General features: G+C 38.5%; 1 protein-coding gene, 1 long non-coding RNA gene and 2 other non-coding genes across 5 annotated transcripts; 1 reads left to right on the forward strand and 3 right to left on the reverse strand.

Annotated features, from left to right (window-relative positions):
- Positions 1 to 62,577: 62,577 nt before the first annotated feature.
- Positions 62,578 to 71,901, reverse strand: LOC136400307 (uncharacterized). 2 transcript variants are annotated; one of them, XR_010750284.1, is made up of 3 exons: positions 71,781 to 71,901; positions 69,941 to 70,034; positions 62,578 to 63,683 (listed from the first exon to the last, which is right to left on the reverse strand). It is a non-coding gene; the product is annotated as an uncharacterized lncRNA (long non-coding RNA). The 2 variants fall into 2 exon arrangements; XR_010750283.1 differs by lacking the exon at positions 71,781 to 71,901 and adding an exon at positions 70,576 to 71,001.
- On the forward strand, positions 71,312 to 229,453 carry PKN2 (protein kinase N2). The gene is made up of 22 exons (XM_066376729.1): positions 71,312 to 71,580; positions 124,955 to 125,255; positions 157,821 to 157,975; positions 173,817 to 173,934; positions 174,248 to 174,393; positions 174,486 to 174,699; positions 182,216 to 182,401; positions 184,713 to 184,822; positions 204,853 to 204,996; positions 205,293 to 205,368; positions 205,923 to 206,097; positions 207,058 to 207,184; positions 207,657 to 207,787; positions 207,871 to 207,946; positions 208,025 to 208,116; positions 214,280 to 214,456; positions 216,359 to 216,421; positions 218,074 to 218,150; positions 222,578 to 222,720; positions 226,971 to 227,078; positions 227,285 to 227,365; positions 227,452 to 229,453. The coding sequence occupies exons 1-22, from the start codon at positions 71,533 to 71,535 to the stop codon at positions 227,653 to 227,655; spliced, it is 2,952 nt and encodes a 983-aa protein (XP_066232826.1). The 5' UTR covers positions 71,312 to 71,532; the 3' UTR covers positions 227,656 to 229,453.
- On the reverse strand, positions 183,957 to 184,146 carry LOC136401759 (U2 spliceosomal RNA). The gene has a single exon (XR_010750753.1). It is a non-coding gene; the product is annotated as a U2 spliceosomal RNA (small nuclear RNA).
- On the reverse strand, positions 202,381 to 202,456 carry TRNAV-GAC (transfer RNA valine (anticodon GAC)). The gene has a single exon. It is a non-coding gene; the product is annotated as a tRNA-Val (tRNA).
- Positions 229,454 to 260,781: the final 31,328 nt, after the last annotated feature.

The raw sequence follows: 260,781 nt of genomic DNA on the forward strand, positions 1-260,781 counted from the left end.
AACTAGTAGAATATTTGGAAGCAAGTAGGTCTTAGCATTCAAGATGAGACTCCACCTAAAGGCAGAAAAAAAGCATTTCAGTTTATCAATGACTGAATTGATGAAGTGTGCTATATTCATTCATACAGTAAAATGTTATTCACCCTTAAAAAGGGAGGAAATTCTGACACACATGTGAATGAACTTTGAAGACTTTATGCTAAGTAAAATAAGGCAGTCACAAAAGGAAAAATACCACATGATTCCACTTATATGAAGTACCTAGAGCAGTCAAATTTATAAAGACATAAAGTAGAATCGTGGTTGCCCAGGGCTGGAGAACAGAGGTAATGGGGCGTGATTGTTGAATGGGTCCAGAGTTACAGTGGGGAAGATGAAAAGGTCTGGAGATGGATGATGGTGATAATTGCACAAAAATATGAATGTACTTAATACCACAAAACTATACACTTAAGAAGGATTAAAATGATAAATTTCATGTTGAATATTTTACCACAATAAGAATTTTTTTCTGAAAAGGAAAAAATATGTCAGATTATGAGCTCTTACAGAGCAAATCACACATTACAGTGCAGTTAACCCTCAGTCTGACCAAAACTCAGAAGAAAAAGAAGAGCTCAGATTCAGAAAATAGTGGAAAATTCAAGATGCCTAATAACTCAGACATTCTGCTTAGCTTGAGAGTGTATGAATAGGTGATTTTTACTTTTTGTCTCAGAAAAATCTTCATCACTAGGATTGGCCTACACTAATTTTGAATTGCCTGATTACACACCACTGACAGCAAGTAGATTATAGAGATATTCTGGTCTAATTTACCAACTTCCAATGGACAAACTACACAATCCACAAACTGATAATTCAGAGGAGGAGAGAGCTGTGATCACAGCACCTGTTAGATTGTAGAGTTGAAGGTCATGTCAGCAGTGCTCACAGTTGTAACTCTAAGAATTGACATGTCTTCATGTAGTAGATATTCAATAAATATATTGATTGAATAAATAAGTGAAAATAATGAATGACTATAATGAGTAAATGAATAAATAAATGGCAAAGGATTTCAGTTTGAGCCTAAACTGGATCTCCATATATTCAGCCTAGTCAGGAAAACTAATGGAACATTATACCTTATCATGGTGACAATGAACTACTCATGGAGTAGCAAATCTTACATTTGGTTCCCATTCCTCACACGGGGCATGACTTGTCATGGTGACAATGAACCACCTGGAGACAGATGACATGCTCCAAGGGGCCAAAGAGAGGTAACATCACTAGTCAGCAGACTGAAAGACTGAAGCTCCATTCCTGGCCTTACTCAGATATTTATTACCCAGCACAAATAACTCAAGGAAGTAGTCAGCAGAAGTTTTCAAGGGTTGAAGTAAAGTGTAAGGAGCATGCTGACTCCTAATCTCTGTTTTGAGAGCCTAAACATTTGTGTTGCGGAATCTTACCCTGCTGTTTTGCTGTTTCCAGCACAAGGTCAGAGAGGCCCCTGGACTCTCATCCGCTCAGGGCTTTCACCCTAGGGTGCCTCACTGTCTCTAATTGTTATTCTAACTCTGCATATTTTCATAGCCTATTCCTACAATACCTGAATTCTGTTTATGTGTAGGACTGAGAAATAATTGTGGTATATAATTCTGCTAAGAGAAGTGTCAAGTATATAAGCTTTATTCAATAACAATGTTTCAATCATCAGAGAATGGAAGAATGAGTTTGAGTACATGAAAGTTTGTGTTTTCAGAATTGTCTTTTATCCCAACACCTGCAGTCTTGCAGTGAGTCCTAAGCAAGGAAGAAGCCATGAGGAAAAGCTGGATTCACTAAAATGTTTATAATGTGTTGAATGCCCTCATCAGTACTTCAATAAGACCAAAGATTGGGGGTGGGAAGAGATGTACAATGTAGCAGATGGCTGGTGGCTTTATTTGGCACCAATGACTTTAGCATTAATGGCAGACATAAGGCTGCATCAACAGCTTTGGAGAGAAAGCCTTGAGAGTAACCAGAACTCATACTTGACATAAACTTCAGTGTCCTCAAAATGGACACCAGTGGAATGATCATTTGTAAGATGCCTAAATATAGTTTCATGAATTTCTAAGTTTTCCATAGTTGCAGCCTAAAAGAATGTTCATGAATATGAAATGCATATCAAAGCTTCTCAGAATATTCAGGGAAAATTTTGTGAAATCTTGGAGGTGAATGAAGTTAAAAGCTCAATAATTATTTTTGTTACTGTCATTGTGGCCCTAGTTGATATTAACAGAGAATGACATATACTTGAACACTGTGGCAGAGAATGTTAATGGTCCCTTTTTTGTTGTTGTTGTTGTTGTTGATTGACTTTAGAGAGGAAAGAAGAAAGAGAGAGAGACATCAATTTGTTTTCATTGGTTGATTCTGGTATGTACCCTGACTGATGATCAAACCTGCAACCTTGGCGTACCTTGGAATGACTCTCTAACCAACTGAGCAACCCAGACAGGACTAAAGGTCCCATTTTTGATGGCATAAAGCCATCAAGAAAAAAAAATGATCCACTTTCTAATCTTCCTTATAGTTATAAATGACCACGAGACTCCGTTCTGGCCAAATAATGTGAGCAAAAGTAAAATATTATCCCACCCAAGGGGATATTTGACAAATCTGGATTCATTTTTAATTGTCCAACTTGAGGGGAGAAAGATGTTACTGGCATCCAGTGGGTAGAGGCCAGAGATGCTATTAAACTTCCTACATTGCACAGGCCATTCTTATACAACAAAGAATTATCTGGCCAAGAATGTTAATAATGAAAATGTTGACAAAATCTGACTTAAAGGAAAGAGATCTATCTCCCCCTTCATTGCCCCTTCTGCCGGTTGTAATAGAGACATAGGTGTGATGGAAGTGACACCCTGGAGATCACAGAGCAAGGTGGGAACCTAGTCCTGTATAATTGCACAGTGCAGAGCCACCATACCATCTCAGACTTTAAATGAGAGCTAAATAAACTTCTACCTTGTTAAATATACAGTTATTTTCAATCTTTATTACATGAACTTTAAACTATATTCAATCAATACAGAATCTAAACTTGACTGAGAATCCTTTTAGGTGAAATGCCAAAAAAGAGAGAAGAAAAATAAAAGGGTACAAAAATCTTTTCTTTGCAATTTTCCCATTCATCTACTAGCAGAATTTGGGGGGGGGGGTGAAGAGGGAGGGGGGAATCCTCCCATCCCAATTCTCTGCCAAGTCAGTTAGATGGGAATGATCCCACTCCCCACCTCTGTGGAGGACCCTGACTGACTTAAGCAAAACCTCACAACCCCTACTTCCTGGCCATGGTGACTGATACTAAAAAAGAAAAGTTTTCACTGTTCCACTGGATTTTGTAAATGATGGTATGAATCTTAAAAATTCTGTTGCCATTTTATCTCATTAAAGAAGGAACCCAAAGATGAAGCTGACATACAAAGAAAAAAAAAAGTGTTGTGAGATAAGAAACCCAGCATTTGAGCCCCTGGATCAAATTGCATCTACAACAAGACCTACCTCTGACTCTTTCAAATATAAGAGGCAATAATGCTTGGCTTACAAAGATTTCAGTTAGGTATTCTGTGACTTGCAACTGAAAAATTCCTAAGAAATACAAAAAGTTTTATGGTAGAAAAAAGTCTGATAAGAGAAGGTTTACTCTTAGGACCTTTTCATTCCACTGAAGGGTTTGACCATCATCTGCAAAGTTTTCTGTAGCAGGAGAACAATTACAACAGATGTTTGGCCATTGCCTGGGGTATGTGTACAAGGGGAAGTGGATATAGAAATTTGAATCATTATGTTTCTTGGTGTAATATATCTCTCTTAGACTTTAGAGTAGTAGTACTACTACCTTCAGACATGAAACACCTGCTTTTCTTCACCATACCTAACCCAGGTATTCAATAATCAGACTGGAGAAGGATTCTATTTTTCCTTTATGTTGTTATTCTTATGATTAGTTGTTAGTCTAGGCTGGAGATGCTTAGCAATCATTTCGACTATGGTTGATTGGTCAATTTCACTAGGAATCATATACTGCCAGCCTTAGGTAATTAGAAGTTTATATATATTTGGATTTCTTACAGTTCCACTTTATTTGTCTTTTTCTTAGTCCTCAGTTCAGGTTCTTATCTTTCTTAAATAGTGCCTAGGAATTTATTTTGCACTGAAATATCAAGTTCAAGAGAACTTTAGGAAACAATCACGCTTTCCAGACTCATCTACTCTAATAATAGAATGTCAGAAAAGATCTATGGCAGGTAATATTGGCAATGTTTCAAATTAGAGAGCTTGATCATTTAAGGCAAATAACAACTTATACCTGTGATAAGTTAGTTACTTTGTTGTCCTATATTGTTAAAGGCAGTATTTGTCCTCTGCAGAGGTTCTTAATCTTTTTGTATTATAGTGGTCATGTTGCTCCTGATTTTAATATGTGAAGACCCTTGTTTTGTCCAAACTAGCTTGTATTTCATTTAATAGCAGCTATTTAAGAGCTGAATAACCTAGGGAAAGATACCTAACTCCTGTGTGATGTACCATATTTCCCCGTGTATAAGGCGCACCCCTTTCCAAAAAATTTGGGGTCTAAAAACTGGGTATGTCTTATATAGTGGTTGTAGTTTTCTTTTAACTTGCATTTCCCAATTTTTTGTGCTTGTTGTCTTTGCACTCATTGTTTCACACTTGTTACCAGTATATTACTATAGGTTATGTTTTGCCATGTTCTGCTCAGAAATGGCTGAGAAAAGATTTTCGTACAGTGCTGAATTCAAGTTAAAAGTGACCCAGTTGGCAAAACTGAATGGAAATCGTGCTGCTGAACATAAGTTTGGTCCTCCTCCAACTGAGAAATCAATCCGAGACTGGCTACTGGAAGAAAAACCCTACTGAAAATGCCACGGCAGAAGAGGACCATGAGAGGCAAGTCAGCAAAACGGCCTGATTTAGAGAGGGAACTGAAGATATGGATTGAAGAGCAAAGGACAATTGGAATTCTTGTGTTGCCTGACCAGGTGGTGGCGCAGTGGATAGAGCATCGGACTGGGATGCAGAGGACCCAGGTTCGAGACCCCCAGGTCGCCAGCTTGAGTGCAGGCTCATCTGGTTTGAGCAAAAAGCTCACCAGTTTGGACCCAAGGTCGCTGGCTTGAGCAAGGGGTCATTCAGTCTGCCACGGTCAAGGCACATATGAGAAAGCAATCAATGAACAACTAAAGTGCCACAATGGAATTCTTGTGTCCACAAAGATGGTTCAGCATGAGGCAAGAAGGATTGCTAATGAAAAAGAAGTTCCTGATTTCAAAGGAAGACACAATTGGTGCTTCAGGTTCATGAAACAGAATGGACTAAGCATGTGTACATGCACCAGACTTGCCCGAAAGATGCCTGAAAGCTGTCAGCAAGGTCCTTGAATTTCATCGTTTTGTCATTCAATGTTGGAAGACACATCAGTTTGAGTTAGGACAGATTGCAAATATGGACAAAGTCCCCCTTCAATTTGATATCCCAAGTAACAGAACTGTTGATAAGAAGGGGCTGAAAATTGTAACTGTGAAGATAAATGGACATGAAAAGAGCCATTATACAGTTGTTCTAGCTTGTTGTGCTGACGGAACCAAGCTGCCTCCTATGCTGATTTTCAAATGCAGAACAGTGCCAAAAGAAGACATTCCTCGAGGAGTAATTGTCCATGTTCATGACAAGGGTTGGATGGATCAGGATGGGATGAAGATCTGGTTTGAGAAATTGTGGAAAAGAAGACCAGGGGGGCTCTTATGCTAACCTGCCCTATTGGTGCTTGATTGGTGCAGGGCACACATAACAAAAAAACACAAAGAAGATTGCTGCAGAGCAAAAAACAAAACTTGCTGTCAGCCTGACCTGTGGTGGCGCAGTGGATAACGCATCGACCTGGAAATGCTGATGTTGCCGGTTCGAAACCCTGGGCTTGCCTGGTCAAGGCACATATGGGAGTTGATGCTTCCAGCTCCTCCCCCCTTCTCTCTCTCTGTCCCTCTCTCTCTCCTCTTTAAAAATGAATAAAGAAAAAAAAACTTGCTGTCATACTTGGAAGCCTGACATCCCAGCTCCAACCACTTGATGTCAGCATTAACAAACCCTTCAAGCTGCCATGAGAGACAAATGAAACCAATGGATGAAGTCTTCTGGTGACAATTTGACACCAGCAGGAAGAGTGAAGAAACCAACTATAGGAGAAGTTTGTACCTGGGTGAAAAGATCCTGGGATAATTTCAAGATTGAGATCATTGTTAAGTCATTTAAGAAGTGTGGCATTTGCCTGACCTGTGGTCGCGCAGTGGATAAAGCGTCGACCTGGAAATGCTGAGGTCACCAGTTCGAAACCCTGGGCTTGCCTGGTCGAGGCACATATGGGAGTTGATGCTTCCAGCTCCTCCCCCCTTCTCTCTCTCTGTCTCTCCTCTCTCTCTCTCTCTGTCTCTCCCTCTCCTCTCTAAAAAAAAATAATAATAATAAAAAAGCCTGACCAGGTGGTGGCGCAGTGGAGAGAGCGTCGGACTGGGATTCGGAAGGACCCAGGTTCGAGACCCCGAGGTCGCCAGCTTGAGCGCGGGCTCATCTGGCTTGAGCAAAGAGCTCATCAGCTTGGACCCAAGGTCGCTGGCTCCAGCAGGGGGTTACTCAGTCTGCTGAAGGCCCGCGGTCAAGGCACATGTGAGAAAGCAATCAATGAACAACTAAGAAGTCGCAACGCGCAATGAGAAACTGATGATTGATGCTTCTCATCTCTCTCCGTTCCTGTCTGTCTGTCCCTGTCTATTTCTGCCTCTGTTAAAAAATAATAATAATAATAATAATAATAATAATAAAGAAGTGTGGCATTTCAAATGCCATAGATGGAACTGAGGATGAAGCAATATATGAAAACAGTGATTCGTCATCAGACACAGATGGGGACAAGGTAATGGATGGGAGTTTTGACAGTGATGAGAAATTGTATGAATTTTATGATGAATAAAACTAGAGTTTAATAACTTTATGTAATATGGGGTTTTTTTTTCATTTCAGGCCCCACAATGAAGGTGAATCTTATACATGGGAAATATGGTAGTTTCCTCTTTTTTAAAATGAAAAGAGATGGAAATATTGTTATTGAGTTATCTGCAAATTGTAATGTTTCAATTCAAACTGCCATGCAATGTTTCTTTTTTTTTTTTTTTTTTTTTGTATTTTTCTGAAGCTGGAAATGGGGAGAGACAGTCAGACAGACTCCCGCATGCGCCCGACCGGAATCCACCCGGCACGCCCACCAGGGGCGACGCTCTGCCCACCAGGGGACAATGCTCTGCCACTGACTAGAGCCACTCTAGCACCTGGGGCAGAGGCCAAGGAGCCATCCCCAGCGCCTGGGCCATCTTTGCTCCAATGGAGCCTTGGCTGTGGGAGGGGAAGAGAGAGACAGAGAGGAAGGAGGGGGTGGGGGTGGAGAAGCAAATGGGAGCTTCTCCTTTGTGTCCTGGCCGGGAACCGAACCCGGGTCCCCCGCACGCCAGGCCGATGCTCTACTGCTGAGCCAACTGGCCAGGGCCCATGCAATGTTTCAATTCAAACTGCTATGTCTAAAAACCAGAGCTTTGAAGTCTTGGCAATTCACTGTCCAAAGATTTGTTTGTATAAAAAGTTGAAGCAAGCTACCATGACTGGTAGGATTTAATCTAAGACTTGGGGCCAAAGAACAGCTGCAAACAGATAGCCACACCTCTCACACTTCAGATATTTTATGGAATTACCTACTATACATTGTTCATAAATAATTTGAGAGGAAATTTCTTACATGGCAGAACAGCTACCTTGAAATTTGTGTTGAACTAGCTACTCTTGCCTCAAGACTTTTGTACACAATGTTCTCTTTACTTGTAACATTCTATCACCTCTCTTTGCCCCGCTATTACCCATACTTCCCATGAGACCTAAAAGACCTCCCATGTTTTCCCAGGAAAGCTGAAGCATTAGCTCTCAGCTTAGACATCACTTTTTCACTGAAAACCTTTGCTACCCACCACTCTACCTAATCTGATCATCCCACGGTTCCCTTCTCAATTATAAACTTTATCAATCAAAATTTAAGTTGTCTATTTACTATTTATATAAGAGTATAAGTTCCAGGAGGGCATAGATCTTATCTGTTATATGCAAATATTAAGTTTTGTTGTATTTTTTTAGCAAGACTGAGAGAGAGAGAGATGAGAAGCATCAACTGGTAGTTGCATCATGTTAATTGTTTATTGATTGCTTCTCATACATGCCTTGATGGTGGGGGGAGGTGACAGGGGGCTCCAGCCAAGCTAGTGACCCCTTGCTCAAGCCAGCAATCTTGGGCTCAAGCAGCGACCATGGGATCATGTCAATGATCTCACGTTCAAGCTGGCGACCCTGTGCTCAAGCCGGATGAGTTCGCACTCAAGCCAGAGACCTAGGAGTTTCAAACCTGAGACCGCAGTGTCCCAGATCAATGCTCTATCCACTGAGCCACCACTAGTCAAGCTATTAAGTTCTTGATAAATAGTTGATGACAATGGAGGGGAAAATTAGTTCAATGAACAGTTGAATAGTAGGAAGGATAAATAGATTGTTACAGTAAATTTTCCTCATGATTGCTTTTTACAAATCTAAAAGATGACAGGCCTACCTATGCTTGCAAAACATTTTTAGTTTTCAAAGAATTTTCACATCTATTACTTTATGTTACTTTCTGAGCAAAAAAGAACACAAAGGAAGATCTCTCTTTTAAAATACAGGGTGGGAAAAAGTAGGTTTACAGTTACTCATATGGAAAATAATACAATAATTAATAAATAATAATACCAGAATAAATTCTGTTTTGCATACTCCAACTGTAAACCTACTTTTGTCCTATCGTGTATGAGTATAAAGATTGTTTAAAAAACAAGAAAGTGCACGGAGTTTAAAATGACTTAAGAAAATATAGCTGGATAGAAATCTAGATTTTTAAACTTTATGTTTGTTTTGATAATCCATACTCCTTTCAAAGCTTTGAAGCTCAAGGGCTCTAGTATTAAGGAAGATCAATCAAGTAGTGTGACTCCTTATACACAACAAGAACTTATTCTACTGCCATCTTAAAACTTTCAATTTGCATTAGTAAAAATGAAGGTATACTCGGTTGGCTCAGTGGTAGAGCGTCGGCCTGGCGTACAGGAGTCCCGGGTTCGATTCCTGGCCAGGGCACACAGGAGAAGCGCCCATCTGCTTCTCCACCCCTCCCCCTCTCCTTCCTCTCTGTCTCTCTCTTCCCCTCCCGCAGCCAAGGCTCCATTGGAGCAAAGATGGCCCAGGCACTGAGGATGGCTCTGTGGCCTCTGCCTCAGGCGCTAGAATGGCTCTGATTGCGGCAGAGTGACACCCCAGATGGGCAGAGCATCGCCCCCTGGTGGGCATGCCGGGTGGATCCCAGTCGGGTGCATGCAGGAGTCTGACTGCCTCCGGGTTTCCAAGTTCAGAAAAATACAAAAAAAAAAAAAAATGAAGGTATACTAAAGGATGTTATCAAGAAAATAAACCAGATTAATTGAATATGACCAACCTGTAAACACACATGATTGCTTAGGCTGCACATAATGTCCATGTGTTTTGCATAATGTTTTCTAAGGGACTGTGGAGTGCAGTTTTGATTAATTGTACTGATTCTCAGACTTAGAATCAAACTGAGAGCTATATAATTCTTAGGCCTTTTTCATGACCTTTATAAACCAGCCTTCTTTGGAGGTCTTGAAAATGACTTTCAAAATGTGAAATTAGTTTTCTTTCTAATCCCTTAGAGATTAATGCAATGAATTTCATCATGCAATGATGATTAAAAATGCTGAAATGAGTCATGATGTAATTAGGAATTTCTTTGTCCAAATCAAGCCCTATGAACTACATCTAATACTAATTCAGTTTATAAAAACCAATCCATTTTTTTCCTGGTGCTAGGGACTAATTTTGGCATGGAGACATAAAAAAAATCTTATAACTTTAGGTATATTTATTAGTCAGTCAACTTTATATATTTATTTATTTATTATTTCTTTTAGGTAAATGGTGGTAAAGGATCTTAGGCAATTTGGCAACTTATACAAAAACACAGGTGCAGAGGACAAGAAATATTAAGAGAACTATAGAGCCTGACCGGGCAGTGGCGCAGTCGATAGAGCGTCGGACTGGGATGCAGAGGACCCAGTTTGAGACCCCGAGGTCTCCAGATTGAGCGCGGGCTCATCTGGTTTGAGCAAAAAGCCCACCAGCTTGAACCCAAGATCACTGGCTCGAGCAAGGGGTTACTCAGTCTGCTGAAGGCCCGCGGTCAAGGCACATATGAGAAAGCAATCAATGAACAACTAAGGTGTTGCAATGCGCAATGAAAAACTAATGATTGATGCTTCTCATCTCTCTGCATTCCTGTCTGTCTGTCTCTATCTATCCCTCTATCTGACTCTTTCTCTGTCCCTGTAAAAAAATTTTAAAAAAAATGTTTATATAAAAAAAAAAGAGAAATATAGAAAAGCCTGTATGGCTGAAACACGTAAAATAATGAAGAAACACTTACTCTCTTAGCAACTGGTAGATTAATTTTTCTAGGGGTATAACACTAAATTTTTAAAGAAAGATTTTACTAAGCTACTTGGGATGAGAGGTGCGACTTTAAGGAACATAATCAAGCTGAATATAATAGCAATAAGCAAGCATGGAATCTAGAAACAGAAGGATACTTTGTTTTGCTGAGTTCTTAGATGGAGATGAGAAGGTACATTTATAAATAGAGGCTAGAGCAAAGCCAAATTGTTCAATATAATAAAGAGATGAGTGTAAAGAGCCTGGAAAGGGGGTGGCCAGATAGATATAGGAAGGCTGTCCTTGGGAAAAAAGTAGAACCAAAAAAAAAATTTTTTTTCTAGAAATGCCACAGCTGAGAAGAAACTACGGAAGAAAAAAGTCAAATGGTAAATTGAGCGTTGTTACTATACCACATTTGATAGACTATCCCCTTCATCTCCCCTGTGAGTTCCATTGCTCAATAAGACCTGTTAGAAGTAGGTTTGGGAAAGAGAATGTGAGAGTTCTAGGTCTATGTGGGTATAAAATAAAAACAAAGGCTGTTTCTGTAGAGGGGTCAGCTGGCATCGAGGCTTCCATACAACGTACGAGAAAAATGAGAAGGGGATGAGTCTGGAAAAATAAACAGAAAAATTTGATGAGAGGCCATGTGACCCATTTTAAAAAGTGTGTCCTTTATCTTAGGGCACATAGAGAATAGTTTAAAATATTGAAGAAGAAGAATGGGATCCTCTGATTTACAGTTTAGAAAGATTGCGCTAGCAACAATTCAAAGAACAAGATAGGGGAGTAAAGATAGAGGCAAAAGAAAAGCTAAAAAGCTGTGCAGCACACTAGGCAAGAAATGATAATGGCCTGCAGTGGATATAGTGGAAATGAAGATGGAGAGAACAGGATAGAATTGGGTCTTGATGATTGATTAGGTGTAAAAGGAAGGGTGACCAACCTTCCTGGTTTGCCCAGGACTGAAACATTTCCCAAGATGTGAGACTTTCAGTTTTAAAACTGGGACAGCTGCAGACAAACCATTCCAATATTCATAGGATTACAAGAGGTTCATGGATGTGGGAACTTTCACGTTAAACCAAGAAAGTCCCAGGAAAACTAGGATAAATTGTCACTAGAATTGGGGTTGATATTGTACCTGAGGGAGGATGACATCTGACATCTGACTTAAGAGTGGAGGCACCAGTCACTGAGACAGGGGAGCCAAGAATAAGAACAAATACAGGTGGGAAGAGAATGCTGAGTTTCAGTTTTGGATATGTAGAGTTTCAAGGGCCTATAGAACATCAAAGAGGAAATATCTAATATGACATATCCTTTTAAAATTCTGGTGCTCAAGAGAAAAAGTTAGGTTTAAAATATAATTTTGAAGTTACTGGCATATAGATGGCACCTGATGGTATGTGAATGAATAAGACTGCCCAGAGATGGGCTCATACAGAAAGAAGGAAGGAGAAGTGGAGGGAAGGGAATATAAGGGGAGGGAGGAGAAGGGAATGGAAGGGAAGGGAGGGGAAGAGAGGAGAGAGGACAGAAAGGGATGGAGATCAGAGGAGAGGGGGAGGGAAAGGGGAGGTGAGGGGAGAAGGAATGGAAGGGAGGGGAGTAGAGGGGAGGGGGGGAAATGGATGAAACTAAAGATAGAACCCTGGAAAACATCAATATTTACATGATATATAAAGGTGACTAAGATGGAGTAGTATAATATCAAGATAAAAACCAAGAGTGCATTGTCTAGAATGCAGGGCAATGCCATGTTGGAAGAAGGAGGTAAGGTCTGTGTCAAGTGATCAGGCAGATCAAGTAAGATCAAGGCTAAAAATTATCTTTAAGATTTAACAACAAGGTCATTATTAACCTTGATAAAAGCAATTTAGAGAAATAGTAGAGAAGAGCTAGACTGAGGTATAAATAGCAGATAAGAAAACAGATAAACATTTTTCAAAAATCTTTTTTAAAACATTTCAAAGGAAGAGAGATGCTAAGTAGAAAAAATGGAGGGAGAGTGGGGTTGAAAAATTTTGTGTGTGTGATTGATATCTTAGGTCCTCTAGGAAACAGAAGCTGAAATAGAAATGGAAAAACTATTCTTTGGGAGACGCAAGCCCCGGGAGTGAGGATAAGGCTAAGGGGAAACTAGAGAAGGAGGTGCAGAGCTGTGACAGCTGCACTGGGGCACTGACTGTCATTTCATAACGTGCAGAGAACGCACGGGTTTCTCAGCAGGTATACCCGCAGGCCTTTTTGAAGGGCAATGGAAGAAATCACACCTCAGAGTAGTCTGCAGAACAGAGAAAGGTTAGGAATTTATTTTATCCTTTCCTACTCTTGAATCTCACTGGTCAAGGATTGTCCATAGGGAACTGCATCAACACTTCCAGGCTGCATCATCTGGTCTCTTAGCCGTCATCATCAGGAGGTCAAATCCCATGACTGCAGAGTACATTTTAATTCAGTCTGAATGAAACATCAAGGTTGCCCCGGAACAAGGGGCTCAGTGTGGGCCCCGAGGGCCATGTAGGCTCAAGGCTCCACTCAAACTGCAGCCAGTTTGGAGAAGTGGACAAAGGCACTAGCAATGGCAGCAGGACAGCACAGTCCAGGGGCGAGCGGTGTCATTGTAGAGAAAGTAATCAGGAGACTCTAACTAGGTGCCCAAGGTCTGTGTGCACATTAGTAGAAAAGACTTAGCACATTTAAATGTCATTGGAATGGAATCTATGGAGAAGAGATTGAAGGTACAGGAGAGAAGGGATTGCATTGACAGAGAGGTTTGGGTGCTAATAAAAAAATAGATGGAGATACAGCTAATTTCATAGGCAACGTGAAAGGAGATTGTAAATTCCCCACATAGACTCTCTTAAAATCCCTCCATCCTGGAATATATTTATACAGTGTTTACCTCCCAGATACTATTTGAGCTGGGCACCAAGAGCAAATTTATACTGTAGTCCACAAACTTTGATCTAGCCTTTCTCTGCCTTTAGAAATCATATGTAACTCAAGGCCCTGTGCTCTTTAGGGGCAGAGACAGAGATATAAGGTGGAATAAGCTATTATAATCAAATATTAGCAGAAAAGTATTAGCCCAATTAATGTCATCAAGGAATAAGGAACAGTGCACTACTGTTCCCTGGGAAGGCTCCCGGAAAAATATTGGAGGTGCCAGAAGTGTGCCACGGTATAGGCTTCCAGAGTCTGTCAGACTTGGATGCTATTCTCACTTTTCACCTAGTGGCTATATTAGCCAAAATTATTTAAGTTTTTAAGTCTTAATTACCTCATCTGCAAAATGGAGATGAGAATAATTGTTTCTAATACTTAGTCTTGTGTATTCAGTGATATATGATAGGGAAATAGTTAACATAGCACTAGGCATTATTATTAACAGAACCTAAAGCTATGCTATGTACTGGGGATACAAGTCACAGATCCCTAAACAAGGTCATCTCTCCAAGGAAGTAAAAAAGGGTCACACATGGAAACAGCTCATCGCTGTGGAAGCCCCTGCTCTCTCTGCTTCTGTCCCATTCTTCCCATCACTGCCCTGCCTCTTAACATAGAAATTCTAGACACAATTTAACAATAAACTGTAAATGCATAGCTAAATTCTAAACAAGAAAGAAAAGTTATCTAGGTGTTAGAAATAAAGATAGAATTCAAAGTCTGATTGTTGAGCAGAAACTAAAGTTAAAATTTTAAAAGATAGTAAAAGGATAGAGGCTCGGGGACTGGGTCTTTAACACCTACCTGAGGGTCAGGGGAATCCCGGCCTCAGACACCCGACCACAGGGATCTGGTCTGACCCCAGGAGCACTATATGACGTGGGCCTAAAATAGGTTTTTCTCCGCTAGGGAAGCAGTTCACTGTCTGGGTCAGTAAATAGGAACTTCTGAAAAATATTAAACCCCAGGTCTAAGCTACACAGGGGCATGTGGTCTGAATTCAAACTACCTACATAGTAAAGCACCCTAAACTAAGAAACTGAAATTAAAAACCTGGTCCAGAGCAGATGGAACTCTTAAAAGCAAACGTGAAACTGTTTATAGGAAACTTTCCAGGACCCAGGACCCAGGACCCAGGACCCCCATGAAAAACAACCCACAGGAAGAAGAAAAAAAATAAAGGATAATTTTTATTATCAAGAACTTGAGAAAAAGAAAAATCTGAAAGCTCTTTATAAAGAAACCAAAATAAAGTGTTCAAAATGATTTAAAAAAAAAAAGGGTATAAGGCAAGAAAATTACTGTGCTTCTCTAAAACAATAGATGGACTTTTTAGACAATGAAATAAAAATTCTGGAAATGAAAAATGCAATTACTAAAATCTAATACATAATGGATGGGTTAAACTGTAAAGTACACACAGTTGCAGAGAGGACTGATGAACTAAAAGACAGAATGTAGAAAACCACTCTAAATGCAGCTTAGAGAAAAAGAAGAGATGGAACACATGAAAGCAGAAATTAGAGAAATCATGGATAGAATGAGAAATCCCAGCAGACAGTTAATAGAAATTTTAAAATGCCGAGAATCAGAAAGACATACTATTTGAAGACATAATAGCAAGAAAAGTTCTAGAATTGAAGAAAGACCTATGTATCAAATATACCTTATACACCATGTTTGTGTGTATCTCAGTCTTACCTGTCTCTTGTTTAAGCTTCTGCTGCAGTAACTGACTTTGTACAGGCAACAATCTTATTTGCTCACTTGCTACTCAGGAGATTCTGTGTTAATAGCAAGGCACAAACACTACAGGGCTCATATGTATATCCCATAAGTAAAAGGGAGTTAACACTGCATAGGGTGAATCTTTGACATCATTTTTCTCCCACCACCCACATACTTTCAGTGCCACGTGCCAAGGCACTTTTACAGTGACAGATCTCTGGCCCTGCATCCTCAGTCACATGTGCCACATGAGCTAATACAGTAGGCAGGAGAATAACACTGGAAGCCATTCCCACACAGGGATAGTTTACTATAAACAGAAGTGACGGCAAACTGCATGAATATATCCAAATAAATGACACCCCAATTTCATTTCTTCTAAGCCAAACCCCCAAAATGCTTTCAATATTACCCAACTGAAGGGTAAATATGAAGGAAGGGTATTAATGAGGGTTTTCCAGGAAAACAGGCCCAATAGGATGTATGTCTAAATCAGGGGTCCCCAAACTACGGCCCGCGGGCCGCATGCGGCCCCCTGAGGCCATTTATCCGGCCCCCGCCACACTTCTGGAAGGGGCACCTCTTTCATTGGTGGTCAGTGAGAGGAGCATAGTTCCCATTGAAATACTGGTCAGTTTGTTGATTTAAATTTACTTGTTCTTTATTTTAAATATTGTATTTGTTCCCGTTTTGTTTTTTTATTTTAAAATAAGATATGTGCAGTGTGCATAGGGATTTGTTCATAGTTTTTTTTATAGTCCGGCCCTCCAACGGTCTGAGGGACAGTGAACTGGCCCCCTGTGTAAAAAGTTTGGGGACCCCTGGTCTAAATTAAAAGAGATTTAAGCAGTAAAGCGTCGGCCCGGCGTGTGGAAGTCCTGGGTTCAATTCCCGGCCAGGGCACACAAGAGAAGCATCCATCTGCTTCTCTAACCTTCCCCCTCTCCTTCCTCTCTATCTCTCTCTTCCCCTCCTGCAGCCAAGGCTTCATTGGAGCAAAGTTGGCCGGGACGCTGAGGACAGCTCCATGCCTCCACCTCAGGTGCTAGAATGGCTTCGGTTGCAGCGGAGCAATGCCCCAGATGGACAGAGTATCGCCCCCTGGTGGGTGGATCCCAGTAGGATGTATGCAGGAGTCTGTCTGACTGCCTCCCCACTTCTAACTTCAGAAAAATAAAAATAGAAAAAGAGAGAGAGATTTGTTTTAAGAAATTGGCCCTCAGGATTATTTAGGTGATCTCAGGATCTGCAATTAGCCAATTGCAGATCTAAGAGACATGGTATAGTTTTAGTCCAAAACCCAGCAGTCTCAGTACTAGAGCCGCTGTTTCAATTCAAGTCTGAAGGCAGAGAAAGACCAATGTCCCATCTCAAGCACTTCAACAGGTGTAGTTCCCTCTTACGTGGGAGGGTTAGACTTCCATTCTATTCAAGCCTTCAACTAATTAGATTAGGGCCACCTACATTAGGGAGGACAATCTGCTCTACTCAGTCTACCAATTCAAATGTTAATCTCACCCAAAAAATAAAAGCTCTCACAGACACAATCAGAATAATGTTTGAATAAACCTCTGGGTACTCCATAGACCAATCAAATTATCACAAGAAATCAAAGTAGAATGATCCAGTCTTCTTAACAAATTACATCAAAAAGTATATGCTACTTTTTTCAAATTTTACAAAACCATATGAGCACATGAGTGCCTTAAAAGGACCATAAAAGTGAGGGACCCTGAAGCTAAGCTTTATTAGTTTCATAGCATTGTCAAGTGATCCAGATAATGAGTTTACACAAACATATATGCCCAATGTATAGCACTACTAACACCACTAGACAGCATTTTTTTTTCTAAAGTTTAGGTTTTGTCTAGTATACAGGTTAGTTCATACCAAGAATCATTGATGTCACCAGAGACTAGAGCTGTCACCCACCTAGATTATGTAAAGAGACATTTAATGATTCCAACTGTTCATTTTGTATAATCCAACACAATTGCTACAGACCCCTCTATTCCACTAGAAACAAATAGCACCTCTCGAGATTTTGTGACAATACTAGATTCCTGATTTTCTTCAGAAAAAGATACTCTCATTATCATTTGAGATTTTAATTGATTGAAGAATTCTATGCTATACCACAGGATGCATTATTTTTCCTCTAGTTTTTTAGTTAAACCTAATTTTATTCTTAGAGGTAAAATCATTTATAATTTTAAACTTTTCTCTTTTTCAAGAAATAAACATACTATTTCCACAAAATCAACTCTCAGGATACTGGAAGCTCTGATGACCAATACAAAGACTTCTGCAGCCTGGCCTGTGGTGGCACAATGGCTAGAGTGGCAACCTGGAATGCTGAGGTTGCTGGTTCAAAACCCTGGGCTTGCCTGATCAAGGTACATATGAGAAGTAACTACTATGAGTTGATGCTTCCTGCTCCTCCCTTCTGTCTTTCTCTCTCTCTTTTCTCTCTAAAAAATATCAATAAATAAAATAAGGCCCTGGCCGGTTGGCTCAGCGGTAGAGCGTCGGCCTGGCGTGCGGGGGACCCGGGATCGATTCCCGGCCAGGGTACATAGGAGAAGCGCCCATTTTCTTCTCCACCCCCCTCTCCTTCCTCTCTGTCTCTTTCTTCCCCTCCCGCAGCCAAGGATCCATTGGAGCAAAGATGGCCCGGGCGCTGGGGATGGCTCCTTGGCCTCTGCCCCAGGCACTAGAGTGGCTCTGGTCGCAGCAGAGCGACGCCCCAGAGGGGCAGAGCATCGCCCCCTGGTGGGCAGAGCGGCACCCCTGGTGGGCGTGCCGGGTGGATCCTGGTCGGGCGCATGCGGGAGTCTGTCTGACTGTCTCTCCCCCTTTCCAGCTTCAGAAAAATACCAAAAAATAAAAAAATAAAATAAATAAAAATAAAATAAAATAAAATAAAATAAAAAAGACATGCAAATCAGCACCAAGAACAGCACTGAGCTAGGAAAGCCTTATTTTCTGACAGCTTCCAGGGTCTTAACTTAGAAGTCATCTCAAGGAGAAAATAGGAGAAGGTATAAGTATGTTGTTTGTATATGCTAAGGAGGACAAGGGGAGAGATTTCTTTTCCTTTTCAATTCTATTAGATGGAAATGTTGGTGATCCCAGAAGCTCTACAAGAAAAGCCAAAAACTTTGAATGGCACCTTGGTTCTAATATTCCCAATGGAAAGCATGACCTTGAAAAAGGAGTTGCAAGACAAAAATCTCCTGAGCAAATTCCAAACCAAGACAAAAAAAATCTCTTTTAATCGTTTACAATCTGAGTAGCAAAAAATACCTTCTCTTTCTCAAAAATATCCTTATCCCAGAAGAAGGTACTAGCCGGGCACTGACATATTTTCACCCAATTATTTCTTTATGCTCCATAATATCAAGAAAATTGAAGGAAAAAATTAAATATGAGGGAGACATAAATATGTGGGTAGAAGTTTATTATATTAAAGGCAGTACATTAAACTCATATAGGGGCACCAAAAATGAATTTTTATTTTTTGGTGAAAGACTCAAAGTATATTATAGATTTCTAGGTGGTTTTTTTTCTTTTCCTTCTTCTAAATTCTCTGAAGTAGTTTGCCAGTTGTATCCCAACTCTAAAATATAAGCCTTTTGTCCAAATACACTGAACACTCCTGGTTAGTAGACATTTTCCACACCTCCACCTTCTCTGCCCATTAGCTAAGTTGTATGCTTATCCAGGACATCTTGTGGCATGTTTTTGTGATTCTAATTGTTTTTACTTACTGAGTTCAAAACTTTGTAAACTGATGAAGTATGTGTGAGAAAAGAGAGAATTGTTTTTTCATGAAATTTAAGCTGACTGTTTTGGTATATAGTTTAGATGAAGGCAGATTTAAAAATTGCAGTGGTCTTAGTAAATTCTGCATCATTTTACCTAATTTAATTTTCTAATTTTATTTTCTAGTTAAATACTTTACATTTAGTCAAACTATAAACCTTGGAACCCAAGCTCTAATTTTACTTGTTTGTTTGTTTGCTTGCTTATTTATTTATTTATTTATTTATTTATTTATTGGTGAGAGGAGGGGAGATAGAGGCAGACTCTCTCAAGCACCCTGACAGGGATTTACCCAGCAACCCCATCTGGGGCCAGTGCTCAAAGAAATAGAGCCACTGGCTGTGAGAAAGGAAGAGGGAGAGAAGGGCTGTGGGGAGAAGCAGATGGTCACTTCTCCTGTGTGCCCTGAATGGAAATGGAACCTGGGTTATCCATACGCCCGGCTATCCACTGACCACCAGCCAGGGCCCAATCTCCAATGTTAAGCTCATAATAGTCTCTTGAATTGGAAGAAAGGGAGGAAGGGTGAAAAAAAGGGAATTAAGAATGAAAAAGAAGGAGGGAAAGATGAAAGGAAGGAAAGATGGTAGGAAGGAAGGGAGGGAGAGAGAGGAGGATTAGCTGGGTGAGGGGCTCCAATGACTGGTTTGAGGGGGGACAATTTTACCCCTCACAGATGCCGCCAGGGCCTCTGTCCTCTCCCTCAGTGTCAGCTACCCCACTTACTACATATATCAAAATCTAAGAATTCACAGTCCTGTGCTAAAGTGCTATTAAATGTGGCAAGTATAGGGAATATATCAACACATAAAAGAGTATAAGTAAAATCAATCATGTGGAAGAAAACAGGATTTAAAAATACTATAAGTAAAATATAGGTAGCTAACCTTAAAAAGGGCACACATAAATTTTGAGTTATATAGAAAGCTAATGTTCACTTGACAGTTTTACTCTGTAAATTTGCTTATGTTCACAATAAAAAGAAATTTATAAACATTTATAAAATATTCTATAAGATGAGTTAGTTATAAAGTGAATTAGGGGAAACTAAAGTATTCCAGATTGGGTACTAGTTGAGCCCCACCCTGGGAGTTCTAGGACAATCAATAGACTATGTGACTTTAAAATAATACCCAAAATAAAAAATACTGAAGGTTTTTAGTCTCTTCACTTCTTTTTCATTCTTGACCCCTGCAGGGAATTCATTTTTTGATCATTTTTCCATTCTTTTGCATTACTTTTCTATCTGTAATTTCATTTTTTCATTGATTCGATAAAGTGTTTCTAAAAAGTGACAGATTATAAAATCTCTAAGCTAGGAAAGACCTTGGGTGATTCTTTCATTTCCCTACTTTTAGACAGCATCACAATGATGCTATCCCAGGCAGATGAAGAGCTATGTTATTTCTAAACCTTTAGAGGAGAAGAGTCTACAATTTCCCAACATTAACAACTCTCACTGTCAGGAAATTCTTTCATATATAATCTAAGTCTCTCATGCTGCTCTTGAAATCAGTTTCCACTCAGCAGAGCTGAGTCAATATAGAAAACAGCTGGTCTTCAGCCTCTATGTAGAAATTCTTCATTTGCTGTCACTGTAATGTAATGAGATTTGAATTTTCTGTGTAGCTTTGAGTTAGTCCTTATCTCAGATCCTTCTCTAAGCTGATTAACCTACCTACGCAGAGAGTTCATTCCTATCTTACCTGTCCTACCACGTCACTGGGTAATATCTCTTCTAGAATATTATCACAAGTTAGTGTTTGCATGACTATCTCCTCACACCTTCTTCTATCTTATTTTTGTAACTCTCTCTGTGATTGACTCATAATAGGTCCTCAGTAAATGACAATTGAATGAATCAATAAAATTGCAGCCAGATAAACCATTTTATTCTAACCATTCAGGTATGGTTATGGCTGTGTTCTGTTAGTTAACTTTACTTTGATAACAAGTAACAGAAAGCAACTCTAGTAGTTTGAGCAAAAACAGGGACTTCATTGAAAGAATACTGGAATATCTTGTCTGACCAGGCAGTGGCGCAGTGGATAGAGCATCGGACTGGGATGCGGAAGACCCAGGTTTGAGACCCTGAGGCCGCCAGATTGAGCACGGGCTCATCTGGTTTGAGTAAAACTCACCAGCCTAAGCCCAAGGTCGCTGGCTCGAGCAAGGGGTTACTCGGTCTGCTGAAGGCCCGCGGTCAAGGCACATATGAGAAAGCAATCAATGAACAACTAAGGTGTTGCAACGAAAAAACTGATGATTGATGCTTCTCATCTTTCTGCGTTCCTGTCTGTCTGTCCCTATCTATCCCTTTCTCTGACTCTCTCTCTCTGTCTCTGAAAAAAAAAAAAAAAAAGAAGAATACTGGAATATCTTACAGAATCTAAGGAAGAATTAAACCATGGCTCAGAAAGTGTAGGAACTAGAGCAATTTCATGTGTTTCTTTCTGGTCTTCTGGCAACATTTTCAGTTCAGGAGAGAAACAAACTGATTGGCACAACTTAGGTCGACCCTTTCCTAACAATGAGATAGTTGCCAGGGTAGGGGCAAGGAGGGACATACCTGTGCATATTGGAGGCTCCTCAGAGAAGAGCCCTGTATTGTGGCATCACCACAGTGATGCTGCCCACTGCAAACAGTCACTGATCCCTCAGGCCTGTTGTTACTATTGACTTTTTATGAGGACGTTACAGAGCTGAATAAATAAGGTGATTCAACCTTACTTTTTTTTTGCTAGACTATTTTTCTTTAGGTCTTCTGGTACCAAGAGCTAAGAAGGTAACAGCCTGTCTTACTGAGTTGAAATGTAAATTTCCTGTGAGCTGTGGATTAGTGCTTGAGCTAATGACAAATATCACCACAAGATTTACAGCACACAGAAAGAAATTTCTTTCTGAAATTCAGGACACTTTATATGTCATTGAATTAGTAGCAGACTGATACATAAGATACTGAATAGCAAGGAACAAATAAGTAGTGGCCAAGACCCCAAACATGCCCCCCAATGGTGCAGCATGCCTGTAGCATGTCTTGAACTTCCTGATTAAGGTCACCTGCTAAAATAACCCTGGAGGAGAAGGGAAGGAACAATGAGTCAGTACATAACGATAATATACTGCTCACAAAAATAAGGGGATACTTCAAAATGAATATGAAGCTATAAAATATATCTTAATTTTTATGAGCATTATACTTTGCAATCTTAGCAGTTTTCAATTTAAGTCATATTCATTCATATCTCTTATCCCATGTTGTAATTGAGTTAAATACCTATAATAGATGAAAAATAGCCAAATTGTTTCTAGCTCTTCCACATGAGGAGGAATCAATTTCCCCACCCCTTGAATAGGGGCTGACCTTAAGATTTGATTTGACTGTGGGGGGAGACTTGATGTGAGTGGTGAACACATCATGCAATATGCAGATGATGTACACCTGAAACCTGTATAATTTCACTAACTAATGCCACCCCAATAAAGTCAATAAATAAATAAAAATTTTAAAAAGAGTTGATTTGACTGAATTAAAGAGGAAGTGAAACTGTATGAATTATAAGCCTGGGCCTCAAGAGATCTTGTGAACATACCTAAGAGGATAATAAACCCTGTGGAAACTTCTGAATTTGGGGGTGTTTGCTGCGTAAAAATAGATAACCTATGTAGCACCAAAACACAGCTAATATTAGACTGAAATAAGAGAATAGGGATTCAACAAAGCATTTACATTAAATATATATTAAAATGTTATCTCTTGCCTTTTACTTAGTATGGCACAATCTATAACCTTCCTTTAAAATTTTTTTGTTATACATATATTTTTTTAACCCATTAAATTTATAAGCAAGTTAAGCTTGCTTTCCCAACATTCTGAAATAATGTTCATACTTAGAATTTGGTTAGTAGAGGATCGTTCTTCCCCAGGTTATTTAAGATATTCAGACAGTCTATAAAACCCTTAGAATGTAAGATCATTTTCAAAATTCTTGCTACTCTGTTTGCATCATTTACTTTGAGAATTTATGTTTTATACGTTTCCAGTTCTGTTCTCCTGAGTGAGTTATCTGAAAGTTAACTGGGTAGTTGAAATCTATGGACCATCTCCCTGGATTTGGAGATTTGGCTTTGTTCCACTTCATCTTCCTGCCTTCCTGATATGGAGATCTGTCACAGCCCCTGCTGTGAGATCTTCTTTATTCTGTTTTCTTTTATCTTTACCCAGAGACTTTCAAGAATTCTTTGTTCCTCCTATTTCCATAGTTACTTTGGTATTTGAATATCTTCTATGTCTCATCCTGCCAGTGAGAAAAGTTTATGGATGCTTAGTTTGAACATGCAGTGAGAGCTGGGATACTTAATAATTAGCACAGAAGCCAGCCTAGAAATTCCCATAGTGCACCATATCATATACCCTTCTGTACTCATTATTTTTACTATGTTTTTTATAATATTCTGTTTCTTAAAGACTAAATGAGTCACCGATTCTATCCTTAAAAAATCATATTCGTTTTGTATAGCTCCACTTTTTGTTCATTTTTAATCTAGCAACATTGTTGTCTTTATGTCAGTTTCAGTTTCTAATTTTCTTTTCTCCCATGATGATGATTTGGTTTTCTATACTTCGCTCCCTCTACTCCCCTTTTTCTAAATCTAGCCTCTCCTTTTACCTCAGAAAAGAGACAGTAATCACCCTGATAAACAGTAGACAAAAAACGATGTTCTATGTCCCTGGCCAGTTGGCTCAGCGGTACAGTGTCAGTGGGGCCTGTGGAAATCCTGGGTTTGATTCCCGGTCAGGGCACATAAGAGAAGCGACCACCTGCTTCCTCCATCCCTCTACCCCTCTATCACTCTCTTTCTCTTCTGCTTCTGCAGCCATGGCTCAAATGGTTCAAGCAATGTTGGCCTTGGGCACTGAGAATGGCCAAATGGCCTTGCCTCAGGCGTTAAAATAGCTCAGCTGCTGAGCAATGGAGCAGTGGCCTCAGATGGGCAGAGCATTGCCTGGTAGGCAGCTTGCCTGGTGGATCCTGATCAGGGTGCACGCAGGAGTCTGTCTCTGCCTGCCACCTCTCACTTAACAAAAAAATAAAATAAATAAAAAATAAAAATTTTATGGAACAAGAGCTAGAACATATTTTCAGAGATTATTGCAATTCCTACTATTTCTCCAGGTACCATTATGCAATAAAAACAGGTGCCTCTATGCACATTCAGCACTTGCCCTCCTGAAAGCAATAATGTTTTGGGGGAAGGGGTGCTCTAGAAGAAGATTGGGACACTATTGACTAAAAGTATCAAAAAGAAATTGTTCTTAGACTAAATTTACATTGGTGGAGGGGGAGAAAGAAAGACAAAGACTTAATCCCATCCTTCAAAAAGCATGTATTGAGCACCTTAATAATACTGTTTACATCTGCATGCCAGTTTTTTTTTGTTTTGTTTTTGTTTGTTTTGGGGTTTTTTTTTTTATTTTTCTGAAGCTGGAAACGGGGAGAGACAGACAGACTCCCGCATGCACCTGACTGGGATCCACCCGGCACGCCCACCAGGGGGCGATGCTCTGTTGTGACCAGAGCCACTCCAGCGCCTGGGGCAGAGGCCAAGGAGCCATCCCCAGCGCCCAAGCCATCTTTGCTCCAATGGAGCCTCGGCTGCGGGAGGGGAAGAGAGAGACAGAGAGGAAGGAGAGGGGGAGGGGTGGAGAAGCAGATGGGCGCCTCTCCTGTTTGCCCTGGCCGGGAATCAAACCCGGGACTTCCGCACGCCAGGCCGACACTCTACCACTGAGCCAACCAGCCAGGGCCCGCATGCCAGTTTTTAACATGCCTCAGGTAAATTATCTCATATGTGAAGTAGGTAGGCAGATAGTAAATAATTTATTGTACACAAAACACCCTATTACACTATATAAATGTAATAAAAAGTTATTTCCATTTTACATGTTGGTAAATAGGGATCTCAAAGTTGAGACACCTGCCTAATCTGATATGCCTGTTCTCACTGTGAACCTTTGTATCATCACCCTCTCTTCCTGTGAGTCTATTCTGTGCAAAGTAAAGGAATATACAGGAATCTCTGACTGGAAAAGGCTTACAAATAAGTTATGAAAAAATGTCATTCACATAAAAAACAAATAGTACTTATATTATTATTATTATTATTATTATTATTATTATTTATTGCTTACCTTGTGCCAGACATTGTTTTACATGCAATGATTCATTTAATCACTTAATCATTTTTACCTTAAAGATACAGTAGAAGTAATTAGGACACAGAGAGGTTTAGTAGCTTGACTGAAGTCAACAGAATAACAAGTGGTAGCACCAGGATTTGAAGTCAGTTGCCTGGCTCCAGAGTTTATGTGTTGGACTACAATATTCTACTATCCCTCTGTAAGACAGTATATGAAATGCAGTCCACATTTATGATATAGTGGTTGTGGTATGGTGTCAGAGAAATTTATACAGGCAGGGGGGAGAAGGAAAGGAAGACAAACATTTGTTTCACCAAAAAAACTAGTATAGAATAGAAATTTGAGGTAAGATTTATTTAACTTGAAGAAGCTAAGAAAATATTGTAAGTAGAAAAGAAAAAAGCGTGTGCTTGGCATTTTCAGGACCTGCCAATGGAGCCATTCTAAAACAGAGGATTTGGGTAAGGGCAAAATGGAATTTAAGACTGGAGTGGTAGGTACAAATAAATCATGGCTGGTCTGCAATAAAAAATTTTTAAAAAGCTGTTTGGACTTGGTAATACACAATGGGAAAGCATAAAGCCTTTTTGGTAAGAAGCTAAAGTCTTCAAAAATATGTTTTCCTGTGATAAACAGAATAGATCAGGAAGGGGAAGACACAAGATCTAAGGAGAAGAGTTAAGTAACTTTTGCAATAGTCTTGTGTTGAATGAGGTAACAAGGACTTGAACTACAGTAATGTGGAGGGAGAAGAAAAGAACAGACATATTAACAGAGGAGTCACAGCTCTTGGTGACTGACAGGGGGGAAACAAGCTGTGGGAGGGAAAACTAATTTCAAAGATGTCTTGATGCTTCCAAGTATGTGTGAATAAGAAAGAATAAGTCCATCTATAGAAACAGGGTGGTTCACAAAGGGGATGATTTTGAGACGCATTAGATTTGGACATACTAGATTTGAGGTGACAGAATGACATATAAGTGAAACATTCAGGAGTCAATTAACAAATACAGGGTGGGGCAAAGGTAGATTTACAGTTGTTTGTATAGAAAATGATACAATAATAAATAATAATACAAGGATAAACTGTATTTTGTGTCTTCACAACTGTAAACCTACATTTACCCCATCCTGTATTTATTGACCCTCTTCTATGTGGTAAGGAAATGTGCCAGAGCCTGGGATACCGATTTGACAAGACTGACAAGTTTTCTACCCTCATGGAGTCTATCCTGGACAGTTAGAAGGTTCAGTAGATGCAAAGTGAGGTCAGGAGCAGACGAAGATTTAGAAGCCAACTAATTTGGGGTGACTAGAACTAGGATGCTGGTTTATCCCCTCTTACTCTCTCTCCCTCAGTGGAGTTCTTTCTTTCTTTTTTTAACTTTCTAAGAGATTCAGTTATTTCTATTTAGTTTCTCACCCCATCAAATAAATTACTAATGAACAATTTTTTTTTTCTTCACTGAGAATTAAAATTTAAAAACATTCACATAGGAACCATATAGATGCAGGGAGGTATTCCAAATCAAGAACGTGGTTAAATTTGCTGCAGTTAGGAATTATCAGACTCCCAGTCACAGCCAGCATCCAAAAGAGGAGGAGGGGGGAGGAGGAGGAGGAGGAGGGGGAGGAGGAAGAGGAGAAAAAGAAAGAAACAGGTAAAATAAAAAATTTATATATTTTAATTCTACACAGCAATCTGTTTCCTGATAAATGAGTTATGGTTCCCAGTATGGGCCACACAGTCCCCATGCCAGTGACAGATATCTGCAGTTTATACCTGTGTATGTCATTGGACTTGGGGCTTAACTACAGAACAGAGAAAGCAGGACCTTGGCTGCTTTTAGTGTTAGGTCCAGGATTGCAAACTGGTGCGCAAGGCTAGATATGGTCCATAGGCCTGTTTTGCTGGGTCTGCACAGTGTTCCTTTAAACTTTGGGCCAACATTTAAAATTCAGGTTTTGAATGTAAAGGTTATACACAATCAAGAAAAATCAGGAAGAAAATCAAGAGAGTGTCAACACTGGGTTAGCTTTTCTGACAATGCCCTCACACAATAAATCTTGTTCCCTGTACAGCAGTTGGAGTATTTGAATTTGCAACCTCTCAAATGTGCCCTTCTCTGGAGAAGGTCAGCAAAAGCACTTGCCTGCAGGAGATAGTAGACAAAAGAAAAGTAGCCCCATCCTAAACTGACATAGTAGGAGAAATAAATGAAATTGTCAAATAACCAATAGGGGCTTTTTCAGGAGAAGGGGCTTTGGCTATTAACAGTAACACATTGAACAAGTAGTTTATATTTTCTGAAACTCAGCTCCCTAATTTTAAAAATTAAACTAATAGTACTTACCCCCAAAATTGCTGATGTCATTTAATGTTATCATGCTACAAAACACTCTTAATACAGTACCTAGCATTTAATAGATACTAAGTAAATGGCAATAATTATAATGGTGGGCATTCTTTTCTGAGGGAATCACAAACTTCAACCTTGTTTTTCTGTATCTATTATTCATGAGTGTTTATTGGGAACCTACTGTGGATCAAGCTCTGTGCAAGGAATCATAAATATATAAAGAATAAACACAGTTTGTGTCCTTGTATAATGTCCTGGTAGTAAAAGGGTTAGAGTAAAATGCATTAATAGCAGAAAATACTTTCTGTAGTAGACAATACTATCTAAGAAGATATATTAGAAATAAAAGACTAGGATGAGGCAAAGAAAATTCAAGACTGGAGTCAAGAGGAGAGTATATGGGAAAATGTCACAAAAGGTGAAAGAATAAGTCTTAGATTATGTTGAATTTGAAATTTCTAGGAAGATACATTTATCAATCTACAAAATAATGAGTATCCACAAATAATAACTCCGTTACCACTAACTCTTACAGATCTCTTACTAAACACCAGGCACTCTTCTAAGTGTTTATACATGTAAATTCATTTAATTTTCAGAATACTTTTTGAGATAGGTTCTATGATTTCCCTTTTACAAATGAATAAACAAGGGCCCACAGAGGTCAGTAATTTGTCTGGGTTACTCTACTATTTTTTAATGTTTATTTTACTGATTTTAGAGAGAAGAGGAGAGAGAGAGAGAGAGACAGGAACAATGGTCTGTTCCTGTATGTGCCCTGACCGGGAATCAAACTGACAACCTCTACACTTGAGGACGATGCTTTAACCCAATGGTCCCCAACCTTTTTTGGGCTACGGACCGGTTTAATGTCAGAAAATATTGTCACGGACCGACCTTTAGGGTGGGACGGATAAATGTATCACGTGACCGAGACAAGCGTCAAGAGTGAGCCTTAGATGGATGTAACAGAGGGAATCTGGTCATTTTTTAAAAATAAAACATTGTTCAGACTTAAATATAAATAAAACAGAAATAATGTAAGTTATTTATTCTTTTTCTGCGGACCTGTACCAAATGGCCCACGGTCCGGTACCGGTCCGCAGCCCAGGGTTAAGGACCACTGCTCTAACCAACTGAGCTATCTGCCAGCACTCGGTTACTCTACTATTAAATGGTGAAGCTAAGATTTAATCTAGCTACATAGTTTATACTCTTTTTTTTTTTTTTTTTTTTTTTGCATTTTTTCTGAAGCTGGAAACAGGGAGAGACAGTCAGACAGACTCCCGCATGCGCCCAACCGGGATCCGCCCGACCGGGATCCACCCGGCACGCCCACCAGGGGCGACGCTCTGCCCACCAGGGGGCGGTGTTCTGCCCATCCTGGGCGTCGCCATGTTGCGACCAGAGCCACTCTAGCACCTGAGGCAGAGGCCATAGAGCCATCCCCAGCGCCCGGGCCATCTTTGCTCCAATGGAGCCCTGGCTGCGGGAGGGGAAGAGAGAGAGAGGAAGGCGCGGCGGAGGGGTGGAGAAGCAAATGGGCGCTTCCCCTGTGTGCCCTGGCCGGGAATCGAACCCCGGTCCTCCGCACGCTAGGCCGACGCTCTACTGCTGAGCCAACCGGCCAGGGCTTAGTTTATACTCTTAAGGAATCTGTAATTAGATCCTGGAAGAAGGGAGTTATTTTCATGGCAGACACCCTTCTTAGGGTGAAAGAAAATGTAGTGTAACATGGTCAATCCAGTGTGCTTTTTCTCTGGAATATGTATGTAAATAGCTTCATGGTATCTGTCCTCTGAGGAAAAAATTAACAGATTTTGGTCACACCCAGGAGCAGGCACACCATCTCTGCTTTCCTGTTGAGTGCTGAATCTGGAAAGTGAAATGACTGACCATATAAATAATGTTAGAGAGCCCTGGCCGGTTGACTCAGTGGTAGAGCATTGCCCTGGCATGCAGGAGTCCCGGGTTTGATTCCTGGCCAGGGCACACAGGAGAAGCACCCATCTGCTTCTCCACCCCTCCCCCTCTCCTTCCTCTCTGTCTCTCTCTTCCCCTCCCTCAGCCAAGGCTCCACTGGAGCAAAGTTTGCCCGGGTGCTGAGAATGGCTCTGTGGCCTCTGCCTCAGGCACTACAATGGCTCTGATTGCAGCAGAGCGACACCCCGAGATGGGCATAGCGTCGCCCCCTGGTGGGCATGCCGGGTGGATCCCAGTCGGGCGCATGCGGGAGTCTGTCTGACTGCCTCCCCGTTTCCAGCTTCAGAAAAATACAAAAAAATAAAAATTAAAAAAAATAATGTTGGAGAATATACTTGGGTCCACTTAAGATATTGTAATAAAGAGTCTCTCCCAGAGTGGAAATGCTTCAGTGAGTCAAGGAAGCAAGGGATTCCCAACAGCTTGCCAAATGGAACCTGTCTACGTGGCACAATTCAACTACACACCAAATCAACATCAAGAAATCCATGAATGTGCAAAACAATGTCAGTAATAATACTAGGAAATTTTACTGAGTACTTATTTTGTATCAGATATAGTTCCAAGTGTATTCCGCATAATATCTAATTTAACCTCACAAGTCGACAAAAGGGGAAGTATTAGTTTTATTTTATTTTATAGATGAAGAAACTGAGCCACAAAGGTCACACAGCTAATAAGGCAACCCAAGTAACCTGACCTAGAGCCCTTGTTAACCACCACTGATTACATTCTGGAACACGTGTGTGTGTGTGTGTGTGTGTGTGTGTGTGTGTGTGTGTGTGTGTGACAGAGACAGAGAGAGGGACAGATAGGGACAAACAGGAAGGGCTTAAGCTGGTGAGCCTTGCTCAAACCAGATGAGCCAATGCTTAAGCCGGCGACCTTGGGGTTTTGAACTTGGGTCCTCTGCATCCCAGTCTGACACTCTCTCCACTGTGCCACCACCTGGTCAGACACAACATATGTAATCTTTATTCCTAAATATCCTTTTAAAAGATATGTGGGGCCTAAATTTTTTAATATTTTCAGGATTATATGTGGATTAAAAATATAGGTATAGTGATAAATATCAATATTAATGCTAGTTTCTAGACAGATTGAGGAAGAAATACTTATTTGAAATTTGAGTTGGTTAGCGAATGTTTATTTGCTAAATAAATCTATTTCAATTCATTAAGTAGTGACAATTCTTTTTATGTGGAGTAATTTTCTGTTAATTAAGATGGCACAAGAAGGTATTCTATTAAACAACTTTTTCTACTCACCACAACAAAATCAACATGAAAAACTGTCTTCACTAATGTCATATAACAGTTCACCACTAGATGGAGCAACTAAATTTTACATTTTTTCACTCATGGCAAACCTTTAAGATTGTTTTTTGAAAATAGTCCTGATTTTAGGTTACTTATTTCTTAACTGCTGTCTTTTTTTTATCAGATGCTTAGTATAACTTCTAGCAGAGAAAATTTAATAAAAACATCATTATTAGTGCATTTGACGCTAGTGTACTTGTGAGAAAAGATTTACCATAAACAAATAAGAGTTCATAATTTCAAGCAAAATAAATAGAAAATTCAATTTAAACAGATTTAATATGCTTAATAACTACAATCTGCAATCTGTTACCAAACAATGTGACCCATCAAGTCAAACCAAGCAAAAAATACCTCTGACCCAACAGAATAAGTGTCACATAGTTTGTGTATATATACCCTCATGCATAGATGATTACATGTTTAAATTAAACAATACAAGTCCTGGCTAGAAAAGCCAGAATTATGTTTCCTAGTGTGGCATAAAAAACACAATGTGTTAGTGTCAATGCTATCTGAGTAAATGTGAGGAGTTTTTCTAGGCCATGTGCGTCATTCTCTTCCCATTGAAAACTAAAGCAATTATCCATTCATTTAATAAATATGTATTAAGAGACTGTTTGCCTAACTGGTGGTGGCACAGTGGATACAGCATCGACCTGAGATGCTGCAGTCCCAGGTTTGAAACCTGAGGTCACTGGCTTGAGCATAGGCTCAGCTGGCTTGAGCACTGGCTCACCAGCTTGAGCACAGAGTTGCTGGCTTGAGGGTGGGATCATAGCCACAATTCCCTAGTTGCTGGCTTAAGCCCAACAGTCACTGGCTTGAAGTCCAAGGTTGCTGGCTTGAACCCAAGGTTGCTGACGTAGGCCCAAGGTACTGGCTTGAGCAAGAGGTCACTGATTCAGCTTGAGCCCCCTAGTCAAGGCACATATGAGAAGCCATCAGTGGACCACTAAAGTGCCACAACTATGAGTTGACGCTTCTCATCTTTCCCTTCCTATCTCTCTCTCTCTCTCTCTCTCTCTCTCTCTCTCACACACACACACACACACACACACACACACACACGCACACAAAGAGAGAGAGAGAGAGAGAGCTTGTTATGTGCTAGGCCCAGGAATCTCCACTCACTTTCACCCCAGAGACAGAAACCTTGTCTCAGAACAAGGCCAATGCCAAATGTGCACTGGGAGTTTCAGCATTACATGGATCTGTTTTGGAAAAACAAGAAGGATAGCTGAATGAATGAAACAAATGCTGAAGCTTGTGAAACCAGGGTGATGGAAGAAGAGGATTAAACTGAATGGGGACAGACATTTCCTCTATCCGCTGCTGACTAAGGGTGTCGGCAGTTCCTCGGATATAGATTTTAGAGATCAACATCAGAACCACACAGAACAGGAAAGTTTGTTCTGAGCATTATTGTGTTTAATAAAGCTACACTCAAGTTGTATGCTTATATCTTAGGTGGAGGCATTTTCACCTCATGTTTTTCTTGTCTTTAGAAATACTTGAGTTAGGGAATACTTTTGTATAACATTAAAATTCTCTGTCTAGACAATAATCAGAGTCAAGATCAGAAGAAGCAGATCAGGTAAGCAGCCCTTCATAACAGAATGATAACTCATTAAAGCTTTTTCCTACCTGAACAAGTCAGCTGTGCTAGTACTCAAATATTTTCCTCGTGGGCTAGTTGGTGAGGCATTCACTCAGGGACTATTTAATTTTAACTCATTCATAGTTCAAATAAGCCTGATCATCTGATTTTTAGATCCTTTACAGATTTGAAATGACAAATGAGAAAGATAATGACAATAATAAACATTTATTGAGCACCTTTTATTTTCCAGGCATTGTTTAAGTGGTCTTAGTTAACTTAAACAGGTGACAACCTCATCAGGTAGATACATTGTTATCTGCCACTTCATATTTGAGGAAATCAAAGAACAAAAAAGTTAAAGAACTTGCCCAGAATTCATTCCCTTATGTGACATACCTGAGATTTCCACCCAAACAGCCTAGCTCCAGACTCACATTCAAAACCACTAGCACCCTGGCAGATAGCTTGCTTGGTCAGAGCATCATCCTGAACTGCTAAGGTTGTCGGTTTGATCCCCAGTCAGGGTACATGCAAGAATGGATCTATGTTCCTGTTTCTCTCTCTCTCTCTCTCTCTTTCCCTTCCTCTTCTTAAAGTCAACTTTTAAAAAAAAGACTACTAACTCTGGTATGAATAAGGGCTGTTAACAGCATGCAGCAAGAAGGTCATCGCTAATCTGACAGCAAGGGAAGAGTGTGTGTGTGAAGGGCAGCTGAACAGATTTAAAATGTATAAAAATCTGGGCTCATTTAAAACACCAACAAACTGCTTTTTTAATTTTTTCAATAATTTTTTTTCAATTATAGTTGAAATACAATATTTATGTAAGTTTCAGCTATACAATATAGTGATTGGAAAGACACATATATCTCATGAAGTGATCTCCCTATAAGACTAGTACCCACCTTGTGCCATACATAATTATTACAATATTATTGACTATATTCCTTATGCTGTATTTTACATACCCATGACTATTTTTATAACTGCCAATTTGTACTTCTTCATCCCTTCATCTTAAACATCTCTTTAATTACATATTTTCTGGATTTTTCAGGACACTCCAGAATTTCAATATTTATTGTCATAACCCACATAGGGACACAAAATTTTCCCACTTTTTTCCCTAATTTTCAATTCCAAAAAGAGTTATTATACCCAAAACTTACTTAGAATTAAGTACAGTCTACCAATTCTTACAATGTAGCTCAGAGGGTTTTTTTTGTTGTTATTGTTATTTTTCAGAGAGAGAGAGGGATAGACAGGGACAGACAGACAGGAACGGAGAGAGATGAGAAGCATCAATCATTAGTTTTTCATTGTGCATTGCAACACCTTAGTTGTTCATTGATTGCTTTCTCATATTTGCCTTGACCGCGGGCCTTCAGCAGACCGAGTAACCCCTTGCTGGAGCCAGCAACCTTGGGTTTAAGCTGGTGGGCTTTTTGCTCAAACCAGATGAGTCCGCGCTTAATCTGGCGACCTCGGGGTCTCGAACCTGGGTCCTCTGCATCCCAGTCCAATGCTCTATCCACTGCACCGCCGCCTGGTCAGGCTGTAGCTCAGAGTTTATGAGACTCGGTATCTGAATGCTCCTGTGTTCTAGGAAGAGTTGTCGTGGATCCAAGTTCCCTGAGAGTCATTTATGCTCCAGGTACTAGGGATAATGACATAGAGGCCAGGGTTTCCAGGAATGGGAGACTGGAGTCTGAACAGATGGCCTCTGCTAAGGGGAAAACACAGAGGAGCTAACATAAATCTTATTAAGATGGCAGAGCATGTGACCCAGCCCACGAGGAGAGCTAGAATTACTGGATGTATGGATGCACATACTAAGAAACCAGTTCTTATCTGACCAGGCGGTGGCACAGTGGATGAAGTGTCAGCCCGGGATGCTGAGGACCATGGTTGGAAACCCACAAGTCCCTGAGTTGAGTATGGGCTCACCCAGCTTGAGCATGGGATCATAGACATGACCCTATGGTTAGTAGCTTGAGCCCAAAGGTCGCTGGATTGAGCCCAAAGGTCCCTGGCTTGAAGCCCAAGATCACTAACTTGAAGCCCAAGATTGCTGGCTTGAGCAAGAAGGGGTCACTGGCTCGGCTAGAGCTCTCTCCTCCCACCCTGGTCAAGGCACATATGAGAAAGCAATCAATAAACAACCAAGGTGTCACCACTATGAGTTGATGCTTCTGATCTCTCTCCCTTCCTGTCTGTTCTTCTCTCTCTCTCTCTCTCTCTCTCTCTCTCTCTCTCTCTCAATCTTTCCCTCTAAAAAAGAAAGAAAAGAAACCAGTTCTCAGAGCGGTGGAAGCTGTGATAGTACAGACCTCACCCACACCTGAGAGATGCAGACATAGGAGACTACTGGTGCAGTACCTCCTGGCTCCACTGGGATCAACGTTCTGAGCTAGATTTTCAAGGTAAGTTGCCCTCTCTTCCAGGAAAGGAAGAACTAGAAAGCCTTTTGAGAGTTCTGTCAACTTCCTACAGTAAGACAAAAACAGCTCAGTATACAAACAGTGCTGAGAGAGAGTGCAATGGGTATAAAGGTGGATTCAGGTTTTATAATGCCTGACGCTAATACAATTTGGGAATACGTTTTTCGTTTTAAGAAAAGAAATACAAGTTATGGATACAAAACAGGTTCAATAATGAATATTCATGTAGAATGAGAAAAGAAATTACAACTAATTACAAACTTTGAAGAGCTGACAAATACCACAAAGGTCCCTAAATCCAGAAAAATAACAGTATTTTTCTAATTTATTTGATGACATAGTCTACATATTTTTCAGCTGTATGTTCTCTGATAACATCTTTAAGTGATAATAATTTTTTTTTAATTTAGTGAGAAGAGGAGAGGCAGAGACAGACTCCTGCATGTACCCCAACCGGGAACCACCTGGCAAGCCCCCTGAGGGTGATGCTCTGCCCATCTGGGGCTCTTGCTCCATTGCAACTGGAGCCTTTTTTTTTTTTTTTTTTTTTTTTAGCACCTGAAGCAGAGGCCATGGAGCCGTCCTCAGCATCCAGGGCCATCTCTCTCCAATCAAGCCATAGCTGTCAGAGGAGAAGAAAGAAAGAGAGAGCGAGAGAGAGAGAAGCGAGAGGGTGAGGGGTAGAAAAGTAGATGGGCGCTTCTCCTGTGTGCCCTGACCAGGAATCGAACCTGGGGCATCCACACGCCGGGCTGATGTTCTACCACTGTGCCAACTGGCCAGGGCCTAATTTTATAATATTTTCTATAGAGGGAACTGCCCTCTAGAATCGTTGATCAAAATTTTTTCTATAATTGACAAATTAGAAAAGTTTTTTTCAGCTTCACACCTCACTACTCCCAAAGTTATTTTTATGATTACTGTCAAATTTGGAAAATACCAAGATTTTATCATTAAGATTTAAGGGCAATTCAAGCTTTGTCAGGGGCTACAGCACATTGCTCTTTGAATGTACGATACAACCATGTTGCTGGGGTCTTGGAAGCAGCCCAGACAGGTGGTGGGCCCTGAAGCTGAATCTTCAATCACTTCATGATGAATGCAATTATGGGTGAGTGGGCAATTTCCAATTCAGATTTGAGACCCAACAGAAAGTTCAGTAGAGGATATTACTGTGGTGGCAATGGCAGCCAGCTACCTAAAGTAGAACAGACCCACAAACGCCCATTTAAAGACTTTTGGAATCACTTCCAGTCTCAACAACTAAGCCTCAGCAACAACTTAGTGGCTTCGGCTGAGGATAAGTCTCTGCACCTGCAAACAAAGGAAGCATTGCATGAATTTGGACCACATCAGTCAGTTCCCAGAGTGGCCTGAGCTATAACAGTGTTGCCCAAAGGGAAAACATACACTTTCTATTTTCTTTTCCAAGGTCTGGCTCCTTTACAGGAGTTAATAAAAATTCAGAAGACAGGAAGAATGCACCAGAGTAGGTGGTTTTCAAAAATCACAACTTGATTTCATTTAAAGAAGATGCAGGAAAAAATAACATTGACATTGATGATGTTGGGGTACCCCACCTGATAAAATGGTGTATGGGGCTTTGGAATAAAGGACACTTAGAATCAGATCTCATTGTCTAGTTTCAAAATTTATTAATTCCTGCTAACCTTGTTTTACTATATCTCCAACCCACACTCCCCTTTACCTCCAAGTAATTTTAAAAACAAATTCCAGAAATCATAACTGTTCCTTTTTAAATACTCTAGGATGTATCTTTAAAAGAAAAAATTAGTCTTAATCAGCTTGTGCTGCAATAAGAAAATACCATAAACTGGGTAGTTTAAATACAACTGAAATTTATTTCTCACAGTTCTGAAGGCTGAAAAGTCTAAGATCAGAGTATCAGCACCGTCAGATTCAGCAAGGGCCCTATTCCAGGTTCTAGACTGCTGAAGTCTAGTTGTGTCCTCAGAGGGTGGAGGACAGAAAGAGACAAAGCAAGCTCTGCCCTAACTCTTCCACCCTCAGGACCTCGCCTGATCCTAATGATCTCCCAAACGCTCCATCTTTTAACACTATCACGTGGGGGTTTCAACATATAAATTCAGAGGTTCACAAACATTTAGTTCATAACAGGACTCTTTTAAAAAGTTAGTAACCATAATATCACTATCACACTTTTGAAATTAATATTCATTCAGTAACATCAAAAGTATACAGCCATACACTTACTCTATTGATGCAAAAACAAAAAACAAACAAACAAAAAAACCCCTGAAAACTAAAAAACAAAACAATGCAAAAGACTATGTTTAAGTCTCAGTTTTTTCTTGTATGTGAACAGGGCAAATTCAAGTTATCCTTCTGGACTTTGATTTACCCACCACATCCTCATTCTCTCATCCTTGTTACAAAGAGCAAGTTACTTAACTACTCTGAGCTTTAATATGTCATCTATAAAATGGGAATAATAAACATTTTAGCCTGACCAGGTGGTGGCACAGTGGAGAGAGCGTCGGACTGGGATGCAGAGGACCCGGGTTCGAGACCCCGAGGTTGCCAGCTTGAGTGCGGGCTCATCTTGTTTGAGGAAAAGCCCACCAGCTTGAACCCAAGGTCACTGGCTCCAGCAAGGGGTTACTCGGTCTGCTGAAGGCCCACGATCAAGGCACATATGAGAAAGCAATCAATGAACAACTAAGGTGTTGCAATGCGCAATGAAAAACTAATGATTGATGCTTCTCATCTCTCTGCATTCCTGTCTGTCTGTCCCTGTCTATCCCTCTCTCTGACTCACTCTCTGTCTCGTAAAAAATAAATAAATAAATAAATAAAAATTTTAAAAAATGTTTAGAAACTTCCTTAAAAAAAAATAATAATAAATAAACATTTTAAAGGTTGTTACAAATACTGAAGGAGACAATAAGTGAAGTACCTGACAGGCAAAAATCACTCAAAAAAAATTAGTTCTCTTTCTCTTCTGAATCTGAAATTCAAAACAATACTTTGACATTTAATAATATATAATCCACACTCTGATTTTCTCTCTCATGTACTCACAACCACCTGGAAACATAAGTAGCTCAGGTTGTACATAATCCAAGGTTTAGAAAAACTGATTCACTTGCCCAAAGTGCACAGCTGTTAAGTGGCAGAATCAGAATTTGTAAAGAAAAAAGCTCCTTATTCCTATGTTCTTTTGAACCTGTGACATCAACTGAAAGTTGTTTTAAACTAACTGTTCTGTTCACAGATTCAGGAAAATATATAATAGTCTTAAATTTTTTAATCTATAATGCTTTTAAATTTTAAGTTCTTTGAACTAATGGAGAAATCTAAGCTATTTTCAAAAACTCATTTCTCAGGTCAGGATACCAGAGATTTCAGTTTTATTATGTAAAAAAGGTCCATGTGAAGGTTTTGTAAAAAAAAAAAAAACCTAAGTACACTGAAGCTCAAATATCCACTTTGTTACATATTTAAAGTGTAATTTTTTAAGCCAAATGATGATTGGCCCTAAATAAAGCACATTTAAGATCTATCAGTGTCATCCTGGCTGGATAATTCAGTTGGTTGAAGTTTGAGGGTTCAATCCCCAGTTGGGGCACATGCAGGAATCAACCAATAAATGTATGAATGGGTGATATCAAATCAGTGGTTTTCTCTCTTTCTTTCCTTTCTTCTGTCTCTCTAAAATCATATAAAAATTTTTGAATTTATCAATGAGAGTTTACAATGATTTTTAATTTCTGAACAAAAATGCCTATGTTTTCTTGCAAAGTGAAACTAGAAACTATTGCCTGCAAGAAACACTACAACCTGACCAAATGCTCACTGTAGTCAGTGTTTCTATGGTAATGTGGGTTGTAGGTGCCATGATAACCTCCAAGCATCCTGGATTTTGTGTAGTTAAGAGAGCAAAGAGTCACAGAGTTGCAGTGACTTCCCAACAACGGTTCCTCCACCAGGAACACAAGCTCAGGCAGCATTCATTTACTCAACTCACTCAAGTATGCCTTCTGGATCAACACTAATTATTCCCCAGCTATAAGACCTATGGAAAAATTATTTTATACCTCAATATTTTTGTATTTCTTTATTTGAGTCTTACACATTTCTTAAGATTGTTCTAGATATTTTATTGTTTATTTCTATTGTGAGTGAAATCCCCCCTTTAGATTTTTTCACTGTTATTTTCTGACACATAAGTAAATTTTTGCAAGCCTAGTGTGGACCTGGGTAAAAGGATAGAAATGACCTTCCCAAACATTTCATAGTGAGTAGCCATTAACCATAAGGCAACATCAGAATTCAAAATGACATTAGACAAGTAGAGAAGTGTTAGAAAAAAAGAAAAGAATAGTGAGTCGGGGCAGGTACAACACAAAACAACAATGACAAACCAAACCTCAAAGTCAGAATGGTTCTCTGGCTATATAAAAGCATCTCAGCAAAATGTATACAAAGGGAGTAATTAGCTGACCATGACTGAGCCTAAAGCACTGCACTCTTCTGACCTTTAAATTGGTATCTGCTAAGTAAGGACCATCAGGGCAACTTCCTAGTGTGTTCAGGGTGAGTAGAACCTCTGTCATGACACATGCTAATTCCAACAGCCACTACTTGAAGAAAATGTGGAGATCTTAGAACCTAAGTTGACATGAGAACTAAAAAGATGTACCATATGACCCAGCAATTCCTCTACTGGGAAACTGCCCCCATAACTCAAAACCACTGGTACGTAAAGACACATGCACCCCCGTGTTCATCGTAGCATTATTCACAGTGGCCAAGACATGGAAACACCCAAAGTGTCCTTTGAGAGAGGATTGGATAAAGAAGATGTGGTACATATATACAGTACAATGGAATACTACTCAGCCATAAGAAATGATGACAGTGCCATTGACAACATGGGTGGACTCTGAGAACATTATACTGAGTGAAATAAGTAAGTCAGAAAAACCTAAGAACTATATGGGACGTCAGAGAAATGGCGCCGTAAGGAGTGATACCAATAAATCTCCCCAAAAATTCAAAAAAGATCTTCAACCAGAGACAGAAAAATCTATCCTTGGAGCCTCCAGAAGTTCCACACTAAACGCAAAGGTATGATCGAGTGAAAAATTGAGTAAATATATAATCAACCCCGAAGGAAATGAGGAAGAAACACTTGTACTAAAATTAATTCAAAATGGATCAAAGACCTAAATATAAGACCTGAAACAATAAAGTACATAGAAGAAGACATAGGTTCTAAACTCATGGACCTTGGTTTTAAAGAGCATTTTATGAATTTGACTCCAAAGGCAAGGGAAGTGAAGGCAAAGATAAATGAATGGGACTACATCAGACTAAGAAGTTTTTGCGCAGCAAGAGAAACTGACAACAAAATAAACAGACAGCCAACTAAATGGGAAATGATATTTTCAAACAACAGCTCAGATAAGGGCCTAATATCCAAAATATACAAAGAACTCATAAAACTTAACAACAAACAAACAATCCAATAAAAAAAATGGGAAGAGGACATGAACAGACACTTCTCTCAGGAAGAAATACAAATGGCCAACAGATATATGAAAAGATGCTCATCTTCGTTAGTTATTAGAGAAATGCAAATCAAAACTGCAATGAGATACCACCTCACACCTGTTAGATTAGCTATTATTAACAAGACAGGTAATAGCAAATGTTGGAGAGGCTGTGGAGAAAAAGGAACCCTCATTCACTGTTGGTGGGAATGTAAAGTAATAAATACAACCATTATGCAAGAAAGTATGGTGGTTCCTCAAAAAACTGCAAATAGAACTACCTTATGACCCAGCAATCCCTCTACTGGGTATATACCCCCAAAACTCAGAAACATTGATACGTAAAGACACATGCAGCCCCATGTTCATTGCAGCATTGTTCACAGTGGCCAAGACATGGAAACAACCAAAAAGCCCTTCAATAGAAGACTGGATAAAGAAGATGTGGCACATATACACTATGGAATACTACTCAGCCATAAGAAATGATGACATCGGATCATTTACAACAAAATGGTGGGATCTGGATAACATTATACGAAGTGAAATAAGTAAATCAGAAAAAAACAAGAACTGCATTATTCCATACGCAGGTGGGACATAAAAACGAGACTAAGAGACATTGATAAGAGTGTGGTGGTTAGGGGGGGAGAGGGAAAGGGGGAGGGGGAGGGGCACAAAGAAAACTAGATAGAAGGTGACAGAGGACAATCTAACTTTGGGTGATGGGTATGCAACAGAATTGATTGACAAGATAACCTGGACATGTTTTCTTTGAACATATGTACCCTGATTTATTGATGTCACCTAGTAAAATTAATAAAAAATAAATAAATAAAATAAATAGTGTGACTTATAGGTAAGCCCACATTGATTTCCAAAAATAAAAAATAAAAAACTATATGATTTCATACGTAGATGGGGTATAAAACTGAGATTCGTGGACATAGATAAAAGTGAAGTGGTTACCTGGGATAGAAGGGGGAGGGGAGTAAAGAGGCACAAATATACAGTGACAGAAAATGATTTGACTTTGGGTGATGGGTACACAACACAATCAACAGTTCAAATGCTATAGAAATGCTTACCTAAAACCCATGTACTCTTATTGATAAATGCCACTCAATTAAATTTAATTTTCTAAATAAATTTTAAAATAAAAGATTAGAAGGTGAAAAGATTACAAGATGGAATTACAAAAACGATAAAGCAAGGTTTTTTAATAAGAGGACATTGACCAATAGTAGCTACATACACTGATGACAGACAAATTAGACTTAACCTGCCACTTGCTCTCATGCCATAAATGGCAATGTTTTCCAATAGATTTATTAATCATTAAAATGGCTGTCAAATTTCTGTTCTAAAAGTACAATTTAGTAAATTTTTCTACTGTGCTGCTCAGTTCAGTAATTACTGACAACGTAAGTGACCTCCGTCTGTTTTTGAAGATGCTAGTGACTAAGTTATCCACAACTAAGAAAGTAAATAATTCACCATACTTGTGAATACAAACGAAAGGGCTATATGGTCCAGCTAGCAAGTGTCTGGGAAAGATTATAATGTTTATCTTACAGTGCTTAGTGGAAGGACACAGGGTGTTTATTATACCCAGCAACCATCCAGATATAGTCTTTGGTGCCTGCTGTGTTTCATGAAGAAAAGACAAGGAGAAGCAACTTGGAAGTAAGCTAGAATCTTGTTGGATCAAATACAAGCCTATCTCTTAACCAGCTCACAGGACAGGCAAAGAAGAGACTCCCAGCAACTGAGAAACAAGTCTCTAAAATTTTCATTCTAATGTGGGCAGAGAGGGACAAATTCACTCAAAGAGGTTTGGGACCAAGGTATGTGAGTTTAAGGTTAGTATAACCTTTTAGAAAAAACATTAAGAACTGGTTAGGAAAGACAAGAGCAGTGCTAAAGATTATAGTACAGCCTAAAGAATTAGTCCATGTTCTATTTTTTTAAAAAAGAATATAGTTTTTTTATGGTGTTTTCAGGATTATTTGAGATATAGCCTCTTGAACTGTCCTAGGTCAGTAACTGACATTTTTATTCTCCTGCTAAACCACCATGATGACCAATACCCAATTTTTGGTATTTACCAGTCTATTTTTCCATTTTTACAATCCTATATGTTCTTTCTTTTGTAATATGTTCTCTTTTCTAATTTAAGACTTCTTTTACAATTCATTACATTTATGTTAATGACTGCTTCCTATCATTTGAAAGGGAACTTAATCTCTTGCAAATGTGAAGCCATAGCTATAATGCTGACTTTTTTGTTGTTGTTGTTGTTGTTGTTGTTGTTTTTTCATTTTTCCAAAGCTGGAAACGGGGAGGCAGTCAGACAGACTCCCGCATATGCCCGACCGGGATCCACCCGGCAGGCCCACCAGGAGGCGATGCTCTGCCCCTCTGGGGGGTCGCTCTGTTGCATCCAGAGCCATTCTAGCACCTGAGGCAGAGGCCACAGAGCCGTCCTCAATGCCCGGGCCATCTTTGCTCCAATGGAGCCTTGGCTGAGGGAGGGGAAGAGAGAGACAGAGAGGAAGGAGAGGGAGAGGAGTGGAGAAGCAGATGGGCGCTTCTCCTGTGTGCCCTGGCCAGGAATCGAACCCGGGACTCCTGCATGCCAGGCCGATGCTCTACCACTGAGCCAACTGGCCAGGGCTATAATACTGACTTTTTAATATAAAACAGACTCTTTCTAAATTGGCTGTTTTATTCTTTTCCCACTTATATCATTTCTTGACCTATAAGATCTACATTAGCAATGCAGAGCAATGATACTAGGTAAGGCTGGATTAGAAATTAGAAATACCTGGGGAAGAATCAGTTTAATACTTATAAAAGTGAACTATTTCTAGAATACCTATAGTACAGGGGCTTAAGTTGGTGTGGGTTGGAATAGAGTATAGGTAGAATTGTATTCAAGTTCCCATCTTAAATACAGAGAAATAATATTTCTTTTTCCTTTGATTTTCCTTTTCAAACTTTTCAAGAGATGTGCTTAGAATATCAGGTTAATGTTGACTTGAGATACTTAAAGAAACACTTCCAGTTTTTGCTTCCTGCTGAGAATGGATCTATAATGGATAAATTAAAGAATAAGTGAACATGTTTTTCTGCATAGATAACAGTGGCCCAATTTTGCTTATGTTCACAGGGAGTTCTTGGCTTGGAGTGAGTTAGGCTTTAATAGTTTTCAAAACATTTTATGAAAGTCCTAAATTTTAGTTAATAAGCACTAACAAAATATTGTTTTAGGGCCATTTTAAAACAACGGACATAATGTGATATTTGATAGTTCAATAAAATCTAAAATTGTTGTATTTGAATCATGAGCTTGGCTTATAATTTTCAGACTTTGAAAAACAACAAATGGGATTATTTCAAAATACATATATAAAAATGTTCTTTGAGAATACATTTAATACATTTTGTAAGATAAAAAGCCAAATGTTTTGCACATAGTTGGCCCTGAAGTCAATCATATACCTGTTTCTTCACTGACCTAGTATGAGTCAGGAAATTCTATGTCACATGCTGCTGATACAAAGATAATTACCATGAATTTCTTGCCTTACCAAAGGTCACAGCCCAGTTGAATAATACACATGTAAACAAAATACCCATAGGACAATGAGAAGTGCTGTTATTAAAGCCTGCATAAAGTACTCTAAGAGCTAAGAGGACGCACTAGCTGCATCCACCCAGTGGTTTAACAGAAAATGATAAGTGAGCACAGAGTGTGAATGTCCAGTGGGGTTGACACCAAAAGCAAGAATAGCAAGAGATTATTACTCTGAAAAGTTAAAGCAGATCACAAAGGGCCTTGTATATCATGCAAATGGATTAGACTTTATCTGGGAGGTAATGGGAAGCCACCTTAGAAGAAGTGGCAAAATCTGATTTACATTTCAGAAATGTACTCCCAACATACACACAATGGTGTGAAAAATGGAATACAGAGCACAGTGAGGCTACTGGCAGAAGAGCCTTTTAAAAGGCTATTTCAAAAGCCCAGAAGAAATGACAAGTACCTCAGGAAGGATCCTGAGGCAATGGCAATGAAGATTATAGAAGTAAACTAATCTGAGAGATGTTTGGAAAGGAGGTGAGACATGACTAGGTGACTAATTAGATAAGTAAAACACAAATGTGAGGACAATTCCATGTTTTCTGGCTTAACTAATTAGGTGGCTTGTTGTGCCATTAACTGAAATAGATAATGTAGAAGAAAAGAAAATTTTGAAAAACCAATAAAAATGAGCTTGGTTGACTGACTGGTGGTGCTGTAGTAGATAGAGTGTCAACCTGGGACACTGTGGTCCCAGGTTCAAAACCCCGAGGTCTCCGGCTTGAGTGCAGGCTTACCAGCTTGAGTGCGAGTCACTGGCTTGAGTGTGGGTCATCGACATGATCCCATGGTCGCTTGTTTGAGCACAAGGTCGTTGGCTTGAGCAAGCGATCACTGACTCAGGTCGAACCCCCTGGTCAAGGCACGTATGAGAAGCAATGAATGAACAACTAAAGTGACACAATTACAAGTTAATACTTCTCATCTCTCTCCCTTCCTGTCTTGTCTCTGTCTCTCTCACGCTTAAAAAAAATGAGCTTGGTTGAAGATATGTGGGGTTTGAGGTAGGACTACTTGGTTGTTCATTAGAAATAGTGTGTTGATTGGGTCAAAGCTTTTACTAGGATGTATATTAGTATATGAGTAGGTGATAGCCTAATTAATGGGAGCTGATGAGTTGGCCCAACACACTGGCATGATAAATCACAGCCCCATTGGCAACTGCAGCATTATAGTGCTTTTATAATGATGTGTTCTCAGCACTCTCCCCTTTGAGTGACAGACTCCTTGAAAATTGCAATACTTTAGGCTCTACTGCTTAAACTTCAATGTAAGAATATCCAATAAGCTTGCTAGAGTGAACAGGCCTCATCCCAAGACTTTGATTCAATGGTGTGGTCTGGAGCTCAGGAATCTGTATGTTTAAAAAGCAACTCCTGGTGTTTTTTACACACACTAAAGTTTGAGTTCTTTTGGAAGATCTATTTAACAAAAATAAGAAAAACATAGTAGAATTTTGCCTAAATTTTGCCTTAAAAATTACCATGTGTTTAACTTGTACCAGGATATTTCTTTTGGTTTTAAAGTTCATGGTTTTAGCCCAACCTGTGGTGGTGCAGTGGATTAAGCATTGACCTGGAATGCTGAGATTGCTGGTTTGAAACCCTGGGCTTGCCTGGTCAAGGAATAGATGATGTTTCATACTCCTCCCACCCCCCATTATCTCTCTCTCTCTCTTTCTCCTATCTACAATGAATAAATTTTTTAAAATCTTAATAAATTTTATGGTTTTAGTCAAATTCTAGAGATTTTTATTTTTCCTGGAAAAGTTTATAACAAATAAATTTGCCTGCTTTGAGTCATAACAGCATATTTCCCTACACTTAACAAGGAAAAAAAATCTAAACTTAAAAACAAAACAAGCAGGCCTTGCCTGGTTTGGGTCAGTGGATAGAGTGTCGTCCCACTGCAAAGAGGTCATGTGTTCAATCCCCGGTTAGGGCATGTAGGAGAAGCAATCAATGAGTGCATAACTAAAATTGAATAACTAAGTAGAACTATGAGCTAATGCTTCTCTCTCTCTCTCTCTCTCTCTCTCTCTCAAACCAATGGAAAATTTTTAAAAAAAAGAAGCAATGAAAAATAATTGGTTTACTAATTTGAAAATGACTAGTTTAAAATGTTGGACTCATTATGCTTAAAGAAGAGGGTCCTGAACTGAAATTCAAAAACCAGCATTATTTGACATTAGTACTGACCTTGATTAACTCCTTTGAAGTTTCTGGGCCTTCATTCCCCCATTTATCACAAAATGAGTTAGGCTGGAAAAATCTCATAAAGTTCTGAATAAGCTTGATGTGTCGTCCTTTAACTTGTATATTTGGTTGAACCAAATGAAAATGATGATATTTAACCATCTAGACCAGGGGTCCCCAAACTTTTTACACAGGGGGCCAGTTCACTGTCCCTCAGACCGTTGGAGGGCCGGACTACAAAAAAAACTATGAACAAATCCCTATGCACACTGCACATATCTTATTTTAAAGTAAAAAACCAAAACGGGAAGAAATACAATATTTAAAATAACAGACAAGTAAATTTAAATCAACAAAATGACCAGTATTTCAATGGGAACTATGCTCCTCCACTGACCACCTATGAAAGAGGTGCCCCTTCCAGAAGTGCGGCAGGGGCCAGATAAATGGCCTCAGGGGGCCGCATATGGCCCGCGGGCCGTAGTTTGGGGACCCCTGATCTAGACCTACAAAAAATGGAAATTTCATATGGTTCAACATATCAAGGATGGAGCTGACCCATCAGGCATGACCAGTCCAGGGGCTCTATACAACCCCATCTCACGGTCGGCTTGCTTTATTTTCTCCAACAACTGCATGGTTTTTCTCTATGGCCACAAGTGCACCCACCTTCACATCCTTCAGCCTCTATAATTTCAAAAGGCAATAACCCTTTTTACTCCTAAATTGAAAAATCCTGGAGAAGGACTTAGATTGACATGGCTTGGATTATACCCTCACCTCAGCCAAATGCTGTGGTCGGAGTACTATTATTGGCCAGAAATAGATCACTTTCCTACCCTAGTGACCAAAAGGGTAGAATAGTGTGAATGGCAGCTTTTAGTCCCATAAAGAAGGTGAACAGATAAAAAAAAATAGATATCCTTTACCTGTCTCTATGTCTCTGAGTGTGTCTTAACTTAAAATATGCTTTATTCATTGAAAGGAAATATTGTGATTCAATTAAACCAGAAGGAAGATTTAGATTTAAGTCTTTGTGGCTTGGGAAGTTATTTTCCTCTTTTGAATCTATTTTCCCATCTCAAAAATGCATTATAAATACCTCAAAGGGTTATTATGAGATCATATAAATCATGTGCATGAAAATTCTTAAGCACTATAGAAGGGCTCTTTCATTCAATAAACATCTATTGAGCCCTGGCCGGTTGGCTCAGCGGTAGAGCGTTGGCCTAGCGTGCGGAGGACCCGGGTTCGATTCCTGGCCAGGGCACACAGGAGAAGCGCCCATTTGCTTCTCCACCCCTCCGCCGCGCTTTCCTCTCTGTCTCTCTCTTCCCCTCCCGCAGCCGAGGCTCCATTGGAGCAAAGATGGCCCGGGCGCTGGGGATGGCTCTGTGGCCTCTGCCCCAGGCGCTAGAGTGGCTCTGGTCGCAATATGGCGACGCCCATGATGGGCAGAGCATCGCCCCCTGGTGGGCAGAGCGTCGCCCCCTGGTGGGCGTGCCGGGTGGATCCCGGTCGGGCGCATGCGGGAGTCTGTCTGACTGTCTCTCCCTGTTTCCAGCTTCAGAAAAATGAAAAAAAAAAAAAAAAAAAAACATCTATTGAGTGCCTGCTGAGAGTTGTGACCTTTCTTAGGTGCCAGGAGTATAAAGGTAAATATCGATACAATATAATACTTTTGCCTTCTGTAACAACCATATAGGATCAGGATAACATTATTATGTAAATAAGATCAGCACATCTTAACTTTTTAATTGACAACTGAGTCAGAGATACAGTAGCTTAACAAATGCAGGGACAGTCTCCATATTTTAGAACAGAGATATTATTCAAGATTTGAGTGTAAAATAAATTTCTTTAAAGCAAACCTTTTACTTGTTTCACCTTTATTTTTTTTCACAGCACTATATTTGGTTTCGCTCACCTCTTCAAGAAGTAATTTCTTCCTCAAGATTAATAATATTGTCTGTCTCAAAACTAGCTTTTCTCAAAACTGATCCTGTGGCTGTTGCTCTACTGAATGTTTCGTTTCTACACACATTTAACCTGAATACAGCAATTCTAACCCCAGAGTCTCCCTCATACACGATTGTCAAACTATTTCCTAAACAATTTTAAACTTGATTCATGTTTCTCTTATTAAATTATATTATCCAATCCAACTTCATGCTTTGGGAAAGGACTGATAAAACTGAGACTTGTCTATTGTTGGTCAAATAAGTTTGTAAATATGATATATATGTTAGCTCGCTCATAGTTTGCACTGGGTGTGGGGGACAGGCTGTAAGCAGGCAGGGTCATTATAGCCTAAGGCTTAGTTTTAAGACTAAGCCTTTCCCACCCTTTTAATACTAAGATCTTTTCAAAACCTTGACTGTTGCAGGATGTGGGGTGGTGCATTCTTATGAGGAATCCCATTTATGCCTCAGAAAAGTGACTTTGTATCAGAGACTTCCTTGTTTGTATATTGGATTAAAGGTTTTGATTTCTACACTATAGAATGGGGCAGAGGAGCCCATGCAGAAAGATAGCAGAGAAAGGCCACATGGAGGAGAGAAAAAGCAACCAAGATGGCAGAGTGCTGAGAGAGAAGCCAGTTTATGCAGCTTGTGCAGAGAGGAGATGGGGAACAGAGGTGAATAAGGCCGGTGAGGTAGAAACCTTTGATTCTAGGTGTAAAGCCAGCAGCCAAGGCTACCATTAGAACAGCCCAGCTCATGCAGGTTCGCATCGGATTCGGACAGTCGGTAAAGAAACAACGGAGCCAAAAATTGATGGGCTGTCATCTTTAATTCTAGCTTGCACCCGGCGGGCAAGTAAAAATACACACTGGGCTCCAAAACCCAGTCACATTCAGTGCTCACAAAGCTACTGACTTATCCGAGTTTCCTAGAATCAAAGGTTTCTAGCTCACCAGCCTTATTCTCCTCAGTTCCCCATCTCCTTCCTTATCCCAGCTACAAACTCTACAAACTGGCATCTCACTCAGCACTCCGCCATCTTGGCTGCTTCTCCTGGCCACATGGCCTCTTTCTGCTCTCTGCTCTGCTCCCTCCTCTAATGATAATCTCAGGAACCAAGAGGGCAAGCTCCCGTTTCTGCCCTCATTTTATAGTGTAGAAATCCAAATCCTTAATCCAATATACAAAATAGGGAAGTCTCTAATACAAAGTCACTTCTCTGAGGCATGATTGGATTGTACCACCCCACATCAAAACGGGTGGAAAAGGCTTAATCCCAAAACCAAGCCCCAGGCTACAGGGATTCTGCCTGCCCAGAGACACACATTAATATCACCACATTAATATCACCTGGGCAACGGCCTCCACGTGGGCAGCGCTACTTTAACAAAGTGAGCATAATACATTTTCTCTGCCCAACACTAGGAAACTCTGATAAGTCAGTGGCTTTGGGAGCCCTGAATGGAAAGGGAAGTGTTTTCCCACTGTGTCTATTTCTTGCCTACTGGGTGCGAGCTAGGATTAAAGTTAATGGCCCACCAGTTCTTGGCTCCATCGTTTCATTACCATCTATCCGAATCAAATGCAAACCTGCATGGGCCAGACAGCTATGATGGTGGCCGTGGCTACCAGCTTCACATCTATAAAATCTTATAATTTCTTAGCCTTTCTGAATTTAAAATTGCCAGTTATCATTTGGGGCAGTCAAACTCATTTCTCATAGTGATTTACATTCTCATCATTCTAAAACACATTTTGAAATATGACTTTTAAAAAATGTTAACAAGATGAAACTACAAATTATAAGAAACTTTTCTGGAGCTTTCTGCTAAAAACATTTGCTATGCACACAAGTTTATATAACAATCACATATATATTGAGCATGAATTGGTCATATGTAGTAAGTTCCTTCCTCCACCAGAACTGTATAAAATTCCCAAACCAAAGGCTGGCTTAGTGGTCATATGCCACTATTTATTCCTGATACTTTATATCTATTGCTCAGTATTTTGTCATGGGTTCCTTACCCTCTCTCCTCAAAATTCTTTGCCTGGATTTCTTGTTCATTTCTTTCTTCAGCAAATATTTACTGAAGGACTATTAAATGCCAAATGGTGTTCTTGGCTAGGTGAGTACAAAATTAATAAGGCACAGACTTTGCCCTTAAGGCTTTCACAAAGCCATAGAGGAGATAGAGAACTAAAAAGACAATAGCGACACAGGAGACACAATGGACTATGGGAACTAAAGTTTGCATCAGTTTTCCTGCAGTTCCTTCAGGCAATTCCTCCCTCATTCCATTACTCTCAAAGAGCCAATAAGATTGTTTCAGGAATGAGCATATAATTCTCCCAGAACAACCAAAGACCTCCTCACAACTTTTCTGCTAGAGTTAAAAGGGGAGAAGTATCCTTATGTTGCTTTTAAATCACAAGCTCCAGGTGTGGGTCCTGAAGCATGCAAGTGATTTCACTATTGATGTTAGTGCCAAATGTGAAGCTTCTGGTGGCATTTTCCCACCATGTGGAGAGAGCCAATCCAGGAGAGACCAGAGCTAACAAGCCAGTCAAGAAGCAGTAGAAAGCAAGCATAAGGCCAGTAGCTGCAGCACCCACAGCCACCTGGCCCATACAGGTTCACATTTGATTTGGACAGATGGTAATGAAACAATGGAGCAAAGAACTGATAAGCCATCACCTTTAATCCTAGCTTGCACCTGGCGGGCGACAAATACACACAGTAGGAAAACACTTCCCTTTCCATTCAGGGCTCCCAAAGCCACTGACTCATCCAAGTATTCTTAGAATTAAAGGTTTCTACCTCACCAGCCTTATTCACCTTTGTTCCCCATCTCCTTCTCTCTGTACAAACTCTGCACAAACTGGCTTCTCCTTTAGCACTCTATCTTGGCTGCCTCTCCTCTGCAATGCTGATGGCAGGATCTGAGCAAGAGTGTCCTTCAACAATTCCAGTGCCATGCGGACTTTTCCTGGAGGTGGACTTGTCCTGGACTCCTGCTCCTAGTGACAGCTCCTAACAGAGTGAACTGGGGTTGGGTTGTGTTGGGCAGATAAAATGTATTATGCTCACTTTGTTAAAGATAACATGAGGAGGCCGTCGCCCAGGTGATATTAATGTGTGTTGGGGTGGGCTAAAAGCAGGCAGAATCCTTGTAGCCTGGGGCTTGGTTTTGGGATTAAGCCTTTCCTACCCTTTTTGATGTGGGGTGGTACAATCCAATCATGCCTCAGAAAGTGACTTTGTATTAGAGACTTCCCTATTTTGTATATTGGATTAGAGGTTGTGAAGCTACACTATAAAATAGGGGCACAGTAGGAGCTTGCGCTCTTGGTTCCTGAGATTATCATTAGAAGAGAGAGCAGAGGAGAGCAGAGAAAGGCCACGTGGAGGAGGCCAGGAGAAGCAGCCAAGATGGTGGAGTGCTGAGTGAGATGCCAATTTGTGTAGAGTTTGTATCTGGGATAAGGAAGGAGATGGGGAACAGAGGTGAATAAGTCTGGTGAGCTAGAAATCTTTGATTCTAGGAAACTCGGATAAGTCAGTAGCCTTGTGAGCACTGAATGTGACTGGGTTTTGGAGCCCAGTGTGTATTTTTACTTGCCCGCCGGGTGCAAGCTAGAATTAAAGACTATGGCCCATCAGTTTTTGGCTCCGCTGTTTCTTTACCGACTGTCCGAATCCAATGCGAACCTGCATGGGTTGGGCTGCTCTGATGGTGGCCCTAGCCGTGGCTTCTGGCTTTACAGGTTGCATTTTTCAGGGATTTGGCATGGTGTTGGGGCCAACTTGGACTTGGTAAACATGTTAAGGACACTACTCTTTTATGGATTCTTCCTGTATTGGCCAAGAGTTTACTTAAAGGCTTTAATCACTGTAAAAAAAAAAAAATAGGAGACTGGATAAAGAAGATGTGGCACATATACACCATGGTATACTATTCAGCCATAAGAAATGATGACATTGGATCACTTACAACAAAATGTTGGGATCTTGATAACATTATACGGAGTGAAATAAGTAAATCAGAAAAAAACAAGAACTGCAGGATTCCGTACATTGGTGGGACATAAAAATGAGACTAAGAGACATGGACATGGACAAGAGAGTGGTGGTTACGGGGGGTGGGGGGAGGGAAGGAGGGAGAAGGGGAGGAGCACAAAGAAAACTAGATAGAAGGTGACAGAGGACAATCTAACTTTGGGTGATGGGTATGCAACAGAATTGAATGACAAGATAACCTGGACATGTTTTCTTTGAATATATGTACCCTGATTTATTGATGTCACCCTATTAAAATTAACAAAAAATTTTTAAAAATCTAAAAAAAAAAAAAAGACTGTCCTTGGTCTGCCTCATTTTATAGTGTAGAAATTAAAGCCTTTAAGCCAATATACAAATAAGGAAGTCTCTGATACAAAACCACTTATTTGAGGCATAATGGGATTCCTCATAAGAGTGCACCACCCCACATCATGCAACAGTCAAGGGTGTGGGGAAAAGCTTAGTTTTGAGAAGATCTTAGTATTAAAAGGATGGGAAAGGCTTAGTCTTAAAACCAAGCCTTAGGCTATAAGGACATTGCCAGCCTCAGCCTGTCTCTCACTCCCAATGCAAACTATAGTGAGCAAACATATATATCATATTTACAAACTTATTTGACTAACAGCAAGACATGAAAGAAAGGCTTTCTGATCCCTGCGTCTGGTATGCCCAAAGCTTTTACTTCCCTGGACTTACCAGGTATGTGTAAAGGAAGGTAGGCGGTCCTGGGTTTATATGGGGATTCCACAATCATCAGGGATCCACACTCCTTCTGTCATTCTACTATGCAATCCTTACTTAACATAAAACTGCACTTGTTAGATGAGGAAAAGACTACCATTTTCAGCAGTCCCCGTCTTTCCTTAATATCTTCCAGACACTGCACTCTGTGCCAGTTGTCATTTATCGTTAAGCTCATAATATTTTCTCGTGTTCTGCCTACTTCACTCATGTACACAACCCATCAAATCCCTGTAGACTTGGAGAGCATGGTTCCTGATCAAAACAGCATTCCTACTGAGCTCAAGAAAGATGTCTAACCACTCATTTCTTGTAAAGCTTTTGAAAAAAAAAAGTAAATCCACCAATGGCAATGTTCTCAACTTTAGGATCACAGGACAGTGGTGTTTCTACCTATTGTGCAGGGTCTGAATTATATCCCAAGTAATTTCTTACTAGATATGTGTATTTTTAAAGTTCATTAACAGTGCTTTTGCTGTTTTAGAGATTTAAGGTCATTCCTATAATAACACCATTTTCTTTCTTACAATTTTGTATGCTTTATAAAATGGGGGAAAAGGTCAGAATTACTGGTTAATTCACATAATTTGAAACTTATTTAAATATGTTCATAAGGTGTGTCACATATTTGATCTTCATCCTTTATATGTAGCAGTGGCAGAAAGTTGAAAATATATACCCAGCCTGACCTGTGGTGGCACAGTGGATAAAGCGTCGACCTGGAAATGCTGAGGTCGCCAGTTCGAAACCCTGGGCTTGCCTGGTCAAGGCACATATGGGAGTTGATGCTTCCAGCTCCTCCCCCCTGTCTCTCTCTCCTTTCTCTCTCTCTCTCTCTCCTCTCTAAAATGAATAAATAAAAAATAAAAAAAATAAAAAATTAAAAAATTAAAAAAAAAAGATTTAAAAAAAAAAAAAAAGAAAATATATACCCAGAGCAGATAGACATTATGGAAAAGCTTTAAATGGGATAGGGAGTAGAGACCAATTGTCATCACTAAACATGCAAGTGACTTTACTATTCATATTAAATGCAAATGGGATTATGTCGTTTGTTGGCCAAGTGGAGCTTTTTGTGAACTTTAGTTCAGTATATGTCACTAGACTCTTTTTTTTTTTAAGATTTTATTTACTCAATTTTCAGAGAGGAGAGAGAGAGAGAGAGGGAGTGAGAGAGAGAGAGAGAGAGAGAGAAAGGGGAGGAGCAGGAAGCATCAACTCCCATATGTGCCTTGATCAGGCAAGCCCAGGGTATCGAACAGGCAACCTCAGCGTCCCAGGTCTACGCTTTATCCCACTGCACCACCACAGGTCAGGCTGTCACTAGACTCTTGGGAAAGAAAGTCCTACTTTATGAATCAGAAAAGAAAATTGAAGTTAGGTTTGGGAATGGGGGCTTGTGGGTAAAGAGAGAGAATAATCTACCTCTAAGACCATGGCTCACTTCTCTAGTAATTCAGAAGGAGCAAGATTAAGTTAGGTTAAGGGATCTAAGGTCAAGTTAGAATTTGAAACCAAGATGGTGTAGCCCAGGGGTCCCCAAACGTTTTATACAGGGGGCCAGTTCACTGTCCCTCAGACCGTTGGAGGGCTGCCATATACAGTGCTCCTCTCACTGACCACCAGTGAAAGAGGTACCCTTCCAGAAGTGCGGCTGGGGGCCAGATAAATGGCTTCAGGGGGCTGCATGCGGCCCCACAGGCCATAGTTTGGGGACTCCTGCAGTGTAGCCAGAAATGTGGGCTTTGTGACAAGATTTGTCGTAGAAAAACAGAGAGAATCTAGGCATTCATGTGCAGCTGCTAACTCCAAATAATAAAAAAGAAAGAAAGAAAGAAAAACAGCTAAGGAAAAAGTACTTGAGAGAACCCAGTAAAGAATTTGGTGCTAGTGTGGATAGCAATAAGCAGATCCTGGCAGCAGCAAACGGTGCAGCCAATTTTGTATCAATAGTTATAGCTGTGATTGGGGAGAATGCTTAGTATGAGATATTATGAGCCCATGAGATATTTGGAGACCTGGACTAGAGAAGTGGCCTTAGAGAAAAATAAGGGATGGATGTAAGAAACACTAATGAAGTTATAAACAGATAAGACTGCAACGACCATGAGCAAGGAGAGAGGCAGTAAAGAGGTAGGAGTTAAAATTATTTTTGGCCTAGATAAATAAAAGAAGAAAGATACTCTTCACAGAAATAAGGAAAACTGGCAGAGACATTATTTTAAGGGGAAAGGTGTTGTGTTCAGCTCTAGATAATTTGATTTTGAGGTGATTGGTAAATATTCAAGGGGAAATATTCAGAATACTCTGTAGATAATTAGGAGATGTAAGCTGAAATTAATGAGAGCTCAAAGCTAGAGTTTTAGACTGGAAGTTATCTCTCAGTGATGTTAGAAGAAGCTGGAAGAGTAGATGTGATCGCTAAGGGAGATACCCAAAGACTGACCCATAAGGATGTCTTTTTCCTTGTTTTTACATATTCATCTTAAGTATGTAGATTGGAGACATTCAGTTATTGCTGTGAACTAACAATCATTTATTACTTGTCTTCTGAGACACAACAAACCAGAGATACTTGGTTTGAATTTCAAAATTAGAGTACTTCAATTGAGAAATTTAAATATACAGAGTAAGAATAGTTGAATACCAAAAAATTGCTCCTAACTTACATGTAAACCAAATCTAATATCAGGGTCATTAAAATATTGCCAGCCAATACTGAATGAATTGGTGTTCTTTTTTTTTGTATTTGTTAAAGTCTTTTTATTTATTATTATTAATTTTTAAAATTAATTTTAATGGGGTGACATTGATAAATCAGGGTACATATGTTCAGAGAAAACATCTCCAGATTATTTTGACATTTGATTATGTTGCATACCCCTCACCCAAAGTCAAACTGTCTTCTGTCACCTTCTATCTGGTTTTCTTTGTGCCCCTCCCCTCCCCCCACCCTTTCCTTCTCCTTCCTCTCCCCCCCCCCCCCAGCCCCCTGTAATCATCACACTCTTGTCCATGTCTCTGAGTCTCATTTTTATGTCCCATCTATGTATGGGATCATATAATTCTTAGTTTTTTCTGATTTACTTATTTCACTCAGTATGAAGTTATCAAAGTCCATCCATGTTATTGTAAATGATCCAATGTCATCATTTCTTATGGCTGAGTAGTATTTCATAGTATATATGTACCAAAGCTTTTTAATCCACTCATCCACTGACGGACACATGGGCTGTTTCTAGATCTTCGCTATTGTGAACAATGCTGCCATAAACATGGGGGTGCATTTCTCCTTTTGGAACAGTGCTATGGTGTTCTTGGGGTATATTCCTAAAAGTGGGCTAGCTGGGTCAAAATACTGTTCGATTTTTAATTTTTTGAGGAATCTCCATACTGTTTTCCACAGTGGCTGCACCAGTCTGCATTCCCACTAGCAGTGCAGGAGGGTTCCCTTTTCTCCACATCCTCGCCAGCACTTATTCTGTGTTGTTTTGTTGATGAGCGCCATTCTAACTGGTGTGAGGTGATATCTCATTGTGGTTTTAATTTGCCTTTCTCTAATGATTAGTGATGTTGAGCATTTTTTCATATGCCTATTGGCCATCTGTATGTCCTCTTTGGAGAAGTGTCTATTCATTTCTTTTACCCATTTTTTGATTGGATTGTTTGTCTTCCCGGTGTTGAGTTGTACAAGTTCTTTATAAATTTTGGTTATTAACCCCTTATCAGACGTATTGTCGAATACGTTCTCCCATTGTGTAGTTTGTCTTTTTATTCTGTTCTTATTGTCTCTAGCTATGCAAAAACTTTTTTAGTTTGATATAGTCCCATTTGTTTATCCTGTCTTTTATTTCACTTGCCTGTGGAGATAAATCAGCAAATATATTGCTGCGAGAGATGTCGGAGAGCTTACTGCCTATGTTTTCTTCTAAGATGCTTATGGTTTCACAGCTTACATTTAAGTCTTTTATCCATTTTGAGTTTATTTTTGTGAATGGTGTAAGTTGGTGGTCTAGTTTCATTTTTTTGCAGGTAAATGTCCAATTTTTCCAACACCATTTATTAAAGAGGCTGTCTTTACTCCATTGTATGCTCTCACCTCCTTTGTCAAATATCAGTTGTCCATAAAGGTGTCGGTTTATTTCTGTTCTCTGTTCTATTCCATTGATTTATATGCCTATTCTTATGCCAGTACCAGGCTGTTTTGAGTACAATGGCCTTGTAGTATAACTTGATATCAGGAAGTGTGATACCTCCCGCTTTATTCTTCCTTTTCAAGATTGCTGAGGCTATTCATGTTCTTTTTTGGTTCCATATAAATTTTTGGAATATGTGTTCTATATCTTTGAAGTACGTCATTGGTATTTTAATTGGTTTTGCATTGAATTTATAAATTGCTTTGGGTAATAGAGACATTTTTTTTTTTTTTGTATTTTTCTGAAGCTGGAAACAGGGAGAGACAGTCAGACAGACTCCCGCATGCGCCCGACCGGGATCCACCCGGCACGCCCACCAGGGGCAACGCTCTGCCGCAACCAGAGCCACTCTAGCGCCTGGGGCAGAGGCCAAGGAGCCATCCCCAGCGCCTGGGCCATCTTTGCTCTAATGGAGCCTCGGCTGCGGGAGGGGAAGAGAGAGACAGAGAGGAAGGAGGGGGGTGGAGAAGCAAATGGGCACTTCTCCTATGTGCCCTGGCTGGGAATCGAACCCGGGTCCCCCGCATGCCAGGCCGACGCTCTACCGCTGAGCCAACCGGCCAGGGCTAATATAGACATTTTAATGATGTTTATTCTTCCTAACCAAGAGCACAGTATATGCTTCCATTTGTTTGTATCTTCCTTGATTTCTTTTATCAATGTTTTATAATTTTCCAAGTACAAGTTTTTAATCTCCTTGTTTAAATTTACTCCTAGGTACTTAATTTTTTTTGGTTGCAATAGTGAAGGGGATTGTTTCCTTAATTTCTCTGATAGTTCATAGATGGTGTATAAAAATGCCTCTGATTTCTGAGTGGTGTTCTTTTTTTTTAATTTATAAATTTTAAATCTTAGCTAGAAAATTAACACAGTGACATTGATCAATAAGAGCACAAAGGTTTCAGCTAAACATTTCTATAGTATTTGAACTGTTGATTATGTTGTATACTCATCACTCAAAGTCAAATCATTTTCTGTCACCTTACATTTGTCCAAATAGGAATCTCATATAACGTTTCCCTTTAAACCTATTTTTAGTATGTTTTTCAAAGAAGAATTTCAAGATTATTTCTGAATTTTCTTAATTTTATAGTTTTAAGTTAGACAAATGAAATATGCCTTTTCAAATATAGTGTTAAGAGCTCTCAGTACACTGTGTAATCCAAAATACCTGTGCTGTTAAATTATATAAAGAACATTATGTAAATGTTTAACTGAATAAGGAAGTAAGGTATCATAATTAATAATAATATGTAAATGTAATTAGAAATGAATGATTAGGAAAAATACCACAGTTATAAAAGGTATATTTCAGATGTAGTACACTGTGGTTATGAAAATAAGCCCTTTATATGTCCTTTGCATACCAGTACAACATGCATATGGTATTCCTGCTGATGAAAATGATCTAATAAAGAAAAGTAGTGATAAAAGGGTCATTATCATCTTCTAACTCCTCTTAGTAATTTTTTTAAAGTTTATTTTTTATTTATTCATTTTTTTAGAGAGGAGAGAGAGGGGGAGAGAGAGAGAGACAGAGAGGAGAGAGGAGGAGCTGGGAGCATCAACTCCCATATGTGCCTTGACCAGGCAAGCCCAGGGTTTCGAACTGGCGACCTCAGCATTTCCAGGTCGATGCTTTATCCACTGCGCCACCACAGGTCACCTCTTAGTAATTTTAATATATTCTATGTATAACACAATTTGAAGAGAGTAGGGATAAATATATATATATTTTTTTTTTCATTTCCAGGAGAAGCCTAGAATTTATATACTGGTTTCCCAAATCCTATTTTTTCAGTAACTGCCTCACTTTTGTTTGGTCTGTTCATGTTCTGCCTCAACCCATTAATAAATGAATTTTGGTGATCAGTGGTATGATTGAGTATTAACATTAAGACAGCATAGGTTCTGGAGCCAGACAACTTTGAATCCTGGTTCTGCTTATTATAGCTTTGAAGCCTTGGTCATTTTACTCAACCCTTCTGAGCTTCAGTTTCCATACCTATAAAACTAAGAACTAGTAGTACTTCTTTTTTTTTAACAGGGACAGAGAAAGAGTCAGAGAGAGGGATAGACAGGGACAGACAGACAGGAACAGAGAGAGATGAGAAGCATCAATCATCAGTTTTTCGTTGTGAGACCTTAATTGTTCATCGATTGCTTTCTCATATGTGCCTTGACCACGGGCCTTCAGCAGACCAAGTAACCCCTTGCTTGAGCTGGGGTCCAAGCTGGTGAGCTTTTGCTCAAGCCAGATGAGCCCGCACTCAAGCTGGCGACCTTGGGGTCTCGAACCTGGGTCCTCTGCATCCCAGTCCGATGCTCTATCCACTGTGCCACCACCTGGTCAGGCTAGTAGTACTTCTTTATAGGGTTGTTGGGAGAATAAAAAAGCATTTAGAATGGTACTTGGCATAAACATTTATTATCATAATTATTTTGACATAAGCAATGTATTTGATCCATGCAAATACACAAACACAAACGCATAACACATATGAGTTACATTTTATTGTATATAATGGTTGGGTCTAATAAGTATACTGACCCAGGCAAACAGGTAGGCAGAAGGAGTATCTTCACTCCAGTCTCAGAGAGCTAACTTAGAACTTAGAGCTGGTATAAGTCCTCTTTAGGAAGATAAAATTGAACATATTTTATTTAACTTCTAAGTCCTACTGTAGTTTCATCACCTTTGTTTCTTTGTTCTTTACTGTTTTACTCTTTGTGGCACAAACAGATGCCAATACTGTCAGACAGAAAAATACAAAAAAGTGCAACACAGGTAAAAACACTAACAATAAAATTGTAGGAGCAATTTGAACTAAAGCTAGAGCTCAAGTCTTAAAAACATTGCTTGTCTGAAATAAAAATGAAGAACTTTCCTTTCTGTACTTTGGCTGATCGTGTGGATCATATCCATAGGGTAATTCAAATTAAGAAGCAAATTGGACACTAAGAAAGTTAAATTTGGAGCCTGACTGGGCAGTGGCGCAGTGGATAGAGCGTTGGACTGGGATGCCGACGACCCAGGTTCAAGACCCCGTGGTCACCAGCTTGAGCACGGGCTCATCTGGTTTGAGCAAAAGCTCACCAGCTTGGACCCAAGGTCGCTGGCTTAAGCAAGGGGTTACTTGGTCTACTGAAGGCCCATGGTCAAGGCACATATGAGAAAGCAATCAATGAACAACTAAGGTGTTGCAGTGCGCAACAAAAAACTAATGATTGATGTTTCTCATCTCTCCGTTCTTGTCTGTCCCTGTTTATCCCTCTCTCTGACTCTCTCTCTGTCTCTGAAAAAAAAAAAAAAAGTTAAATTTGGATTACATATAAACAAATTGACAATTGCTAGACAGAAAGAGTTGAATAAGTCAATCAATTAATCTAGTTCTAATACATATAACTATCTGAAAATTATTTTCGATTTCTAAATGTAAAACTCAGATAGGTATTCTATTTTTATTATCATTATTTTAAATGAGAGGAGGGGAGATAGTGAGATAGACTCCCGCATGTGCCCCAACTGGGATTCACTCAGCAACCCTCTCTGGGGCCAATGCTGAAGTATGGAGCTATTTTTAGTGCCTGAGGATGAAGCACTTGACCCAACCAAGCTATCCTCAGTGCACGAGGCCGATGCTCAGCCCAATCAAGCCACTGCCTGAGGGAGGAGAAGAGGAAGAGAAAAGGGAAAAGGAGGGGAAGAGAAGCAGATGGTCACTTCTTTTGTGTGCTCTGACCAGGAATCAAATCCAGATGTCCATACTCTGGCTGACCCTCTTTCCACCAAGCCAACCAGCCAGGACTAGGTATTCTATTTTTAAAGTTGATGTGGAGAAATGATAAATTTGACTGAAAAATGTAGAGATCTGACAAAAAGAATTTTAAGACTAACTTATGGGGAAAATAAGAATTTTTCTTTTGAAAATCTTAAGGTTAGGATTGTTCTACTGGGTTGGGTTAGGTTCAAATCACCTTAAAATTACACAATTTAAATATATTTATATGAAATCCAAACCCTGAAATAAATTGATGCAATAGCTGTGTGATACTACCCTTATTCTACGTGTCTTACTTTACCAATCCATTTCAAGTAATTTCTAACTACCTGCGATAAAGAAGGAGGTAAGTAAGGGAGGGCAAAGAGCCTGTATCAGGGAAAAAATGGTGGTATATTAAAAAAACTATTTGCCACATACAGATATAACTACCATTTGTCCATAAGCTATTCTCTATCAGACACCATATTAATATCACAGCAAGTGTAGAGGGGATGAATATGTAGAAAATCTTGACTATCACACTTCAGATCTTTCCCAGGATGTCCTATTTTTCATCCATTAACAGCCTCAGGCAAAGGAGGTCTTGTATGAACTGCCTCCAAATAACAAATCAAATCTTTAACACTTTGAGTTAGCTTTGTTTTTCATAAAAGTCTTTATATAATAGTTTCTGGCTTCATTTTCCTTTCAAAGAAAAATAAATGAGTTGACTATATCGTTATAGCTAAGGAATTTAAATTCTTTCAGCATTTAAGTGATAGGTCAAGGCCCAAACAGAGATCAACTTTCACTTGGGACTTAGGACAAGTAAAACAGGTGCTAATGAAAAATGATTCATTCAGAGCTGCCATTACTAGAATTGTTAGTCTATATCACAAACCAGTGGGAGAGAAAAATGTATTAGAAGGTTAATAGCTTTAGAAAGACTGCTCAAAAGCGAAAATTTGAGGTAATATAAAATCTGTTAAATAATCAATAGGCTCTCAGAAATTATTTGCTTTATAATTCTGTTAACTATACTCACATAATGCCAAACCAAGTTGAAAATGAGAAAATCCATCTCACCTACTGGTTATATTAAACAAATATAACACTATTTTGACATTGTACAGTTACACCCAAATCACGTCCACATAGTTTTGACATATTATAATAACAGCCTAAAAGATTCAATTAAAATGTTTAAAAAATGAGCACTTATTTTCTCTTTTTGATAAACTTCTAGGTCTTTGTCATTCACATATTGATGAATATATTATAGTGAATTTCAAATTTTAATACAGTTTGATCAGTATGAAAGATTATAGTATAGTTGACTAATGTAACATTTTATTAACTGTCTCAGTAGAAAGAATTTTTTGAATTGTGTTTCAAGTCTGGAAGGAATGATTTCTCAGGTGAATAATTGTTTATTCCAAATATAGCATAAGATACCAGTGAAAAGAGAATGTTGATAATAATATTTACCAGTAATTATAAAGAATTTATACTAACACAAATATAACCTGGAACAAAATTAAAAGCATATCATATTCTTTGAGTAAAAAGCCTTAAAATATGGCTTATACCTACATTAGGTGGTTTAATATCATTATACCTACAATACTACATATTTTAATAAAAACCCAATTCATCAGTCATTTTTATTCTTTAAGACAGATAGTTCTTAGCTTTCCATACTTAGCATGTAAAACATAGATGCTTTTCTTTGTGGCAAATGAATTTATGAGAAAACTCTTGAATATCTTCTCTGCAGCCCCAATTTCAAGTCAATAGATTAAATGTCCACATTGTTTACAACAAGTCACAGCTGTCTAAATTTCATCAGAAATGTTTAGCAGATTGCTTTATAGCAGGATAACACAGTTTGAACCATACTTTCTTGAATACATCTTGCTGAGAGCTTATCTCATTCAAATGATGAAGGCAGCTGAAGCATGGTATTTGAATCACCCACATTTTGCTCTAATAAAGAACTTTAGGAAGCTCTATTTGTAATAGGCAACACAGTAAATAAAGCAATTGATAATGTGGATCTTGACACCATTCAAACTGCTTGCATATGCATGCTTGTGATGAGAAGATACTGTACTTTAAAAATAAAATTTCATTTGGTGAAAGGCTTACAGTTAAACTGTAAAAGCAATACACAGATCATGTGAATTACTTGCACATAAAAATAAATATGCAAATGACTATAATACTCTTTTCCAAAATAGTATCTTTAATAGGAAACCCTTCATAAGAATCTTTATAAAGTGATATAAAGTTATTTTTATAAATGCTTATAACTAGCAGTTATTTTTAATTAGAACATGCACATCTTTTTTAGCCATACCTTATTAAGCTATATGTATGAACAAAAAACAATTACATATGTACTTTTTTTATGAATAAAAAAATTATCTCGCCAGTTTGAAACCCTGGGCTTGCCCAGTCAAGGCATATATGGGAGTTGATGCTTCCTGCTCTACCCCTTCTGTCTCTCTCCTCTCTCTAAAATGAATAAATCTAAAAAAAAATACCAAACAAGGTCTCATCAAGTACTTTCTACTCATAATGCACTTGACATATATACTAGATTCTGTGAAGATTACAGAAATCTGGTCTCAGCACATGCGCGCGCGCACACACACGCGCACACACACACACACACACACACACACACACACGAGATTTGCTTAGCAAAAAGGGAGACTTAGGGGAACACAGGGAACCTAGGAAGAAGCAGAGTATAGAGCAGTTGCCCTACCTACAGACTAGAACCAGCAAATGGTAAGACATCATGAACCAATTCTGTCACCTCTTCTTGCTTCTCCTTGCACATCAGTAGACCCTCTCTATCTTTTAAACCTATTGGCTTCTATTTCCAGTGCCATGACCCTAAAGTACTTTCTCCTCCAATCTACTCTTTGACCATTTCTAATCTGTTGCTCTGCTAACCATGGCCAGGTTATTTGTTAAAAATGGAGAATTTATTCCATGGTTTTCCATTGATTCTAGGATAAACATCAAAATCTTAAACATGGTTTGGAACTAGATTACTATTTATCTACATTTGGTGCCCTACTTTTTGGTATCTCTCTCTGTTGGAAGATCCCACAGCCCTGCCCTTTGCCACTTTCAGGCATGGCAAAGGTCTGGCTGATAAAAGTAAAAGAGATGTGAGCACACGCTTTAAGAACCAGCAGGTGATTTACCACTTTTCCTTTCCTTCTGCCACAACAATGGCAACATTCCAGATAGACTGCTCGGTCAGCCCGAGTCCAGAGTGAAGATGATATGAAGCAGAGTCATGGTGGACATACTCCATGGGAGATAAATAAATATACTGTAGGCCACTGAGATTTATGGAAAAGTTTGTTACTCAGCATAAGCTAGCCTATCCTGATATACATGGCTTAAAAGCTCTTGCTTACTGCTCCATATCTTTGCTATAACTCCATGAGACTTTCAGTCCTTATACAAATGCTTCCTCGTATCTTAGATCATCTATGTTCTTTTCTCTTCTTGGAAAGTCCTTAACATTTGTTTTTGCCCAGTTAACATTTACTCACCAGTGAGATCTCAACTTAACTGTGAAGGGATTGATCTGTGTTCAAAGTACCCTGAATTCACCCTCTCTGTTATTACATCTTTTTAATTAAACTATAAATTCCATGAAGACAGAGATCAGGTCAGCACTATATTCCCAGTGACAAAAAGGAGAAACTTTTTTTCTTTTCAAAAAGTAGCTTTGTCCTGCATCTTTGTACATATGGCAGAAAATAGCCATTCTAGTCCTAGACCCTCTCCAGGGACACCAATTGATCAGCATTCCGATGTTCTACTTCCAGTTTCTTGGAAACAGAATCTGGTTGGCTAAACTTGGAGATATTCTATCATGGTCCACCCAGAGGTTATTGAAAGATCTAGGTCAAGCTGAATCAACACTGTTACAAAGACCTGTTCTCTTGCAATAGAGGAAATTGTCAGAGAAGGGGATGTGGGCTGAGCACATATCTAGAAAGAATCTGCTACAGTGACTACAACCGATTCTATTCTTCTGTGTACGGTGCTTGACTTTAACAATCTTTTTCTCAAATTATCCTCATAGAGCACACAAGGGACAATCACTACAAGGGATTTTTTTGTTGTTGTATTTTTCTGAAGTTGGAAACGGGGAGGCAGTCAGACAGACTCCCGCATGTGCCCAACCAGGATCCACCTGGCACGTCCACCAGGGGGCAATGCTCTGCCCATCTGGGGCGTCGCTCTGTTGCAACCAGAGCCATTCTAGCACCTGAGGGAGAGGCCACAAAGCCATCCTCAGCGCCCGGGCCAACTTTGCTCCAATGGAGCCTTGGCTGCGGGAGGGGAAGAGAGAGACAGAGAGGAAGGAGAGGGGGAGGGGTGGAGAAGCAGATGGGTGCTTCTCCTGTGTGCCCTGGCCGGGAATCAAACCCCGGACTCCTGCACACCAGGCCGACACTCTACCACTGAGCCAACTGGCCAGGGCCTGGATTTCTTAAGGAAGAAAAGGGTGGTGATCAAAATTCTGTCTCCGAGTTTTGCCTCTCCTTTGGTAGTGTGTGACTTTGATTACCTCTGCTACTTCACTGTGGTCCCTTTGGAGTAGCGGGTTACTTTTAACACTAATATCAACAAAACAATTAACAAAACAAACAAAAAAATCTCTTTCTTTGATTATCCAAAATGTTTTGGAATAAACTAAATTTAAAAAAATAAACTTTAGTAATACTAAGGAAGAAAAAGAAAAAATAAAAAAATGCAAGGCAATAAAAAGTATGATGCACAAAGTTTTTTGGCCCTTTTATTGGATATACAATTCTAGTCCAGTGGTTCTCAAACTTTTTGAAGTCGGTGCACATTTAAAATCCTACAAATAACTGTAGACGCACTGTATACAAATTTCTGAGAAATATGTTATAATAATTAAGTCAAATATTGAAGAAAAAAATATAAAGTCCAAGCGAGCTTTTACGGTAATTAAATGAAATAAATACAATAAAATTAAATTTATTCTGACATTAAAAAGCATTTTTATGTTACATTTTTTGAGTTATGCTTTTTAGAATTTGTAAAAAAGAGGGGTTAAAAAAATTTATAAAACGACAAAAAAGTTATCTTTTTATATACATTCTTAGTAAGATTTAGTAAATTCAGCAGGTCCCGGCACGAATGTGTTAAGTTTTTTCATTCTTGTGTTTATGAGAAACATGAGCCCGATGTGTCCTAGCAATTTCTTCAATGTTTGGGCATATATTTGAAAGGCAAACTCTCATTTCCTCGTCAATACATTGAAGAATTCCTCTCTTTTTACTCTTAATTGTGCTGAGGGTAGGAAATCCTAATTCACATAAATAGGACGTTGAACATTGTAGTAAAATGTTCAAAGCTTTTTTAGATATTGCCACAAATTCTTCTTTTATAGAAATCCAAAAGGCTTCAAGAGACAATTCCTTATGTTTAATCATCAATCCACGATCAGTGGATATAGCTGCCAGTTCTTCTTCTTCTGTTAACGTTAAACCGAAATCACTTGAAGCTTCCATGAATGGGTTTCTAATCCAACTGTATTATTAAGTGATGGAAAATGCTATAAATTAAATTCTGCCCATCAGCCTTCAAGTCCTATTTTATTTACAGTTAACTTTTGCTCACTTCCAGAATCAGATTCTTCAATATCACGCTTCTTTTTGAGAAATCTATCCATTTTACTTGAGTGTATTTATCTAAAAATAATATAATGATGTGTTAATAATAAATATAATAATGATGTGTTAACAAAAAGAGCGGTATTTCCATAATGAAATGATATAATAGAGTAACTATATTTATTTTTATATCTGAGCACATGCTGCGAACCAGTGCAACTAGTGATTCCAAGTTCGGAGTGGGAACAGCGCAGAATTAATAAAATACAGGGTTGGGAGGGCCCTGTAATTGCTGCTGGCAAGAACAAAGTGTGCGTAAAAACCGCATCTTGCCTTATTTATAGGGCAAAGTGAGGCTATTAGCAAATCAGTGGTCTCTGATCATGTTTCCAAGACAACCCAAGAATTTTACCAAGTGCAGAAAACCCCCACCATACATATCATCTTAACTTTACAACAAAGGATAGGAGAAACTTGCCTCCAGTCTTTCAGGGGAACATGAGGGGTAGTGTAAATAATACAGCACCACAGATTAACAGCCTTTTGCAACCTAATCAGGCAAGTGAGGTGGGGGGTTGGGCAGACTGTCAGCTTACAGCCAATTCCCCACACCTCTGTCCCCCAAAAGTCTAAACTCCAAAGACCCTGTTGGTTTTTTGGTTCCCAATAGGCACATATTTCTCTGGAACACCACAAGGCGCACCTGGAAATCTTCTAAGGCACACCACTGTGCCCTGGTGCACACTTTGAGAATAGCTGTTCTAGTCTCACTTCACTTGGGATTTAAGGGAAAAGAGAAATCTTATCTAAATATCTGAATGTCTGTTTCTCACCAACAACACAGAAACCAAAACAAAAAATAATGATAGCTGCCCTGGGTGAGTAGCTTGATGGATAAAATGGGATCTCAATATACCTAGGTTGTGGGTTCCATCCCCAGTCAGTGCACAGACAAGAATCAACCAGTGAATGCATAAATAAGTAGAACAACAAATCAATCTCTCTCTCTCTCTTTAAAAATCATTAAAAATAAATGTTTTTAAAAAATGAAATTCAACTCTACTAGGATTTTTCCTGTAACATTTCTTTCATTTTAAAAATAAAAACAGAAAATAACATTTTCTAATTTCTATTAATTGAAATGTTTCTATGTTTGGTCATTTTTAATTTTTAAAGACCTTTACCATATCTATAAAAAATGTTTAAAGGTGCCTGCATAACTAGTGATATAATCTAGACATATCTGAGGTCTTTAACTTCTTGTATAGACATGCGTTAAAAAAAATTCTTTCATCTTCTTTACTGGTAAAATAAATTAGAACATAACTTCAGGTGAACTATACTCAGGATTCCCTAGAATCATTTGCAAATAGAGACCAAATACAACTCACTTAAATCAATATGTTATGGGTTTCCATTACAGCATTTTCAAGTGTGCTTCATTCTGATAAGTATGTTCATGTACTATTACTTACACACAACACCCCTGCCCTTGAACAGATACTATGAGATAGGTAGCAGTTTTCAACTTCATTAAACTAATTTACTGTTTAAACCATTATATTTTTCCAGATTATCAAGCAGTTTCTTTATTTTGTCTTGGTCTCCCCTTCGTATTATACTACTTTCCCCAGCATAACTAATTTCTGAAATAATTCCTATAACTTTAAAATCTTTTGTTTGTTTACATTTACATGTGATATGTAAAATTATAACTATCATTAATACTTGTTTTAGTACTAGACCTATGTAAAGTTTAACCTCTTTTTCGATGATAACAATTTTGAGGGACTATATAATGCTGTGAGTTCAGTTTAAATGAGATTCTATTTTAAAGTGCTTATAGCAGCATGGTATGTTAAAACAAGCACAGGACCAGCAATTAGGAGTTTTAGGATCTAGGCTCCATTTCTGCCACTAAGTTGCCATGCTCCTAATTAGTTAAGTAATTTTGGCTTATTTTTTTTCTATTTATAATAATCAGGCTACACATTTTAAAGTTTCTTCTAGTTCTAATATTCCATGGTACTAAAAATGTGAAGGTTTTCTGTCTTACATCTACATTCATTTTCCTTAAATAATTATTTCTAAGTCCTTACACAGGTAATTTAAAATTTCATCTTTTGGGGGGCAGGGGACAGAGACAGAGAGAGAGTCAGAGGGATAGACAGGAACAGACAGACAGGAAGGAAGAGAGATGAGAAGCATCAATTCTTTACTGCAGCACCTTAATTGTTCATTGATTGCTTTCTCATATGGCCCTTGACCGGTGACCTACAGCAGAGCAAGGGACCCCTTGCTCAAGCCAGTGACCTTGGGCTTCAAGCCAGCAACCTCTGGACTCAAGCCAGTGACCATGGGGTCATATCTATGATCCCACATTAAAGCCAGCCACCCTGTGCTCAAGCCGGTGAGACAGTGCTCAAGCCAGATGAGCTTGTGTTTAAGCCGGCAACCTCGGGGTTTCAAACCTGGGTCCTTCACGTCCCACTCCAATGCTCTAACCACACGGCACCACTGCCTGGTCAGGCTAAAATTCTATCATTGTTAAGCACCTATTATGTGCATGTCGGTCATATCAAATCCATTCTGGAATAGGGCAAGGTAAAGATAAGCAATATTTCTGCATGCATTTAATGCCACTGCATTGCATACTTATAATTGGTAAGATGGTAATTTTTGTTATGTATATTTTATTACACAGAATATCATATATATATACACATATATATACATATATATGTGTATATATATATATGTGTGTATATATATATGTGTGTATATATATATATTTGAATTCAGTGCTTCCCTCAAATTTCATGCCTACCATTTAAAATTGCATTGTAGTGGTTTGTACACAAGCCTCTTTCTCTAAAGGATTCAGTCACACCAGGACTGATTAATCACTCCAGGGACAAAAACTCTTTCTTAATCCTAGTTGTTAACTCCAGGACCTAGAATACTCACTGTCTGGTTCTTAGCTACCAGGCAGGACATTTATAATCTGGTTTTTACAAGTCTTGTATATATTCATATATTTAAATTACCATTTTTCAACCAAGGCAATGTATTAAACATATAAACAGTTGTAAATTTTTTTGAGATGCATACCAGAAAAATTCTTTATCACATATCATGAGCTGGAGTTCACAAAATGTGGTCACAGAAGTCCAGACCTCATCAAACGTTTGCTAAATGCAGGAGACTTGAGAAGACAAAAAGATAAACGTTAAATCCCAGCATCAATCAGTTCAACAAATCTTAGATGGAGTGTAAGACAAGTACAAAATTGTATACATACTTCTTAAGAAGTATGCCAAATAAGCCATTATTCAAGTAGCTATCTAACTAAATATATCCCTATCACTCTCTCCAAGTGGCTTTTAACAAAGCCGTTGTATTGTATTTCAGCTTCAAATGATCTAAAGGGAGGCAGTTGTCCAGAATATTCATTCACTGTTCAGACAAAACAAAAGCTACCTGTTGGGAGACTTTCTTGGACATTCTTAAATACTATACAGTCATTTTTGAAACCTAAATTCACACTATTTAGCTGTATGTTGCTATTGGTTAGCTAGGATGTTTACTACACCAAGGGATGTTGGCTTTTTTCCCATCTGTGGGGTTGATCCCGCCCCACCTCCTTCAGTTTAAATTCAGTTAAAATTATTCAAGAAGCCAGCTAATTAAATTCTAAACTGTGGTATTCACAGACAAACCATAGCTCAGCGCTTGGGAAAAGGTACCTCTCAAAGACTGCACGTCAAAAGTTGCCAAGAATCGCGAGCCGCCTGCACTTCTTAAAAAGTCCAGACCACACCCCGACTGAGCCCCGAGCACCTTACTGGTCCGAAAGCGCGCTGGGGTGGGAGGGAGCAAAAGGCGAGATTAAAAAGCTCGGGTTGGTGGGGAGTAGGGAAGTAATCCATAACGTCTCAGTTTCGATTGTGGAGGTTAGAAATGGGACCGTTTTCTCTAAGGCTAAACTTCAGAAAGAGAAAACGGCCTGGGGAGAAAGCAAACAAAAACCGGCGAGCAGGCGCCCGAGTTGTAGCGTTCACAGTGAGGGCCGTTAAACGAGGGCGAGCGGGCTCGTTGGCGTCTCCCTCTTCCCGCCTCCCCAGACGCGAGCCCAGTCCTTTCCGCGCATGTCCCCCCTTCGGGGCCCACCGGCTGCCCCACCTCGGAGCCGGGTCGAAGGCCGCTCCGCCCCACTTGGGGTCCTCTCCGCCCCACCTTTCCAGCCCGGCGGGAGGCAGTGGGCCGGCCGTCACGTGTCCTGGCAGCCGCCAAGTGAGGCTGCTTTTGCGACGCAGTGACAGCTAAATGGTGCGACAGGAGGAGCCTGCAGCCGCGGCCGCTGCGCCCCGCACCGAAAGGCTTGAGGCGGCTCCTGGCGTCTCCCTAAGGGAGCGACTGGGCGGACAGAATCCGGCGCGGGAGGGCGGCGGCGGCGGCGGCGGCGGCGGGCGGGTGGCGAGGGGGAGCCTGCTCCGAGTGCCCTCGCTCCCCGCCGCTCTCCATGAGCCCGGCGAAGTAAGCCGCGCCTCCAGCAGGGGCTGCGCCTCCATGAATCTCTAGTCTTGTTTTTTTTTTTTTTCTCTTTCTCTCCCCGCTGCTCACCCCCCTCCCCGGGTCCCGTCCCGCCTTCTCCCTCCGCGAGCGGCGGTCGCGTCCAGGTGCGGAGTCCATAGCGGAGTGCAATGGCGTCCAACCCCGAACGGGGGGAGATTCTGCTCACGGAACTGCAGGTAAGGGCCGCGGCCCCGGGGGGCGAGGCGCCGGGAAGAGACAGGGAGAGTCTGCCCGGGGTCGGGGGCCGATGGAAGCGCTGCGGCCGCCGCGCCCCTGGCCCGCTAAGTGCGGAACCTTGGGGATGTCAGTGGAGAGCCGCTTCCTTCGGGAGCCGGACCCTCCCGCCAGAGCCCTGGCTGTCCAGTGCTGTAGATACCTGCCAGAGGGACCCCAGCTCTGCCCGCAGCCGGGGTCTGCTCTCTCCCGGTCGCCAGAGCGGCCAGCTCGCCACCCCTCCGCGGTGTCAGAGCGGCGGGCCGCCGCCCCCGCCGTCCACTCCCTTCCCTGGCGGCCCGGCCCTCCAGCTTGCGCCCGTACACCGCTGCTCCGACTCCTTTGAATGACTCCCAAGCTGTGTTCTCGTCCCTCCCCTTCCCCTCAGACTCGCACAAAGAGCGCCCCCATAACTTCCAGCCCCTGGACAAGTGGTTTCTTGGGTGTTTTTTGTTTTGTTTTGTTTTCTGGTTTTTGTGTTTGTTTTTTTCCCTTTAAATGCTGGCTTGACTTCACCGGCTCTCTTCAAGTGACTATTTCTTTCGAGAGCTACCCTTTTTTCTTTTTTACCAAGTAATAGATGTGGTCCCCCTTCTCAGCTACTTCTCCCTTCTCAGCTACTCCGTACTCGGATTAAGAAGCTTAGATGCTGATGCTTTTCAGACTTTCATTTTCCCTCCGGTTTGAACACCAGAGAAAAGGCTAGAGAAGTTGTTTACAAATGAGAAAGTAGAGGACTAAGGGAAAATGCTAGGCACCGCGTGCCTGCAGAACATGAGAACAAACTGGGCCCCTTAATTAGTTAAGCCTATCTCTAGTAGCAATATTATTGTTTCCCATTTCCAGCTGAATATTTGATGATGCAAGCATGATTTTTGTTTTTAAATCTCTGTGATGTACAAGGGTACTTATGCTAGCTACCATGTTGGGTTTATTTTTCATTATTTTGGAGTTTCCCAGAGATGTTTACATCTGGATTAAAATTTCCTGCCTATTTTTTTACTTAAACTTATTTTGGTTTGTTTTAATGTAGCGTCTTCTGTAAGAGAAGAACATATAACATGCTTACATTTTTTTCTGTACATTAGGCAGTTACTTTTTTTTAGACAGTTTAGACACTGAAGGGTTGATTCTTGATGTCACAGTTAAGTATTGGAACTGCTTCTAAGTTTTTTGCCTTTCAAATATGTTTTTCAATAGATCCTTGCATAAGCTTGGTATGTTGCCACAAGATGTAAGCGTGAGTGTATTGTTATAATACCTAATATTTCCTACACAAAAATAAGAGGTTTCAACAAGGGACACCAATGCACTGCTTCAAATTTGGGATCCTTTGGAAATGCAAAGCTGAATTTCATATCGTTGAACATGTTACTAAATAGTATTTTAATTACTCTTAGCCTTTTATAAGGAAGTCTTATAGCATACCACATTTGCTAAGTAAATGGAATTTATTGCTTTAATTTACATGAGCTTTTAAAATGAAGTTTGAGGCACAATTGAAAATGTATTCCTTTGCATAGCCTTGAATTATGAAAATCATACTTTGTTTCTCATTCAGAAAACATGAAAATGACAGGAACATTTTTCTTTGAATGGAGTGGATTCAGAATTATAAAGTATTTGGCATCCTTATTTGTATTTTATAGGACGTTAGCATAAACGACATTTACTTTGACACTGGACTTGAAAACTTTTTTCATGTGTATTAAAATATAACATTTGGGGACTTTTAATAAGACCAGTTTTGACAATAACAATGAAGCAAGTTAGAGGGAAGAAAAAGGAAATTAAATATGAATATTTAAAAAATTGGACCAACATAAGGAAACATAGTTAGACTTTTAAATAAACTAAAATGTAATCGGCAGAAAAAGAATAGTTTTTATTAAGTGTTATATATATCCGGGGCATTTTTCTTATTGTATTTGACTCCCAGTTTGAATAACAGTTATTGCATTTGAACTTCATCATGTTTATTAAAATAATTGAGAGTGTTATTTTATCAGCACTTAACATAAATGGTGATAAATTTTGTCGCACTAAGCATACCATCAATTCAAACATTTTATTATTTCATTGGGTCAAGAATCTAGTATATAATAACCAAATACTTATCAACAATGCTGGAAGAACCAGTTTTTTAAAAAAGCTTATGAGTTTGAATTTATTTAATTGTTTAGAATGAAGTCTTTAATGCGTCTCTGTCAAACTATTTTAAGTATTTAAATAGTAATTTATGTACCAAGTTTTCAGACTTGTGTATAGTAGTTCAAAACTGTTTACTTTGCTGTATCTTGTCTCTGAAATAGTTGTTTCACTCTGAAAGTTGCGTATTACCTACTTTTAATCAAATTGATATTTACTTAGAAAAATTATATATCCAACATACTAAAATTATTTTTTAAAATTATATTGTAAAATTTGAAATACTTTACAATTTGACCTGAAGTTGGTAATAATCTTTGGTTGTAGAAAGACAAAACAAAGAAAAGATAAAACTACCGTACTTTGTCTTGTTAATTTCCTGTAGTATTTCTATGGAGTAATGTTAAGGTACACACAAACTTTGATGGCTAACTTCAAAGTGTAAGGAGAAATATTTACTGTAGTGAAAATTAAAATAGGCTGTTTAAAAATATTAAATTAATTGACAATTTCTAATTTTTATCTCTTGTGTCCTCTTCTCTTTATTTTTTATTTGAAATGTAGTGAGAAGCTTAATGAGATACTTTTGTGATGCCAAACAAGTTACAGTTTATTTTTAAGAAAACTGGATTAGTGAAAACTATATAAAGAATCTTAAAATGAAAATCTAGGCTAATTTTATAGAATGCAGACCCAATGTTGAGTAATATACTAATAAATTATCTTGTTAATGGAGATTCATCTTCATCAAAATGCCTGTTAAAATGTTGAGAATCTGAAATTCCATTCTCAGCAGAATTTAGGTAGAGGTGACTTGCTCAATTGGAAGACTAAAGTAGTTAGTTAGCCTTATGTTATATGGATTCATTTCAAGAAACATTTATTGAGTACTTACCAACGCTATACTGGAGTATAGAAACATGACAAGATACCATTTTCACTTTCTGGAAGTGAGTACAGATAACATTAATTGATTACTTGCTGTATGTCAGACATTGTTCTTGGTACCCTATACACCAGGGGTCCCCAAACTTTTTACACAGGGGGCCAGTTCACTGTCCCTCAGACCATTGGAGGGCTCCCACATACAGTGCTCCTCTCACTGACCACCAGTGAGAGAGTTGCCCCTTCTGGAAGTGGGGCGGGAGCTGGATAAATGGCCTTAGGGGGCTTTGGGGATGCCTGCATACACCTTATTTTTTAGAACATTCCAATAAGCTGGATGGGTGTTATTTCCATTTTACAGATCAAGAAATTAAGTTCAGGGACGATTAGCAAATTGTTCATGGTCACACTGTAAGTCTGAGTTTGAATTCAGATCTATGTTTGCCACTACACAATTCTTTAAGCTGCCACAGTTCTGTGGACCCGTAAATGTTTTGCATTCCAATATGGTAGATTTGTAAACTTTTTAAAAATTGGCCTAACATGTACTTAACCAGAGTTCACTTTAATATAAACTTCATACTACTTGTTAAGTTCCTCTATAACAAGGAAAAAGGATTTCCACGTTCTATTTGGTAGTATATAATTTAGCAGCACCTTATTATTGTGGATAAGGTGTGATATTCTACAAGGAATAACAAACAGTACCAATAACTTTTTTCAAGTTCTCTCCATTTAAAAATTACTGTTTCTGATGAAAGTTAAATGTTTGCCCAAAACATTCCAAAAGATTTTATATTTCTCTAGACTCATAAGTAAACTTTGCTTTAAAAGATTAAGTTTATATATAACCAAGCTATGTGCTTGGCACTTAGTAGATACTGAATATATTGATGAGAAGGCTCCGTTTGTCCACTAGGCTGAGAAATGTCTTGACTGTTCTAAAAGTTGATTATAATCATTGACATAAGAAATTATTTTTTTTTAATTTACATTTCTAATCTCGTGTTTCAGAAATTCCCTTGACAAATTCAAAAGGGATTTCTGTACTAGTTATGTTATACCTACATGTAGCCCACCTTTATTTTATCTATTTGACGGGAAATGAGGAGGTGGCATCTAATTTTGCAGTGATACTGGAAAGGGGGAGATCTCTATGTTGGGAGAATTAAGGTTTTTACATAGGTTTGAAGAATGTAGTATGAGAAGGTACGCAGGATAGGTAAGATAGATTTTACAGTTTTGTTTTTTTAGTTATAAAAGTGATACATGTTCCTTGTAGGTAATTTGGAAAATGTAGAAAAGCACAAAAGAAAAGAAAATGTGCTCAGAGATAACTGACAAACTTTCCAATTTATAAACCCTGTGATATTTGAGCCTCCTTTCCTCCTATTTTTATTGGGATGTATTTATTTTAAAACATTGTATATTTTTCTTCCCTTTATCTCATTTTACTTAGTAGACTTTTTAAAGAGAAATTAAGTTCATAGAGTTTTAAGAGAGATAGCTATAGGTTGAAAAAGTTTTTGCTACTAGTTCTAGGTAAGTGGATTTAACTAGCATCATTGAATATTTAAGTAAGTGCGAGTACAGTATGAACTTAGTTATAGACAATGATACATAGCATTGACTGAACAATAAACCAATATAGTTTGCAGCTTAGACTCTATTATTGCTCTTACTTATGCATACTTGATTGAATAAGACATATCTTTAAATAAATTGCCAACTTTTTATTGACTACCAAGGTAAGGTAAACATATCTGCTGAAACTGGTGTTATAAAGTAATGGCTCTAAAATTGATCATGTTTTTCTGTCCTCTGTAATTAGTATAGTAGAGATCAGTTCTAGTCTTGTACAACTTGTACTATTTGTATCTGATCAGTGTTTAAATAGGGAGGTAGAGGCACCTTCTAGGCATTCTTTGTTTACCCCAGGACTTTGCATCTGATTCCTTGAGTTCTCTGTTTCTGCTTTTCAAATTTGACAAGTTAATTTTTATGCTTTTTACCAGTTTATTCCTATGTGTTATACCTTTAAACAAATTGGGAGAGTGAAGTAGTAGTTTATGGAGATGAAAACTGTTACTTTCAGAAGCATACATGCTACTTGAATAGAATAGTTAATTCTGCGTCATTTCCTAGGAAACTGTATTGTGTTGAACAGTTGTCAGATGTCTATTTCAGAAACCAGTTTTAGCTAGAGTATGACAAAATCGTGACATTTAATATGATTAACTTTAGATAAACAGCAGAATTCAAACTTGATCGCAAAGTTAAAAAGTTGTAAACTAGTGAAAAGCTTTAAAAAGATTTAAAATTTGAGAAAAACATTCTAATGAAAACGTAACCTCTAATATTTTAGAAAAGCAGAATAGAGGCCATTTATTTTGATACACATCTAGTTTCTCTTAATTTTATCTGATGAAATCTTCTAGCTTTGTTGCCAACATTCTGTTTTTCACAATCTCACAAAAATTAAATTTATGTAACATTGTGTACATAAATTTTGTCTGTTAGAAATAAAGAACAAGAAAAAGTCTAGAAGGAGTGTATTTGCTGATAATAAATACCTTGGATTAGAAGGTAAATGTTAGGTTAATGTCACATTATAAAGGTGAATTGATACATAAGAATTAAGTAACATGGCATTATTAAGATTTATCTATTTTAGAAACTTGGCAGTGATTACTTTTTCTGATCGGTTAAAATTTTACGTACTGCCCTGGCTCACAAATACCTTAATTTATTGGAAAGTTGTTATGGCAACATTTGGAATTTATTTTAGATTATCAAAGACATGTTTTCCACCCAATACAGGTGATAAATAACATATCTTTAAACATTAATCATTATTTTTCCTTTCCTATAGTTACTACCTTAGTGATTCTTTACAGAGGTGCTTGTTGCATGTTTCAGAATTTTCACTGAACAAATTTCATCAAAATTTTGAATATTTTTCTTTTATTAAACCTTAGGTACAGTGTATAATGTTAATCATTATCTGTATCATTGTAATAAGCACCCATGGATTATCACTCATACCCCTGAAAAGCTATGAGTTTAACCTACATATGATTTTTCTCCTTTTATCTCCCCACCTCTACCTTCTTATCAACCATGGTAATTATCATCTTGAATTCTGTTTATTGTCTCGCTTTCTTTGTATATTTTCATTAGATATATAGTTCTAAAAGATATATCTTTTATTTAAGTTGTTTTTATATAGTTGTATTGAATCTGTTCCTCCCTCCCATGGTTGATACATCCATATTATTGGATATTGCTGTAGTCATTCATTTTATATTTTTATTTTTTTAAGAGTTTATTCATTGGGGGGGGGGAGAGGGGAATATAGAGAGAGGGAGAGAGAGAGAAGGGGAGGAGGAGCAGGAAGCATCAACTCCCATATGTGTCTTGACCAGGCAAGCCCGGGTTTTGAACCGGCGACCTCAGCGTTCCAGGTCAATGCTTTATCCACTGCGCCACCACAGGTCAGGCTGTAGTCACTCATTTTAATTGTATATTTCATTAACTAAAGTATTCACCACCTCCTTATTGAATATTTATTCACTCTCCCTTGTTGGGCATTAATTATTTTCTGTTTTTTGTCATTGTGAGCAGAGCTGCAATGGACATTCTGTGTACTTTTTTATTATAATTATATATACCTGTTTCTATTAATTATATACCTAAAAGTTAAAATTGCTGCCTCACAGGGTAGGTGAATGCCCAGCTCTTGGAGATGATGCCTAGCTTCTGATGTGGTTGAGCCAAATTATACTTTTTACATACATATTTATATCTGCAATATGTGAGATAAAAAAGTTCCTTTGGTTATCCATCCTCTTCAACATTTAATACCATCTTTTAATTTTACAAATTAGAAGGGTGTAATGTGCTGTATCATTGTCTTGATTTTCATTTTCCTGATCACTGATGTGGAACATTTCTTTTTATGTTTATTGGCCTTTTTTTTTTTTTTTTTTTTTTGAGAGGAGGGGAGATAGGGAGGCAGACTCCCACATGCACCCTGACCAGATCCACCTGGCAACCCTGTGTGGGGTCCATGCTTGAGTACCAAGATATTTTTAGCTCCCAAGGCTGATGAGCTGGGACCAGCCAAGCTATATCATCAGAGAAGGAAGGAGGGATAGAAGGAAGGAGAGTGAGGGGGAGAGAAGCAGATGGTCACTTCCCCATTGTGCCCTGACTGGGAATTGAACCTGGGACGTCTGCACCTGGCCAACACGCTTATCTACTGAGCCACCGGCCAGGGCTGCCTTTTTGTTTTCAGTGGAGTTCCTCTTTGTGTCTCTTGCTGATTTTTGTGTTTTTCTCATTGATTTGTAAGAGTTCTTTATATTCATGTTAATCTTTTTTTTTTTTTTTTTTTTTGTATTTTTCCGAAGCTGGAAACGGGGAGAGACAGTCAGACAGACTCCCGCATGCGCCTGACCGGGATCCACCCGGCACGCCCACCAGGGGCGATGCTCTGCCCACCAGGGGGTGATGCTCTGCCCCTCCAGGGCATCGCTCTGCTGCGACCAGAGCCACTCTAGCGCCTGGGACAGAGGCCAAGGAGCCATCCCCAGCGCCCGGGCCATCTTTGCTCCAATGGAGCCTTGGCTGCGGGAGGGGAAGAGAGAGACAGAAGAAGGAGGGGGTGGGGGTGGAGAAGCAAATGGGCGCTTCTCCTATGTGCCCTGGCCGGGAATCGAACCCGGGTCCCTCGCACGCCAGGCCGACGCTCTACCGCTGAGCCAACCAGCCAGGGCTCATGTTAATCTTTTATGTATGTCCTTAATGTCTTTTCTCGGTTTGTAACATGTCTTTTCACTTTTTTTTTTTTTTTTTAAACAGAGAGTCAGAGAGAGGGATAGATAGGGACAGACAGGAACGGAGATGAGAAGCATCAATCATCAGTTTTTCGTTGCTACACCTTAGTTGTTCATTGATTGCTTTCGCATATGTGCCTTGACCGTGGGGCTACAGCAGAGCGAGTAACCCCTTGCTTGAGCCAGCAACCTTGAGTCCAAGCAGGTGAGCTTTGCTCAAACCAGATGAGCCCGTGCTCAAGCTGGAGAGCTCGGGGTCTCGAACCTGGGTCCTCCACATCCCAGTCTGACGCTCTATCCACTGTGCCACCGCCTGGTCAGGCTCTTTTCACTTTTTATTTTATTTTTTTAATTTTTTTAAGCTGGAAACGGGGAGAGACAGTCAGACAGACTCCCGCATGCGCCCGACCGGGATCCACCCGGCACGCCCACCAGGGGCGACGCTCTGCCCCTCCGTGGTGTTGCTCTGTTGCGACCAGAGCCACTCCAGCGCCTGGGGCAGAGGCCAAGGAGCCATCCCCAGCGTCTGGGCCATCTTTGCTCCAATGGAGCCTCGGCTGCGGGAGGAGAAGAGAGAGACAGAGAGGAAGGAGGGGGGGGTGGAGAAGCAAATGGGCGCTTCTCCTATGTGCCCTGGCCGGGAATCGAACCCGGGTCACCCGCACGCCAGGCCGACGGTCTACCACTGAGCCAATCGGCCAGGACCTCTTTTCACTTTTTATAGGTAATTTGTGTGAGGGACAGTTTTAAATGTTTTGCCTTTATGGCAGATATTCAGAATTATTCACATCATTCTGATCTGTAAGCCTGCACTTAATACCTGTTCTAGATTTTATTGAAAGGGTCAAGTTACTGAGTTTATGATTTGTAGATTCAGTTATCCAAATGAACAACCATAGGAAGTTGTATAAAATATTGCGTTGCTTAACACATCCTAGACACTCAAAGTTAGTTGACTCAAAGAGTGAATTTAGAAGCAAAGAAATAGTGAAAATTCTACAATTAAATAGTTCAACTGTTCACTTTTCCCCATTCTGTGTCTCATTAGTGAAAAATACTTATTACTAGTCATTTTTAATATATGATTCATTTGAAGGGCAATATATTCTAAGTATAGAATTATATATGAATTGGTTGTTTCTATGCATAGTTGTCAAAATGCTGAAGTTGGTTAGATTTAATATTAGATAAAAAAACCAAAATATTATTATTTTCTTGCAGAATTTGCTGGTATTGACAAACCTGGAATCCTATAGGCAATTTTTGTCATTACTGTGGCATCTTTTGATGAAAAAAAATTTTTAATTTTAGTCAAATTTGTTAATCTTTTCCTTTATGGTAGTTACTGTTTAAGAAATTGTGTCTTGCCTGACCAGGCGGTGGCTCAGTGGATAGAGCATCGGACCGGGATGCCGAGGACCCAGGTTCGAGACCCTGAGGTCGCCAGCTTGAACATAGGTTCATCTGGTTTGAGCAAAAGCTCACCAACTTGGACCCAAGGTCACTGGCTCGAGCAAGAGGTTGCTCGGTCTGCTGAAGGCCCACGGTCAAAGCACATATGAGAAAGCAATCCATGAACAACTAAGGTGTCGCAATGTGCAATGAAAAACTAATGACTGATGCTTCTCATCTCTCCGTTCCTGTCTGTCTGTCCCTGTCTATCCCTTTCTCTGAATCTCTCTGTCTCTGTTAAAAAAAAAAAAAAAAAAAAAGCCGAGATACTAAAAAAAAAAAAAGAAAAGAAAACAAAAATGTGTCTTACTCAGGGTCTAACAGTCACCAGATTTTCTACTGAGTTTTGAAGTTTTATTTTTTACATTTAAATTGATACATTTGGATCTGATTTTTTAATACGGAGTAAAACAAAGGTCTGAGTTTTTTAATTTTAAAAGTAATATTTTGTATGAATCTTACCATGTAAATTTAAAATAGAACACTTCTGTTTTTAGGACAGAAATATTTCTGAATAGTCTTATTTAATTTTTGCAAGTTAGAAGTTAAGATTACATCATACTAGTTTATGTAATAAACTATACCTGAAGTTATTTTTACATAAATCATCAGTAGCTCATTTTTCCCTTATAGTACCAGTTTATGTTTCTTCTACTTTTTGTTGCATCCCCAAAGCCTTGGGTCAGTAAAATCCTTGATTTAAACTCTTGTTAGCTCCCCTCACATTGCCCAGTTGTAGCTTAAACCCTTAATATTTTCTTAAGTCATCCAACAATTCCTCTTCCTTGGTTTTCAGCAAATCACCCACCTACTCACTGCCTCTCCTGAATAACCCATAGTATTCAATAATGAGAGTTTCCTCCACTTTTCTTCTCTTTAAGATTTGTTGGGACCTGGCCTGTGGTGGTGCAGCGGATGGGGTGTTGATCTAGAATGCTGAGGTTGCCGGTTTGAAGCCCTGGGCTTGCCTGGTCAAGGCACAAATAGGAGTTGATGCTTCCTGCTCCTCCCCTTCTCTCTCTCTCTCTCTCCTAAAAATGAATAAAATCTTTTTAAAAAATAATAAAAAAAGATTTCTTGGAATTTTAGTCATTCTTTTTTTTTTAATCCACTTTTTAGTAAAAATTGTTTGATCTTGCTGTGGCTGTACTCTCCTGGACTTCTGCTTTCTTTGAAATATCATTTCATACTTTTGCAGGAGGAAGCTTTCATTCTCCTTGACTCTTTACCTAAAGATTGGACATCTTTTTTTAAAAATTATTATTATACTTTTTCTTTAATATTGTTTTCCCCTCAAACTTCATTTTTTTAATTATCACACCCCTGTAAAGAAATTTCTTAGTTGTATTTATTTTTTACCATTTCTTTTTTTTTTTTTTTTTTTTTTTGTATTTTTCTGAAGCTGAAAACGGGGATAGACAGTCCGACTCCCACATGCGCCCGTCCGGGATCCACCCGGCACGGCCACCAGGGGGCGATGCTCTGCCCCTCCGGGGCGTCGTTCTGTCGCAACCAGAGCCACTCTAGCGCCTGGGGCAGAGGCCAAGGAGCCATCTTGGCCAGCGCCTGGGCCATCTTTGCTCCAATGGAGCCTCGGCTGCGGGAGGAGAAGAGAGAGACAGAGAGGAAGGAGAGGGGGAGGGGTGGAGAAGCAGATGGGCACTTCTCCTGTGTGCCCTGGCCGGGAATCGAACCCGGGACTTCTGCACGCCAGGCCGACGCTCTACCACTGAGCACCATTTATTTCTTAATTTCTTCAAATATGACTTCTGTCCTAGTATTCTGTTGAAATTCTCATAAAAGCATCGACTTCCTGCTCATTCTAGTCCTTATAGGCAATTTATATTGCTTCAGCTTCCTGAAAGTCTCTTGGTTAGATTAAGCTTCATGAACCCCACACAGTATTGCTTACTTTTCATTCATCCTATGTCTTTATTTGCTACTGTTGCTTGCTTTTTTAAAAAAAATTATTGATAACAGCAAGAGAGAGAGACAGGAGCATCAAGCTGTTTCTTCTGTATGTGTCCTAACCAGGGATCGAACCAGCAGTCTCTGTGCTTCAGGACGATGCTAACCAAGCGAGGTTTCCAGCTAGGGCGCTGTTGCTTTCTTTTAATAACACATTTCCTAATTTAAATGTTTTACCCTTTAGCTTTTTTTTTTCTTTTTTCTAATTCTTCCGGTTATCTACCAGAATTAATCGCCTTGTTTTGTCTCAGGTTGCAGGGAATGGAAGCCGATTTAAATTAGCTTAAAGAAAAAATGAATTTATTGGAAAGCTACAGGGACATCTCACTTAATCAAGAGTAGAATATGTAGGTCCCATGAGGACTATATGGGAAAGTAGAGGCTTCTCTGTAAGGCTGCATGTTCTCATATCTCTTTAAATATGCTTACTTCTTTATATTTCTTCTTTATGCTGGTTCTCTTTTCATTTTGTGGCACTCCTAACTTCTGAGTTTACATTAGTGTACAAGCCTAATGCCCAGAGTTAACTGAATGACTTATACTGTGCCACAATTGTAAATTCTTGAAGGAGAAAACCTAATTGACATCGTACAGAACATGTATGCCTGAACCAGTCATCTATGGTAATGGGGGAATGAGTTCTTAGTACCAGTATATACTAATTTGGCTTCAAGGCCTCTCCTGTGGGTTAGGGAGAAAGAAGTATAGGTTAAGGAAGCACTTCTCTGCTCAAACCCTTTTAGTAACTTCTTATAGATTATAGAACAAAATATATTAGACCTTCCATCATCTGGTCCTTATCAGTCTTTTCAGAATTTTCTCCTTATGCATCTTACACTCTGTGATGTTAAATTATTTGCAGTTGTTGGAACCACACTGCTTTTTTTTTTTTTTTTTTTTTTTTGGTATTTTTCCGAAGCTGGAAACGGGGAGGCAGTCAGACAGACTCCCGCATGCGCCCGACTGGGATCCACCTGGCATGCCCACCAGGGGGCGATGCCCTGCCCATCAGGGCGCTGCTCTGCCGCAATCAGAGCCATTCTAGCGCCTGAAGCAGAGGCCACAGAGCCATCCTCAGCGCCCGGGCAAACTTTGCTCCAGTGGAGCCTCGGCTGCGGGAGGGGAAGAGAGAGACAGAGAGGAAGGAGAGGGGGAGGGGTGGAGAAGCAGATGGGCGCTTCTCCTGTGTGCCCTTGCCAGGAATCGAACCCGGGACTCCTGCACACCAGGCCAACGCTCTACCACTGAGCCAACCGGCCAGGGCCCACACTGCTTCTTACTCTGTATCTTTTCATATGTTTTCTTTATTTTTTTTTTTACTGACTTTCAGAGAAAGGGGAAATGGTGGGTGGAGAAGCAGGAAGCATCAACTTGTAGTAGTTGGCGTCTAGAATGTGCCTTGACCAGGTAAGCACAAAGTTTCAAACCAGTGACCTCAGAGTTCCAGGTTGACACTTTATCTGCTGCACCACCACAGGCCAGGCTGCATATGTTGTTTCTAATTTTAATTAGATCATCTGCCTGAAAAACTTTTGACAAATTGGACACTCCTTAAAATTCTGCTAAAAAATCTATTCATTGACTATACGAACATATTTACATCACATAATCAAGAAAAATTTTACTTAAGATACATTTTTGATAAATAAATAAACTTAGTTTTAGGTTATATAGAATTTTAATCCAGTGGCAAATTAGGCTACTTCCCGTGTTACATCCTCTATTACTGAATGTTACCCACTATGGCAATTAACTGTGAATTTATATGTATCATTACAACTTTCAGGACAGGAAGTATTATCTTACTCATCTTTATGTGACTAGCACTTGGCATATGGCTTATGCTTGGTAAATGCACAAATAAATAAATGACCAATTTCTATGACTGATTTATTACATCTGACTTCTTGGTATTTCTAAAAGTTATCATTCTATCCCTGGTTGCCAGTGCTAGAAATTTGCTGGTCATTTTTGACTACTGTTTTAGGCCCTTCAATTGATTCTTCGAATTATGTAACTTGAATTTATGACTTTGCCACTCTCTAGGAGTTGTGAGCCTGCATTATCACTGGATGATTTCTTTCTTTTCTTCTTCTTTTTTTTTTTTTGCATTTTTCTGAAGTTAGAAGCAGGGAGGCAGTCAGACAGACTCCCGCATGCACCCTGCCAGGATCCACTCAGCATTCCCACCAGGGGGAGATGCTCTGCCCATCTGGGGTGTTGCTCCATTGCAACCGAAGCCATTCTAGAGCCTGAAGCAGAGGCCATGGAGCCTTGGCTGCGGGAGGGGAAGAGAGAGATAAAGGTGAGGAGGAAGGATGGAGATGCAGATGGGCGCTTCTCCTGTGTGCCCTGGCCGGAATCAAACCCTGGACTTCTACACACTGGGTGGATGCTCTACTGCTGAGCCAACATGCCAAGGCCCACTTGAATGATTTCTGTATTTTGATATCTTACCTCTATGTCTTCAGTCTCATTTTTATTTAGATTAAGTACAACTGCTAGAGTCAGAAGTTGTCTCCAACATTTAGTGATTCCTTATTGTCTGTGAGATATAACCAATGGAAACCTTAAATGTAAGTTCTAAAGCAAAAATCTTGCTTTACCCAATTCCTAGAAAGCACTTTTCTATTTCTATATCTCTTTATAAAGTGGACCTTTCCTTTTGTTTTCTTTGAGATTGGCAATATGGCAGATAATTCTTTATTTCAGTACAATGATAATTACAGAGAAGAAATTGGTGTTGGTTATAAAAGGACCTCACAAAAAATAAAGAGAACCATGTTGAAAAAATGAGTAGTATTACTGATAGTAATGTCTATGTTGTGCATTTTTTAGTTACAAAGCACTTTTACATATCTTATTTTACTTGGTTCTTAAAATGACCCTTTGAATTAGGGATGGGAAAGGATTATTATATCTAATTTGAATTTGTTCATATTTACTCAGCCAATGGCTACTTTAACCTGAACCATTATCTTCTCTCTTCAATTCCTCAATTTAGTATTCTCACAATTCTAGCTTTATTAACTTTTAGGGTTTTATTTTTCCTTTAGTTTATCTAAAAAATGGCTAACATTTTCAAAGCTATATGTTAAAATTAAAAGTGAATGTGAAAATATTTTTTTCCCCAAATGAACTGAGAATAACTATAAAAGGGAATATATAATTTGCCACCTAATTGTTAATATTCATGGTAGTACCAAAGTTCTTTGTAGTATTTTTGCCTCAAAAATATTGTAGAGCTGTGATGATTTCAGCAACCGTAGTGTATAACTTCTGGAGAGCTTATCATGGTTCAAAGGTTATTTAAAATTTAAAAATCATTAGTGAAGTTGAAAGATGTGTTCTATATTTATTATATTCAAGTTAAAAGAGGCCAGTCATGTTACCCACAATATAGACTTGCAAAGTTAGTGTTATATATGCATGAGATATTTTAGTTCTTTGAAACAATATTCATGTTGTATATATTTTTAAAGGAATATCTTCCTCCTTGTTATTAAAGTTTAGTCTACATTTATTTCTAAAATATGATTATTTGTAGGAGTAAAATATCTTATAGTGATATACAGCTTTAAATAAAGTTTTTTAAAAAACCTAAGAACAAAGTTCATTTTATAAGCCCTTTTCCACTTGAGTATCTAACAAATTTCCTAGAATATACTGCTCACAAAAGTTAGGGGATATTTCAAAATGAATATGAACGTGCAAATACTCCAGTTCTTTCAGCCTTTCGTATAGTGCATTTTCACCAAAAGTTGGTTTTCCATATCATTTGCATAATGGAACAACTTTCTTTGACTTGTCATTTGCTTTTCTGGTGTTCTTGTTTAATTTTAAAAAATGCTTTTTTTTAATCGCTTCATAGTCATTTTGAAATATTCCCCTAATTTTTGTGAGCAGTATACTTTGTTGTAATATTTGAAGACTTAGTGATCGTAGCATTGGGCCTAATAAACACATTTAGATAGACTTATGAGGCAGAGGATGACTTCTTTTGTTTTTGTTATCTATATTAATTTTATTCTCTTTTCTTGTGTATGAGTTATTAATGGTAGTATTCTTATCACTACCCTAGTTCTTTCTTTCTATGCTCTTTATAACCTGAAAGCTGTGTTTTTACTCCTCCCTTCCTCTAAACTAGAGTTAGTCTTATCTTCTAAGGAAGTTAGAAATAACTGTATACAATTATCAAATAACTGAAGACATTTCTGGGTTTTGTTTTTCTTGTTGCTCAATATGTGACTTGCTCAAGGACAACTCAATTGCCAGTGCCTAAAACCAAACCAAACAATAAAACACTACAATTTAGGTTTGACACTGCTTTTTCTAGCCTTGTGACTTTTTTTTAAAAGAGCTCCATTATATTCTGTCCAGCAAGATTCTGTTCAAGTAAAATGCTTAGTTTTTGGCGTTGATGTGGTAATATAGTACAATTTGATTCATTATAGGGTTACTGTAACTTTTTCTCAGCAAATCTCATGTTTCTAGCTCTGAGAAGCAGTTTATTTCCTTTATTGGTGACTTTAGATTTCTAATTGGCTATGCTATCAGAGAAGTACTTATTTGATTAAATTGTGATGCTTTCAAAAAATTCAATTGTAGTAAAATACAGTTACTTTTTAACCATTTTTAAGTATACAGGTCAGTGTCATTAAGTATATTCAACCCAGCCTAACCAGGCAGTGGCGCAGTGGATAGAGCTTCGGACTGGGACATGGAGGACCCAGGTTCGAGACCCCGAGGTCACCAGCTTGAGCATGGGCTCATCTGCTTTGAGCAAAGCTCACCAGCTTGGGCCCAAGGTTGCTGGCTTGAGGAAGGGGTTACTCAGTCTGCTGTAGCCCACCGGTCAAGGCACATATGATAAAGCAATCAATGAACAACTAAGGTGCCACAACAAAGAATTGATGCTTCTCATCTTTCTCTCTTCCTGTCCGTCTGTCCTTGTCTGTCTGTCTCTCTACTCTTCCATCTCTGTCACAGAAAAAAAAAAAGTTAACATCGTCATCCCACATAGTTACAAATTTCTTTTTCTTTGAGTACTTTTGGAATCTACTTCCTTAGCTACTTTCACGTATACCGTGCAGTATTGTTAACTGGAAATTCTGTCTTTAACATTTTTACTACCACTGCAATTAGATGAAACCACCCCCTCCTCCCAGTATCAAATGTCAGCTTTAGGGAACTGGAGGGGCAAGTTGAGAGAGAGAGAGAGAGAGTTAGAGAGCTATTTTCTTTATCATTTTAGATTGATTGTATGTTTTTATGAATACCAATTTGTGAGCTGTCTTTTAAATTTTCTCTTTAAAAGATAGCATAAGATATGTGCTTGTACTTGGAAGAGTTTTGAACCAGCTGGCTATGTTTAGAAATTATTTTAATTTGTTAAATAATTGCTTGAGCTTGAGAATTTATTTAAATCTAGCATTTTTAAGTAATTACAAAAACAATTCCTTGCACATATTTGAAAACTTTATGCTAAAAGAAAATAATTTCTTATTTCTGAGAATTATTTATATATTTCTCTTAAAAGCAAATAGGAAATTGATCTTATTTCAATTTTTAAATTATGAATTTTTCTGTATCTAAACTTTTGACTATTATATTGCATTAATTTAAAAATAAATTTTAGTTTGAACTAATAGTAAGGAATAAGAAATTAGCCTGTTTATTCTGATCTTGTGGAAAGAGAACGGAGTGATATTAACAATAAGCAGCTCTGGAAAAGGGATCTTTTTCGGCTTAAATATTGGAGCTGAGCTAAGAAAGGGTACCAGTTCATATTCCAGTTCTTTGTAAAACAGAAGCTTTTGTTTTTCTGATACTAACTTGGCTTACAACAGTTAACACCAGTTAATGAGCTGGTGTGATAATGAGAAGTGGCTGATAGCTGAGCCAATGTTTTAAATTTAGTGTGTGTGTGTGTGTGTGTGTGTGTGTGTGTGTGTAGAGAGAGAGAACAAAAAAACTTCAATAATTAAGATAGTAAGATAGATTTAAATGGAAAATTATTTTTCTCACTGTAGATTTTCTATTATTCAAATAGAAGAAACAAATAACAAACATTAAGTTCTTTAAAGTTACCAAACCAGAATTTCACAGTTCATTATCTGAATACTAACATTTTATTTTCATCAGATGATACTTGCAGCATTTTTTTTCTTGTATCTGGGCAAGGATACAATTTATTAATTCAGTCAATACAAATGCCTGTTGTATACCCACTATTGTAATCAAATATGAGATATGAGCAAATGAAATTTGGTAATTCTATGTAGTTAAAGTGGACACCCATGTCTCAATAGTTCCTAGAGAAATTAAAAAAAATTAATTTCAAATATTGCATTATTAAGACATTTATGAGAGAGAAACCCTAACAAGAGTTCAGTTTTTATGATACAGGCATTGCCAAATAAACACCAATGAAAGTTCTTATTCAGACCTTTTATTTGTATAAAAAGAACAGTTCATTTAAGGCAGCGGTTCTCAACCTGTGGGTCGCGACCCCGGCGGGGTCGAACGACCAAACCAGGGGTCGCCTAGGCCCACAGGTTGAGAACCACTGATTTAAGGGCTTGCATTGTTGAAAGGATTCTGTATCAGAATGAAGCCATACAGTTCAAAATACACTACTTACAACTTTAGAAAACTGATGAAAATTAATTCTTATATTAATAAAAATTTTTAAGTGTTCATAAAGTATAGAGGAAAGGTTACAACTAACATGTCTTCAAGGTTCGGCGAATAATATAAATTAATGAAGCAGGTGAATGTAATGGACAGACATACATTGTGGATTGGCATGGATGGGTAAGCAGATATACAAGCATCTGGTGGCATACACTTCTCAGCTGTGGTCATTTGTTTCCATGTGGGCCTTTATTGCCTTTTATTGGGAGATGTGTTCTAAATTTTAAAATATTTATTTATAATTTTAACAGACTATTAACAAAATAAGACATGTTTATAGGAACATCTTTGCCACTATAGTAGTTTCTCTTTGTTAAATAAAATAATGAAGTGCCTACCATATTCAGGTACTCTGCTAAGAACTATGTAAAACAAACAAAAAACATGGGAGTTGGCCACTACTCTTTGAAGCAACTTTATTCAGTTATACATTTTGGGATGATAGAAAGTTATTTATCCTTTAAGTGGTTATCCAATATGATAGCTACTAGCCATATGTGAATTGGGATTAGTGCAACTGATGAACTGATTTTATTTGAAATGTACACAGCCACATGTGGTTAGTAACTACTGAACTGACAGTGGTATTCTAGAAACTAAATTTAGTTGCTAAAACAATCATGAGAAGTTACCAGTCCAAGATTTCAGTTACATTTCAGAACTGTAATGGAAGAAATGGCATGAGGACACACTCAATTTCTAAGTGAATTGTACCGGCAGTTGCTATAGCACTTCAAAGCAGGTAGTGGTCACTTTAAGATGAGCTTTAGAGAGGAGGTGAAATTTAAACTGGCTCAAGGTATAGGTAGAATTTTATTAAGAAGAAAAGATGTTCTAAGAGACTGGCGTCATGGGACCTAACTGCATGCAGGCAGGAAAAATTAATGAAACCTTTCTATTTTTCATTCAGAAAGCTGCCCCAAACTATGTCCTTTTTGTTTTGACAGGTAAAACATTTAATAATTAAAGTTGATTTTGATACTTTGCTGGTTCAAAACTTTGGTCAACAGCTTGAGAAATAAAGCATTGAGCTGTTTTCTTTGTTTTGAGAGAGATAAGAAGCATCAACTCGTAGTTGTGGCACTTTAGTTATTCATTGATTGCTTCTCATACGTGCCTTGATGGGGGTGGGGTAGGGGGTTCCAGCGGAGCCATGACCCTTTGCTCAAGTCAGCGACCATGGAGCTTTGTCTATGATCTCACGCTCAAGTCAGGGACCCTGCACTAAAACTGGCAACCTCAGGTTTCAAACCTGGGACTTCAGCATCTTAGGTTAACAATCCTTTTACTGTGCCACCACTGGTCAGGCAGCATTGTGCTGTTTTTATTCTTTGAGGTAAACAGCCAAAAAACACAAAGAATGTAACTTTAAAAATAGCTTTAGCCTTAGCTGGGTAGGTCAATTGGTTAGTGTTGTCCCATTACTCCAAGGTTGCAGATTCAATCCCAGTTAACATACAAGAAACAACCAGTGAATGCATAAATAAGTGAAACAAGTCAGTGTTTTTCTTTTTTTTATAAATAAATTTTTATTAATTTTAATGGGGTGACATCAATAAATCAGGGTACATATATTCAAAGAAAACATGTCCAGGTTATCTTGTCATTCAGTTATGTTGCATACCCATCACCCAAAGTCAGATTGTCCTCCGTCACATTCTATCTAGTTTTCTTTGTGCCCCTCCTTCCCCCAGTGTTTTTCTTTCTCTCCCTTTCTCCCTCTCTCCTTTTTGCTCTAAAGTCAGTAAATAAAAAATAGCTTTATACCATAGTTACTCTTTTTACTTGGAATATGCATATTTTACCACTTTAAAGTATTTGTCAGTCATATGTATTCTTTCTGTTATGGTGAAAGATAATTTAACTCAAAATTTAAAATACACAATTTGACATACCTCTACATCTGTGGAACATCACTAAAATCAACATAGTGAACATATCTCTTACCCCCAAAGTTTATGTCCCTTTGTAATCTCAGTCTCTTGCCTTTATCCTTACTCTCAATTCCCAGGCAACCAGTTTCTGCTTTCTAGAACTATATTTGCTAGAGTTTCACATGGAAAGAATCTTACAGTACATCCTTTTACTTTTTCTTTTTTGCATAGCTTCTTTCACTCTAGCTAGTGGTTTTGAGATACCCATGCTGTTGGACATGTATCAGTACAATAGTTTCTTTCTATTCCTGAGTAGTATTCATCGTATAGATATACCACAATTTGTTTATCCATCTGCCCGTTCAGGATATTTGGGTTGTTGCCAGCTTTTCTAGTTATTACTAATTAAGCTGCCATGAATATTTTTGTTGCAAGTGTATTTTTTAATGGATTTTTCCTTTTCTTTATTTTTATATTTTTCTAACCAAAATACTGAGGGAAAGCAACTCTAATATTTCACATTTCTTTATCCCAGAGTACTCAGTGACAAAAGTAATCTATGTATAATTCATATTTGAATTACTAAGGTATTTGGGTCTATAATTGTTCTTACATTTTTTGATGCATTTTTACTTATTTTGTGTATTTAAAGAAAAGCCAGCCTATTGGACAGTATTATATAGTATGGGAACAAAACTGATTGCCATTTAGTTATAGTCAGTATCATGACTAACACTAATGCTGGTTGTCAACTAGGGGGGTACTCAAATTACTTATTATTAAGTGTTTCCTTGATACATAATGCCTTGGTGACATTCTGTAGATCTGCAGTGATAGCCTACCTGTTATCCTCTAACTGTAGTTTTTGTGGTTCAGCCTGTCTATCCTGTAGTTCTTGTGTTAACGTGAATAGAAATAAGGAAACTAGTTATGGGTATTAGCTGATTCTCTGTAGGTTTTTATCTAACCCCACCCATAATGGAATGTCATTTTATAAACTATGTTTCATTTGGTAGTAAAAAATTAGATAGCTGTAAGTCTTATGTGACTGTCTTCTTTGGGTTACTGTTTATACCAGAGGGAAAGTTGGTTTTTCATTTTGGAGTATGTGACCTGATATTTTGTGATATACAATAACAAGTCATGCCTGACCAGGTGGTGGCGCAGTGGATAGAGCGTCGGACTGGGATGCGGAAGGACCCAGGTTCGAGACCCCCGAGGTCGCCAGCTTGAGCGCGGGCTCATCTGGCTTGAGCAAAGAGCTCACCAGCTTAGACCCAAGGTCGCTGGCTCCAGCAGGGGGTTACTCGGTCTGCTGAAGGCCCGAGGTCAAGGCACATGTGAGAAAGCAATCAATGAACAACTAAGAAGTCGCAACGCGCAACGAGAAACTGATGATTGATGCTTCTCATCTCTCTCCGTTCCTGTCTGTCTGTCCCTGTCTATCTCTGCCTCTGTAAAAAAAAAAAAAAAAAAAAAAAAGTCATACTTCAAAATGAACAATTCTAAGTTGTAATTAAAATGTAGTTTTGTTTTATTAAATATTCAATTACATCATAATGCTTCATCAATGGGGAATGAAATATATTTTCCAAATAGATTAGTCTTAATCCTTTAAACATAAAACATTAATGTTTAACATTGTTTTAGGAAGTTACATTTACGCAGTGTGTGTCACATTTTGCTGCCTGATTTACATAATATACACAGAAATTTTGACTTTTTCTTAAGTATATGGTACTCATTCCTGTACCAAGTGGCCGTAGTGGTTAATATGTTTTTCTTTTTCTACTTTTTCTCTCAGGTATTACTTTTCATTCAGTACGTCAGCTTTGAGCAGCTATTTCTCTATTTATTCAATAAATACTTACTGAGCACCTTCTATATTCAGTGTTATTCTAGAGCCTAGTCATGAAATAATGACCAAAGTATATATTTAGTGGTGATTAAATTAGCTTCCTTCTCCAAGAAACTTAAAATATGGAGGAGGAGATAGACGTTATGTAACTGTATACTTCCAGGCACCCTAAGACCACATTTTGTGAACTGCTAAACTAGGATAATGAAGGGAAAAAAGTATACCATCCCAAGTTATCATTAAAGGAAAAGTTATTTACAGGTTTTAAAACAGACATAATGTGAACTTTGGTTAAAATTAGAACCAGTCGGCCCTGGCCGGTTGGCTCAGCGGTGGAGCGTCAGCCTGGTGTGCGAGGTACCCGGGTTCGGTTCCTGGCCAGGGCACATAGGAGAAGCACCCATTTGCTTCTCCACCCCCACCCAATTAAAAAAAAATTAAATAAATAAATAAAGAAAGAAAGAACAAAACCTTTAAAAAAAAAAAAAATTAGAACCAGTCATTATTTTAGAAAAACAATTGAAGGACACTTTACAAATTTGCTATGGATCTTAGAGCAAACCAGTAACAGAACCTTGACTAAAATTTAAGTTTTCTTATTCATAATCTCTTCCTTTCTCTTTTTCTTTTTTTCTTTCTCTTCTCGTCTTTCTTTTCTTCTTTGTTGCCTTTAATATTCCATCAGCTTAATTATTCTAGATATATTTTTAATTGTGACATGTGTTTCTGTGTTGGGAAGCATGTGAGCTTGAGATTTGTACATGCTGTCTATTAAAATAGAGATAATTTTGGCCCTGGCCGGTTGGCTCAGCGGTAGAGCGTCAGCCTGGCGTGCGGGGGACCCGGGTTCGATTCCCGGCCAGGGCACATAGGAGAAGCGCTCATTTGCTTCTCCACCCCCCCCCCTTCCTCTATGTCTCTCCCCCCCCCCCCCACAGCCGAGGCTCCATTGGAGCAAAGATGGCCCGGGCGCTGGGGATGGCTCCTTGGCCTCTGCCCCAGGCGCTAGAGTGGCTCTGGTCGCGGCAGAGCGACGCCCCCTTGTGGGCAGAGCATTACCCCTGGTGGGCGCGCCGGATGGATCCCGGTCGGGTGCATGCGGGAGTCTGTCTGACTGTCTCTCCCCGTTTCCAGCTTCAGAAAAATACAAAAAAAATTAAAAAAATAAAATAAAATAGAGATAATTTTAAATTATACTTTTGATTGACGTATCTTTTTTTATCAATAACAATTTTAGGAATACCAAATGTAAGATATGATTAAACTGGAAAATGGCTTCCATATTCATGAAGTGATTAAATTATAGGTATTTAAATTATTGCTTTGGATATAGAGTACTTTTAATAAGAATTCCTATAGAATGCTTCTTTTTTTTTTTTTTTTTTTCTTTTTCTTTAGCTGGAAACGGGGAGAGACAGTCAGACAGACTCCCGCATGCGCCCAACCGGGATCCACCCGGCACGCCCACCAGGGGCGACGCTCTGCCCACCAGGGGGCGATGCTCTGCCCCTCCGGGGCATCGCTTTGCCACGACCAGAGCCACTCTAGCGCCTGGGGCAGAGGCCAAGGAGCCATCCCCAGCGCCCGGGCCATCTTTGCTCCAATGGAGCCTTGGCTGCGGGAGGGGAAGAGAGAGACAGAGAGGAAGGAGGGGGTGGGGGTGGAGAAGCAAATGGGAGCTTCTCCTATGTGCCCTGGCCGGGAATCGAGCCCGGGTCCCCCGCACGCCAGGCCGACGCTCTACCGCTGAGCCAACCGGCCAGGGCCCTATAGAATGCTTCTAAGACACTTTGCAATTGTAGATAGAAATGGGATTATATAGGGTGTGGCAAAAGTAAGCTTACAGTTGTGAGTATACAAAACAGTTGATAAAGCTATTGTAATAATCATAACCTGCATGTTTTTTAAATACAAACTACTATAAAACCTACTTTTGCCATACTCTGTACTGGTAAGTAGATGAACTATTCACAACTTTCAAAACTATAGGAGTAAAATGAGGTTTAAGGAATAGTAATCAAACTTTGAGGAGGAAGAAACTGTATTTTATGTAATTTTTTGCAATATGGAGAAACTAATTTTAACCTACTTCTTTTTCCAATGTTTTACAATTCTGCTAAGGTGAGCACATTTTTGTGACACATTATTGGTTTAAAATTTGTTTTATATATAGGTGATACTTTATGAGCTTAAAAATCACATTTTTTATATTAATTTGATCTATAGTTTTCAAACAAGTTATATTAAGTGGATATGCTACTATATACGTACTTAAATCTGAGCCACCAACTTAAAGGAAGGAGCAGCTTGATCATCCTGTGTCATCAATGTCTGGAATAGGATTTTATTTTATTTTTTTAATTTTATGAGAGAGGAGAGCTTGAAACAGACTTCCACATGCACCCCACCCAGGATCCACCTGGCAAGCCCAGTAGAGGGCAATGTTCTGCCCATCTGGGGCTCCTTGCTCTGTTGCAACCGAGCCATTTTTTTTAGCTCCTGAGGCAGAGGCCAATTCACTCCATCAAGCCATGGCTGCAGAATGGGAGGAGAAAAGAGAGAGAGAGAGAGAGAAAGAGAGAGGCGAGAGGGGGAGGGGTGGAGTAGCAGATGGGCACTTCTCCTGTGTGCTCTAACTGGGTATCAAACCCTGGACATCCATAGGCCGAGCGAACACTCTACTACTGAGCTAACTGGTCAGGGCCTGGAATAGGATTTTACACATAGTAGATATTTATGGTAATAAATTGTTCCTGAATAAAACAGGTTTTAAAAAGCAAACTCATATGCTGCGTTATAGGATAGAAGCTATATCAGAGTCTCTATATGCCAAAAACTGAATTATCATTTATATCTGATCAGACTATTGTAGGCTATACCTATTCCTTCCCGTGTATGTTTTCCTGTGGAGTATTACTCTTGTAAGAGGAATGTGCTTGCAATTGTGATTATTATATACTACTATAAATATTTGTCAAGAGAACTAAGAACATCATATTCTGACTTAAGAATGTAATATATATGATTCCTTTAGAATGGTAATAACCAGGGTTTGTTATAAATTAAGAACATTATATTAATATACCATAAAATGTCAAGTATTTTAAATTAAGATTGTAAATCAGAATCCATTTTAAGACACCAAGTACAAATTACACTTGACTCTTATTTAATACATTTGTTCTATTTTAATACAGTTGTGCCAATTTAACTTTGATATGTTAATATTTGTGGACACCAGCTTTACAAATGAAAAAAATGAATGGTAACATTACTAAAATGTAACTAAATATAACTAAGAAACTTAAATTTTTAGAAATTATTAAAGAAGTTTGTATATTATGTGAGTATAAATTTAAATATATACTTAATATTCTTATATATTGAAATATAACCAGGAACGTGTATTCAATTTAAAAATTCTTAACATGTTTTCAAGAAAATGTACTCTCAGGCTAGAATAATTTTAAGAGGTTGAGAAGCTATTACCTTCACCTGTATGAAATTCCATACAGAGGCCTTTCATACATTAGATGTCTTTCTGGGAATTCTGCAGCCTTCTGCAACTACCTTCTCAATAATGAAAGCCAGTGTCTTTACTATTAGATAGTTCTCTCTTTAAAAGAAAAATATCATTCCTTTCTCATTTTATTATATAACATCATACGCATACCAGAAGGTACATTCGTTGTATTCACTACCCAGTTAAAGAAACATTACCAATATAATTGAAGACTCCTGGATACCTCTCTTTGGTATTTCTTCCCCTCCTTATCCTCCATCCCCAACTACTATATAAAATCTGGCATTTATCATTTCCACACGAGAAATTATTTCTTGATTAAATCTCTAGCTCTGGATAAAACCCTCATAATATTATAATTCTAAATGTTTTTTCTTGTGTCATCAGCAGACATGAAAACCAATATGAACGGCAGTGGGAACCTTGCATTTGTTTTCATAGGTGACATTTCTATCAAATTGCCAGTAGTATAACATTTTATCACTCACTAGTTTTTAACTTGTTTCAACCAAGTCACTTGGTTCTTTTATTGTTTCTATTTGTGAACAGTCATTACTTATCTTGTGTTTGATTTTACTTCCATGGGGTCTTTTTTTTTTTTTTTTTTTTTTTTTGTATTGCCTATATAGTTTCATTGTTGCCTTCCCCTCCTCTGAGTAACTGACAACTTGCTTTCTGTTTCTTCAACCTAACCAGTAAAATAAAACATTTAATGAGGATTCCTTCTCTTTGCCTTCCCTCTTCTCCCTCCTTCCCTCTTCTCCCTCCTTCCCTCTTCTCCCTCCTTCCCTCTTCTCCCTCCTTCCCTCTTCCCTCTCCTTCCCTCTTCTCCCTGCTTCCCTCTTTTCCCTCCTTTCCCTCTCCCTCTTTCCTTCCCTACCTTGATCCCTTCTTTCATGTGTCTGTTCATCTATTTATCTGTTTGTTTACAATATGGGTTTGGTTGCCTTTTATTGTACACTTTCATACAATAAATAAAGCATCTCTAAGCTTTTCCTTTGTATTCATTTCTCTTAACATCTCTTTACTTAAGTCCCCAAATTCTTATCATTAAAAAGCTTGAAATAGATGTTACCATGTTATCTATTTTGTTTATGCTTATTTAAGAAATAGTTAAAACTTCAGCACATTGGAGGTTTTGTGATAAATCATATCTGCTCTAAATTAAGCATGACACAAAAGAATTCATTTTAGCTTCATCTTTTCTTCATTTTGATATCTACTATTTTTTGCCCACTTCTTTGGCTGTATTCAGCAATAATAATATCTACTCTCCTGGTAGATAATTGGATAAATGTCAGATACTATGACAGAGATTTCTGTATTTTACTAATTTAATCATTGTGTAGTGTTTTGAGACAAGACCTTTATTCTTAATTGTTCTGTGTACTTGTAGTTTTCATTATGTCTTTTGGTTTCTGTTTCACAGAGACTAGCTCTGCTTGTCATTTCCCCACCTGCTATCCTCTATCTTTATTGTCATCTTCACAACCAGAATTTCCACATATTTCCAAAATGCCCCTAGGAGATTGATAAAGCCCCTATTGAGAAGTTCTGGCTAGAGGAAATGACTTTTAGTTCACATTTAGAGAGGAAAGAAAATTATAATGTATAAGTAACCCTTTTAAAATTATTTTACCCTTTGGTTTTACAAGTGTCAATTAAAAGCCATTAATAGGTGTAAGAAACTATTGTCATTATTTCTTATATTAGGACAAAGAACATGAAACAGAGCTTGTATGTTTTATTTGCTGGGGAGTTCAAGAATAGGGAAGATTCAGAATGAAGATCCTCCTACTTTACTCAAGAGTTATGAGTATATAGACTCTAGGCTCTGAGGAGGAAGATTTGCTTCTTTGATAATTTGGAACTCTGTTCAAAAGAGGTATTCTAGGAAGTTAATTAATCAAGGTCTTATTGTATGCTTTTTTATGAATATGGTGTATTTTCCTAAAAAAGTCTTTTTGCTTACTAAACTAGTAAGTAGCTGATAGCTAGAAGGTAAGTGGTTGATGAAAGTCTAGGCTTACTTGGGTTCTGAACTTGGGGTGCTTGGATGGGCTTACGAATATCTGTAACATTTTGAAACCACATGCCACTCTGTGTGTGTGTGTGTGTGTCTGTCTGTCTGTCTGTCTGTCTAGCGCATATGTAATTTTCTGTAAGTCCATCGCTTTCATTGTGATTCCAGAGTAGATCTGTAATCTCTGCCCGCATCCACAACCCAATTCTAGTTTAAGAACCACTGGTAAGGGGAAATTGATAAAATCTATCAGTGAGATTAAATGCTCCTAGAGTTATTGGTAGCTCTAGTACCTGTCATTTGATAATAAGCCTTCTGGTTTAGAATACTGACAAGGTAAAACTATTTATGTTTTAAGCATATAAAGTTTTAAGAATTTAGAATGTGAAGGTAAAGTAACAGGAAAATTAAGTAGCCATTAAAAGGACAATTATAAAATTTAGATTTTACTTACTGTATAATTTTCTATTGTGCTAGAATAGGCGTGTGACTTAATTGAAAAGAACAATGCTTAATGACTGAAGGCCCTTTCCATATTATAAACACGAGGACAGTTTTGATTTCTGAATCTGGATGTTTGTTTCCTAATACCTTCTTTTTCTTTTTGCCTGAAATTTTCTGTAACTAAAGCTTTTTTCTAGGGGAGGTGTAGGTAGAGTTTTGGATTTGAATATAGGGGATTGCTATTCTACTTGTGAAACTTGACGTACATTTTTTATCTTGAAATTCTCTTAATAATATTTGTTGATTGGCTCTGATGTGCCAGATACTGCTGGGGACACAGTAGTGAACCAGACAGATACTGCCTCTGCTATTACAGAGCTTGCCTTATTACCTAGCAAGGAAGACAGAGTCAGTATGATAAGGAATGTGATAGAGAAGGTGTACAGGCACTATGGCTCCCTCACAGGAGCACCTAAGCAATGATTGTAAATAATACTGTGTTTTTAACTTTGGTATCCATATGGTCATTGTGAGTACATAAAAGTACAATTGATTTTCTTTTTTTTTTTGGTAGGGATGCCGGGGATTGATTTTTGAGTATTCTGTATCCTGTGATATTGCTGAGCTCTTATTCTAGGTCCTAATAGGAGTTTCTGGCAAACCTCTTGAAATTTTCTGTGTAGATCAGGGGTCCCCAAACTACAGCCGGGCCGCACTTGGCCCCCTGAGGCCATTTATCCGGCCCTCACCGCACTTCCGGAAGGGGCACCTCTTTCATTGGTGGTCAGTGAGAGGAGCACATTGACCATCTCATTAGCCAAAAGTAGGCCCATAGTTCCCATTGAAATACTGGTCAATTGGTTGATTTAAATTTACTTGTTCTTTATTTTAAATACTGTATTTGTTCCCATTTTGTTTTTTACTTTAAAATAAGATATGTGCAGTGTGCATAGGGATTTGTTCATGGGTTTTTTTCTTGTCCGGCCCTCTAACGGTCTGAGGGACAGTGAACTGGCCCTGGCCCCCTGTGTAAAAAGTTTTGGGAACCCTGGTGTAAATGATCATGTTATCTTCTAATAGAAACAGTTTTATTTCTTTCCAATTTGTATGCTTTATTGTCTTATTAAAGTGGTTAAAATGCCTAATAGTGTGTTGAATAAAAGTGCTGAGAGCAGACATCCTTATCTTGATCCTGACCTTGGGGGAAAGCATTTAGTCTTTCACCATTACAAATGATTTAGCTGCAAAGTAGATTAGATGGTCTTTATCAAGTGAGGAAATTCTCCTCTCGTCCTAGTTTACTTAGAGTTTTTAATCATAAATGCCTGTTGAATTTTGTTAGTTGCTTTCTCTGTATCAGTTAGTATTATCATGTGATCTTTTCATCTTTATTCTGTTGACATGGCAAATTGTACTGATGGATTTTTAAACGTTGAACCAGTCGTCCATACCTGGAATACACCCTCTTGGATTGTAATGTATATTTTTCTTCATTGCTGAACTCTATTTACTTTTATTTTGTTGAAGATTTTACATCTAACTATGGGAGAAATTGGTCTTTGTGTTTATTTTCTGTATCTGAGTAATGTTGATCTCAAAAGAAGTTGGGAAGTAGTCCCTCTTATTTTCTGGAAAAGATTGTATAATAGTTATAGGACTGTTCAGATTATGTATTTCATATTGGGTGACTTTTGGTGATTGGTACTTTTTGAGGAGTTGGTTCAATTTAAGTTGTTGATTCATATGTCTACAGTAGATTTATTTTTAGTGTTCCCTTATTCCAGTGATTTTCAACCAATGTGCCATGGCACACTGGTGTGCTGCAAGAATTTTTAACACATACCATACCTGACTAGTCAGGGGCTCTGATCTCTTTTCTCTTAGATAGTCAAATCAAAAAGTGACAACAGCCAACACAACAATAGCTATCCACTATGAATGAATCAAAATTATACCTATTTTTTTGTCAGTTCAGCAAAAAATCTTGTATATTTTTTTGGTGTACTGCAGGTTTTTAGTAATTGGTTTTTAAGTGCCATGAGATGAAAAAGGTTGAAAATCACTGCCTTATTCTTTTAATGGCCAGAATATTTATAGTTACATCACCTGTTTGATTCCTGATATTGTACTTTGTGTCTTTTTTATCTTTGTCAGTCTTGCTAGGGGTTTATCAATTATATTGATCTTTTCATTCAACTTCTGTTTCATTTATTTTATTTTTTTCTCTTATTTTCTATTTCATTGATTTAATTTTTTATTGTTTCCACCTTTTGCCTGCTCTGGTTTGTTTTGCTCTTCTACAATATTTTTAGTTTTGAGGTGGTAATTTAGCTATATCCCACAATTTTTGCTACATTGTATTTTCATTTTTATTCAGTTCTCTGTATTTTTTAATTTTTTTTCAGCCCTGGCTTGTGGCTCAAGTGGGTAGAGCGTCAACCTGGCATGTAGACATCGTCCTGATTTCGATTTCTAGTTAGGGCACACAGGAGAAGTGGCCATCTGCTTCTCTCCCCCTTCTCTCTCCCTTCTCTCCCTCTTCCTGTCCCGCAGCTAGTGGCTTGATTGGATTGAGCATGGCCCCAGGTTCTGAGGATGGCTCCATTGAAACACATCAGCCTCAGGCGCTAAGGATAGCTCTGATAGGGTTGCCAGGTGGATCCTGGTTGGGGCGCATGCAGAGTCTGCCTCAGTCTCTCCCCTTCTCTCACCAAAAAGAAAAAATGAAAAGAAAATATTTTTCTTGGGTACTTCCTCTTTGACCCATAGGGAAGAAGTGTGTTTTTTAAATTTCTAAGTGTTTGGAAATTTTCTTCTTGTTATTGACTAGTTTGATCCCTTTATTTGCCAGTGAATATATGCTCTGTATGTTGAAATTTTTTTGTTTTTGTGACCCAGGCTGTGGTCTGTCATGGTGAATGTTTCATGAATGCTTAAATAGAATAAATATTCTGTTCTTGTTAGGTGAAATACTACATAAATGTTGATTCAAGTCTTATTTTAATGATGTTCTTCTGCCTTCTTGCTGGGTTTCTCTGTGGTACTTCTGTCTTGCTGAGAGAGGACTATGTAGTCCTCCAACTATAATTTTATATTTTTCCTCTAAGTTTTATCAGGCTTTTTGTTTGTTTGTTTGTTTGTTTGTTTTGAAGTTCTGTTGTTTCCACATTTAGGGTCGTTGCCATGTCTTCTTTGTGGATGGAACCTTTTACCATTCTGTACTGACTCTTTTGTCCTAATAATTCTCTTTGCTCTGCAATCTTCTTTTTCTGATAGTAATACAGTATAGCCACACTGCTGTTATTTTTGATTAATGTTTATATAGCATATCCTTTTTTTTTTCTATCTACCTATGCCTTGATATTCTAACTTAGGAACTTCTAGATAGCATATAGTTAGGTCATATTTTTTTATACCACTGTGCCAATCTGCTTTTAATTTTTATATTTAGACCATTAGCATTTAAAATTATTATTGATACATAGGAGTTTAAATCTGTTATATTATTGTTTCCTCTGTTTCTTCCTCCACTTTCCCTTTTCTTGCCTACTTGTGGGCTACTTGAACATTTTAGAATTCCATTTTATTTATAATGTTTATATGTCACCAGTTTTTGGTGTTTTTTTTTTTAAGATTTTATTTATTGATTTTAGAGAGAGAGAGAAAGGAGGGCAAGGAGCAGGAAACATCAATTCATAATAGTTCTCATACATGCCTTGACCAGGCAAGCTGGGGGTTTTGAATTGGTGACCCCAACATTCCAGGTCATTGCTTTATCTACTGTGCCTGTGCCACCACAGTTTCAAGCTGTCACCAGTTCTTTTATGTGGTGTCTTGGTTATTACAATATTCATTTTTGACTTACTAGAGACTACTGCTGCTGACATTTTACCACTTCAGATGATACATAGAAATCACTTCTATTCAAGCCCCTTTACTCTCTCAATTTAAAAATTATAATTTTCTTGTTTCTTATATGATGAGCACATCAAATGATCATATAAAACTCATAAGGAGAATGTTATTTATCTTCTCTGTTTCTGAAGTTACAGACCTCCTTTAGTTATCATTTTCTAGTTTTGAGAAGTTCTTTTAGCCATTCTTTAAAAATAGGACTGCTGATTTCTCTTAGTATCTGAGAATGTCTTTGTTTCTCTTTAATTCCTGTTGGATATTTTCACTAGGTATGCAATTTCAGATTGACAGATTGACAGTTCTTTGCTTTCAACATTTAAAATGTTATTCTGCTTTCTGGCATCCATGGTTTCTGTTGAGAAATTCGTTATTTCTCTCTAGTTGCTTTCAAAAATGTCTTTTGTAGTTTTTGTAACTTTGAATTGATGCATTTTGGTTTTCTTTGCATTTATACTTTTTGGGATTTGCTTAACTTCTTAAATCTGTAAGTTTATGCCTTTTGCCAAAATTTGGTAGTTAGCTGTTATTTTTCAAATATTTTTTAGACACACTCTTGCAGTTTTCCTTTTGGGACTTTAGTGACACAGATGTCAGATGTTTTGTTAATATTTTATAGCTGTCTGTGCTGTATTCATTTTTTTCAGTATATTTTCTTCCTCTTGTTCAGATTGGCTAAGTTTTATTCATCTGCCTTCATGTTTAATAATTCTTTTGTCTTTTATCTCCAATCTGCTATTGAACCCATCCAGTCAGCTTTTCATGTTAGTATATTTTTCAGTTCTCTAATTTTTGGGTTGTTTTTATATCTTTTATTATTTGCTGAGGTTCTCTGTTCATTTATTTTAAGAATGTATAATTGTTGAAACATTTAATTATGGTTGCTTTAAAATCATGGCCTTTTATAGTATTTTCAATATCTGAGACGTCAGTTTTGGTATATATTTACTATCTTTTTTCATTCAGACTGTCCTTTTCCTGGTTCTTGGGTGAGTAATTTATTTTTAATAATTTAAAAAATATATATATCCTGGCCTGACCAGGCAATGGCACAGTGGATAGAGCGTCAGACTGGGATGCGAAGGACCCAGGTTCGAGACCCCTAGGTCACCAGCTTGAGCGCGGGCTCATCTGGTTTGAGCAAAGCTCACCATATTGGATCCAGGGTCGCTGGCTCAAGCAAGGGGTTGCTTGGTCTGCCGAAGGCCCACGGTCAAGGCACATATGAGAAAGCAATCATTGAACAACTAAGGTGTCACAATGCGCAACGAAAAACTGATGATTGATGCTTCTCATTTCTCTCCATTCCCGTCTGTCTGTCCCTGTCTATCTCTCTCTCTGACTCACTCTCTGTCTCTGTAAAAAAAATATATATATATTCTGAACAATTTGGCAATCATGAGAACCTGTGTTTTATTTAAATCTTCATTTTAGAAAGTAATGACTCTGTTTAACTTTAGCACATAGATCCTGGCCTACTTTTTTTTTTTTTTTTTTTTTTTTCTGAAGCTGGAAACGGGGAGAGACAGTCAGACAGACTCCTGCATGCGCCCGACCGGGATCCACCCGGCACGCCCACCAGGGGCGACACTCTGCCCACCAGGGGGCAATGCTCTGCCACGACCAGAGCCACTCTAGCGCCTGGGGCAGAGGCCAAGGAGCCATCCCCAGCGCCCGGGCCATCTTTGCTCCAATGGAGCCTTGGCTGCAGGAGGGGAAGAGAGAGACAGAGAGGAAGGAGGGGGTGGGGGTGGAGAAGCAAATGGGCGCTTCTCCTATGTGCCCTGGCCGGGAATCGAACCCGGGTCCCCCGCACGCCAGGCCGACGCTCTACCGCTGAGCCAACCGGCCAGGGCCAGATCCAGGCCTACTTTTGTGGGCTGTGGTTTCAATAAAGATAACTTACTTTCAGAGCCTTTTCAGGGTAATTTTGGTTTGCTTTTTGTACTACCTGCAAGTCACTCTGAAATCCTGGGATTCATGATTTAGTTTATTTCTCAAACCCTTTTGTGTATTAATTTAGTCATCTTAATGTCTAGGTTGGTTCTGCCAAGTCCTGGTTCTGCCCAGAACTTTTTATGCAGGCTTAAAAATTTTTTTCTTCCAGTTCTCTCCAATACCCTCTTACTTCTGCTCTACTCTCTTATTGGGGTAGTGAGGTGCACTGTTTGTCCCTGCTGGATAGGAGTGAAATTCTTGACTTAATACCACTTGGTTTTCACTTACAACACACCATTGGGAAGGATGTTGCCACCTCAGACTACCTGCTACTGCTAGATAGAGGGCAAACCGCAGAATTCCATTTATTTTCTGATGATACTATGAGAGTGTCATCCTATGTCATTGCCTACTGTTAGATTTGGGGATGGGTCTCTGCTGACACTAGATTGTTCAGGACAAGGACCATCACCCTGACTAATCTACTCATGTCACATTGGAGTACAGATTCCCCAACTGGTCTCTGCTTATGCTGCCCTGGGAGGGAAGGAAAACCACATACCAAGCCCTCTGCAACCTCATTGTGGGGAGAAGGAGACCACACTTTGTACTTGGTCTCTGTTTATGTCTCTTTATTGGTGGAAAAGAGGACCCCCATTCTGTACTTTCATAGTGTCAGAGAGCAGGAGTTCAGCATGCTCACTTCATACCTATTGGCACCATACAGGCAGAGAAAGAGACAATACCCTGGACCACTTGATGCTGCCAGATGAGAAGTCAGACTCCCCATTCAGTATCCCAACATGAAAATATAGTGTACAAATATGGTGCTTCCTGGGATAGTGTGGCTGTTGTCAAAAGGATTCTTTTTGCACTTTGGCTTTGGAGCTTCTGGGTTGCAGGCATCTCTGGCTCCCAAAGAATTTGCCACCTGTCTTCAAGACCTGAAGTCCTAACTAGTCTGCCTTCTTTTTTTTTTTAATTTTATTGATTTAGAGAGAGGAGAGAGAAAAAGAGAGAAGGGAGGAAAGAGCAGGAAGCATCAACCCTGGCCAACTCAGGGTTTCTTTTTTTTTTTTTTTTTACAGAGACAAGAGAGTCAGAGAGAGGGATAGATAGGGACAGACATACAGGAACAGAGAGAGATGAGAAGCATCAATCATCAGTTTTTCATTGCGACACCTTAGTTGTTCATTGATTGCTTTCTCATATGTGTCTTGACCATGGGGCTACAGCAGACTGAGTAACCCCTTGCTTGAGCCAGCGACCTTGGGTCCAAGCTGGTGAGCTTTGCTCAAGCCAGATGAGCCCGCGCTCAAGCTGGCAACCTCAGGGTCTCGAACCTGGGTCCTCCACATCCCAGTCCGACACTATCCACTGCGCCACTGCCTGGTCAGGCTGGTCTGCCTTCTTTTTACTCTTCAGTCTTAGGATTGTCTTAATTTGTTTAATAATTTTTAAGTTTTAATTACAGTTGACATGGTATTATTATATTAGTTTCAGGCACACAACATAGTAATTAGACAAACCACTTAATAATTTGATCACTCTAAGAAGTCTACTACCCATCTGACACCATACATAGTTATTACATTATTGACTATATTCTCTATGCTGTAATTTATATCCATGTGACTGTTTTTTAACTGGTCAATTTGTCCATCTTAATCCTTGCCCCTTTCTTTACCTTTTCCCCCAACCCCCTACCATCTGGCAACCATCAAAATGTTTTCTGTATATATAAGTTTGTTTCTATTTTGCTTGTTTATTTTGTTTTCCAGATGCCACATATAAGTGAAATCAAAGTATTTGTCCTTCTCTTTCTGAGTTATTTCACTTAGCATAATACCCTAGGGCCCATACTACATCTGCTTTATCTATTTATTTACTAATGGACACTTAGGTTGCTTCCATATTTTAGCTATGGTAAGTAATGCTATGGTAAACATAGGGATGCTTACATCTTTTTCAATGTGTTTTGGGCATCTAAGGATAAATACCCAGAAGCGAAATTGCTAGGTCCTTTGTTTTTTGTTATAGCTTTTGTTTTAAAGTTTGTTTTGTTTGATAGAAGTATTGCTATGTCAGCTTTTGTTTGTTTGTTTGATTGCTTTGTTTCCATTTGCATGGAATATCTTTTTTCATTCTTTTACTTTCAGCCTGTGCGTGTCTTTTGATCTTGATAGGAAGGAGTCTCTTGTAGACAGCGTATGTATGGGTCTTATTTTCTTATCCACTTAGCCACCCTGTCTTTTGATTGGAGCATTTAATTCATTTACATTTAAAGTAATAGTTGGACATGTAGTTACTGCCATTTTATTATACATATTTTTCATCTTTTTTTTCCTTCTTAAAAAAGTTCCTTTAATATTTCTTGTAATACTGGTTTGGTGCTGATGGACTCTTTTACCTTTTTCTTTTCTGAGAGCCTTGCTGAATAGAGTAATCATAGTTGTGGATCTTTGCTTTTCTTCACTTTAAAGATTTCATGCCAATTTCTTCTGGCCTGCAAAGTTTCTCTTGCGAAGTCAGCTGACAGTTTTATGGGAGCTCCCTTGTACATAACTGACTTCTTTTCTCTTGCTGCTTTTAAGGTCCTTTCTTTGTCTTCAACCTTTGGCATTTTTTTTTCCTTTCTTTCAAATTTGTTGGGGTGACACTAGTTAACAAAATTATACAGGTTTCAGGTGTCCCAGTTCTACAACACATTATTTACATACTGTATTGTGTGTTCACTACCCAAGTCAAGTCTTCGTTACCATTTATCTCCCCTGTACCCTTGTCAACCTCTCCCCACCCCTCCCTCCCTTTAGTAATCAACATATAATCTTTGGCTTTTTAATTATGATGCGTCTTGGTGTGGGCCTCTTTGGGTGCATCTTGTTTGGGACTCTGTGTTTCCTGGACTTCTATGTCTATTCTCCTTCTGGTCCCCATCATGCAAATGTTGGTATGCTTGATGTTGCCCCACAGGCTGTTTTTTGTTTTGTTTTGTTTTGTTTTGTTTTTTAATTCTCTCTCTCCCCCTCTTTCTCTCTACTGTTCTATTGGATGTTTTCTGCTACCTTGTCTTCCTAATCACTGATTCGATCCTCTATTTCTGCAAATCTACTCTTGATTCCCTCTAATTTATTCATTTCAGTTATTGTTTTCTTCATTTCTGACTGGTTCTTTTTATCCATCTTCATTTTTTTTTCCATCTTCCTTTTTACATTGCTTCTTTCTTAAAGTTTTCCATTCTCCCCTAAATTCATTGTGTTTGTATAACCAGTGTTTTGAACTTTGCATTGCTTGTCTTCATTTTGTTTCTTTTTTTTCTAGAGTTTTGTTCTGCTCTTTCATTTGGGACATATTTCTTTATCTCTTTATTTGTGAGCCTCCCTGTGTTTATTTCTATGTATTGGTTAGAATTCTCATATTTCTCAGTTGGTAAAGTGGCCTCTAGTAGTAGGTGTTCTGTGGGATACAGTAGTATGGTTCCCCTGGTCACCTGACCCAGGTGCTCCAGGTGTGTCCCTTATGTGGGTTGTTTGTGCCCTCCTGTTGTAGTTGAGCCTGGATTGCTGTTGGCAAGTCATTGGGAAGAATTGACCGTCAGGCTGTTTGGCTGTGAAGAACGGCTGTGAGAAGCTGTTGTACAAGGGCTTTCCCTACAGAGAAGGATTTGCTTCAGTAGGGCTGTGGTGCCTGCTGAGTGTTCCCTTTGGGTGTATCATGTATAAAGTGTGGTCTGACGCTGGCCACCAGGTTATGTTGGTTCTGGGGCCTCTTAGGAAGGGTTCTGGGCAGGCTAAGGTCAGCTACTGCCTGTGCCTTGGCCTGGGGCCACCTGGTATGAGCTACAAAGTGATCTGCAAAATGTTGTCACTTGTGCAGGGCTTGATACCTAGAGGAAGCTAAATTGAGAACCAAAGCCAACTGCCATAGTGCCAGGCTTGGAACTGCTTAGCAAGAAATGGGGCACGCTGAGGCCAAATGCTGTTTGTTTGGGGTTTGTGAACCTTTGAGAGATTTCAATAAAAGAAGAGACAAGACATTTGTAGGAAAAAACTCTTTGGATGGGTCCAGCAAGTTGGGTGGGGCTGGTGTCTCAGAAAATCACCAGGTCAGGCCAACCATGTTAGGTTGATGGAGGCTCAGATACCGAAGGCTCCTGCCTGCAGGCTGGGTGGGGGGAGGGCTCAACAAAGGAGCAGTGGCTTCTGACTGGTAGAATGCTGCCCTTCTAACCCTTGTCTTGAAGACAATTCAGTATCTCCTTGTATATCCCTTTATAGCTGCTACCCTAGTACTGGAGTTGAGTCTGTCAGTAAGTACAGTGTGTCCGTAAAGTCATGGTGCACTTTTGACCGGTCACAGGAAAGCAACAAAAGACAATAAAAATGTGCAATCTGCACCAAATAAAAGGAAAACTCTCCCAGTTTCATACCTATTCAGTGCAGTTTGATGTGGACTCATGCACAGATTTTTTAGGGCTCCTTAGATAATTATCCCGTATAGCCTCTACAGACTCGTCTCTGACTGATGGCCTACCAGAACGGGGTTTCTCCACCAAACTGCCGGTTTCCTTCAACTGCTTATCCCACCGGGTAATGTTATTCCTATGTGGTGGTGCTTCGAATAAACGCGCCAATATTCACATTGCACTTTGGTCACGGATTCGAATTTAGTGAGCCACAGAACACACTGAACTTTTCTCTGTACCGTCCACATCTTGACTGGCATGGCCGTGGGCTGCTCCGCTGTATACACAGTGTTACGTCATCATCTGCACCTGCGCACATGCTGCCACATCATCCTACAGAAACTGGGAGGGTTTTCCTTTTATTTGGTGCAGATTTCACATTTCTATCTTCTTTTGTTGCTTTCCTGTGACCGGTCAAAAGTGCACCATGACTTTATGGACACACTGTATGTCTGTGTGTGGGTTTTTTAAGAAGAATACTTGAGACTCCAGCAGCCTTTAGTCTCACTCAGCTACAATCCCTGCTGATTTTTACAGCCAGAAGTTATGACAACTTTTCCTCCCAATACTGGAACCCTGGGCTGAGGGGCCTGCTGTGGGGCTGAGACCCCATTGCCTCTCAGGACAGGGGAACGGGGGGCAGGGAGACTCTGCTGCCAAGATACCCCTCCTGATTGTTTTGGGGATTTTTTATAGAGACAGAGTCAGAGAGGGGTAGATAGGGACAGACAGAAACAGAGAGAGATGAAAAGCCTCAATCATTAGTTTTTTGTTGCAACACCTTAGTTCTTTGATTGCTTTCTCATATGCGCCTTGACCGTGGGGCTACAGCAGACTGAGTAACCTCTTGCTCGAGCCAGTGACCTTGGGTCCAAGCTGGTAGCTTTGCTCAAGCCAGATGAGCCCGCGCTCAAGCTGGTGATCTTGGGATCTCAAACCTAGGTCCTCTGCATCCCTGTCCAATGCTCTATCCACTGCGCCACCGCCTGGTCAGGCCCTCCTGATTCTTAACTGCCATAGATGGGTGTGGTGCCAACCTGTTCTGAGTCTTCCCTTCTCAGACCAGTCTCTGTATATCCTTAGTTATAGGACTTCTGTTCAGCTGGTCTTCAGGATGTTCTCGGTGATGTTCTGTGATTTAGTTATAATTTTGATGTGGTCCTGGAAGGAGTGCGAGCACAGTGTTTACCTCTCTACCATCTTGACCAGAACTTCTGATTGTGAACTTCTGTGTCTAGAGCAATGATTTTCAAACAATGTGCTGCAAGAATTTTTAAAACGTGCAGTACCTATTTAGTCAGAGTCTCTAACCTCTCTTCTCTTAGATTTTTAAATGAAAACAGCCATTACAACAATAGCTGTCTGGTGTGACTGAATCAAAATTATACCTTTCTTTTTATCAGATTAGCAAAAAGTATATTTTTTGGTGTGCTGCAGAATTTTGTAATTAGTTTACGTGTGCTTGATGAGATAAATAGGTTGAAATTGCCCATCTTGAGTATTTAGTTGTGGTTATCAGGCATGAGTAGGAAGAAATGAGCCTAATTATTTCGTCTTGTCCAGAACCAGAAATTTGAGAGGTTTAATTTTTATTTTAGTTTAATGAGCAGGGGCAATTCTTTTTGCCTGCCTCCCTCTTTCCCTCCCTCCCTCCTTCCCTCCCTCCCTCCTTTGATTTTGAAGGAGGGGGTTGAGGAAGAAAAGGAGAGAGAGAGAGAGAGAGAGAGAGAGAGAGAGAGAGGATGCGCATCGATGCATTGTTTCAGTCAGTTCCATTTACTTTTGTACACACTGATTACTTCTATGTGCCTGACCAGAGTTCAAACCAGTGACTTTTGGCACACTGGATTTTGATGCTTTATCCCTGGAGCCACTCGTAAGATCCTCTGTCATCCTTACCTTTGGACAACTCTTAATCATATCTCAGGTCTCAGAATAAATACTACTTCCTCATTAAGTCTTGGAAAGGCTATTCTCAATATTTTAATCTAAATTATAGATGGGGTTTTAAATATTTTTATATTGTTTTACTGCAATTATCTCAATTTTTAATTATTGGTTACTTATTTAATGTGTCTTCCCAGTAGATATAAGCTCCTTGAGTTTATGGGGCTTGTCTTTTTTTTAATATCTGATTTTTAAGAACAGTTAGATTTATAGAAAAACTGAGAAAATAATAGAGTTCCCATATGCTACAGACTCATTTTTCCATAGTATTATGAGTATCATAACGTGAATAATGGTTCAATTGCTATAGTTAATGAACTTTATTAGGAACTAAAGTTCATACTTTACTCGGATTTCTTTAGTTCTTATTTTTCTATTCCAGGATCCCATCTAGGATGCTATGTTACATTTAGTTGCCATGTCTTGTTAGGCTCTTCTAGGCTCTCATAGTTTCTCAGACTTCAGACTTTTTTTTTTTTAATGATCTTAAGCATTTTGAAGGGTACTAGTTTGGTATTTTGTACATGTGCATTTATTGGAATTTGTCTGGTGTTTTTTCATGATTGGACCAGAGTTGTGGGTTTGGGGAAGGTAAACTACAGTGTTAAATATGGTTTTCATCATATTATATCAAGTGTGCATGATATCAATATGATTTATCACTATTGATATGAACTTGGATTACTTACTGAGATATGGTGTATGTCATTTTTCTCATTACTATAGTTACTCACCTTTTCCTCCTTTTCATACTGGACACTTTAGAAGGAAGTCATTGTGTGCAGCCTACACTTAAAGAATGGATGGTTACCTGGGCAGGATATCTACCATATTTTTCGCTCCATAAGACATACTTTTTTCCCCCAAAAGTGGAGGGGAAAATGCCCGTGCATCTTATGGAGCAAATGTTCATTTTTTTAGCTACTGTGGGGTGCTGCACCAGTAAACATATGTAGAATGAGCACAAATGGGAGTGTAATCATAACCGCCACTGTGGCGTGCGGAACCCCGCCATCTGCTGAGTGATCTCCTAGTTCCAGTTTCTATAGTTGCATGCAGTGCAAGAGGGAAGGCAAGCGACTTTGTGTGGACACATTCATCTGGCATCATCCAGGGCAGACATGAGAGGTGCACTGTAGCAGTGGAGGGCTGTGCTGCAACTGCTGGAGCTCTGTGTGAAGTGCTGAGGTCACTTGTTGCCCTATTAGTGCTTGGCCAGTTTAGAGCACATATTAGTGAAACCACAAAAAAAAAACCTCTAAAGAAGTGAAGACTCAGCTAGCTGTCATCCCTGGGGTCTTACCAGCTAGTTGCACCACTCGACATTTCTGTCAACAAACTGTTTAAGTCTTCATGCAAGGAGAGTGGAGCAAATGGATGGCTGCTGGTAATTATGATCTGACACCAACTGGATGAATGAAGAGACCCACTATCACTCAAGTCTGTGAATGGGTGAAAACATCATGGCAGTCAGTGAAGAATGAAACCGTGGTATGGTCATTCAAAAAAGGTGGCATTAGCACTGCTTTACATGGCACTGAAGATGGTATCATATATGAAAATAGCAAAAAAAGTGATACCAGTGATTGTGAGCAACTGAACTTCTTAAATTCTGACACTAGCGATGATGAGTTCCTGGGGTTCCCGGACAACTAGAAGAGTATTTGAACATTAAAGTCTCTTCTCATTTGTTAATAACAGTGCTAATGGTTGTTAATACTGCTGTTGAGTTTACATTGTTGAAATATTATTGTGGTATATTTTATTAAATATTTTAACACACCATTTGGTTCAGAATATTTTTTTTTTTAATTTTCCTCCTTAAAACCCTAGGTGCGTCTTACGGAGTGAAAAATATGGTATATAACTTATTTTGAATTATTCTATACAGGAGATTTATCTCCTCTGCCATTTACGTACTGTCATTTTATTCATATCAGTATGGACTAATACTTAGTTTATACTTTGTATTGTAATCCAAAATTACATTTTTTTGTTGTTGCTTGTTGCTAAAATTGTTCAGCTTTATCCAGTAGAGTCTCTTTCAGCTGGGTCTTGTGTCCCTTTGACATACCACAATCAGTGTGGCATTTTTTTTGTTTTGTTTTGAACATTTCTTGTACTATAAGATACTCAAGGCTTATTTTGTATATTTCTTGGCCCAGTCCAAGTTTTATGTTTGTTTGTTTGTTTTTTCATGGGTTGCTTGTTTTGGAAACCAGTATTAGAAACCAAGACCATGGCACTAGGTTTATTGTTGCTACTGAGATATCTTTTTCTTTTAGGCTCTCTCATCAGTCAGAGCAAGATGTGTGTATACTAACCTGTGTATTTACATATGCAAATATTTATTTAATCTGCATGTGAATACTTGTAGTAGCTTTATTTATAATTGAAGAAACAACCCAAATGTCCATCAATAGGTGAGTGGCTAAGTCATGTTTGGGCAGGATGTGGGACACTGTCGTTTAACTTCCTTAGGTGTCCATCCTTAGATCAGTCAGCTCTGACCAGGGATTTAGGATCAGATAAGAACATTGAAGACCTCACTAGAATAACATGGTGTGAGTAAGATAAGAAACATTTACCAGAAACTCAAGGAAGAAGAATATACAAAAGAAGACCAGAATTTACTAGTGACATCCTTTGGGACAAAGGTGGAAATCTGACCCATTATGTTTCATTTTATGGTATAAAACAAGGTTATTTAGAGCGGTGGAGTATACAGACACTTTAAAGGAACATTAATCTTGATATTGGAAGAAGTCATAATAGAGAGATTTGGAATTGCAGTTATCATTACTAAATTGGATAAAATTTCATGTTTCAGAGCAGGGAGCTAGATTTAACTTATTATTTGGAACTTGTGCTTTGTGATAAGAGAAATCTTAAGTCAGACTAACTTGAGCCAAAAAGGAATTGGTTGTCATTTTGACTAAAAAGTTTAGAGGTCTAGAGTATGTTTGCTTTAAACATGATTGGATTTATATGCTCAACCTTTGTCCTCAGTGATCTTTTTCTCTTTAAGTCTCATCTTCTTTCTGGATTAGCTTTGTTTTCTGGCTATCTAGGGTAAGAAAAGCACTTCTCTTCATTAGTAGTTCTAGATTTTTATTGTTTTTGCAACTGGTGTTCTCAGGAAGACTTCTCTATCGATCCCTGAAAAGGAGATCTGAATGGGCCTACTTCAGTCACATGACTACTCCTAAACCAGTCACTGCATCAAAGGAGTGGGATGCTTTTGCCCACATGCAGCTTGTGCTTAGTTTTGTGACAGGTATGGGGAGGAAAAAAGGCTGGCTCTTTTTTGTTTTTTTAAGCAAGCCTATTTTTAAAACTAATGACTTTATGTTTTGGCTTTTTTTTTTTTTTTTTTAAGGAAAATATTGTCTCTGCCTATAGCCTTCTCAAAGTGACTGTGGGGGAATGCAAAAAGTGGGCAAGAAATAGTCTTTTCAATATAATGATGTTAACATTCCTATCTCACATTTGGTTATTATATTTTTTTTCTGTTGGGAGTCAACACAAAGTAATTAGTCACTGTAATTGAAGAGAATGATCATATCTTGCCTAGGTTAACTAGTAGCCTCAGTATTTCATATCTATTTTAGTATAATAAACTGATCTCAAGCTTCTGTTAGCATAGTAGGTGTTTCTCCTGCTGGTCTTGCCTACACTCATTTAGGCAGCTGTATTCAGCTGGTGGCTAAGCTAGGCTGGATTGTCAACTGTGGCCTCACTCACATGTTGTCCAATGCCTCTGCTGGAATAGCTTTGGTTCTAATCTACATGGCCTCTCTTCACATGACCTCTCTCATCTTCTGGGGCCCCTCTCTCTAGCATAATAGTCTGGACTTTGGCCCTGGTCAGTTGGCTCAGTGGTAGAGCATCTGCCTGGCGTGTGAAAGTCCCAGGTTCAATTCCCAGTCAGGGCATATAGGAGAAGTGACCTTCTGCTTCTCTTCCCTTCCCCTTTCCCTCCCCTCTCCTTCTTCCTTTACCCTCTCCCTCTCCCTCCTCCTGCCCCTGCTCTCTTTCTTCCTCTCCCACAGCTATGGCTTGATTGGTTTCAAGCACCACCTCTGGTGCTAAAAATAGCTCAATTGCGAGTATGGCCCAAGATGGGCAGATCATTGGCTTCAGTTTGGGGTTACCAGGTAGATCCCAGTCAGGGTGCATGTGGGAGTCTGTCTATCTCCCCTTGTCTCACTTATAAAAGAATAGTCTGGACTTCTTTAAATAGAAGGTGGGTTTTCAATAGCAAAAACAGAAGCTGTGCATTCTCTTGAGGCCAGCCCTTGGATCTGTGCCCATCAGAATGTCACTTCCATCTACTTTCAGTCAGAGTAAATCAAAGGCTACCCTTGCATCAGTGTAGAAGAGGGCTACATGATGATGTGAATTTAGGAAGGTAGGATTCGTTGAGGCCCTTTTATAACAATCTACCATGCTTCATAATGGGTTTCCCTGCTTTTCTCTGCCCCTCCCCCCCTTAATCTTAATATAGGAGGTTGTACCGTATCACTGCTTTGCCTAAGGCCTACCCCATTCCATTCAGAGTAAAAGCCAAAGTCTTTCTATTGGCCTATAAAGCCCTATATCAGGGGTCCCCAATCTTTTTACACAGGGGGCCAGTTCACTGTCCCTCAGACTGTTGGAGGGCCGGACTATAAAAAAACTATGAACAAATCCCTATGCACACTACACATATCTTATTTTAAAGTAAAAAAACAAAATGGGAATGAATACAATATTTAAAATAGAGAACAAGTAAACTTAAATCAACAAACTGACCAGTATTTCAATGGGAACTATGCTCCTCTCACTGACCACCAATGAAAGAGGTGCCCCTTCCGGGTGTGCGGCGGGGGCTGGATAAATGGCCTCAGGGGGCCGCATGTGGCCCGCGGGCCGTAGTTTGGGGACCCCTGCCCTATATGATCCTTAGTTTAAAAGTAATTTATATTTCATCTAAAATAGGCAGTCCAAGACTTTATTAGTTTCAATAAAGCCACCAGGGTCTCAGGCTCTTTCTCTCTGCTCTGCCATTCTTAATGTGTTGATTTTTGTCCTGTTTGCCCCTCTTTTGTCCTAGGATGGTACCCAGCACTATGTGCGTTAGTGCTGACTGTGTGCCAGCAACTGCACTATTGCCATGAAAGCATACTACTTAGTCCTGGACATAGGCATTATGAGACTTAGAAATAATACAGTCAAGGTAGTTGTAATAATTCCATTTTGCAGAGGAAGATATTGAAACTTTAACATAGTTGCATTATCAGAATTTAAATGTTTTGACTTAAATTCACCCACACACACAAATATGAGCAAACAGTATGACTTTTATATTTGTGTAAAGCTTTGCTGCTTCATCAGATTGTTTGGTTTTCGTGTCTTTCTTCTTTTATAAATTGAATACCTGAAAGAAAGCAGGATTGTGCCATATCCATTGCCTAGCATTCAGTAAATGTTTTGATTAAATGAAGTTTTTAAAAACTCAGAGTTAGGAAAGCCAAACATCATTTTGCAGATAAGCAAACAGGTACAGAAAGAAGGGGTAACTAACATTCTTTGGTTACATGGCTAATGACAGAGAACTCATGTTAGAAGTAGTTTTGTTCTGGTTGAGAACATTCTCCCCTGAGACACAAAAGATTGGCTTAGGTCAAAATTAGAGAATAGGAGGAAATACGTCCTGCCAATATCCCTGCTTTAAGGCATATAATATCCTTTAATTAATGCAAATCTCAATTAGGTTAAGGTGTAGTTCAAGTATAGAGAAATGGATACTGCAAAGACCTCTTCTAAGAAGGCAATGGGAATGAAAGAACACCAAACTAGGAATCGGGAGACTAGCAGGCTCAACCCGGGCAAGTCACTGACATGACACCTCTTTGTGACCCTTAGGCAAGTTGCTTAGCTGCTTTGAATCTTCTTTCCTCTAAACTAAAATGATCTTTAAAATCCTTCTAGCTAACACAGTATATGAATCACTGTACCCAGTGGGGTTTTATGGGTTCTCTAACATTTCCTGGCATTTATCAGGTCAGACTATTTTATATTTCTTTCATATAGAGAAAGTAACAGCTTTTTCACTTCTTCTCCGGGAACATGGCCAGTGAGGAGTAAACATCCTTTCCTCTCCCTCCCTAAATGAAGTACTGGGTCATAAGTGACAGACTTTTTTTTCTTCATTTTGTTCTTTGAATTCAATTCTACTCTTATTTTAGTGTTTTTCTTCACTGTGAGTTTGTTGAAACGTAATAAATTGAAAATATCAATTTACGTTTTAGTCTGCAAATCAAAATTTCATTATTTTATAAAATAAAAATAATTGTACTTATCAAATACATATTAACACATCTGTGTATTTGAAATACTTGGCTGGCACATGATGTGATTTATTTAGAGTGGAATGTGTAGACTCATACCTTTTGTATTGACTCAAAATAATGTTAGAAAGCAAATATACTGGTTATAAGATAGCATTATAAGCTTTTATATTTGCCAGAATTGAAGTAAAGTGACAGTTACTGTAGGTTTATTTTAAATAATATATTTTAAATAATGTATATTCATTGCTTTAAAAAGGTTGAGAAAATACAGAATACTTGGAAGAACAAAATGAAAATAATTATTCTTTTACCCAGAGATAATTATTGTTAAAGTTTTAATCTCTTTCTTCTTCCCCCATTCTCAAACATTTCTAAATAAAATTGTATGAGTATAGATAGCATCAGTTTATTGGGCTGGACACTCTGCTGTGGAATAATGAAGGGCATTTATAAGAGAAACCTTTCCTCATTCTCTATTTGAAATTCTTTTGCTGTGACATCCTAAGAAAGAGAAAGACATCCTCTTTCTTATGAGTTGGTTTATAGCCCTGCTATTTGTAAGCCCAGCATAGTGCCTTGTAAATATTGTTTAGTAATTTAAAATTTATTTAATTGGCCAGTCTATATAGTAATAATTTCTAACTATTTTCTTAGGTTATTTTTCTAGAAGTAAAATTACTTAGGCAAAGGGAATCACTAGTTTTAAGTTTCTTTTAGCATATCTTTAAATTCTATAAAGGCTTATAAATTACAGCAGGTTTGTTGTCAGTTTAAGAGGTGAACAGTATAGTCTCTTCACAGCACAATTTTTTTAAATGTAAATTAACATACATGATTAGTGAACAGAGTAGTGAGGTAATTGCAGCCTGAATTGCAGCCTGGTTGGTTCATCTGTAATTTACCCCATAGTGTTAAAATTTTGAAACACTATTTTTTTTTTTTTTGGTAATTTTAGAGAAAATCTTAGCATTATATGAAGACCTAAAGAGAAAGCTGAAAACCCTATAAAAGTTTGATAGTTTGGGGTCTCTATTGTGAATGAAGTAAGTCCTCTGTTCACCTAGTTGTCATTCACTGGTAGCTAAAACACCTTTCTCCCTGTTTGCTTTTCTTGTTGTTGTTATATTTACTTATTTTATTTGCAACTTGATGTGACTTTCCAGTCTGAGGATTTGTATCTTCTTCAGTTCTGGAAAATTCTCATCTATTTATTTCTTCATATACTACTTCTCCCCATTTTCTCTATTCTCTTATTCTGGAGTTCTTACTAGTTGGATCTTAGGTCTTCTCATATTATCTTCCATGCCTTTTGATTTTTCATATCTATGTGAATTCAGAGCACTTTTCTCAGTTATCTGTCAATACACTAAGCCATTATTTTGGTCTATTTTGCTATTTAACCAATCCACTGGCTCTTAAATTTATTTTGGTTCCTTGGAAATCCACCAAATTTTTACTCTTTGTTTCTTGTTGAGGTTTCTCTTCCTTCTTGTATTAGCCACTTGAAATCTACTTAGCTAGAAATTATTTTGATTTTTTTATAAATCCTGAGGGTATTAATTCTACTAATGCTTCCCTTGTGTTCGTATTTGACCCATCTGATTAAATGGCTGCATTAAGGATAGGGATGATATAAAATTTAAAGTACATTAGAAGTAGGTAGTAAGGGTTAATTGTGAAAAACTTGAAATATTTTTTGAACAAGTACTTCATGGTAATGAATTTAGATTGATAGTGAAAGGAGTGTGACATATGAAACATGGTGAAGGAATGTAATCAGCACAGTGTTCAGTTAATTTGTCTAGAATGGAATGGTTAAGCTTGTGATTTTAGTGCATAAAGGTGTAAGAATTAGGAGTTTCTTTTACATATGGCTGATTGCTATAGGAGCGTGAATACTCTTAAAAAAGTTTAGTTTTATGCTTAGGATTAATTCTTTTTATTTTTTATGTCTATATTTTCTGAACATACTAATGAATTTTTAAAGGGAGTTTGTGATTAGAAGTTAGATCTAACTTTTAAATAGTTGAAAAGAGTATATCTACTTTTGTAGAAGAGATGAAATTTTAAGAGTAGCAAAGAGTTATGAATGGTGAATGAAAGTGTTAAGCTTGTAAACATAAATTAATACAATGTAGATGATGTAGACAGGTACAGTATACCGCCTGTAATAGAACATAGAACCTATTCAGACAAAGATTATCACTGAAGATTTTTACTGGTTAAATAGCTATTTACCGTATTTTTTGCTCCATAAGACATACTTCCCCCCCCAAAAGTGGAGGTGGAAATGCCCATGTGTATTATGGAGCGAATGTTCATTTTTTTCAGCTGCAGTGGGTTCTCAGACAACTAGAAGAGTATTTGAATATTAAAGTCTTCTCATTTATTAATAACAGTGCTAATGGTTGTTAATACTGCTGTTGAGTTTACATTGTTGAAATATTATTGTGGTATTTTTTATTAAATATTTTAACACACCATTTGGTTCAGAATATTTTTTTTCTTATTTTTCTCTTTAAAACCCTAGGTGTGTCTTATGGTCAGGTGCGTCTTATGGAGTGAAAAATATGGTATATTCCTGACATTAATTTATTCTCCTTATGTTGACAATATTATTTAATTGCCTTGTTCTGATTTGTAGCATTTCTGATACAATATTTTTTTCAGGATAGAGACATAATTTAATAGATGATATGTCTCATTATTTTGTTCCAGATGCAAGAAAACTACATTTTTCAATAGCTTTCACAGTATATTGAAACTACAGTTTTGGGGAAAGGAGTAATAGAAAGCACTGTAACTTTTCCTATATACTCTCAGAAGGATTATTTTTTTCATCTTAAATTACTGATTATATTGTATGTATCTCCGGTTCCTTTCCAAAAGGTGTTTGAGCCACATTGCAATAAAAGGTAGCAGTAAAAATATGGTTACTAAAATTTCAGGTCTATGTAAAAGAATGGGAAAAGTAAACATGCTAATAACTATTTGTGGTTTTATCTAATTCTGCTAATATAGTTGCTATGATTCAATATCAGCTTTGCCCTTGAGCTTCTTGGACTATGAATGCTCTTTATCAAAAATAGGAAAGCATGACTTCCTCAGCAGTGATGGATTTTTCTGAATTCTAAAAGAATTATAAATATGAATAGTATAATAGACAAATCATTAAGAAAAACAGAACTGCTCTTCCAAACATAAGCCCTGCCCTCAAATTGCTCATAGTCTTTGGAGTAGTCAGATAAGGAAATGGATATTTGTTTAAATAGGATCCATACTATCAGAGCATATAGGAGAGACATTTAATCTAAATTCTAAGAAAGGGTATAAACAGGAAATTCTTTCCATGGAGGAATTATGGTGAACTTGGACAAAGTAAAATATAACTGAGCAAAGAGAATTGGAAGAGATAGTAGAAGGAAGAAGAAAAGGTAGTGTATTTTAAAGGTGCAGCATGCATAGTAGCTGAACCAACGGAGATTGTCTTTGTCATTGGACTTCGGTAATTTGAGTGGAATTTAGGAAGCAAATTGGAAAGAAATGGGAGCTGAAGTAGGCAAGGGCCTTCAAAGAGTTTGCATCAAGAACAGAAGCCATTTTCATATCAGTGTTGTTTGTTTGTTTATTTGTTTACAGCCTTTAAATCTTAGTCTATGATTCTCAAACTAAGCAACAGAGCTCTCTGGGGTGCCTCTGCAAACTCAGGATGCTGCAATATATTTTAAATTATTTAGGGAAACACAGTGACACCATTTGTTGGATACTGTATGAACTAGCTGGAGTCAGTTAAGTTTTAATATTAGATTTTTCTACATTTCCTGTGTACAATGGAACAGGAAATGAAAATGGGGGGTAACCAGTCATTTTACAGTTTGAGGAATTGTGAAGGTGCCCAACAGGCAGACACATCCTATCAACAAGCAACTGTGGTTATTAAAGAATAAAATAAGTGTGATCTTTTCTTTTATTTTGTATCATTTCAAATAGCTACTAAGTTGTAAGTGTTTATGGAGTTCCTTGACCTTACTACTTAATGTATGGAATTGTTCGGTACTTCTTTTGGCCTATGGTGTATAAGGAAAAAATTACTGAAACACTAAGGTCACCAGGAACCAAAAAATTTAAGGAACCTCTGGCTTAATGCATAATTAGGGGATGTTTTATTGCTTCATATTCATTTTGAAGTATCCCCTAATTTTTGTGAGTAGTATATTAGAAAACAAACTTGTGAAAGCAATTCATGTGCTGTTTTCTAACTTTATAAGGATAGAAATAAATGTATTTAGAGGAATGCAGTTACCTTCAACTTCTTCATCTAAGCATTCGTTGTTTCAGTCTATTTTATCTGAAGCTTGACAACAGAAATGTGGGATTTTATTTTTGACAGTAGTCATATGTGTTACTGTTTTGATAACAAGCTAAAGGTGCAGTTATAAACTTTGGAAATTGAATAAATAAATATTAAGACTTACATTCCTAAATGTAAAAAACCTAGATAGTAAAAAACCGAGACATTTTAGTTCAGGTGGATCTTTCTATATCCATGTAGATAAGAAGCACATTTAAGGCCAATAGGTATAGATCACCTATCCCAGGAATTCTTAGTCTAATATCCTTGGAATCTGGAAATCATACAAACATGTCATTTTCTTTTTTTAGCGAGAGAAAGAGAGAGGGACAGATGAACAGGAAGGGGGAGAGATGAGAAGCATCAATTCTTCTTTGTGGCACCTTAATTGTTCATCAATTGCTTTCTCATATGTGCCTTGACTGGGGGCTCCAACTGAGCCAGTGACCTTGGGCTCAAACCAGCGAACATGGGTTCATGTCAATGATCCCATGCTCAAGCCAGTGACTCTGCGCTCAAGCCAGTGACCTCGGGGTTTTGAACCTGGGTCCTCTGTGTCCCAGGCCAACGCTGTATCCACTGTGCCACTGCCTGTTCGGGCCAAACATGTCATTTTCTTTGTTCTGCTATTTGTTTTTGTCTAAGTTTTAAAGGAGTTCTTGGCCCTAAAAAGGTTAGGAACAGAATTATAGATCAGCTACTTCATTTTTTGCATACTGGCACAGGCTTTTTAGAGGTTAAGGATTAGATGTAAAAGTATTTGCATCAAGAATTTAAATAGAGCTTTATTTATATAGATTTGATGAATACCCAAAGAAATTAAAGAAAAATTTTCAATTAATTAGGTCTGTAGTTCAAAAGGTACATAAAGGGTACACAGTAAAATGTCTCTTTTTATGCCCTTCACAAACTGAATTTCTCTTTCAAAAGGTAAACATTATCTCTAGTTTCTTGTGTTTCAGAAATTAAAAAATTTTATTTTTATTTTAAAAAAAATTCTGATTAATTTTAGAGAGGAGAAGGGGGGGAGAGAACATCAATATTGTACCCATGCCTGACCAGGCGGTGGCACAGTGCATAGAGCGTGGAACTGGGACATGGAAGACCCAGGTTTGAAACCCGAAGGTCACCGGCTTGAGCAAGGGGTCATCAGTCTGCTGTAGCCCCTCAGTCAAGGCACATATGAGAAAGCAATCAATGAACAGCTAAGGTGCCACAACGAAGAATTGATGCTTCTCATCTCTCTCTCTTCCTATCTGTCTGCCCCTTGTCTGTCCCACTGTCTGACTCTCTCTCTGGCTCTGTAAAAAAAAAAAAAAAAAAAAAAAAAAAAGTACCCTGACTAAGGATCAAACCATCAAACTCTGCACTTTGGGATAGTGCTCTAACCAACTGAGTTATCCAGCCAGGGTCAGAAATTAACAATTTTAAAACCAAGATTATTAGAATAATGGAATTTAAAATACAGAATGATGTACATATACCTAGAATATAACTTTAGTTAAGATAAATAACTGATACTCTATTAGTAGGACGTAATTAGATATAGTTTATATTTTCTAGTAATGATGTTTTTGTAGTGAGTCAATGAAATTACCAGTTGAGAAAGTTAGCCGTGAAATATATAAGTAGAGTTCTGAATGCAGTCTTAATGCATGAAATTCATTAACTAAAAGGTGGTCAAAAGGATATAACTTTATTTTTGCCAATATTAGTTTATTTTGATGAGGTTTCTTATATGTAGAAGATAAAATAGAATTTTATCTCACTGTGGAACTTAATTTTCACTTACAAAGTGGTAACAGTGGGCCAACAATTCTATGTGGAGCATCACATATAATATTTTGAATGATCACACAGCTCTGAATGGTGACTAACATTATTATTCAGATTTTATAGATGATTAAACTGAGTATTTGAAAGGTTAATAACTTCCCAAGATTCACAGTGTTGGCATTGGATCTAACTTGTAGTCAAGATATTGAAAATCTATTTTTATACCATCTTTGTGTGTAGTTATGTTGTATTTATTTTAATATAAATTTGTCAGGTAATGCTATTAGTTAGTGGACAGTAGCCCTGGCCAGTTTGCTCAGTGGTAGAGCGTCGGCCTGGCGTGCAGGAATCCCAGGTTCGATTCCCGGCCAGGGCACACAGGAGAAGCACCCATCTGCTTCTCCAACCCTCCCCCTTTCCTTCCCCTCTGTCTCTCTCTTCCCCTCCCGCAGCCAAGACTCCGTTGGAGCAAAGTTGGCCCGGGTGCTGAGGATAGCTCTGTGGCCTCTGCCTCAGGTGCTAGAATGGCTCTGGTTGCAACAGAGCGACGCCCCAGATGGGCAGAGCATCGCCCCCTGGTGGGCATGCTGGGTGGATCCCGGTTGGGCGCATGCGGGAGTCTGTCTGACTGCCTCCCTGTTTCCAACTTCAGAAAAATTAAAATAAATAAATAAATAAATAAATAAAATAAAAATTATAGTTAGTGGACAGTTTTTGAACTTAGGAATTTGTATTATATAAAGGTAAATAGTCTATTACTTATTAAAAAATTAAATTTAATTAAATGTAATGTACTTAATAAAGAATCGCTTTATTTATATATAGTTTTATTATGCTGCACATGTTTCTAGATAGCTTACTTTTCTAAACTCTCACAATATGTACGGTTATTTTTTTTCTATAGGGAGATACCCGAAGTCTTTCATTTTCTGAGAATGTGAGTACTGTTCAGAAATTAGACTTTTCAGATACAATGGTGCAACAGAAATTGGATGATATCAAGGATCGAATCAAGAGAGAAATAAGAAAAGAACTGAAAATCAAAGAAGGAGCTGAAAATCTAAGGAAAGTCACAACAGATAAAAAAAGTTTGGCTTATGTGGACAACATTTTGAAAAAATCAAACAAAAAATTAGAAGAACTGCATCACAAGCTACAGGAACTAAATGCACATATTGTTGTATCAGATCCAGAAGATGTTGCAGGTATATATATATATATTTCTTTTCATTTGTTATTTATATGGTATATTAATATGAAATATGTTATTTTAAAAAAAACTAAGTATTACGATGTGTCGTTCTTGGCTTTTTTGAAAGTATAGGGTTTGTATTTTCTCTTACAGTTAAGGACAGTTAAGGTCTTGTTTATATTCTATTCAGAAGTGCACTGCACTGATGGATATGAAAATTGTAACATATACTTAGAGATGAGTAACTTTGCTGTCTACTTTCTTACCCTCTGCCAGTAAGATATTACTTGGAGTTATTTTTCAATATTAATGTTTTGTATTGAGTCAGTCACATGTTCTTACCTGATTCATTCTTTTGATCAGCAGCATGAGTTTGCCGATGACTTTTTAAAGTTAAAAACGCAGTGTGTATCCAAGGGCTGTTTTTATTTTTTTATTTATTTATTTTTTTCTGAAGCTGGTAACGGGGAGACAGTCAGACAGACTCCCACATGCGCCCGACCGGGATCCACCCGCCACGCCCACCAGGGGGCGACACTCTGCCCATCCGGGGCGTCACTCTGTTGCGACCAGAGCCACTCTAGCACCTGAGGCAGAGGCTGTGGAGCCATCCTCAGCGCCCGGGCCAACTTTGCTCCAATGGAGCCTTGGCTGCAGGAGGGGAAGAGAGAGACAGAGAGGGAGGAGAGGGGAGGGGTGGAGAGCAGATGGGCGCCTCTCCTGTGTGCCCTGGTCGGGAATCGAACCCAGGACTTCTGCACGCCAGGCCGACGCTCTACCACTGAGCCAACCTGCCAGGGCCCAAGGGCTGTTTTTAAATTTGGCAAATGTAATTAATCAAACCTATGACTTTTGTTCTTTGTGCTTTAAGCAACTAAGTTAACAACTAAACCACCAGCATATTGTTTAAAAAAGAAGAAAATTTTAAAAGCCAAACACTACTTATTTTCCTAAAAATAAAAAATAAAAGGATACTATAACCCATAAATCCAGCTGAAGAACATAATTCTAAAACAGAATTAACAAAATCTCATGTTGGAAATTTTTTAGTGCTATAGAGAGTAAAAATAGAAAAACTACCGCACTTCATCTCAAGACTTTCTCTCTAAAGGTAGCAATACTAACTTTTTGTTGATTCTGCTTCCAGAAAAAAATTTGTATCAATATTCATTCATTAATATATACATTCTTTCTAAAACATTTTACCTAAAAAGTTATTTAATACATATATCTTTGACCTATTTTGTCTTTGCAAAAATGATATTTTGGGCAAGGTGTTTAATCTTTATAACTCAGTTTCTTTATCTGCAAAGAAAGGGAGTGGTATATGTAGAGTAGTAATTTATCAAACACTGAAGAAATTTTAGAAGAAACAGGTCAGGTAATGAGAAATGACAGATATAAGTAAAATTAAATTTAATTAGGAAAATTTATATATATTTGACTAAGAACTTCAAATTACCCGTCTCAAAAGTTGCAAAAAATAATTCTGATATTCAGTGTATTTGACAGAACTTGTTTTAATACATCAATTTGAACATTTGGGACTTACCTTTGGGATTTAATTTGGAGAACTGTTATGTAGAGATTACAAGCTTGTAAGAATAATTAAATCTTCCAAATGAAAGAGAAACAAGCCTTCTTTTTTTAAAATTTAAATAATCCCAAAAATGTGAATCACAAAGCTATCTAAAAAGAACTCTTCAAATCCTCAGCTAGTATTGTTTTACCCACATATTCAATAATTACATTATAAATGGAAATTTTTATTATGAAAACGCCTTTTTTAGCAGTGTTATATAAACTTAGAAATAGCCTGTTCTGTTGGAACTCTGCTGAGCTCTACATTTTTTGCCCGTTACTTTAGGAAAAGTCTAAAATAGGAAACAGCACTGGAGTTTTAAACTCTGTTTATTTAGAGAAAACATTTTCCTCTTCACAGAATACCCGTAACTACCTTGTAATTGGAATATAAAAGTTTTCACCACATTAAGAGTAGTCCCTTTAAAAATTTTAAATTTTACTGTAGTATACATTATATATGATAAAATGCACATATTTTTATTTATGATTTGATGAGTTTTAACAATGTATATACTCAGGTAACCTTCACTACAACCAGTGAACATTTCCATCATTTCAATGGTTCGCTTGTCTACATACCTCTCTCAGTCAATCTCCAATCCCCATCTCTGGTTTAGGCAACTGCTGCTTGACCTTCTATCATTTTAGATTAAATTTGTCTTTCCTAGAGTTTCATATAAAGAAATGACCTTTAAGTCTTACTGTCAAATTCCCTTTCTCCCTCAAAAGCCAATTTAGATATCACTGCAAAACCTTCTTTGACTTTCTCTGATTATCTTTTCTGTTCTACTTTGTTCGTTGTTGTATTATATTATATTATATTATATTATATTGTACATGTTTATATCACTTACTAAACTATATGCTCCTTGAGACCAGGTGTATGTTTTCAAGACTTAGAGAACTTGAAACATAGTAGATATTTAGTTGTGAATGTTCTGTTTCAAAAAGAAAAAGAAACAAAAGAAGCCAGCACACAAAAAAAATACTATATAATTTTAATTAATACCAAAACATAATTTATTATGATACTTGAAAATTTTAATGACTTGGGGAACAAAGCCTTAAATAAAAGGATAAAGAAATTTAGAAACTTTCTTTACTGATCATATTGACTTTTCAGATAATTTTAAGGCAAATATTATATGAAATATAACTTTCTACTATGACTTTTTAATACTTTGATTTGTTTTTCATAAACTTGACAAGTTGGTTAAAATTTGAATTTATTTAAAAAATAGTTCTTGGAAGTACAAGCATCCAGAGATGTATAAAAAAATTAGTAAAAATAAAAATTGTTCTCTTTGCAAATGGCATATTCATATACTTTGTTAAGAAGTTTTTTTTTTCTTTTTACTGTATTACTGACTTGACAGCATTAAAAGCAACACAGAGGATTAAAGGTAGTTCAACATTAATTTTAGGTAAGATTGGCATAAAATTAATACTTTTTACAATGCATACTAAGGTTAATAATTGATTTAAATTAGGTGTGACAAGAATATTTAAAAAACATAGTACTTTGTTTTCAGTTCTACAGACATTCCCCAGCTTACAATAGTTCAACTTCTGATTTTTCAACTTTGCCAAGGTGCAGAAGCAATACACACTCTGTAGACACTGTACTTTGTTTGAATTTTGCTCTTTTCCTGGGCTAGCACTATGTGGTATGATACTCTTATGATTTGCAGCCATGACAGTGAGCCACAGCTCCCAGTCAGCCACATGAGCACAAGGGTAAACAACCAATACTGTATAGGGAACTGTGTTGCCAGCATTTTGGGATATTGTGTTTTTGCATCCTATCATGTCTACAGGAACTCCCCTTTGAATCTCCCACTTCTGGTGAGGAGGAGGAGGAGAAAGCAATACTCTTGAGATGAAACTCAAGATAATTGCCTAATTGTAGGCTAATGTAAGTGTCCTGAGCACATTTAAAGTAGGCTAGGGTAAGCTATAATGTTCAGTAGGTTGTGTGTTTTTCTTTTTCTTTTTTTTAAGTTAGGTGTTGTAATTGCATTTTGATTTAGGATTTTATTTATGATAGGTTTATCAGAATGTAATCCTTTTGTAAAGACTGGAGCTTGTATACATGGGTTAATGGCAGAAGTGTTTGGTTAATTCCTATTGTCTTGGGAGGATTATATAAGCAGAATCAACAACTCATAGAAAGAGAGACAAATTTTAAGTCTGTATTGGATAAATAATTATTGTGTAAGTAGTCATAAAGACTGCTCTTAATTCATATCGCAGTAATTAACTATCTTTAGTTCCTTATTTATAAAATAAAGGTTTTTATCAGATGAACTTCAAGACTTTTGACTATAAAACTCTCTGAAATGTTAGTATAGTGTTAAGATCTGATCTTTTGGGACTGTTATTTGTAAAATATATGTATTTATTTTTAAGAGTAGTAAGAAATGAATTCTATGAAGTAGAGTGGTAGTCTAAACCTTAGTTGTCACTTGAGGCTCCAAAAGGAAATATTTGAGAAAGAACCAGTTTCCTGATTCTTGGATGCTTGTGTATCCCTAGAGAAGGGGATAGGAATATTTCTGTTATTTTATTTAGTATAAGCACCTCTATTTTCATCTTGTTTCCTTTTCTTATTGCCTGTTAACATTTCCATCTTCTCAGACCCCACAAAACTTAGATTGATTTCTTACCTATTGAGGTAGTAAATATTTTGACATCTAGAATATAAAGCCAGAGAAATACTAATTTAGTATAAAACTAAAATAATAGTATTGTGATTTTTGGAGTTAACTTGGTAACTTATCTTAAATTTTGAAGATATGTCTATATTGGAGTTTTCTTTTTTTTTTTTCCTTTTGTATTTTTCTGAAGCTGGAAACGGTGAGAGACAGTCAGACAGACTCCCGTATACGCCTGACTGGGATCCACCCGGCATGCCCACCAGGGGGCATGCTCTGCCGCGACCAGAGCCACTCTACCGCCTGGGGCAGAGGCCAAGGAGCCATCCCCAGCGCCCGGGCCATCTTTGCTCCAATGGAGCCTCGGCTGCAGGAGGGGAAGAGAGAGACAGAGAGGAAGGGGGGGGGCGTGGAGAAGCAAATGGGAGCTTCTCCTTTGTGCCCTGGCCGGGAACCGAACCCGGGTCCCCCGCACGCCAGGCCGACGCTCTACCGCTGAGCCAACTGGCCAGGGCCGGAGTTTTCTTTCTTAATGACCAAAGTGCAGTTTCTGAAGTCTTTCTTGAATGAACAGAAATGAGAATTTAATTTTATATTTTGCCTATTTAACCTAAATGTGGCATAGAAATTATAGTTGAATGTATTAGAATACACTGCTGCCTGACCAGGTGGTGGCGCAGTGGATAGAGCATTGGACTGGGATGTGGAGGACCCAGATTTGAGACCCTCAGGTTGCCAGCTTGAGCGCAGACTCATCTGGTTTGAACAAAGCTCACCAGCTTGGACCCAAGGTCGCTGGCTCGAGCAAGGGGTTACTCGGTCTGCTGCAGCCCCACGGTCAAGGAACGTAATGAGAAAGCAATCAATGAACAACTAAGGTGTCGCAACGAAAAACTAATGATTGATGCTTCTCATCTCTCTCCATTCCTGTCTGTCCCTATCTACCCCTCTCTCTGGCTCTCTCTGTCACTGTAAAAAAAAAAAATACACTGCTCACAAAAATTATGGGATCAGGGAACATGCAGATACCAGTACTTTCAGCCTTTTGTATAGTGCATTTTCACCAATGAAATAAAAGTTGGTTTTGCATCTCATTTGCATAAACAACTTTCTTTGACTTCTCGTTTGCTTTTCTGATATTCTTGTTTAATAAAAAAAATCAAATGCTTTTTTTTTTATTGCTTCATATTCATTTTGAAATATCCCTTAATTTTTGTGAGCAATATATAAGTGGAATCTGTAATTTGGTTTGTTATGTGATTCTACCTACTCCTTATTTCTGATTGAATTTCTCATTTTGAGGTTAAACATATTTCATATTAAGTTGTGAACTCTTAAGGAAGGGATTGCCGTTAATGAACTATGATCATTAATTAGCACATTACTTTTACCACCCCTGGATTTGTTTCCTTATCTTTAAAATCATGAGATTAAATGATCTGTAGATTCCTAACACTTGAATTCTTTCATGATGTATGGCTTTTTTTAAGTTAATGCACAGTAGTAATATTGATTATTTTTTGGAATACCGTTTCATGAACTCTAAAAATGTATAGGTTTCGGCCATATATGACAAACCCATGGCCAACATCATACTCAGTGGGCAAAAATTAAAAGCAATCCCCTTAAGATCAGGAACAAGGCAGGGGTGCCCCCTTTCAACACTCTTATTCAACATAGTCCTGGAAGTCCTAGCCACAGCAATCAGACAAGAGGAAGAAATAAAAGGCATCCAAATTGAAAGAGAAGAAGTAAAACTATCATTATTTGCTGATGACATGATACTGTACACAGAAAGCCCTAAAGTCTCAGTCAAAAAACTACTGGACCTGATAAGTGAATTCAGCAAGGTGGCAGGATATAATATTAATATTAAGAAATCAGTGGCATTTTTATACACCAACAATGAACTGTCTGAAAGAAAAATTAAGAAAATAATCCCCTTCACTATTGCAACAAAAAAAATAAAGTACCTAGGAGTAAATTTAGCCAAGGAGGTTAAAGACTTGTACTCAGAAAATTATAAAACATTGATAAAACAAATCGAGGAAGATACAAACAAGTGGAAGCATATACCGTGTTCATGATAGGAAGAATAAACATAATTAAAATGTCTATATTACCCAAAGCAATCTATAAATTCAGTGCAATTCCTATTAAAATACCAATGGCATACTTCAAAGATATAGAACAAATATTCCAAATATTCATATGGAACCAAAGAAGAACACAATAGCTTCAGCAATCTTAAAAATTAATAAAATGGGTAGTATCACACTTCCTGATAGCAAGTTATACTACAAGGTCATAGTAATCAAAACAGCTTGGTACTGGCATAAGAACAGGCATACAGATCAATGGAACAGAACAGAAAACCCAGAAATAAACCCACACTTTTATGGACAACTGATATTTGACAAATGAGGTAAGAGCATACATTGGAGTAAAGACAGCCTCTTCAACAAATGGTGTTGGGAAAATTGGACAGGTACTTGCAAAAAAGTGAAACTAGACCACCAACTTACACCATTCACAAAAATAAATTCAAAATGGATAAAAGATTTAAATGTAAGTCGTGAAACTATAATCATCTTGGAAGAAAATAAAGGCAGTAAGGTCTCTGACATCTCTCACAGCAATATATTGTATTTGCTGATTTATCTCCACAGGCAAGTGAAATAAAGGACAGGATGAACAAATGGGACTATATCAAGCTAAAAAGCTTTTGCACAGCTAAAGACAGTATAAACAAAATAAAAAGACAAATCACACAATGGGAGAATATATTCGACAATATGTCTGATAAGGGAGTAATAACCAAAATTTATGAAAACTTGTAAAAATCCAACTCCAGGAAAGTAAACAACCCAATCAAAAAATGGGCAAAAGAACTGAATAGATACTTCTCCAAAGAGGACATACAGATGGCCAATAGGCATATGAAAAAATGCTCATCACTAATCATTAGAGAAATGCAAATTAAAACCACAATGAGATACTACCTCACACCAGTCAGAATGGCACTCCTTAACAAAACAACACAGAATAAGTGCTGGCGAGCATGTGGAGAAAAGGGAACCCTCCTGCACTGCTGGCAGGAATGCAGACTGGTGCAGCCACTGTGGAAAACAGTATGGAGATTCCTCAAAAAATTAAAAATGGAACTGCCTTTTGACCCAGCCATCCCACTTTTAGGAATATATCCTAAGAATACCAAATCACTGATTCAGAAGAATTCACCCTCATGTTTATGGCAGCATTGTTTACAATAGCCAAGATCTGGAAACAGCCCAATTGTCTGTCAGTGGATGAGTGGATTAAAAAGTAGTGGTACATATACACAATGGAATTCTACGCAGCCATGAAAAATAAGGAAATCTTACCTTTTGTGACAACATAGATGGACCTGGAGACTATTATGCTAAGTGAAATAAGCCAGGCAGAGAAAGAAATATATCATATGACCTCACTCATGAGAAATTTGATGAACAATGAACTGAATAGAGGCAGAGGTGGATCAAAGGGACCACAGAGAAGGTGGTCAGAGGGAAAGGGGATTTGAGGATGGGATCAGAGAAGGGAAAGATATTGGTGAAATTATGTATACATAACACAGGGTTATAGAGACCAGGACAGCAAATCCTGAAGGAAAAGGGGGAGGGCGCTGGGGGTAGGGGTCAAAAGGGGTATCAAGGGGAACACGGGAGTGTGAGGAGGGAGATATATTCGATGAGACACTTGAATCTATGTAAGCACAATAAATTAAAATCAATAAAAAAATTTTTTTTTAATGTATAGGTTTCTCTAAACACCAGTGCAGTCAGGAAAAGAAACAATGCTTTCCCATTGTACTCACTGTCCCTGCACTTATCCCCTGGCTACCACTGGTCTGTTCTCTGTCATTAATAGTTTACTTTTTAGGAATATCATATAAATGGAATCATAAATTCTATGACGTCTGAACCTGACTCTCTTCACTTAGCATATCACTTTTTGATATTCATCCAAGTTTCTGCATTATTCAAAAATTCATCCCTTTTATTACAGAGTAGTAGTACATTGTATAGATGTACTGCAGTTTATTATTCACTGAGAACATTATGGTTGTTTTTCAGTTTGGGGCAATTTACAGCACAGCTGCTATAACTATACGTGAATAGGTTTTTGTGTGGGTATGTTTTTGGTTCACATTGGTAAATCCGGAAAAGTGTGATTGCTTACTATTATGTTAGAATATATTTAGCATTATACACAACTGCGAAAATGATTTCCAGAGTGGCTATAGCATTTTTTATTCTAACAATATGTGAGCATTTCTGTTTTTCACATTCTCTTCAACACATGGTATTATTATTACATAGTTTTAACCAGTCCAACCAGATGTATAGTGGTTAGTGATACACATCCAATTTTTTTTGTAAAATAGTTAAAAAGCTAAACCAGAGGTTGTACTAGCTATAAAATATTTCAGCAGGCCCTGGCCGGTTGGCTCAGTGGTAGAGCCTCGGCCTGGTGTGCAGAGGTCCCGGGTTCGATTCCCGGCCAGGGCACACAGGAGAAGCGCCCATCTGCTTCTCCACCCCTCCCCCTCTCCTTCCTCTCTGTCTCTCTCTTCCTCTCCCGCAGCCGAGGCTCCACTGGAGCAAAGATGGCCCGACGCTGGGGATGGCTCCTCCGCCTCTGCCCCAGGCGCTAGAGTGGCTCTGGTCGCAACAGAGCGACACCCCCCTCCCCCCCCAGGTGCAGAGCATCGCCCCCTGGTGGGCGTGCCTGGTGGATCCCGGTCGGGCACATGCGGGAGTCTGTCTCTCTCTCCCTGTTTCTGGCTTCAAAAAAATACAGGGGGGGGGGGAGTATTTCAGCAAAATTACTTCAGCTGCTGATGGTTTGACAGAGATCATCCTGAGTGCAAAATAACTGGTTATTCATCCATTAATAATAAGTGAGCATTCATTATAATCTGAGCAGATTCCAGCTGGCTTTATAAGGTAAGCATATCTGCTTAAACAGGAACGTTAGATTTTAAGGGAAATACAAACAGTTAATATAACTAACACATGGCAAGATTCTGGAGTTTATTTTTTTATTTTTATTTTTTTTTTATTTATTTATTATTATTTTTTTTTTTTTTTTCCTGAAGCTGGAAACAGGGAGAGACAGTCAGGCAGACTCCCGCATGCACCCGACCGGGATCCACCCGGCACGCCCACCAGGGGGCGACGCTCTGCCCACCAGGGGGCGATGCTCTGCCCCTCCAGGGCGTCGCTCTGCCGCGACCAGAGCCACTCTAGTGCCTGGGGCAGAGGCCAAGGAGCCATCCCCAGCGCCCGGGCCATCTTTGCTCCAATGGAGCCTTGGCTGCGGGAGGGGAAGAGAGAGACAGAGAGGAAGGGGGGGGGTGGAGAAGCAAATGGGCGCTTCTCCTGTGTGCCCTGACCGGGAATCGAACCCGGGTCCCCCGCACGCCAGGTGGACGCTCTACCTCTGAGCCAACCGGCCAGGGCCTATTTTTTATTTATTTTATTTTTGTATTTTTCTGAAGCCGGAAACGGGGAGAGACAGTCAGACAGACTCCCGCATGCACCCGACCGGGATCCACCCGGCACACCCACCAGGGGGCGACGCTCTGCCCACCAGGGGGCGGTGCTCTGCCCCTCCAGGGCGTCGCTCTGCCGCGACCAGAGCCACTCTAGCGCCTGGGGCAGAGGCCAAGGAGCCATCCCCAGCGCCCGGGCCATCTTTGCTCCAATGGAGCCTTGGCTGCGGGAGGGGAAGAGAGAGACAGAGAGGAAGGAGGGGTGGGGGTGGAGAAGCAAATGGGCGCTTCTCCTATGTGCCCTGGTCGGGAATCGAACCCGGGTCCCCCTCACGCCAGGCGGACGCTCTACCGCTGAGCCAACCGGCCAGGGCCTGGAGAAGTTTATTTTTAAAATATCAATTTTAAGTAGCAAGCAAAAACCAAAATGTTAACTGGTGAACAGTAACTAACAGACTTACCAATGAAAGTTTGTAAAGGAGATAGATAATCTAGTGCTTCAACATGCTACTACTTTTAGTAGTTTAGATTTGGCTAGGTTGACTTCAAATGTATTTTCTTTCCTCTTTGTTTCTTAATGCAGTAAGTAGCCTTGATCCAGAAGCAGACATAATGGCTGTTTAAGTACATTTTATGAATATTGAGTATTGGGAGTCATCTGGCTATAAAATAAAGACCAAAGGTTGTATGATCTAAGATCTTATCCCAGCTGGAGCATTACATAGTGGTATTGTTGGATACCACTTACAACCTCTTCAAGCCTTGTTTTTCTTATTTGAGATTTATGTCAGAGGTAGAACCTATAGGGTTTGGTGACTTGACATACAGACTTACTTTAGAGAGCAAGAGTAAAAAGAAAGTGAGGCATTGGTAGCACAAGTAAAGTTTTAGTTATGGATTACTAGAGTCAAGCCATTAACAGGACAGAAGATTTAGAAGTAGTGTTTCAGGGAAGAAGATTTCAGTTTTAAACAGAATGAGGGACAAAGCCTTATCTAAGGGACATGCAAGTAATACTCATAAGGTTATATATAAGGCTATAAATTATCAGATGAAGCCACAGAAACCTATCTTGGCTTGTGATACCACTTTGCAAGTACCAGAAAATATGCTGTGGTTAATTCCATTCTACTCAACTCCACTTGACTTGTATGCCATTGCTTATTCATATTCTAGTTCTTTTATTTTATCTTCAATTCCATAAATTATATCTAATTATTGTTTTATATAGTTATTGTTAGTTTATAATTACCCATGTTTATTATTTTCTTTGTACATATCTTCATACTTCTCAGACCTTCCTTCTAGAATCATTTTGAGTATCTTTCTTCCTGAAGGTACATACTATAGAAAGATATTTTCCCTGATAGACATTTCTAGGTTAACATTTATTTTCTCTCAGCACTTGGAAACTTATTTCACAGTCTTCTGCTGTTGATGAGGAGGAGGCAGCTGTCATGGTTGAAGCCATGTAGATGTCTTTTCTCCCTAGCTTCTTTTAAAATACTTTGTCATGTTCTGCTCTTTAAGAATAATTGTGTAACCTGACCAGGCAGTGGCACAGTGGATAGAGCGTTGGACTAGGATGCGGAGGACCCAGGTTCGAAACCCCGAGGTCGCCAGCTTGAGTGTGGGCTCATCTGATTTGAGCAAAGCTCACCAGCTGGGACCCAAGGTCACTGGCTTGAGCAAGGGGTTACTTGGTCTGCTGAAGGCCCATGATCAAGGCACATATGAGAAAGCAATCAATGAACAACTAAGGTGCCGCAACAAAGAATTGATGCTTCTCATCTCTCTCCCTTCCTGTCTGTCCCTCTTTCTGTCTCTGTCACTCCCCCCCCAAAAAAGAATAATTGTTTGTTTCCTTTCATTTGATCTGCTTGAGATTTGTTGTATTTTCTAAATTTGAGATTTATGTATTTCATTGATTATGGGAAATTCTTAGCCACCATGTTTTTGAGTATTGCACCTTCTGTTATTCCTTATATTCTTTCATTTTGTAATTCCAATTAGATGCATGATAATTTTTTCAACTGTCTTTGTTTCTCTAATCCTCTTTCTACCTGTGTCTATTTTGCTTTTGATTACGTATATTGTATTTCTAAAATATATTCTTTAATACTGCAAGTTCTATTTTGTTAATCTTGGTGATTTTTTATAGTCCCAATCATTTTTTTGTATGCCTTGTGTATAGTTTCACATATTAAATACACTTTTCACATTCTGTATAAGATATTGACAATAGGCCCTGGCCAGTTTGCTCAGTTGTAGAACATTGGCCCAGCATGTGGATGTCCTCGGTTCAATTTTCGGTCAGGGCACACAGGAAAAGCCATAATTTGCTTTTCCACTCCTCCCCAACCCCCCCCCCCCTCTCTCTCTTTCTCTCTTTCTATCTCTGCTTCTCCCCCTCTCCCTCTCCCTCTCTGCCTCTCCTTCAGCCATGGCTTTGTTGATTCGAGTCCATCAGCCCTGGGTGCTGAGGATGGCTCTGTGAAGCCTCTGCCTCAGGTGCTAAAAATAGCTCCGTTGCAAGCATGACCCATATGGGCAGAGCATCAGCTGCAGATGGGGGTTACTGGGTGGATCCCAGTGGGGGTGCATGTGGGAGTCTGTCTCTATTTCCCCTCCTCTCACTTGGAGAAAGAAGGAAAGAAAAGATAATGACAATAAGTAAAATATTGGCCACATTACTCCTATTATGGTGTAAGTCAGCTTACTCCTATTTCTTATTTATGGTGACTTTTTTTTTTTTTTTCTATCTGAGCTTTGTGATGTCTACTGTGCATATTTTCACTGGAACTTTCTCTGTGGGCATTCTTTTAGGTCTGGATTTAAAGTGCCTTCTTTCAAAGACGATGTGCATTTGTTTTTGTAAGATACCTGGAAGCATTACCAACCTGAGGCCAATTAAAATCAAATTTAAACTTAAGGGTTTGTGCGGAGAAGGTCATATAGATAGTATGCTTGCCTCTAAACTGTATGAGAACTGTAAGAAATCTAAAAGAATACCAATTCCTTCTCCTCCCAGGCATCTGAAGCCAAAGGCAAGTCAAGAAATAATTTACCCATTATCGATGGCTCTGTTTGAGTTTCCTCTCTTTGATCAGGTTTTTCTTGATCTGACTGCCTACTTTGTAGAGTTTCCAGGCTTTTCTTAGGCTCTTGTTAAAATCTAAGATTTACTCCACCGGGATGATGAGAACCTAGTGAGTCTCTTTTTTTCAGAAAGGCAAAAACATGCTCAGAAGTATAAACCTACAGATAACTAGTTCTGTCTGTCTGGGATTGGGTCACATGCGCCATGCGATGTCTTTTCCCTAGCTCCCAAATACAAGTAAGGCTGAGAAATACTGTTTTTTTTATTTTGTTTTGTTTTCCCCCTTAACCTATTTCTTATTTTAAGCAAAAGAGAAGGCTGTTATTGAGCATGGAGTTTTAGTCAGCTTATAGTGTCAGGTACTTAAAGATTGCAAATACTGTCCACATTCTTTTACAACTCTGTAATTTATTTGAGATGTCCTGTAGTACTTCGAATTTTATTGGTAATTGTTATCTTTTCTTCAGTTATTTTGGGCAAAATTTTAGTTTATGTTAACTTTTTACATAATTTTCTGATTTATTAACATAACATATCTGTAGTAATGTTCCCTTTTCACTATTAACATTGGTATGTTCTTTATTTTTCTTCCTTGACCACTTTTCTTTTCATATTATCTCAACAACAAAAAAAATTGTTTTGCTCTACTGATCCCTTTATTTATTTATTTATTTATGTATTTATTTGTTTTTATTGATTGATTTTAGAAAGAGAGAAAATGAAACATCGATTTGTTGTTCCACTTTATTCTTGCACTTTTTAGTTGACTCTTTTACATGCCCTGACTGGAGTTTGAACCCACAACCTTTCTATATCAGGACAATGCTTTAACCAACTGTGCTACCCAGCCAGGGCCTCTCCTGATCCCTTTTTTGATATGTTTCTCTTTTGTTCATCTCTGCCCTTATCTTCTATTACTTTTTTTTGTCTTTCATTCTCTTTGGAATTAGTTGGCTTTTTTTTTTTTTTTTTTTTTTTTTAATGAGACAGATGCTTAGAACTTTTAACTTACCCTCTTTTCTAATATATTCATTCAAGGTTTATAAACCTCCTCTAAGTTTTACTTTAGCTGCATCACAAAAGTTTCTTATGTAAAATTTTTTTAAATTATTTTTATTGAGCCTGACCAGGCAGTGGCGCAGTGGATAGAGCGTCGGACTGGGATGTAGAGGGCCCAGGTTCGAGACCCCCAAGGTCGTCAGCTTGAGTGCAGGCTCATCTGGTTTGAGCAAAGCTCACCAGCTTGGACCCAAGGTCACTGGCTCAAGTAGGGGTTACTCAGTCTGCTGTAGCCCCACGGTCAAGGCACATATGAGAAAGCAATCAATGAACAACTAAGGTGCCACAATGAAAAACTGATGATTGATGCTTCTCGTCTCTCTCCATTCCTGTCTGTCTGTCCCTATCTATCCCTCTCTCTGACTCTCTCTCTGTCTCTAAAAAAAAAATTATTGAAAATATATTTGGTATATAACATTGTGGAAGTTTAAGGTGTATAGATTTATATATTGCAATATGATTATCACTGTAGCATTAGCAAATGCCTCTATCATGTCACATAGAGAATAGTTAAGATCTAGTCTTAGAAATAGTCTATATAGAAATAGTTAAGATCTAGTCTCAGCAACTTTGAACTTTATAATACAGTATTGCTGCCTGTGATCACTATGCTTTGCATTTTCTCTTCAAGACTTTACTACAGTGATTCTCGAAGTGTGCACCAGAGCACTGGTGCACCCTAGAAGATTTCCAGGTGCACCCTATGGTATTCCAGAGAAATATGTGCCTGTTGGGGACCAAAAAAACCAACCGGGTTTTGGGAGTTTAGATTTTTGGGGACAGAGGCATGGGGAATTGACTATAAACTGACAGTCTGCCCAACCCCCCACCTCACCTGCCTGATTAGGTTGCAAAAGGCTGTTAAGCAGTAGTGCTGGATTGTTTACACTACCTCCTGTGTTCCCTGGAAAGACTGGAGGCAAGTTTCGTCTATCCTTTGTTTAGTGTCAAGTTAAGATGATATGTATGGTGGGGTTTTTTGCACTCAACACAGTTAAGAGTAAAAAGAGAGGAATTCTTCGATGTATTGAGGAGGAAATGAGAGTTTGCCTTTCAAATATATGCCCAATCATTGAAGAAATCGCTAGGACATGTCAGGCTCATGTTTCTCATAAACACAAGAATGAAAAAACTTAACACATTCATGCCGGGACCTGCTGAATTTACTAAATCTTACTAAGACTGTATCTATATATATAAAAAGATAACTTTTGTCGTTTTTTAATTTTTTAACCCCCTTTTTACAAATTCTAAAGAAGTATAACTCAAGAAATGTAACATAAAAATGTTTTTAATGTCAGAATAAATTTAATTTTGTCATATTTATTTCATTTAATTACTATTAAAGCCCACTTGGACTTTATATATTTTTTTAATATCTGACTTAATATAACATATTTCTCAGAAATTTGTATATACTGCGCCTACAATTATTTGTAGGATTTTAAATGTGCCCCAACTTCAAGAACTTTGAGAACCACTGATCTACTAGTTCCCAGTTTGTTCTTAAACAGCATATCCTCAATTCCCCCACCCTCCAGCCTCTGGTAACCACCTTTCTACTGTTTTTACAAGATCTTGGCTTTTTAGAATCCATAGATAAGTGGTATCATATGGTATTTATCTTTTCGTTCTGATTTATCTCACTTAGTATAATGTCCTCAAGCTCTAATCTTGTTGAAATGGCAGAATTTTTTTCTCATTGCTACATGATATTTCATATTGTGTGTGTATACATATACACACATACACATTGCATCTTTTTTTATTCATCCATTGAGGAACACTTAAGTAAGTAATGAACCCAACAGTAAACATGAGAGTGCATGTATCTCCTTGGATAATCCTGTGTTCATGTCCTTTAGATATATACTCAGGAATGGGACTGCTGGATCATACAGTAGTTGTACTTTTAATTTTTTTTTTTTTTTTTTATAAATAAATTTTTATTTTAATGGGGTGACATCAATAAATCAGGGTACATACATTCAAAGAAAACATTTCCAGGTTATCTTGTCATTTAGTTCTGTTGCATACCCATCACCCGAAGAGAGATCATCCTCTGCCACCCTCCATCCAGTTCTCTCTGTACCCCTCCCCCTCCCCCTCTCACTCCTTCCCTCCCCCCACCCCCATAGCCACCACACTCCTGTCCATGCCTCTTAGTCTCGCTTTTATGTCCCACCAATGTATGGAATCCTGCAATTCCTGTTTTTTTCTGATTCGCTTATTTCACCCCACACAATGCTACCAAGACTCCACTATTCCTCTATAAGAGATCTGATGTCACCATTTCTCCTAGCTGAATAATATACCATGGTGTATAAGTGCCCCATCTTCTTCATCCAGTCCTCAATTTTTTTTTACATTGATTAAAAGCCTTTAAGCAAACTCTTGGCCAATACAGCAAGAATCCCTAAAAGAGTAGTGTCCTTAACATGTTCCCCAAGTCCAAGTTGGCCCCATCACCATGCCAAATCCCTGAAAAATGCAACCCAACCACAGTTCAGTCTGTTAGGAGCTGTCACAGGGAGCAGGAGTCCAGGAAATTTCCCCACAGGAAAAGTCCGCATGGCACTGGAATTGTTGTCACCATTCTATACTTTGCAGCTCATGTCCAAGTCCCGATGACCGCTGCTTCTAGCTGGTAATGATTCAGGTAGACTGGAATGTACTTTTAATTTTTTGAAGAACCTCCATACTGTTTTCCATAGTAGCTATACCAGTTTACATTTCCACTATTGGTATATAGGGATCCCTTTTGAAACAGTTGCTATCTCTTGATGATAGACATTTAGTTCCTCTGTCCATTTTTACTTCTCTTTTATTTTTAATATTTTATACATTTAAGAGAGAGGACGGAGAGAAAGAGAGAGAGACAGATGGGAACATTCATCTGTTCCTATATGTGTCCTGACTGGGGATTGAACAAGCTAGATCTGCGCTTCCGGATGATGCTGTACTCAGCTGAGCAATCCGGCCAGGGTATCCTCTGCCCATTTTTAAATCAAATCATTTTTACAGTATTTTTCTTACTGAGCTGTGTGAATTCTTTATATATTTTTATAATAATTTTTTTGGTGTTTTATTTATTCCTTATTTTTGTTGAAGTAATTATTTTTATTTTTATTTTTATTGATTTTAATTTATTGTATTTACATAGATCTAGTGTTGCCCCGAATGCATCCTCCCTCTCCCGTATTCCTCACAACATCTCCCTTGCCCCCCTCCCCGTAGCACCCTCCCCCCTTCTGTTCTGCTTTATCCCATCCTATCATCCCCTTTCCTCTGTTATCTTTTTCTCTGGTCCCTTTGATCTCTCCTCTGTCCCAGTTCTGTTCCTCAGTTCACATTGTTCATTGGATTCCTCAAATGAGTGAGGTCATATGATATTTTCCTTTTTCTGCCTGACTTATTTCACTTAACATAATGGTTTCCATGTCCATCCATATATTGCTAAAGGTAAGATTTCTGCCTGACTAGGCGGTGGAGCAGTAGATAGAGTGTCGGTCAGGGATGCGGAGGACCCAGGTTTGAGACCCCGAGGTTGCCAGCTTGAACACGGGCTCATCTGATTTGAACAAAGCTCACAAGCTTGGACCCAAGGTCGCTGGCTTGAGCAAGGGGTTACTGGGTCTGCTGTAGCCCCACAGTCAAGGCACATATGAGAAAGCAATCAATGAACAGCAAAAGTGTCGCAACGAAAAACTAATGATTGATGCTTCTCATCTCCCTCCATTCCTGTCTGTCTGTCCCTATCTATCCCTCTGACTGACTCTCTGTCTCTGTAAAAAAAAAAAAAAAAGTAGGATTTCCTTCTTTATCTATGGCCCCATAGTATTCCATTGTATATATGTACCACTGCTTTTTAATCCACTCATCCACTGATGGACACTTGAGCTGTTTCTAGATCTTGGCTATTATAAACAGCATTATAAATGCTGCCATAAACATGGGGGTGCATTTCTCTTTTTGAAACAGTGCTATGGTGTTCTTAGGGTATATTCCTAAAAGTGGGATGGCTGGGTCAAAAGGCAGTTCCATTTTTAATTTTTTGAAGAATCTCCCTACTGTTGTCCACAGTGGCTGCACCAGTCTGCATTCCCACTAGCAGTGCAGGAGGGTTCCCTTTTCTCCACATCTTCACCAGCACTTATTCTGTGTTGTTTTGTTGGTGAGCACCATTCTGGCTGGTATGAGGTAATATCTCATTGTGGTTTTAATTTGCATTTCTCTAATGATTAGTGATATTGAGCATTTTTTCATATGCCTATTGGCCATCTGTATTTCCTCTTTGGAGAAGTGTCTATTCATTTCTTTTGCCCATTTTGATTGGATTGTTTATCTTCCTGGTGTTGAGTTTTACAAATTCTTTATAAATTTTGGTTATTACTCCCTTATCATACGTATTGTCGAATATGTTCTCCCATTGTGTAGTTTGTCTTTTTATTCTGTTCTTATTGTCTTTAGCTGTGCAAAAAGCTTTTTAGTTTGATATAGTCCCATTTGTTTATCCTGTCTTTTATTTCCCTTGCCCGTGGAGATAAATCAGCAAACATATTGCTGCAAGAGATGTCAGAGAGCTTACTGCCTATGTTTTCTTCTAAGATGTTTGTGGTTTCACGGCTTACATTTAAGTCTTTTATCCTTTGAGTTTATTTTTGTGAACGGTGTAAGTTGGTGGTTTAGTTTTATTTTTATGCAGGTAGCTGTTCAATTTTCCCCAACATCATTTGTTGAAGAGGCTGTCTTTACTCCATTGTATGCTCTTACCTTCTTTGTCAAATACCAGTTGTCCATAGAACTGTGGGTTTATTTCTGTGATCTCTGTTCTGTTCCATTGATCTATATCAGTGGTTCTCAACCTGTGGGTCGCGACCCCAGCGGGGTCGCCTAAAGCCATCGAAAAATACATAATGCATATCAGGTATTTACATTCCGAATCATAACTGTAGCAAAATTACAGTTATGAAGTAGCCACCAAAATTATTTTTTGGTTTGGGGTCACCGCAACATGAGGAACTGTATTGCGGGGTCATGGCATTAGAAAGGTTGAGAACCACTGAATATGCCTGTTCTTATGCCAGTACCAAGCTATTTTGAGTACAATGGCCTTGTAGTATAACTTGATATCAGGAAGTGCGATGCCTTCCACTTTATTCTTCCTTTTCAAGATTGCTGAGGCTATTTGTTTTCTTTTTTGGTTCCATATAAATTTTTGGAATATGTGTTCTATATATTTGAAGTATGTCACTGGCATTTTAATTGGTATTGCATTAAACTTATAGATTGCTTTGGATAATATAGACATTTTAATGATGTTTATTCTTCCTAACCATGAGCACGGTGTATGCTTCCACTTGTTTGTATCTTTCTTGATTTCTTTTATCAATGTTTTTTAATTTTTTTAATACAAATCTTTAAACTCCTAGGTTATATTTACTCCTAGGTACTTTATTTTTTTTTTGTTGCAATAGTGAAGGGGATTGTTTCCTGTTGGTATATAAAAATGCCTTTGATTTCTGAGTATTAATTTTATATCCTGCCAGCTTGCTGAATTCATTTATCAGGTCCAGTAGTTTTTTGACTGAGATTTTAGGGTTTTCTATATACAATATAATATCATCTGCAAAAAATGATAGTTTTACTTCTTCTCTTTCAATTTGGATGCCTTTTATTTCTTCTTCTTGTCTGATTGCTGTGGCTAGGACTTCCAGGACTATGTTGAATAAGAGTGTTGAAAGGGGGCACCCCTGCCTTGTTCCTGATCTTAAGGGGATTGCTTTTAATTTTTGCCCATTGAGTATGATGTTGGCTGTGGGTTTGTCATAGATGGCCTTTATCATGTTGAGGTATGTTCCCTGTATTCCACTTTGCTGAGAGTTTTGATCATGAATGGGTGCATCTATTGAAATTATCATGTGGTTTTTCTCCTTCCTTTTGTTTATGTGATGAATCACATTGATTGATTTGCAAATATCGCCCCCCCCCCCCAGTAAATCCCACTTGATCATGGTATCTGATTTTTTTTTATATTGCTGGAGCCGGTTGGCTAATATTTGTTGAAGATTTTAGCATATAGATTCATCAAGGATTTTGGCCTATAATTTTCTTTTTTTGTGTTGTCTTTGCCTCGTTTTGGAATCAGAATTATGCTCGCCTCATAAAAGGAGCTTGGAAGTCTTTCTTCCTCTTGAATTTTTTGAAATAGCTTGAGAAGGATAGGTGGTGTTCTTTGAATATCTGGTAGAATTCACATTTGAAGCCATCAGGCCCGGGGCTTTTGTTTGTTGGGAGTTTTTTGATAACTGTTTTGATCTCATTTGTTGTAATCGATCTATTTAGGTTTTCTGATTCTTCCAAATTGATTTTTGAAAGATTATATGTTTCAAGGAATTTTTCCTTTTCACCTAGGTTGTCTAATTTTTTGGCATACAGTTCTTCATAGTATTTTCTTCCAATCCTGTGTATTTCTGCTGTGTCAGTTTTACTTCTTCATTCTCATTTCTAATTTTATTTATTTGAGTCCTCTCTCTTTTTTTCTTCTTTTTAAAGGTTAAAGGATCTTGTTTCCGTTTTCAAAGAACCAGCTCCTTGTTTCATTGATCCTCTGTATTGTTTCTTTAGCCTCTATGTCATTTATTTACACTCTGATCTTTATTATTTCCTTCCTTCTACTTCTAGGCTTTAGCTCTTTTTCTTTTTCTAGTTCTTTTAGATGCAGGGTCAAGTTGTTTATTTGAGCTTTTTCTAGCTTCTTAAGATATGCCTGTAATGCTATGAGCTTCCCTCTCAGGAGTGCTTTTGCTGTGTCCCATAAATTTTGAGTTGTGGTATGCTCATTATCATTCATTTCTAGGAATTTTTTTATTTCTTCCTTGATCTCATTGTTAACCCATTCATTATTTAATAACATGCTATTTAGTTTCCAAGTGTTTGATATTTTTCAGTTTTTCTTCTGTGGTTCATTTCTAGTTTTTTGCCATTGTGATCAGAGAAAATGCTTGATACCATTTCAATCTTCTTAAATTTGTTGAGACCACTTTTGTGTCCTAACATGTGTTCTATCCTAGAGAATGTACCATGAGCACTTGAAAAGAATATATATTCTGCTTTAGGGTGAAATGTTCTGAAGATATCTATTAAATTCAGTTGACCTAGCATGTCCTTTAAGTCTGCTATTTCTTTGTTAATTTTCTTGAGGATCTATCTAGTGATGTTAGTGGGGTACTGAAACCCCTACTATTATAGTATTGCTGTTGATCTTGTCCTTTAAATCCATCAAAGTCTGCTTTGTATATTTAGGTGCTCCTATATTAGGTGCGTAGATATTTATAATCGTTATCTCTTCCTGTTGTATTGCTCCCTTTATCATTATGTAGTGACCTTTTTAATCTCTTACTATAGCCTTTGTTTTAAAGTCTACTTTTTCTGATATAAGTATTGCTACCTCAGCTTTTTTTCTCTTCCATTTGCATGAAATATTTTTTTTCCATCCTTTTACTTTCAGTCTATGTGCATCTTTTGTTGTAAGGTGTGTTTCTTGTACACAGCATATGTATGGGTCCTTCTCTTATCCATGCAGCTACCCTGTCTTTTAATTGGATAATTTAATCCATTTACATTTAAGGTTATTATTGATATGTAGTTGTTTATTGCCATTTTAATCTTTAAAGCTGTATTCCTCTTTTGCTATATTCTTTTTCGTCTTTGAACTGTTTACAACAGGCCCCTTAATATTTCTTGTAGCATTGGTTTGGTTGTAGTGAATTCCTTGAGGGTTTTTTTTGGTCTAGAAGCTTTTTATTTTTCCTTCAATTTTAAACGGTAACCTTGCTGGATAAAATATTCTTGGTTGTAGGCTCTTGTTCTGCATTACTTTGAATATTTCTTGCCATTCTCTTCTGGCCTCAAGTGTTTCAGTTGAGAAGTCTGATGTCATCCTTATGGGGGCTCCTTTGTAGGTGATAACTTTTTTTTTCTCTAGCAGCTTTTAATATTTTCTCTTTATCACTTAGCTTTGGTATTTTAATTATGATGTGTCTTGGTGTAGATTTCTTTCGGTTCCTCTTTAATGGAATTCTCTGTGCTTCTTGAACTTATGTGACTTTTTTTTACATCAATTTAGGGATGATTTGATTGAACAAAGTTCTATCCCTTGTTCTTTCTCTTCTTCTTTAGAAACCCCTATGATGCGGATGTTATTTCTCTTCATGTTGTCACAGAGCTTTCTTCGAGTTTCCTTAGACTTTTTGAGTCTATTCTCTTTTTGCTGTTCTGCTTACATGCCTTTGTTTATCTTGTCCTCTAACTCGCTGATTCGATCTTCAGCTTCATCCATCCTGCTTTTAATTCCTTCCATTGTGGTCTTCATTTCTGATACTGTATTTGTCATTTCTGACTGATTTTTTTATTATTTCAATGTCCTTTTTTATACTTGCTATCTATTTAGTTGTTCGTTATGACCATCTATTGTTGCTCTAAGATCTTTGAGCATCCTAACATTACTTTAAACTCTGCATTGAGTAATTTGGTTATATCTGACTCATTCAAGTTCTTTTCTGGGGATTTCTCTTGATTCAATTGGATTGCATTTCTCTGCCTTCCCATTTTGTTGTGTATAAGATGGGTGTGGTCACTGGAGTTCAATGGATGTAATTTCTGTGTTCCCTATGTGTGGTCTGTCTGCAGGCCCACCACCCCCTCTGCCGCTGCCTTGAGCATTCCGGTATGGGTGTTGCTGGCGCTGGCTGGCTGCATCTGTCACTGCGGTTTCCGCCTCTCCTACATGGGAGAGGCTTTGTTCAAGTACCCTGGTCTACAAGCCTCAGCCTTCACCCCACCCCTGCTGGTGGGGCTGCGCAGCACGCCCAGCCAGCAAACCTTGGCACCACTGGCAGAGGTGAGCACCATTGATCAGCCAGGGGTCTCTGCCTATTCCCAGTCTTTCGCCCCGCCCCCATGGGTGGAGCTGTTCTCGTGAGTCCCACTGTAAGCCTTGGCACCACGGGTAGGGGTGAGCACCTTTGCTCAGCCACGAGTCTCCTCCTGTTCCCCAGGCTTTCGCCCCATCCCGGCTGGTGGAGTTTGCTCACGGGTCAGGCCACAAGCCTTGGCTCTGTGGGTCTTTGCAGTTCCCAGGCTTTTGACTTTCCCCTACGGGTGAGATTGCAAGTGGGCCCACAGCCTGCCAGACCGCTTTCGTGCACTCCTTCCACCTTCGCTGGGCGAGAGTGAGCTCACGCTCGGCCTCAATCGTGGCCCACCAGTCTTCCGCCCCTGCTGATGGGACGGTGCTTCTGCATCTCATAGTCGCCTGTTCTTCGGGGAGCCCTCAGCAGTGGGTAGTGGCACTGCAACTCAGACCCCAGCACTCAATACTGTATTCATTAAGGTTCCCTCCTTATAAGCAACTCTGCTCGCAGAAGAGCTTATTTGGCTGGTGTCCTGCTTCCCTTTTGCTGGTATTGCTGGTTCCAGGGGAAATATTCACTTCAGATTTGGGAAGTGATTCAGCCCAGGGGTTAGGGTCGCTGTCCCTCAAAGTGTTTCTGCCTGTGCCTCCTAGATTACACTCTCCTCCTGCTACTCTGGTCCTCTCCTCTCTCCCCGTCCCCTGGAAACCTGGGTGAGTGGTTGTTAGAGATTTTCTCTGCGGTCCCTTTAAGAAGAATCCTGAGTCTGAGAGATCTGTGTCTTTCTCACAAACAGTATCCTGACTTGTTTCGCAGCTAAATACTGTCCATACACTTCTTCTAGGCTCTGGGGCTGCAGGCTGGGGCTTTGTTCCTGGGGCCCAGGACCCTCCCCTGTCCACTAAACTCACTTCCCGCCACGCGAGTCTTTCTGGGCTGCCATTCACTCCAGGAAGCTGGGCAGCCCTCTCCGCGTTTCCGCTTTTCCTACCAGTCTGTGTGGCTTCTTCAGTGTTCCTTGGTTAAAGAGTCCTCTTAGTTTAGTCCAAAGTTGGTTTTTCCAAATGATGGTTCTTAAAATTAAGTTGTAATCCACTTTGGTTCTGGGAGGTGGAAGTTGGTGCTTCTGCCTACTCCATCGTCATTTTGCCACCCCCCTATATTAATTTTTTATCAGATATTTATTTTGCAAGTATTTTCTTCCATTCTATACATTGCTTTTTAATTTTGTTGATCTCTTATTGCTGTGAAGAAATCTTTAAGTTTAGTGTAGATTCAGGTTAGTTTTGATTTTATTAAGGCTTTTGTTGACATTTCCACAAAATCATTGTTGAGACCAATGTTAAGAGCATCTGTCCTACATTTACTTCTAGAAATTATGGTATCAGGTTTTATTTTTATATCTTTGATTCTTCCAGAGTTGCTGAGGTCTGTCTATTACCAGATGCTAAAGTGGGCAAGATTTCTCCCTCCCCTGTCCCTTGGCCTATGGTGCTAGATATTTCAAATCCCACAAAAGCAGTTTTGTTCATGTGTGGATGTCCAATTTTTGCTTTAAAAGTGGTGCAAAAAGGAGGAACTTCTTATGCTGTCATGATGCTGAGATCACCTAAATTTTTAGTTACTCTGTTTGAAATATTTTCTAATTGTCTTATATGTATCATCCTATGAGTTACTTAAAAGCATATTTCTGAGTTATTAAGCATATGAGGATTTTATAGTTATCTTTTTCTTTTATTGTTTGATAAATTATATTGTGGTCCTTTAAATTTTGCTGAGATTTGTTTTATGGCTCTATATAATCAGGTTTTTAAAATATTTTGAGTGCTTAAAAATAATACATATTCTTCACTTGTTGGGTCTTTTTTTCTTTCTTTCTTCTTTCTTCCTTTCTTTTAGTGAGAGGAGGGAGGCAGAGAGACAGATTCTTACATGCACCCTGACCGGTATTCACGGGCAAAGTGACTAGGGGGCAATGCTCTGCCCATCTGGGGCCATTGTTCCATTGTTCAGCAAGGGGGCCATTTTATAACACCTGAGGCAGAGGCCACAGAGCAATCCTCAGCACCCAAGGCCAGTTTGTTTGAACCAGTCAAGCCATGGCTGTGAGAAAGGAAGAGAGTGTGGGGCAGGGAAAAGAAGGGGGGAGGAGGAAGAAGCATATGGTCACTTCTCCTGTTTGCAGTGACCAGGGATTGAACCTGGGACATCCACATACCAGGCCAACACTCTTTTTTCTTTTTTCTTTTATTTTTTTTTTTTAGATGAGAAGCATCAATCATTAGTTTTTCGTTGCGCATTTCAACACCCTAGTTGTTCATTGATTGCTTTCTCATACGTGCCGACCGCGGGCCTTCAGCAAACCGAGTAACCCCTTGCTCAAGCCAGTGACCTTGGGCTTAAGCTGGTGAGCTTTTGCTCAAACCAGATGAGCCCTTGCTGAAGCTGGAGGTCTTGGGGTCTCGAACCTGGGTCTTCCATATCCCAGTCCGACGCTCTATCCACTGCGCCACCGCCCGGTCAGGCCAGGCCGACACTCTTAACACTAAGCCAACTGGCCAAGGTCAATTGTTATTCTTTTTTATTTATAGGTTAAGCATTTAATTTTTACCTGCTTATTCTATTAATTATGAAAAGCATTGAGTTAATGTTTAGTGGAATTGGAATTTCCATATTTTTTTAATGCTGCCATGTTATGGGCCACAACATGCATACTTATCAAAGGCTATAATGTTAATCACTTTTTTTACCCATCTCCATACATTTCAGAGACCTTAGAATATCTCCATTTACCCACATCCTATTGGGTTTTTTTAATCTTTACATGACATTTATAGACCACTTTAAAAGACCACTCACATATAAACCGTTTTCTTTGTTCTTCATTTCTAATTTCTCTTTGGATGTAATAGATTGTATCACTTGCCTTCTTCCTAAAGTACATCCCTTAGTATTTCTTTTTAAGAGCTTATATTTGTAACATTTTTCTCATCATTTCTGTTAGTGTTATTTTGTCATTATTCTTGAAAGGTATTTTTGCTGAGTTAACAGTATAAGCTTGTGAGTTATATCCTTTAACAAGCTATCATTTCACTTTCTTTTAGCTTTCATGTTTTTGAAAAGTCTGCGGTCACTCGAACAGTAGAGCCTTTAAAGGCACCCTTTCTCTGGCTGCTCCTTAAGATTTTCTGTCTGATTATTTTGAAGTTTTATCATCATATATCCAAGTGTCAAAATTTCCCCCTAAATAGATGCTTCTTGCCTTACAATAGGGTTAGATCCCAATAAACCCATCATTAAGTTGGAAATATACTAAGTCTAAAATGCATTTAATACACCTAACCTACAAAGCATCATAACTTAGCCTCTAACATATTAGTCTGCAGTTGGGTAAAATCATCTAACACAATGGATACAGAGTAGAATATCAGTTGTTTACCCGATCAGATGACTGACTGGGAGCTGTGTCTTGCTGCTGTTGCCCAGAATTATGAGAGAGTATTATACCACATAGTACTAGCTCAGAAAAAATCAAAATTCAAAGTACAGTTTCTACTGTGTACATAATGCTTTTGCACCATCATAAAGCAAAAAAATCGTAAGTCAAACCATCAAGTTAGAGATTGTATATTTCTGCTTGGAGTTGATTGAATATCGTGAATCTATGGATTGGTATCTTTCATAAGTTCTGGAAAATTTGTAGTCATTATCATATTATATATACTGTCTTTGAATCATCATTTTTCTCCTTCTGAAGCACAGTAAGATATGTTTCTTTTTCTTTTTGCCCTCTCTTTCTCTTAATCTCTTATTTTCTGTTTCCCCCCCTTTTTTTCTGTTCTGTTCCCCCTTTTTAAACTGTCTTGTTTTTCAGTACTAATCTCTTTTTCTATTATATAATCTATTAAACTCATACATTAAAATAGTTAATAAGTGCCAGTATGCAAGATCCCTATAGTTTGAAAGGGAAAACAGACACGAAAACAGATCATTATAATACTATATTATGAGTAGTTTAATGAAGGGGAAAAAATATACACTGAAGACATATTAGAAAAGGCACCTGACCAGATTGACGAGGTAGTGAGAGGTTTCTTGAAGAAGGTAAGGCCCAAGATGAGTTAACAATAGTGTGGAGGAAGTCAGATTCATTGCATTTTTCAGAGGTAAAGAGGTACAGATTTCTTGTTAACTGAACATAAAGTTTGACAGGAAAATATAGTAATGGAAAGTTAACTTAGAGCTAGTCAGTATAAAGCCTTTAATGCCTAACTATGAAGGTGGGACTTTATTTGGGACCTCTTTGATCAGTATATAAGTATTATATCAAAGCCTTTTTATTGAATTGGTATAACACATTTTAGAATTGTATGATAATATTTACAAAGTTAAAAGTATGAACGATTATTGCAATATACCCCCCACCCCACCCCACCCTAAAGCTGATTTGGTAATTATAGAAATAGATGGAGCAAATTAAAATTTTTTATTAATCTTAATCATTGAGGTATCATTTAAAATGGCAAAATATGTATTGGAGAGTAGATTGAACATTTGCTCTTATAATTTAGAGGCAGTTTTTAGAGTGGGGAAAAATTTCATCTATATATATATATATTTTTTTTTTTTACAGAAAAAGAGAGAGAGAGTCAGAGAGAGAGAGAGAGAGAGACAGGGACAGACAGACAGGAACCGAGAGATGAGAAGCATCAATCATTAGTTTTTCGTGAGCCTTCAGCAGACTGAGTAACCCCTTGCTCAAGCCAACGACCTTGGGCTCAAGCCAACGACCTTGGGCTCAAGCTGGTGAGCTTTTGCTCAACCAGATGAGCCCTCCCCTCACTCAAGCTGGCGACCTCGGGGTCTCGAACCTGGGTCGTTTGCATCCCAGTCTGACGCCCTATCTACTGCACCACTGCCCGGTCAGGCAAAAATTTCATCTATAGAATTCCTTTTAATTGCCTATTTTATTTTAATGAAGAGGGTATTAATTATTTCTGGTTACCTTGTTTTGAAATGCTTTCCTATGAAGAGAAGTGCTTAACAAATATACTGACAACCATATGTTTTATATGCTGTAACTTACCATGCCTACATGAAAGAAACTAGACAGAAGAAAAGTAGCAGATTAAAGGGAAAATAGATGAAAATAGGAAAGTGGTTCTCTTAATTTCTAAATGAGTAAAAGATAGTGAGATTTATAAAACAAAAAAAATATATATAAGGTTAAATTTCTTCCTTGATTTACATACTTTTGTGACCTTTGCAAATTAACCTCTCAGAGCTTCTGGGGTTTTTTTTTTTTTTTTATTTGTAAAAATGAGGTTATATTACAAACCTTTGTGAGTTCCTTTAAAGATTAAATGAACAGAAGAAATACAGCTACTTAACGAGCCCTGACATGTAATTTTATTGAGCTCTAAACATTGGTTAAAGACTACACAGGCTTTATCTTCACAATAACCCCCAATTTGTGGCTGAGAAAACTTCCACACTGAAATGTTAATTAACTAAGTATGATCAAGGCACACCAATGAGTAGCAGCTACAGAATTCTAACCAGAACATTTTGACCTTAAGAGCTATTACCATTATATTTTTATGTTCTTGTAATGCTTAAGACATACTTTTCCATAAAAAAGTGTAGTTAGCTATTATTAATATTTTTACAATTTCACAGACCATTAGAATTAATTGATATTTAATGTCTTAGTACAACCTGCTTTAATGTGCAAGAATTTCTTATACAGCATCTTCAATAGATTGTAATCTAGCTTCTATGTAACTTCCAGAGACAAAGAATTTTATTAATATTAAAGCACATCGCCCTGGCTGGTTGGCTCAGTGGTAGAGCATCAGCCTGGCGTGCAGGAGTCCCAGGTTCGATTCCCGGCCAGGGCACACAGGAGAGGCACCCATCTGCTTCTCCACCCCTCCCCCTCTCCTTCCTCTCGGTCTCTTTCTTCCCCTCCTGAAGCCAAGGCTCCATTGGAGCAAAGTTGGCCTGGGCGCTGAGGATGGCTCTGTGGCCTCTGCCTCAGGCGCTAGAATGGCTCTGGTTGCAACAGAGTGACGCCCCAGATGGGCAGAGCATCGCCCCCTGGTAGGCGTGCCAGGTGGATCCCGGTCGGGTGCATGTGGAGTCTGTCTGACTGCCTCCTCATTTCCAACTTCAGAAAAATACAAAAAAAAAAAAAGCACATCATCTCATTGTTAGATACTCAAAATGTAAGAAATTTCTCTTCATTCTGTGATAAAATTTTTGTCCTGACTATCTTACCCATTGGTTCTAATTCTTTGCCCTATGGGGAAATAGTTAAGTGGACAGCTTCTTTTATAGACAAACATTTAATAAATGTTTAGCCAAGAATTTCTCTTTCTCATCCTCGGCTAAACACCATCTCAACTATCCAGCAACACATAGCCATATTCTTTTTACCTGAGGGGCTCCTACTCTAAATGCATTTCATTTCTTTTAAAAATGTGCTTATTATTGCCTGACCAGGTGGTGGTACAGTGGATAGAGCATCAGACTGGAATGCAGAGGACCCAGGTTGGAGACCCTGAGGTCACCAGCTTGAGCACAGGCTCATCTGGCTTGAGCAAAAAGCTCACCAGCTTGAACCCAAGGTCGCTGGCTTGAGCAAGGGGTTACTTGGTCTGCTGAAGGCCCACGGTCAAGGCACGTATGAGAAAGCAATCAGTGAACAACTGTCGCAACGAAAAACTGATGATTGATGCTTCTCATCTTACCGTTCCTGACTGTCCCTATCTCTCTCTCTCCCTGTTTAAAAAAAAAAATGTGCTTATAAATTATATACCAAATGTATGATTTTTATTTCTTAAAAGAAGCTTATGTCATTGATGTTAAAAAAAAAGAAAACCTGTTTATAGATCTGAATACACTGAACTGTTCAATCATTGCTATAATGTGCAGTTCATTTACGGACTCAACAGTGATATACTTATACTTCCTAAAATGACTACTACTGGTTAACGTTTATTGAATATTTACTGTACACCATGCCTTTTTCTAAGCACTTTACATATAACCTAATTAATCACAATAATCCTGTGAGATAGATGCTTTTTCCACTATTTAACAGGTGAGAAAAATGAGACACAGTGTTGTTTGTTAAGTAACTTTTCCCATATTACATGGTTTTTACTGAATGTCACCATGAAAATTAAGATTCGGAATTGGCACTCTTATCTATAATACTGTATAGATAGACATAGACAGACACATAGACATAGACACAGACACAGACACAGACATAGACATAGACATGTATGTCTTAGTTTGGGCTGCTTTAACAAAGTACTATAAACTAGGCGGGTTAGTTAGGAAAACAAATTTATTTCTCAAGTTCTAGAGACTGGGAACTTTAAGATCAAGGTGCCAGCATGGTCAGAGTTCTGGTGACGGCCCTCTTCCTGGTTTGCATAAGGCATCTTATCACTGTATCATGACATTACAGAGAGAGATCACCTTCAATACCTAATTACATCCCCAAAGACCTTCACCTCCAAATACCATCACATTACAGCTTCAGCATTTGAATTTGGGGGAAATACAAACATTCTGTCCATAGCAATATGTTGAGTAGTTCTTCTGTAAGCCCATCTGAAATCTTCTCTACCTTATATATCAGTTTTCCATAAAATATTTCACTCATAAAATCAACTTTGGAGCAGCTTATTTGTAATTTGGGGAATTCAGTTACAATAGAAACCTTTGCCTGTTTCATCATGTGTAAAATGTGGGTCGTGTCTGTATCAAAGGTTACTTTAACTATTAATATGCATACACACACATGGATATATTTGTGTGTGTATAATTATAGTCATATATCATATCTAAGTAGGGACACATATACACAGAGTATAGTGTAGTTGTTTACAAGGTTTTTAAATGGCAAAAGCAGTGTAGCACAAAAATTATTAGGTAAACTTTGAAATGGAACTGAGTTAGTAGATGTTTGACCTTGGGCAGGTTTCTTAACCTCTCTGTGCCCTAGGTTTCTTTTCTGTAATATGGGTGAAATGTTCCTTATAGGCCATGATGGCAAACCTTTTTATAAAAACCACCCACTTTTGCAGTGCCGGTCAACCTGGTCCCTCCTGCCCACTAGTGGGCGTTCCAGCTTTCATGGTAGGCTGTAGCAGAGCAACCAAACGGCGCTGCAATTGGCCCACCATGAAAGCTGGAACGCCCTCTAGTGGGCGGGAGGGACCAGGTTGACCGGAACTGCAAAAGTGGGTGGTTTTTATAAAAAGGTTCGCTAACACAGCTTATAGGGCTGTTTATGAGGATTATGGGTTAAAGCACTTTGATCAGGACTTAACACCTTGTAAAGTAACATATTAATGGTGAAACTATTATATTACATCAATATCAAGCATAGAACTTGTATTTTTGTAAGTAATGGACAAATTATGTTTCAATGTTTCTGAACTAGTGAATTTCTTAAAGGACTATAAAACCAAATATGAAACATATTAATTAAAATCAGTTACATCATCTTTTATTTGTAACCTGAAGCACGAAGGTTAACTAATTTGCAGTTGAGGCAATTTTTCAGTGATTACCAAATTACTTACATCCAAACCAGATCTGGTACTCTAGTCTACTAGCTTTTTTTTTTTTAAATAGCAATGGACCTAGTGGGGATAAAACACTAAATAATAAACTTCAATGTGAAGAATTTTAGTTACATGGTAGAATTATTAGAAGTGCTTCAACAATAATGGATTGTCCTGAATATTTAGAAGGTTCTATTTGAAGTTTTTGTTTTAAAATAGAAGAATTGCCTGAGCAGGCGGTGACTTGGTGAATAGAGTGTTGGCCTGGGACGCTGAGGACCCAGATTTGAAACTCTGAGGTCACTGACTTGAGCACTGGGTCTCCAGCTTGAGCACAAAAGGTCATTGGCTTGAAGCCCAAGGTCACTGGCTTGAGCCCAGAGTCACTGACTCCGCTGAAGCCCCCCACCCCCACCCCTGTTCAAGGCATATATGAGAAAGCAGTGAACACCTAAGGGGCTGCAACTATGAGTTGATGCTCTTCATTTCTTTTTCTTTCTGTCTGGCTCCCTCTCTCTCTCTTTCTCTCTCTTTCTCTCTTTCTCTCACGTGCGCGTGCACGCAAAAAAATAAAATACTATGTACATGGTCTTCCTACACTCCCCTACCATCAATGTGATATCAATCAATTAATATCCTTGAAACATTTTCTGCTCTCTTGAACATCGGTGAAATAGAAAACAAAATGTAAAGTTTTTTTATGGATTTACTAATTAATGCTGGCATTATATTTAAAGTAAGTACCCTTAGTTCTATTTACAAAGAATTACTTCTGTGGGATGTATAATGTTGAATATGCTTTGTTGTCTGATTAGATAATGAGTAGAGAATTTAGTTTAATTGTTTAATAGATTAATCAAATTGATTTAATTTAAAAATAATTGTGTTGGAAAAACTTTGGGCAGTGATCTAATTTGGCTTCAGTTTAAATGTAATTACTTCTACAGTGTCCCTGGCAGATAGTCCTGCAACTCAAATATTTTCTTGGCTTGAATTTTTATATTATCTGGAAGCATAAGAAAATTCCATTTAGGTGACCTCAAGCTCATCTCAAACCCTATATTTCTTTATTCTTTGAAAATATTAACTTCCAGTTCTAACCAGCAATTGGTCCTAGTAATTTTAACATACTGTTTAATTTACAGATTGCCCAAGGACTCCAGACACTCCCAGTAGTGACCCTCGTTGTTCTACTAGCAATAATAGATTGATGGCCTTACAAAAACAATTGGATATAGAGCTTAAAGTAAAACAAGGTGCAGAGAACATGATACAGATGTATTCAAATGGCTCTTCAAAGGTAAGTTCAATAAATGTAAGTGTATACAGTCAATTTACATTATTTGCCGATTCCATAAATATAAATCACTTACCCAAGAAATTTTATTTGTAACCCTGACAACAGTACTTGTCACACTTTCATAGTCATTTGTGGACATGTACAGAGGGGTAATAAACTTGAATTATCTGAGGCACATGTTTATAGCCTGGGTTGAAAAGGTGATGCTCCTCCCTCTTATGTAATCTCTTATACTGTAAACCAGCAATTCTTAACCACTTAGAATATAATACAGTGATTTTAAACTGGTGTGCTGCAAGAATTTTTGAAACATGCAATACCTATTTAGGGACACCAATCTCTTTTCTCTTAGATTGCCAAATAATAAAGTGACAACAGCCAATATAGCAATAGCTGTCTGGTGTATAGGAATCAAATATTTGCCTTTTTTTTTTGTCAGATCAGGAAAAAATCTATTATTTTGGTATGCTAGTGAATTTTGGTAATTATGTGTACTATGAGATGAAAAAGGTTGAAAATCACTGCTGTAAACAAGTATACTGTAAAACAAGTTGGAAACAAATGGTTTTTAAAATAGCTTATTTCTACTTAACACAATCAAGAAAGAAATTTTGGCTGTATGAGTCAAGAGTATACGGGAACTCCATATTTGCAGCTTTTTTAGAAATCTAAAATTGTTCTAAAACAGAAAGGGTTTTTTCTTTTTTTAAAGTTTGAAAATAATTTAGGCTCTAGTGAGGTTTCCATCACTGTATACAATTATAAGTTTTTAGAAAAGGACAAATGAAAAAATAAGACATTTTAGCATTAGTGATTGTTTGGACTAGACCTATGGGTTCTTGGTGAATCTGGTATGAGCATATAACTTCTAATGAAAATCAGTGCTGTGGGTAGCAATTGTTATTAATGCAAATGTGTCCCTGTTCTGAGGTATAGTGTGGAAGAGAAAATGTTGGGAACCACTGAAACAGATTACAATGAAGTTTCTTTCCAATCTCAGGTTCTTTAGTTGTATAACTTCCAAAGTCTTAGAAAGGTAGATTTTGTACTCTCAACTCATTTATTTCAAAGATTCTTGCCTCTGCAAATCAGTTTCTCCTATATTTTAATAGATCGCTCTTAAGTAATTTCAAAATGAAAGTTTAGGCTTTTGTTTTATTTTCTTTTGTTTTTTAGTTTAGGGAGAATTGGAAATCAGGTATAGGGGAATCTTTGGAGCCATGCATCATGCTTTCCCACTCAAATGAAATTGAGGGAAATGTGGAAAAGAAAGAAATGTGTATATGTTATAAATAAGGTTTTTAAACCTTAATTATGAAAATTAGATTATATGCCATATTTTAAAAGAATTTTTAAATCATTTTTAGAAAAATATATTTGTTTATACTTGGTACATATACGATATGATACTTGATAGCATATTACTTCACTGACCTTAAACATTTACATATGGTGGTAGAGTTAATTTTTTTGGGTTATTATTTTTAGTATTGATCTTGAGGTTGTGTTGGGTTTTTAATCTTTATCAAATGTTATTTTAGACTTCTTTTTAAGGCAAATGCTATATTCTTGGAACTGTGAATGCACCATATTATGTGGAGTATTTTAAAATTAAATTAACCCAGCTACCATTCTCTGGAGTAAGGTTTTGGTTTTTTTGTTTGTTTGTTTTTCTTTACAGGGACAGAGAGAGAGAGTCAGAGAGAGGGATAGATAGGGACAGACAGACAGGAACGAAGAGAGATGAGAAGCATCAATCATCAGTTTTTCGTTGCGACAGATTAGTTGTTCATTGATTGCTTTCTCATATGTGCCTTGACCGTTGGCCTTCAGCAGACCGAGTAACCCCTTACTTGAGCCAGCGACCTTGGGTCTAAGCTGGTGAGCATTTTTTATTTTGCTCAAGCCAGATGGGCCCGCGCTCAAATTGGCAACCTCGGGGTCTCGAACCTGGGTCCTCGGCATCCCAGTCCAACGCTCTATCCACTGCGCCACCGCCTGGTCAGGCTGGAGTAAGGTTTTTAAATTTAGGGTTGATGGATTATATTGAGAGGTTCATGAACCCTTAGAGGTTATAGGAGAAGTGATTGTGTATGTTGATAGATGGATGAATGAGAGAGCTGTAGATTTCACCATATACTCAAAGTGGTCTGTAACCACCACCACTACCATCACCAAATTGTGTAGGGTTATGGACATGTTAAAAGTAAAACAAACAGATAACTTATGATAGCCATAGGCCCAAAATGAACAGGGCTATGAGCAGCCTGCTAATACAAATAGACAATTTTTCAATAAGCTTTTATTTTTAATTAGAAGATTCAATTATTTGACAATGGCTCAAATGGAGATCCAGAGCATGTTAACAGCTGCTAGTAGGCCCGCTAGTTATTTCTGTCTAGATTGGCCTTAAATGTTTTTGTGTGGGTCTTAATTTATTCATTAATGGCTGACAGTTTTGATATCTATTGTGCTGGGCTCTGGAGTATGAATGTAATAAGGAAAATGCTTTGCACGTAGTAGGTTACTCTATGGATATCTTGGCTTTAAGAAACTCACTATCTAAAAAGGAGATATTACATGTAAATAATTACAATATATATTATTGGTATGTAGAAGTTACTTTAGAATCATAGTAGAGAAGAATCACTTAACTGCCAGAAGAAATCATGAGTATAAGATTTTAAGCAGGAGTTGCAGTTTAAGAAGGAATTACTTTCTAAAGATAGTGATCTGGGTAAACCCGGTATATCCAGGGTAAGGAACTGTGGAATACCATGACTTGTTGTAAGAAATGGAAGTGTTTTTATATGACTATAGCAGGACTCTCAAGTTATTTCTTTCTTTTTTTTTTTTTTTTTTTTTTTTTACAGAGGCAGAGATAGACAGGGACAGACAGACAGGAACGGAGAGAGATGAGAAGCATCAATCATCAGTTTCTCGTTGCGCGTTGCGACTTCTTAGTTGTTCATTGATTGCTTTCTCACATGTGCCTTGACCGTGGGCCTTCAGCAGACCGAGTAACCCCCTGCTGGAGCCAGCGACCTTGGGTCCAAGCTGGTGAGCTCTTTGCTCAAGCCAGATGAGCCCGTGCTCAAGCTGGCGACCTCGGGGTCTCGAACCTGGGTCCTTCCGCATCCCAGTTCGACGCTCCATCCACTGCGCCACCACCTGGTCAGGCTCAAGTTATTTCTTATCCAATATATCTCAGGGTAGGTAGAAAGGACTTGTAATAGTAACAGCCATCAACTTTAGCAGTCATTTTCAATGAAAGGCCACATGCCCTGATAGAGAACAAATCTGAATCTCCAGAAAGGTACATTTTATTTGAGAAGAGTCCTCTAGGTGATTTCAACAGGGCTTTTTATTTTGTTCTATTACTGGTAGAGTTTTCAGTGAGTGAGGTATAATAAGAAGTACAGCATAATTAATTAAAAGACAAACCATATTAGGAAGTACTTTGGACAAAACGAGGCAGTTGAGATTCTATCTTACAACATTTGTTGTGCTTCCAAAAGAATTTAAGCGGAGAAAATATATGAGATTTTAAAGTTTAGAAAGTTCACAACCATCTTGTTCAGATTTGAAAAATTTTTAGAGAAGGTCATGCCTAACGGCAGCAAGTTTAAGTAGGCTTTTGTAGTAGTCCTGGTTAAATGTGCTTCATTCTTCACAAAACAGCAGATAAAGCAAAGAGGACAGTGTCAAAGCTATCTAGATAGAATAAATATGTGATATCTGGATACGAGGAAGAAGACAAAGTCAGAAATGATCCTATGATTGGTTATGTGGACAAATTGATGAATGGTGGTGACCCTTCACAACAGTAGTTATTTCACAATGGGGGCAAATTTAGAGACATGGATGATTGATTAATTCAGTGTGGCAGTAAACAGACATCTTCAGAACTCTGGTTATTGAATTCTGTATGACAAAATTATTACCCCAGACATGTTATAGCCAGAGTTCCTCTTTTGAAAGGTAAGTCAGATATTTCTACACTCTGTTCAAAACTCTTCAATGGCTTTCTAGTATGCTATAACAGGCGTCCCCAAACTACGGGCCCACGGGCTGCATGCGGCCCCCTGAGGCCATTTATCTGCCAGCCCGTCCCCCCAGTCCCCGCACTTCCGGAAGGGGCACCTCTTTCACTGGTGGTCAGTGAGAGGAGCACTGTATGTGGCGGCCCTCCAAAGGTCTGAGGGACAGTGAACTGGCCCCCTGTGTAAAAAGTTTGGAGACCCCTGCTATAACAAAACCCAAAGTCCTTGCTGTGACTCTCTTAAGTTCATATATGATTTACCCCTCGTCACCTTCTGATCCTTCTTTAATACACCTTCATTCTCTTGCCTTACACTTTAGCTGTATTGGCTTCTTTGCTCTCCGTTGAAATACCAAGCATGTTCTTACTTCAGAGCCATTGTGTTTATTGTGTCTCTGTCTAGATTATCTTTTGCCAAAACTTTCATGGCTTTCTCTCTCACTTCCATTACATACAGTCTCTGCTCAGATACTACCTCTCTAGCAAGCACTATACAGCTATTCCTATGCAAAATCCCCTCTCTCCTTATCCTTTTTACTGCATTATCACTACCAGAAGTTATCACTTACCCCGTTGATTTCTTTATCATTAGTTATCAACAGAATATAAATTTCATGGCTCTAAGTAGCACCCTTGGTTTTCAGAATAATCTCTGAGAGCTTGATAAAACATATTGAAGAGATGTTTCCAAATCATATCATTTAATAATAAACCCAGTTATTTATTAAAATGTGGGGTACTTTCTAGCTTCTATCACTTTTTTTTAAGTGCTCCTAAGTCCTTTCATACTTTTTTCTCATTTGAAAATACCTGACCATCTATCCAGGCTTTCCTCTCCCCTGTCTTCCAGTCCTCACATATTCTAATCTTGTCTAGCTTAATAGCCCACAAAACCTTTCCAGATTCCTTCAGCTAAAATTGATCCTACCTTCCTTTGAATTTTTCTTTAGCTTTTAACATTGATACGTATAATAATTATCTGTATCTATTCTATCAAATTGTAAGTTTTATAGGGTAGCATTATAACTGATTCATCTGATTATTAAGAAATTATTAGGCTGATTATTTTCACTGGATGTGACAACATTTAACACATACAAAATCAGCCATAAATATGTAATGGAAAAATATAGTGTTGGTTTTTTTACTTTAATTATTTATTTATTTCTGAAAACTCAGTGTGATATAGTTTATGACTAGCAAAACAAAAATGTTTCATAAAATAAAAAATACTGTATTATTTGAAGATATAAAATTTGTGGGTTCTTTACTTATAGTTGCAAAATGTGCATTTGAAATATAACTATCAGGCATTATAAAGTGCTAATGAACATGTAACTACTTTTTTAAGTTGAATCATATGAAGTTGCTATTCAGAATCAGTGCGTTTTGGGCATTTTTATATGGTTCATCCTCATGTATGTAAAAAACTTCCCAAAGTCTTAGCATAAAAGCCTGTATGTGTCTAATACATAAACCAGTTCATTAATTTTGGACTTGCCTTATATCTTACCTCAAACATTGTAGGTGCTCAGTATAAAAATTAAGTAAATGCCTAAAAGCATAAAACTGACAATAAAAATTCATTGAATGCCTGAAAGTGTAAAACTGACATGTAGCAACTATAAATTGCTTGTGGCAAGTAATATCCAATGTCACTTTTAAATGCCTTCATCCTACTTTGACATCTGTGCATATCTTCAGAAATCTGTTTGGGAAAATTTACTTTCAAATGAAATACAAATGTTCTTCCTTGCATCTTGAACTGAAATACAGTAGTTATAAAAGAAATATTTTCCAAAAAAGTATGTGACAAAACTGTTATCTTTTTATAATGATGAAATAAGAGTAGCTTAGTTGAAAAGTATAGTATTATATAAATAGTTTACTTAATATTTTTATTTTTACATTAACACTTTATTAAAATAGGATAATTGTGATTACGCTAGGCAATATAATTTTAGTTTTATCTAATGCATATAAAAGCTCTATTTTAGAGTACCATTCTTATTTACATAATTTTTGTCAATAAACCTAAAGCTTGTATAAGATATATAACCAACCCAAATTTACAAAAATAAGATTTGGGCCTAAGTCTACCTAATTGCAAAACATATTTATTCGATTAAATTAGGAGCTTAGGAATAATAAGTTTTACTCTGATCTGGTCTCAAAGAAAAATTATTTCTAATCTTTATCTGATGTTTCTAATATTGGGTAAGAGGAGGAATTAAAGTAAGAGAAAGATATTTTTATTTTAAATTTAGAACGTGAATAGGTATATTCTTAAAAGCATATATAAGTCACAAACACTTAATTCAAGATAGTATATTTACTGGTAAAACATAATTAACAAATACTGTGTGTGTGTGTGTATGCACGCGCATGCATGTGCATACTTCATGGCATAAATTAATGTTTAAGGGACTTAGTAAACTATTTGAGCTTTTTTCCTTGGTGTGAAATCTAAATATTTACGTCCTTTTTTTTTTTTTTTTTTTTTTTTTTACTGAGACAGAGGAATAGACAGGGACAGACGACAGACAGACAGAAACGGAGAGATGAGAAGCATCAATCATCAGTTTTTCGTTGCGACACCTTAGTTGTTCATTGATTGCTTTCTCATATGTGCCTTGACCGTGGGCCTTCAGCAGACCAAGTAACCCCTTGCTCGAGCCAGTGACCTTGGGTCCCAGCTGGTGAGCTTTTTGCTCAAACCAGTTGAACCCATGCTCAAGCTGGTCACCTCAGGGTCTCAAACCTGGGTCCTCCGCATCCCAGTCCGACGCTCTAACCACTGTGCCACCACTTGGTCAGGCTGAAATCTAAATATTTAATAAAGGACAAAGTCTGACTAGAAGTTCTTAAATCACTGACGTTGGGAGCAGGAAACAGAAGAAAAATTTATAAATTTGCTAATTGCTTTTTTCCTGCACTATATATATATTAACCTAGTGTAGGGCCAGTAGCCACAGCCACCATCACAACCACCTGGACCATGCAGATTCACATTTGATTTGGACAGACGGTAATGAAACAATGTAGCCTAGAACTGGTGGGCCATTAGCTTTAATCCTAGCTCACACCCAGCGAGCAAGAAATACACACAGTGGGAAAACACTTCCCTTTCCATTCCCGGCTCCCAAAGCTACTGACTTATCAGAGTTTCCTAGAATCAAAGATTTCTACCTCACCAGCCTTATTCACCTCTGTTCCCCATCTCCTTCTCTCTGCACAAACTGCATAAACTGGCTTCTCCCTCAGCACTCTGCCATCTTGGCTGCCTCTCCTCTCCTCCATGTGGCCTTTTTCTGCCCTGCTCCAGATGGGCTCCTCTGCCCCATTTTATAGTGTAGAAATCAAAACCTTTAATCCAATATACAAACAAGTCTCTGATACAAAGTCACTTCTCCGAGACATAATGGGATTCCTCATGAGAGTGCATCACCCCACATCATGCAGCAGTCAAGGGTGTGGGGAAAGGTTAGATCTTACTATTAAAAGGGTGGGAAAGGCTTAGTCTTAAAACTAAGGCTTAGCCTGACTAGGCAGTGGCGCAGTGGATAGACTGTCGGACTGGGATGCCGAGGAACCAGGTTCAAGACCCTGAGGTCGCCAGCTTGAGCGCGGGCTCATCTGGTTTGAGCAAAGCTCACCAGCTTGGACCCAAGGTCGCTGGCTCGAGCAAGGGATTACTCAGTCTGCTGAAGTCCCACGGTCAAGGCACATATGAGAAAGCAATCAATGAACAACTAAGGTGTCGCAATGAAAAACCAATGATTGATGCTTCTCATCTCTCCGTTCCTGTCTGTCTGTCCCTGTCTATCCCTCTCTCTGACTCTCTCTGTCTCTTTTAAAAAATAAAAATAAAAAATAAAAAACTAAGCCTTAGGCCATAACGACTCCCTGCTTACAGCCTGTCCCCACACCCAATGCAAACTATAAGCGAGCAAACATATATATCACATTTACAAACTTATTTGACCAACACCTAGTTTGGTATTTAACAATATACGTACTTCAGTTTACTTTCTTTTTTTTTTTCTTTTTTTTGTGAGGGATGGTGGGGGCGGATAGATAAGGACAGACAGACTGAAAGGAAGAGAAATGAGAAACATCAATTCTTTGTTGTGGCACCTTAGTTGTTCATTGATTGCATTCTCATATGTACCTTAACCGGGCGGCTACAGCAGACCGAGTGACCCCTTGCTCAAACCAGCAACCTTGGGCTCAAGCTGGTGAGCCTTGCTCAAACCATATGAGCCTGAGCTCAACCTGGCGACCTCGGGGTTTCAAACCTGGGTCCTCCACGTCCTAGTCCCATGCTCTATCTACTGTGCCACCACCTGATCAGGCTCTTTTTTTTTTTTATAATAGCTATATTGCCTCTCCCACCACACAGGTTTCCATTCTACTCTTTATTCAGTATAATAATATACTGTATGTGCATTTGGTTACTGAAATGATTCTGTGTATCTTATGCTTGCCTCTTAGCTTTGAGTCTTGAGTCTCCTGGACAACATAGGTTAATTGTATGCTATCTTATTTCTAATTTAATATTGATTGCATTAGTAGTGATACAAGTTGAGGTGCTTAAATAATATGCAAAAGTTGGCCCTTTTTTTCATTTTTAAAATCTTTTCTAAGTTCTTTATTTATTTTTGAGAGAGAAACATCAGTTTGTTGTTGTACTCATTTATGCATTTGCTGTTGATTCTTGTATGTGCTCTGACTGAGGATCGAGCCCTCAACCTTGGCATGTGTAAAGCCAGTAACCACGGCCACCATCACAGCCACCTGGCCCATGCAGGTTCGCAGTAGATTCAGAGACGGTAATAAAACAACGGCGCCAAGAACTGGTGGGCCATTACCTTTAATCCTAGCTTGCACCCAGTGGGCAAATAAAAACACACATTGGGCTCCAAAACCCACTCATTCAGTGCTCACAAAGCTACTACTGACTTATCTGAGTTTCCTAGAATCAAAGGTTTCTAGCTCACCAGACTTACTCACCTCTGTTCCCCATCTCCTTCTCTGCACAAATTGGCTTCTCCTTCAGCACTCTGCAATCTTGGCTGCCTCTCCTGGCCTCCTCCACGAGGCCTTTCTCTGCTCTCTAATGCTAAACTCAGAAATTGAGAGAGCAAACTCCCAGTCTGTCCCACTTCATAGTGCAGAAATCAAAACCTTTAATCCAATATACAAACAAGGAAGTTTCTGATACAAAGTCACTTCTCTGAGGCATAATGGGATTCCTCATGAGAGTGCACCACCCCACATCAAAAAGTGTGGGAAAGGCTTAGTCCTAAAACCAAGCCCCAGGCTACACGGATACTGCCTGCCCACAGCCTGCCCCCAACACACATTAATATCACCTGGTCGATGGGCTTCCATGTCGGCAGCGCCATCTTTAACAAAGTGAGCATAATATATTTTATCTGCCCAACAGTCCACCCCTATGCTCACTTTACTACCCACAATCTATACCACCAGCATCCCTGTGCAAGGAAATTAGGCACATTACACAAATTACAACAACATGACAAATCATACAATTTCAACAATTACAAAGGTATACTTCACGAGTCTCTGAGCACTTTGCCGAAAGCGCAAAATGACCTCAGCCTTCTTTCTAGCCATGGGAAAAGCTTCTTGGAGCAGGGGAAGGACCATCAGCAAAGCCGCCCCCACCCCCATCAGGGTAATTCACATTGTCCAAAATCCATAAGTTCATCCAACAAAGGAGTCAGTGCCCACTCCGGTCATAGTCCAGGAAATCAGTCCACGCTTATGGGACATCAGCCACCGCCCTCATCCCTGCTGTACTGCCAGGTATTACACTGCACATGGCAGTGGCAGTCAGCATTTCCATCTCTGCTCCGGAGAGCATGATGGCGCCCACCCTATGTCCCAAAATCACAAACCTATCAGGAACATAGTAAATATTCCTTGCTGCTGGGCTCCCACCTTCTGGAGACTGCAGATCGCCACTCCAGCCCGATTCTCCTCATCCTCCAAAAAGGAACTGGAAACATCAGCTTCTGCTGCCGGCTTTGCAGCCATGGGCCTGGCCTCAGCCCAAGCCTCAGCCTCAGCCCTGGCCTCCCACCACTGCTGTCTCTCCATAACATCCAGGGCAGTCTCCAACTCATGAACCTGTGATTCCTTCTCCAGCAACTGCTCCATTTCCAAATGAATCTTGTGAACTTGGTCGACTTCCTCCAGTGCTTGCTTCAGCTCCAGAGTCAGCATCTCTTTCTCCCACGTTTGCTCCAACTCCTTCCACTGCTCGGTTTGTAGATCCCAGGCAGCCTCTTCCACAGAGCTCTTGGTATCCTCACACATGGCTATAAAAGACAGCCAGCCTACGGTACCCAAAAGAACAGCCATGGGAAACCATAACAGCAACCAGTCCTCTACCATGCCTATCAAAGGTGGCAGCTCCATACTGATCTCCGAATCCTGCCACAGATACGCCAAATGTAAAGCCAGTAGCCAGGGCTACCATCACAGCCACCCGGCCCGTGCAGGTTTGCATTGGATTCGGACAGATATTAATGAAACAACGAAGCCAAGAACTGGTGGGCCATCATCTTTATCCTAGCTTGCACCCAGTGGGCAACTAAAACCACACACTGGGCTCCAAAACCCACTCATTCAGTGTTCACAAAGCTACGGACTTATTCGAGTTCTCCTAGAATCAAAGGTTTCTAGCTCACCAGACTTATTCACCTCTGTTCCCCATCTCCTTCCTTCTCCCTGCACAAACTCTGCACAAAATGGCTTTTGCTTCAGTACTCCGCCATCTTGGCTGCCTCTCCTGGCCTCCTCCATGTGGCCTTTCTCTGCTCTCCTCTCTAATGCTAATCTCAGGAACAGAGAGAGCAAGCTCCTGTTCTGCCCCACTTTATAGTGCAGAATTCAAAACCTTTAATCCAATATACAAACAAGGAAGTCTCTGATACAAAGTCACTTATCTGAGGCATAATGGGATTCCTCATGAGAGTGCACCACCCCACATCAAAAAGGGTGGGAGGCCCTGGCCGGTTGGCTCAGTGGTAGAGCGTTGGCCTGGCATGCAGGAGTCCTGGGTTTGATTCCTGGTCAGGGCACATAGGAGAAGCGCCCATCTGCTTCTCCACTTCTCCCCCTCTCCTTTCTCTGTGTCTCTCTCTTCCCCTCCCGCAGCCTAGGCTCCATTGGAGCAAAGTTCGCCCGGGCGCTGGGGAGGGCTCCATGGCCTCTGCCTCAGGCGCTAGAATGGCTTTGGTTGCAACAGAGCTACAACCCCTGGTGGGCATGCCGGTGGATCCGGTCAGGCGTATGCGGGAGTCTGTCTGACTGCCTCCCCATTTCTAACTTCAGAAAAATACAAAAAAAAAGGGAGGGAAAGGCTTAGTCCTAAAACCAAGCCCCAGGCTACAAGTCTGACTGCCTGCCTGCCTACAGCCTGCCCCCAACATACATTAGTATCACCCGGGCAATGGGCTTCCATGTGGGCAGTGCCATCTTTAACGAAGTGAGCATAATATATTTTATCTGCCCAATAGGCAAGTTGTCCTTTCTTGTGAAATAAGTGCTTCTTAACTTATGCTCAGTTTTATTTACCATTTCTTTTTTGTGTGTGTTGAAACCTACTGGACTTTGACAACGAATGTAACTCTAAAGAGAAGATAGCATTAATTTCTATCACTTGTTTCATACGAAACTTCTGGGAAAATATGTCCTATATTAGTTTTCTATGGCTGCTATAATAAGTTACTACAAATTTAATGTTTAAAACAACATGACTTTATTATGTTACAACTTTGTTGTTTTTTTTAATTTTTTTTTATTCATTTTAGAGAGCAGGGGGAGAGAGAGAGAGAGAGAGAGAGAGAAGGGGGAGGAGCAGGAAGCATCAACTCCCATATGTGCCTTGACCAGGCAAGCCAGGGTTTTGAACCAGCAACCTCAGTGTTTCCAGGTTGACACTTTATCCACTGCACCACCACAGGTCAGGCTATATTACAACTTTGAAGTTGAGAAATGGATCACACTGTTAGGCAGATAAAATATATTATGCTCACTTTGTTAAAGATTGTGCAAGCCCATTGCCCAGGTGATTGCCTGGGATGGGCATGATTGTATAAATGTGTGTTAGGGGCGGGCTTTGGGCAGGCAGGATCCTTACAGCCTGGGGCTTGGTTTTAGAACTAAGCCTTTCCCACCCTTTTTGATGTGGGATGGTGCACTCTCATGAGGAATCCCATTGTGTCTCAGATAAGTGACTTTGTATCAGAGACTTCCTTATTTGCATATTGAATTAAAGGTTTTGGTTTCTACACTATAAAATGGGGGCAGACCGGGAGCTTGCTCTCTGGGTTCCTGAGATTAGCATTAAAGAGGAGAGCAGAGAAAGGCCACATCTCTGGAGGAGGCCAGGAGAAGCAGCCAAGATGGTGGAGGGCTGAGTGAGAACCCAGTTTGTGCAGTTTGTGCAGGGAGAAGGAAGGAGATGGGGAACAGAGGTAAATAAGTCTGGTAAGCTAGAAACCTTTGATTCTAGGAAACTCGGATAAAGTCAGTAGCTTTATGAGCACTGAATGAGTGGGTTTTGGAGGTCAGTGTGTGTTTTTACTTGCCCGTTGGGTGCAAGCTAGGATTAAAGATGATGGCCCACCAGAACTTGGCTCATTGTTCCATTACTGTCTGTCTGAATCCAGTGTGAACCTGCACAGGCCAGGCGGCTGTGATGGTGGCCGTGGCTACTGGCTTTACATTTGTCATAGTCGGCAGGATTAGATACAGATCAGCAAGGAGCCACTACCACCTTTGAGTGGTGGAGTAGAGGACTGGCTGCTGTTATGGTTCCCCATGGCTGTCCTTTTGGGGGCCATAGGCTGGCTGACTTTTACAGCCATGCATCAGGAAACTGAGAGCTCTGTGGAAGAGGCTGCCCGGGACCTGCAAACCGAGCAGTGGAAGGAGCTGGAGCAAACGTGGGAGAAAGAGATGCTGACCTGGAGCTGGAGGAAGCACTGGAGGAGGAGGCTGACTAGGTTTGCGAGATTTGCCTGGAAATGGAGCAGCCGATGGAGGAAGAATCACAGGTTCGTGAGTTGCAGATTGTCCTGGCTGTTGTGGAGAGCCAGCAGCGGCGGGAGGCTGGAACTGGAGCTGCAAGGCCTGCTGAGCAGAAGGCAGCAGCCCGGGGCTCGAGCCTGGCAGCAGGAGTTGATGTTTTCAATTGCTCTTTGGAGGATGAGGGGAATCGGGCTGGAGTTGCAATCTGCCGTCTTCAGAAGATGAGAGCCCAGCTGGAAGGAGTACCTGCTATGCTCCTGGTAGGTCTGCGATTTTGGGACATAGGGCTGAACGCCATCATGCTCTCTGGAGCAGAGATTGAAATGCTGACTGCCATTGCCACGTGCTCCTCTTTGGGACAGTGTAAGACCTGCCAGGACGGCAGGAATGAGGGGGGTGGCTGACACCCCTTGAGTATGGAGTGATTTTCTGGACTACGACCTGAGTGGGCACTGGCTCCTTTGTTGAATGAACTTATGGATTTTAGACAATGTGAAATACCCTGATGGGGGCTGGGGACGGCTTTGCTGGAGGCCCCTCCCTGTCTCAGGAAGCTTTTATCATGGCTAGAAAGAAGGCCGAGGACATTTTGCGCTTTTGGCAAAGTGCTCAGAGACTGGTGAGATGTACCTTTGTGATTGTTGAAACTGTATGATTTGTGCTGTTGTAATTTGTGTAATGTAAATTGTGTAAATTAGGCAATTTCCTTGCACAAGGAAGCCAGTGGTGTAGATTGTGGGTAGTAAAGTGAGCATAGGGGTGGACTGTTGGGCAGATAAAATAAATATATTATGCCCACTTTGTTAAAGATGGTGCTGCCCACGTGCAAGGCCGTCTCCCAGGTGATTGCCTGGGATGGTCGTGATTGTATTAATGTGTGTTGGGGTCAGGCTATGGGCAAGAAGGATTCTTGTAGCCTGGGGCTTGGTTTTAGGACTAAGCCTTTCCCACCCTTTTTGATGTGGGGTGGTGCACTCTCATGAGGAATTCCATTATGCCTCAGATAAGTGACTTTGTATCAGAGACTTCCTTATTTGCATATTGGATTAAAGGTTTTGATCTCTACACTATAAAGTGGGGCAGACCAGGAGCTTGCTCTCTGGGTTCCTGAGATTAGCATTAGAGAGGATAACAGAGAAAGGCCACATCTCTGGAGGAGGCCAGGAGAAGCAGCCAAAATGGTGGAGGGCTGAGTGAGAACCCAGTTTGTGCAGAGTTTGTGCAGGGAGAAGGAAGGAGATGGGGAACAGAGGTGAGTAAGTCTGGTGAGGTAGAAACCTTTGATTCTAGGAAACTTGGATGAGTCAGTAGCTTTGTGAGCACTGAATGAGTGGGTTTTGGAGCCCAATGTGTGTTTTTACTTGCCCGCTGGGTGCAAGCTAGGATTAAAGATGATTGCCCACCAGTTCTTGGCTCCATTGTTTCATTACTTTCTGTCCGAATCTAATGCAACCTGCATGAGCCAGGCAGCTGTGATGGTGGCAGTGCCTACTGGCTTTACAGCACTGAGCTAAAATCAAGGCATTGTTGATAGGGCTCTGTTCCCTTCTGGAGTATGCAGGAGAGAATTCATTTGCTTGTTCTTTCCACCTTCTAGAGGTTGCCCCATTTCTTAGTTCATGGCTTTAGGACAACAGCGGGTTCAGTTCACACTTACCTCATCTGCCTTCCTCTTCCACATTTAAGGACCCTTATGATTACATTGGGCTCACCTGGATAATTTAGAATAATCTCTGTATTTTGAGCTTGGATGATTAACAATCAGATTCTATCTGCTATTTTAATTCCCCTTTGCCTGTAAGGTAGTATATTCACAAGGTTCCAGAATATGGATATCTTTGGGTGGGTTCTTTTGAGTATCACACTTCCTAAAATGCTAAGTCTTTTGTGTCTCTCAATAATTTTCAGTGTTACCAGAACTAAACTAAGACACAATAGTAACTTTATTTTACCTGATTCAGGAGTGTTCTTGAAGTCTTCAGAGATGACAGGTTTATTCATTATAACTTCCACCCTAGCTTTATTGAGAAGGTCTCATTTTATGACATTTAAGCATTTCTAGGGATCTTTCTCATTATTACTGGGGTTGAAAAATGCTGTTCTGTATTCTTTTATCAGAATTTAATGGGACACAAATCATATGATCTATGATTAGCTATTTTTAAAATATGCTAACATATGTGAAGCTCCTTGAAATTTAATGTAAGGGGAGAGGAAGAGATGTTCTAAAATTTTCAGGATTCAGTCACTGAGACATCTGTCACATACTCCTGAGTATGAGAGTTACTGGCGACAGTATAGGAAAATTCTTTTATTTTGTGTAAACAAATAAAGACAGTTACAACTGTGAATTTGGATGTTTTTAAAACAGTAGGTAAGACTTCTTTCTGTCAAATTGTTTTAAATAATGGAATTGTTTTTCTCTTTTATCACCTTATATGCTTGATGGCTTTTAAAAATAAATATAGCTACAGGATGGGTATGGCAGGGCAAACGTCGGTTTACAGTTGTTTAAATGGAAAACAATACAGTAATTAATAAATAATTTTACAAGAATAAACTGTTTTTGCATAATCACAACTGTAAACCTGCTTTTACCTAGCCTGTATTATAGTGCTCACAGTGTTCTTTTAACTCTTGTTTTTCACTTGCTGATATGATTTGATCTTATTTATAAATTATAAAAATATTTGTTTCTTTATCTGCTTACATTTTCATACTTATTTTTAATAGGATCGAAAACTGCATGGCACAGCTCAGCAACTGCTCCAGGACAGCAAGACAAAAATAGAAGTGATACGAATGCAGATTCTTCAGGCAGTCCAGACAAATGAATTGGCTTTTGACAATGGTGATGAAATACAGACAGATTGTCACTCTTATTATTATAGGCAATATGCTGCTAAATACATTTTATGTAAGAAAGATATAGTGGTTTAAAATTGAGGAGACAGAATTATGTTTTTTTATCTTAAGTTTTCAGTCTTTGAGTTTTGATCTAAAAAACGTTCTATCTCAACAGTATGTCTATTAAGTATTCATGGTTTTAAAGACTAACTTTTCTTTTAATGTAAGTAAGAATTTATTTTTTTATGAGTTGTAATCGCTACATGTTAGAAAGTGAAATAAATGGTCAATTAAGTGTTTGTTTTTTTCTCTTTTAGCAAAACCTGTTATAAGTCCCCTTGAACTTCGGATGGAAGAATTAAGGCATCATTTTAGAATAGAGTTTGCAGTAGCAGAAGGTGCAAAGAATGTAATGAAATTACTTGGCTCAGGAAAAGTAACAGACAGAAAAGCACTTTCAGAAGTAATTTTTAAATAAAAAATTTAACTTAATAAATACATTACTCAAAGAATATATTGATTTAAGTGACAACAATTGTCTTTTCCCTGTTCAAGGCTCAAGCAAGATTTAATGAATCAAGTCAGAAGTTGGACCTTTTAAAGTATTCATTAGAGCAAAGATTAAATGAACTTCCCAAGAATCATCCCAAAAGCAGTATCATCATTGAGGAGCTTTCACTTGTTGCATCACCAACACTAAGTCCACGTCAAAGTATGATATCTACACAAAATCAATATAGTACACTATCCAAACCAGCAGCACTAACGGGTATGTAGCTCGTATCTTCTGATTATTTATGGTAATTTTTTGGCTATGTCTGGTCCTGGTTTAGTGAATGAATAAAATACTGTGTAAGATACACATAACATTAATTAACCATTTGGCAATATACAATTCAGAGGTGTTTTATATAGTTGTGTAGTGGGTATGGGGTTAGCCCAGAAAGAAACCCCATACCCATTAACAAGCCACTCCCCATTCTTACTCCTCAGCTTCTGGCTACCACTATTGGCTTTTGTCTCTAGAATTGTCTATTCTAGATATGTCCTTTAAACAAAATTATATCATTTGCAGCCTTCTACATTTAGCTTCGATTTAGTGTACTGTTTTGAAGGTATGTTCTTTGTAGATATATCAGTACTTTATTCCTATTGTGGCTAAGTTATATTCCATTGTATGGGAATATACCAGATTTTGTCAATTCATTCATCAGTTGAGGAATGTTTAGTTTATTTCCATCTTTTGACTGTTACAAATAGTGTTGCTGTGAACATTTGTATACAGGTTTTTGTTTGAACACTTATTTTCAGTTATTTTAAATATATTTTTAGGAGCACTAAGTCATATGATAGTTTTATAATTTTGAAGAATGGTCAGACTCTTCCATAGCAGCTGCATGATTTTATATTCTCGCACTTATGTGTGAAAATTCTGATTTCTCCACATCCTCACCAACACTTTTTTTTCCTTTTTGGTATTTTTCCAAAGTTAGAAGTGGGGAGGCAGTCAGACTCCTGCTGCACCCGACTGGGATCCACCCGGCATGCCCACCAGGGGGCGATGCTCTGCCCATCTGGGGTGCTGCTTTGCTGCGGCTGGAGTCATTCTAGCGCCTGAGGCGGAGGCCATGGAGCCGTCCTCAGTGCCCAGGCCAACTTTGCTCCAATGGAGCCTTGGCTGCAGGAGGGGAAGAGAGAGAGAGGAAGGAGAGGGGGAAGAGTGAAGAAGCAGATGGGCACTTCTGTGTGCCCTGACTGGGAATTGAACCTGGGACTTCCACACGCCATGTTGACGCTATACCGCAGAGCCAACTGGCCGGGGCCTCACCAATACTTTAATTGCTATTCTAATAGGTTCATTATTGAAAGTGGGGTAGTGAGGTCTTCAATTATTTTTGTAGCTTTACTTATTTCTCCTTTCAGTTGAATAAATGTTTGCTTCATACATTTTCGTGCTTTTGTTAAGTGCTCAGCGTCACTCATTTCAGCGGATCCCTTGCTGAAGTCTTCATATGAGCTCAATACTTGGTGCAACCTGCTGCTATCAGTTGAGACATGTTTTCAGTTCATGTCTTTCACCCACAAATTTAATGCCTTTTCCATCATATTAAGCACTCCTCATGTACTGTGGCTGTAAGTTTTGCATTTTGAAATGTAATGGCAAAACTAGCAAAAAGTTTTTCCTTCACAATTTCACATATAGATTAATTTTTACGGTAGATCTTGGCAACCTCAGTGTACAGTTTGTTTGTTTTTTTTCTTTCCATATTGAGCCAAAAATTTTTCACCTTTTCAGTTAAAGGACATACTTTATGGTTTCTCTTTGGCATGTCCAGATTGCCAACATCACTACTATGTGTTTTTTAAAGATTTTATTTACTGCTTTTACAAAGAAAGGTGAGAAAGGGTAGGATAATGAGAAATATCAACTCATAGCTGCTTCACTTAAGTTGTTCGTTGATTGCTTCTCATATGTGCCTTGATCGGGCTTTGAATCAGTGATCTCAGCTCTCCAGGGCAACACTTGATCCACTTTGCCACCACAGGCCAGGCATCATCACTACTCTTGTGCTTTGGGGCCATTTAATAAAATAAAGATTATTTGGACACAAGCACTGTGATACGATGACAGTCAATATGATAACCAAGACAGCTAAAAAGTGACTAAAGGTTGGGTAGCTTACCCATGGATATGCTGAACAAAGGGATGATTCATGTTTCCAGCAGAAACGAGCAAAATAGTGGAAGATTATATTATGTGACTCAGAACAGCACACAGCTTAAAACTTATGAGTTGTTTATTCCTAGAACTTTTTTACTTAATATATTTAGACCAAGGTTGACCATGGGTAACTGAAACTGGAAAGCAAAACTACAGATAAGGGAGCACTACTAATGTACTTGGTAAATATTATATAATATTAAGGTAGAAATTATACATATTATCCAAGTTTCACCATCTCATGGTTCACCACTGAACACAGTAATACTCAAAAACTTCTGGGCCCTGGCCAGTTGGCTCAGCGGTAGAGCGTCGGCCTGGCGTGCAGGGGACCCGGGCTCGATTCCCGGCCAGGGCACATAGGAGAAGGGCCCATTTGCTTCTCCACCCCCCCCTCCTTCCTCTCTGTCTCTCTCTTCCCCTCCCGCAGCCAAGGCTCCATTGGAGCAAAGATGGCCCGGGCACTGGGGATGGCTCCTTGGCCTCTGCCCCAGGCGCTAGAGTGGCTCTGGTCGCGGCAGAGCGACGCCCTGGAGGGGCAGAGCATCCCTCCTGGTGGGCGTGCCGGGTGGATCCCAGTCGGGCACATGCGGGAGTCTGTCTGACTGTCTCTCCCCGTTTCCAGCTTCAGAAAAATACAAAAAAAAAAAAAAATACAAAAACTTCTGAATGATTCATTGATTAAAATTTGGTTTTCAATTATTTGAAAATTAATATTTCTAGAAAAATAATAAAGCCATGTTTTAGAAAATCAGTAATAAACCCTTGTTTTAGAAAATATGGCTGGAGGTTATTTTCTTTTTCTATTCTGGTTGGCTCCTCTCCCCAGCTCTTTAACCTTTTTTCAGTTCTTTCTCTTTTCTTCATTTCCTTAGTGAACTGAAAGTTCAGTACTCAAAGTGATGCAGATCTCCAGGCTAAAAGAAGTATCTTAATTCTTAAGACATTTTGGTTTTTTTAAAAGTTCCTTTAAATTTTTATTGGACTTGAAACTGAATATTGTATTACAAGGAGTGTAAATATCATAGTATTGGTGTTAATATAGGACTAGATATGATGGATAAGTAGTAGGAGCATTTACTATCTTGAGTTTTTCATAGAATGCTATTATTTATGATTTCTGTCATTTGTACTCTGGTTTATTTTGTGGTTGTATGATTATAATACTGAAATTTACATATTTGTTGCTACTTTGCTATAAGGTGTGATTGAATCTTTTTGGTCCACATTTTGAGACATACAGATTTTTATAGAGGAAATCCTCAGAATTACAAAATGCTGTTCAGTTGTACCAAGATGAAATGCTGAATTAGTAAAATGTAATTTTTTTATATGAAGCAATTTTCTGGAAAGTTAAAAGAAATAGAAATGCATTTACTTGTTCTAATGGAATTTATAGGTACTGCTTATGAATATAAACATTTACTTCTTGAATTTTTTGTTTTAAAATTTTCATGTTGTGGGTTATAAAAGTAAAAAATTTGATTTTAAGCTATTTCTAATAGGGTTATATGCAATTGCTATTGTATTACCTCATAAAAAAAGAAACTTTCTGCATGCTTAATAAAGATCTTAAATCCCTCCAGATCTTTTTTCCCTAAATGAAAGCAGGTGTTGAGTATTGTTATCTCCTAATATTGAAATTACTAAACTATTTAATGAGCTACTAGGATTTGAAGTAGTAGCCAGATGTTTTCAGTTTCCCCAGGATTACTTTTACAGCTGAGCATTTACACTGAAAATGAGCTAAGTTTGCCAGTTTAACAACATAAAAGCAAATAAAACACAAAAATACAAGCTTTTTCTTTTGAAATAAAATTAAAATGGAATCCATTATACTTAATCTGCCATAACACTTTATATAGGTAAGATTTACACAGCTAACAAAGCATAATATTGAAGCTTCCCCTACACCATCTTTAGCAGCTTTACTGAGACATAATTTACAAACCAGAGAATTCACCTATTTAAGTATATAGTTCTCTAATTTTTAGTAAATATATATAGTTGTGCCACAATCTTTAATATCCAGTTATTAGAACTGTTTTATTGAGGTATAATTAACACACAATAAACTACACATATTTAAACTCTAATTCAAGAAGTTTTGTCATATTTAAAGTTATAAAATCAATACCACATCAAGATAATTACTGTACTCGTCATCCCCCAAAGTGTCCTCATGTGCTTCTGTCAATCCCTCTTTCCTGCTCGTCTCATGCTCTTCCCCACAGCTGTCTCCAGGCAATCACTGATCTGTTTCCTGTCACTAGATATTCGTTTTCATTTATTGTTTCTAGCGAATAATCTGTTGGCATCCTAATCTTTCTATATAACATCTTTTCCTCTCTGTGACTGCTTTTAATACTTTCTCTTTATAGCTTGTTTTAAGAAATTTGATTATTCTAAGCTTTAGTGTGATTTACTTTTTTTTTTCTTTTGTTTGGTGTTCATTGAACTTCTTGAATACTTCTTGCGTTTATAGTTTTCAAAAATTTGGAAAATTTTTAGGCTTTTTTTTTTTCAACTCTATTTTTCTGCCCCTTCTCTCTTGCTGTTCATCAGATACTTCAGTTATCCCTATATTAGGCACTTGAAGTTAAACTCACATTTCACAATATAGGAATATTTCTGTCTCCTAATATTTTATCATTTCTATTACTATAGTCTTTTCTTTTGTAATGTATATTCTGCTAATAATCCCATCCAGTGTTTTGTTTTTCCTTTAATGTTAAGACGTGTGGTTTTCATCTCTAGAAATTTGTTTTGGGTCTTTCTGATTTTTTTCTGTGTTTCTATTCAACTTTTTGAACAGATGGAATATATAATAGTTAAAATAATTGTGAATGTTTTCATTTGCTAATCCTAACATTAATATCATTTTTGAATTGGTTTTTTATTTGATTTTTTAAAATTATGGTTCCTGGTTTTCTCTTTATTTGCCTGGTTTGATAGGCAAAATTTTAAGAATGACCCCTGTAAACACATTCTCTGCTAGTGTAGGACATTTCTTCTTTTTACTTTATTTTTTAAAATTGATTTTAGAGAGAGAGAAAGACAGGAACAGGAACATCAGTCTGTTCTTGTATATGCCCTTACTGGGGATCAAACCGGCAACCTCTGCACTGCACTTCAGAACAGTGCTCTAACCAACTGAGCTATCTGGCCAGGGTGGGACATCGCTTCTGTGATAATATATGGCTAAGGAGATTTTGCTTATGTGATTAAGGTTACTACTAATCAGTTGACTTTGAGTTAATTTACAGAGTAATTATCTGAGTAGGCCTAATATAATCACATGAGCCACTTAAAAGCAGAGAATTTTCAGATACTCATGGCAGATGGGAAATTAGATCTGAATCATGAAAACAATTTTATGTGCCGTTACTGGCTTGAAGATGGAAGGGGCTACATGAAGAGGGATGGAGACGGCCACTAGGACAAGAAAACATTTTCTAGCTGTTAGCCAGCAAGAAAATAGCATCCCCTGTCCTATGGCTGCAAGAAACTGGATTCTGCCAACAACCTGAATGAGCGTGGAAGCAGACTTTTCTTTGGAGCTTCCAGATAAGATCCTTCCTGGCAGGCATGCTAGTGTCCGCCTTGTGAGATCCTCAGCAGAGACTGCACACCAGCCCACCCAGACGGACCTACAGAACTACAGAACTGTGAAATAATAAATGGGTAAACTTAACTAAGTCTTGTGGTACTGAAAATGCAGCAATGGAATACAAAAACAGCTGATTATCTCTGATTAGGTGCCAGACATTTTTATTTTTAGCTTGGGTGCTGGATATTCGTGAATTTCTGTAAATGTTCTTGAGCTTTGTTCTGGGTAACTGTTCAAGTGCTTGGAAAAAGTTTGATCTTTGGGAAATTGCCTTTAAACGTTTGTTATGTGGATCAGAGCATTATTTAGTCTCAGGGTAATTATTCCTTACTACTTGGAATACTTCATCAGAGGAAAGCCTCTGTAAATTCAGGGAGTTCTGTCTCTGGCCTGCTGTCTTATTTTTTTAACCCTGCCTGTAAACTCTAGCTGCCTTGGTCATTTCCATCTCATTTCTGTCTCCTTAACTCAAGTAGTCCACTTGGCTCCACCTGACATTCTCCCTCCTGCACTGTGTCCTAGATATTCTCAAGGCAACAAGTTGGATCAGTCTAGAGTTACCTCATTTGTTTCCCATCTCTTGGGGATCACTGCTCTTCATTGCCTGATGTCTAATGTCTTTAATACTGTTTTTTCAAATATTTTGTCTGATTTTTTTTAAGTTATTTAAGTGGAAGGCAAATCCAGTTTGTTTTACTTAGTTAAAAAGCTTTGGTTACTTTTAAATATTGTTAAAACTTTAAATAAAATTAAGTTTTTTGTTTTTTGTTTTTTTTGTATTTTTCTGAAGCTGGAAACGGGGCAGAGACAATCAGACAGACTCCCGCATGTGCCCGACTGGGATCCACCCGGCACGCCCATCAGGGGCCACGCTCTGCCCCTCCAGGGCATCGCTCTGCCACGACCAGAGCCACTCTAGCGCCTGGGGCAGAGGCCAAGGAGCCATCCCCAGCGCCCGGGCCATCTTTGCTCCAATGGAGCCTTGGCTGCGGGAGGGGAAGAGAGAGACAGAGAGGAAGGAGGGGGGGCGTGGAGAAGCAAATGGGTGCTTCTCCTATGTGCCCTGGCCGGGAATCGAACCCGGGTCCCCCGCACGCCAGGCCGACACTCTACCGCTGAGCCAACCGGCCAGGGCCAATAAAATTAAATTTTAACCATTTAAGTTTAATAGGACAGCTTTTACCAGGGAATACTCTTGCTAAAGTGTTAAGCTATGTGCAGTATCTCAATTTTTAATACTAAAGCACCATTTTTAAATCCTAGTACACTTAATCTAGCCCAAATGATGACAAAGTGATAGCTCCAGGTGCCCTAACTTATAATTCCTCATTTTCGTTTGAACACCGTTAGTATTTATTTGCCTAAGGAAATTGCAGTTATTTTATGCTTAAACAATTACAACCTATCATTATTTGACTGAACTATTAGAATGGAAAGATAATGTTATTTTATATCTTCAAATAGAACAGAAACCCATTTATTCATGCAAAAGAAAAAGTTCTTTATTATGTTAACTATATAACTATTAAACACAGCTGTTACATAGTCAGATTTCTAATTTCTGTATGTTTATTTTAATAGGTATATTATTTCCCTTTATGTTTCCCCTCCCACATGTTATATTCAGATAATTCTGTAAGTCTTCAGTATAATTCTAGAAATGAATATTCAGATATACAAGTGTATGTAACTTGTTTGTTTTATGTCCTACAGATAGTATTTGGGAGGGGCTGTTCTTTCTATAAAATTTCTTATGGTTGTCTTAAATTTTTCAATAGATTTCTCTAATTAAAATAGGAAAGATAATAGTTACTTCATAGATCCTCTGGGATAAGAGATATTTCTATTTTAGCCAACCTTTTCCCCCCTCTATTTCTAAGTAGGTAACAAAGACATAGTTTTATATCCTAGGAATTGATGATATTCTTACTTTATATTTTTTTATGCTAACAGGTACTTTGGAAGTTCGTCTTATGGGCTGTCAAGATATCCTAGAGACTGTCCCTGGACGGTCAAAAGCAACATCAGTTGCACTACCTGGTTGGAGTCCAAGTGAAACCAGATCATCTTTCATGAGCAGAACAAGCAAAAGTAAAAGTGGAAGTAGTCGAAATCTCCTAAAAACCGATGACTTGTCCAGTTGAGTAAACAGATTTTTTTTAAATCATATAACAAATTAAAGGGCATTTACACAAGAATGGGGAGAGTCAAAGTTGCACAAAAAAACCCTTTAAAATTATGATTTTTAAAACCTGTAAAGACAGGATAATGAGAACATCAACAATATTCACTTTATTAAGAATATATTAGAAAACTGAATGACATATAGTATTAATTCTTTTGGAAGATTGAAATATTGAGTATCACTCTTTATACCAAACTAAAAAGTGTACAGAGGCTATGGGACTTGTCGTATCTTGATTCTTTTAATGATATAGTAACACTCCTAAATTAAAACTGAACTTTTTGATAACTAACCACTGAGCCAGACATGTTTACTAGAATAGTCGCCCACTATCCCAGTAGCATACTGAAATGGAGGAGCAGGTGAAGGCGGTACAATATAAGAGGTTTATGAAGCACCTTGGAGAAATTCTAAAGTATAATTATAAACTAGGATGCAAATGTATTACTTGAGAAAAGGACACACGACGTTTCAACCTAGTACATAGTACAAAGGTACGTCTTTGCTTTGCTGTAGATCAGTGGTCCCCAACCCCCGGGCCGCGGACCAGTTACTGGTCTGTGGGCCATTTGGTACCAGTCCGCAGAGAAAGAATAAATAACTTACATTATTTACGTTTTATTTCTATTTAAGTCTGAACGATGTTTTATTTTTAAAAAATGACCAGATTCCCTCTGTTACATTCATCTAAAACTTACTCTTGACGCTTGTCTCATAAGTTCGACGATTATATTTGAAAATACCACAGTTTTTATGCCGGTCACGTAATTTTATGTTTTGCATTTATCCATCCCACCCTAAAGGCCGGTCCGTGAAAATATTTTCTGACATTAAACCGATCCGTGGCCCAAAAAATGTTGGGGACCACTGCTGTAGATAGAAAGATTTTAGGAAATGTATAAAAATAGATAAAGTCTAAGGCAGGGATAGTCAACCTTTTTATACCTACCGCCCACTTTTGTATCTCTGTTAGTAGTAAAATTTTCTAACCGCCCACCAGTTCCACAGTAATGGTGATTTATAAAGTAGGGAACTAACTTTACTTTATAAAATTTATAAAGCAGAGTTACAGCAAGTTAAAATATATAATAATAATTACTTACCAAGTACTTTGTCAGATTTTTGCTAAGTTTGGCAGAATAAATCTTTATAAAACAACTTACTATAGTTAAATCTATCTTTTTATTTATATAATACTTTTGGTTGCTCCGCTACCGCCCACCATGAAAGCTGGAACACCCACTAGTGGGTGAAGGGACCAGGTTGACTACCACTGGTCTAAGGTAACAACTTATATAAATAGCAAATACAACGGAAGAAAAACTGGATGATTGCTATAATTGAACAACATGAATTTGCACTATGCAGGTCTGCTTATTTGCAGACTTTAGCTATCTATTTATCTTATCTATCTATCATATATCTATATATCATCTATCTATCTATCTATCATCTGTCTATCATCTATCTGTCTATCATCTATCTATCTATTCATCTATCTATCATTATTTTTGGTGCACTGTTCCTGGAAGTGCTACAATACTGGGTTGATACGGGCATGGACAGGGCAGGCTCCTATTCCATCTCCCTACTCCCAAAATCTGTTTATGTGTTGTTCTCAGTTACAGGACAGATCTGATGTTAAACGGATAGGAACAGATATTTATGCTTGATCTTAACCAAAAGGCTGAGAAGTGACGCAGATTCTTTTCAATAAATATGTGCTGTACTAGAAGTGTACTTTCTCCTACAATTTTTTAGTATTTTCTTTTTTACTAGCTTACTTTATTAAAAGAATACAATACATAATACCTTTAATGTACAAAATACGTGTTACTTGACTGTTGATATTATCTGTAAGGCCTCGGTAAGTCAAACAATAAGCTATTAGTTAAAAGTTAGGTGTTCATCACCCCTAACCACATTGTTCAAGGGTCAACTCGAAAGACACACACACACACACACACACACACACACACACGTACATTGTGGCAAACACTATTGGTCACCTGTTAGCCCTTTCAATTACACTGTAATATTAAGAAAATAGATAGCAGTTGATATATTTTGTTTTGTCAACAGGATAATTTGGGAGTATATAGCGGTACTGTATATATATGTAAAACCAGTTATTAGAGTCAAAAGCTTCAGTATTGAATAAGAAAAACCTTACTTTCAAAAGATTGGAAAACTTTTGTTTCTATTAAAAAGTGGTAATTTTAAAGTTTTAAAATATTTACGCAAGTTTATAAATTATAATTACAGATGATGTCTGTGCAGTTTTGAAGCTAGATAATACTGTGGTTGGTCAAACGAGCTGGAAACCCATATCCAATCAGTCATGGGACCAGAAGTTTACACTGGAACTAGACAGGGTAAGATGAGAAACTTTGTACTTGAATTTTCATTATATTCATTTTGAATGTAAAACTATTTCATAAGACTTTGAGAAGTTTTATTTTTAACAGAATGGAAGAATGTAGTATTTCTGATATTTACCATTTGTTGAGTTATACCTAAATCTTATACCTTAAGATAGAAGTAAAGATCTGATTGCTGCTGTAGCTTTTGTTTATGCAGTGATTTGAAAATTTATATTAACCTGAAAGATCAACAACCAAAAGAGATATGATATTGAAATACATATTTTTTTAATAATGCGCACTCGAACCCCTAAGGTGGTTCTTCTGACTCACCATTTGTAGGTTATATTATCAAAGCTGGATTTGAAATGAACTGTTATGCTTAGTCATCCAGCCCTCCATGTGTCAGCATCTTTTGTGAATTACGTATATGGCTGGATTGCAATCTGTAGTTACAGAGGTTAACTTGGTTCACAGTAAATTTAAATCCATTATGATAAGTAACTTTTATTATTTCCATTCTAATATATCGGTATATGAGAAGAAAATATTGAAACTTAATTATAATTATATCTAAAATGTAAAAAATGATTAAGCTTTTTTATCATTTAATGCTCAAATTGATGGTCCATGTGTCATTTAAAAAATACATTTATGGCCTGACCAGGCAGTGGCGCAGTGGATAGAGCATCGGACTGGGATGTGGAGGACCCAGGTTTGAGACCCCGAGGCTCCCAGCTTGAGTGCGGACTCATCTGGTTTGAGCAATGCTCACCAGCTTGGACCCAAGGTCGCTGGCTCGAGGAAGGGGTTACTTGGTCTGCTTTAGCCCCACGGTCAAGGCACATATGAGAAAGCAATCAATGAACAACTAAAGTGTCGCAATGAAAAACTAATGATTGATGCTTCTCATCTCTCTCCGTTCCTGTCTGTCTGTCCCTGTCTATCCCTCTCTCTGACTCTCTTTCTGTCTCTGTTAAAAAAAAAAAACATTTATGTATTAGTGAAAGCAGATTTATAGTGTTTAATGATGATGTGAGGTGGTATGGTTAGTGCTCTAGCCTCTACTTTTAGAATATTTTTCCAATTTATAATTTTTATTATCCTTCCACCAGCATCCTGATTGGGCCCTCATCATTGCTTTTCTTGGTTCCAGTACTGCTGTATCTGCCACTTAAATGTTTATGTACTTGAGCAAAACACTTAAGTTTTTATGTATGCCAATTTCCTTATCTTTACTAGTATCTACCTCACCAAGGTGTGTGATCATTAAATCCATAAGGAAAATACATAAAACATTTATGAAACAAAGTGAATGACCATACAACTACAACTGAGGATATTGGCTCTTTTTATTAAAGTAATTTACTAATTTTCATGTGTCTGATAACCAAACTGATCTTTTGGAGAATACTACTTTCATCTTAGCATTCATTCTCTGGCTTAAGATCATTCATTTATGCTTGAAAAGTTATTATAAAATTATTCATTTAATCAACAAGTATTTGTTGATACCTACATATTCCAGACACTTCCAGGTGATAGATGAGCAGCCAACAAACATAAACAGGGTCTCTCAAGGTTCTCTCAGGAAACTTAAAAGTTAGTGGCTCTTCAGTCTATATCTGATTAGTTGCAAACTTTTTGCCATTACATCTGAAACTGCGTATAAGAATATACCATCTCGCCTGACCAGGCGGTGGCGCAGTGGGTAGAGCGTCAGACTGGGATGCAGAGGACCCAGGTTCGAGACCCCGAGGTCACCAGCTTGAGCGTGGTGTCATCTGGTTTGAGCAAAAGCTCACCAGCTTGGACCCAAGGTCGCTGGCTTGAGCAAGGGGTTACTCGGTCTGCTGAAGGCCCGCGGTCAAGGCACATATGAGAAAGCAATCAATGAACAACTAAGGTGCCGCAATGCACAACGAAAAACTAATGATTGATGCTTCTTATCTCTCCATTCCTGTCTGTCTCTCTCTTTGACTCTCTCTCTTTGTCTCTGTAAAAAAAAAAAGAAAAGAAAAAGGAAAAAAAAAAGAATATACCATCTCATCTTCCACACATACCTTTATTTTGATGATTTCAGTTAAAATGATATTGAGGACTTTGAATGTCAGGCTAAGGCATTTATACTAATTGGTATGGGAATGGGGGACATATAACAGAAAAATTGATCTTTGGATTTAAATGAAGAATGAATTTGAGGAAGGAGAGGCTAAAGGCATATAAATCATGAGGCTACTCTAGAGCCACAAGTGTAAAATGATGAGAGCTTGACGTAAAATGTGGCAATAGGAATAGAAAGGATACAGCAGTAAATGAAGGAAAAATTAGTGTAACTTAGTGACTACATGGATATGCGTATGGAATTTATGATTTTCAAAGAATAATGCCACAGAACTTAGATAAATTAAATATCGGAGGGGGATGGGTTCTGTATACCTAGTTCTATAAGTGTATGGGTATATGGGTTCTATATTCCTAAAGATGTGGAACTAGAGGTCAGGGCTGGGTAAGTAGGTTTAGAAGTATCTGATTATAGGTCACAGTGAATGTCAAGTGGATAAGATCACTCCATTTATTTCATAAATATTTACTAAATATGTACATATATATATACTAGGCATTTTACTATATTCTAATTTACAAAGATAATATATACTCATTGTTGTAATGGAACTCATAAGCTTAATAATTACTACTTTTCTGTTTCGTGTCATGCATCATTCTAGATGCTTGTGATTATTGATCGCAATAGTTTAATTCCCTATATTTATGAACCTTACATTCTAATGAATGAAGACGAATAGTAAACAAGGTTTTTTTAAAAAAAAAATCTACAAATGCAGTGAAGTCAATGAGGTGGTGTAATTAAATGGGGTGGGGAGCTACTCTAAATAGAGTAATTAGAGAAAGTCTCTTTGAGGAGGCTACATTTGACCTGAGACATGATGGGTGAAAAGTTGGCCAGACTTGCAAAGCTTCAGGGAAAATGTACCCAGCAGAGAACACAAAACATGCATACCCCACCCCACATCGTGAGGTAGTAGAGAACTTGATGTGTTATAAGAAATCAAAACCGTGAGACAGACCAATGTGAAGTAAAATAGCAAATGCAGATAGGTGTCAGATTGCTAGGGTCTTTATTTATAGGCTATATATTGGAAGACAATTGAGGAGCTTTTAATAGGGGAGTTAACATTATTGAATTCCCTCTGATAAATGATCTGATAAAAATAAGTACCATATACTTATAGAAGCTAATAAAAATAATTACTAATCCATAATGGAAAAGAATTTTTAAGTAAGAAAACAAAGGTCTAACAATCAAATCATATCCCAAGGTTGAGGAGAAAGGTTTGCCAAAGAGAAATAAAAAATCTTTGAGTTGGATCAGATCATACTTTAGATCAGATAAGCATTATAAAAGTTAATCCAATAAAGAATGCTAGAATGGGCCTGACCTGTGGTGGCGCAGTGGATAAAGCGTTGACCTGGAAATGCTGAGGTCACCGGTTCGAAACCCTGGGCTTGCCTGGTCAAGGCACATATGGGAGTTGATGCTTCCTGCTCCTCCCCCCCTTCTCTCTCTCCTCTCTCTCTCTCCACCCCCCTTTCTAAAATGAATAAATAAAAATAAATAAAAAAAAAAGAATGCTAGAATGGTGAGATGATTAAAATCCTGTTACATATGGAACAATGGAACGAAAATGGGATTTTGTGTCTGTTAAAGAAAAAATGTAAGAAAGATTTGATAACTATCTTTTTTTTGGGGGGGGGGAGTTTCTGTATTTTTCTGAAGCCGGAAACGGGGAGAGACAGTCAGATAGACTCTCACATGCGCCCAACCGGGATCCACCGGGCACGCCCACCAGGGGGCGATGCTCTGCCCCTCCCGGGCGTCGCTCTGTTGCGACCAGAGCCACTCTAGCGCCTGGGGCAGAGGCCGAGGAGCCATCCCCAGCACCCGGGCCATCTTTGCTCCAGTGGAGCCTCGGCTGCAGGAGGGGAAGAGAGAGACAGAGAGGAAGGAGAGGGGGAGGGGTGGAGAAGCAGATGGGCGCTTCTCCTGTGTGCCCTGGCCGGGAATCGAACCCGGGACTTCTGCACGCCAGGCCGACGCTCTACCTCTGAGCCAACCAGCCAGGGCCGATAACTATCTTTTAAGTTAAAAGGAAAATGCAGAAAGAATGAGACTAAGGATCACGAGAGATTTCAATTTATGTGCAACTCGAATCTATTGGTGGTGATTTTCTGGAGCTCACTGCGAGTTACTGGATACATTCTGGTTTTCAGAGAAAACTATACAGATCAAGTAGCAGTGTTTGCTAGATGCTTTGGAGAAAGGGCAAGTTGTAAACTGTAGTATGTGTTCCATCCTTAGATTGACTATACTTTGTGGCTGTGAAGGATAAAGCAAAAGTCAATGGATGGCAGATTTCGTTTTGGTACAAAGAATAATACTGTTAAAAAATGTAGTGAGCTGCTAGAGGAAATAGTAAATTCTCTCTTAATAAGGTTGAATGGGCAATTTATAAGTTAGAGTCTTTAAGGGAATTCTTGTACCAGAACGACTGCACTTCTAAGATACTTTTTCAATTTCATTTTCTCTTCAGGGCAGGAGGAGAAATAGTATTAGTACACATGCTATAATCTAGCTGTTTAAATAGGCCTATATAATTAAGTCAGGCTCACCAGAGAGAGAAGTACAATTGAGGTTGACAGTATTTATAGGTATAGTCTTCCTATCTTGTTATATTTGCATCTTCTTCTTAAACTGTGTGAATAATACATAAGTATTTATGATCATAAAATATTTTTGTTTTTGTTTTTAAAATAGTGGGTTTGCTGTAAGGTTGGTTTTGAAGCCGTAGAGACTGAGTTCATTGTCCATCTGCTACATAATTAGCTATTTGATAATATACAAGTTACATAACCTTACTACCAGGCATTCAGTCTCTAAAATGGGGATGTAATATAACTTCACAGGACAGTTAGGAAGAAAAACTGAGGTGTATATAAAATGCTTTACATTGCCTGGTATATTTTAGCCACTCAATGATTTTAGTTCTTTTAACCCTAGGGCTTGATGGACGTGTGGCTATAAATTTGAGTATAATAGAGGAACATGTTAGGTAATGGAGAATTAATTGGTTGAATGTCATTTTCTTTCATTTCAGAGTGTATTAAAGTAATTATAGGATTTTTGATGAGTGATATGATTGAAATGAAACTTAAGAAAGATAATTATTGTTAGAGGGAAAATGGCTGGTTAGAAGATTGCTCTTGTAGCCAGGTTATTGTGTTTGGAGTTACATATTTAAAATAGATCTTAAAAGTAGTTAAATGTCTTGTGATCAGTTTATAGATAAGGAAACAGAGAACCAAGGTAATTAGTTAAATTAATAAATTTCAGAGCTGGTATTAGACTTTCAATGGCCTCAATGGATGCTCTTCCCTCTGTGATAATTTGAATGAGATAGATAACAGTGGCACAGAAGACGAAACAGCAGATAATGAAAACCTACAAGAGGGAAATAGTTTAAAATTACACAAACACAATGTTAGAAAACTACACTGCTCACAAAATTAAGAGATGTTTAATTGCTTCATATTCATTTTGAGGTATCCCCTAATTTTTGTGAGCAGTACAGAAAGACTGATAACTGTTGATTTGTTGTTCTTTACTTGCAATTGTAATCTTGACCTAACAATTGTGTTTTTTTTGTTGTTGGGGTTTTTAATTTTTTTTATTGAATTTATTGGGATGACATTGGATAATAACATTATACAGGTTTCAGGTGTACATATCTATATATTGCCTAGTGTGTTTTCTGTCCCAAATCAAGTCTCTCTTCATCACCATCTATCTTCATCTATACACTTGTTTTTCTATTCTGTTCTTCTCATTTTGGAGTAACTCTCCCTTTGAAACTTTTAAGACACTGCATGGCTAAGTAAAGCTGTCCTTCATGCTAAGTAGACCTTTTACGTTTCTGATAGTTGTGTTTCTTTTCCCTAATTATGTTTAGGAGCTAAATTCTCTGCAGAATTGTCTCAGGAGACAGCATGGAGACATTTTTTTATTATTGGGGTCCTGGGTAAATTTGGAATTTGCCACTCAGGGAAAAAAAGGGTTTGAAAATCGCTGATCTAATCCAGCCCCTTCATTTTACAGATTAATAAGGAAAGTATGTCCTAAGGGTTAATTAGACTAATGTATAATCCAGGATTCTTTTTTTATTTTAAAGAGAGAGGAAAGGGCATGGAGCAAAAAGTATCACTCATCGTTGCTTCACTTTAGTTGTTTATTGGTTTATTGTCATATGTGCCTTGACTCAACAAGCCCAGGGTTTTGAACCTGTGTCCTCAGCATTCCAGGTTGATGATTATCTACTGCACCACCACAACCAGGCTAATCCAGGATTCTTAATAAAGCCTACTTTTAGTTCTGTGCTCTTTCTATTCTTATCAGGTTACCCTTTTTATGTTTTCTTATAAAGTTTGGTCTTTATTAATGTTTATTAGAAATACAATAGCTATATAATTACTCACTTTTTCTGAATTTCCCCAGCTCTCCTATTATATAAAGTTTAGTTCTTCTCATGAGAGTTTGAAATAAAAGACAAAAGGATGCACTAAGCCTTTATATAATCTGTCCTCTTTTATGTTTCCTTTTGATTAACCTTACTACTGTAAAAGAGAACAATCTTTATTAATATTAGAAACAGAGATGAACTCTGTCCTTAGAACTGAAACAGAAAATTTTAGCAGGAGTCAGTGCTGTTAAGAGCAGAGTAATGGGCCCTGGCCGGTTGGCTCAGTGGTAGAGCGTCAGCCTAGCGTGCAGAGGACCCGGGTTCGATTCCCGGCCAGGGCACACAGGAGAAGCGCCCATTTGCTTCTCCACCCCTCCGCCGCGCTTTCCTCTCTGTCTCCCTTTTCCCCTCCCGCAGCCAAGGCTCCATTGGAGCAAAGATGGCCCGGGCGCTGGGGATGGCTCTGTGGCCTCTGCCTCAGGCGCTAGAGTGGCTCTGGTCGCAACATGGTGACGCCCAGGATGGGCAGAGCATCGCCCCCTGGTGGGCAGAGCGTCGCCCCTGGTGGGCGTGCCGGGTGGATCCCGGTCGGGCGCATGCGGGAGTCTGTCTGACTGTCTCTCCCTGTTTCCAGCTTCAGGGGAAAAAAAAAAAAAAAAGAGAGCAGAGTAATAGAGAATCTTCACTGATAAATGGAATAGGAGAAAAAGAAGACATCAAGAGTGAAAGTCAGTAAAAAGGTAGTGGGATTACCAGTTTGGAAGTAACAGTGGAAAGATTGTGTTCATTGGCATGACAGTGGCAGTGAGAGGTGGAGTGTAGGTTACAGGACAAGATTATTAAAGAACTCAAGGGATTCTTAACTATTTATTCGTTTCAAGTTTTCAGAAATTAACTGTTTACATTAAATTAAAGAAGGTTAAAATTCAACTATTAAACCACCCACAGTCATATCCTCATCTATGTTACTGAAATATAAGCTGATATTTGAGAGTGTAGTTGGGTGTGCAGCAACATTGTGGGCCCCAGCCCATGTAAAACTTAGGCATAGGGGAGAACGCCTTGTATGCTAGCTCACTAAACAGCCTGCTTCTTGAGAGAAAAAGCAAGAAAGTCTTTCAGATAACTCACACTGGAGCATGAGTAAGAAGGTGGAGGTAGAGACCCAGATATTTAGAGGAAAAGTGAAAATGAGAAACTAAGCCAGTGAAAAAGATTCTTCCCTATAAAAGGATAAAAATGCAGCAACATGTTTTTAATGGGGAGTAAAGCATCTTAATATAAAACAAGTCAGAGAATAGTAATACAGAGACATTTTAATTTCCTTCATGTATGAGCTGTCCGACATTAAGCATATTGTTTCCTCTGAGATGCTGTATTTTAATTTATAATACAGCTTTATAAGTTCTCTGAGACCATGAACACTGTATATCAGATATATATACTATATATATTAGATAGATAGAAGTGTGTGTGTGGAGGTGGAGGTGGAGGTGGAGGTGGAGGTGTAGAGAGAGTCTACTTTTTTCTTTTTTATCTCCTCTTGACCACTAGGTATTCTCCAATACTCCTTAACGTTAGTTCTTCACTCTAATATTTACTATCATTATAGGGGATTTAAAACTGTATATCTAAATAATCTATTAAACCTGCTATTATTTCAGATTTCTTTGAACACTTCAAACCTAGTATACCTGTACTCTGTCATTTTAGCAATGACATATTGAGATCTTAATTCAGTATGCCAAACTTGCACCAAATCTTATTTCCTTAAATGAGATAACTACACAAAGCACCTAATTAATACCTTGTAGTACATAAGGTTATGTAGTAAATAATAACTCATGTTACTGTTATTCCTCTGGTTCTTTTACTTCATTACCCCTAAGCCAGATGTTTGATCAAACATTTCCTTTTTCTTCAATCTTCTGAAATGGACTGAAGAAGGGTTCATCAACCTCTTCCATTTTTTTTTTTTTCTCTATTTACTCTAAAACCAGTGTTACCTGAACCATTTTCTTACTGATGCTCCTACAACATTTTTCATCCTTGCTTTATACCACACCTGGTATGGAAACACCAGCAGCAAATCATTTCTACCATCTGTCTGATCTGCTTCAATCTGTTAAATGCTGCTGAAATGAATCACATCTATTACTATAAATTTCATTTTCTAGCTTCACCTAGGCTTGTAAAACTTATCCCACTTTTCAGATCTTTACCCCATTACTAGCAACTTTTTTTTTTACCTGTCTCTTTCTTTATCATCATAGTATTTTTATCCTTCATATTGCTTATGTTGTACATCACATTAATTGATTTGCAGATATTGTACTAGCCTTGCATCCCAGGAATAAATTCTGTTTGCTCATGGTGTATGATCTTTTTACTGTATTGGATGAATTTAGTTTGCTAATATTTTGTGTGGGGTTTTTGCATCTATGTTCATCAAGGATATTAGTATATAATTTCTTTAAAGTATCTATCGGATTTTGGAATCAGGATAATTCTGACCTCATAAATGAGCTAGAGAAAAAAATAAAAATAATAAAAATAAATGAGCTAGAGAGTCTTTCCTCCTCTTGTATTTTTTTGAATAGATCTAGAAGGATAGGTGTTAGTTTTTCTTTGAATATCTGGTAAAATTCACCTGTGAAGCCATCTAGTTCAGGGCCTTTGTTTGCGAGGAGTTTTTGAATACTGCTTCAGTTTCATTAGCTGTAATCAGTTCAGATTTTCTGTTTTCTCTTGATTCAGTTTTGGAAGATTGTTTCTTCCAATATTTATCCATTTTGCCCAGATGGCCCAACTTTTTGTCCTATAGTTGTTGGTAATTTTGTTATGTATTACTGCTCACAAAAATTAGGGGATATTTCAAAATGAATATGAAGCTATAAAATATCCCCTAATTTTTGTGAGCTGTATATAATTCTTTGTATTTTTTATAGCGTTGGTTGTTACTTCTCTCTCTCCCTCTCTCTCTCTCTCTCTCTCTCTTTCTCTAATTTTATTCGTGACTTCTCTTTCTTCATGAGTCTGGTTAATGGTTTGTTAATTTTGTTTATCTTTTCAAAGAAATAGATCTTGTTTTCATTGATCTTTTGTGTTTTATTTTAGGCGTATTATTTCTGCTCTGATCTTTATTATTTTTTACCAGTCTGTGTACCAGCAGTTGAAAAGCACTACCTTAAACCTTATTTTTTAAATTCATTTTTCTTCTTGCTGCTCTGATTGGATATTTTCTATTTTGTCTTTCAAATTGCTGATTTGATTCTCTGCTTCATCTAGCCTCCTATTGATTCCTTTTAGTGTAGTCTCCATTTCAGATACTGTATTCTTCATTTCTGACTGGTTCTTCTCTATAATTTTATGTCCTTTTTTACTGTTGACTGTCTCTTTAAGTTCTCACTGAGTTCATCCATTCACCTCCTAAGTCCCTTGAGCATCACATGCAATCAGTGTTTTGAACTCTGTATCTGGTAGCTGGCTTGCTTCCATTTCATTTAGTACTTTTCTGGGGATTTCTTGTCTTTCATTTGGGGCATGCTTTGTCTTACCATTTTGGCACTGAAAGTCCTGCTGTAATAGATTCTGAGCAAGGCACATTACATATGTCTGGTGTAATCCTCTCAATAATCTTATAAAGATGTGTACATTTATTATCACTGTTTTGGGATTATTGAGGTTAAGTAACTTTTTTCGGGCCACACAGCTAGGAAGTTTTGGAAATAAACATAAGTGTCTGATACCAAATGCAAGTCTATCTGAAGCCAAAGCCTATGTTCTTCATACTAGGAGGGTATGATGATGGGTAGAAACAAGTTATGAGTCTCTTTGTTTCCAATCCATGCTCTAGTGTAGATTTTCTGAAGTGCATATCATCATCACCATCTTGGCTGACATTTATTGAACATTGTATGCTGAGCCCTATGACAGTGATAGCATTATTATACATATTTTATAAAGGAGCAAACTGAGGCCCAGAAAGGATAAGGAACTCGCCCAGGGCTACGAAAGTAGGCAGTAGTATATAGATAAAATCTAATCCTGTTTGTTCTACAGAAATGTATTGTATGTGCAGCACCAGGCAATTGTGATTATAGAGCCCCTGTTTTAAACTACCATACTGCCTGATATGATCTGATTTCTATTTCTCTGTATTTTACATCAGTGGCAGCCTATAACTTACAAGTTGGAGACAAAAGGCTGAAGACAAGTCATACAAAGCCCTTCATAACTTGTTTCTACCCATCGTCATTTCCCAAGGTGTTTCTACATATATTCTAGGCTTTAACTATATGAAACTATTTCCTATCCCTACAATATACTATATGCTTGCTTAACTTTATACACTCTTTTCCCTCTAACTACTATGTTCTCTCCTCCTTTAATCTTGTGATTCATCCCTCAAAACTCAATTTAAGTAATTCTGATTTTTTTTTTATCTTTCTCTACCTTTTCCTTAAAAAAAAATGGTCAGCTTTCTCTTTTGTGTTATTGTGGCTATTGTCTCTATTGTTAGATTTGTTTACATTTCTGTCTCCCCAACAAAACAATAAAATATTTGAGAATAGGACCATAAGTTGTTTCTCCATCACAGTACTTAGTATACATATTCATTAAGTATTAATGGAGTGAATGCAAACACTGTATGCCAAAATAATTTAAAAACTAAAAGCAGTTTTTCTCAGCTTCCCTCCCACACACACTTCAATGTATCCACTGGACAATGACACTTCCAGTTAGTACAGTGATTTTCAGATAGATTCACAAATAGAAACACATTGGACTCTAGGGAGGGATAGACGTGTAATTTGAAAATGTCTGTTTTCTTGCCTACTCCCATCCTTCTCTAAACAATTGAATATGGTTTACTTCTCCCTGGCATAATTGTGTTTAGACAGTTAATGCTTTAAAGCACAGTATAGGCATTTTAGCTCTTTTCTACCTCTGACCTTTAAAGAAATCTGCAAGGCCTGCTTGCATTTAGCACTGAGAAATACAAAGTAGCCAGAAATGTTTTCTATAAGGAAACCTGTGGTATGACAAGATTAAAACACAACAGTTTTAGACAAAATAAGAACCATTAAATTGTGTTTTAGAAGCTTGGGGAAGAATTCTCGTCAATATGAGCTTGCATCAAAAATAATCTCAACAGATAATGGGATTATTAGTTATGGAATGTAAGTATTTAAATTAATAATAGAAGAGCTTGAAAACATGAGTGAAGAATGAATAATGAACCTAGATGACTACCCAGAGTTTTGTTTGTTTGTTTTTTTACTAAAAAATCAAATGCAGTTATGGACAGCTGAAATTTGCTTCAGAATAATTGAGGGTTAAATGGTAATGAAATATGATTTACCATTAGTTGATAAATTGTTAAAGCTGACTGGGAAGGAAAACCAAATACAACTTACAAAAAATAGGAAACAGAACATGTGAAATTGAAAACTATGTGAATGGGTTAAATAACAAGGTAGTTAGTGGTGTGGAAGACAGAGCTTAAAGAAGTTACCCGACTACAACATAGGTCGAGATGAAATTATGAAAAAGAGGCCGAGAGACATGAAGGATAGAATGAGAATGACTAATACACTAAGTGGATGGAATGGAGAAAATGGGGCGATGGTCATGTCCAAAGCAAGAATTGCCTAGACTTTTTCAGAATTGATGACCAACAGGAATCCTCAGATTTGAGAACACAACTCCCTAGAACAGCGGTTCTCAACCTGTGGGTCGTGACCCCGGCAGAGTCGCCTAAAGCCATCGGAAAATACATAATGCATATCAGGTATTAACATTTCGAATCATAACTGTAGCAAAATTACAGTTATGAAGTAGCCACCAAAATTATTTTTTGGTTTGGGGTCACCGCAACATGAGGGAACTGTATTGCGGGGTCACGGCATTAGAAAGGTTGAGAACCACTTCCCTAGAAGGACAAATAAAAAGTTATCTACATCTAAAAACTCAAAGGAAAAACATGGGCTGGATTTAGTTGAGAATGCCTTTGTGGAGGAGATGGGTGTTATATCAGCCTTGATGAAAATAGAATTTGGACTGATACAGGAGAGAATAGTATGACATTTTATGTGACAGTATAGGTTTAGTTTGGGGAATAAGATAGGAAATCAGAAATAGGAGCTATATATATATAAAGACACAGGCAGACATGTTTACACTAGGCTTGGAATAATCGGTAATCTGAAACTTTTTATAGGATATGAATTGATATAGGAAGCAGTTATACATAACTGTTATGTAGCTATATGACTACTTTGTATCATAATTGTCTACTTCTCTTTTTCCACATAAGGGAGCAGAGTCACCTACATCTGTAGGAGGTAGACTTTTCAAGCAAAGACCACAGCCTAAGGATGGGAGGAGAGGGAAGTCTGGGTGTTTGTTTTCTTTTCTCCTTCCCTATTTTTGCAACAACGTTCATCTGTGGCTGTAGCTCCTGTTGGACAGTCCCTTTTCCAAGATACAGTTCTCATTGGATTCTGGTAAATGTTGCCTTTTGACTGTTCAGGCTAAGGATGATAGATTTCTACTTTTACTAGCCCTCAGATGCTTCCCATCCTTTGTTGGTTCCTTAACCTTAATTACAGCTTCATAAATGGTTGGTTTTTAAAACTCAAACTCCTTGAGTATGCAGTCTGTTTGCTGTTAAGACCCTAATTCATATGTTTATTAAGCCTGTGTTATCCTCAGAATTCTATATAAGACTAGGTAATAGAAGAAATAGGAGACCAGCCCTGGCTGGATAGCTCCGTTGGTTGGGGCTTTGGCCCGAAGTGCAGAGGTTGCTGGTTCGGTCCCCAATCAGGGCACATGCAGGAGAGGATTGATGTTCCTTTCTCTGTCTTCCCCTTCCTCTCTAGCTAAAATCAATGAATAAAGATTAAACAATTAAAAAAAAAGAAATAGAAGACTAGTTAATGTGACATCTGCTATGGTCACCTTTATAAAATCTTTTTCTCGAATCTTGAATTTCCCATGTTTTGAGTAATTTTCTTTGTTTTAGTGGCTGCAGAAATTTTTCTTTCTGCCTTTTCTTTTTAGCAGTGGAGCCTAACTCATATTCATCTATAAGGTTCCCAAACATTGTCAATTCACAGAATCCTCAGTGTTCCTGTAAATTTTTTAGTGTGTCTCTGGGCCAGAAGAAGCACCCAGTAGTTAGTTCCATTTAACAGGGGTCCCCAAACTTTTTACAAGGAGCCAGTTCACTGTCCCTCAGACCATTGGAGGGCTGGACTATAAAAAAACTATGAACAAATCCCTATGCACACTGCACATATCTTATTTTTAAAGTAAAAAAACAAAACAGGAACTAATACAATATTTAAAATAAAGAACAAGTAAATTTAAATCAACAAACTGACCAGTATTTCAGTGGGAACTATGCTCCTCTCACCATCAATGAAAGAGGTGCCCCTTCCGGAAGTGCGGCGGGGGCCAAATTACCTCAGGGGGCTGTATGCGGCCCGTGGGCCAAAGTTTGGGGACCCCTGTATTAAGAAATGCTTACTGACTAAAGAGGTTTTACACAAAGGAAAACGTCAACAAAATGGAAAGGCGACCTCCAGAATGGGAGAGAATATTTGTAAATTATCTGATAAGGCGTTAATATCCAAAATATATAAAGAACTCACACAACTCAATAACAACAACAAAAAGAATCCAGTTGAAAACTGGTTAGTGAAACTGACTAAACAGTTCTTTAAAGAAGATACCTAATTGACCAACAGATACATGAAAATGTGTTCAACATCGCTAATCATCAGGGAAATGCAAATCATTACCACAATGAGATATCACCTCACAAGTGTTAAAATGGCTATCACCAAGGAGATGAGATAGGTGTGCGCTGTTGGTGGGAATGTGAATTGGTGCAGCCATTATGAAAAATACCATGGCGGTTTCTCAAAAGTTAAAAATGGAACTACCATATAACCCAGCAGTTTTACTCTTAGGTGTATATCCAGTGGAAATGTACTCGCATGTTCATCGCAGCATGATTGCCAAGATATGGAAAGAATCTAAATATTCAGTGGATGAATGGATAAAGAAAATGCAGTGTATATATAGATGTGTGTGTGGAGGTATACATTGCAAACACGAATATTATTCTACCATGGGAAAGGAAAATGCTGCTGCTGGTACAACATGGGTTGAGCTTGAGGACATCATGCTAAATAAGCCAGCCAGAGAAAGACAGATTCTGTGTGGTTTCACTTTATGCGTGGAATCTAAAAACAAAGCAAAAGAACAGAGAGGAGAAAGTATTTACCAGCGGTTGGGAGGTAGGGAGAGGTTGGTTAAAAGGTATAACTTTCAACTATAAGATGAATGTGGTCTGCGCATCTATTGTATAATATGGTGACTTTAGTTGGTAACACTGTATTGTATAAATGAAATTTGCTAAGAGACTAGAACTTAATGTTCTCACCAAGTATTTTGCTATATATAATACATATTTCACTGAACATATTTATAAACAAATATAATTTATAATATTTATAAAATGTTTGAGATGAAGGATATGCTAATTAAATGAGAGGAATCCTTTCAAAATGTGTGTGTATGTATATACTCTACATATATATATATATCAAATCAGTACAGTGTACATTTTAAATACTTTTTATTTCTTTTTTTTTTTTTTTTTTGTATTTTTCTGAAGTTGGAAATGGAAGGTAGTCAGACAGACTCCCGCATGCACCCGACCGGGATCCACCTGGCATGCCCACCAGGGGGCGATGCTCTGCCCATCTGGGGTGTTGCTCTGTTGTGACCAGAGCCATTCTAGTGCCTGAGGCAGAGGCCATGGAGCCATCCTCAGCATCCAGGCCATCTTTGCTCTAATGGAGCCTTGGCTGCGGGAGGGGAAGAAAGAGACAGAGAGGAAGGAGAGGGGGAGGGGTGGAGAAGCAGATGGGCGCTTCTCCTGTATGCCCTGGCCAGGAATCGAACCCGGGACTTCTGCACGCCAGGCCGATGCTCTACCACTGAGCCAACCGGCCAGGGCCTTATTTCATTTTTATGTAACCTGTTACTAATGGGATATGTCTGCCTATTGTATACAATATAATTTCTCAAAGCTTGGAATCAGATTAGACTCGGTACCCTTACAGCCTGTTCCAAATTAATTTTTCATGTGATAAAAATCAGTGGTTGGCCCTGGCCGGTTGGCTCAGCGGTAGAGCGTCGGCCTGGAGTGCAGGGGACCCGGCTTCGATTCCCGGCCAGGGCACATAGGAGAGGCGCCCATTTGCATCTCCACCCCCCCCCTCCTTCCTCTGTCTCTCTCTTCCCCTCCCGCAGCCAAGGCTCCATTGGAGCAAGGATGGCCCGGGCGCTGGGGATGGCTCCTTGGCCTCTGCCCCAGGCACTGGAGTGGCTCTGGTCGCAGCAGAGCGACACCCCGGAGGGGCAGAGCATCGCCCCCTGGTGGGCAGAGCATCGCCCCCTGGTGGGCGTGCCAGGTGGATCTCGGTCGGGCGCATGCGGGAGTCTGTCTGTCTCTCCCCATTTCCAGCTTCAGAAAAATACAAAAAAAATAATAATAATAAGTGGTTGAAAACCCAGTTTAGCAAAGATATGATGTCATCAAAAGGAATGTAGTACATTCTAGTGTTGACTGTTTCTTATGGTGTCCCCCAGATGTCACTGTGTTTCCTTTGAAAAGTTAAAATATCTCTGTTGCCCCAGAGTTCCTCAAGAAGAGTTTGGGAACCTCTGCCTTCTTTGTGCTTCAGTTCTTTTTATGCTAGTTGTGTACTGGGTTTTCTAAATTACAACATGTTTTCAGTTGTTGCTTTCTTTCCCCTCCTACATGTATGGCTGATTCAATGTCTCTTACCTTTTTAAGTTTACTTTCAGGCCTTGCAGAGCCTTTGGACAAAGCGTACAAATTTCTTAGATATTCTCTTTGATCCTATGTTCAAATTAATGATAAGACAAAGTGAAACACAAGTTAGGACAGTTTGCCAGTACTGCCGGTCAGCTCTTAGCTCATATCATACTACTCAATTATTTTGGTGATTTCACTCCACCTAGAACTTTGTTACTCTTAGTTTGACATTACCTACAATCATGCCCTTGCTTTATAAAACTGACCTGCTTCTTCTGGAAAATTGTTTGCAAGGAAAATCACCCTTGCAGTTTAAATTCAATGAATATAGTGAATCTGCCTATATAGAAGTTACATTGCTTTTCAGATGCTATAACCCTGCTTCACCGATCCAAATCACAGTGGGTATAAGGGTTTAAAGTAGAATTGGGGTTCCATGAAGCAGTGTTAGGATTTTTGACATCTTATTCTGTTCTAGATCACAACTACCACCCCCTTAGATTGTGGAGATAATGGTACTCACAGGGAACAATGCAAAGTAACAAAATTTGAAGAGCTTTGTACCTAAAACCTCAATCTAGAATCCTAGATTAAGGAAAGCTTAGCCTAAGTGTTTTTGAGATGTCCTTCCATCCCAAATCTCAAATCTTGGTAACATATTGCAGTTTGAAGCTTCGAACAAAGAGACAGAGAATAGAGAATTGAGTCAATATGTGAGTTTTACCAAAGTGGTTAGAATAAATACAGATGAGCTAATTGGGCCTCCTGTCATCTAGGAAAAGATATAATGTGATTGTTATATATATATATATATATATATATATATATATATATATATATAATTTTATTTTATTTTTTTTTTTTTTTGTATTTTTCTGAAGCTGGAAACGGGAAGAGACAGTCAGACAGACTCCCGCATGTGCCCGACCGGGATCCACCCGGCACGCCCACCAGGGGCGACGCTCTGCCCACCAGGGGGCGATGCTCTGCCCATCCAGGGCATCGCTCTGCCACGACCAGAGCCACTCTAGCGCCTGGGGCAGAGGCCAAGGAGCCATCCTCAGCGCCCGGGCCATCTTTGCTCCAATGGAACCTTGGCTGCGGGAGGGGAAGAGAGAGACAGAGAGGAAGGAGGGGGGGGGGTGGAGAAGCAAATGGGCGCTTCTCCTATATGCCCTGGCCGGGAATCGAACCCGGGTCCCCCGCATGTCAGGCCGACGCTCTACCGCTGAGCCAACCGGCCAGGGCCTATAATGTGATTGTTTTAACAGGGTGAAAATATAAGAACTTTTAACAAGTACTAATTCCATCCCCAGCATCATATACCCCTTGCATCTATCTGCCTGACCCATAACAAGTCTTCCTCCCTGATACAGTGGAAGACGGTAGGAGAAAGGAGATCTCTCCTCTAGTCTACGACAGTGTGGTCTGGATTACCAGTCCCTGGCTTAATTATTCATGTTGTTTATTTCCAAAAATAACTTCCCAACTACTTAAACTTTTATTTATTTATTTATTTATTTATTTAATTTTTTTACAAAGACAGAGAGAGAGTCAGAGAGAGGGACAGACAGACAGGAATGGAGAGATGAGAAGCATCAATCATTAGTTTTTCATTGCGCATTGCAACACCTTATTTGTTCATTGATTGCTTTCTCATGCATGCCTTGACCCCGGGCCTTCAGCAGACCGAGTAACCCCTCGCTCAAGCTGGCGACCTTGGGGTCTCGAACCTGGGTCTTCCGCATCCCAGTCCGACGCTCTATCCACTGCGCCACTCCGCCACTGCCCGGTCAGGCCCAAATACTTAAACTTTTAACTTTAATAGAATATTATAGCATTCACACCCACTGTTTTTATATGCCATTCACTGCTCTTACAATAATTAAAACCCTACTTCCCCTTTCATGACAAATATTCTCTCCCATAGTAGTATGTATCAGAAACAAGAAATGAGCTAGGAGGCCTTGGGTTTACATATTTACTGCCTGCCATAGTATCTTCTTCTAGTCCTTTTCCTCTTTGGCTGTGAGACCCTCTGAAACATTTTCTTGAAACAATTTTTTCATGTTCTCTTTTTTATAAGTGTTTTCTGTGTTCATTTGCATCAGCTAGTTGTATTTAAAGTCAAAAGATTTTTTTATGTATACTAAAAAATTACATAAGATGCCGAAGTTCATAAATTTGAAGTTGTTATAAGGAAGAAGTAATTTATTACTTTGTTGAGCCTAAAGGGAAAAACATTTATCTCTTTTTATGGATAGTCTAAAAAACCCTGAAAAACAAAGTAATAAGGAGTCTGGTGCTTTATAATTAAAATGTATGTTGATATAACATATGTAGAGGTTAGTTTATGGGTTGACCCCCCCCCAACTTATAAACTTTGTTCTTCGAATGCACTTAATAATTGATTGTTAAAACCTTAAATGCATTTTTCCATGTAAACTTTATTTATTTATTTATTTATTTATTTATTTATTTTCATTTTTCTGAAGCTGGAAACAGGGAGAGACAGTCAGACAGACTCCCGCATGCGCCCGACCGGGATCCACCCGGCACGCCCACCATGGGGCGACGCTCTGCCCACCAGGGGGCGATGCTCTGCCCATCCTGGGCGTCGCCATGTTGCGACCAGAGCCATTCTAGCGCCTGAGGCAGAGGCCACAGAGCCATCACCAGCGCCCGGGCCATCTTTGCTCCAATGGAGCCTTGGCTGCAGGAGGGGAAGAGAGAGACAGAGAGGAAAGCGCGGCGGAGGGGTGGAGAAGCAAATGGGCGCTTCTCCTGTGTGCCCTGGCCGGGAATCGAACCCAGGTCCTCCGCACGCTAGGCCGACGCTCTACCGCTGAGCCAACCTGCCAGGGCGTAAACTTTATTTTTAATGACTACAGAGTATTTCCTACTTGGATATGGTACAATGGACTTAACTTACCTCTGTTTTTTGGACCTTCCAGTTCTTGCTTATTTGCTTTTCTTTTTTTCTTTTTCTTTTTTTTGATGTAATAAATGAACATCTTTTTATATAAAGCTTAGTCTGAGTTTTCCTTCTTCTCCCTACCTACAACAAGCCCCTGTTATTACTAGTCCTGTTACTCCATGGCATTCTTCTGAAGATTAGGGGCCTAATATTCTTAACGTGCTTAGTGCAGTGTGTGACATGCTGAAAATACAAAATATGTAAATACTGTTTACAACCTCTCCCTGACTCAACATTGAGACAGGGACATAAGAAGGTTTGAAATGGTTCTTTGAAGCAAGCACTGAGGTCTCTTAGCAATAGCACAGCAAGTGATGCCAATTGGAGGAGGAAAATATGAAAGATTGAAGGTGTATGATGGGAAAGGGTTTCTGTTCCTACTTGTGTGTTCTTTATATAAAAGGAATGTCTTAGCTGAATACTGTCAGAGTGTAAATTTCTTCTTTTGAATTAAAATGTACATTTGTTAAAGTAATATTATAAGAGAAAAATTGAAAAGCAGTCTTTTATTTTATTTATTCATTTTAGAGAAAAGCAGTCTTTAAAATAGAGCAATTGTATATGTTTATTGTATTTGTATTTTATACTTTTTGTGATATTTTATTCAAATGTGTGTCCAATGATGTCTTCTCTGTTTTCTTTATTTTATTTTTTTTAATTATCCTAGTCACGTGAACTGGAAATTTCAGTTTATTGGCGTGATTGGCGATCTCTGTGTGCTGTAAAATTTCTGAGGTTAGAAGATTTTTTAGACAACCAACGGCATGGCATGTGTCTCTATTTGGAACCACAGGGTACTTTATTTGCAGAGGTAATAATGTATTTTATTAAATGTGCATAGGTACAATTGAAATTATATACATAAGCAGCATGATGCAGATGTGGAAAGAGTATTAGGCTGAACAATAGACAACTTGAAATTTGGCTCAACTCTGCCACTGAAAAACAGATAATTTATCCTTTCTAGGTTTGTTTTCTCAGGTGGGGTTGGACTGCATTATATCTAAGATTCTCTTAAGTTTTCAAAACTTAGAAATGTAGTTAATTTCATGAACCATAAATCTAGTGCTATTTTATTCATAACAACTTGAATTTGATTCACTGCAGGTTACCTTTTTTAATCCAGTTATTGAAAGAAGACCAAAACTCCAACGACAAAAAAAAATTTTTTCAAAACAACAAGGTAATTACTGAGAAATTAAATACTTTTGGAGTTTTCTTAAAGAAAATCTACATACTATTTTAAAGTGTTACCCATCTCTTTTTTTGTTGTTATTTGTTTATTCATTTATTTCTAAATTTTTATTAAGGAACATTTCAAACATATGTATACATAGAGAGACTAGTGCAATGTACCATCACTCAGCTTCAACAATAGTCACCTCATGGCTCATTTTGTTCATCTATACCTTATTCACTCACTACTTCCCCACATTATTTGAAGTAAAACCATCATATTGAGCTATTCTTAAGTATTACAGTTAGTAATGCTAACAGTTCTTTTTTAAAACTGGAACCACATATTACTAGATCTTTTAAAAAGTTTCTACCCATTTATTTTTAGACTATTTTTGCTATTCTGCACTGGCCTTTAAAACAAATGGTTAACTATTTTTTAAGTGACAATTTTGTTGTTCATAAATTATAAACCAATGAATATAAATTTTTTAATTCTAGTTTTTGGTAATATATAAAAAAATTACATGTTCTATTTTCTTTTATTCACAATATCCACAGGCAAAACATTTCTCAGAGCTCCTCAAATGAATATTAATATTGCCACTTGGGGAAGGCTAGTGAGAAGAGCCATTCCTACAGTAAATCACTCTGGCACCTTCAGTCCTCAAGCACCCGTGCCTGCTGCAATGCCAGTGGTTGATGTCCGCATCCCTGAACTAGCACCTCCAGCTAGGTATGTGTCTAAGATTCTTTTTTCTTTTAAAGAGAAAGAGAGAGGGGGACAGGAAGGAACAGACAGACAGGAAGGGAGACAGATGAGAAGCATGAGCTTGTCATTGCATCATTTTAGTAGTTCACTGATTACTTTCTCATACGTACCTTGACCAGGGTGCTAAGCTGAACCAGTGACCCCTTGTTCAAGCAAGCGACCTTGGGCTTCAAGTCAGCGACCTTTAGACTGAAGCCATGGGGTCATGATTATGATCCCACGCTCAAACCAGCAACCTCAGGGTTTCAAACCTGGTTCCTCAGCATCCCACCCAGGTCAATGTCCTGTCCACTGTGCCACTGCCTAGTCAAGCATGTGTCTAAGATTTTTAAGTATCATTTATAATGTTTTGTAACATTTGTATCTGTTGATTACAGTGGGCCTCTTGAAAGTCTCTTTTTTTTTTCCAGCTAGTACTTTAAAAATAGTGTTATGCTGGCCCTGGCCAGTTTGCTCAGTGGTAGAGCGTCGGCCTGGCGTGCAGGAGTCCCGGATTCGATTCTTGGCCAGGGCACACAGGAGAAGCACCCATCTACTTTTCCACTCCTCCCCCTCTCCTTCCTCTCTGTTTCTCTCTTCCCCCTCCCGCAGCCAAGGCTCCATTGGAGCAAAGTTGGCCCGGGCGCTGAGGATGGCTCTGTGGCCTCTGCCTCAGGCGCTACAATGACTCTGGTTGCAACAGAGCAACGCCCCAAATGGGCAAGAGCATCGCCCCCTGGTGGGCGTGCCCGGTGGATCCTGGTCGGGTGCATGTGGGAGTCTGTCTGACTGCCTCCCCGTTTCCAACTTCAGAAAAATACAAAAAAAAAAAATAGTGTTATGCTTACTTTAACAATTAAAATTGCTTGGTTTAATTTTAAAGCTACATATTTAAACTATAGTTTTTTAATAACTATTTTGGTGAATTACTTTATCTTCCATAAGTGATTCTGCAGTAACCAAATTGGACTTTGATCTTGAACCTGAACCTCCTCCGGCCCCACCATGTGATTCTTCCCTTGGAGAAATAAATGAATCTGCTGAATTAAGAGATTTGGATGCACCAGGACAGGCAAGACTGTGTATTAAACTGTGTATTTTCACCATGTAAATTACCATCTTAGATAATGTGGTGTACATTCCAATTATTTAAAACTTGTCTGGATTTTTGCCTTCTTATACGTGAAATGTAAAAACCTCTGGATGCTCATGGACCAGTAGAAATACAATGGCTGCTTATGCTAGAAGGAACATTAAGAGCATGGTTGGTCTTAGATGACATATTGCCTAAAAAAGTTTCATCTGCTTGGTTAACATGATTTTTGAATATGCACTGAAGATGACAATAATGTGTTAGTTTCTCACATATTTTACATAAGTGCAATATAGAATTAACCTTTGAGTGAATAATAAATCTCTATATTTTACTTTTCTCAATAATATTTATATTGACTTTTGACATTTTTGCCTTAACTTTATCTTTACCAAATAAGTTGTTTGCTTGAATGATTCTTATGATTTAATGAGTATTTAATATTTTACAGGACTCTGAAACTGTTTTTGATATTGAAAATGACAGAAATAGTATACTTCCAAAAGTTCAATCTGAATATGAACCTGATACTCCCCAATCAGGCCTAGAATATAGTGGTATTCGGGAACTTGAAGATAGAAGGTAAAGAATATATACACAGCTTTGCTGATACATGTTTGGTCCCATACTTGTGCCTTATTTTTAATTGACATTGCTATTTTCAGATCTCAACAGATGTTTCAGTTTAATCTACAAGATTTCAGATGTTGTGCTGTCTTGGGTAGAGGACATTTTGGAAAGGTAAGCTCTTAAATTTTTTTGGAATACCTACAGAAGTAATAACTCAAATTGGAAGTAATTATTTTAATCTCATTTCAGGTGCTTTTGGCTGAATATAAACACACAAATGAGATGTTTGCTATAAAAGCCTTAAAGAAAGGAGACATTGTAGCTCGAGACGAAGTAGACAGGTTAGTTTTTTTAAATAAAATTGTGTATTTTTCTGAAGTTGTGACTTAATGTCATGAAAATTGATGTATATGTTGAAACAGCAAAACTTTCTATTTTTGTTATGTGTGAAGAAGCTAAATAAGTTAATGTTTCTATACTTGACATAAGGTAGACATTAATTCAATAATTGTTTTCTAGCCAACTTCTCTTTTCCCTTCTTATGACAATTTACTGGTTAGGGATACCAAGGAAAGATGATGAAATGTTTAAACTATTCCTGTAAATTTTATTATGCTTGGAGATGTTAAAAGTTTATATGGAATAGGAACTGTTATTCCTCTGTGGTTGGGCAAGGCTGTTTCCCATTTCATTTTACAGAAGTCATAAAATGTCATTTACAGATAATCTGCAGTTAACTGAATGGTTAATATAAATATGTTCTACTTTTTAAAATGCACCTGTATCTGTCTTATCCCTCTGTTTTATTTTTTATATAATATTTTGACCATAGCATCTTACCTTTCTGGGTTTAATAACTGTAAATCGCTATGTATAGATGTATATATATAATTTTTAAAATGCAATAACTTTGGTGATAATATTATAATTAGGTTAGAGAATATACTTTTAAAAGACTATCTTAATAAAGGTGATTAAATATGGAAAAATTGTGTAACAAATAACATACTTGTTATAAAAGAGACTCATTTGATACTTAGAAGTAGTGTTTTTCTTGAACCACTAGAAAGCATCAATTGATATTAATGGGAGATAGCCTAATATAATGAAGAGTCTGTGACTGTGAGTGAGATTGTTTCTTATTTAATGATTTGACCCCAGGGCTATTCATTGAATTTGTGCCTCGATTATCCACATTTTTTTTTCCCCCCTGAAGCTGGAAACGAGGAGAGACAGTCAGACAGACTTCCGCATGCGCCCGACCGGGATCCACCCGGCACGCCCACCAGGGGGCGATGCTCTGCCCCTCCGGGGCGTCACTCTGTTGCGACCAGAGCCACTCCAGCGCCTTTGGCAGAGGCCAAGGAGCCATCCCCAGCGCCCGGGCCATCTTTGCTCCAGTGGAGCCTCGGCTGCGGGAGGGGAAGAGAGAGACAGAGAGGAAGGAAAGGGGGAGGGGTGGAGAAGCAGATGGGCGCTTCTCCTGTGTGCCCTGGACGGGAATCGAACCTGGGACTTCTGCACGCCAGGCCGACGCTCTACCACTGAGCCAACCGGCCAGGGCTATCCACATATTTTAAAAATGTATTTTTCTGTAATACTTGGCCTACTGTATTATATTAAGTGCCATATAGATACACCAAATTGTTTTGTTTTCTTTTTTCCTATCATATGGGAAGTTCTCAGAATTAGAATAGATTCTAAAAGATAAGGGTTTCCTTTATATACAAATAAACTTTCTTGATATCTAAAAGATTTTGCTGAGTATTTATAAACTATTCTGAGCACCATATTATATGCTTCAAACTATATTTTGTTACATAGTCAGTTAAAGCAAACCTTTAACTGTACTGTCAGTCTGTTTATATTTACAATAATAATGGAGGCAAATATTTTTCTTTTCTGAAAGAATGTTTGCTTTGTTTCAGAGCTGTAAATGGTAGATTCATTTGTTTCCTAAAATAATAGGAAACTGGTATTACCTCTGCTAATTCTGGTAGTTTGCATAGGTTTATACAGCTTGCTGCTACATTGTTAACTATGTACTTTGAGCCAGGTCTCTGTAGGGTAACACTTTCTAATTAAATTTAGACAAAGTAATATTAATATTGCTATTAAAGAAGAATGTCCAGCTCAGAGGATGGGTCTTGAGCCAGATCCCAGGCTATTAAGCAGAATTCTTTTATTTTTATTTTTTTACAGAGACAGGGAGAAAGTCAGAGAGAGGGATAGATAGGGACAGACAGACAGGAATGAAGAGATGAGAAGCATCAATCATTAGTTTTTCGTTGTGCATTGCGACACCTTAGTTGTTCATTGATTGTTTTCTCATATGTGCCTTGACCGTGGGACTTCAGCAGACCGAGTAACCCCTTGCTTGAGCCAGAGACCTTGGGTCCACGCTGGTGAGCTTTTGCTCAAACCAGATGAACCCGCTCTCAAGCTGGCAACCTCAGGGTCTCGAATCTGGGTCCTTGGCATCCCAGTCCAGTGCTCTATCCACTGCGCCACCACCTGCTCAGGCTAAGCAGAATTCTTTATATTCACTTTCTACATTATCTTTCTTTACCTGGATTTTATTATTTTACTTAGAAAACTGTCCTTTTTATAGAGAATTCCTAAGTAACTTCTTTTTAAATGAACACATTTTATGGAATAACCCCAAAATAATTTAGTTAATATAGAAAGTTTACATTCTCTACCTACTATTAGTACAACATTCACTCTTGAATCCCATCTTCCCCCACTCCAGAGTAAGAATACTAAATTTATGTTATTGTAATGCCTCCTCACTTCCTTTTCTGACTGGTTCCTCTTTCGAGACAACAGAATAGGGTTGCAGTTCTGCAACAGAAGCAGGCCTAACCAGATTATATACAGTTTTCTGGCATGTCTAATTACCGAACTCTCAAGTAAGTGCACAAAAAAATGTTAGGATGGAATTAGTCAATCAGGGTGATGAGACTTAAATATACTAGTTACGTAAATAAAAGAGGCTACATATATTTGAGTTTAAAATAAATTATATAGATAATATTTGCTCATAAAAAGGGAACATCATCGTGTACTGATGGATTTAGATAAGACCTTATAAAGGAGTTTGGATTTTTGCTTATTGAAACTATTTGGGTATAAAGGGTTCCTTTCTCCTTTATTGAATAGTCTAAGATGTCTATCCAGTTCTCATCAAATAATTCCTAAGAACAGCACTGAAACCATTTTAAGAGGCAATCTTATCAGTGATTCTTTATCTTTTATACCATTTAAATGTTTCATAGTCTAATAAGAGAACGTATTTGGCCTGACCAGGCGGTGGCGCAGTGGATGGAGCATCGGACTGGGATGCTGAGGACCCAGGTTCGAGACCCCGAGGTCGCCAGTTTGAGCGCAGGCTCATCTGGATTGAGCAAAAAAAGCCCACCAGGCCCTGGCCGGTTGGCTCAGCGGTAGAGCATCAGCCTGGCATACAGGAGTCCCGGGTTTGATTCCCGGCCAGGGCACACAGGAGAGGCTCCCATTTGCTTCTCCACCCCTCCCCCTCTCCTTCCTCTCTGTCTCTCTCTTCCCCTCCCGCAGCGAGGCTGCATTGGAGCAAAGATGGCCCGGGCGCTGGGGATGGCTCTGTGGCCTCTGCCTCAGGTGCTATAATGGCTCTGGACGCAACAGAGCGACGCCCCAGAGGGGCAAAGCATCGCCCCCTGGTGGGCATGCCGGATGGATCCGGGTCGGTCGGGCGCATGCGGGAGTCTGCCTGACTGCCTCCCCGTTTCCAGCTTTGGAAAAATGAAAAAAAACCCACCAGCTTGAACCCAAGGTCGCTGGCTCCAGCAAGGGGTTACTCGGTCTGCTGAAGGCCCGTGGTCAAGGCACATATGAGAAAGCAATCAATGAACAACTAAGGTGTCGCAATGAAAAACTGATAATTGATGCTTCTCATCTCTCCGTTCCTGTCTGTCTGTCCCTGTCTATCCCTCTCTCTGTCTCATTCCCTGTCTCTGTAAAAAATTTTAAAAAAATTTTAAAAAGAGAACATATTTGTCTTCTATTTGAGCCTAAAACATCAGTTTGTTTTATTCCAGCTGAATATTTTATCTCCATTACCCAAAGTTTAGATTGACTCAGGTTATCAGTTAGTTGTTTTAGACTCCGTCATGTAGATCTTGCAAATCTGATTATCTTCCAATAAATTGAAATGGTGATGGAAATCAAAACTGTTAACTTTCTTTTTAATTTTCTGTGAATTATTTCTAATAATTACTTAATTTGTAGTAACATTTAGAAAACTTGCCAAATATAGGTAGACATAAGTCTGAAGCTTTAAAAACAGTTACAGTTGAGCTTTCTGTTTCTGAATATGTATAAAATATTGAAGAGATTGTGTGAAATCAGTGGGTAAAAGTTCATCTAAATCTGACCATATTAAATGGAGTTTAAAAACTACACTTACTATCATAATAGCTACATTTACTATCAGTATGTAAACTGAACAGCTGTTTTAGTTCATAATCCAGGACACAACTATATTAACACAGCATTGAAATCTTTATACTACTTCTACAAATGGGGATACTCTTAAATATTTTCAAAATTCTTTTAAATTTTTTGAACTCATAGCAACATAATCTGGATACCCAAATAAAATTATCTTTAAATTTACCTTTTTAAAATTAACTCTTTCTTAAAAAACAAAAGAAAAGGAGATTGTTCTACTTCCATCTAACATAGGACTTTAGTTTGGCATTTTGAAATCACTAACAAAATTTAAGCAGTTATTTAATTTTAAAAATAAAATACACATGTTGGTATTTTTTTAAGTACTTAAGATAAGTTAATTCCAAGTTGTATTTGAATATTTGACCTGATTTTCTTTTCCTTTTTTTTGTATTTTTCTGAAGTTGTAAACAGGAAGGCAGTCAGACAGATTCCCTCATGCACCCGACTGGGATCCACCTGGCATGCCCACCAGGGGGCAATGCTCTGCCCATCTGGGGCATCGCTCTGCTGCAACCAGAGCCATTCTAGCGCCTGAGGCAGAAGCCACAGAGCCATCCTCAGCGCCCGGGCCAACCTTGCTCTAATGGAGCCCCGGCTGTGGGAGGGGAAGAGAGACAGAGAGGAAGGAGAGGGGGAGGGGTGGAGAAGCAGATGGGTGCTTCTCCTGTGTGCCCTGGCCAGGAATCGAATCCAGGACTCCTGCACGCCAGGCCGACGCTCTACCACTGAGCCAACCGGCCAGGGCCTCTTTTACTTTTTAAGTGTTAAATCAAGTTGATTTTCAGATGGAAGAGTGGTATTTTTGCTGTTTAGGCAAAATTAATATTCTAGTATGAGTAATTTTAAACATTGTTCTTTCTAGCAACTTATAAAAGTTTTTACAGGAAAAACCTGTGATTGGTATGAACTTTACAGAGAAATTATACCTCTCTCAAGAAGCTTCTTGAAGCATGTTATAGAATTTTCCATGTAGTCTCTTTATTTTCCTGTCAGCCTTCTAAATAAAAACTGTATGCAGCACACCTTTACTTCATGTATTATATTATAAAATATTTGAATACTGTAGCTTATGAATTAAAAATACTGTCCTTAGCCTGACTTGTGGTGGCACAGTGGATAAGTGTTGACCTGGAACACTGAGGTCACCAGTTCAAAACCCTGGGCTTGCCTGGTCAAGGCACATATAGGAGTTGACGTTTCCTGCTCCTCTCCCCCTTCTCTCTCTCTGTCTCTCTTCTCTAAAATGAATAAATAAAAATAATTAAAAAAAAAAAATTGAAGGCAAAGTTAAAAAAAAAAATACTGTCCTTTAAATTACCTGACTTGTGATGGCACAGTAAATAAAGCATCGCAAAAAAAAATAATAGTAAAAAAAAAATAAAGCATCAACCTGGAATTAGGTCATGGGTTCAAAACCCTGGGCTTGTCTGGTCAAGGCACATATGGGAGTTGATACTTCCTTCTCCTCCACCTTTCTCTCTCTCTCTCTTACTCTCTCTCTCTCTCTCCTCTCCTCTCTAAAATGAATAAATTAAAATTTAAAAAAAATTTTTAAAAACATTATATGCAGGGCTCATAAAATTGTAAAAAAAAATATATTTAAAAAATTACCTTTCTCACAAACTTTATATTTTTAAAATTAGACTTTAGGTTGCTAAAATCTGTGATTAATTCCTCATAAATTTTCAGAATTTATCTTAATGAAACCTTTTATACAAACTAGAACCACTAGCTATATGTGTGCTGCTCTATTATTATCAGTAGAAACTCTATGATGTTTGTCATGCTAGTCACATATTTTAGTTTGCATTAATATATTTCAATTCGTTATATATGTTAACTAAACCACATTTTTGAAAATGTTTGTAGCAAAATGACACATTTTATGGTTTTAAAGTTGTAATTAAGAACTTTGCTTATTTTTGAGTTGTTTAATTTTTTTAAATGTTTCCAACAAGAACTTAAGAGAAAAAAAGGAAACTATTAATTTTTAAATGTTTTCTCTTATAGCCTGATGTGTGAGAAAAGAATTTTTGAAACTGTGAATAGTGTAAGGCATCCATTTTTGGTGAACCTTTTTGCATGCTTCCAAACCAAAGAGCATGTTTGCTTTGTAATGGAATATGCTGCTGGTGGGGACCTAATGATGCACATTCACACTGATGTGTTTTCTGAACCAAGAGCCGTGTGAGTATGCTTTAGACATTTCTCTGAGTTTTTCATGACTGATTTTTTTCTGAGGAGGAAAATAGCTCTCCTAATATTTTCTTTCCTAAATGGAAAATCGATCTCTGCAAAGACTATTAGACTCCTTACTTACCTTTTGCCACATATAAATGTATCTGCTGTCCATATTGAAAATTTTATGGATTACCCTAAATCATACTTGATAATTTAGATACAAAATTTAGGTTCATTTTAGTAAAATTTCTTCTTTTTTTCTATTACATTTTCTCCCTAGGAAATGCCATCTAAGACCATGGCTTTAAATACCAACTATATTCAAAGTACATTGTTAAATAGAAAGATAAAGTGTGGAAGAGTCTATGTTATATAATTGTATAAAATATTTGTATTTGCAATTTAAAGGGTAAATTTAAGATATATTAAGTATTTATATACGTTTACAATATCTTTAAAAGTATAAACAAATTGATATTTATATTGCTTCCAATGAAAGATGTAGAACATACATCAATTTAAATCCTTTTTGTAGTTGTTTGATATTATTTGAAGGTTTTACTTATACAAATGCATATAAAATAAATAATAGCAAACACTTGAGATTAAATGTATATGTATACAGTAGTATATTTTTCCCCCCATTGTTATCCCAATTCATAGCTCTCAAGCGGTGGAGTTAGGATTTGAACCTAGGAAAGTGCTTGACATGCTCATGTTCACCAAAGTTGTATTTCCAGCTCTGACTCTTCCCTAAACTTCCAAGTCTAATAGCATTCACTGGCCAACTTGATTTCTCCCTTTGTATGTCTAATATTACTTCTCATTTAACTTCTCAAACTGAACTCCTAATTTTTCCCATTTTCCCAACTTCACCGCCCACACCCACACACACACTCATACACCTGCACACACCGCCCCGGCCTGCTACTTCTTCTAGTCTTCTCCACCTTATTAAACAGCAGTACCATCGGCCAGTTGCACAGGGAGTCATTCTTGATCTTTTTCCCTCATATGCAACAGCTAAATTATTAGCAAGTTTGATTAATTTTACCTCCAAAACATATCCCAAACCAATAGTAAACCTTTACTGTGTTTATTCTTGAATTTTCATCACTTGTTTATATTCTGACAACTGACATTTGTGTAACATTTCACTTTATTTGATTTTCATCATGCTAGTTTTAAAATTTCTCTTCAATCCATCTCTTATTCTTTGTTGACACTAACAGTGTAGGTTCTCATGGTCTTCCATATGTACTATCATAATAGCCTTATCTGTTCTTTTTTCCTGTGGAAGTCTACCTACTTCTATTCTAACCTTCATACTACTGTCAGAAAAATCTAACTTAAATCTGATAATCCTGCTCTGATTGAAATAGTTTGATTCTCTACCACTAAGAAAAAAATAATCTCATTATCCATAAAATGACATTCAAGGTTCTTCACAACTTGACCCATACTACCTTTCTGGCCTTGTCTCCCATTGCTTCTTCCTCATGCTTAACTTCAGCTACAGCAGTTGGTTTCAAACATGTTATGCCTCTTACATCTCTATTTCTTTCCCTCTTAAGGGAAAGCCATATATTTCCTATAAAAGTTCTCCCCACATTGTTCTTCTGCCCTTACAGCATATTGTAATTTCTCCTACAGAACCAAATCAAGTGTCTTAAGGACTACAGAAGAAGCCATCAGGCAAAGTTAATGGCTTCCATTGTAGAGATTGTATTTTGTTTTTAAATTTTATCCCTAATAATTAGCACATTTCTTACTCTTACCTGGAAAACAGTAAAGACAAAAATGTTTGTGAAATTCATTAACTATGTAATTCTGCTTTGAAGCATAAAATTATAAACTAGATTCAAGAGAAGTGGAATTTATTAAATGTTTTTTAATTTCTTCAAACAGATTTTATGCTGCATGTGTAGTTCTTGGGTTGCAGTATTTACATGAACACAAAATTGTGTATAGGTAAGTAAAGTTTTGATACTTTCTAATGGCTTACTTCGGTGTTAAATAGAATTAAAGATAATTAAGAATATTTTGTTTTTAATCAACTTCTTAATTTTCTCTTTCATATGACAAGTGACCTCTCAAAAAGTTTATTCCAATATTGAAAGACATGGTGAACATAATAATTATATGATGAACTTCTTTTTCCTGAACCTCTTCCTATTACGTAATTACAATAAATACAGTTATGTATTATGTAAATACAATCAAAGTATAAATTGGCCTCTGGAGAAAAAATAATAATAAATTGGCCTCTGATAACACAGTTCACCAACAGTATTCATCCTGGTAAATAGTAAACTAGTACTGCTAAAAATTTTTCCATGATAAGTAGCTTCTGCCAAAGTGTAAAATATCACCCTACTACCTTCAGTAAGTCTTGCTGTCATCTAACCAGTGGTTTTCAATCTCCTTACACTTGGAAGCCAATGAAAATAGAATTAGTTTGACGAACAGTAAGGCAGAAATCACCCTGAGCGCAAGCAAACTTTGACTAAGATCACTGGGTCTATAATCTTCATAGAACATCAGGGTGGTTAACTCTTTTGTGTACCAGCATGAAATTTCTAGTGGACTGGCAGTGGTCCGTGGACCAGTGGTTGAAAACCACTGCTCTACACCAGCAATTTTCAAGCCTTTTCATCTCATAGCACACATAAACTATTACTGAAATTCTGCACACACCACCTTGCTGAGTAGCTCAGTTCTCAGTTGGTTGGGGCGTCATTCCAAAACAAAGAGATTGTATGTTTGATCTCTGGTCAGGGCGCATAAAGGAGCAGATCAATGTTTCTGTCTCCCTTCCTCTCTCTGAAAAATTCTGCGCTCACCCCCAAAAAAACAGATGTTTTTATCGATCTAGCAAAAAAACATAGGTTTATTTTTTATTCACACCAGGCTATTGTTGTATTGGTTGTTGTCATTTTTTTTATTTGATAATCTAAGATTAAGGAAGTCAGTGCTCCTATCTAAATAGTCAGGTATTTAAAAAATTCTTGTGACATACCACTTGAAAATTACTGTGCTAGACCAGATTCCAAATTATGGAAAGGCCAGTCAGAATTAGGAGACTATAAACATCAATTTAAACTTCCAATAGTATTTTCAAGGTAAGAAATATTTTCTACTTAATTTGGAATCAGTTAGTATGGATAGCTTTCTCTTTATTTTGAGTCATTCTCTTAGAAGGTTAAACCTGCCCCCTGATACCTTATTTATACTGCTAGACATTTCTTTTTATGGATGGATTATAGGCAAACTTCAAACAAGTCAGATTATCACAAATGACAAAGTAATAAAATCTGAGTTAGAGATACTTGAACTACTTTTATGCTTTAAAATGTAATTTAAATAAAACATTTATTAAATACATTCTTCTTTTTCTATATAATAGGAAAATTATTCAGAAAATATGTTGTGTAGAATAATAAACTTTCCAAAAGGAAGAAAAATGAGTATTTGTAATATAATGTTCAAATCTCAAATATTAACCTGGAAAACTTGTTTTTTGTAAAAAGAAAAGATGGCTCCTAGTGAAATGATTTTTTTACTACATTATCTACTGATTTTATTGATATTTTTTTCATTTACATTTTTTTTATCCTGAACAGAGATTTGAAATTGGATAACTTATTGCTAGATACAGAGGGCTTTGTGAAAATTGCTGATTTTGGTCTTTGCAAAGAAGGTAATTGGACATTTTAAAGTTCCTGTTTTAATAGATTACTATTCTTTTATACTTTGGTAGTTTTCAAGTTTGTCTATGAAAAATATAATGTGTTTTTAATTCTTTATTGAAACAGATTATTCATATAACCTAACTATAACATTATTAAGAATTCTGTGGCTAATGAATAAAGTTAGGTTTCAAAAATTATAGTATAAAAGAAAGATTCTCTTTGTATGATTAATAGTTTCATCACTATTCTATAAAACATTTGTTAAGCACCATGAGAAAGTGTGCAGAGCGTGGACTTATCCACCTCTTGGGTTTGAATCCTAACTCTGCCACTTATTGGCTCTGTATCTTTGGAGAAGTTACTTTTAACCTTATCTTGAGTGTTTCTTCAGTTCTAAAATAAATATATTCCTCCCTGTTTAAGAGTGATGTAGCAACTGTATGTTAATGATTCCCAAATCTGGTCTTTCCCTTCCTAACTTATAATTCAACTGTCTACTAGACAGCTCTTGCTGATCCAGTAAGTATGTCAAATGCTGTACAAACAAAAATAGTTTATTTTCCTGGGATAGATTGTTGATAGTGCCACAGTCCTCTCAGTCTCCCAGTTTAAAAATCTGAAGTTATCCTGTTCTCTGTCCTCTTCTCTATTTTCCACATCCAGTTAATCATCAAATTGTGCTGCTAACTACCTTCTTAATATATCTTACAATTTTATTTCCCCTCTAATACTGCCAACCATCATTATGTTTTGCAGGACTACTTTAACAATCTTTTAACCTTTCCTGTCTCTAGTCTTTTTCTCCCTCAAACCAGTCAGCCATGTAATTGCCAAAATACTAAAGGAGTGCACATAAATACAAACCTAACTATGGCACACTCCTGCCACAAATCTTTCCATGGCTAGATGTGATAAATAGCGCCCTTCCCAATCCACTTGCCAACCTCTCCAGCCAGATCTTGTGCTACTGTCTGCCTACCATTTTCTGCTTCAGAAACAATGAACTGCTTACAGCAGGGGTCCCCAAACTATGGCCCGCGGGCCACATGCGGCCCCCTGAGGCCATTTATCCGGCCCCCGCTGCACTTCTGGAAGGGGCACCTCTTTCATAGGTGGTCAGTGGAGGAGCATAGTTCCCATTGAAATACTGGTCAGTTTGTTGATTTAAATTTACTTGTTTGTTATTTTAAATATTGTATTTCTTCCCGTTTTGTTTTTTTACTTTAAAATAAGATATGTGCAGTGTGCATAGGGATTTGTTCATAGTTTTTTTTGTAGTCCGGCCCTCCAATGGTCTGAGGGACAGTGAACTGGCCCCCTGTGTAAAAAGTTTGGGGACCCCTGGCTTACAGTCTATCTCTACCACTGTCACCCATCCCAATTCCATTTGCTGACCAATGTCTGCTCGTCCTTAAGACTCAGTCAGATGTTACCTTTTCACATAAATTACCTGAGATGACTCCTATTCCAACTTTTAAGTCATCTTTAAGAGTCATTCTTTTAAGTGTTTCTAGAATATCTTTCTTTTACAATATTATAACATTTTCAATATGTATTGTTTTCCTCCAGTTTCCTGTAAGCTTCTTAAAGACAAGAATTGTGTCTTACTCTCATTTTTATTTTCCCACCACTTAGCATAGATGCCTAGAATATAATAGGTACTCAGAAACTATGTATTCAATACCCAGACTAAATGTATATTTCTTCATTATTATAAAAATATACATAGTACGTTATAGTAATAATAACTAGCAATTTTTGAGCACTGTGTGCCAAGCAATTTGCTTAATGATTCATATGCTGCATATTCATTTAAATTGTAACAATATTATGAAGGTAGGTAACACAGATGAGGAAACTAGGTTTTGAGGTAAGACAGTTTTCCCATGTTCATATGGCTAATAAATGGCAAAGCTGGTATTTAAACCCAGATCCTTATGACTCCAGAGCCTGATGTTAAATTAACTACCGTATTTCCCCATGTGTAATGTAAGATGCACCCCTTTCCGAAAAATTTGAGTTGTAAAAGCTGGGTGCATCTTATACAGTGGTTGTAGATTTTTTTACTTGCATTTCCCACTTTTTCATGCTTGTTGAGGAGTTGCATGAATTTTATGATGAATAAAACTTGAGTTCAATAACTTTATGTAATACTTTTTTTTTTCAAATTTCAGGCCTCAAAATTAAGGTGCAACTTATACATGGGAATGTCTTATACGTGGGGAAATACAGTACTTAGATGGAGTTTTACCAGTGTGAAGTCTTAGAGAGTTGGGCCTACTTTCAACTTCCTTTTAAAGTATCAGGACAAGAAAATTTATCAGAGTGAATGAAATATGATAACTGTATTATTATAAGTGGCATGGTATATCATTACATTAAGATATCACAGAGTTATAATATTATTATTTTAAAACTAAAGGAAAAAAATTAGAGTAGTTTTATCCTAAAAATATGACATAGGTAATATGTTCTAGTTATGATATTATGGCACAGAATAAAAATTAAGAAATTAGTTCTGTTTCTATCTTTGTTAACTTTTTTCTAATATTGGTCAAGGCATTTAAAAGAACTATGTAGAACTTACATAGATAATAAATCAATTCTTTTTACTAGTAATATTTTATTGAGGAAAATAATATATAACCAATGTTAAAAAATTTTTGCCAAAAAATAAAATTCTCCCACCCTAACGTGCTAATCTATTTATGCCATTCAAGTCTTGGTCTGTAGAATTACAAATTTGTTTGCTATTTCAGTCATTATAAAGCATGCCTTTTATATTAGACTAGAGGTCTTTTCTTTCAATTGCTTTCATAAGAAGAAGCTTACGAGCTTTTAACACTAACCCTTTGAGTAGTACGAACATTCATGTCCATCCTCGTGCCTCCTGACCACCCAGAGTATGATCGTAACAAAAATTTTTATTTAAAAAATGCGTAAGGCAGCATTAAAAAAAAAGCAAATGTGTATTTTTATTGTTTCCATAAATTGGTTATCAAACAAACATGATTTTAAGTTAGTAAAACCAACTAAATTCAGTTTTTGAAAAAAACTCCCCAGGGTCAGCGAGCATGAAAAATGCTCACTACTCAAAGGGTTAAAATACATTGAGACCTTATCTTCAATATGTAGAATGTATATTTAATTAACTAAACTATGAGGAACATGTATTTTAAAACTAGTTAGCAAAAAATATTAATACCATATCTCTATGTTACATAACTCATGTTTGGTGAACTCTTGATTTTCCAAGGGTTTGCTTTGTATATTTTCCAAACAATACTTAATGTTATTTTATAATGAAGCAAATAAGCCTACTAAAAAGATTGAATTGAGGCTTGACCTGTGTTGGTGCAGTAGATAGAATGTCGACCTGGAATACTGAGGTCACTAGTTCGAAACCTGGGCTTGCCAGGTCAAGGCACATATATACAGGAAGCATCTACTATGAATTAATGCTTCTTGCTCTCCCTTCTCTCTCTTTCTCAGAATCAATAAATAAAATCTATAAAAAAGAAAATTGAATTGAAAAGGTGAAATTGAAGCTTACGATTCCTTTTATAACTTTTTAGCATCACTTGTAATGACAAGAGAAAATAAGTAAATAAAGTATGAAAGTTATTTATTTTTACCTATTAAATAATAAAGTTGTTATTGCACAGTTTTCTCTATACCAATTTTTAAAATCTTTAAAAGCCTTTGGTATCATATATCTTGAGTTTGGTGACCATGTACTAATGTCCAACTTTAATTTTGCTTCTTTAAGGGTATCTTTTGATTCTTAGACTACAGTGTGTCCGTAAAGTCATGATGCACTTTTCACCGGTCACAGGAAAGCAACAAAAGACGATAGAAATGTGAGATCTGCACTAAATAAAAGGAAAACTCTCCCAGTTTCATACCTATTCAGTGCAGTTCAATGTGGGCTCATGCACAGATTTTTTAGGGCTCCTTAGGTAGCTATCCCAGATAGCCTCTACAGACTCGTCACTGACTGATGGCCTACCAGAACGGGGTTTCTCCACCAAACTGCCGGTTTCCCTCAACTGCTTATCCCACCGAGTAATGTTATTCCTTTGTGGTGGCGCTTCGTTATAAACGCGCCGATACTCACGTTGCACTTTGGTCACGGATTCGAATTTAGCGAGCCACAGAACACACTGAACTTTGCTCTGTACCATCCACATCTTGACTGGCATGGCCGTGGGCTGCTCCACTGTATACACGGTGTTACATCATCATCTGCTCATGCGCACATACTGCCACATCATCCTGCAGAAACTGGGAGGGTTTTCCTTTTATTTGGTACAGATTTCACATTTCTATCATCTTTTGTTGCTTTCTTGTGACCAGTCAAAAGTGCACCATGACTTTACGGACACACTGTTTATTTTTCTTTGCTAACAAATATTTAAATTTTTACATTTTTCAGGAATGGGCTATGGAGATAGAACAAGCACTTTTTGTGGCACTCCTGAATTTCTTGCCCCAGAAGTATTAACAGAAACATCCTATACAAGGGCTGTGGATTGGTGGGGCCTTGGTGTACTTATATATGAAATGCTTGTTGGAGAGGTAAGCAGTCAGAAAGAAAAGAGAAAAAAATGATTGAAAGAACAAGGCATGTCATTTATAAAACCACTTAATATGTCTCCTACATAAGTGGAACTTAAGTTTTATAAATATTTAGAATATACCTATGGTTCTATATGACCTTCACTATCTTTTTAGATTTTTGTATTATCTGTGGAATGTGTTACCAGTGTTTCAAAAATAGTTTTGTATATTTTGATATTGCTATGGTTTTATAATTCCAAGATATAATTATATAACTGATCATTTCATAGAAAATAGAGTAACAGGAAAACTAATGAAAAGAATGTTTTCTTTACCTATAAAGAAAAGTCAGCTATACCTTAGTCAAAAATAAATGTTACTTTCAAAAACAGTACAGCGGAATTGGAAAGATTGCCTGACCAGGCGGTGGCGCAGTGGATAGAGCATCAGACTGGGATGCGGAGGACCCAGGTTCGAAGCCCCAAGGTCACCTGCTTGAGCACAGGCTCATATGGTTTGAGCAAGGCTCACCAGCTTGAGCACAAGGTCGCTGGCTCGGGCAAGGGGTTACTCGGTCTACTGTAGCCCCCCGGTCAAGGCACATATGAGAAAGCAATCAATGAACAACTGAGGTGCCACAACAAAGAATTAATGCTTCTCATCTTTCCACCTCTCTCCCAGTCTTTCTATTCCTATCTGTCCCTCTCTCTGTCTCTCTGTGTCTCTGTCACACACACAAAAAAAAAGAATTGGAAAGATTAACTTTTTTGTTTTTACTCTTTTCTTTAGATTAACTTAAAATAAATTTCTAGGGATAACTTAGTTGTACACAGAAATTTCCACCACTTTGCAAATAGTGAATGATATCTAGTAAGTAAAGTAGTAATAAGAGGCTAATCTATTTTTTTATAAATTGTTAGCCGTGATAAATTAGGTTGGAATAGGAAAGAGTCAATATTTATTTAGGCAAGTAATTGAAAACTATTTAGAGGGATTTGGTGATCATGAGATACAAAAAAAATTATCTTATGGCGTTGGTTCTTTGTTCTATAGTTTCCCTAGTGCCAACAACCTGTCTTGTACATTCTTGGCATGAATAAACTAGTAGCTGAATGACTGAATGCCCAAATTATTGAACTTCATAAATTTCTAAAATTTTGCTGTGTGATTGTCACATGATAGCACTTACCCCAGAAGAACAAGTAAGTGATTTTTGTTCATCCAAACAGCAGCCCCATTTGGAAGTCAGAATGTAGTGAATACTTAGAAAAGGTAGAAGAGAAATGGCTAATTAAAATGTTTATCATGGCGTGACCTGTGGTGGCCCAGTGGATCAAGCGTGGACCTGGAACGCTGAGGTTGCTGGTTCAACACCCTGGGCTTGCCTGGTCAAGGCACATATGGGAATTGATGCTTCCTGCTCCTCCCCCCTTCTCTCTCTCTCTCTCTTTAAAATTAATAAATAAAAATCATTTAAAATGTTTATCATGTACTGAGCACTATTCTGTTTGCTTTATAAATGTTAGCTCATTTAATTTTTCAATGACCTTTAATAAGCTCAATACTTATCTTAAAATTTTTCAAATGTATAAATAGAGACAAAAAGAGGTTTAGTCACACAGCTGTCATTTGGTGGAACTTGTATTTTAAACCTGACTGTCTAGCTTCAGAACCTGTTCCTAAACTTGTTCTTTGCTACTTCCAGAATATAACATTGAATCCATCCAACCTTAAGACCAATAGCCTGGAACTGAATTGTTTTACCTCTGTGTAGAAAAGATGCTGTGTTATGGTTTTGTTTTGGGTTTTTTTTGTATTTTTCTGAAGCTGGAAACGGGAGGCAGTCAGACAGACTCCCTCATGCGCCCAACCGGGATCCACCCGGCACGCCCACCAGGGGGCGATGCTCTGCCCATCCGGGGCCTCGCTCTGTTGCGACCAGAGCCACTCTCGCGCCTGGGGCAGAGGCCAAGGAGCCATCCCCAGCGCCCGGGCCATCTTTTTGCTCCAGTGGAGCCTCGGCTGCGGGAGGGGAAGAGAGAGACAGGAAGGAGAGGGGGAGGGATGGAGAAGCAGATGGGTGCCTCTCCTGTGTGCCCTGGCCGGGAATCGAACCTGGGACTTCTGCACGCCAGGCCGACACTCTACCACTGAGCCAACCGGCCAGGGCCTGTGTTATGTTTTAGGATTGAAAGATGTATTTTTCTCCTTAATCCATGGTGGTCTTTACTCTCTAAGCATGCCAGAAGTACTTATAATAGTTGTTTCTATAAACTCTGGCATACTTTAAATTCCTTTTAAGAAGTAACATTTTTGTTGCTTTGTTTTTTAAATGTAGCATTCTATTACTATGAGATTTAATTAAATGAAAAGAACTAATCCTAAAACTCATCAGTATACTTTATAATTTTATAGCACTGGTGAAATTTTAGCAATGCCTTTTTTACCTATGATAAAAGTGAGGTTTGGCTAAAGTTTATGTCTAATTTCTCTATTATTACAAATAATTGAAAACATACTGGATATATCATGCATATTCAAGTTGATATTTGAAATTTTTATTTGTAGAACTGAGGACTGGAAAGACTCCAGGAGTAAATGGTGTGCCAGGTCTCCTTTCCCTGCGCCAAAGGCGGCGTCAGAGAAGTCACCTGAGAGACCGGGTAGATGCTTGGCATCTGGACAGACTTGGATTTTTATATGTGTTTAAAACACATTTGTTATTGTTTTGTTTTTAGCTTATAATCTATTTGCAGAAACAGGAACTTTAACATTTTAATGAATATAGAGGTAGATCTTTGCTATTTAGAGACTTATAGAGTGACAGTTTAAACACAGAATTGACTGATCAAATAAGAAACAAAAATGTTTCATATTACCACTTGATATTCTAATGGAGAGTCTTTGTGAAATTATTTTTTTCTGACTTACCTTGATTCCAGAAAAACTTTATATTGTCCCACATAGTAGGCATTTGACTCATGTATTTTAGCTGAGTGAATGAAGAAAGTTTTGATAACTGAAAAGTTTGAAATATATCTTAGATATGAGCAATAGGTTGGGCAGCTCAGCTTTAGTAAGTTGGGTCCTGAATTTATTTTCACAGAATCTTCAAGTCAAAGATCCCTTTCTTTCCATTGATACTACTTCCTGCTTGTTTTTTACTCTTTAGAATGTTGTAGGAAGCAAGCATTCTGAAATTTTGAGGTAATAAGCCATCTTTTATAGTCACATTTTCAACATGGTTGAGAGTTTATCCCTTTGTATATCAGATTGTTATACTGAATGTAATTTAACTATTTTTTATGACTCAGTTATTATTGTCATGACTAATAATTTTAATACTTTGATGCCTACTGAAATGTCCCAAGACCTATTGTGTATATGCCTGGAAATATGGGGGGGGGCGTGTTTTGTTTTGTTTGTTTTTTTAACAGAGAGAGAAGGACAGATAGGAACAGACAGACAGGAAGGGAGACAGATGAGAAGCATCAATTCTTCGTTGTGGCTCCTTAGTTGTTCATTGATTACTTTCTCATATGTGCCTTGACCAAGGGGCTACAGCTGAGCGAGTGACCCCACGCTCAAGCCAGTGACCTCGGAGTTTTGAACCTTAGTCCTCCGCATCCCAGTCCGACACTGTCCACTGTGCCACCACCTGATCAGACTGGAAAGATGCGGTTTTAGAGTTCTTTTAGATTTATTTTTGTTGGCAGATCCTGCTTAGTACACTTATGATTCCTGCAAAATTTCTAGTTGTGTTTTGTGACGATTAATTTACTATTGGTAGTGAAAATCAAAGTATACCTATATCTGATCTATTTCTACAAACTGCTTTTCTCTGTAGTAACACTTATTACCATGTTCACCTTACCTATTTTCTTCTTTCCACAACATTGAGCTTCTTCAAGAGTGTGTCTATTATCTAAATATTTCCCACTATCTTGTAAATACTTAAATTACTTACTGTCTGGCCAGATAAATGAATAAAATAAAATGAGTGAAATGAAAAATGATAAAATTTGACCAGATTTGTTAAGGTCTATGAAATAAATTTAAGGAAGATTTCAATAAGAGTATATGGTATATCCTTTAGGCAATAGATAGGTATCTGTTGTGGCTCCTTGTCCTTGTTTGTGTGATGTTTTAGTGGGATATTTGTTTATTTATTTTTTTCACTACCTGGTTCTCAATTGTTCTTTGGATAGGTGGTAAGATTTTACTGTACTGAAAATTATTTTGTCTTAACTGAAAGATATTTCTTCTAGTCTCCCTTTCCTGGTGATGATGAAGAGGAGGTTTTTGACAGTATTGTAAATGATGAAGTAAGGTATCCAAGGTTCTTATCTACAGAAGCCATTTCAATAATGAGAAGGGTAAGAATTAATGGTTTATAAACTACTTAAATTTATTATATTGAAGGACATTTCCCAGTAGAACTCTAGAAATTGTTTTTTACTTCATAGATGCATGATTTAGACAACACACATACCAAAATAGATCAAAATCTTTACATATTATGAGATTCTGTGTCAGTGAAGTCACTGGTTTTATTTTAACATTTTTCTTAATGTCATGTTAGCTACTGAGGAGAAATCCAGAGAGGCGCCTTGGAGCTGGTGAGAAAGATGCAGAGGACGTAAAAAAGCACCCATTTTTCCGAGTAAGTATGAAAGTTTGAATTGTTCCTGAAACTGTAGCAATCAGGAGTAGGAAATTAAACTGGTCATTTTTTATTTTGTAATCCAGCTAATTGATTGGAGTGCCCTGATGGACAAAAAAGTAAAGCCGCCCTTTGTACCTACCATTAGAGGACGGGAAGATGTTAGTAATTTTGATGATGAATTTACCTCAGAAGCACCTATTCTGACTCCACCTCGAGAACCAAGGATACTTTCAGAAGAGGAACAAGAAATGTTCAGAGATTTTGACTACATTGCTGATTGGTGTTAAGTTCCTAGACACTGTGAATCCAAGCAGACTGACTGCAAGATGACCTCTTAAAATAGCAGCCCTTCATTTGCTCTCTGTGCCACCAGTAGCTTCTGAGTTTGTTTTTTTAAACACATGAAGATTTGTTTTAAAGTACTTCTAGTTTAACCTTCTTGAAAAGTAGCTTCTTGATGTATTTTCAACATAAATCTGAGCACTGGAAACAGTTTCATGGAGTTTAAGCTGAATGAATATCAGCTGTGAAAGTCTATCACAAATGAGTACTTTTGGATCAATAATCTTAAAAAAAAAAAGGAAAAAGAACACTCTTCTGTAGTCTCTAGTGTTGCCACATGCCTGCCTTAAGTGGAAGGAAATGAATCAGTTAACTTCACTTAGCTCTATTTTTTAGAAGAATAAAAGGGCTTGGGATGCTATTGCTATTCACGCATAGAATGATTCTGTTTGAATAAGGCAAACACTCTTATTTTTTTAACGAAATTACTCTAATATCAAAAAAAGTAGTGGTAGTTTGTGCACATATTTAGGCTTTTTTTAATGAAATGAACTGATATCTTGTTTTATAAATTTTTTATATTTATTAGGAGAAAATTCTTATTGCCTTATCTTTACCAACCATGTAACAGAACCTCATAGCTTTCCAACAGAGCTACTTGCCAAACAGTTTTTTGTTTATTAAACCATGGTGAAATGAACAGGAACAACTAAACATCAGCATTTACTCAATATTTTAAGAATGAGAACTTCTGATTAGCTTGAACCAAGATACTGTGTTACCTGTAAGCATTCCCAAAGTCTAGACAGTCAGTATGCTCAGTCATACCTTATTCCAAAATTTGTGAACTGATTACTGCTCTTTTTGATATTCATTGTACATTTGTCAACGTAGTTCATCTTGTTCTTGTGTCTACTGTAGAAGGGAACTATATCTTTGTTCACACATAGGGTTATTATGGTATACATGCTGTGAACATGTATATGTGCAAGTTGTAATGTATTCTGTGTTGTAGGTTATTATTTAATTTCACCACTTCATCACTTTGTACAGTGGCCAAGCAGACACCTCAGACTCCAGCATGGATGTTAAGTGCATTTGTACATTGTAGGCCACTGGATCCAGATTTTATATTGGCAGTTACTAAGGGCAAAAGCAATATATTGTAACAGAATGTATAAATATTTTTGATAAAACAGTCTATATTTTATAAAAATTATTATAACACTAAAGCTGTACCTCAAAAGTCTCAAAAATAATTGATCAAGTACTTTTTACAACTATCAGAGGATCCTTTTGTGGCTTTTTTTAATGCTCTTACAGGAAAGTCTTTTTGTAAGCCATGACTTTTCCACTTGCCTGGAGTTTTTTGGGTTTTTCTATTTGTTTTGTTTTTCCCTTCTAGTTCATGACTTCATTGTTTTTCCTTAATTCAATAACAACATTTTTGATTCTGTGCTTAGCGTATTAGGGTCATCATTACCTCAGGAATAGCAAGTTGTTAACTAAAGATATTGAATTAACCATTTAATCACAGTGATCTCATGTCTTAAAAATTGTTTAAGTTTAAATCATGAGAAACATGAAAGCACACTTGTTTATAGAGAGATGAGCTAAAAACATTTATAAATACTCTTTAGCCTTGCCAGGGTTTGTTGGCATGTTTTTCTTGTACTCAAGAACAATTAAAATTGTTCAGAGATAACTCATATTTCCTTTTATATTGATTGTTACCCAAGATCTTTTGGGAGATAATCTTGAAGGAGCAATATGTTGTTTCAAGTTTTTTTAAATGCCAGTTAACTTTTGGTAAAAAAACAGTAGAGGATCTTAGCTGGCTTTAATTTAAACAGTATTAACACAACATTAAAAAAAGAACACTAAATACTTTTGAGGTACAGTCTGTTCACCTTTTCTGGTTCTCAAATATGCATAAAAAGCAATATCTAAAATAGGCTTTGAGCATTAAAAACTGACATAACATTTTTGTAACTACACAGTGTACAGAATTTTTTTTTAATTGAAGCCAATCACTAAAAAAAATTATAGGGCAGGGTATATTCACACAATTAAGCTGAAAAAAGCACTAATTTTTTTCTGTAGTTTTAAAAATATATTTTAGTCAGATTTAAAAATTTTAAACTCTAGAGTGTAAATATATTTTGCTATTACTGTATGTGTAAATGACTGCTCAAGCACTTTGTGGGAAAATTAGGATATTTTAGAATGGTACACTATGCATTCAAATGAAATGTGCCTTTACCTATGTCATTCTAAGAAAAAAAGTGTTTTGCAGTCATAAATACCACAAATGCACAAATTAAAGTTTAAATAGATTGTAATTTGTAACTTTGGTTTTAAGTATTATTCCTTTTGGGGAACTCTGTGGGTCAAAATATGCATTACCTTTACCATATTCAAGAGCTCAAAGACTTAACTTTTGTTAGCCTTCCTGCAGGTACTTTTTGTTCTGGGAAAGGGCAAAATCATGAAGATTCACAGCAAGTTGTTCTCTCCATTGGGTATAAGGTAGCATCTTTTATTCAGTGGATATTGATGGAATGCTTTCTGTGTGCTTGACCCTGAGGATAGAAAGGTGGCAGAAACACATCCGTCTTGACAAATAAAGAACAGCATGCATTAATGCTAAATTGCAAGCACCGAATTAAATGTATTTTTTTCTTGTTTGAGGTTAACTCTTGTTCTTTCTGGAAATAGATAAATGTAAACAGAATACTAGACATTATATAATCATTCAAAAAATAGAAATGAAGTATTTTAGAAATATAAAGTGATTCATGCTAGTCCCATAACACAAATTGGGGTCATAATGGAAATTGTTATTATATGTGACTAGGTGAATGCTGCATTATAGATTCAAATCTCACAAAATTTTTGCAGGTTCTGCTGATCTTCCCAAAAAACTTACGGTGAGTATGAGAAACCCAAAGGAACAAATGCCGATCCATGGCTCATAATCTTAATTTAGAATTCTTATTTACCTTCTAGCTGTATTTTGAGGTTTAGTGTTTAAGTTATTAACTGTGTGTGTGTATGTGTGTATATAAAAATATGTATATGATTATATACATATATTAATAGCAAGCTTTAAAATAACTTCTAAGTGTGAAAAATCTTGCATAATTTCTACTTCTTGTATTATGACTAAGTAGAAGCTCCAAAACCTCTATAATCTAAGGAACTTCTTGTCTCATTGATGGTAGGAGTGGTCTCTGGCAGCCTTCCCCCCAAAAACAGCAGACATGAGCATGAATGTGGGCAAGCTAAGGTTTCAGCACCAAGAGTGAAGGAGTGCCCAAGCACAAAAGAGAGACTCCTCAGAGGCTGGCACTGGAAGAAGAGGCCACACAATAGGCCAAAGAAGTAGGAAGTGGGAGAGGGTAAAAGCCAGAATGTCAGGGAGATGGCTTAGGAAATGCCAACACCCAAAAGAAGCAGGGTTGCCAAGGATACATTCCTCTAGCAATACCATTATGAGGATAACCTCACAACTGCAGAATTTATGTTTTGTGCTAAAATCCTCAAGTTCTAGTTTGCAAGTCACTGTTTCCCCAGCAGAATCAGATACTTTCTGAAGGAAAGCTTCTCCAGGATGGGAACAAAGCCTTTTACAAAATGAAGTTAAGTGATACATTGTCAAAGATCACCAAACACAGGAGAGGCAGCAAGCTAACTTGAATGAGAGCCAACAAAAATAGTAAATGTAGATGTCCCTAAAAGATTTTAAATACTAGAATAGTTCAGATACATTATATAAAATAGTTATATATAAAATACTGTGGTACCTTGAGATACAAACAGACCAACGTAGAATTTTTTTAAGATATGAGCTGCAACTCGGTCAGTATTTTTGTTCGAGATCCGAGCAAAATTTCGAGATACAAGTCGTGATTCGGGAAGCTGCCGCTAGTTGGCGCATTGGCGCACAGGTCCAGTATCGTGATATACGAGTTGACTGATTATGAGCTCGGTTACAGAACAAATTAAATTTGTAACTCAAGGTACTACTGTATTTATATACCTAAAATTACTAGGATAAATGTGTAAAATGAAATTTTAAAGAAATTAACATTTTTAAAATTTAAAATGAAAAATATAATTGATCAAATTTGAAACAGTGGAAGAATTAGCAGATTATATAGCTGAAGAGGAAACTGGAGAACTAGAAAACATATCTGTACAGTATAATCAATCCCATATCAACTAAAAGGTAAGGAATTGGAAAATATGAAAGGAAGATTAAGACATTTGAAAGCTAGTAGCAAGGCCTATGAGGGAAGAATGGAAGAGGCAATCTTTAGAAAGATAATGGCTGAAAATCGGCCAGAGATGAAAAATATTCAAGAAGTACAATAGTCTCTATATAGATAGGATAAATATAAATTTATGCATAGAACCATTGTAGTAAAACTGCAGACCACCTAACACATCATCTTGGAACTAATGGAGAGAAAGAACTAGTTGTCTATAAGAGAAAGACAAACAACTGATTTCTCAATAGCTACAGTGGAAGCAGTGGAATGTCAACCTGGAATTGTGTAGGTAGAAAGTAAAAAGTTTTTAAGAATGAGAGCAAATAACATTTTTTAAAAGGAGAGTTTATTATCAATCAAGGTTTCTACTCTAAAGGAAGTGCTTCAACAAGAAGAAAAATGATCCAGAATGATAATCGAAGATAACAAAAGGGCTTGTGAACAAATAAAGTAGTAAATACCAATTAAAATACCAATGACATACTTTAAAGATATAGATCACATATTCCAAAAATTTATATGGAAGCAAAAGAGAACATGAATAGCCTCAGCAATCTTAAAAAAGAAGAATAAAGGGGGAGCTATCACACTTATCACACTTCCTGATATCAAGCTATACTACAAGGCCATTGTACTCAAAACAGCCTGGTACTGGCATAAGAACAGGCACATAAAAAAAAAGAACAGGCACATAGATCAATGGAACAGAACGGAGAACCCAGAAATAAACCCACAGCTCTTATGGACAACTGATATTTGACAAAGGAGGTAAGGGCATACAATGGAGTAAAGACAGCCTCTTCAACAAATGGGAAAATTGGACAGCAGCCTGCAAAAAAATGAAACTAGCCCACCAACTCACACCACAAAAATAAACTCAAAATGGATAAAAGACTTAAATGTAAGGCGTGAAACCATAAGCATCTTAGAAGAAAACATAGGCAGTAAGCTCTCTGACATCTCTCGCAGTGATATATTTGCTGATTTATCTCCACGGGCAAGGGAAATAAAAGACAGGATAAACAAATGGGACTATATCAAACTAAAAAGCTTTTGCACAGCCAAAGACAATAAGAACAGAATAAAAAGACAAACTACACAGTGGGAGAACATATTTGACAATATGTCTGATAAGAGGTTAATAACCAAAATTTATAAAGAATTTGTAAATCTCAACACCAGAAAGACAATCCAATCAAAAAATAGGCAAATAGAAATGAATAGACACTTCTCCAAAGAGGACATAAAGATGGCCAATAGGCATATGAAAAAATGCTCATCACTAATCATTAGAGAAATGCAAATTAAAACCACAAGATATCACCTCACACCAGTCAGAATGGCTTTCATCAACAAAACAATAAATGCTGGCGAGGATGTGGAGAAAAGGGAACCCTCCTACACTGCTGGTGGGAATGCAGACTGATGCAGCCACTGTGGAAAACAGTATGGAGATTCCTCAAAAAATTGAAAATCGAACTGCCTTTTGACCCAGCCATCCCACTTTTAGGAATATACCCCAAGAACACCATAAAAGGGTTCCAGAAGGAGAAATGCACCCCCATGTTTATAGCAGCATTGTTCACAATAGCGAAGATCTGGAAACAGCCCAAGTGTCCATCAGAGGACGAGTGGATTAAAAAGCTTTGGTACATAAATACTATAGAATACTAAGCCATAAGAAATGATGACATTGGGTCATTTACAATAACATGGATGGACCTTGATAACATTATGTAGAGTGAAGTAAGTAAATCAGAAAAAACTAAGAACTATATGAACCCATACATAGATGGAACATAAAAATGAGACTCAGAGACATGGACAAGAATGTGATGGTAACAGGGTGGGGTAGAGGGGTGGGGAGGGGGCGAGGAAGGAGCGGGAGGGGGTAGGGGGAAGGTAAGGGCACAAAGAAAACCAGATAGAAGGTGACAGAAGACAATTTGACTTTGGGTGAGGGGTATGCAGCATAATCAAATGTCAAAATAATCTGGAGATGTTTTCTCAGAACATATGTACCCTGATTTATCAATGTCACTGCATTAAAATTAATAAAAAGATTAAAAAAACAAAGTAGTAAACATTGATAACTCAATAAACCAAATCAGTAGGTGGATGATTTTGTTCCGGACAGCAGTAGTAAAATAATTGAAATAGGGAAGATCATAGCTAATGTCTATTGTATTTTGGGGGTGTCGAGGTATTGATTAGTTAAATGTACACTGTAAAATGTCAAGATTCGCCCTGGCCGGTTGGCTCAGCGGTAGAGCGTCGGCCTAGTGTGCTGAGGACCCGGGTTCGATTCCCGGCCAGGGCACACAGGAGAAGCGCCCATCTGCTTCTTCACCCCTCCGCCGCGCTTTCCTCTCTGTCTCTCTCTTCCCCTCCCGCAGCCAAGGCTCCATTGGAGCAAAGATGGCCCGGGTGCTGGGGATGGCTCTGTGGCCTCTGCGTCAGGCACTAGAGTGGCTCTGGTCGCAACATGGCGACGCCCAGGATGGGCAGAGCATTGCCCCCTGGTGGGCAGAGCGTCGCCCCATGGTGGGCGTGCCGGGTGGATCCTGGTCGGGCGCATGTGGGAGTCTGTCTGACTGTCTCTCCCTGTTTCCAGCTTCAGAAAAATGAAAAGAAAAAAAAATGTCAAGATTCACTCAAAGGATGTAGTGCCTGTACGTTCCAAACCAAATGCTAAGGTGGTAGAAATAAATTCAGTTATGTTAATAGAATGTAAATGGAGGAAGGTCACTAGTTAAAAGCAGGGTATAAAAAGAAAATCTTGCTATATTTACAAAAAGATACATTTAAAATAAAAGTAAATAGCCTGACCTGTGGTGGCGCAGTGGATAAGGCGTCGACCTGGAAATGCTGAGGTCGCTGGTTCGAAACCCTGGGCTTGCCTGGTCAAGGCACATATGGGAGTTGATGCTTCCAGCTCCTCCCCCCTGTGTCTCTCTCCTCTATCTCTCTCTCTCCCTCTCTCTCTCCTCTCTAAAATGAATAAAAATAATAATAAAAATAAATAAAATAAAATAAAAGTAAATAGGTTGAAAGTAAGAAGAAATATGATACAAAATGCTAAAATCAAGCTGAACTTTTTTTCTTTTTTTCTTTTTACAGAGACAGAGAGTCAGAGTGAGGGATAGACAGGGACAGACAGGAACGGAGAGATGAGAAGCATCAATCATTAGTTTTTCGTTGCGCATTGCGATACCTTAGTTGTTCATTGATTGCTTTCTCATATGTGCCTTGACCGTGGGCCTTCAGCAGACTGAATAACCCCTTGTTCGAGCCAGCGACCTTGGGTCCAAGCTGGCGAGCTTTTTGCTCAAGCCAGATGAGCCCGCGCTCAAACTGGCAACCTCGGGGTCTCGAACCTGGGTCTTCTGCATCCCAGTCTGAAGCTCTATCCACTGCGCCACCACCTGGTCAGGCTGAGCTTCTTAATATTAAACAAAACATTTCAGGCCTGGAATGCTGAGGTCACTGGTTTGAAACTCCGGACTTGCCGACTTGCCGGGTCAAGGCACGTATGAGAGTTGATGCTTCCTGCTCCTCCCGGACCCTTCTCTCCCAGCACCCCTTTCTCTCCTCTCTAAAATGAATAAATAAAGTCTTTTTAAAATGTTTTAAAAAAATAGTATCACCAAGAGTAGAATATTTCTATGTAATGATAAAAGATTCAGTTAGCCAAAATGATATAATAATTCCAAGTATGTACATCTCTAAATACATAAGGAAAGATGTGTTAGCACTACTTAAAGAAACTAACGTGCTCGTTAGGGTGGAAGATTTCAACTTGCTTACATTATTGAACAAAACAAAATTAACAGCAAATTTCACTCATGAATATTGATAGAAAAATACTAAAAATATTACTAAATCTGATTCAAGGATATATGAAAAACACTGCATTATTAGTAAACTGGGCTTATCCTAGTAATGCTTATTATAGTATAGCTTAATATTAGAAAATCTATAAGTGTAATTTGCCACATTATCAGATTAGAGAAGAAAAAGTGTATTTTTAAAAAGCTGAACATAGACCCTGTCCAGTTGGCTCAGCGGTAGAGCGTCAGCCCAGTGTGTGGAAGTCTCTGGTTCGATTCCCGGCCAGGGCACACAGGAGAAGCGCCCATCTGCTTCTCCACTCCTCCCACTCTCCTTCCTCTCTGTCTCTCTTTCCCTCCCGCAGCTAAGATTCCATTGGAGCAAAGTTGTCCTGGACAGCTCTATGGCAACAGAGCGATGCTCCAGATGGGCAGAGCATTGCCCCTTGGTGGGCATGCGGGTGAATCCTGGTCGGGCGCATGCAGGAGTCTGACTGCTGTCTCCACCCCCTACCCCTGCGTCTAACTGGAAAAAAGAAAAAAAAAAAAAGAAAAAGCTGAACACATTCCTGCTTTTTAAAAAGCTAGGGTTGGGCCCTGGCCGGTTGGCTCAGCGGTAGAGCGTCGGCCTAGCGTGCAGAGGACCCGGGTTCGATTCCCGGCCAGGGCACACAGGAGAAGCGCATATTTGCTTCTCCACCCCTCCGCCGCGCCTTCCTCTCTGTCTCTCTCTTCCCCTCCCGCAGCCAAGGCTCCATTGGAGCAAAGATGGCCCGGGCGCTGGGGATGGCTCTGTGGCCTCTGCCCCAGGCGCTAGAGTGGCTCTGGCCGCAACATGGCGACGCCCAGGATGGGCAGAGCATCACCCCCTGGTGGGCAGAGCGTCGCCCCTGGTGGGCGTGCCGGGTGGATCCCAGTCGGGCGCATGCGGGAGTCTGTCTGACTGTCTCTCCCTGTTTCCAGCTTCAGAAAAATGCAAAAAAAAAAAAAAAAAAAAAAGCTAGGGTTGGGTTGTGTATTGGGGTTCCTTAAACTGATAAATAGTATTAGCATCATTCCATATGAGGAAACATTGGAAGCTTTTTTTTCTTTTAAAATTTGGATACCTGTGACAATTCAATGCCTGTCAATACTACTTTTCAACATTGAACTATTCTACTCTAAGTAATAGGATTAAAAGGAGAAAATTAAATGGTTATTTGCAGATGTGATCTCTACCTAGAAACTAAAAAGGCTCTAAAGACTAAAAAGATTTGCTAGCAATCATGTTTTACACAAGATGCTAGTTATAAGATGAAGATAATAAGTGACATGTCTGTATACCATCAATTTGAATACATGTTGTTGTAAAAGTTGTATTTCAAAAGTATTAGCAAAATGTACCTAAAAATCTAGCAAAAGATGTTCAATATCTGTAAAAATTATTCTTTAGTGGGAGACATTAAAGACCCAAGTAAATATAGAAATACCCCATCTTATGAATTAAGTCAGTTCTGCAGATTCAATTGCTCTGTAGATTCAGTGCAGCTCCAGTACTATTTTGCGGCACTTTAGAAGCTTATTCTAAAGTTTATACAGAAAATAGATGGTCAAGAATAATCAAAGAATAGTTGAGGGATTTCTGGAAAAAAGAAAGAGGGAATTTGTCCTACGAGATATCATTAATTATAAAATGTGGAATTATTGTAATAATTGGTACACTTTACAAAAGGAATGGTAGAGAGCCAGGGACAGAATTCTGCATATCTGAAACTTTGAGAATATAGGAAGTGACAGTTCAGCACAGAAAGAAAAAAATGTTTCATAGAGACCTAGGAGAATTTTTTATTCATGTGGAAAGGGACAAAATAGGCAAATTTCCATTTTATACTATACATTAAAATTTCAAATGAATTAAAAATGTAAATGTCAAAAGCAAAACTGAAAAATATTGAAAATATAATATGTATGTAAGAGAAGAAAACACTAAAATGTGAGAAAATTTGATGCAACAATAATGAAAATTAGGAACTTATGTTTATTAAAAGACATTATAGGCCCTGGCCAGTTGGCTCAGTGGTTAGAGTGTTGGCCTGGCGTGCGGAAGTCCCGGGTTCGATTTCCGGCCAGGGCACACAGGAGAGGCGCCCATCTGCTTCTCCACCCCTCCCCCTTTCCTTCCTCTCTGTCTCTTCCTCTCCCGCAGCCAAGGCTCTATTGGAGCAAAGATGGCCCGGGCGCTGAGGATGGCTCTATGGCCTCTGCCTCAGGTGCTAGAGTGGCTCTGGTCGCAATAGAGCGACGCCCCGGATGGGCAGAGCATCGCCCCCTAGTGGGCGTGCCAGGTGGATCCCTGGTCGGGCGCATGCGGGAGTCTGTCTGACTGCCTCCCCGTTTCCAACTTCAGAAAAATACAAAAAAAAAAGACATTATAAAGTAAAATGGCAAGACACAAACTGGGTGATTATATCACATGTAAAAGAATATTAGCTAATACATATTTAAAATTTTTGAAACTAAGAAAAGGAAAATGGAAAAGTTCAAAAGATATGAACAGTCATTTCACACCAACAGTAAATATGCCCCGTCTCAACAGTCATCAGAAACTACAAATTAAGACCATACTGAGATAAAATTTGCAAAAGTTTTAAATTCTGATCATTTCAAGTGGTGTGGTGGTAGAGTGAAACAATGAGATCTATAAATTGCTGTGGGGTTGTGCAAAATACAGCCACTTTGGAAAAACAATTTGTTACTTTGTAAGGTTGAACATTTGCATGCTTTGATACTCAGCAATTGCACTTGAGTGCTGTATCTCAAAGAAACTATACATACGCATCTAGAATTATGAACGAGAATGTTCTAGCCCCATAATAGCAACGCCTAGAAACAACCCAGATAATCATGATGGGAAAGAAAGTTTTATTAAAATTTAGTGTGTTTACACTGAAATATAAAGCAATAAAATAATTGCAGCTGAAGGAAACAATACAAAAGAACAAAATGTGTGATAGAAGCTCATGAAGAAGACTGTTTACAGCAACCACTTTTTAAAGTTTAAGCCAAACTAAACAATGTGATGAAACATTGATTTTTTTTAAATTTTTTTAAGCAGGGGAAGGTTGAACAAATTAAAATAGTGGTTATCTGATCAGGAGGTGGAAGATGGTAGTGGTGGAGTACATTGATAAGTAAAAGTTACTGGTAATATTTTAGGTCTTCAGATTAGGTGGTGATTTCATCCTTATGTTAATAGTAAGTAAATAATGTACCCTTCCCCCCCTTGAGTCTTCTCTTTTTTCTTTTTCCCACTTAAATTCCCATATCCATCATTATCACTTTTATTCCCAACTCAGGGTTCCCCTCTTGCTACTTTGTACAACTGTTAAAAAAACCTCACTCCAACCATTGTGAAATCTATCTGCATCCAAACAGCTGTACTAACTCTTCTCGCTATCAAAATGAGCCAGTACTAAATTTCTTTAATCTTGTAGTTCTCAAACTTTAGCATGTGTGAGATCACTTAAGAACTTGTACATCTGCCTCACCCCCAGTTTCTGATTCAGTAGGTCAGAGTGGGGCCTGAGAATTTGCATTTCTAGTAAATTCCCAGATGATGCTTCTGGCCTAATCATAAAACAAAGTCTCTCTTAAAAGATTAAAGTTGCTATTTATAAAAAAAAAAAAAAGATTAAAGTTGCCTGACCAGGCAGTGGAGCAGTGGACAGAGCGTTGGCCTGGGATGCTAAAGACCCAGCTTCAAAACCCCAAGGTTGCCAGCTTGAGCGCAGGCTCGCTTGTGCGTGAGGTCATAGACATGACTCCATGGTCACTGGCTTGACCCCAAAGGTCAATGGCCTGAAGCCCAAGGTCACTGGCTTGAGCAAGGGTCACTGGCTTGACTGCAGCCCCCCAGCCCCCATCAAGGTACATGTGAGAAAGCAATTAATGAACAACTAAGGTGCCACTATTGAGTTGATGCTTCTCATTTCTCTACCTTCCTGTCTGTCTCACCACCACCCCTATAAATAAATAAAAGATAAAAAAAATTTTAATCACTTTATCAACATCTGAAATTTAAAGTTTCACAATTATAACATGTTTATATGGGAATGGTCTGCAGCAGATGACTTAGTTCCTAAGATAATAAAAATGACAATGTTGATTTCAGCATGAGAATTATTAGTCATTGGAAGGAAGGAAGCCAAGCTATTTACATAATAAGCAAAAGTTCAGGAAATAGACAAGACTTTGTTACCTATGCATTTATGTGATCAGCTTGAAAAATATAAAAGTAGTCACATTATCATTGCTATAGTCAGCAAGAGTCTTAAAGTCATAAAAACAATAATCAGGCTAATGTACTAGTGTTTTTATGTAATTGTAAACTACAAACACTTCTTTTGTGAAGCAATCAGTGACAAAAGAAATTATACAGTAACACTCATAATTCAGCAGCATTTGGAGTAGTTCACTGTGTGAATCTACATATAACTAAAGTTTAATCTTATTCAATAAATTCATTTAAAAAGTAAAACAAGCCTGACCAGGCGGTGGCGCAGTGGATAGAGCGTCGGACTGGGATGCAGAGGACCCGGGTTCGAGACCTCGAGGTCGCCAGCTTCAGTGCGGGCTCATCTAGTTTGAGGAAAAAAGCCAGCAAGGGGTTAACTCGGTCTGCTGAAGGCCCGTGGTCAAGGCACATATGAGAAAGCAATCAATGAACAACTAAGGTGTTGCAACGCACAATGAAAAAGTAATGATTGATGCTTCTCATCTCTCTTCATTCCTGTCTGTCTGTCCCTGTCTATCCATCTCTCTGACTCACTCTCTGTCTCTGTAAAAAAAAAAAAAAAAAAGGTAAAGCAAAGTCTGACCAGGCAGTGGCACAATGGATAGAGCATCGGACTGGGATGTGGAGGATCCAGGTTTGAGACCCTAAGGTCGCCAGCTTAAGTGCAGGCTCATCTGGTTTGAGCAAAGCTCACCAGCTTGGACCCAAGGTCGCTGGCTTGAGCAAGGGGTTACTCGGTCTGCTGAAGGTCCACGGTCAAGGCACATATGAGAAAGCAATCAATGAACAACTAAGGTGTCGCAATGCACAACGAAAAACTAATGATTGATGCTTCTCATCTCTCTCCGTTCCTGTCGGTCTGTCCCTATCTACCCCTCTCTCTGACTCTTTCACTGTCTCTGTAAAATAAATAAATAAAGCAAAAATTGCATGTAATCCTAATTTTTCTTAATTTTTTCAATTTAGTTATGCAAGTATGGTCAACTTTGGCTTCTTACCAGAACATAGAAAGATTGAAAAACTCATTTTCTTACAATATGTCACCATCTATATAGGTACACATTTGTTGTTTGTGTCTTCCAACAGTTTAATATAAGTTTAATATATTTTTTATCTTTGTTATTGGTAACAAACTTAACTCATTATATTATGAGATACTGGATCATTTGATGCCATGGTTTGGCATCTTTCCTCTTTCAAAATTTTATTTTTATATAATTGACATATATTGTGTAAGTTTAAAATGCACAACAAGGCCTGACCTGTGGTGGTGCAGTGGATAAAGCGTCAACCTGGAATACTGAGGTCGCCGATTCAAAACCCTGGGCTTGCCTGGTCAAGGCACATATGGGAGTTGATGCTTCCTGCTCCTCCCCCCCTTCTCTCTCTCTCTCTGTCTCCTCTAAAATGAATAAATAAATTTTAAAAATAAAGTGCACAAAGAGATGCTTTGATACATTTATATTGCTTTATGATTACCACTATAGCATTAGCAAACACTTCTATCTTGTCATTTTTTTTTTCTGGTGTGATAGGTACAATTAAGATTAGCAACTTTGAAGATTGTTGTCTATAATCACTATGCTGTGTGTTCGATCTATAGGACTGCCTGCCTGCTGATTGCAAGTGTATTCCTAACATCTCCCCATTTTCCCCACTCCCCAGTCCCTGGTAGTCACCATTATTATTCTCTTTTGTTTTGTTTTGTTTGTGAGAGGGACAGATAGGGCCAGACAGGAAGGGAAAGCGATGTAAAGCATCAATTCTTCCTTGCGGCTCTTTTGTCTCCTTAGTTGTTCATTGATTGCTTTCTCATATGTACCTTGACTGGGTGCTACAGCAGAGTGAGTGACCCCTTGCTTAAGCCAGCAACCCTCAGCTTCAAGCCAGCGACCATGGGGTCATGTGTATGATCCCACGCTCAATCCAGCAACTCAAGCTGGTGAGCCCGCACACAAGCTGGCAGCCTTGGGGTCTCGAACCTGGGTCCTCTTTGTCCCAGTCCAATGCTCTATCCACTGTGCCACCGTCTGGTCAGGCCTTCTTCTCTTTGTTATGAAATCAACTTTTTTTTTTCTCTCTCTCTCTCTCTGAGAGAAACAGAAAGGGAGAGAGATGAGAAACATCAACTCATGGTTGTGGCACTTTAGTTCATTGCTTCTTACACATGCCTTGACCAGGGGCACCAGCCAAGCCAGTGACCCCTTACTCAAGCCAGCGACCTTGGGCTTAGGCCAGTGGCCATGAAATCATGTCTATGATCCTACATTCAAGCTGGTAAGCCTGTGCTCAAGCTGGTGACCTTGGGGTTTCGAACCTGGGACCTCAGCATCTCAGGTCTACACTCTATCCATGCACCACCACTGGTCAAGCGAGATTGACTTTTAGAGTCCACATATAAGTAATATACAGTATTTGTCTTTCTCTGTCTACTTCTCAGCATAATGCCCTCAAGGTATCCATAGTTTAACAAATGGTGAGATAGTCTTTCTTATAGCTGAATAATATTCCATTGTGTGTGTGTGTGTGTAAGCTTACATCTCCATCCATTGATTGACAGTCACTACGATTGCTTCTGTGTCTTAGCTGTTACGTACAACTATAGAAAGCCCAGCGGTCATACGAAATGACCGCTGTTCTAGATATTATAAATTGTAATTAAAATGATTTGTGCAAAGGTGTCTGCTAATTCAAACTGAATTACCCAGGGCAGGTGGCGAGGATGCCCCTTTGCTTAGTGCTCCATGGGGTTTCCCCCTTCTACTTGCTTAATTGCTTAAAGTAGAGTGCAATGAAGGAAACCACTGGTGGTACATTTCTTAAGAGCCACCGCTATCTCCATTTGAAACTGTTTTAATCCTTTTTGCATTTCGGTCAGCATTACTCTGTCGTTTTTTTTGCATTTCTCTCCTGCCTTTGTTCAAGGGACTCATTTTGTCGAGACAGGCTTTTTTGTCTTGCATCTGAGGCAAGCCTTGTTTTTCTATGCTCATCAGTCTCATTTTGCCAAGAAAGATGCATTTGCTCTGCGACTGAAGCAAGCCTTGTCTTTCTCTGCTCAGTGGTTTCTTTTTGTCGAGAAAGCCGTTTTTGTGCAGCTTTAGCTCCTTTTCTCTCCTCTTCAGTGCTGTATTTTCTAGGAGGCATTCTTAAAAGAAATTACGTTAAGACATAGTTTTTATGTAAAACAGATGATTGCCAATGCAAACAAATGTTCACCTTCCCCCTGACACGCTCAATTTGCATTCAGCCTTAAATTGTTTCAAAAGCAGATGATTGCCAATTTAAACAAATGTTCACCTTCCCCCTGACCCGCTCTATTTGCGTTCAGCTGTGGCAACTTCACCCCATTGGTTAGTACAGTTACGCAAGCAACCAATAAGCTATCGGCGACAAACAGACACTTAAGCCGCATATAATAAAGATGCTGTGATAAACAAGGGAATGCATGTACTTCTTTGATGTCCTGTTTTCATTTCCATTAGTATATATCCAATAGTGGAATTGCTGGATCATTTGGTAGTTCTATTTTTAATATTTTTTGAGCAACCTCCATACTGTTTTCTATAATGGCTGAACCAATTTACATTTCCTCCAGCAGTGCAGAGGGTTTCCTTTTCTCCACATTCTCACTAACAGTTGTTATCTCTTGTCTTCTTGATAGTAGCCATTCTAACAGGCATGGGGTCATACCTCATTGTGGTTTTGATTTGCATTTCCATGATAATTAGTGATGCTAAGTATCTTTTCATGACCTGAGAGCCATGTGTATGTCTTTGAGAACATGTCTGTTTTAGTTCCTCTGGCCATTTTTAAAATTGTATTGCTTGTTTTGTTACCAAGTTTTGAGTTTTTTATATATTTTGTATATTAACCCCTTATCTGAGACATTTAGCAACTATTTTCTCCCATTCTATAGGTTGCCTTTTAATTTTGTTGTCTTGCTGTGCAAAAGTTTTTTAGTTTGATGTAGTCTCACTTACTGATTTTTGCTTTTTTTGTTTGTGTCATCTCTAAAAATAATTGCCCAGACCAATGTCAAGGAGCTTTTTTTTATGTTTACTTCTAGGAGTTTTATGGTATCAGTTCTTCTGTTTTAGTCTTTAACTCATTTCAAGTTAGTTTTTTTGTGGCAGAAGATAGGGGTGCTATTTTATTTTTCTGTATCTGGTTATCCAATATTCCTAACACTTTCTTGAGGAGAATGTCCTTTTCTGATTGCATATTCTTAGTTCCTATGTTATCAATTAATTTACTGTATATATGTGGGTTTATATATGTGGGGCTCTCTTCTGTTCAAAGAAGGTTCAAAGAAGTTACCGTTTATACTATCAAAAGTACTGTATTTCCCCGTGTATAAGATGCTCCCATGTATAAGATACACCTTAATTTTAGGGCCTGAAATGTGAAAAAAAAATGTATTACATAAGGTTATTAAACTCAAGTTTTATTATAAAATTCATACAACTCATCACTGTCAAAACTCCCATCCATTAGCTTGTCCTCATCTGTGTCTGATGACGAACCACTGTCTTCATATATTGCCTTATCCTCAGTTCCATCTATGGCATTTGAAATGCCACACTTCTTAAATGACTTGACAATGATCTCAATCTTGATATCATCCCAGGATCTTTTCACCCAGGTACAAACTTTTCCTATAGTTGGTTTCTTCACTGTTCCTGCTGGTGTCAAATTGTCCCCAGAAGACTTTATCCATTGGTTCCATTTGTCTCTCATGGCAGCTTTGAAGGGTTTGTTAATGCTGATATCAATTGGTTGGAGTTGGGATGTCAAGCCTCCAGATATGATGGCAAGTTTTGTTTTTTGCTCTGCAGCAATCTTCTTTGTGTTTTTTGTAATGTGTGCCCTGAACTGATCAAGCACCAATAGGGCAGGTTCGTGTAAGAGCCCACCTGATCTCCTTCTCCAAACTTTCTCAAACCAGATCTTCATCCCATCCTGATCCATCCAACCCTCATCATGAATGTGGACAATCACTCCTCAAGGAATGTCTTCTTTTGGCACTGTTCTGCATTTAAAAATTAGCATAGGAGACAGCTTGGTTGTCGGCACAACAAGGTAGAACAACTGTATATTGGTTCTTTTCATGTCCACTTATCTTCACAGTTTTCATCCCCTTCTTATCAACAGTTCAGTTACTTGGGACATCAAATTGAAGGGGGACTTTGTCCATATTTGCAATCTGTCCCAACTCATGATATGTCTTCTGACATTGATGAAATTCAAGGACCTTCTGCTGACAGCTTTCAGGCATCTTTTGGGCAAGTCTGGTGCATGTACACATGCTTAGTCCATTCTGTTTCATGAACCTGAAGCACCAATTGCGTCCTCCTTTGAAATCAGTAACTTCTTTTTCATCAGCAGTTCTTCTTGCCTCATGCTGAACCATCTTTGTGGACACAGGAGTTCCTATTGCCCTTTGCTCCTCAATCCATATCTTCAGTTCCCTCTCTAAATCAGGCCATTCTGCTGACTTGCCTCTCTGGCCTTCTTCTGCAGTAGCGTTTTCAGTAGGGTTTCTTCTTCCCGTAGCCAGTCTCGGATTGATTTCTCAGTTGGAGGAGGACCAAACTTATGTTCTGCAGCACAATTTCCATTCACTTTTGCCAACTGGATCACTTTTAACTTGAATTCAGCACTGTATGAAAATCTTCTCTGAGCCATTTCTGGGCAGAACGTAGCAAAACGTAACTTACCGTATTATACTCCTAACAAATGCAAAACAATGAGTGCAAAGACAATAAGTGCAAAAAAGCAGGAAATACAAGTAAAAAATATCTACAACCGCTGTGTAAGACACACCCAGTTTTTAGACCCCAAATTTTTCAAAAAACGGTGTGTCTTATATATGGGGAAATATGGTATAAGAAAATTTAATCGGTACTTTGTCCAAAGGAGAAGTATTTCGCTTTATTATATACTGCTTGACCAGCACTTGAAATCAATCATGTTTAGTCATTCAATAGCTATTTATTGATGCCCCTATTATTGGTTACCAGGCACTGTACTTGGTACAGACAAGGCTTCATAGCACCGCCAATGCAGGGACATATAAGTCACTTAGCAATGATGTCATAGTGTGGTAACAGCTCCTCTAGGGAGGGGACAAGGTATTGTGGGAGTACATCAGAAATGCAAGGTGAGGTGTCTGGGAAGACTTCCTGGAGGTCTTGGTGTAGGTTGACACCTGAATACAAGTTAGCCATGGGAAGAGGGGACCAAAAGGGTTCCAAGTGGGGGAGAAATATTTGAATTTGCCAGGGGTTAAAGAACATGGCACTTTTGAGGAAATGAGACTTCATTGCTGCTGGAATATATGTGTCAACTGCCAGGGCAATTAGGTGGGTAGAGATTAGGCAAGAAAAGATGCTATTATGCAGATGGAGGCACCAGTCAGAAAGGGTTTAACACAGGGCACATCTAAATATTATGGCCTGGAACTGTATTCACTGGGATTTCCCATGATAATGTATTGTGGCTGTTGTATTTAGAGCCTTGGGAGGTCCTGTGGAAGTGCACCTGAGTTTCATTAGCTTTCTGATGAATCACCTCTGCCCTGGAGCCACTGCCGCTTCTTCAGCTGGGGGAGGTGACATTGGTTTTGCTGTGTGGTGAATGGATCGGAGCATGCAAGACTAAAGGCGGGGCACCTGCTTGGAGTCTCCTCACAGCTGTGGGATTTGAAGAGGTAAACTAGAACATGGCGCTCAGGAATGAGGAAAACGGATGAAGAAATACTAGTTAGGTGATAGAAACAAAAGACTGGACTGACTACATGTGGCCTAAGAGACCACGTGCTGCCTCATCACAGGAACGTCTCCCACCAATGGGGTTTCCACCAAGCCTTCAAGGGCCTTTTTCAGTTAAAAAGTTACAGCGTTGTTCATTTGGTTGATTGGTTGTTTTTATGCTTTGAGCCCTGCTCTTTCCACACAAACAGAATGAGTGTTTCTTCCTCTCTGACCCCCTTGGCTTCCGCACACTTGTCTAAATGTGTCAGTGCAGGGCGGGTCTCACCTCTTGTTATCTTGCACCTCCAGTCTACATAGTGGAATAAAGGAATGGCTAGTTTGTTCTGTACAAAAATTTTAGAATAATACAAAATATTAAAAAGTTTTTATTAGTGATTGAGGTCCAACCTAAGATTAGTTATTGATCTGATTGCAAATGGACTTCAATATGACAAGCGTGTCCCTCTGACAGCCACCACAGGAATCATTCCTTATTTAAGTTTAGTCCCTCCTGACCTACAGAGAGCTTCCACACTCATGCGGGCACTTGAAACTTTTAAATATTTTGAACAAAAAGTCTAGGACTAGTCCTCATTTTGCTACTATCTAGTAGTGTGACCTAGGGCACATTATTTCACCACACTACTAAATAAGTGAACACTTCGCCCTAATGTTTTCATCTGTAAAAGGAAGGAATTAGAGTACGTCATTAAGTTTACCTTACTTTTCAAACAAAATCTTCAATGTTACTTCAAAACATGATCAGAGCAGAAGCAAGCCAGGGCTAGTTCTGAGGTCTGTAGATGCTATTATTGGCTTACACAATTTCATGTCCATGCTACTTAGAGGACCCATAAAGTGCCTTTTAGAGCTGTCATTGGACATCCATCAGAGCCAAAGTCTGGGCCTATGGTGTATACCTAAGAGCAGTCCACCCTCAGATGGACAAACCAAAACAGGAGAAGTTGATTGATGTAGAGCAGTGATAGTCAACCTGGTCCCTACCGCCCACTAGTGGGCATTCCAGCTTTCATGGTGGGAGGTAGCAGAGCAACCAAAGTCTAAATAAAAAGATAGATTTAACTAGAGTAAGTTGTTTTATGAAGATTTATTCTGCCAAATTTAGCAAAAGTCCGACATAAAGTACTTGGTAAGTAATTATTATTATATGCTTTAAATTGCTGTAACTCTGTTTTGTAAATTTTATAAAGTTACTTCCCTACTTTATAAATCACCATTACTATGGAACTGGTGGGCGGTTAGAAAATTTTACTACTAACAGATACAAAAGTGGGCGGTAGGTATAAAAAGGTTGACTACTCCTGGCATAGCAGATAATGTTAGTTGGGCCACGGCAATGTAGGAGGAGGTTGAAGCTACTCAGTCTGTCATTAACTCTTCACCAGAGTCTCCTGGTCGTAGAGCTAGAAGGAACCACAGAGGCAGTAAGTTCATTCCAGAGAAACTTCTGTCAGATACTGCAAGTCTGATAAGATACCTTGAGTGCCTGACCTGTGGTGGCGCAGTGGATAAAGCGTCGACCTGGAAATGCTGAGGTTGCCAGTTCGAAACCCTGGGCTTGCCTGGTCAAGGCACATATGGGAGTTGATGCTTCCAGCTCCTCCCCCCTTCTCTCTCTCTGTTTCTCTCTCCCTCTCTCTCTCCTCTCTAAAAATGAATAAATAAAATTAAAAAAAAAAAAAAAGATACCTTGAGTGAAGTTCATGCTCATCTGGGAGCGCCATATAACTGTACATCCTAGACCTGCCTTTTGGAACAGGATAGAACAAACTGGCCTTTCTAACATCTCTGAGAGTATTAGACCCAATTCTATTATGGTTTTCATTTTGCCACCAATGTTGATTTAAAGTAAAATATCCTTTGGCAGAATCTTAAATTCAAAGTAGCATCACTTCTACTTGTTTGTTCTTGCTCTTTTGAAGCACTTGGCATAGCAATGCTAGTCTTTTTTTCTCAGGGCTCTCAAAACATTATTTCATATAATGGCTATGCCAGTCACCGGCTGTTGCAGCTCAGCAATAGAGCATGAGAATTATTCTGATAGTCTGCAGAGGAAAAGGAAAGCTTTATGCTCTCTTTTCCCTCCTCCTCTTTCACCATGTGTGGGCTTGTGCATCCCAAAATGGCAGTGAGAAGGCCCCCTGCTCAGAGAAATGCCGGCGAGGGCTCTGGGTGGAAGTTTACACTTGTGAACGGTGCCGGCACCTCTGTGGCCTAGAAATCAGCAAGTGATGCTTTTGCAGTGATGCCTTGCAATCTTGAGATCCTGATGAAAGGAGTGTGTGAGGGTGCAAATATCAGGAAGGGAGAGAGTGAAGAGGTGTTTAAGGAGCCAGGGGACCTTTGAGAAGCTCCACAATTGGCAGATGAGATTAAAACTCCAGCAACAGGAAAAGTCAAGGCCTTTGACAATTGGAAATATTGGCCTGGGGCACAGAGGCCTCTTGGCTGGATTAGGACCAGATGGGTAATAGGTTGACCCCCTCAGCTGTTCATCTGATAATTAAAGTAAATCTTGCACCTGTGATACAAAATTAGCTCAGAAAGCAAAGACAACCATGTGCAATGTACATTTGTTGCTTTGAACACAAAGACTTACTCTCAAGAGATGTCTAGTTTAAGAAGCATTTAGCTTAGAAGAACTAAAGAGCAATGTGTTAACTCCTTGACATCTGAACTGATTTAAAAATAATTTTAAAGCTCACTCTGAAGAGATTTCCCGAGAAAGCCAGCTGCAAATACTGCATTAAATACTGATAATTTAGTAATTGAACAGAATTTTATTTGGAAGTAACAAAAACAGCAGCCTCCGAAGTGAGTTTTAGTGGTACGATTAGTAGAAAAGAACACTGGATTGAGTGGCCAAGAGGCTGTAGTTAGTCCCATCTGCTGCTACTAGGTGAACATGAACAGAGCTTTTGGTTTCTCTAGGCTTCCCCAACCTACAAAATGGGGATATTGACCCACAGGGCTCAAACTCAGATTCCATGAACCTTATAATTCCATGAACTTGTAGTGTCAATAGCAAAGATTGTCAATGAAAGTAGCGTCCAGTGACTCTGTTTTAAATACCTGGATGGAAAGGTATACATTAACCAAGAATTCAACTGCTTAAAAATACTAACATGCGTAGGAGGGATCCCGTTTGTCTACATAGAAATTACCTTGCATGGCTCACTAGTATTGCTTGCTGACTTGTTAAAGTGTAGGCCCAAACAGAAGCTTGCTTCAACTTCTAAGTATGGTCAGCTCTGAACGAGGTGGGTGTCTACCTATGTATGAAAGTTTTTCACACCTCAGGAGATAAGTGAAAATCATGACCACTCACTGGTTTAGAATGTGTTTTTTTGAAGTACAGAAGTAGTATTCTCACTAATTCATGGGGGACATATCCCAAGAACTCCAGTGGATGCCTAAAACCTCGGCACTAAATCCTACACATACTGTCTTTTCCTGTACGTACACACCAATGATAAAGTTTAATTTATAAGTTAGGCACAGTAAGAGATAATGAGCATAGAATAGAACAATTATAATAATGTGCTATAACAAATTGTATGTGAATGTGCTGTGTCTCAACACATCTGTTGTAACCACCCCTTACTCGCAGTAAGTGGCAACACTTGCATCAGGGGTTCCTTGCTGCAGCCTTTGTAGAGGCTCAATGCCATCAATGGGAACATGGTTTCTGTTCGAGTCTTTCACACACAAATGTAATGCCTTGCTCAACTTAACTAAGCACTATCATACATTGTGTCTGTAACTTTTGCAGTTGAGGTACAGCAGCAAAACTAGTATATATGATTTCTTTTTCCTTCTTCACAATTTCAGATAGATGTTTTATTCTTACCATAGATCTTACCAACCTCGGTATATCCTTTTTTTCTTTGCTAATTAAGTCAAGAACTTTCAACCTTTCATTTAAAGGAAGCACTCCATGGCTTCTCCTTGGCAAATCTAAATTTCCTGCATCACTACTCTTGTGCTTAGGGGTCATTAAGTAAAATAAGAGTTACTTGACCACAAATACTGCAACAGTTGATCTGGGAGAGAGAGAGAGAGAGAGAGAGAGAGAGAGAGAGAGAGAGAGAGAAATAAGGACTAGGTTCTATTCAGGTGGAAAGAGAACACTAGAGGGGGCTGAGCCCCAAAGGTAAAATTGCTGTTGATTCCCCTTTCACAGCTAAGTGAAGATGTTCCAGCAGTCAGATTAAATGACTCCCCCAAACAGTCATTAACAATACATCCAACTCCAAACACATCTGTCTCTATGAAGAGCGTTCAAACAGGCCAGGGGAGAGTGGGAAAGGAATAAGCAAAGCACTGCCCCATGTTACCTTTGGACTAGAGCAGGGGTCCCCAAACTACGGCCCGCGGGCCACATGCGGCCCCCTGAGGCCATTTATCCGGCCCCTGCCGCACTTCTGGAAGGGGTACCTCTTTCATTGGTGGTCAGTGAGAGACGCAAAGCATGGCATCGCTCACATACAGTACTACTTCCAGTGACGTGGGATGTACGCCTCACGTCTTCGGAAGCACGTCACATCACTTGTTACATCTAGCAGTGACAAATATGGAACCGGACATTGACCATCTCATTAGCCAAAAGCAGGCCCATAGTTCCCATTGAAATACTGGTCAGTTTATTGATTTAAATTTACTTGTTCTTTACTTTAAATATTGTATTTGTTCCTGTTTTGTTTTTTTACTTAAAAATAAGATATGTGCAGTGTGCATAGGGATTTGTTCATAGTTTTTTTTATAGTCTGGCCCTCCAATGGTCTGAGGGACAGTGAACTGGCCCCCTGTGTAAAAAGTTTGGGGACCCCTGGGATAGAGGCACTCTCCTGTTTTCAGTATCTGGAATAGAGTTGAATTGGTTAAACCATATGGGTGCCTTAGGAAGAATTTCGAGTAACTAGCATTTTATTTCCATTAGTTTTAAGAAATACCTACAAGAATATAAGGCCCGTTCCATGAAGAAAGCAAGCATACCCTCTGCCTTAATTAATCTTTAAAATGACTTCTGCTGACCCAAGAGTTTTCAATACGTATATAGCAACAAAAAATAAACCAAAATGTTGACATCTGAATGGGAGGGGCTAGGGTTTTTCCCCCTCCTTTATACTGATCGGCATTTTCTTTTCTTTTTTTTTCTTTTTTTTAATTATTTTATTTTATTTTATTTATTCATTTTAGAAAGGAGAGGGAGAGACAGAAGGAGAGAGAGAGAGGAGAGACAGAGAGAGAGAAGGGGGGGAGGAGCTGGAAGCATCAACTCCCATATGTGCCTTGACCAGGCAAGCCCAGGGTTTTGAACTGACGACCTCAGCATTTCCAGGTCGACGCTTTATCCACTGCGCCACCACAGGTCAGGCATACTGATCGGCATTTTCTAGTTATCCAATACATTTTTATAATCAGGAAAATGAAAAAAACTGAACAAATCACATTACTGTACCTGAGTCACAATATATGTAAAAATTAAAGTGTAGCAGTACACTTGGGAAAACATATCAAAATACTGGTGCTTATTTTGGGTATCTTAGAAGTGTTTTCATTATGCATTTTCCAAATGGTCCTTTTTTTAAAAAAACTTCAATTTTTTTTTTGAGGTAGCATTGGTTAGTAACACTATATAAATTTCAGGTGCATAACATTATATTTTTATTTATTACTTACTCATTTTAGAGAAGAGAGACACACATAGAGAGACAGAGAAGTATGGGCGAGCAGGAAGCATCAACTCTCATATGTGCTTTGACCAGTTAAGCTCATGTTTCAAACTGGTGACCTCAGCATTCCAGTTTGACACTTTATCCACTGCGCTACTACAGGTCAGGCCAGTGCACAACATTCTAGTTCAACTATCTGTATATTGTATTTTGTGCTCACCACCTAGTCTAGTTTCCCTGTTACCATATATTTGACCACCTTTATTCATTTTGCCCTCCCCCCAAACCCCTTTCTCTTTGGTAACTACCATTCTGTTGTCTGTATCTATGAGTATGTTTTTGTTTTATTACTTTGTTCATTACTTTTTCATTTTATTATACTCCACATATGAACAATACCTTGATTTTTGTCTTTTTTCTATCTGGTTTATTTCACTTAGCATAATAGCTTCAAGATCCATCCATGTCACTAATAACTATTTCATCCTTTCTATGGTTGAGTAATATTCCATTGTGTATATGTACATCTCCTTTATTTATTCAGCTATAGATGGACAGTTTCCGGTCTTGGCTATAGTACAATAATAATGCTGCAATGAACATAGGGGCACATATACCTTTTTGAATTAGTACCTCTGTATTCTTCAGATAAATACCCAGAAGAGGACTTGCTGGGTCATATGGTATTTCCAGTCTTAGATTTTTGAGGAATCTTCATACTGTTTTCCATATTGGATGCACCAAATTACAATCCCACTAGCAGTAGACAAGGGTTTTCTTTCTCCATATACTCTATAACACTTGTTAATTTCTTGTCTTTTTTTTTTTTTTTTTTTTTCAGAGAGACAGAGAGAGAGTCAGAGGGAGAAATAGAAAGAGACAGACAGATAGGAACGAAGAGAGATGAGAAGCATCAATCATTAGTTTTCGTTGCGACACCTTAGTTGTTCATTGATTGCTTTCTCATATGTGCCTTGATCGTGGGCCTTCAGCAGACCAAGTAACCCCTTGCTCGAGCCAGCGACCTTGGGTCCAAGCTGGTGAACCTTGCTCAAACCAGATGAGCCCACACTCAAGCTGGCAACCTCGGTGTCTTGAACCTGGGTCTTCCGCATCCCAGTCCGACGCTCTATCCACTGCGCCACTGCCTGGTCAGGCTTGTCTATTTGATAATAGCCATTCTAACACTTGTGTGAGGGCATGGTTTGGATTTGCATTTCCATAATAATCCATGATGTTGAATATTTTTTCATATTCCTGTTGGCCATGTATTCCTTGGAAAAATATTCAGAATCCCTGCAATTTTTTAATAGGATTTTTGGGGGGAGGTTGGTGTAACTGAGTTATGTGAGTTCTTTATATATACTGCTCACAAAAATGAGGGAATATTTTATCATTTCATACTCATTTTTTAATATCCCCTCATTTTTGTGAGCCATATATATTTTTGTTTTGTATGTATTTTGAATATTAACCCCTAAAGTGATACATGATTTGCAAGTCTCTTTTCCTATTTGGTTGGTTGCCTTTTTGTTTTGTTGATGGTTTCCTTTGCAGTGCAGAAGTTTTTTAGCTTGATACATTCCCATTTGATTATTTTTGCTTTAGTTTCTCTTGTCTTTGGTGTCAAATTCTCAAAAAACATCACTGAGACTGATGTCCAGAAGTTGATACATATGTTTTTTAAAATATATTTTATTGTTACACTCAAGTCTTCAATCCATTTATGTATGCATGCATGTATGTATGTTTATTTATTTATGTATTTATTATAACGAGAGACAAAGGGAAGGGAGAGAGATGAGAAGCATCAACTCGTAGTTGTTCATTGATTGCTTCTCTTATGTGCCTTGACCAGGGGGCAGGGGCTCTAGCTGAGCCAGTGAACTCTTGCTCAAGCCAGCGACCTTGGGCTTCAAGCCAGCAACCTTTGGTCTCAAGCCAGATGAGCCCATACTCAAGCTGTTGAACCTCAGTGTTTCAAACCTGGGACCTCAGTGTCCCATGTCGATGCTCTATCCACTGCACCACCACTGGTCAGGCTTCAATCTGTTTTAATTAATTCTTGTCTATGGGGTAAAATAGTCTAGTTTTATTCTTTTGCACATGACTATTCAGTTTTCCCAACACCAAATATTGTATATTTCTAAGAATTTGTCCATTTCTTCTAGGTTGTCCAATTGGGTGGTGTATAGCCTTTCATAATATTCTTTTATAATAATTTGTATTTTTGTGGTAGCTGTGGTAGCTTCTCTTTCATTTCTGATTTGTTTATGTCTTCTCTCTTTTCCTTAATGAGTCTAGTAAAAGTTTGTCAATTTTGTTTATCTTTTCACAGAACCAGGTTTTTGTTTTATTAATTTTTTTCTATTGCCTTTTTATTCTCTACATTTATTTCTGCTATGATTTTTCTTTCTTTCTTTCTACTGACTTTGGGCTTCATTTGTTCTTTTTTTTTCTAGTTCCTGAATGTGTAATGTGAGTTTCTCTGAGAGCTTTACTGTTTCTTGAGGTAGTCCTATATTGCTCTAAACTTCTCTTTAGTATCACTTTGCTGCAGGACAAATATTTTGGTATGTTGTATTTTCATTTGTCTTTATATATATATATATCTTAGATTTTTATTTATTCATTTTTAGAAAGAGAGGAGAGACAGAGAGAAGAGGGGAGGAGCAGGAAGCTTCAACTCCCATATGTGCCTTGACCAGGCAAGCCCTGGGTTTTGAACTGGCAACTTCAGAGTTCCCAGGTTGACGCTTTATCCATTGTGCCACCACAAGTCAGGCTGTCTTTATATTTCTTTATTTTCTTTTATTTCTTTATTGGCCCAATAGATGTTCAGTAGCATGTTATTTATTTATTTTTATTTTATTTATTGCCTGCCAGGTGGTGGTGTAGTGTATAGAGCACTGACCTGTGACACTGAGGACCCAGATTTGAAACCGAGGTTGCCAGCTTGAGCCCAAAGGTCGCTGGCTTGAGCAAAGGGTCACTGGCTCAGCTGGAGCCCTCCAGTCAAGGCACATATGAGAAAGCAATCAGTGAACAACTAAGTAGACACAAGGGAAAATTGATGCTTCTCATCTCCCTGTCTGACCCTGCATGATCCTCTTTCTCTCTCACTGGCTCACTTGCTAAAATAAATACATAATAAGAATTTATTGATTGATTTCAGAGTGAGAGAGAGGGAGCAAGATCATAGTTGCTTCACTTTAGTTGTTTATCTATTGCTTTTCAAATGTGCCTTGACCAGGCAAGCCTGGGAGTTCAAACTGACGACCTCAGCATTCCAGGTTGACGCTCTATCTGCTGCACCACCACGGGTCAGGCAGTTGAATGTTATTTAAAATTTACTGAAACTTCTTTGTGTCCCAGTGTGTGGTCTGTCCTTGAGAATGTTCATATCTCAATATAATGCTAAATGTTATGTCTTCTTGATGGATTGTCCTGTTTATCATAAAATGTCCCTCTTTGTTTCTTGTTACTTTTTTTGGTCTTGAAATCTGTTTTGTCTGATGTAAGTGTGGCTACCTCCCTGTGGATATACTGTATCCTTGGAGTGTATCACCTTTCACCCCTTCACTTTGAGCCTGTGTTGGTCTCATTGCTGAGATGCATCTCCTGAAGGCAGCGCAGAGTTGGGTCTTCTTTAAGCCTCTCAACTACTCTATACCTTGTGAATTCAATCCATTTGCATTTAGGGTGATTATTGATATATGAGGACTTACTCCTTCCATTTTATCTTTTGTTTTTGGTTGCTCTGTATCTCTAGTATTTCTTTCCCTTGTGTTTCTGCTATTTTAATCTGGTAATTTTCTATGATGTTTATCTCCATGTCCTCTTTTTTAATATTTTGTGTCTCAGGCTCTGGATCTTTGTGCTGTGGTTACCATGAGATTTGTATAAAATGTCTCATAGATAAAATAATACTTTTTATTTTGATAATCTTCATTCACATTTCATTCTTTTTTTGTCCTTTTCTGTTTTGTTGTTGCAAATTCTCCCTTTTTATGTTGTGCATTCATTACCAACTTGCGGTAGTCATAATTTTCTTTTTCCCCCTTTAACTTTTACATTAAAATTGTTTTCAACACTCTATTATGAAGTAGAGTTGCAATTTTCTGCTTCTGTTTGTCGTTTTCATCAAAATTTGTGTGCAGTACTTTTGTCTTTTCTATTTCGGGTAGAAAAGCTCCTTTCTACATTTCTTGAAGGCAGGTCTTCTTGTGGTGGCAGATTCCTTCAGCTTTTGCCCAAGGAAAGCTCTCATTCTCCCTTCATATCTAAAGGATAACTTTGTGGAATGTATTGTTGGCTGGCTTTTTCTGTCTTGCAGTATTTTGAATATATCATTCTAATTTATCCTGGCCTGTAGGGTTTCTGCTGAGAAATCTGATGATACTCTGATGAGGTTTCTTCCATAGGTTACTGTCCCTCCCTCCACCCCAGCTTCTCGAGAATTATTTATCATTAACTTTTGGAGATATTTTTGTGTTAAGATAGGCATTCTGCCTGACCTGTGGTGGCGCAGTGGATAAAGCGTCGACCTGGAAATGCTGAGGTCGCCGGTTCAAAACCCTGGGCTTGCCTGGTCAAGGCACATATGGGAGTTGATGCTTCCAGCTCCTCCCCTCTTCTCTCTCTCTCTGTCTCTCTCTCTTCTCTAAAAAAAGGAATAAATAAAATTAAAAAAAAAAAAAGATAGGCATTCTGTTAGCCTTTGTATTCGAATGCCCAGTTCCTTCCTAGGTTTGCAGAGTTCTCATCAATCATTTCTCTGAATAGGCTTCCTGTTCCTCGTCCTTCTCTTCGATGCCCTTAGGTTGCCCTTTCTAACGATGCCAGATAGATCTAATAGTTTTTTTCATTTTTAAGAAATCTTTATTCTCTCACCTGAGTTATTTTTAAATTTCTATCTTTGAGCTTGCTAATTCCCAATCTCATGTGGTCTGTTCTGTTTCCAGTGCTTTCTGGTGCATTCTTCATCTCCAGGATTTGTTTGGTTCTTTTTTTATAGTTTAAATCTCTTTGATAAAGTACTCCTTCTGTTTATTAATTCTATTCATGAACTCATTGAACTGCATTTCTGAGTTTTCTTGGATGTTGTTGAATTTCTTCATGACTATTTGAGTTTTCTATCATTCATCACAACCTTCTATAACTTTGAGTTTGGTTTCTGAAAAATTGTAATTTTCTTCCTGTTATCATATCACTTCGGTTCATGTTGCTTGATGTGTTGTTCTGCTGGCACATTGAGGTAGTGAATACTTTCCTTATTTAAGTACAAGTTTGATTTTTATCTAGGTTTTTAAAAGTAACATGGGCAGGGGGTCCTTGGGTTACAACAATCTCAACATATGACATTTCAAGTTTATGATACTCACTCCCATAAAAACTTAAAACAACTGAGATATGAGTGTTTTCACTTAGGCCGTTAGCGTCAGACATACTTACAGACTACATGGAGAACTAGTTGGATTGCATGTGCCGGAAGATTACGCAGTACAGTACAGTATATTTATATCCTTTTCGTTTTCCTGTGGCTTAATTGTGTTTTTTTTTTTTTGTTTGTTTTTTGTTTGTTTGTTTTTTTTTTCATTTTTCTGAAGCTGGAAACAGGGAGAGACAGTCAGACAGACTCCCGCATGCGCCCGACCGGGATCCACCCGGCACGCCCACCATGGGGCGGCGCTCTGCCCACCAGGGGGCGATGCTCTGCCCATCCTGGGCGTCGCCATATTGCGACCAGAGCCACTCTAGCGCCTGGGGCAGAGGCCGAGGAGCCATCCCCAGCGCCCGGGCCATCTTTGCTCCAATGGAGCCTTGGCTGCGGGAGGGGAAGAGAGAGACAGAGAGGAAGGAAGGGGGGGGGGTGGAGAAGCAAATGGGCGCTTCTCCTGTGTGCCCTGGCCGGGAATCGAACCCGGGTCCTCCGCACGCTAGGCCGACGCTCTACCGCTGAGCCAACCGGCCAGGGCCTTAATTGTGTTTTTATGTTCTAGGTTGATTTTACAACTGTTTTAGGATAGGTCAGTGACTTAGGCTAGGGTGTGTTTCGACTTACACCAAAATTCAAGTTACGTCACTGTCATAGGAATGGAACTGTGTTGTAACCTGAGGGTCCCCTGTAATAGGAAACTAAGAAACACAAGAAGCAAAGAACAAAGTCATTCATAACCACAAGCAGTTTACAGTCTGATGTGTCCTATGAGTTTTTTTTAACGATTTTATTGATTTTACAGAGAGGAGGTGGGAGGAATGAGAAGTATCAACTCATAGTTGCTTCACTCTAGTTAATTGACTGCTTGTCATATGTGCATTGACCTGGCAAGCCCAGGGTTTTGAACCAGCAACCTCAGCACTCTGGGTTGATGCTTTATCCACTGTACCACCAAAAGTCGGGCATGTCCTATGATTTTAATAACTTAGTAGGTTGATAGGTCTTCCATTTTTCCCATAAATGGCACAATTGCACAAGTTTTTCTGCACTATGTGTGCCTTAGGGTCATGGTAGAAGGAATTACTGTGGTCTTTGGAGTTGCTATCTGGATGTGGGGGTGGTGGGTGTGCCTACTGAGTCTGACCACTTGGATCTCGGAGCACTACCTCCATAGTGAGGGGATGTGGCAGGTTAAAAGGACCCAGGTTCATGAGCCCGACATGCTGCTACCTGGTTCCCTGTGGTGTTGGCGTCTCTGTGCTGCAGCCCAAGGGCACAGACCAGTTACCCTTTACCCTCCACTACTGCATTAGCTGGGGCTGCAGGACCAGCCTCAGTCGCCAGTGAACCTTCTTTTTTTAAAAAAAAAATAATTTTATTTATTCATTTTAGAAAGGAGAGAGGAGAGAGATAGAGAAGGGGGGAGGAGCAGGAAGCATCAACTCCCATATGTACCTTGACCAGGCAAGCCCAGTGTTTTGAACCGGCGACCTCAGCATTTCCAGGTCAACACTTTATCCACTGCGCCACCACAGGTCAGGCGCCATTGAACCTTCTTTGTGGGTACTGTTCCTGTACTTTCTGCCTTGACCCCAACATCCTGCTTTCCCTGTGCATTCTAATATGGCCACTTTCAGGTGTACTGACATGAATTTCTCAGGCAAGCTCGTGTTGAGCAAAGGAACTGTGTTATTATAGACAATTAGGGAGATCCACAGTGATCTCTCACTCCATGATGCTGTCACCTCCAAATGTTCTATAATGTGCATGTACTACTAATCTTTGATATTGCAAAAATAACCTTTAGACTTAACTGGCTGCGGCTTGAAGTCTACGGAATGGGTTGTTTTGTGGTCAATTACTAGAAATTGGGGAGCATTAGAAAGGGACTACTACTTTTAAGATGGAGACATGCGATGCTGGGGATCACAGGTGGTGCCCAGGAGGGAGACAGTGACCTAAAAATTTCTGCCCAGGGGACTTACCCTGGATGGGAGGGGTCCTGCCTGCCTCAAATGTTTCATCACCAGCCTCGCAATACTGTTGTCGTCTCATAGTATTCGTGTTTCTCTGGTATTCTTGCCCAGCTTTAAGTAGGACTGATTGTGTGCAAGAGAAATACCATATTTGGGGTTCATCACCCATCCCATCTATCTATGTCCGATAGAAATGACAGTGGAAGTCTGATCTTTTTGAGGAGCAAGTCCTTCTCTGGATCCACCCAAGTCTAAGTCTGCCCACCACACAACAGATTGTCCTCCTAACCTGATGCTAACCTCCTCACAGATGGGTAACCATGATAGCGGTTTTAAAACAGCGTGTTTTACAGGGGTGGCATTTAAACATGGACTTCAGTTCCCTGTACAACTACTTAGCTGGTAAAAACGAGGTATTTTGTTGGCTTTAGCTTACATTGCCTAGCAGTCAAGAGACTTCTATCACTGATCCTCAAAGAGTGATTGCAAAACACCTATCCATCACAGTCAGCTGAGGGTACAGGGCTTACTGTGCTAAGTGAAATAAACCAGGCAAAGAAACGTAAGTACCATATGGTTTCACTGATATGTAAAATCTAAATGAACTAATAAGCAAAATAGAGACCAACTCAGAGAGAGCAGGCTGGCAGTGGGGGTAGGAGAAGAGAGGATTGAGCAAAAAAGGAATAAAAAAAAAAAGAAAAACTCATAGACGACAACAGTGTGGTTGGTGATTGTAGGGGTGGGGGTAGAAGACGGATTGGGGCATGGATGGTGACAGGAGACTCGGCTTGGGGCGAACACAGAACATGGCGTACAGAGATGGGTTATAGAATTGGGCATCTGAAACCTGTACAATTTTGTTAACCAGTGTCACCCCAATAAAA

The sequence above is a fragment of the Saccopteryx leptura genome, chromosome 3 (genome assembly GCF_036850995.1).
Source record: "Saccopteryx leptura isolate mSacLep1 chromosome 3, mSacLep1_pri_phased_curated, whole genome shotgun sequence".
NCBI lineage: Eukaryota > Metazoa > Chordata > Mammalia > Chiroptera > Emballonuridae > Saccopteryx > Saccopteryx leptura.

Bases quoted from the DNA above. Each gene is read 5' to 3' on its own strand.
- PKN2 (XM_066376729.1), top strand. From the start codon at position 71,533: ATGGCGTCCAACCCCGAACGGGGGGAGATTCTGCTCACGGAACTGCAG. The intron at 173,935-174,247 runs GTGATGAAATAC...TTTCTCTTTTAG, and splicing joins TGAATTGGCTTTTGACAATG to CAAAACCTGTTATAAGTCCC. The intron at 227,079-227,284 runs GTAAGAATTAAT...ATGTCATGTTAG, and splicing joins CCATTTCAATAATGAGAAGG to CTACTGAGGAGAAATCCAGA.